The 231,663-nt window shown below is 40.6% G+C and overlaps 3 protein-coding genes across 15 annotated transcripts; 1 reads left to right on the top strand and 2 right to left on the bottom strand.

The window, feature by feature from the left end:
* Positions 1–329: 329 nt before the first annotated feature.
* HERC4 (HECT and RLD domain containing E3 ubiquitin protein ligase 4) lies at positions 330–89,348 on the bottom strand. 8 transcript variants are annotated; one of them, XM_039546949.1, is made up of 27 exons: positions 89,308–89,348; positions 87,797–87,893; positions 85,801–85,901; positions 84,974–85,116; positions 83,204–83,486; positions 74,300–74,459; positions 71,636–71,712; positions 69,284–69,505; positions 67,286–67,377; positions 63,203–63,333; positions 61,630–61,790; positions 61,082–61,158; positions 56,028–56,152; positions 53,625–53,684; positions 53,356–53,467; positions 52,530–52,719; positions 49,450–49,622; positions 44,547–44,666; positions 38,547–38,645; positions 36,650–36,817; positions 36,348–36,491; positions 28,303–28,469; positions 26,512–26,578; positions 25,919–26,001; positions 14,305–14,488; positions 8,334–8,436; positions 330–1,649 (listed from the first exon to the last, which is right to left on the bottom strand). In XM_039546949.1, exons 5-27 carry the CDS (start codon positions 83,427–83,429, stop codon positions 1,441–1,443), a joined length of 3,150 nt encoding a protein of 1,049 aa, XP_039402883.1. In that variant the 5' UTR covers positions 83,430–83,486; positions 84,974–85,116; positions 85,801–85,901; positions 87,797–87,893; positions 89,308–89,348; the 3' UTR covers positions 330–1,440. The 8 variants fall into 8 exon arrangements, with proteins under 8 accessions (XP_039402883.1, XP_039402879.1, XP_039402884.1 ...); XM_039546945.1 differs by lacking the exon at positions 84,974–85,116; XM_039546950.1 differs by lacking the exons at positions 87,797–87,893; positions 89,308–89,348 and adding an exon at positions 87,335–87,471.
* MYPN (myopalladin) lies at positions 87,885–221,006 on the top strand. Of its 6 annotated transcripts, XM_039546939.1 has the most exons (24): positions 87,885–89,004; positions 93,861–93,977; positions 101,303–101,455; positions 120,667–121,178; positions 137,992–138,936; positions 153,331–153,506; positions 156,601–156,652; positions 160,707–160,821; positions 170,697–170,768; positions 170,989–171,130; positions 172,888–172,911; positions 176,897–177,013; positions 177,739–178,108; positions 180,869–181,468; positions 184,769–184,916; positions 195,225–195,317; positions 200,460–200,681; positions 201,406–201,555; positions 202,844–202,923; positions 203,723–203,849; positions 205,332–205,539; positions 210,214–210,379; positions 214,764–214,897; positions 219,396–221,006. In XM_039546939.1, the coding sequence occupies exons 4-24, from the start codon at positions 121,150–121,152 to the stop codon at positions 219,563–219,565; spliced, it is 4,140 nt and encodes a 1,379-aa protein (XP_039402873.1). In that variant the 5' UTR covers positions 87,885–89,004; positions 93,861–93,977; positions 101,303–101,455; positions 120,667–121,149; the 3' UTR covers positions 219,566–221,006. The 6 variants fall into 6 exon arrangements, with proteins under 6 accessions (XP_039402873.1, XP_039402872.1, XP_039402876.1 ...); XM_039546938.1 differs by lacking the exons at positions 87,885–89,004; positions 93,861–93,977; positions 101,303–101,455 and adding an exon at positions 120,286–120,415; XM_039546942.1 differs by lacking the exons at positions 87,885–89,004; positions 93,861–93,977; positions 101,303–101,455; positions 120,667–121,178 and adding an exon at positions 126,338–126,538.
* An 8,896-nt stretch (positions 221,007–229,902) lies between these two features.
* Positions 229,903–230,355, bottom strand: ATOH7 (atonal bHLH transcription factor 7). The gene has a single exon (XM_039482915.1). It carries the CDS (start codon positions 230,353–230,355, stop codon positions 229,903–229,905), a length of 453 nt encoding a protein of 150 aa, XP_039338849.1.
* Between the last annotated feature and the right edge of the window lie 1,308 nt (positions 230,356–231,663).

Genomic DNA, 231,663 nt, shown 5'->3' with positions numbered 1-231,663 from the left:
ATGTTATGAGTGTGAAATTTACAAAAATGGACTGTGAATTTGATAGTGCCCTACTTATGACCAACATTTTCATTGGTGTTGGTTTCTTGACTCTCACATGATGGGAATATGCCTGTGCATGTATAAGGTCATGGCTGCAATCATACACCACCAGGAGACAGTTATAGTTACATTTTCCCTGTGTGTGCTGAATTGTGTCAATACAACAGTCACAGCCAGGATGGTCTCAATATTCTAACTAGTCTTTTGCTTAATGAAGTTACCTTCTGATTAAAGAAATATGCATGATATGTGCATCCATACATGAACACGTACATGAGCCAACAAACTTTCATTTAAGTATTTTATTTTAGCTTTGTTTTCACTGCATTTTAAAAATCTAAAAAAAAATAAATATTTGTTTCACAGGTGAAAGTCACATATGTATCAATAAGACATAAGTATGCTGGAACTTAACCAGACCAGGAAAGTCAAATCTGAATACGTTCCATTAAGCACAGTCATCTCAGAGTACTTATATTAAAATTCAAAAGAAGTTCCAAAAAGGGTATTTCAAATGCATTTTAGCTGGAAAAAGGTGACCAAAAACTACACTTTCAACATTTAAAAATGAAATGTTTAAACTCTTGATAGGAACTGCCTTGCTCCTCATTTATGTTTTTAACCTATAGCTGCAGAAGTTGGATTCTCAATGCTAAATTAATCCCTTATAATTTTATCAATTTAATTATACCATCGGTAATAAAATGAAATGGCCTACTGAGTCTTCTCGTCCATCTTAACATAAGCCAAATTTGCAGTTTTGCAGCAGCACGAATAAGTGATTGCGCCATGGAAATTGGACTGTACATGATAAAGGGCAGCTCATTTCAACCATCATTGTTTTCATTAAGTTTTCAAAAACAAAAACACCCCACCACCATAAAAAGACATCTCCAGAATCCCACTTCTTTTGTTAAGCCATAAAATAAGCTCAAGTTTAATTACACACAATAGAAACCATACTGCTATCAGAACTGAAACTATTTTATTACAAAGCTTTATTTACAAAATGAAAAATAATCAAATGGGACTATCATAATAGGAAGTGTTTTCACTCTGTGATTGAAAAAAAATAAGCAAGTCTTTCATGCACTCACACGCTAAATTGTTTTTATAATATGTGAAATGTTGAAATTCATGTTTGTGAAACTTGAGTCTCATTCACAGTCTCATTTTTATTTTAAGATGACAAAAACATGGTTCTATACAAGCTGTGTATTAACAGTTCATTTTTGTAAGGACTTTTTGCCTTCCATGAATATTCATATCACTGAACATTTTGTAAATAACCAGTTGTTACATTGTCAACTTGTCCACTGAACTTACCACCACAAGAAAGACACAAAGAATTAGTTTAATGCTCCCACATTAAACAACTACAATATCTCACTTCTAAAGTTATACTAAACTGAAGCCTTCATTGTGATCTATTGCCTGGATCAGCTTAGATTTTAGGGTTTCTTTGTCTGTGTATTTTGGAAGATCAAGAAGATTAAAGCAAGTGTGAGATACTGGAAGATACCCTTCTCCACCTCCTGTTGGCTGGATGACTAGTTTAAGACACTTCATTCCAAGAATAGGAATACGATCACTGCCTGTTAAAAACACTGCCAAGGAAAACAGAAAAATGAAAGCTGAAGAGAAAGTGACTACACTCTGTTTCACAATGACAGTTCCATGCAATATTACACTTCTAAATCACTATTTTCATTTTTCAATTCTTCTATTACATGGCTAGCTTTTTACATTAAAGTAGCATGGCTTTAAAATTAAAAATAGTAAATGAATGCTGCTTTGTACATGTAAACTCTGATTCATGTACGTCTTATTCTGTTTATATTGTTAAATGTGTATCAAATAGAACAAAGTCCCTCTTGTGCCACAGTTTACTTATTTAAAGAGCAGTGAGTTCACATCATTTTTGTGGACACTATCATATGTGCAGCTAACTAAGTAACCAGGTTGTAATTTGTTCAATGTCAAATGTGTCTGCCCTGTATTTGAAATGACTGCATGAGCCATTACCAACAACTTTGTTTCTGAGAAGGGAATTTCGTATGCAATTGTCCTCCTTTTATACGTTCCTGCAGCCCAGCATCTCCCACAATTCTGCTGGGCCTGGGCTATTCCCCTCCTATGCAGTTCCAGCGGTGGTTTAAAGCTGCAGCACAGCTCATGCTGGCCACACTCCCTTTTCTCCAGCTTGCTGCCAGATCTGCTGCCTCTGCAGAAACAGTCAATCATAGTTCTCTTTGCTCCTGGCCTTTCCTGTGTCTTTATTTTTGGGGTAGTAGTGAGCAGCAGTCTTTGTTTTCTACTCCTCTCAGTCTGGGTAGTCAGCAATGCAGTCAGTGGCTGAGCTCCTCTGCCCACTTTCAGGAATGGCACAGTAGCCACACAAGCACACGGATAAGCCCAAATAAGGCTGCCTCACAGATGGAGCACTAACAGGGTGCATGGAGGGTAAATTATGACCTTGCTTCTCAGCCATCTGATCCTACCACCATGGCACAGCACTTTGAGTTGGATGGACATGTTAGGACCTATCTGCCCCCCCCCCCCCCCCCAAGCTGCAACTCTACTACAGAAAAGCCTGACTGAGGGAGACTGAGCAGAACTTGGAGAGGCTCTAAGACTGAGGAAAATTTCATTCAGCAAGGGGCTGAGTCCTGAAGCAATTCAAGACCACAAGGATAAGTTCCTAGGAGGGCACCAAGTCCACCACAAAGTCCTGAAATGGGTTCCAAATGCTCTGGGGAAAGAAGCAGGGCTCAAAATCGGTCCTCCCTCCTCCCAGCTTGAGTCAGAAAACTCTTGCAGTGAGTCCCCCATCCTGGGAAAGTGAGAATTTACAGGGGAGGACTCCAAGGGAGAATTTTCCAGAGGGCTCAGCCCTGTGCAAGGCTAGCCATGTACATGCATGAATGTTTTTAATGAAGTCCAAAAAGAACAAAAAGGATAAGAAAAAGCCCCAAAGATATTAGTCCTCCAATTCAGACTCATACTTTACCAAGGAAGGAGAGCCACCAGACTGATTCTGAGCAGAACATAGACAAAATGCAGCATAGACTTTTCCCCCTGAGGACTCTGAAATGAAGTGCATAAAGGTTGTATCAACTATGCACATCCAAACTGAGCAGCCCTTTGAGGACAAGCCTCAGAGCACATAACTTCCTGCTAAATCCTCTCCAGAGGCAGCATTTCTCCCTGATTACCCTCTCAAAAGAAGTGGGAAGCTCCTGAAAAGGGCAAGCACATTAACAGGCGCACACACAGATTCTACAAGCTCCAGGAGCCAAAATGTCATAACTGATGTGCTCAAGGTCAATGCTGCAGTAGCATCTCTAGCTTATGTGATTATTCCATCCAAAGGAAACTTCTTTCCCAAGAAGCCAATGGATAAGGTGAAAGTTACCCACAGAAGGGATTTTGATGCTTCCTCACCAACTTTCAGAGCATTTCCGACAGCCAATTGGTTTCCTTAAGTTAGAATGTTATGGAGCTGGAGGACCTGAAAGCCCTTAAGGACAGAAACCAAACTTACTAAGTCTATATTTAAGAAGATCTCTTCAGCAACAGCATTAATGGCAGATGCTTTAATGGATGCTACGAGGTTTTCTGCCAGGAGACACATATGACTGTCTCTTGAAAGTAGACACTTCAAACATGTTTCATGCTCTTCTAAATTCATAATATCTCTCTTCTTCAGAGAAAAACTGGACAAGACAGTGACTGAAAATGTGACTAAAATCAAATAATCCTTCCCCACTCAACTTAGTACTCTAAGGGACTACAAACCACTACAAACCCCAGAGACGCTCCTTTTGTCATCTTCCTCACAGAGGTTTCAGAGAAAACCAGATACAGATACATCAAGGGAAAACCTTGGAAACAAGGAGCAAGAGGAAAATCTAGAGGAGCTCCTGCAACCTTCAAAAGCCCTTTACGACAACAAGCAAACGTGCCTCCACCATGACCTAAGCAGTAGGATTTCCCATTTTCCAGATGAATGGTTTGTTTCAACCACAGAAAGGTGAGTGTGTTCCAGGAATACTCTCTTGAGCAAAGGGCTCCACCACCATCCCTTCTTCATCCAGTCTCCCGCAACCCTGCAAAAGTGCAAGCTGGTCCAGAACAAGATTTCCCAACTTCTGGCATTGCAACAATAGGAGAAGTTCCCGCAGGAGAGTATTGCTCAGGGTTTTACTCCATCTACTTCCCTGCTCAGAAGCACACTAGAGGAGTCAGGGCCATCCTCAACTTCAAAAGGCTCAACAAACAAATGGAGGAAAATAAAGTTCCAGATGGAAACTAACTTTGATAGCGACATCCCTGTGTCAGGGCACTTACTAACCTCATGCAATTTGGCAGATGCATACCTTCAAACTCCAGTGTGCCCCTGCAGGCTTCTGAGATTTGCTGCTTATATCATGAATCACTATTAGTACCTAACACTTCCAATCGGTGTCTTATCAGCCCCCAGGGTATTTATGATGATGCTGGTGGTGACCATAGCCAGACTCAGGTCCCAGGGTATTCACCTGTACCCCCTTTTTGATGACTCCTTAATCAGAGCCCCATCTCAGGCGATAGCACACAGCACCACAATTCAGACTCTGGATCTCCTGCAAGCGCACGGATTCATAATAAACATGAAGTAAAGTTCCTTGAATACGATATCCACACTGGCCAAGTGAAAGAGCTCACCTATTGTTCCCTGCCCATAGCTTCTGGGCCTCCTGGTCTCACGCACAGGGGTCACCCATTGGCAAAAATCACACATCAGGTGCCTTCACGCTTTTCTTCTGAAAGCATGAGACTACTCCCCCAAACTCATGCAACTTCACTTACACGTCCAAAACAGGTCCTCAACTCCCGGATATGGTGGAAAGTCTGGGGAAACATCCTCAGGGTTCTTTCCGTATGCTTTCAAGACCCGTAGGTTCTCACGACTGATGCCAGCATGAAGGGATGGGGAGCACATCTGTGACCTAGAAGGGTACGAGGCTGTAGCTCCTTTGCCTGGGGTTTCAGATGCATCTATCTCTTGGAACTCAGGGCAAACTAGCTCTTCTGAGATTTGAGGGCCACCTGGATGGAAATTGTGTCCTGGGCATACATAAAACAACCAAGGAGGGACAAGGACTGCAGCTCTACATGCAGAAGTGATGGAGATAATGGAATGGGCAGAAATGACTCTCCTTTCCCTAAAGGCAATCCACATACAAGGGGAACTGAACCAAAAGGCAGACTGGCTCAGCCAGCGCAATGTCAGCAACTCAAAATTGTGCCTAAAATCAGAAAGTCTTCAACCTGATCTCACAGGACATTCAGTTTCATCAGTTGACTTGTTTGCCAATCTCAAGAATGCAAAGTGGCCAAAATACTTCACCAGGGAAGGAGACTAAGTCTGAGGACAGATACTCTGTCACACAGATGGCCATAAGACCTGCTATATGCTTTCCTGCCCTTTCCTCTCACAAGGAAAGTGACCCAAACATAAGGGCAGAGGATGCAAAGGTGACAAGTGTTAACTCCCACACTGGCCAGGGATACCCTGGTACTCTGACCTAACAGAACTACAGCTGGAACCACCATTGCAACTACCATTCTTTACCAAGGATCATTCTTCCATCCAGACCAGACCATCTTCATCTAACAGCCTAGCTATTGAAAAAGGAAGTACTAGCCACACTCAGCCTACCTTAAAAAGTGATAGGGACTTCGCTCTCTTCTAGAGCTTCCACTCTAAAAGCCTACCCATCCATCTGTAATAAATTCAGCCTTTCGTGTCAAGAGCATAGAGCAAACTCACAGCATCCCAGGATTCAAGTTATGCTAGACTTCCTTCAAGAAGGAATGATAAAAGAACTTCAGCCAAGCATCATTATGTGCTAGGTGTAGGCCTCAGTATTGTACTGTTCGCAGGATATTCAGGCTCCCTGGTCAAGAACCCTCAGGTATCCAGGCTCCTCAGAGCTGTCATATTGCCCAAACCAGCAGTCAGACTCATCTTTCCTAAACAGGATCTACTCCAGGTGTTGACAGCCCTAACCACTCATTCTTTTGGACATGATTTCTGCATAGCCATTTTACCTCTGCCTCAAAACCTATTTTCTGGTGGCTATCACAACTGCCAGACAGGTTTCAGAATGGGCACCTATCTATGCATGAAACTTACCGCACGTTTTATGATAAAGTGGATTTCAGAAATGTTCTTGCCAAAGGTAAACTCTCTTTTCCATTCCTCGCAGGGAAATGTCCCTCACATTATGTCTGAAGCCACAGTACCTAACTGAGAAGCCGTGGCACACTTTAGATGTCAGAAAAGCATTGAAGATTTACATCAAAACACAGAACCCACAAGGAAGTCAGGCGTTCTGCTTATCTCCTTCCATCCAGAGGCTCATGGATTCAGTCTCCAAGCTCTCCTTGCTAGATGATCAAGTGATGTATCGATGAGACATACAAGGCAGCTAATGTTCCTGTCTCAGAAAGCATCAAGGTGCGCTCCACAAGACCAATCGCAACCTTGTGGGCTGAAAGAGCACATGTTTCCATCACAGAGATCTCCAAAGCAGCAACATGGTCACTGGCTAACATCTTTATCAGATGTTGTAGAATGGACTTAACCTTCTGCAGAGGCCTCCTTTGGCAGGAAGGTGCTGGAGGCACTGGTCCAATAATAACCTTGCTGCTTGAGCAATGCTGTAAAAAGGGAGGGGCTTCCCCCCTCCATTTTCCTTTTGTTTGTTCTCTTACCCTCCCCTACCCCTATTCACTGGCTCACTCTTTCCCATGCATAGAAGAACTGTGGAAGATGCTGGGCTGCAGAATGGAAAATTTCTTACCCAATAATTTCTTTCTGCTAGCTGTGTCTCCCCCATAATTCTACCTATCCTGGACTGCTCATCAGCCGATGGTCAACATTTTATTTGTATAAGTTATCTTATAAGCAAGGTCTTCTATGTATAGTTACTTGATTGGCATTGGAATTATTGTTACTATTTTCCACAAGTTTTTACACAGCTTTAGAGAGACTCATCTGGCAGCAGCCAGAGAAAGGGCCAGAACAGGCTGTGCTGCAGTGCTGAACCACCTCCAGAACTGCACAACAGAAGGAAATAGCTAACACGTAGCAAAACTGTGGTAGATGCTACAAGCAGAAATGAAATTATTGGATACGTTTTCAATTATTCTCCTATAGCTATAATCTTTTAGCTTTACAATCAGGTGGAAATATCATTTGATATCACTAAGAAAAAAGTAAGTCTTGTAGGTAATGAAAAGGAGCCTATTCCGGGATGGACAAAATTCCTAGATTTATTGGACAGATGGGAATGGTGATTTCAGTCTTTTTCAGTTATTTAAAATTTACTGACTGACATGAATAATAATCCAACCACTTCATATTTCCCCAAGCACCTGTTCAAAAAGTTGAGCACTGCAACATACTATGAAGAGCAACAAATTTGGACTATTACAGATCATTGAGTGAACAGGGAAATCAACAAGGGCTTTCTTGAAAAGTGTCCTGATGAGAGCTCCGTTACAAAACCAAAAGGTGCTCCAGAGTGAGCACTTCAATTGGTCACAGCTGTAGCAATACTTCATGAGGAGAAAGAACAGTGTAAACAGTTCTGTCTGAATGTGCTTGATATTTTTTCTGTACAATAACCTGAAATTTCTTCACTGGGGAGGGATTTGCATCAGCAAACCAAATGAGAACAGTCTGAATTAACCAGGCTATCCACCACCTAAAATAAATCCACTTATCAAGACTTGGTGAATGCAGTGGTAAATGCCATGGCCTACGCATTAAAATAAATAAATAAATAAATAAATAATCAAAGTGCATGGCAGTGCTGTTCTACCCTGTTGGCCACTGTGAAGTGATCAAAGGGCCATTCAAATAAGGAAATCCAGAACAAGATACACGATTATCATTGCCAACCATCCACTCACTAATTAATGAAGCACAATAGATTGTTGCATAGTCAGTAACGGCAACCAACTATCCAAACGTGACGATAGCCCTCCAGATACCAACCCAGAGCCTCACAACTCAAACCTTTTGTGACCGTACAAGACTGTCACACAAAGTTACTGACAAAGACTCCCTGCTCAGACAGACTTCCTCCCCCATGATGCATTCACCTTAAAAAGTAGGTAGACATCATTATTAGTTATTAAAATTAGGTGTAATTTGTTTTGTCCCCTTCTAGAAAAGCATCAAGCTACAGTAATCCTTCTAGGTTTCCTATTTCCATACATTAGTTTCAAATACTTACACAGAAACTGCTTTTTCTTTTCCAGTGGTAACTCGTGAAAAACATCCCAAAATATTTTAATTGTAGGATGGTCTGCCCAATATTCTCCTTTATATTCTGTATTCTGAAGTGACCAAAATATGTGATTATTAGTCAAATTCACAAAATATCAGGACACTGAATATGTAAATACTGTATGTAGAAAGAGAACACGTTGCTACTGAGTTAAACAAAACTACAAATGTCATTGTTCTATACACATTTTTATTTTTTTCACCAAGTTTACTTTATGTTTTTCTCTCTAAAGATATGTTTTCTCCCACACTGGATACTAGTTAACATCCTACTAAAAGTAATTCTAACACTAGTAAATCCTAATCATGGTATTTACACTCTGCCTATATAAATATCTCTTGCACTTTCAGTTGAATACATTATTATTTACCGGAACTTCTTGTTCTGAAGTACTTGACTGTACACAGTAACATTGTTTAACCACCACCACATTTCAGTGGTGGATGTACAGTGACGCATAAAGGACTTTGGGATCTTCCTGAAAGTTAAGAAATTTCTTGTGTCCATTTAATATAAAATCCTAGCTTCTAACAAAAATCCTAAAGACTTCCCAGTAAAGTGTACATCTACTACTCTGAACACTAGAACTGGGTGTCTTTTTCTGTTATTTTATCCAATATAAGCAGGATTTGTAGCATTACATGAGAAGTCTACGAAATGTGTGTGTATTACCACTTGTTAACATCTACTGTTCTCAGCTATGGTACACAGAGTACAGGGATAGGCACCTCTTCATCACCAAGCTTTTTATCCAAAAAACACAAAATGAACCAAGAGACCTAGTGGAAAGTTCTACATTAGAGCTATTGTTTTTAATACTATAAAACTACTGTCCTCATTTATTAACGGCATGGATTAGTATTTGTGGATGTATAGGGAAAGATTTGAAAGAAAAGAAAATGAATGGCACTGGGATAGGGAGGAAATTCCACACAGCAAGGTTCTTGTGATACCAAACACCACAAACGGAAAAGACAGTTACCTTTTCGTAACTGGTGTTCTTCGAGATGTGTTGCTCATGCCTATTCCACAATAGGTGTGCGTACTCGCCACGTGCACTGGTGCCAGACGTTTGTCCCCTAGCAGTACTTGTAGGGGGAGAGCGCCTCCCGCGACACCTGGAGTGGCGCCTGCCTGGCGCGATATAAGGGGAGTTGTGCCCTCCCCGCACCCTCAGTTCCTTCTTGCCAGACAACTCCGGCAGAGAGGAAGGAGGGCAGGATATGGAATAGACATGAGCAACACATCTCGAAGGACACCAGTTACAAAAAGTTAACTTTCTTTTCTTCTTTGAGTGATTGCTCATGTGTATTCCACAATAGGTGATACCAAGCTATACCTTCTGGAGGTGGCTAGGAGTTCACAAGTTCTCAGGACGGAGTACCGCCCTGCCAAACCTGGCATCATCCCTAGTTTGGGAGACTATCACATAGTGCAAGGTGAACGTGTGAACCAAAGACCACGTGGCAGCCCTACAAATGTCTTGTATAGGGACGTGGGCCATGATGGCAGCCGCCAAGGCCTGTGCCCGAGTTGAGTGCGCCCTCACAATGGGCGGCGGGGGGACACCTACCAGTTCATAACAGGTGTGGATGCACGAAGTGATCCAGTTGGAAAGCCGCTGAGTGGAAATCGGCTGGCCTCTCGAGTGCTCAGCTGAGGCGACGAACAGTTGCGAGGACTTTCTGAACGGCTTGGTCCGCTCAAGGTAGAAAGCCAGAGCCCGCCTCACATCAAGCGCGTGGAGACGGCACTCCTCACTAGTCACATGAGACTTGGGGCAAAGGACTAGTAGAAAAATGTCCTGACCCATGTGGTAGGCGGAGATCACCTTCGGGAGGAACCTGGGGTGTGGGCGGAGCTGGACCTTGTCTTTATGAAAGCCCATATACAGTGGCTCGGAGGTCAGGGCCCTGAGCTCCGAGACACACCTGGCCAACGTGATAGCAACCAGGAAGGCCACCTTCCACGAGAGGTGAGACCAGGAACACGTGGCTAACAGTTCAAACGGGGTCCCTGAAAGATGAGCCAGCACCACATTTAGGTCCCATTGTGGGACCAGGGGCTTAGAATATGGGTAAAGCCAGTCCAACTCCTTAAGCAACTGGCCAGTCATAGCATCAGAAAACACAGCGTGTCCTTGCACCAGGGATGGAAGGCCGATATGGCCCCCAGGTGCACCTTGACTGATGAAGGCGTCAGGCCCGAGAGGGGGTGGATCCCTGCTGACAACTGGCGGGATGCCCCTCAGCGTCCAGTCAACAATGCCTTTTTACCCACCTGCTTGCCCTTAGAGGACCCAGGCTGGGGGGCAGGCCGGGACTGCCTCTGTGGACAATTTCTATAGTCCCGCTGCTTCTTAGGGGCAGCCTCGTACTTCGGGAGGGCAGGAACCTGCTGCAGCTTGCACTTGGGTTTTGCCAGAGCAGGGACATAGAAGCCCAAGGTCTGGAGGGTCGTGTGGGAGTCTTTCATGCCGTGCAGCCTTGTGTCCATTTCCTCAGGAAACAGAGCCTTCCTGTCAAAAGGGAGATCCTGCATTGACGACTGCGCTTCGCTGGATAGCCCAGAAAGCAGGAGCCATGACGCCCGTCTCATGGACACCGCCGAGGCCATGGACCGTGCAGCTGTGTCCGCTGCATCCAAAGCGGCCTGCAGGGATGCCCTTTTTACCGTGCTCCTGGAGAGAGTCCTCTAATCTCTGGGGATCTCTCCCCAAGTTCAACTCGTAGCAACCCAGGAGAGCCTGACGGTTTGCTACTCTTAGCTGGAAGCTTGACGACAAATAAACTTTTCTCTCAAAAGTATCCAGCACCCAAGAGTCTTTGTTCTTAGGGGTTGGGGCTGGCTGCCCCTGCCGTTCCCTGTGGTTGACCGACTCGACCACCAAAGATTTGGGCACCGGGTGGGTATATGTCAAGGTTCCCTCCCCACTCTGAACTTTAGGATACAGATGTGGGGACCCGCATGAAAGACCCCCTAAACTTATTTTTACCAGTTTAGGTTAGATTTACGCTGCCACCACCAAGTGTGTGTTCTAAATATTTAGGGAGAGCCACTTGGAACTCTGCCTTTTCCCAAATATCTCCCAAGTCCCTAACCCCCCTTTCCTGGGCAGACTTGAGAATAATTCCTCCCCCAAGCCCCTACACCCCTTTTCCTGGGTAGGCTTGAGAATCCCCCTCACCAATTAGTCCTGGTGAACACAGATCCAAACCCTTGGATCTTAAAACAATGAAAAAATCAATCAGGTTCTTAAAAGAAGAATTTTAATTAAAGAAAAATAGGTAAAAGGAGTACCTCTGTAAGATTAGAATGAAAGAAACTCACAGACAATCAAATTCAAAACAGAGGGTTTCCCTCTGGGCAAAACTTTAAAGTTACACAAAGAACCCAAATTTATCCTCTCTCTTATTTGCAAAAGAGCTCACAAACAAGAAAATAAAAGTAATCTAATACATTCATTCTCTAAATACTCACTACCCTATAGGAGCGGGATGGCTCCTTCTTTCTCTGTCTCCGGCAAAAGCTCACACAGCACAAACAAAAGACTTTTTCCCCCTTCCAGATTTTAAAGTATCTTGTCCCCTTATTGGTTCTTCTGGTCAGGTGTCAGCTAGGTTATGTAAGCTTCTTAACCCTTTACAGGTAAAAGAGGAATTAACCCTTAACTGTATGTTTATGATAGTATACAAATACTCGTGCCCTTAGTGGGTACAAAGTACTTGCATTCCATCTTCTTAGAGATGGGAGCCAATGAGGCTGGTGTTTGCCACAGGGCATTTGAAATTCTTGCCACCCCTTCATGGAGCAGCAAGGCCACCCTGCCCGGTGCCGAGGAGGACAGCAGGGAGTCTGAGGGCTCCTCCATCTCCTCTGCCTGGAGGTGGAGGCTCGCGGCCACCCTTTTTAAGAGGCCTTGGTGGAGCCGGTAGTCCTCCTGTGGGTAGTAGCTGCTCCGCAAACAGCTTCGATGGGTGGACCCGTGACAGTGAGATGCCGGCGATCGACACCCAGGGCTACGGTGCCTTGGCGGAGACTTGGAGAGGGAGTCTGAGCAGGAATGGCGTCGACGTTCGTGCCGTGACCGACTGCGGTACCTCCTTCGAGACGAGGACTGTTGGCAACATCCACCACGGTCCCATCGATATTTGCTCTGCGAAGACGAGCGGAGCCATCCAGTCAGTCTGGCTGGCGTCAAGAGCCATCCACATGGACTGAGTCCTGAACAGTCGCTGGGCAGTGAGCAGTGTTGGGAACGTTCCCTCGACTGAGACCAGTACCAGGCTGGTGGCGACCCAAGCGGTAGCTTGCCCCTGGAGCGCGGGGCCAACATCGGCAGTGCTCCGGACACTGGCATGGACATGACATCACTGGCTGCCTGGAGGACTTCGGGCATAGATGGCATCCGGATAGCAGGACGTGAGTCAGAGGCCTAGGGCCTGGTGGGGACTGAGGGCTACCCAACATGGGCCGGCCAAGCCTCTGTCCCAGACTTCCCTCGGTGCTGTTGCAAAGATGGAGTCTTTCTTGTCCTCTTGGCATGGGAAGAGACGCGGTGCCAACTGGTCAATGGTACCAGAGGGTCGCTGCGTACCGACGCCGTGGTGCCAGGTACCGGTTCGGAGCAGCTTGCCGGGGTTGGGGTCAGCGCCGACTCCATCAGGATGGCCCGGAGCCTAATGTCCCTTTCTTTTTTGGTTCAGGGCTTGAACGACTTGCAGATCTTGCACCTTTCGCTGATATGGGTTTCTCCCAAGCAGCGCAGACAGTCCGCGTGCGGGTCACTCCTTGGGATAGAATGCCAACAAGAGCCGCACAACTTAAATCCCGGGGCATGCCCCGGCCCGGGCTCACTAACTAACTAAACTAACTGAATGAATGAATGGTTCTGGGGACAAGCTGCAGCAAATCTGGAGCTGAGAAGTTCCGACGCATCTTCACTGGCAGCAAGAAGGAACTGAGGATCAGGGGAGCGTGCAGTGCCCCTTATACTGCACCAGGCAGGCACCACTCCAGGGGTCATGGGGGGGGCGCTCCCCACGATGGGTACTGCTAGGGGAAAAACTTCCGGCACCGGTGCACGTGGCGAGCACGCACACCTATTTTGGAATACATATGAGCAATCACTCGAAGAACAACTTGTATAATGTCCTGAAGATATTTTAAGGATTTATAGTCCAAAAAAGGAAATGGGCTTTTTTCAGTTTATAAAACACCTGGATAAACATTTTAAAATATTTTCATTTCCTTTCTGCCTGCGTAACTTCTAAGGCACCACACAAAAGTAAAAAATTCAGAATATGTAACTTGTTTTGACTATACAACCTTGTCATCGCACCCATGAACTAAGATTTGGCCACTTGTTGACTAATGCATTGCATATTATGATAAGGAAAATTCCTACTGGTTCGTGTGTCTAGATAATAAAGGGCACTATTAAAAAAAAAAAAAAAAACAAAAAAACCCAACAACAAAACTCACATCTGGGTCACCTGTCAGCAAATGGAGCTCTGTGATGGTTTTTGGAGTAGATGGAACTATCATTCAAACAAGAGATGTGTGAAACCACCAAAGACCCTTAAAACTAAATTCTTTGAACACAGAAGTTCATGTGTTAAACATTTGTTGTTAACTTTTTCTCTTAAAAATTTAATATATATGGTTCTCTCTCAGTTCTCTGCAAGGTTTGTCCAAGAGACTTTAGAGAGATCAGATATGAAACATTAAGGGTGAGGATGAATCTGTGGAAATTATAGAGACTCCATTTACTGTTAGCAAAGTTATGCTACCTCATCTTTAGGGAAACTGGAAAGCTTAACTTCAATATAGGAATGTGGAGAGGCAATACCATCAAGTGTTTTGCTTTTGCATTTTAAATGTTTACCAATTTAATATACTCTAAACTAGCACTTACCTTCTCCAGTTCTTTCCAATCATAATTTGTGTTCCCAATCACCATCGCCTGCAGCTCACTGGGCTGGAAGAGCTGAAGAACTTTACCACCACACACCTTATGAAAGCCTGCATGGAATGCATCAAATAAGGAAGCCACTGATTTACTGAAGATGTAATCCACATAGGCATCTACAAATTCTTGCCTGTAGAGTGAAGACAAAAGCAAACACATTTTAAAAACTGAAGATATTTAAGTACCATTCTTCTACGAATAAATCAATGGTCAACCTAGCACAAAATACTGATTTTAAGATACTGTATTCTGCCTATGATCTTTGCTGTGGCCACAATGAAGATCCTTTAACCACGAGCAGAGCATGAATTCAATTCTTCCCAAAACTGAGAGAGTATGGCGTGGACAAACAACATTAAATAACGCATTTCAGACAACATGAGCCTTTTAATAATGTGTACCCTCCATAATGAATTGACTCTTCCGGAGATTTGCACTGCCTCTTGAAATGCTGATTCACAGTGTAGTGGTCTGAAACTAATTATTCAAGTCACTGTTGTTCCTTTAATAAAAAAGGGTTATTTTCAATTTTAGGGAGTGATTGTGTATGCTCCATGTTGGAAGACAAGTTTGTAACTCCCATGGATATCTCATGTTCTGTATAGTGTCTGGGTCACACAGAAAGGGTTAATTATGGTTAGGGAAAATAGTTTGACTATGAGAACTACTCCTTGTTACTAAAGAACATGAACATATCAGGCAAGATACTTGAAATGTTTGCACTCAAGTACAGATGGCAAAAATCCAATAACTTACTAGTTTACTTTTGACTGAATATTTTTACACCAGTCTAGTCAACACGAAGTGGTTCAATCATGCTGCCATTATTTCTGTTAGCAGATTACCAGTACCCTACCAATACATTTTCTTCAGGGAAATCCATAGTATTTTTGTGTTTTATCAGGGTCATCATTTATCTCAGAAGGATCATTTGAATGCACCTTGCAAACAGCCTGGCATTTGTTTCGGTGGCTGCCACGCAAATCTTTACAACACTACCTTTTGCCTAGGTAACATTGCTGCAATATTCACAATTATTATTAAGATTGTAATTGAGATTGCTATACCAGGGCCGCCCGGGGGGGGGCAAGAGGGGTAATTTGCCCCAGGCCCCGAGCCTCACAGGGGCCCCCACCAGAGTTTTTCGAGGCCCCTGGAGCGGGGTCCCTCACTCACTCCAGGGGGCCCGGCAAACTCTTGCGGGGCTGGGCGTAGGAGCTTCTTCTGCTCCCGGTCTTCGCCGGCGGGGGGTCCTTCCGCTCCGGGGCGGAAGGACCCCTCGCTGGCAAATTACCGCCGAAGACGGAGCTGGACCCGCCGCCGAAGCGCAGCCCGGTCTTTGGCGGTAATTCGGCGGCGGGGGGCCCTTCCGTTCTGGGACCCTCCACCGAAGTGCCCCGAAGATCCGCGGCGGGGGCCCCCGCCTCCCAAGACCGGGCTGCACTTCGGCGGTAATTCGGCGGGGGGGGGCCGCCGCGGGTCTTCGGGGCACTTCGGCAGCCGGTGGAACGGAAGGGCCCCCCACCGCCGAAGACCCCGGGCCCCCGGAATCTTCTGGGCGGCCCTGTGCTATACAAAGGAAAATAAAAGGTGCTAAATGACAGAGGACTGTAAAAACTCTCAAAACATTGTCAGTGTCAGATGATAATCAGTACTAACAATTATTGATAAAGCACACCTTCCCAGTACACTTCAGGCAGTACCTGAATCTCTTGGCATGTTTCCAATTCATGTAAATACACAACAATTAAGCAGGAAAACCAAAAAAAGTGAAGAGATATCTTCATGAAACAACAGGTACTTCCTTAACAATGAACTCCCACAAATACTGGCAGCACCATAGTAATCCTTTACTATCAGCCAAGAATAAAAAAAGGAGGCTACTCACCTGTAACTGGAGATTTTTCAAGATGTGCAGTGTCTATCTGTATTCCACAAATGAGTATGCAAGCACATGATCTCATATCAGAAAATCTTGAAAATAATGTCTGTTGGTCTGTGCCTGCCCCCTGTGCTCAATATCAATGGTACAAGGGGAGATGCAGAACAACTACCTCTCAAGTTCCTTCTCTACTACAAATCCAGTCGTATCCAAAGCAGAGGGGAAGGAAGGCAAGTAGTGGGATATGGATCTGGACCGCACATCTCAAAGAACCTACAGTGACAGGTGAGAATGCTGGTCCCTATGAGTATTTCACAGGAAGGCAGGTGTGAGGATGCAGGAGTACAGATATCCTTAACGCTGCAATTCTGCTTGTAGCAACACATAATACCTCTTGAAAGTGCAGACGGAATTCCAAGTTGTTCCCTTAAAAATGTCTAGCAGAGGGACTTCTCAAAGAAATGCTACTGAGGTTGCCTGTGCTCTAGTGAAAAGGGCCCTCAACCCATCTGGAGGAGGGAGATGCACCAACTGATAGCAAAGGAGGATACAATCAGATATTCACTTAAAGAGTCTCTGAGCAGATATCACTTGTCCCCATGCTCACTCTGCTACAGCAACAAATAATCTAGGTGATTTTCTACATGATTTCACTCTTTGCAGGTAGAATGCCAATGCTCATTTTATGTCGAGAGAACGAAGTCTCCTCTACTCACTGTAGGCTTGAGGCAAAGAATACCAGTAAAGCAAATCAACTGGTTTATGCAGACCTTGGAAGTTACCTAGAGGATGAATTTGGGTGGAGGCAAAGGGATACCTTCTCTTTATGAAATGTAAGTGTATGGCAGGTAGACCATGAGGGCCTCCAGCTCACCTTCTCTCCTGGCCAACATAATGGTCCTCCGGAAGGCAACCTTCATAGAAGATGGGACCTCAAGAACATGGCCAGTGGTTTGAAAGATGGCCTGTTAAGTGTTGAAGGTATGAGTGTAAGATCCCACTGTGGCGCTGGCTTCACTATTGATGGGGAAATCCTAGTCAGACTCTAGGAATTTGATTGTTACCGGGTGAGTAAAAATATGGCAGATGGAATGTACTGATTACTTCTAGTTGGATTCACAGCAAGCTAACGGAAAGATTCGTCTTGACAGTGACGACAGTCTAAAATAGAAGTAAGACCTGCTGGCCCTGATTATAATTCGTTCTGTTGCACCCAGAGAGAGAGAGAGACACACACACACACACACACCCCTCTATTTGGTTAGATATCATTTCTTGCTATGATTATGAATAGTTTGAATGGCCTGCGAAGATGAATGCTCTAGGTCTGACACCCATCCAAATATCAAGCTATGAGGTCAAGAGAGTCCAGGATGGGATATCTGATACTTTCTTTTTCCTGAGCCAGCAGGTCCAGAAAGGACTAAATACTGTTGGGTTGACATTCATAGGCAGTTCAGAAACCATAACTGTCCGGGCCAGTTGGGTGCGATGAGGATGACTTGTGCTTTGTCATGACGAATCTTTCACAGAACCTTAAGTAGCAGCGGGATGAGAGGTGAGTTACGACAGGAGTGTCCACTGCCACAGAGTACTGACCCTGTGTTGCTCTAACAGAACTTCTTGTTCATCTGGGAGATTAACAGGTCTCAAGATAGTGTCCCCCACTAAGCAAAGCAATGTTCATGATGAATATTCATGAACTGAATTCATGATGTTCATCACGGAATTGAGTAACTCTCACTCGTGATCAATGACCAAATGCCTGCTGAGGCCGTCCACCAGTGAGTTCTGAGTACTTGGTGTGGCAAATTGCCGGCACTACTATGATGGGTCTCACGCTTTCTCTTCTTGGGGGGGGGGGGTGTCAGGGTGCCATTTCTTCCCCTGAACTGGGATATTAACTGCCCCACTAGCATCCTAAAGGAGAGGAGTGGAGAGGGAGGCACCCGGGCCCGCCCTCTACTCTGGGTCCCAGCCCAGGGGCCCTAGGGATAGCGGTAACCCACTTGAACTAGCGGTTCCTTCCCCTGGGCTACTTCCCTCTCCTGCCCTTCAGCTTGTGGAGGCTTCCTGCCCTCCCTCTGCACAAGCCAGGTGTCCTTTTACCTAAGATCTTGGTCTTCTTAGACCACCGCAGCACTTCTCCAAACTTTCCTCTGCTTCCCTCCAAACTGCTCTCTGCTCCAATTCCAAACCACTCTGTTTCTACTCCTTCAAACTGATCTCTGCTCCAACACCAATCCTCTCTGCTCCAACACTTTCCCCTGTCTGACTGAAGCAGGGGGTTTAAATCAGGTGACTGAGTTCGGGTGCTCTAATTGAGCTATAGCAAACTTTCTTCCCTCTACAAGGAATAAGGCTCCCTTCTAACCCTCTCCTGCTGCCCTCTGGCCATGCTGTATCACACTGGGAAGTACGTTGCAGAAACTGATGTGGTTCCAGCTACACTAATTCCATAAATTGTCCAACTCTACACACAAGTGGGAGGGATTGCTTGTGTGCGCGCGCACGCATGCACATGCATCTGTGATTGTCATGTTGGGTGTCAGAGGTAGGAAAGGTATGCCAATACACGTGTTCCAGGTTCATCTACTAGGTCAGCGATACCCTGGCATTGACAGCGATTATCACTATGGTGTTCACGCTATGTCTGTCTGGCATATTACTAACCAGAGCCAGAGGAGCAGCCTAGCAAACAACGTTATACAAGTACAGAAGGCCATGTGGCCTAGCAAAGAAAGACAGACCTGGACTGTTGTTCAGGGTTTGAGAGTCACTTAGTTTATCAGACTGCTCATGGCATGGAGTCTGTCCACAGAGCATCCTGCTGTTAAGTTCAGGGTCATTCCTATAAAGTCTATCGGCTGCATGGAGGTCAGATTAGACATCTTCACCTTCACACAGACTCCCAAGAATACCAGGAGGCAGAGCAAGGACAAGGTTGCCAACTGTACTTCCAGACAGTATTTACCTGTTAGAAGCCAGTCGTCCAAGTACGGGAAGACAGTGTAGTCATTTTGTCTTCTCTATGGTGCCACCACTGAGAATCCCTTTATGAAGGCTGTAGGTGCTGTGGCCAGACCAAACTGAAATTCACCGAACTTGTAGTGTTTCCTGTCCTAACAGAAACCTGAGGAACCTTCGCTGGAATGGGTGAATGTCCACATGAAAGTAAGCATCTTTCATATTGAGAGCTCCAAACCATGTGTCTTTTCCAAGGAGGGATTTATTGATGCCAACATAACCATGCAAAATTTTAAATTGCAAATAAAAATATTTAGCTGAGTAGGTTAAGAATGGTGCTTCATCCTCCCTTTTTCTTTGGATCTATGAAGTATTTGGAGTAGAACCTTCTACTTGATGCTAAAATGGCACTTGCTCTACTGCTTCTCATTTGAGGAGAGAGTCCACCTCCTCTTGGAGGATCTCCTCATGAGAGTGGTCCCTCAATAGGGGCTGGGAAGGAGTTATTGGAGAAGTTGGAGAAAGAAACTCAATGGTGTAGCCAGAGTAGATGATATCTAGTATCCACTTGCCCATTGTTATAGCTCTCCAATTGTAGGAAAATAGGCTAGAGCTCAGCAAAGTCGATGTCAGAAACATGCAGGGATGGCATCACTTAGGTTGCAACTCAAGTGTCCCATCAAAAGTAACCTTTAGTCAGTGGATGAGGTTGGATGGCTGCCATCAAGGTGGATGGGGCTGAATACCTTGGCCTCTGCACTCCTTGATGATTATGTGGCAGTTTGTATAATCGTTGCTGGTAGAAAGGCAGTGGAAGAGGCCTTGGCTTATACCCGTTTATGATGTTTTCTCTTCATAGCTAGGGAATAAATTCCCAGAGAACGGAAGGTTATTGTGGTTTCTTAAGTATAAAAACTCATCTGTTTTATGGTTAAAGAGGTTGGTTTAATTGAAGGGCAAGTCCTTGATGGTATTCTAAACCTCCCTGGAGAACTCCAAAGAACAAAGCCATGACGGTCGCTGCATTACTATTGCGGTCAATATAGATCTTGATATGGTATCCACCAGGTCCACTGTATCTTGCAGTGAGGTTTTAGCGACAAGTCTACCTTCCTCAACAAGGGCTTGGAATTGGCCCTGTCCTCCTGGAAAAGTATCATCTGTGAACTCCAGGAACTTAGAGCAATTAATAAAAATCACAGTTCGCTAAGATGGCCCATTAGTCAGAGAGTCTGAACTGGAGGCTGGTGAATGTAAATACTTTCCTTCCCTGAAGGTCCAGGTGTTCAGCTCCCTTGCCTGCAGCGGTGATCTTACGGTGCTGCTGCCCCAATCTTTCCATGGCTGCTTGTACTACTAGGGAATAGGGGGCAAGGTAAGTAAACAAGAATTCTGCTTTCACAGAAAAAAAAGTAATGTTTCTCAGGCCTTTTAGAGGTAGAGGTACATGTACATGTTGCTGGTGTATACCTTACCACTCTAGCTGGTTCCTTACTGGCCTAATTCACCAGAAAAGCTACCCTATTGGATCTGGTGGGCTGCAGGATCTTCGAGACATGTGCTGTGTATCTTGTACTACTTATAATGGAATATGAAGTTCTGCAGTAGTTCTTGCAATTGCCTATGCTCATCTGGTGGGGATGGTGAAGATGGGGCAATTGCATCATCGGGTGAGGAACACAATATACAGGTTGGTACTGCTGGTACCAGCAAATCCGGCTTGTTGACTTCCTCCTACAGGTACTCCTGTGTACTCCTGTGCTGCTGTCTAGAAGGAGAGGGGGGATATGACATGACTCTGGTAGAGTGCACTGATCTGGTGTGTCATGCATAAGAATCCCATGGACCCAACAGAACCAGCATGAGGGATGAAAAAACTAGTTGGGCAGGGGCCGCAAGGCATTGAGTACCAGTGATTTCTGTGAGGGTAACCATGGTTGAGTGAAGATTGAGCCCTAGAAACTCTCAAACCTGGCTGGTCTAACCTCCCTGGGCTGTGGAGGCGATGGTCCACCCTGGACATTGGATTCAGCCAACAAGAAAGCTGGATTCAGCTTAATCGGGGATTCTGTTGTTGTCAATGGGAGGAAGTTCCAGCCTAGGGACTGTCTAGGAGAGTAAATCTTTACTGGGGTGGTATCCTTTTCTGGGGGTCAAAGTGACCCTCAGAAGGACTGGGCCTGAAAGAGAAAGACAAAGATAACTTCCAGATTAGTTCATGTCTCCATTGATCCCAGAATACAAGGGGTCCCGGTTGATGGTTCTGCTGTGCCAGACTTAGTGGTTGGTGGGTCCTTATGGGGCCAAGTCGGTACTATTGCAAAGAGCGAGAGTCTCGTCTAGAGCTCTTGGTAGGTCCTGGCAGATATCGCTCCTTCGGCTTGGTAGAGGTCATCGTCTGCACTGGAGCTGCTACCACTGGAGCTTTGCTTCTGTGCACTCTTTCTTCACATTTGGGAGGCTTAGGCAGACCTAAATCTTTAGGACCTGCATGCAAAGACTCACCTGACCTGGAAGGAGTCAGAGAAGCATCCCTTCTCCTGGAAGCAGGTTTAGAGGGGGACCTGTTTTTATGTCTGTGAAAGTGCCTCTTATTCTCATGAGAAGCCCGAGAGGGTGGGTCTTCAGGATTTATCTGATCCAGCTTCTGCTACAGAAAGCACAAAGCTTGAAGACTGCTTCTGATGTACAGGGTGGTCTCCCTGACATGGATCTGACTGGAGTCATGTGGCTTTCTCCATGAGGGGCATCCTCACTTGGAGCTCTCATCTCTCTTGGGTCCAGGGTGGGAAGGAACAACAGATATTACACTGGCAGAGACACGCCTCCTCTAAGGCAGTACAGGCAGCCCCGGTGGTCATTGCTGACAGAGAAGCTGTGAGGACAAGAGAGAGTTTTTAAGTCCCAAAATTTTGGGCACAGTCCTACTCCCGGGAAGAGAGACAGACAGACAGGGTCCCTAAGGTGGGGAAAAAACTATGCTTCTCTATGTAAAATTAAAAAAAAACTACAACAAAACCACTAACAAATTATATACAATTACGTTTGCAAAGGTGAAAGTGAAGGTGAGAATAACTCTGGGCACAGAGGACTCCGATTCAGGCCATGCAGAGGTAAGAAGGAAATGGAGAGGCGGTCAGTCTATACTTTGCTTTATGACCTTCATGCTAAGCATGGGGAGACATCCAGTGCGCAGGTATGGACCAATGAATACTACTGGAAAGATTTTTCTGGTCTCAGGTGTACAAGATGCATGCATACGGACATGTGGAATATACAGAGGGACCGGCACTCAAAGAACTGAGAAATTACAGGTGCTGGTGCTATTACCTTCCCATAACTGCTAACCTCACAGTAAAGTAGTTTAGTGTATTTTTTCCCCACATGACATAAGCCATCAGCTAGAATCTTTAAATATATTTTAAATATTCATTTTTAGAAAAGGATTCTTATTGGTTTCAGAAAAGGAAGCATCTTTTGATTTATTAAAAAAAAGTGTTCATCACAATGTTTCTGGGCTCACATATATAAATTATTAAAAACAGTACTAATCAGATGGCCTATATCTAAATCTAAAGGAACAATTTCACAATCAGTTATAGACAGATATGTCCCACTAAGCCATAGACAGAACATCTAATGTTTATACGGTATTATTCCTTTGACATATGTGAAGCTGACTCATCTAGTCCATCAGTCTTCAGGGGACAACGAATGAAAGAACTCCACCACTAAGAAGGTGCAAAAGGGGACACTCTTGACCACAACAAATATGTAAATTTAATTCCCATATTGGATCTCCAATCTGGAAGCAAAATGTGGTGAGTTATATAGGCAGAGTCTGAGGTTACCTGGAATGGGTCCATAGTTGTTACAGCATGAGAGCCCAAGTCAACTACAAGGATATGTTATCCAAGAAATGTAAGGTGCAGTAAGACAACCTATGCATCATTGCTATTCTTAATGTAACCATATTCCACGACTCAAACACAAGATTAATATTCTCAAATGAGACTATTATTGCATAAGAAAAGCTCCTATCCCTGAAGTCATAGACAAATAGCTAGAACACTCCAAGGAACACTCTTAATTCAAACTGAACTAGGTCACTGCCTACAGAGAGCTGAATTAACTAAGGCCTTGATGTATCAGCCACTCATATATTTATACCTCACCCATCAGATATCTGTTCTAAAAAAGTCAGATGCCTCTCTCATGATAGATGGTGATCAATTTACTAGTGAACAACTCTGCACTGAACAGCATGGACTGAGTAGTGTCCCAATCAGCCAATGCCCTAGGCTTCTGATGGGAGACTTGTTTGCTGACAAAGTATCACACACCTGGTCTGCACCTGAAAAGAGCATCCTTCTTGCTTGTTTTCCCACCATAAGCTCTACGACAGGGGTCATAGCATCAAAGTTCTCAGAAGCTTTGACACTATTTTACTTCACAGGAAAAAAGATTGGTCTCTCACAAGAGGACTGGGAGAACTGGCTCCAATATTAGAGATATATAATAATTATGGATGCAATTTTTACTGAAAGTTACGAGCTTCTTATGGAGGTCTGAAGTGATCGTGGTGAGGCACAGGACTGCTAAAGAAGCAAAAGCAATGCTTAGACTTATGAATGCTGGAAAAAGAGCACATAAGAACGATTATGCATTACATTTTCTGAAATATAAGGTGTTTAGGAGCATCACAACACACAGCCACCACTTCTGGCTCTTTCCTACTGTTGTCAAAAACAATCTGGGAGCACTATTTCGGGGTGGGGGGAAGGAGAGGAAGAGGTAAGGGAGTAGAACAGTGGTCCCCAACCTTTTTGTGGCCAGTAGCACATTCATGTTTTCAGAAGAGCATGGCAGGCACCAACAATTTTTCAAGGCTTATTTTGTATTTGTACATTAAATAATATAAAAAAACATATTTGATATTACATAATATATGAATCAGGAGAGAAGAGAGAAGCCACGAGGACAGAGAACACCGGTGCCCACAGCCCTGGAGTACTCTGTCCCCAGCAGGTGCGGGGCCCCAGATTCTCTTCTCTGCTGGGCACTAGGTGGGCCCCGCGCCTGCCGGGGACTGAGAACACCATGCCCGCAGACTGAGTTCTCGGTCCCTGGCAGGTGCGGGGCCGCGGCCCCGCACCTGCCAGGGACCGAGAACACCGGTGCCCGCAGACTGCAGCCCCAGAGTTCTCTGTCCCTGGCAGGCGCCAGGCCGCAGCTTCTCTCCCCTGCTGGGAACTAGGCAGCCCCCGCACCTGCTGGGAACAGAGAACACCACGCCCGCAGCCTGAGTTCTCTGTCCCTGGCAGGTCCCCTGCTGGGCACTACACGGGCGCACATAAATGCCCCAGCGGGCGCCATGGCAGGCGCCCACGGGCACCACATTGGGGACCACTGGAGTAGAAGGATTGAGAGGCAGGAAGGACTGTGGTGCAGTGCTCCCCCCAATTACACAGCTAGAACACAGACATCAAGCAAACATGGAAGTTGTAATTTTACTCTACATGTTTCCCCACCAACCTAGGTCCAGCCCTCCTGGTGGTGGATGCCAGATTAGGGTGAGGAAAACTAATTCACTGTGGGATATCTTCACTGCAAAGACAGTCATAGCTATGGTGAAACGAGTGTATAGCTCCCTCAAAGCCTCCCACCTTTCCTCATTACTCTATACTTGCCCCTAACAGATCCAGTTGCAGAAATAGTTTTCAGATATCGGGCTATAGGCTCAAGCAGCAATCTACCCAGCCAAGCATATTTTCCCTGTCCTCACAAACACTCACTCCAGCTGTAAACACATGTCATGGTCTCAAGGAACATGTCCCCTGCTCCACCTGTCCATGAAAAGGAAGCAAAAACAGGAGCATGCAAAAAAGAAAAACTAAGGAAAGATGAAAATACACAAAAAAACCAAAGGGAAAAAAAGACCAAAGGGGAGGGGAAGAAGAGAGAGAGAATGAACAGGGGGAGAGGGGGAGGAGAATTGGTAGCAACTAAATCAGGGCTCTTCACAAAGGGACAAGTGGTGCCATCCCCATCTGCCAATACATTGAAAGGACTGGAGTGGAAATTAATAAAAAAAAGAGGTTGTTTTAAAGAGAATAGAATCCACGATTTCCATGACAAAAATCTCTGCCTGAGAATGCTACAAGTTCCTTACCATCAGACTCATTCACCTTTTCTTCAAAGGAAAAAGATGTCCCCAGAACTACATTTCCAAAATTGGGGGAGGCTACAAAACTGCATCAAAAAGGAGGCTTTGATTGCTACTCAGCAAATTCTAATTATACTCATGTTCCTTGCAGGTCAGTGCAGTTTTGTTTATGTTAATCATTTAGCAGTCTACAGCCATTACTAAGAGATACGAGTTGTCTTCTCTAGGGAGGCATATTTAGCAAACAACCTAACCTTATAAAACAAAGAGAATTCTCTAAATGGGCCCTACATAGCTTTCAAGTTAAAAATTCGAGTTGAAACAACGTACTTCAAATAGCAACTAATAAATTACAACACGAATTATGTTTTCTCAGCAACTGGAAGAATTCATCATGTTAAATAAAAGCTTTTTTCCCCTATACCAAATATGCTCATTTCTGGATCAGAGCAAGTTATGTTTAGCAGTCAAGTTATTCCTTTCTGAAACAGGCTAAAATTGAAGCACTAACTGACCACTAACTTGCACTGTTATAATTCACTTACCTATTTTGTTTGACCACAGGAATGTCGGCACCTTTAGGAATCAGCTCTTTTACTTCTGTTGTGCCAAAATTTTCCACAGTGATCTGTTTAAAAGTAAAATGCAGAGTACACTTCATTTACTGTTCCAAAAGACCATTTCCCTCTACTCAGGGCAGGTCTACACTACTGCCTAAGTTGATCTAACTTACGTTGCTCGGGGGTGCAAAAAAGCACCCTCTCCCCGAGCAACACAAGTTTCGTTCTGCTCACACTGCTGCTATGTCAGCAGGAGATGCTCTCCCACCGACGTAGCTTATGCTTCGCGATGAGGAGGCGTAATTACGCCAACGGGAGAGCACTCTCCTGTCAGCACAGCACGTCTTCACCAGATGCCCTGTAGAGGCACAGTTGCACCAATGTAGTGCTGTACTGTAGACTTGCCCTCAGCCATGGGCAGTGTTTCACAATCAGCTTAACATTAAAATACCAACTGAATGCAAAATTCTAATAGGAGAGCAGCTAGTGTTTTTGGTAACATATATTCTGCCAGAGGTAATCATAATGGATAGTTAAAACTACAGGTAAAATACTTTAAAAAAAATTCAAAAGCTTACTGTAAAGTTGAGACAAAATGTCTCCTCTATGTCATCTTCTGGATAGTCCAGTAACTGCTGCATACTTCTGCAAAACAATATATTTTGTCTTAATCTCAATGCATTGAAAAATTAACATATGTTGAGTATATGTTCTCAGTATTTTGTGAGTTATGTATCTTTCTACAGTTATCTTCTTTGGATTTCTCACTTAGATGATTAGCATTTAGAAGTGCAAAGTTAGGAAACCCTCCACTGATTCATATTTCATTTAAGTTGAAATGCAGCACAAAGCTTATTGAACATTTTCTTTAAAAGCAGCAAAGAATCCTGTGGCACCTTATAGACTAACAGATGTTTTGCAGCATGAGCTTTCGTGGGTGAATACCCACTTCTTCGGATGCAAGTCGTATTCACCCACGAAAGCTCATGCTGCAAAACGTCTGTTAGTCTATAAGGTGCCACAGGATTCTTTGCTGTTTTTACAGAACCAGACTAACACGGCTACGCCTCTGATACTGAACATTTTCTTGTTTTTCCTTCATTTCTGAGAGGCCTTAATTCCTTCCAATTGTCTACGCTAGAAGCAAGGTGAGGGGGTTCTTATTTTGGAGTTGGAAAGGAGCAAGAGGGTTCACAGAATGAGAAAAGAGGTAGGGTGCTGAAAGAAGTAGAATGATAGCAGCCTGATCCTTCGTCTCAGTACCTGAAATATGTATTTCAATACTGTTTATGGAGTAAGTGAAAAGTCTGTACAAGAAGAAAATATTTAGTAATAAAAGGCAAGTTCTACAAGAAGTCTCTTCATTGAATTAATTGGGAGCTCAGAGGGCTCAGCATTTCAAAAATCCGTTCAAGCTTACTTACGAAACTAAATATAGATTTAGGAGGTTAAACTTTAAGTCCTCTTTTTAAATTTTGCAATGCGATTTATATTGTTGAATTCTGATTCCTCATTTTGCTATGACCTTATATGCTATTATATTTCTTAAAATATTTTCTCTATCTCTTCTTCATTCCTAGCAATCTGGCTTTACACCTAGACATAACACAAAAAAAATGGCACATATTCCTTTGGCTGATGGAAGATGGCAGAGCTGCAACCCAAAAATATATCTCAATCTCCCTTAATTGCCTTGCACACGTCAAACAGAGGTGGATGGGAACATGGGACACTACAGTTATGAGTCATTGAGGAAAATGTATTAATAGCCCATCAATCTAATTCTTTGGATCCTCCTCAAAAGAGTATGATTTGCCAATTGGTCAAAATGTTGTTTTATTTTTGTTTAATGAAGATGGGAACAACATACATACAATACATTAAAAATAAATGGTTTTCTCTGAATTTTCTGGTTTCAAATACTTCAAAAATTGATATTAACTATATATCCTCAGCAAATAAAAAAAAGTTCAAATTCATAACATGTACTTGTTTTTGAAATATGCAAATCAATGTCATTAGAAACTGAATAAACTGCCTAAAACTGAGATTATGTTCAAAGTAAGATGAGTTATATTTACAACACACACGTCTGAACCGAAAAATTTCAAAATTTGGGAACATTAAGTTCCAAACAGGAAAGAATTCTTAATCCCAAAACTAAGTATCTGAAAGTAGGGGTTTATAAAACAGTAGTGTAAATCCAAACTCAACTTTTAGCCTAACGGTATTATTCTAGTTAGAGCTTTTTGTCTATTTATGGAGATATTATTTATTCAATTTCTTGTACATTACAGGAAACTACAAAGTGCATTTAATAAGAAAGATGATACACCGGTTATCCTGTCATTCAATTTATATTGGCTCACCTGCCAACATCAGGCATTAACTCTTTTAAGTCATCTAGGGAAGGCTTCTTATTCAACAGCTTCTTGTACAAAGCCAAGGGGAACTGAAGGTCTACAATAGTAAAATTATATATTGCTAGCCCACAGACAACACCAATCAAATGGAACAAGTCACTGTCTTCAAAGGTCTACGATGAACAGAAAATACAAGAGTTAAGAGTTAAAACATTTGTCAACTTAAAAAAAAGAAAAAATGTTCAGATTTTTAATAGGTTTATATCTATTTCATTTACATTTTCTATAAATAAAAATATAATCTTATTTCACAGATATTGTTAAAACAGGTAAGTTTTTAATCAGTTGAGTAAGACTGAAATCCAAGGAGAAAAAACGGTTACCTAACCTTTTGTAACTGTTCTTCAAGATGTGTTGCTTATGTCCATTCCATTCTAGGTGTGTGCGCGCCCACGTGCACAGCTGTCAGGACATTTGCCTTAGCAGTATCCGTATGGCTGGCTGTGGCGCCTCCTTGAGTGCCGCGTTCATGCATCGGTATATCAGGCGTCACTGGCCCTACGCCCTCTCAGTTCCTTCTTGTCAGCAACTCCGAGAGGGGCAGGTAATAGAATGGACATGAGCAACACTGTGACCCGTCTTTCCGTATTCTTTATGGAAATATGCTTATGATATGAATGACATAACTGAGATATGTTACTTTGGGTGACGGCCACTGCCAACACTTCAGGTACAACAATGGAAAAGCCAGACAGGGCGGATGGCCCATCAACAGGGACAATGGACTGTAAAAGAGCTTAGTCCTCCTGTGAAGAATGGCTACAAGGGTACAGAGTCAGGTGGTCTTGTCACCTGATACTAAAACATTATCTGGGACTTCTTGTAACTTTCCACTGAAAAGGAAGGGGAGTCAAACTAGAAAACAAAAGACTCTCGCCTTATGCAAATCCTATTTAACGGTGGGAAGTGAGGTAATCCTGGTCGTCAGTTCTCGCCTACTACCCCACCCAAGATGATTGCTGGGAACAACTAAGACTGAATGGGGGAAGAACTGGGCCCAGGCTGGAAAGGCGTCTGGCCTGTGAAGAAGATTATTAGAACCACATTTAGGATGAGAACGCACATGTAACCAGTTTCTTTAGTGTATTAAGCTTAGCTTGCGTGCTCTGTTTTATTTTCTTAGTAAACTGCCTTGTTCTGTCTGCTACCTCCTTAACTGCTTAAAAATACACCTGTTATAGTTAATAAATTTATTTCTGGTTTATAATACAACCCAGTTTATATGATTTCTAACTGGGTGGGGGGCGAGAAATTGTGCATACCATCTTCCACATTGAGAGAAGATGTGAATATAATATATCTTTGGGTCTGTACTCCAAGGGAGGTGGACATCTGAGTGCTGGAGCAAGTCCCTTAAGCTGAGTCTTCCCAGCGCTGATCTGCAGCTGGGGTGTGACCCTACCTGTGTGTGTGTGTTAGAGGAGGTTTTAAGAGCCTGGCTTAGCAAGACAGGTTAAAGGGGGCCCATGCTGGCAGAACAGGTAGACTCAGTTGTATCTCAGCACATCAGGTGACATCCCAAGAGATCCAACCCGTTACAGTACATGTCTCGAACAACAGTTATGAAAAGTAGGTAACTATTTTTTCTTCTTCAAGTGCTTGCTCATGTCAATTCCATTCTAGATGACTCACAAACAGTATTTCTGGAGGTGGGCTCAGAGTTCACAGTTGAGCAGCTTATAATACCACTCTACCGAAGCCAGCGTCATCTCGGGTTTGCTGGGTAAGCACATAGTGAGACGTGAACATATGGATGGCTGACCACATGGCAACCCTGCAAATATCAGAAATTGGCACACAGGCCAGGAAGGCTTGTGCTCTCGTTCAGTGGACGGTTACGATCGCGGGTGGAGGCAGGCTATGATCCACGATGAAATTCTTTGGGTGGACACTGGATGACCTTTCATCCTATCTGCCACCGCAACGAACAATTACGTTGACTTGCGAAATGGCTCGGTCCTCTCTATGTAGAAGGTTAGCGCTCTCCTGACATCTAGGGAGTGCAACCTACATTCCTTCTCAGATGTACAAGGCTTTAGGCAGAAGACTTGTCCTGGCTTGTATGAAATTGGAAAGCACCTTGGGCAGGAAAGCCAGATGTGACTGCAACTGGACCTTGTCCTTGAAGAACACTGTATACGGCAGCTCCAATATAAGTGCCCTAATCTCGGAGATCCTTCGGGCAGAAGTTATAGCCACTAGGAGTGACATCTTCCAGGAGAGCAGAAGAAGGGAACAGGATGCCAAGGGCTTGAAGGGAGTTTTCATGAGCCACACAAGTACCAGATTCAGGTCCCACGGAAGGACTGGGACCCAGACTTGGGGGTAGAACCACTCTAGACCTTTAATTACCAGACCATCATGCTATAAGTGAAGACCGAACTGCTCTGGAACAGAGGGTGAAAGGCAGATATAGCAGCCATGTGGACCTTAACTGATGAAAGGAACAAACCCTGGAGCTTGAGATGCATAAAGTAGTCCAGGATCCGCTGCAGCGAGGCCTGCTCAGGCTAACCGCTTGGGCCGAGGCCCAGCAAGTGAATCGTTACCATTTGGCGAGGTAAGTTGCTCTAGTGGAGAGCTTTCTATTCCTCAGTAGGACCTGTTGGACTCGGGTCAAACATTCCCACTCCTCAGTAGTTAACCATGGAGCAACCAACTGTGAGGTGGAGTGCTGCCAGATTTGGGTGCAGGAACTGGCCATGATACTGTGACAGGAGATCCAGCCAGTGGGGCAGTGGCATTGGGATCATCACTGACAGGTCCATGAGTGTGCTGAGCACCTTTGCTAGTGAGGCCAAGCCAGGGCTATCAGGATAATCTTGGCCTTGTCCTGCTTGATCTTCATGAGGACTTTGTGAAGCAGTGGCACCAGTGGGAAAGCTTACATCAGAGCCCTCAACCAAGGAAAGAGAAAGGTGTCCAACAGGAAGCCCCTGTTGACCCCCCCTGGGAAGTCCACCTGGGAAGATGAACAAGTCCACCTGGGAAGATATCCACTTTCGGAAGATCTGGTCAACCATATCGGGGTAGAGAGACCATTCGTGACAAGACGAGAAGGTTCTGCTGAAGCAATCTGCCAACATGTTCCTAGCTCCAGGGAGGTGCACTGCCATGAGATGAATGGCATGCTGCACGCAAAAAAAAAGGATGAGAAATTCTGTTTGTGAGCCCAACAGCCATCTGGGAAAAAACAAGTAAAAGCCTTAGCAATAGTATTAATAACTAACTTTGCATGCATGAAAAAAATCTGAGAGTTTCCTGGCAGAGAGCAGATGGCCTGGCTCCGCCCTGCTTGTTGATATAAAACATTGTGGTGGTGTGGGCAGTCAGGACTTGAACCACTTTGCCTTTTAATTGGCACAGAAAAGTCTGGCAGGCCAGGCGAACAGCCCTGAGCTCCCTGACATGTATGTGAAGGGAGCGGTTGACCGCTGACCAGCAGCCCTGTGTACTGACCTCGCCTGGGTGGGCTCTCCAGCCTAGGTCCTAGGCGTTGGACACCAGAGTTAGTGATGGGGATGCATAGGGTACTCACTACAACACCGATGCGGGGTCCTGCCACCACGCCTGTGATGCCCAGATGTGGCCCGACACGTTTACTACCAGGTCCAGGTCGTGCCTATTGGGGATGTAGACCAACACCAACCACACCTGCAGCAGCCGGAGGTGGAGCCAGGCATGATGGACCACATAAGTACAAGCAGTCATGTGGCCTAGCAGCCGTAGGCAAGTACAGGCGGTGGTCAGCGGGCAGCCCCTCATATAGAAGATTACATCTGACATGACTCGGAAACGGGTCTCCGGAAAGAATGCCCGAGCCTGTGTGGAATCAAGAACCGCCATGATAAACTCTATCCACTGCACTGGTACGAGGGTCGATTTATTTTTGTTCACTAACAGGCCCAGGTCGTGGCATGTGGGCTGCACCAGATTGAGGCTGCTCTGCACTTGATCCTGCGATCTGCCTTTGATAAACCAATCGTTGAGATAAGGATAGACCTGGATCCCCTGACACTTCAGGTAAGCAGCTACCGGGGCCATGCATTTTGTAAAGACCCATGGGACCAAGGAGAGGCCAAAGGGGAGCACTGTGAACTGGGAATGTAATGGCCCACCATAAAACGGAGGAAACGTCTGCATCCTTGGAAGACAAAGGTACGGAAATAAATGTCTTTCAAGTCAAGAGTGGCGAACCAGTCTCCTGGATCCAGGGAGGGAATGAGGGAGGCCAGGAACACCATGCGAAACTTCAACTTCTTGAGGTACTTGTTGAGTCATTGCAGGTCCAGAATTGCTCAAAGGCTCCATTTTGCCTTCGGGATCAGGAAATAGTGGGAGGAAAAACCTTCCCCCTCATTTCACAAGGGACCTCTTCCATCGCCCCCAGTTGTAGGAGACTGTTTACCCCCTGAACAATGTGTTGCTCGTGAGAAGGGTTCCTGAAGAGGGACAGGGAAGAAGGTGGCCGAAAACTGAAGGTTGTAGCCCAGCGACACTATTTCTAGCATCCAACAGTCTGAGGTGACTCTCGACCAGGCCAAACAGTAGGCCGTTGAGGAAAAGATGGGGAAGATCCAGGTAGGTGACTGGGGCGTTGCTCTCGAGTGCACCCTCAAAATGCCCACTTCTGGCCCCCATGGTGTTTCACTGGGCCAAGTTGTGAACAGGAGGAGGAAGGGCAGCGGCAACAGAACCCAGTGTCCCTTCTCCTCGTAGATCCGTGCTGAGGCTGCCACGGCCTTCGCAGCAGACGCTGCCAGAATGGCTTCCTCACAGACTGAGTTGTATGCATCCCCTGGGGACAGAGGGTGGCCCGAGTGTTCTTCAGACCTTGCAGCTTTGCACCCATCTGATCAGAAAATAGTCCGATTCCAATGAATGAAAAATCTTGTATGGAGGACTCCATCTCCTGGGACAGGCCGGTAGTTGGAAGCCAGGAGATATGCCTCATGACCACTGCTGAGGCGACCACCCTGGCTGCTGAATTGGCCGCATCCCAGGCCAACTGGAGGGAGCACCGAGATACCTTCCTCCACAAGAGCCCCCAACTCTTGGGCCACTTCCTGGGGCATGGAATCCTTAAAGTTAAAATTATAATACCCCAAAAGAGCCTGGTGGTTCACTACCCAGACCTCGAGATTTGCCTTGGAGTAAGTTTTAATTCCAAAAAGGTCCAGTCTCTTGGCCTCCTTATTTTTGGGGGTGGAACTAGCAGGCCTGTTGATCCTTTTTGTTGGCCACCGACATGACCAATGACCCCAGGGGCAGGTGGGTATATAAGTATTCTAAACCCTTGGCGAGACAAAATACTTTTTCTCGGCCCTCTTGGAAGTGGGCGAGATGGAGGATGGGGTTTTCCAGAGGGCTTTGGCAATGTTCAGAACCCCTTCATGCACCAGGATTGCAACACATGCAGGGGTGGACAATGAGAGCACATTGAACAACTTATTCAATTGCTCCGCTATCTCTTCCACCTCAAGGCCTAAGTTAGTGGCCACCTGTCGGAGCCGGACTTGGTGCTCCTTAAGTCATCCAGTGGGCTAGCACAGGAGGGCCCGGCTAGCATGGGAGGGCCCCGCCACCACCTTATCTGGAGAGGAGGAAGATGACTGAACCACTGAGGGAGGGCCCGGGGCATCATTCCCCACAGGGGAAGGGGGTATCAAGGTGGGCATCTGTCCCTCCACCACAGTGCCCACCAGCGCTTCCTGCGCCAAACCTGGTGCCAACTGGGGTGTGTCCGATATGGTGACCAAGGACTGGTGAGATGGGGGCATCGACATAACCGGCATGCCTCAAGTGTTCCAGTAAGGCCATTGCACTGGCAGGTCAGCATCACTGTGGCGTATGCAAACTCCGGAGCTCAGTCATGATGGTGCTGTCTTGGTGAGGGGCTAAACTCCTTCTCCAAGCCAGAGAAATCCTCCTCTGGTGAGCAGAGTAGGGCCATCGACGCCGGAGTATGGCGGCTCACCATCACTGGGGGTGAGTGGTGCCTCGAATGGTCAAACCAATGTCGGGAGTAGGGGAAGCGGCAATGTGTCGGGGAGCATCCTCTAGGTCTTGGTGACGGTAATTGCTGGTGCGAAGACGACCTGTGCCAACTGTAAGGCAACCAGTGCCTCCTTCTGAGTGAGGCCCAGCGCGACGGTGGAGACCGTGAGCACGGTGCCGGTGACCTGCAACAGCGAATCGGTGACCTGGGCTGACATGGAGACCAAGGATGCAGCAACAAAGGACTCTGCCTTGGCTCTGGAGTCCGGTGGCACTCACTCACCTTCTGGGAGGCCTTCACAGCTGGTTTGCCCTCACAGGGAGCCTTTGCCAGGTCCATCACTGGACGTAGTGCCAGCTACGGTGGAAGAGTCCATTGCTGTCTGGGCGCCGGGAGCTGAGAGGGCGTTGACTGCACCATCAGCCTGGGTCCTCTATCACTCCCTGGAGTTGGTGGCAAATCCCTTATGGGGGTAGTAGGTCCCCTTGGGGGCATGCCTCCTTGCGGCTCCGGCATAGGTGAGCAACCCGAGCAGGGTCCTTTGTGCAATGCCTCTCAATCCGACTTGCTCAGTGCCGGTTCCCTCCTTTTAGCTTTCTTCTTGGGCACCAGCGAAGGGGATCAATGGCAGGAAGAGTCCGATGCCAGCAGTGCGCTATGCACCGAGGCCAAAGCGCTTGGCGTTGTGTCCGGCCAGGCCGACTCCGAGGCTGGGCGAAGAGCAGCCTCCATGAGGAGGGCCATCAAGTGAATGTTGCGTTCTTTCTGTGTCCCGGGACAAAAGTTCTTACAGCTGCGACACTTCTATTTAACGTGTGATTTCCCCAGGCACTTCAAACAGCTACCAAGTGGGTCACTAACAGGCATAGGCCTGTTGCAGTCAGAGCAGGGCTTAAAACCCGGAGACCGGGGCATGCCCCGCCTGGGTCAAAGTCCCCACCGGGACCCTACCTGACTAACGACAGTACTTAACAGCTATTTACTAAATAACCTACTATAAACAAACTATTTACAGCTGGAACACAAGGTTCAAGGAGTAGGAAAAACTGCTGACCACTTGCGAAGCAACACAAAAGAGGCGTTCCAACCAACCACCATGGATGGTAAGAAGGAACTGAGAGTGCATAGGGCCAGCAGTGCCTAATATACCGATGCATGAGCACGGCACTCAAGGGGGCACCACAGCCAGCCCTATGGATACCGCTAAGGCAAAAGTCTCCAACAACTGTGCACGTGGGCGCACACACACCTAGAATGGAATCGACATGAGCAAGTACTCAAAGAAGAATGTGTATGTTTCACTCAGCACTTTTTGAGCTTCTGAGGAGTTCTTGCAATGTCAAATGTGTTTAAGTATTCCAATCGAACAGTGCTTTTAATGGACTAAAATTTGATTACTCAATCCTTTGAAAATTAGGGTCATGATATAAAATTTCCACTTAAAAATATAAGCGATATCCATTATTGACCTCGCTAGACCCACTATCAAAAGGCAAGGTACGCTAATGTTTTATCGTGGTGTGACTGGATCTCAACTTGTATATCCAAAAACGGAGGCAACAAACTGGTGAATACTTGAAAATTTGGGCTTTCGTGACTTGCTCACACACTTAGTTAATAACAGAGCAGGAACAGAAGCCAGGTCTCTCGACTTCACTGTCTACATAAGCTCCGTAGACATGGCTACATAAGGGAAAGGAAGCGGTCAGACATGATGTTGCCTACTTTTCTCTGCTATCCTGCTTTATGGAGTTTCAGCTATTTGTACCACCATACATTTCCTGGCATTTTTGGTTGCTATACTTGTCAGGATTATGGGAGAATTAGCGGGGAACGGCAGAATCTTAGCACAATGTGCGATGAAGGGGGGAATTTTAATCCAATGGTGAGAGAATGAATCTCTATGGCCATTTATTTCAGCTTCTCTAGAAATATTTCCTTGATGTCCATGATGAGTCAAAAGAGGATTCATTCACTGCAGAGTGAAGCGTACCTTGTCAGAGAACCAGATGAGCCTGGACTCTTCATAGTACCTAAACATTCCATATTTGGGATCAAGCAACTCTCTCATGATGAGCAAGAAAAATTCTTTGCGAACACCTCCTGCATCAACAGCTTCTTCCCCTACGAAAATAACCTGAAATGGGCACAGAATATAAAACGGAAATGCAAAACAAAGTACATTTAATCTAAAAATATACTGAATTTGTTAAGGTATAACAGATACTAAAATAAAAATTATGATCTGATTTAATGTTAGATTAAGGGAATTTAAGCAGTATAAACTGGCTATACCTTGAGTGGTTTCTTGTAATCTACATTCTTCGTTTTCCTTAGGACTTCCATAGCATCTCCTACAATATTGTCTCTGCGCACCACTAATATTAGACAAGGATTGACAGATTCAAATACAGGGAGAAAAATAGATGAGAAATTCTGTCTGTGAGCCTGGTCAACAGCCATCTGGGAAAAACCAAGTAAAAGCCTTAGTGATAGTAATAATAACTAACATTGCATGCATGAAAAAGCCAACATTTAAGAGCTTCTATCAATGTATTTATTTAGCAAACATCTCAGAGCTACAATTTTAGATTTAGCACACTATACATCTCTTTAACCTCAGCAAATATGCTTCCTACTAGCACTAACAAATTCAACAGTGCTGTTCAACAGTTCCATAAGTCTTAAGTTACTGTTTTTAACAATTAAAAACTTTTGTATAACAGAAACAAAGGCAAACACACACTACAACCCATCCAAGGTCTATTGAAAAGTGGCAAATAGAGGTTGAGGAGGTAAATATTAATCTGGCATAAATAAGCATTAAGAAGTGGTTTCACAGAGTAATATTTGTTCATATTTTTCTCGTAGCTGTTTTGTTTATATCATTTGAGTTGTATTTTCTTCCACTAACAATCTTTTCACTTGCTTTCCTTCTCCTCCATAACATGAAAGATCATATTAAACAAAATACTGTCATGAGTATTCTGATTATGGCACAGAATTCTTAAAAGCTTGCCAAATATATACTAACAATCTATTCTGTAAATGGGCACAGGCATAGAATGAACATTTTCCTTGAATTTTCATTTATTTTTCTGTTCACATAACAATTGCTGATTTTTGAGCATCAGTGGTGAATACAAGCTTTGAAAACACATTCAAACTTGTATTTATTAACTTATTGTGATTACAGGAATTCGTATTTTTCACCAGGAGTGCATATCATACAAGCACAGTGTCTCTTTCCCGTCTATCTTCAGCTTCAAGACACAGGCTCTTATCACTGTAAACAGGCAACATGAAAATGGGCATGTGGAGGATGGGGAGCAGTTCAAGTAGTCAGAGTGTTTGGAACTATTATTTCAGTCACTTGCTTTTATTTTCCCTTCACTCACTCTGTCCCCTTTATACATGTGATTTTCGTAATTCATGACTCCTTTACAACAGCTTTGCAGGTATGTATTATACAGAATACCAATTGTTGAACAATTGTTCATCACATCACACATATTTCAGCGTTGCTCAGATAGAAACAAAGACAACAAATAAGAAACATGGACTTCCAATGCATAACACACAAGTTAGGTGAACATAGCTCATGCTTAGAAATAAAAGGACACAATATAGGGTACATTTTGCAAACCATTATATTTATGAATTAGCTTTATCCAGATTAATGCAAAACTGAAATAACTAAAAATAGCAAGTATGTAATTTGATGGGAGCAAATAGGGAACGAACCAATGATGCTCAACATTAAAAATGAAATCTTCATATTGCAACAATTTTTCCAGATTAAGAATTTCAGTCCCACCTTTCCACAAAAAATACATTTAAAACAAGTTCCAAGCCTTGACTCTCTCCCGTTGCATTGCAGATGTAGGTAAGAGCATACCTATTACAGTTTGAGATAAGCAATCAGTTGGCTAGTAAAGTGCCACCTAGCTACTGAAAAGGAGAGAAATTGCTACAAAAGATAACAATTTACACAGATTACCAAACAATACAATTTCAACCAGATTCAAAACATTAAAAAGGGGGAGAAAAGTAAACTACTCCAAATTTATATCATGCAAATTACTTGTACAAAAGAAGGAAAAAAATAGATCTCAAAATAGTTAATAGATTTTAGTCCTTTTTGGATATTTTAAAAAAACTGATGTTTAGAAAGCGTGAAAAACCATTTTACCTGCATTTGTAAGACAGCATCTGTTTGCAAGAGCGTAGTTTTTGCCTGTGCATCGAACACGAAAGGGTATGTGCAAATTGTAACTGGATTGTCTGTTAGCTAGAAAAAAAAGTAAAATATTAGTGCACAGAGTTATCAGATGTTACTTAAAAAGTGTGGTTATAGTCAGAAAAAAATGGGATTGTAAAAATGGTTCTCTCTCATTCAATATATCTACTTTATTGACAAAAAAGATTTTACTTGTCAATGCAGGGCCAATATTGTTGTGGGAAAGGGAGTGGATTTTTGAATTCTCTTATGTTTCATCAACAGTTAGATCATTTCTAAATCTTTATTATTGATATAGGTATGAGGTTAGAAAGCATTTTGGTTACAGATCCTAGTCTGAGCTTGCATTGTTTACAGTTTTAAAAGTTTTTTAGGCCTTGTCTACACTAGAGTTTTGTCAATGCAAGTTATGCCGACATACAGCCACCGTTTTAGTTAAACTGCTGTTGCATGGCCACACTTCTGTCAGCAGAGTGCATCCACAATAGCAGCTATTGCATCGACAGAGAGCAGTGCACAGTGGGTAGCTTTGGGAAGGCTTTGCAATGCCTCATGGGGCAGGTACAGCAGCAAATTATGCAGGTTTCTCAATCTCATCATTCCAGGATCATCCTAACTAGATTGCCAGCCGCTCTTCAACTGAAGTGGGAGGGGGAGATAAAAGGGTGACAGGGAGTGTGTGTGGGGGGGTGAGAGACAGGGTGCGTATTGGGAGACTGTGTGTGAGGAACAGTGTGTACGTGAGGGAGTGTGTGTGTGTTGGGGGAGAGTGAATGTGTTGGCTGTCTCTAAGTTCAGACAGCAGCTGGAAGCAATGAATCCTGAGGCAGGGGGAGGGGAGACACCCTCGATATCAGACCCTTCCTCCCTGCTCCCTCTCTGAGTCTCTTCCCCCTTCCCTCTCCCCTCCGCCACCCTAAGCAGCAGCCTGCCCTGCCTGCCTGCTGTGTTCCTAGTGCCAAGAAGAGCAGGATTCAGAGTTAACGTTTTGATTCTGTGATTCCTTCAGAGTACTCCCCCAGCCTCCTCTCCCCACAGATCAAGATGATCCCCCCTCTGCTGTAGTCCAGGCAGGAGTGCGTTTGCTAACGAAGCTGGCATGCTCAGCTGGGCTGTAGCTATGTGAGCGCTCCACGCTGAAGAATTTCAATACTTCCTAGGGCTTTGAAAGGGGAGGGGTGCATGCCTGTGTAGCTGGATAGAGGCAGTGGAGTTCAAAACAGTGAGCAGAGCGGTCACGGTGGGCGTTGTGGGATACCTCCTGGAGGCCAGATACGGCGATGTAAGGAACACAGTGACTACACTGATGTTTTATCACTCTAACTTTGCTGCAAAAAGCTTTATGCTTCTCGTCAAGGTGATTTTACTTTGTTGGCAAAACAGGAGAGAGTTTTGTTGCCAAAAGTAACATTGCAGTATGTGCACCTCCACTGTTTTGTCGTCAAAAGCTGCCTTTTGCCAACAAAATTGTGTAGTGTACACAAGGTCTTATAGTTGTACTCCATCAATGACTTCTATATCCAACCTGATTACTTAACGTCTTCAGAAAATTGTGCAGCTATTTTTCTGACTATACCCACACGAATTTTAAAGTCTTTCTTACATCTAATACTCTACAATTAATCCTTGACAGAACTAGATCTTTATCAAAATTTCTGGATTTCCTTACACTCTGAAAAGGAAGCCAGATTACAACCAATCTTACCTCAGTTAATCCATGGTTGATGTCCTATGACAGCAATGCACAAAGGTAGCAATAATTAAGAGTAAAAAGCAGCATTAGTGTCTGCATTAAATTATTCTTCTCTGAACCAGCAAAAATATTTAGCTACAGTATTTTTAAAAACTGAATTATTAGAGAAGCAAATAAAAACAAAATTTTGCATTTAGAATTAATCTACAGACTATAACCAGATACTTTTAATTACTATATCTAGGGTCTTTAAAAAGCAGTGCTACAGTAAAGTTTTCTTGGATGTACAGTGCTAAAATAATAAATGCTAAGTTATGGGAAATGTATTATAAATGTTATATTAACAGCAGTATTATCGACTTTTAAAATACTGGCATTCTACATATAATGCTTACTTACTCACTAAGAGTCTTTATGTAAAAAGAAAGCTTTTTGCTTCTTCCCTTTTCTCAAGTTGTTATACCATATTATATGTTAAATGCAACAAAGCGTTAATACATGTTTTGATTTTCAAGGTGCAAAAGCCATTTAGAGCAGGAGTTTAGATAAATCATCATTTGTTTCCATAATCTGTAACTACTTTATTGTACACAAAGATTAAGAGAGAATGTGCAACTTTTTGGATGATCTTGAAGGGGAATTTAGTGATAGAAGAGACATATGTTGCTGGAACACTTAAATTCTCTCTTTCCTGCATGTTTCCTTATCACCGTCTGTTGAATGCTAAGACAGAGATTTCCCAAGAGTAGAAAATGGAAAATAAATTTAAATAGCACCAAGAAGTTTAAAAAAATTAGTACTATCAAGAAAAATCTCAAGGGAGCAGATGTCTGAGTCCTTCACTTATAAAAGTTAATGGCCAAAATGATAACTACAAAGGTGTTTGTTTAATACACACACACACCCCTTACCTTCTCTGAAACACTAGCTTACCTAGAAGTTCTCCAAATATAATGCATGTGAAAGTGCACATTTGTGGAGCTGTGTACACACATGGCACCTGTTTATTTTTTTCCCTAATCACTCAGACTACAGTAATGTTCTTTAAACAAAATCTAAACTGCTTTTAAAGCAACTCGTTATATTAGTATTTTATTATTCGACTGTAATGGTCTTTTTCCAACTCATATCTACCTCATGGTTGAAGGTTGGCATTGGCAAAGCTCTTCCAGTGACTTGGAACAGAGCCCAAGGAGTTGACAAGCTGTGTTTCCCAAATAGAAGCTATGATACGATATGCTATTTGTGTTCAGAGAACATTTCATTTGGTCTCAAGTTAACCACCAGAAGGTATTCTTAAGACAAACACTTCCATCGCTAGAAGAGTAAAACACAACTGTACTAATGAATTCTGGAAGACCACTAAAACTTTCAATTAAAGTCTAACAAAAGAATATTACAATCAGATTTTAGCCAAGAAGAACTGACGCAAACAAGACATTGTACATATAAAAAGTTTTATTCCCAGAGTTAGCAGATTAATAAAAGTAGATCCCAGAGCTAGAATACTAACTAGAGGGAAAGTGCTTCCAGATAAAGGACTGTGTTAAAGTTTGTCCAGTAAGTGACTGAATTGACCTGCCAGAGCTTGCCAGGTATGTAGGTCAACAGAATACCTCAGTGCCAAAAAGTCCTCTTGAAACCTCTAAAATCAGGTCCTCTAAAGTTTAGGGAAAGAAAAAGGACAAAGATGTCCATTGTGTTATGGACCAACTGACAATCCTCCCTCCCCCGACCCAAAAGCAATCATGACACATGATGGCTCCCCTCTTCACTGAAATTCATATTCAAAATCTCAACAATGAATGTGCCTATAGAGTAGGGTTTTCAACTTTTCATAGAGCATTTGAGCCCAGAAACCAATGAAAGCAATAGCAGCAAAAAATATCAATCCCATAAACCTAACAAGCAAGCCATCACAAAAGCATGACGATCCTACTATGCTGAGGCTAACAAAAGTTGGATCAGGAAACCTCTGTAGAGCCAAAAATAAAGAACATATCTACCAATGAAGAGGTTTCATCTGAACTGGACAAAGGGTGAAAAAAATGCACCTGCAATGAGATCTAGAATACAGACACACATATTGGGTGAAGAGACCAAGATCGGAACATTCTCTTCCGATAAATACAAAACAGGTTCCAAAAAGTTGAGATTGTACAGAAAGGAGAAGAGATTTAATCCACTTTTGACAAAACCTTTACTGTGGGGGAAATCTTTACTGTATTTCCTTCTTCACCATTGAAGTTCTTCAGCTACCAGTAAGAGAAATAATTTACTAGGTGTCAGTACTGAAACTTCTCCCTCAAAGTACCTTAAAAGAATGACACAGGAATGAAAGAACAGTCAGGGAGGATGACCTGAAATGGATTCAGTCCATCCATCAATAAGCCAGACTTAGGACACTCAGCTAAAAACACCCTCTGTTATTATTTGTATTACTGTAGTGCATAGGAGCCAGAGTCATAAACTGGGACCCCACTCCGTTAGGCCTTGTAACCTGGGGAACTCCCTACCATTAATGCATATTTTGAAAATAGCACTAAGTGGATAAGAGCCACATTAGAAGTGATGACAGAATAATTACTCCCATTGAAAGGACCATCAACGATTTCTTTGGTATGAAGCTCAGTGCTAAAGAATTGTTTTAATTTGGACCATGCTCCAAAGAATGAAGGTGGGAACAAAATGAACAACAGACTGTTAGGATTTTCCATAAGCAAAAGATAAAAAATACATCCCCCTCACTTACTGGCTCAATATGTCAAGTAAGAACAAAACTCACTTCCTTGGAACACATCTTCACCTCAAGCAGTTTGTACAAAAATGTGATTTGTAATGGACAAAATGTGGTATTTCTCAGAGCTTCAATTGGCATTTTTTTCAAACTTCGCCAAGGAACTGAGCAAACAGTCATGCCCCAAAGTTTTAACAAGAGAAGTAACAATTATAAAGAACTCAGACTTACAGTTATAGGTTTGACAGTCAGATAAAAAAACAAAAAACAAAAACACACACTGTAAGGGAAGGTTTTAATAAGTTAATAGATTTTTAAGACCAGAAAGGACAATTAGATCATCCAGTCTGACCTCTGGCATAGCACAAGCCATAGACTTTCACTCAGTTACCCTTATAACGAACCCAATCATTTGTGTTGGACTAAACCAGTTCATCCAGAAAGACATCCAATTTTGAAGGCTTCAAATGATGAAGAATACATCACTTCCCTTGATAGTTTGTTCCAAAAGTTAATCGCCTTCAAGATCTGTGCCTTATTTCTAATTTGAATTTGTCTGGCTTTAATTTACATACAATGGCTCTTGCTGTCTTTCCCCACTAGGTTAAAGGATCTGTATCTGGTATTTTGTCGTTGTGAAGGTACTTATACACTATAATCAAGTCACCTCTCACTATTCTCTGATTGTCTAAACCTTTTGAGTTCATTAAGTCTTAAACACAAGGAATTTTTTCCCAGCCCTCAAATAATTTTTATGTTTTTATGCACCCTCTCTAATTTTGCAATATTATGCTTAAAATTACAGATACCTGAACTAGATGTCTGCCTCCCCAGTGCTGTATACAGAGGTCAAGTCATCTCCATATTCCTCACCACTACTCTCCTATTTACACATCCAAGGACTGCAATAACCCTTTTTGACACAGTGCTGCACTGGGAGCTCATGTTCAGCTGGTTGTCCACTATGGCCCCTTAATCATTTTTAGAGTCACCGCTTTCCAGGATTCAGTTCCCTATTCTGTAGGTATGGTCTGTATTCTTTGTTCCAAGATGACTTTGTCTTTGACTATTAAAGCACATTTTGTTTGTTTGAATATGTCCATTTTACCAAGTGATCCGGATCACTCTTGTGTGACTGCCCTGCCTTCGTTATTATTTACTACCCCATCAATCTTTGTGGCACCCACAAGTTTTAAATCAGCAATGATTTTATATTTACTTACAGATTATTAATGAAAATGTTGAATAGTATCAGGCCTAGTACAGATCCCCATGGAACTCCATTCAAAATACTATGAAAGCCCTTGTGGCAGATAAGGCACTAGACCAGTAAGGGCTCTTTCTATACTAAACATTTCATTAATATAAATTAATTTATATTAATTTCATACCTTATTAACACAATCACCATTCAGCCACCTTGATTTTTGAAGGCATTTTACAAAGAACAAGAGATACCCAAAGACTAGAGGGAAGCTACAGTTATATTTTAAAAGGGAACACAAAGAAACAGGAAACTCACCATTCCATATGCCTGCTGCTGGATCCAGTTGATGTAGTCATTTCTGATGTCTATCAAGTCTTGTATTTCATGAATGTAAAATTTGTCATACTGTATAATTTGTCCTCCTCTCTCATTTACCTGACGAAAAGTATGATTGTTTACTTTTTATTATTTTTATTGGTCATTATTACTTGCTACTAAAAGTTTGCTTAGTCTCTAATGTTTAACATAAGAAGTCTTTTTTTTTAAAAAAAAAAATTAAGCTATGTCAGTCTAACTGAACTTGGATACCTTACCAAACAAAAACTAGGAAAGCGGTTTTCTTTCCTAACAGAGTAAACATTAAAAGGTGTCCAATGCCCACAAGAACAGAAGAAAGGACATACGGGAGGTTGAAATGTAGATTATTCAGAAATCCCATGAAATTGCAAGAAAAATGGAACAGCGATAGCTGCAGAATATAGTTACATACTGTACAGTGCTGTCATTTTAAAATTACTGCAGACTTAAGAGTGAATGAAGCCTTGTGAGATCCACCAGAAACCACATTCTGGGTGGCCATCTCATATTTGCTCATTTAAAGGTCCAAGAATCAAGGAAAGGGTGGGGGATGAAGAAAACACTCTATTCAAGTACTGTTTTTTGTTTGTTTAAAGGCCCTGACTAAAGTGCAATTTTTAACCTAGTTTGTAACCAATTAATGACAATTGCTTTGAATAGCGTTTATCAACACAAACTTAGCTACCTATGCTTATAGTTAACTATGATCAGAGGGGTAGCCGTGTTAGTCTGGATCTGTAAAAGCAACAAAGAATCCTGTGGCACCTTATAGTCTGTTAGTCTATAAGGTGCCACAGGATTCTTTGTTGAGTTAACTATGAGTCTCCCTTGTTAGTCGTACATGATGGTACATGTCTTCCTTCCTAAAAAGCAAACATTGTTATTTTGCCTCCCAGGCAGGATCCTCCAAACCTGGCTGTGTAACCAGAATGCCTGATACTTCCTTCCAGATTTTGGTGCAACAGGACATCCCATAGTATATTGCCCTACTTGCTCCTGTGTAGGGTATATTTCCTCCTGGTACTTAATCCCCAAAAAGCCAGTATGGGATAGCTGATTCAAACATAGTTTAGCAGCATACTAGGTGTGGATGCCAACCTGGCTGCTGTGTGGCTGGCTTATGGAGGAGGAGGGAAATTGCTATGTAGATACAATATAAATTTACTGTAATCTAGGTAGACTGAAGTACCACACACACCCATCCAAGATTAGAAAGACATGAATGTAGAAGATGAAAACACTTCAGGAATTCATATCATTGCTTTAAAAAAAGCCAACTTTTATTGCCCCTCCTTCCATTTTCCGTGTCCTGAAGATGAAACCACCGTAATACTGCAATACAGTAGAAGGACAGGCAGATAACTTTAGAAGAGATCTAAAGCAACCACTAAAGGCACGTGTTCGTAATATTCCTATTATGGAAATAAAAACAGACAGCACAGCTGTAAAGATTTCAATCAGGCTGTCTTTTTGAATATTAATCTGCCATTCCAATTAATGCCCTGCACTGAGTCTGCTCTATGAAATCTGGAATTTCCTGTGAAGCAAGGGGCAGTGCAGCAGTAAAAACTACAATTTTTTAAACTGCACTTATTTCACAGAGAACAGTAATATAACATCAAAAACATGAACTGAAGATGTAAATGTCTCCAAGACTAGACTGATTCTGGGGGTCTCAGAGTACAATAGGAGATATGGTTCTCATAAAGGACGTAACACTGCACTGATTAAAGGTCACTGAACATCTGAGAGCCAAGGGAAGATGGACATCTGATCAGATCCAAGGGTTTATGAAGGCAGCAAAAGAAAAAAAAAAGTTTATTCACCTTAATTGAAGTTTTAGTAGTTTGTGAGAACACCCACTTTTCAAAACATACCTCCCACCCTCTGAAAAGCTTTGGCTACTGGGGTCTGTGAAGACTTCCACTTGAAGCTACAGAATATTTTAGGTAATGTTATAAAAGGAGGCATGGCGGCAATGGAGAGAAAGCCCTGTACTGTGCACTGACCATTCACGCAAAGAAATCCAATTACATGTAAGCAACTTATTTTTCTTCTTTGAGTATTGTCGCTGTCATTGGGAGATTGACAAGCATTAAGCTCTCTCTAAAGAAGTGAGTTTGACAAGAGTAATTCAACAATGACTGCAGAACTGCTCTCCCAAACAGAAGATGATCGGTTTAAGTGTGAGGGGGGAGGGTGTCAAATTATTGAGGGGGAGCCTGGAACAATAGGTCTGCCTTCCAAGAATTTAAGAAGATTGGGTCTTTATTGTTGACACCATACTCTATCAATTATGCCAGGGACTTATGAATTCAGCATGTCAAACCAATCTACAATTTCCATGAGTAGTGGAAGCTCAAAACCCTGCTATTCTGGAGAAAAGGTCTTGAAAGAGTTTAAAATCTTCTGGTGGAGACACGGATGTCTTTCACACCATCTTCCATGTATTTCATCTTCCTTATGGACATTCTCTTCCTTTTGTATATATTATTCATTAACCAACTGTGGAACAGGAAAGACAGATGCCTCAATAGGTTTCAAGGTTGACCTTTCAGGTGCATATGATGGAAAAACATTAGAAAGTCACCTCTGCTCCTGTGCTACCTCACTCTACAACACATAATACCACCTTGCTTTTACATAACACTTTTTACCAGTAAATCTCAAAGCACTTCACAATTTTACAGATAGGAAAACTGAGGCACAGAGAGGTGATATGACTTGCCCAATATCATCCAGCAGGCCAGTGGGAAAGGCAAGAATAGAACCCAGGTTTCCCCAAATCCAGCACTCTATCCACTAGGCAATGCTGTCTCCTCTCTCAGAAAAGAGGTCTAATTTGAGAAGCAGAAAACCAAAGACCCCAAAAGTAAGCCTTCAGCTCCATCTCACATGGCACCAAAGCAGATTCCAGAAACCCTCAGATCTGACATAGATGAGGAGTGTTTGGCGATGGGCTTCTACTCAGCTGAACAGACTATGAAGCCTATAATGGGAAGGAGTGAATATAGTCCTCCATATGTCCCTCGAGAACAAAGAGCAAACCAAGAAAGGCAGCTTCACTGGAGAAGATTAGCTTTTACTTGGTTCCAAGAGAGGAGACTTAACCTTCTGAACTGGGAACAAAGACTTTTCCCTCTGAACTAGGAGCACCAAGAGCAGGAACCTCTACTTCAGCATCTTACAGTTCCACCAATTGGTGCCAATTTTGCTGGAACTGTTACTCTCAGGGGGGAAAAAGTGGGACTTTGCAATCTCCTTTTCTCAATCCTGATACCGAGAAAAGATGTTTTGGTGCTGAGCCCAATGCTACCTTTGGCTTCTCAGACCCTCTTATAACTCAACTCACCCCAAGATCGGCACTTAGAAGACCTAGAGATAGTTCCAACTCTCCATTTACTCTGAAAGCTTTAAGAATTGTACTATCATGGACTCCAACGAAGATTCATAGCTCCTGCAGGCCTGGACAGTGAACATCATACATGGAACTTCTGCTGGGTAAATACTTTTCAGCAAGCAACAAAGGCTTTACCTATGGGAGATCTGTAATGGACATCTTGTCCCCCCAAGAAGGGTGGTCCTTAAATGCAGTCTTATTCCAAAGTACTGTCAAGACCGCAAAAAAATAACTCAACTGGGCAAGTCAGGAGGACAGTTTCTAAGGAAGAAAAACATTTATCTGCCTGAAGATTTATGTAAAACATTAATCACTGTGTTCAATTAACTATTAAACTAAAAACAGCCTAAAACAGGAAGATGAAAACCAAAAAGAGGCAGATGAATTGAAAGTCAAGAGACCAGAGGAAGTTAAAACTTGCTGCTTTGGCAGCTGTAAAGAATCAAGGATGGGCAAGAGTCCTGTTTCCATATATAACTTCGCCTGGAATGTCCCACAGCTAGAGACAAAGCCTACACTACCCCAAGAGTCTCAATTTTTGGGGGAAGTTTCCAGGCTTTGGTGCAGTGTACAGGCACACCTCAAAAGTAGGTCTCTCCGCTAATAATATTTGAAATTAAGGATTCAACTGGCTCTCCACATCAAATCTCATGCACTGAAGCACCATAATACTTCATGATTTTATTTTTTAAAACTGTTATTAAATATACAAAGTGCACAAATGGTCCAAACAGGATCAAGGCCCAAATATGCTAGATGTTGTACACACACACTTAAGAAGATATGTTTCTTGCCCCAAAGAGCATATAAAGACAAAATGCAATGAGAGAGTAGTGAACTACAGAAAGGAAGGGGGAAGGAAAGATTATGATAGCTAATAAGGCAATGCAATTACACAGGCATGCAATGTGAACAAAATAAAGGTTCCAAATTATGAAAACCATTTTTGTCAACATTCAGAACATCATTGTCACTATAGATTAAGTTTCAATGATAATACTCCATTCAAGTAAACTGGGAATAGGAGGGAGTAATCATAATTCTCTCAGAAGTGCCGTCTCATTTTTTTTTTAGCTGCAATCTTAAAATAACTGCACATCAATGCATAGTCTCAATTTTATTACAGTAAATGAAAGTTTGAGTCTTCTAATGTATTTTACTGTATTCTCTCAAATATAATTACTCCATTCAATTTGCGTTTCCCTGAAAACGGTAACTGTCCTACCCAATGAGAGCATGCACATGCTTGCCAAATTAAAATTTAGTATTTCACTGATTTAGACATCCATAACGCATTGCTAACAAGAAAACTATATAGTGTTAATCCATAGAAGAATTCTAAATCAGAGCACTTTAATTCCTTCACTGATTACAAAATAAAAGAGACTTAACACTGCACAACAGTTAACAAAATAAGCAATTTGGAAACAACAATTAACTTAATATGAGCTCAGGACATACCCTATGTAAAATTTCCAGAACTTTGAGAGAAGTGTGTAGAAAACTGGTAAAGATTCTTCTTTCAGAATTGGGGATACCAATCTTGTATAATTTCAGGAGGTGGACCACAACATCCTTGTACAGCTCCACTATCTTGAGGAACAATGGAGGTTCAAGTATAGACCACCAGTTTTCTGTCAATAAAGAGTGAACATATAAATGTAAAACTTATAATCACATCTTTCAGTGTTATACTGTCCTTCTTCCTAAAAATTGTCCTCTCAGAGATTGAAAGTTATAAAGAGATTAGGGTGGAGAAATAGGAACACAATTTGCATCTCTACTGAAATGAACTAGTGTAGGAAAACTGTTTAGAATGGGAAATGGTTATCTACCGTTCCGTAACTGTTATTCTTCAAGATGTGTAGGCTCATGCCTCCTGCACAGATGTTGGAGATTTTTTCCCCCCTCAGCATTATCCATTGGGGTTACTTAAGCATGTTCTGTTGACACACACCACTACATGCTGGTACAGTAGACCCGACTATAATGCCCTTCGCAATAGCAAACCTTACAAACATAGTCCCTGGATCCCACCTCCAACCTTGCTGGTTGTGGTGGGGGGCTGACAGCTTCTCCAGCCCCAGAGCTGCAGGGGGGACAGGAAGGAAAGAAAGATGACAGCTCCTCCGGCCCCAGGGCCGCAGCTGGAGGGCAGAGAGCTGGTGAAACTAGTACTGAGAGGCTGAGCAAGTCCCTTGCAGCAGCATATCCCTCTCAGTTTCTCAACTGTCTCTCAAGAGACAACCCCAACAGACCTGGCATCAGCTCAGGAGGCAACAAAACCCTTTTAGATGGCGAGGCTTCTGAAGCAGCTCTCTCTGCCACACGCTTAGCAGAGTCCTTGCCTCGGTACCAAGATTGATGGGCGAGACACTGAGTCTGAAGAAGATCTGTCTCTCTTCTTTGGCGCCGGTGATTGTGATCGAGAAGCCGAAGATATTTTTGATGGAGCACTCTGTACTGACACCGAAGTATTTGGGGTGCTCTCCCCATGTGATGATTCAAAAGGGAGTCTCAGTGCTGCTTTCATAAGCAAGCACTTACGCCTTGCTGTTCTGTCCTTCTTTTGCAAGGGCTTCAAATCCTGGTCAATGTGACACCTGTCACTAACGTGTCTCACCCATGCACTTAAAGCAGGTTAGATGGGGAATCACTAACCAGCATCAGCTTTGAACAAGTCCCACAGGACTTACACCCTAGGGAGCAAGGCATCTTTCCGGTAGTGAGCTCGGTACTAAAAAAAGGACAAACAGTCCAAAAGGACACCAAAAAACCCCTGAAACATAACACTAATTTATCTAAGAAAACAAAAATCTAAGAACTAACAATAACTGCAACTATCTACGAGAGAGGGAAAGCACTTGAGTTAACAAAACAAAGATCGCTCCAACAACCATCACAGGCAGTAAGAAGGAACTGAGGGGAGTCTAGTTGGTTCTGCCCTCTTATACCAGCACGCAGTGGCATGTGGTGACAGAGGGTGCTCAAGCCTCCCCAACAGGTACTGCTGTGGGAAAAAAATCTCTGACATCTGTTTACAAGACATGCACATACCTACAGTGGAATGGACATGTGCAATCACTTGAAGAAGAAATTACAGATACTTAGGCTTAAAAATAGGGACATTATGCTGAAATGTTCTGGGTTTTTTTTTAAATCTAGGAATTTTGAAAAAAATAGAAGTTAGTGGCAAATATGTATGCTAGTATCTATTGCACTGGGGCAGCTTTGAAGGGAGATGAAGAGGCAGCAAGGTAAGCATATTGAATAGGCAGACAGAGGGGATTCCAAAAGAGCTGCATGTTTGTCAGTATGCAACTGCATATGGAGACAGAAAAATGGCAGGGGAGAGGAGCTATAGAGCTATCCCTAAAGTACTGCCATCCTTCTACGGAAACGGCTGTAACATGATGGGCGTGCAGCAAATCTTTGAAGTAACAAGCTGTTCCTAGCACAATACTTTGTTAAGTCTTTAAATTTGAACATTCCTTCATTCTAAATTAACTTTGCACAATAAAACAGTTACCTAATTACAATACACTCTAACGGAATCAGTTTTGTTATAAACAGAAGAAATAAAATATGATATAATTCAAATATAAATTAAAGCCAGAAAATCTGTGGGGGAAAAAATGTGTCAAATAGCTATTCAATGGGAAGATATAGTGAAAGCTGCACTGTCTAAAAGGATCTTGAGACAATAAAGACAGCTAACAGGATATGACATTGTAATGCAATAGGGTAAGAAAGCTAGAGTGGTTTTAGGCTGTATATGACCAGATATCCTGGCTCAGAATAGGGAGGCAATATCCTTCTATGCAGCACTGGTGAGACCTATTGAAGAAAACGGTAAAATGCTTTGTCTAAGTAAATCAAAGATGTGAATTCAATGTCTGTTCTTTAGCAATCCTGGAAACTGCCTACAGGATGCTGTTGACAAGAGAGGTGAGCTATGACTCTTCCAGTACGACGGCAACTATCTACAAGAGAGGGAAGGCATATGATTTCTTAGAAACACAACTGCCACACACACACACACCGCCCCCACAATCTTTGAAAAGTGAAAATGAGTGAAAACACACCTGATTATGCAGATTTAAATTTTACTGATAATTGTGAGTATGGTGAGGACATAGAAAATGTAAACACTAATTAATCAGTCTAACAACAGGAAACACCAAAACCCTCTAAATCCTTTAAAAGAAATCCATGAACTACAGAGATTCTCACTCTCAAAAGAATCAGACTGAAGACAATGATAACTGATCCATTTTATGGACTGGCATGTAGCTCACGAAGATATTAAGGAAGATATACACTTTCTTACCTAGTTAGGAACATACCTCTCAGTGATGGAGTAATAGAAAAGAAGAGAAGAGAAAAAAAACTAAATTCCTAACTTTTTCTTTGAGGGATTCTACAGAACTATATAGAGAAATATTTTGCAGATCCTATGAATTCATTTATGCAATTTTCACATACTACCAATTTTCAGCTAGAGAGAGTTTCAACATAGAAGATTTTAAAAAAATTCTTACCAAGTACTTTCAGTGGAGCTTTTTCTAGATTTACAACAGCTGTCCCAAAAGGAATAGCTAATGTTGTAAAATTGTTCACATCACTCATCAGTGGGCATTCTGGCAGAGTGAGATACAGCCTTAGGGCTTCAACATCAGGTAAGGAAGTAGTCAATTTAGGAATAAGGTTCTTCTCCAAACTAGCTGCAACCTACAACATTGCATAGAAGTAAACTCACTTTATTTTAAAACAAAAAAATAATAAGCAAACATCTGAAAGTATAAACACAACGTTAATGAAAGGGCTTGATCCTAATATGAGACGAGCAGGTGTGCAGTGCAGAACAGTAATTTGAAAATAGTATTACTGCATGCATATGCGTAAGCACAATAATGAAGCTATTCGCTTCATGTACCAATGTTTACCTCAGATAAAAACAGAGTAATTATTCCACAGCAAAAGCTTCATAGTTAAACACTTCAAAATGTGCTTTGTGGAAAGATGAAGGTTACAATGCAGAAAATATACAATGCTTAACACAAACCATGGTAATTTAGAAAAAAACAGACCTAGATTATTATACACATTATAATGTTTTATTATCTATGTACATATTACAGCATTAAAATAGAAAAGGTATGGCATTAAAATCACAGATATTTAGACATAGAAAATGTACCGTGTGGTTTACTGCTGCCCACTACAAAATGTTTTTACAAACTCCTCATTAACTTAGAACTGGTTTATACAAATTACTTTTTTATACTAAAGAACCAGATCAAGGTGTAACACTGCAGAATTTATGAATCCGTGTAACTACATCTAAGGAAGATTTGCAGGACAAACCTGTTGTGATATACGAGGATGGTCAGGACTTATAAGTTTGTGAAATAGTAGTCTAGCAGCGTTCATATCAACCCCCGAGAATCGAGCACTAGTTCTATAGTGATCATCATTGCTGAAGGGGAAAGAAAAAAAAAAAAAAAAAAAAAGCCTGTAAGAGAATTTTGCATTCACCTCCTCTCCACACCAAACCCGCTCCCCGCCCCAGACATTTTTATTTCTGCTTCAATAAACTATCTTGAAATCTGAAATTTACAAGATTATCCACTCACCTGACAGCTAAAAAACTCCCATTTAGGCAGCCAGCTGAAGAAAATGTTCCATCTATTTCACTAAAAAGATATGTGTAAGAAAAATTAGATTTACATATCAAATTAAAGTTTGTGTTTACTATAAATTGTTATTTATACCCCAGTGACACTTCATATAATATCTAATCATGCCTATCTGCAATATCAGTAAATGAAATTGGATAAGACAAAATGCTAACCTGAGATAGTCAGAACAAAAATTTTCACAGGACTGCTTTATATATATAAACTGACAAACAGCAGACCCCAAGTTCTGAATGTTTCTCAAAGAAAAATAAACTTGTATAAAATTGGTACTTTTCTACAGGAAAATACTTCTGACACTTGAACTGATTCAGGCAATCACTTTTATAAAGTGCTTTTTAGGTAGCGTCTTTCGTGGACTTGAAATGCTTTAAATGCTAATAGATATCTTTTTGCCAGTGCTATTAGACATCTGATCTATGAAAACTGATAATGGGCCCTGGCTTTATCCACAACCAAAACACAAATTAGTTAGTGGTACAAGATCCCCTCTTACAAGTGGCCTGTTATTTTATTACATATTATATAAAAACCTTTCAGACTAGCAAAGTGAATGCATGAAGAGAAAATTCACTCACAACCTATTCCTAGATGCATACTGTTAGATGTGAAGTTTGTGAATATAAACATTTTTGCTAATTTACAAAGTATTAATTTGTTCAGAGGGCTAAAAAAAAGTCACTGAACATCAAATGAATAGCTAGTATAATTCACTAAAAAAAAAAACAACTGAGAAACTACATGCACATTATATCTCATGCAACGAATAGCTACAGGATATAATGCACATATACAATAATAAATCCACAGAACTCTGCATTAAGCTTGAAGAAATAATATTTCAGTTGCTTGGATTTCTCTTTATTTTATACTGTAACTATAGGAATTTCAGTCCAATAGGGAAGGGCCATCTACACTCAGAAATAACCACAGTCAGCCTGGCCTACCAGGGAACAGGGAAATTTCCTGAAACCCAGGGAAGCTCATCTTTAAAAAAAAAAAAAAAAAAAATCCGTGTTCTAGCTAAGAGGTCTGTCTCTTTAGAGCTGCCAAAGGGGCAGGTTTCTCACTTGCTTTGTCCCACCAGGAGCAGACCCTGTAGGATCCTCATTCAAAAGTCAGTGACTGCTACTTTTTGAGGATGTTCTCACTTCTGACGCAAGTGCGAGAGAGTACACTGCAGACCCAGACAACGAACACCACTCGACACTCTAATCTGATTATGACAACAGAAGAGTACTTTGTATTACAGGCTGCATTTAAGATGAATTTCTTTTGTCCCAACTCATTTATTAGTTATGAACGGCAGCAAACTTGAAATTCACAAAAAACTTATAAAAACATAGCTTCACATTATGTATTGAGGTAATTGGTAGTACATGGCCTTCACCCTCTATTCCTTCCCTTTGAGATTCTTAGTTCACTGTCCCTCTAAAGCCTGACCTGTTCTCCACCTATGTTACTGAGGCCATTACTTTGATGACCAACATTCTGTCAATACTCCCACTCAAGTCATCTCTCCTGATGTCAAATTCCTAATACTTTACTGTTCTTTAAAGGTCTGTATAAAAAGTGATAAAGTAGATCTCAACCAGCTGTACTGAGGTAAAAGGAGTTAGCATGGATCTAAACCAGCAGTTCTCAGACTGTGGGTCGGGACCCCAAAGTGGGTAGTGACCCCATTTTAATGGGGTCACCAGGGATGGCTTAGACTTGTTGGGGCCTGGGGCTGAAGCATAAGCCTCTCTGCCTGGGGCCAAAGCTGAAGCCTGAGGGCTTCTGCTTTTTTCCCCCCTGCCTAGGGAAGTGGGACTCAGGCTTTGCCCCCACACCCCCATCCCCACCAGGGCAGTGGAGCTCGGGCGGGCTCAGGCTTCGGTCCCCACTCCTGGAGTCGTGTAGTAATTTTTGTCGTCAGAAGGGGGTCGCGGTGCAATGAAGTTTGAGGACCTCGATCTAAACAAGGGAAAAGATCAAGGTTATCTAACCTCAACCACTTTTCCCAGTCCAGACAATCCATAGGCCCCCTTTTTCCCTACCTGAGTCCCTATGCACACCTTACCCCACTAATATCTCCAAATCCCTATCTTAAGTCCACATTTTATATCTTAAATATTTGTAATTACTTTTTATTTAGTTGCTTCAATAGGAAGGAAGTAGAACTTCTATAAGGCTTTAAATTGCATTACAAGCAGCATTGTCAAGAATAAAGCTCTGATGTGTACAGCAAAGACAATAATTAAAACATTCTCTGTGAAAAACTTTTGTAACTGTGTATATGTATTATAATTTAGTTTAGTTTTCAAAAGATATTTTCTCAACAATTTAATTTGGTCTTACTCAGCTATCTCCACAGGAAGTCTTCCAGATGGACAAGTCAGCAATTTCTGAATAAATACTTCATTCACAGTCCAGATCTGCTTTGAAGAGTCAGAACACCTGAAGTCATCTGGTGGCATCATGTTCTAAATTTAGAAGAGGGACATCAGCCATAGAAAGCAGAACAATTTTCTCATTTATCAGTCTTACTGAGGAAAGCAAGCCTCTAAAATGTAATTGACAAAACTCTTTATTCATACATTCATGTTCCATGAGAATATTACAGTAGTGAAATACCATATTAGAAGGCAGAAACCAGATTATGCAACTTTCATTTGAATAAAGTATATTTCGTTTTAGGCCTTTTAGCTCTAGTTGGGAAATAAATTTTTGAATGTTGATTGCAACTGGCATCTAAGTTACACTGTAATATCCCTTCAAACCATACAGAAGATGTTACTTGAATAGCATAAAGAATAACAGGTTTTCTGAGTAATATACAAGTTAAATGCAAGTGAAAACAATGAGTTTTTTCAATTTGCTTAATTCAAAACTGATTAATTTCAAATGAATAACTAACTATGCAAGACTAGATAATATTACTTGCTGTGAAATAAATATTTCTCAAATGTTTTAATACTGAGGGTCATTTCTTTAGGAAGAGATCCTCTTATGAGCACCTCCCCTCCCAACGCTGATTACACATCCTATCCATCCCAATGCTGATTTTACACTTACACACACACACAGGGCAGGAGGGGATCTCCTCCCTTTGCATCAGGAATGGACACGGATGGAGAGGGGATATTGGATAGGGAGAGCCAGGGCTCTGAGGTAACGCTGAGCATTCTCTCTCTGGCACTTGGGTTGCTGGTTCTTGCTCATGCATTCAAGATCTAACTGATCACTATACGTGGGGTCAGGAAGTGTCCCCCAGATCAGACTGGCAGTAAACTTGGTTTTTTTTCCACTGTCCTCTGAAGCATGTGGGTGCGGGTCACTTGCTGGGATTATCTGGGCAGGTCACTGTTTCAGTGAGATATTGCCATTGCGAGGGCCTCAGGTATTGGTGCGCCTCAGTCCCTTCTAGTCTCTGTCTGCGGCACATAATAGTCTAGTCTCCTATGAGTTGTAATACTTTGGTCTAATTTCAGTTGTTGGGTTAATTTGCGGATGCTGGGAGGAGGTGGTAGCCTGCGATATACAGGAGATCAGACTAGATGACATTAAACACTAAGACTATGAACTATAGTGCTTGGTAACATGAAAAAAGGTAATATTTGGACAGGAAGAAGAAGGCAAGATGAAAATAAACTCACTTTAGTACAAAAATATTTAATTGTCAAGTTCTATCTCTACCTCATTTGCTGTCCCCCTTCCTCTCCCCCTTATTGCTGGATTTTACATTTACTACTACTCTAATCCCTTTTATTGTCTGCAGTCCTCACCACTTCAATCACCACAGGTCACTTTACAATTTATTTTTGGTTTACTGTGATTAGCACCCATTTGGTATCATGAGCAAATCTGATATCATGGGTAAATTTAAGAAACAGTTCAAATAGCTTTCCACTACTGAGCAATATGTCAAATACTCACAAGGGAGTGCTCTTCTTAACAGATTAATACATGCTCAACTGAAACTCCTTAGTGGGATTATTTCATTTTTCATTACATGCTTCCCCACTGCAGCGAAAGGAACTCTGCAGAAAACCTGGAAGCATTCCATTGACTTCTTTACACACAAGATAAGGACCAAGAAGAAAAGGGAGGCAGGGCAAAGGAGGGGACTTACATTTTAAACTCTCTTGGTTTCTTGAAGCTGAAAATTCACTATAAGGAAATCCCAGGACAAACTCTAACGAACTTGACCTAACCTGTACTAAATATCCACTCCCGTAAGCGTCTCCCAGACGCAATGTCAAACCAGATACTAGCAGAATGGCTTGCTAAATTGCTGTGCTACCACTGGTTCCTTTAGTGGGGTAATTCCTATTTCCAGCTGCTCCCAGTGTCCAATGGGAATTGAAGATGCAGACAACGTTAGTGACCACGTTCAGTAACTATTCTAACTAATCTCCCCCCCCCCAAACTTCCCTCAAACACTATGTGCAAGGAGGCTGTAGTGGGAGAGGAGTTTGACTTCCCCTCTGATCAACCTCATTTTTGTCTGATAAACAGGGGCCCCTACTCCTTAGGGTTGCCACCCATCGGCGTTTTACCCCACAGTCCAGTTTTTGGCTTCTGTTTTCCTGGTGCCAGGTGCCCGCTTTTCAACCAGAAAATATGTCAAAAAGGGGACGTGGTAGTGTCCAGTCAGATGTACTGAGTGAACACCAAAAGTCCAGTTACTGTGGGGTTGGGGGAGGTGCTGGGTCATTAACCTGTGCCAGCCCCTGTTCAGCCAGGGTTGCCTCCTACTTGCAGGCAGGCTCCTTGTCAGGCTGCAGCAGCTCCCACCCCAGCCCTGGAGGAGAGGGAGCCTGGGGGGCGGGGGGTTGAATTTAAGGAAAAAAATTGTGGAACTAATGACACATAAAAAGCAATACAATTTAGTTGAAATTTGGTACATTGTCATTCCTTTATCCTATCCTGTGTCCATTTTGTCTATTTAGATTGTAAGCTCTTAAGGACAGGGATCTTCTATGTCCGAGAGGGTTCTAACACACTTTTGGATGCCTGACAAATAATATACTAACAAACATGTTTTTGCTTCTCTCCACACCACAGAGTCAATCATGCATAGTATCTGTGTGCCTGCACACAGGAAAGAGGACAGAGTGAGACAAGTAGAGTGTTTTCTTTATTTTCTATAAAGTTGCTTTCTGCTAAAAACTAGAACAGTGCCTTATATGCTTACTCAGGGAATTCTTATGCTTTTCAAACATTTTTAAAACAACATAACAACAAAATGTTAAACTGTTAAGTAGCGCCCTGCTTAGATTTATGGATATGTGAATTTATTCTAGAGCAAAATAAAGATAAGTAATGGTCCCCCATGCATCAGTGATCTCCAGTTAACCTCAGCTAATTCTTGTCAAAATGTACTTAAAAACTTATTTTGGCAGTTTATAGGAACTGATTTTTTTTGTAAGATATTAAAAATAAACAAACAAACAAAACAAACACACACCTCACTGCAACTATATAAATACCAACTACATCTGAGCATTTTTACATATAAATTTTTCATTTCTTTTCCAGTTCTAGTTAACATACTGACCAAGCTACATTGCTTCAGTTTTAAAAGATTTTGAAATATTTTTCCCAGGTGCTGAAGACAAAACAATGAATAAGAAAAATCAAGAAGACTTATTAAAATTTATGTTGGAACTAACTTCTTATGCTGCTTCATCTAGAATTCCAAAAAGACTACAATATTCAAAGTCTTAATCATAAAAAAAGTAACGTGCAAGGTTTGTTCAATTTTGTGGTCAAGGTCTGGAGTTTGGCATTTTAAATTGGATTGCTGTGCAACTATTGTTTTGAACAAATTAGACTGTACAAAAAATTAAGGTTTTAGGCAAGACTGTGTATATTTAGACAATGTAGATCTGCACATGAATACCTAATTGTCTTTTTTTTTAAATTGCTATATAACTATGCTTGTAATCTAAGTTTTCATTTACAAATGAAGGGGGGAAGAATAGCTCAGTGGTTTGAGCCTTGGCCCACTAAACCCAGGGTTGTGAGTTCAATCCTTGAGAGGGCCACTTAGGGATCTGGGGCAAAAATCAGTACTTGGTCCTGCTAGTGAAGGCAGGGGGCTGGACTCAATGACCCTTCAAGGTCTCTTCCAGTTCTAGGAGATACATATATCTCCTATTATTATTATTTTTAAGAATAATTACATTTTTAGCTTTCATGGTTGTGAAGAAAAACTTCAGAATCTTAAGTGGAAAATAAGTCAACGCAGTTTTGTCTGCCTGAGTTGACAGATAGCCTGTAACAGTAAATCCAGGGATCACATGAATGACCCACATTCATCTGAGTCAGGGTGTTATTTCTATAATACCCAGAGAACTGTACTAGCCACTTTACAATCATTTAAGAAGGAAGGTCTGAGGCCCAAAGAGCTCACAGTTTAAGCAGAAGAAAAACTGATCATGAAGGGAGGCAACAAACAAGCAAAATGACTCAGGTAATGTTTTATGTAGTGCAGTTGTAGCCATGTCGGTCCCAGGATATTAGAGAGACAAGATGGGTAACAAGCTCTTCTTCAGGTCTGGGAAAGACACTCCCAGCATCATGGCAAAACCCAAGGTGGAATAGACTGTTTAGCTCAAGTAGTTACCACATACTGTGAGGGACTAACACCTCTGCAGTCATAGGACAAAAAGAGGGGGTTAGGGAGTCTCAAACTGCTGATGTCACAGTGTCTAAGACTGTAATGAAATCTAAATGACAATTTAAAATGTCAGCAATAAACTATTTGGCTACTAATCACTGTAGCAGAAACGATCAGCTAAACATGCTTATCCATCACTGCTGGACGAAATACCAGATATTGGGGCAAGGAACAACAGGGAAGTTAGCTGCTGGTAAAAGTTGCTGAGAAGTGGCAGAAAACAGGAAGTTCAAACCCCACTCATGTCTGAGCCTGCCTGAAAGGGAAAGAGGACCTGCATCCCATTACCGAAAGCTTCAAATGCATTGTAGATGCCAAAACCAACAACAGGCTTTCCACTTTCCTGAGCGTCCAAAATCCCAACTGTGAACTAACCCAGCCATGAAAGACTCAGGATTCCCCTTATAACTTGTACTATGCAGTTATGCATTTTCAATACTAAAACCAACAGAAGGTCAAAAAGATATAATGCTATCCTCGGGAGCCAAAAAAATCATACCGCATTATAGGTGAAACCACGTTATATCAAACTTGCTTTGATCCACCGGCATACGCAGCCCCACCCCCCCAGAGCGCAGCTTTACCGCATTATATCCGAATTTGTGTTATATCAGGGTAGAGGTGTAATTCTAAGGCTCCTGTCTCATAATGTAGGTCTAAAATGCCACATAGGACAGAGCCTTGGTTATAGGCTTTGAAACTGATTCACAGTATTTTAATTTATTACCTGTGGATTAAAGTAGTGTGAAAAACTCTGATCTCCACCAGAGAAAATTCTCTTTACACAATAATATTCTTCACTGTCTGCAATGAAAATAAAATTTAGTTAATTTCAAATCTTAGTTGAAATGGCGTATCACATTGCAATTGATACAATGACTGCTTGTCTATGAATCAAGCAATCAAAAAGGGTCTCTCTGCAGAAAGCACTATGTTATCACCCCTGCTCAAAGCTGGTCGACACAACACAGAGCTTAAAATAGCAGCATCCACAGAAACCTTGGACTACGCTTGCACACGCAATTTTGTTATGTCCAAAGGAGCTAAATGAGTGGCATCATCTGTAAGATTTTAGCAAATATTTCCTGGTGCAGAAAAGGTTTTAGGGAGATGGAAGTGTTTTTCTCTGATATCAAGACCAATATCCCACTGTTCTAAGGAAGAGACAATTTGACAGAAGAGAAACTGCACTGGGAAATCATAGTTGGCTACCTCCCAAAGATCAAACAATGCAGAAATAGTTTAAAGAGTTAATATGTAGTGTCACACATTTACCTGTGCTTGGTGGGCACTGTCCACTATAAGGAATCCAGTTTCCTTTTACTGTGAAAGGACTTTTCCTATTACTGGTTGATCCTGTTCCTAACTGTCCATTACCTCCAAGACCAAAGGAGTAAATTCTTCCAGATGAAGGAACAAATGCAGAGGTGTGCTGCCTACAGCAGAGATACAAAATTTAAAATAAATTATGCACACATTGTAACATACTCTGTGCAGGTCAAAATAGGACTGCTAACAGCATATTTAACATCCTTCAGCATGTTACCAGAAACCACGCGTTCGAAGGCAGTGAAATAAAAGGACCTGCCTGGAACATTAGGGGACAGAGCAACCACCTGGAGCCTGCCATCCCTTCCCACCCAAAGTCTGAACTGGAGGGTGGTCTTGGACATTTAGAATTTAAAGTTTCTGCCAGGTTGGCTGCAATTCTTTTTCTTCTCAGCCTTAAATTCATGGTAGGGGAGGGGACAGAGTGGGATAAACAGCCATGAATTAATGTAGACTGTTAACAGGGAATGGCCCAGTCATGGTCACCATGGATAGACAGAATGGTAATTGAGGACAGTTTATATCAGGGGTAGGCAACCTATGGCATGTGTGCCAAAGGCAGCACATGAGCTGATTTTCAGTGGCACTCACACTGCCTGGGTCCTGGCCACCGGTCCAGGGGGCTCTGCATTTTAATTTAATTTTAAATGAAGCTTCTTAAACATTTTAAAAACCTTAATTTACTTTACATACAACAATAGTTTAGTTAAATATTATAGACTTGAAGAAAGAGACCTTATAAAAATGTTTAAATGTACTACTGGCACGCGAAACCTTAAATTAGAGTGAATATTTGAAGACTCGGCACACCACTTCTGAAAGGTTGCCGATCCCTGGTTTATATTTAAACACCAGCACCATCATTTTGCTCCTGTGTGTGTATCTTTCTTCCATTCTTTGTCTTTGTCCTTTTAGATTACCAAATCTTTGGGACAAGGACAATGTCTTCAGCTATGTCTGGGAAGCATCTACATTTTGGGTGCTACTACAATCTGAACAATGATAAATATCCTCCCTGGCTTGAACTAGGAGTACACACACATATGTTGAACACCCACTGCCCTGAAGCCATCATCTTATGCTTTTTTTTTTTTTAAATAAAAAAAAGGTATGTTTCCAGCCCTTGTGTTACACTCAATAAGGCATGTACACATCTTAATTGTTCAGGATTTGGAGGGGGTTTTTTTGTTTATTTTTTTTAATGCTTGTTAGATATTGTTTATTGCCTTCACTTAACGTGAAAGGACCAGAATTAGGGAGGCAAGGATGGACACAGGTTAAAAATAAATGATTATTGCAGTTGTTCTGTTTAGAGAGTCATACATCTTGGTGGTACAATTTTCTTTATTTTTTTATTTAATACTGTTTAAGATAACACATTTAAGTACTTCAAGTCTAACAATTTTGTCCTTACCCCTTATCTTTAAGGGTCAGAGTTCAGATACTTCACTATACAACTGGATGCTCAGTGTACAAAATATTTTTGCCATTCATAGCTCTAGTACAGAATGGATCTTACCTCCCACAAGCAATCTGTGTGACAATACTTCCCATAAGTTCAAAAACTTTCCTTGGGTTTATCTCATGGCTGGTAGAGTTATGACCCAATTGTCCATAGCCTCCAGCTCCAAATGTAAAAACCCCACCTTCCTAAACAAATATATTTAGATTAAAATTAGAATGCATTTAACAATAAGAATCATCTATTGTACAGTTCTCCTTTCTTGGTTTATATAATTTTAACAAGATAGTGGAATAGAAAAATAAGGGTACTCATCTATACAGGGTTACAAATTAATTCCATTTATGAAAATGTAGTACACCTATCATATATTACACCACTGTTAAATAACGTTTTTGAAATTTCCACATTATTACACAACAATTCTGCCATTAACATGAAACTAAACCTTGTTTTTCCTCTTTTCCACAGATGAACTATAATTGCACATAAAAACTCAAAAAAACCAGGAAAATCCTAAAATTAATTCATAAATATATTTCAGAATAATTTCCAAATAGGAAGCTGCCCTCCTCAAAGAAATGATGCAGAGTATGATTGAAAGCATTAGCTTCATCATTTGAAAGCACAGGATATCAAAAAGTTTCAACATGGTTGTAAGGCAAGTTCAATTTAAAAAAAATGTTTTTGATTAATTTAACAGGAAATTAACCAAAAACCATAACAGAAGAATGTTAATCAAAAACGTTTTAAAAAAAGTTACGCAACTTACCTTCCAACAACTGTGAAAAATTTCCATATTCAAATGCTTTCAAATTGCAAAGCTGATTCTTTCAATTCTACTCTGCACCAGACTGGATCTCTGCTGGAAATCGTCATTAAAATGGCAGCATCCGCTGAGAAAAACAGCCCCATTCACTGAATTAGAATAAACAGTGCCAGGTACTTCTACATTCTGGAAGGGCTTTTAAAATACTCTCACATACAACCAGTTTCTCCACACACAGAAGATATATCAAGACCCTAATTTTGCAATGTACAACATGCAGAGGGACTGCTGGGCTTGAAGGGACTACAGAAAAATCATGTTAGTTTTAGTATTTACAGTAAATTAACATAACTTAATCCATTCACTTTAATTAAAGGGATAGTGTCAACTTACACTTCTTGTAAATCTGAGTTAACTATTTTACTAATAATGCCTTAGTAAAAGGAAAAAAGTTTAAAATACAGTCTACTGGTCACTATTTTGTTTATACTGTGCATGTCTTAACTTGGACGATAAGTATCAGTGAAATCAGTTTCAATTTCAGGATTATAGTGGTGCCAATATTTGGTTCACACACACTTCAGGGTAATATTTGGTCATAAATAATTGCTTCTATTGGACATCTTTTCCTATAGTTATGGAGAGATTTCTATTATTTGAACATAAACAACACACTTAGACATATAAACTGAAGGTAAGTGTCAGTTGTGGTTCAGTTTTTCACCTTTGTATAGGACTGAGCTACAATGACATAAAACTAAGAACCCTTCAAATAAAGGATGTTTCTTTCATGAGAGGGCTGAAGCTATTGGTAAAACCCTGAAGGAAGCTCATACTCTAACTGCTTGCACAGTAGTTACCCTGTGGATAACGTCGGACAACTTCCACTATTGCCAATTACTTACCATTTACAAGTAATACTTCTGCTGAATTAAAATAAAATCCATCAACCGTACAATCTAATTTGGAACTAACCTTGTAAGTGAAAACTTTATGACAAATGCAGTAAAAGTAAAACCATCCAGCTCAGAACTTTATGTTAGTATTTAGAACAGTGCACTCTAAAGCTCAACTATCGCAGAGAGTTTAAATAATGCCATAAGCAATGTCGTGGTCACAAAGTGTTTTTAATAATGTAAAATCTTGCAAATTCATTTTTAGTAAAGCTGACACACACTTTAGAGCAGGGGTTCTCAAACTTGGTTCGCGGCTTGTTCAGGGTAAGCCCCTGGCGGGCCGCGAGATGCTTTGTTTACCTGAGCATCCGCAGGTACGGCTGCTCGCAGCTCCCAGTGGCCGTGGTTCACCGTTCCCAGCCAGTGGGAGCTGCGAATCAAGTCTGGGAACCCCTATCTTAGACTGAAATCTGGTCTACGTTTACAAGTTAGGTTGACATAGCTATGGCACTCAGGAGCATGTAAAACCTCTTCCATCATTGTAGGGAGCATCTACACGATGGTGCTACAGCAGCGTAGCTGCAGCACCAAAGCTGTGCCACTGGACCAGATGGCATTCACCCAAGAGTTCTGAAAGAACTCAAATGTGAAGTTGCGGAACTATTAACTAAGGTTTGTAACCTGTCCTTTAAATCGGCTTCGGTACCCAATGACTGGAAGTTAGCTAATGTAACGCCAATATTTAAAAAGGGCTCTAGGGGTGATCCCGGCAATTACAGACCGGTAAGTCTAACATCGGTACCAGGCAAATTAGTTGAAACAATAGTAAAGAATAAAATTGTCAGACACATAAAAAAACAAACTCTTGAGCAATAGTCAACATGGTTTCTGTAAAGGGAAATCGTGTCTTACTAATCTATTAGAGTTCTTTGAAGGGGTCAACAAACATGTGGACAAGGGGGATCCGGTGGACATAGTGTACTTAGATTTCCAGACAGCCTTTGACAAGGTCCCTCACCAAAGGCTCTTACGTAAATTAAGCTGTCATGGGATAAAAGGGAAGGTCCTTTCATGGATTGAGAACTGGTTAAAGGACAGGGAACAAAGGGTAGGAATTAATGGTAAATTCTCAGAATGGAGAGGGGTAACTAGTGGTGTTCCCCAAGGGTCAGTCCTCGGACCAATCCTATTCAATTTATTCATAAATGATCTGAAGAAAGGGGTAAACAGTGAGGTGGCAAAGTTTGCAGATGATACTAAACTACTCAAGATAGTTAAGACCAAAGCAGATTGTGAAGAACTTCAAAAAGATCTCACAAAACTAAATGATTGGGCAACAAAATGGCAAATGAAATTTAATGTGGATAAATGTAAAGTAATGCACATTGGAAAAAATAACCCCAACTATACATACAACATGATGGGGGCTAATTTAGCTACAACGAGTCAGGAAAAGATCTTGGCGTCATCGTGGATAGTTCTCTGAAGATGTCCACGCAGTGTGCAGAGGCGGTCAAAAAAGCAAACAGGATGTTAGGAATCATTAAAAAGGGGATAGAGAATAAGACTGAGAATATATTATTGCCCTTATATAAATCCATGGTACACCCACATCTCGAATACTGTGTACAGATGTGGTCTCCTCACCTCAAAAAAGATATTCTAGCACTAGAAAAGGTTCAGAAAAGGGCAACTAAAATGATTAGGGGTTTAGAGAGGGTCCCATACGAGGAAAGATTAAAGAGGCTAGGACTCTTCAGCTTGGAAAAGAGAAGACTAAGGGGGGACATGATAGAGGTATATAAAATCATGAGTGATGTTGAGAAAGTGGATAAGGAAAAGTTATTTACTTATTCCCATAATACAAGAACTAGGGGTCACCAAATGAAATTAATAGGCAGCAGGTTTAAAACAAATAAAAGGAAGTTCTTCTTCACGCAGCGCACAGTCAACTTGTGGAACTCCTTGCCTGAGGAGGTTGTGAAGGCTAGGACTATAACAATGTTTAAAGGGGACTGGATACATTCATGGTGGCTAAGTCCATAAATGGCTATTAGCCAGGATGGGTAAGAATGGTGTCCCTAGCCTCTGTTCGTCAGAGGATGGAGATGGATGGCAGGAGAGAGATCACTTGATCATTGCCTGTTAGGTTCACTCCCTCTGGGGCACCTGGCATTGGCCACTGTCGGTAGACAGATACTGGGCTAGATGGACCTTTGGTCTGACCCGGTACGGCCTTTCTTATGTAGTGCCTGTACTATAAACATGGTTTATGTAACTTATGATGAATGTGGGTCTTTATTTAAATGTGTAACCTTTCTCTTACTATTATCATGATTTCACAGGCCATATTTTATCCATCCAACTTTTAAGAAATAAATAGAAATATTGCATTTAGAGACTTTAAAAGAGCATTGTTCACTGCTACATGAAGTGCCTAAATTAACAAATCAGACGATACTTTAAGTACTGTACCTTTGTAAGAGCAGCTGTATGATCTTCTCCACAACAGATGTGAATAATTTTCTGAGATCTTAGGGACTTCAGCAGATTAGGAACATACCTGTCTGAAGGTTTTAATAAAAAGTTGGTCACATTATGATGTCAGTACATTTAACGTGTTTTGAAAAAGAAGTTGCATCAAAAAGCTCTGTCTCCAGATTTAACTTTCAAAATTAGTGATTTTAGCCAAATTTATTAATTTGTAGGATTAAAAAATAAGAACAAAATACATAGGTGAGAGGTACCATATAGAAACACTGTATAAAAAATATTCATCCTGAATTTTGAGAAACAAAGGATTACACTCCTTAAAATTAAAGGCACTGGCTCATGAACATTATCCCACAGATCATGAAATACAATGCAGTACATTAGACCTAAGGTGGACAATGCAGGAGAGATTATCCCATGCACATGTTTTAGATGATGAAAAATGTTAATTTGTTTTTTTTTTAAAAGAAAAGTGTACAGAGGTAAATTACCTTGAATTTGCACACTCCAGGAGTTAAAAAAATGTTTATACACAGCACATGAGATACTGTTATAGCAATAGACCATGTTAGAGTTCATGTTCGTTTTAGAGGCAGAAGTCAATTTCCCTGCAGATATAACCGACTAAAACAGCATTGTCATCTAGTTGCACAAGGGAAAATTTGTAAACTAACAATACTAAAGAAATGTTTAAATGTACAATGACAAATTGTATAACTTTATTTAAAAATAATTCTGTAAAAATGTATGCTTTATCAGTGCCTGATAAAAATGGGGTAATGTGGACTCTAAAGAGCATCTACAAAGACTATGAAATGTGATTTTTCATTTTCCACCAGACTGATTAACTGTGAAAACATGACCACTAAAAACCAGTTTCATTCTTTCTAATTTTCTCATTGTAAAAAGGACAACCATATTTAAAACTATTACTTCAGAAATATGTTTCAGTTGTATTGTTTTTTATTGAGAGATTTTAGGTAATTATACATTTTCCCCATTCTCCACCTAACATGGAACCGAAACACATCATCATTTCCATAGCTAACTGCCTCATTAACCAGTTCTCAGCACAATTAGATGAAATCAGAACAAAATGTCTGAGATTAAATTTGGTAATTCATAAATTCTGCATCTGTAGATTAATTTACAGACTATATAGTCCCCAAAAGGGGTCATTGGGGGACAGAAGACAAGGAAAATATATAATGAAAAAGATACGTTAAATTTGTCTGTGTATACTATTATCTAATAGACTTTCTGAGACTGCTTTTAACCGATAATGTGATCATTTACCAAAAGGTAGATTGTTCAAGTTCTAAGCAACTGAACAGAATCATTCTTGCTAAGTTAACTTAAAAGAGCAAAGGAAAGGTTAAAAAGAAAAGAATGAGAGCTCAAAGAGCTCAAACACTTTTTCATTCATAAATAGAAAGGGAAAGGGACTCAGCAGAATTACAGGACAACTTTGTCAGTGAGAGCTTTTACCATGAAGCAATGAGACAATATCTTTTCTATTTTCTCTTTTGTATGCAACTATGACTTCAGCTCTCATGAGCAGTATCTGACAGGACTGTCTGGATGATCCTGTCCCATTTCCAGGGACCCAGTTATACCTGACCTTATTCTGGAGTGGGCAAAAGAAACACAGGTTACACACTTTGGTCCCACTTGATAAAAGCTCAGCACATATGCAAATATTGGAGTCAGGGCCTTACTTGCTAATTTACAATACATCCTTAGTCTGTCAAGAGGGAAGTTGTCCTGGGTTTTGAGTTACAAACTCAATCCAGGGTGCCCAGGCAATAGTGAAAGTAAAACCAGACACTGAATTAACGAGACCAGGATGTTTATATAACTCTGCTAGTCAATGATGGGGACAAGAATTCCAATTTGAAGATTATTCCAAGACACTCAGTACAAGGCAGAGCCACAATAAAGACTTCCAGTGTGAAATATTTTGAAGTTACAACTACTCACCATTTTCATCATTAAGACCAAGTTGACCAAATTTGTTGCGTCCCCATCCAAAAATGGCTCCAGAAAGAGTTAATACAAAACTATGTGCTCCTCCTGCTGCAATTTGTGCAAAAGGGATTCCCAGTAAAGATTTAATCAGTTGAGGTGAAGTCTGCTTTTTAAATTCATAACCTATACCCAGTTGGCCATATTTATTTTGTCCCCAGGAATAAACTTCACTTCCTGTTAAAGAGAAAAAAAGATCTAAGATGAAGCAGGATCAACATACTTTAAACATAATTTAAAAGTGTGTTCAATCCCTTTAACAAAAAAGAACAAACTCATGACCTTTCAAAAAATTAAAACAGCTGGACTATTTTGTACAGGGAATTCAAATAATTTCAGTAGTTCAGAGATTTTTATTGATTTGGTCTTTCAAACTCAAAACTGATTGTAATTTGAGACTGAAGTCAAATCCAGATGTCAGACTAATTTGAAACTAATATTTAAATCAATTCAAAAACTTGAAGGTTGCACATAACTTTTTCACATCAGCAGCACCAGCTAATTATTAGCCTTATCAAGGAAGATGGAAATGGAACAGTACGTGCTTCCATTACTTATTAAAAATGCCACTGAAATGAATACAAATATTGATGTAATTAGTATCAAATAAATTTAATAATTTTGCTACTGAAATGATAATTTACAGCATGAACCACCATTCTGTAACTTTACTATCCACAATAGCTAGCATCTATTGGATAGTTTAAGAAAAGAATTATTGCATGAAGTTTTGAAGCCTTTTCAATCAATGTTACAATGTTTCAAATTTTATCCAATTACTCAGAGAGATCACTACTTCACACTTTTATTGGCTCAAGTTAGAAATACTCATCCATACACCATTTTTAAAAGGGCAGCCTTGTCCACTACAGTAAGGAAGTTTTACAAAAATTACTCACTATTGCCAACATTTTTTCAACTCCACCCACATCAGCAACATTGCAAAGCCCTAGAATGGACGGACCATTGGCTTTTTAAGCACAGGCACTGATTAGACCTGTTCTGAGCAGGCTTAGACAACACGATTACAAATACTAGAGGCCCATCTACACAATGACTCCCAATGTTGCTAACACAGGTGGACCTGAGTCAGCACTAGTAATGGTCATATTTTTAAAAAAAATTTCCCTAATGTAGACAAAGATAATATGGCAGTTGTGTTGAGCTCTTTTTTACAATTAAATATTCTGTAAGAACAATAGCCCTTTGCAGGTATAAAACTTTTTTTTTTTTTTTGCTGTGCCTGTCAGGAATTGACTCTCAAATAGCATATATCAAAAACCAAGTGTACTTGTCACAAATTATTAAACTCAATATGTAACAAACAAAAACAATTCAACAACTGTTATAAAGATTTGGTTCCTATAAGCTGACAATATAGGATGTGAAGAACAATGATGGAGGCAAGTGATGCACGTTTCTTTGTTTTTTACATAATTGTCCATTTGTAAGTTCAACTTTCATGATAAAGGGGTTGCACTATAGTACTTGTATGAGATTAATTGAAAAAAATTTACAGTGCAAATATTTGTAATAAAAAATAAATATAAAGTAAGCATGGTACACTTTGTATTCTGTGTTGTAATTGAAATTAACATATTTGAAAATGTAGTAAACATCCAAAAATATTTAAAATAAATGGTATTCTATTGTTGTTTAACAGTGCGATTAATCCAACGATTAATTTTTTTAATCATTTAACCTAGTATGAACCAATCAGCTAATAACCAGGCACTTTACAATCATCACTGACAAAGCTGGCAAGACTCAGTTCAAGACAACTGAAAAAACGAGAACATGAATGACTTATTGAAATAAATGGGACTACTCATACACATGACATTATGCAGATCCATAAATGTCTGCAGGATTAGGGCCATAATGAACATTGTAAAATGCTCTTATTCATCAAGATCAAGTGATAAATTGGATTTTCACATTTTGATTTCCATAATACTCTCAAAGAACATCAGTAAAACAATTACATAATTTGGAGACTTGTCATACATTTCATTATTTTCTTTTAACCCTATGTCAATTAGAGAGTAGCAGAGAAAAATAATTCTAGGGCTATCAGGACAGAGCTATGTTTTTATAATAAATATCAAGTAAAAAATTCACAATTTTTTTATTAAACATAAAAAGGTAACATAGCTAAGGCAATAGGAGGTGGAACTTGGCACAGTGTCAAAGGCACCTTGGAGATATATTTTAAAATGTGGTTCCTTCTTAAAAAATTTCAATAAAAAACCCTTTTGAATTACCCCATAGGAATTCACATAAATACCGAAGAACAACTTTACTTACCTTTTGAGAGTGCAAGTGAGTGACAGTAGCCACAGGCAACTTGCATTATTTGGATATCTGATAAGCTTTTGATATTTCTATGGGATTAAAAAGCAGAAGGAATTAGACCACCAGATCCTGGCACTATGAAACAGTACAACATCTGAAGGAGGAATAATACAGAAATACAAGTTAAACCTTTCCACAAAAGTAGAGCTAAACCTACTTGAAATATTATAAAACATCTTTTAATTTAATTTGTAAATTACAAGGTATTAATCCAAAACTCTGGCTAGTTGGAACCCACAGAAGTTTGTTACTGAGTTTTATTAATCGATCAGAGATTCCTCTGCAGAAGTAGGACTTTTGTTTGGTGTTATCTTGTTTCAAACTTGGGAGTTTTGAAACTGCACTCAGGGGGGCCAGAATTTCACCCTAGGAATATAACAAGCTTAGGTGAGCTGTCTGACCTGACAATCTTACTCAAAAACCTCTAAGTGCATATAAAGATGCATTAAATCAGGTGCCAGCCCATGCAAAGGCCTCTAGGCCTCAACTGAATATTGACCAACACATAGCTGGAAACCAGTCTGGCTCACCTGTGTGTTAGTATTGTTACCATATATGTTACGCTGATAAGAATGTGTTCAGACTTGATTAAATGCTTGTAGGATGCAGCATGTACTAATCTCAGCTTTAACAGCCGCACCTCATGTTATAAGTTTATAGTGTTTGCATTGTAATCCTCTGTAATTATATGAGCCCATGTCTACACTACAAATGTATGTCATTTTAATTACGTTGCTCAGGGGTGGGGAAAATCCATACTCCTGAGCAACATAGTTATACCAACCTAATCCCCAGTGCAGACAGAGCTATGTTGACAGGAGGACTTCTCCTGTTGACATAGCTACTACCGGAGATGGAGTATTTACTCCAACAGGAGAAGCTCTCCCATTGGCATAGGTAGCATCTTCATTAAGTGGTATATTGGCCCCTGGGGTGTTGTAAGTGTAAAGAAGTCATCAATCAAACAGAAAAGGAGCCTTAATGTAAAATGCTGCCTTCCTACAGAAGGTGTTAGGTCCTACCCACCAAGAAGGCCCATTGAAACCAAATGAGCCATTGTGAAACATCAAAGAACAATTACTTGGTTAATAGTATCAGAGGGGTAGCCGTGTTAGTCTGGATCTGTAAAAGCAGCAGAGTCTTGTGGCACCTTATAGACTAACAGACGTTTTGGAGCATGAGCTTTCGTGGGTGAATACCCACTTCGTGGAATGCTTTTACTTGGTTAATTGCATTCCTCCCCTCACCCATGAAGAGGAGACGTATGTGAACTCATCCCATCAGCTTGAACTCTGGGGCGAAAGGAATAAAAATATCCCACAAGAAGAAACTCTCTCTCTCTGCTGCTTGGACTTTGAGAGGGCAAGATTTCTAAGCATACATCAGAGATCCCCAGCTGCTTAGGCTGGGTTGGCCCTAAAGGACATATAGAGATTGCATATACAGCAACTTCTGTCACCTTTTGAAACACTAAGGCTAACTCATTAGTATGTGTATGTTTATCTGCTTTAACCATGTAAATAACTAAATTTGTTTTTCTTAGTTAATAAATCTTCAGTTAATTTATTGTAGGACTGGCTACCAGTGTTGTCTTTATTATAAACTCTAAAGTGGAATTAACATGGGATTCAGCATAACTCCTTAATGTTGTGGTGATTTTTGGTATAAGGGACCATCTATCCCAAAGGCAAGCTTGCAGAGGTGGCAAGATAGAGTAGGAGTACCCAAGGGGACTGACTGTGACTCCATGTTAAGCTGTTAAAGTGCCTGAGGAGTTTACTGTCAATACTTGGTTGGTGAAATCCAAGTACAGAATTTACAACCAGTTTGGGGTTTGTGCTCTGCTTCTTAACAGTCTGTCCTGAAGTTGGTACTCAAACTCTTGAGCCAAGCTAGACAGCTTAATAGTGATGATTAAGAACCCAATCCAGCAAATACATACAGCTTTATCACCATCATTTCAACATTCCGTTGATTTAAATAAAACTACTCATGATAATAAAGTTGAAACGTGCTGTATCAGGACATAAGGTTAAGGTATACCAAAAATATTGCTTAAGTTAATAGGGACTGTTTGGTGGAGATGCAAAGCAAGCATTTCCCCTGCCCCCCCCACCCCAAAAAGAAGACGACGACGACCACACACACAACATAACCAGAAGGTATATTATTCCAACTCAGCTAAGTACTTCAGGTGTAAAATTAGAATAAAGATCAGATTGCAAACATATCCATTTTCGTTTACCCACATGATTATTTAAAAAAACAAACAAACAAAAAAAACCCCAGGCAAGTTCCTAAAACGTTAGTTCACTTCAATTTTTTTAAAAATAAAAGCCAGTAGCATCTACTTATCTTAATTTGTGTTTTTAAAACTTCCACACTTCTCTTCCAACGTATTCATCTACCAAGTACGCACTGAGTGACTTGGGAGGAGGTAATAAAAATCATAGGTTCCACAGCTGTTAAGTAACCTTCTATATTTTACAGAATTACTTGACAAGTATTTTAATTATAGAATGGTTTGAGTAGTTTCACTTACACGTCTTTCAACGTAACAAGTTTTCTTCCAAAAAAAATATATACAAATTTTACTTTGATCACTTTTTTATTTACCTGGGTATTCTGATACATTCCTCTGTTCCAGGCAAGCCAAGCTGTCCATCAGTAGCAAGACCCCAAGCATACACTTGGCCCTTGTCATTTAATGCTAGTGTGTGGGCTTCTCCACATGAAACAGACACAATATTTTGGGCATCCAGGGCACCAACATGCTCTGTAAAAGTAAGAGAGGAAAGAAATTATGTTCTAATATATGACAGTTAAACAAAAAATTTCCATTCCTGCCATTGTATATTAAGATATTAAATGAAATATCATGGAAAAATTAGTCTAAAAGCATGCCAAAATACCTTTATTAATGACATAACAATCCAACAAGGGCAAGTTAAATCTCACCCCATTATTATCCCATATAAACAGTGACCAGGATTAAAGTATCATTACAATACAAGGGCACTCTATCAACTGGAATGCACGGAAAATGCAGGATAATAGTAACGGTTCTCTTCTAACCTTAAAAATCTATGAAAATGAATGCACAGACTCAATTAACATTAAGGTGATTCTTATTGAATGATTAAATGTATAGCCATTATATAAGAGGAAAACATTCCATTACGCACTGATTATCATCATCATCAAGAAGTCCTTTAATAGCAAGGCACAATAAGGCAGGTTACAGACTAAGGCCACCATCCTGCAATGGACTCCACATGGGTGGTCTTCTGCATGCATGCACAGAAGGATCAGGGCCTAAAAGCTAAATTTGATGCACAGATTCACACAGTAGACCTCTGAAAAACATATAGTGAATTAAGGACATAAGACTCCATTGTTAACCTCTCGTTTGTCACTACTCTGTGTGTGCATATCTTCAGATATGTTTGGCTGTACTCAAAGTGTGCACTTGTGCTGGTCAAATAAGCTACATTCCCATGCACTCAATAGCAAACTTGAGAAACTGGGCAGTTAAACAAAATCATTAAAAAAAATTGAAGATGTGGTTTTCATAAACTACGAATTAGTTATAGACTGAGAAAGAATGCACTGGGACATAAGCTAATGCAACACCTGATGGGAGACTGTGAATGGTTTCAAGGACAAACTCTGAGAAGTGATGGAAGGGACAGAGAACCTATTAGAATCAAAGCTGTTTTCAAAGGTCATTTACTATACATTAAATGATTTTAAATTTCAATTATAAATAGCTGATTGGATTCAAACATTAATAACCCAAAAGCTCCAGCACTAGACTACTGCATGAGAACCATAAAGTCAAATTGAGTTGTCCTTTAATTTTCCAAGCAAAATGAAGTGCAAAAAAAGTAAAACAGCATAAAGTTAAGTCTAAATGATATTTAAAAAAAATTGTTCATGTTTTCATAATTTATGATTGTATTAGTAGTAGTACAGGTAAAGCAGATGTTTTAAGATAGATTTTTTAAATCTCTTAACATCCCTTTAAAGGAGAAGACATAAAGAAAACCATAATAGTCAGAAAAGGAATCCAAGGTAGTAGAAACTGCTTTTGGTAGCATTTATGGAATTAAAAAACAACTACCCGGTATTTTCCTCCTCTCTAACTTCTTGTGTTCAGAAACCTCCAGAAATTTTTATTTCAACTTCAACAATGTTATGAGGCAATATCAGAGTCCTGTCATTAACACCAAAATGTTCATAAGTGTCCATGAATCATGTGCTCATTTTAAGACAGTTTATGCTCAATTTTCTAAAGTGCTGACAAACGAAAGCTGTGAATCCTGAACACCTTTGAAAAATCAGGTGTAAGATGTCAAATTAGGCATCCCAAAATCAAAGCACACAAAATAAATGAACATCTGAAGCGTAGTTTTCTAACATGCTGTGTTTTTCTTAAAGCCCCAGATCCTGGAGTCCTTTGAATCTCAACTTTCATTTTTTACAACATACTTTCTATGCCTCATGGTTATTGGGAATAGTCTGAAAACATGACTGGAGTGTAAAGATTCAGAAACCAGAAGGCTAATAAAAATAAATTTTAAAAATCACTTTAAGCCAATCATAATTTCTGAACATGAGTTTGGCAACTGAGTGACTGCAGCAGTTACAGAATGCTTATAGATAAGTTAGCAGTTGGCAAGCATACATAAGTACACACATGCTCGTAAGTGAAAACAAACAGGAAAACACTCTCTTTTACCCTTCCCTCACATACAGTCTTCTACAGAACATAAAAATAACTTGAATGGTAAGTGTAGCTCTACCCTAAGCATTCCCTGTACTGCCAAATAAGAGGTAGACCAATATTTCAGGTATCTGGTCATTTTATAAATAAGTCGAACTGGGGGAAAAGATAAAAAGAAAATAGGAGCTCAGGAAGAAAAATGTTGCAAAACAGAAATAGTTTGTAAATTTCATGCTCACACTTGTTCCTAATTTAAAAGTTCCATTTGGTGAGATGATTAAAACCCACTAGTAATCACCAAAAAAAAAGAAAGTCATTAAAAGTGAAAGCTTTTATTCTGATAACCCCAGACAAATCCAGGAGCTTGCGGCACTAAATGCTAAAGGGTTGCAGAAACGAAAGAACAATTTGCAGCAATTATGCTGTCAAACTCTCCTGCTGGTCTAGTGTCCCAGCTTCACTACCACTGGAAGCAAAATGAACTAGTTATTTGGGTGTAAATAATTATTTCTGAGAAAGAGTCCTGTGATCTTCCCAAAGCTCACAGCAGCACCTCTCCCCACATAAGGAAAGATTATGGTACAAAAAGACAGAACTGAAGAATATCAACTAATCTATTTAAAGCCCTCCCAAATCCTTGAAGAATGAATCCCTTTTGGAGATCATGCAACTACTACTACACAGCTCTGTCTTACCACTTAAGCAGGAGACCCTGCTACCCACACTACTTGGCTTTTCCTTTATGGAACACACAGCTAGGAACCACTTAAATAGCAATAAATGCTAGTATTCAGGACCTGTAAGTATTTCTGTTATAAACACTAACAACAAGATAATAACTTGGCTTTAAGGCTTCAGACCAATTTTTTAAAACGCTTCCAAACATGAACAATTTGATATTTTCTTCACACTCTTAGTAATTTGGTGCATTTAAGTTATTTAAAAAATTAGAAACAGCTTGCTTTCAAACCCTCTCTCAACTCCAACAGGTGCTAGTTAAACAGAGCCTCACAAATTCACTTTTGTTCATAAGAGGAAAATGTCATGCAGCAGTCCCTAAGACAGATACATTTGGGTGCATAAAGCAATCCACTATATCGCTTAAAAACAGAATTTTTGCACCAGTACATTGTCTTTTAAGTTTGGTTTATTTTCAAATTAAAATGACAAAGATACAGAAAGTTCAGTGAATAATTACTGTGCACACAAGTCATAGTTAAAGCACACACAGTATATTTTAAAAGGATCTATATGTTTATACCTCATAATGGAATGTACATCATATACGGTAATCTAGTTATACAACCTCTCATTTACAAACTATTGTCAGTGATCTATGGATTAATAAAAACATCAGAATGGCCATACTGGGTCAGATCAATGATCGATTTAGCCCAGTATCCTGTCTTCCAACAGTGGCCTATGCCCGGTGCTTCAGAGGGAATGAACAGAACAGGTAATCATCCAGTGATCCATCCACTGTCACCCATTCCCAACTTCTGGCAAACAGAGGCTAGGGACACTTCAGACCATGGTTTTGCACCTCTGGCTAATAGCCATTGATGGACCTATCCTCCATGAACTTATCTAGTTCTTTTTTGAACCCTGTTATAGTCTTGGCCTTCACAACATCCTCTGGCAAAGAGTTCCATGGGTTGACTGTGTGTTGTGTGAAGGAATACTTCCTTTTGTTTGTTTTAAACCTGCTACCTATTAATTTCATTTGGTGACCCCTAGTTCTTGTGTTAAGGAAGTGTTATTTACTCCTCATATTTACTTTCTTCGCAGCAATCATTATTTTAATAGACGTATATCATATCCCCTTTAGTCATCTTTTTTCCAAGCTGAAAAGTCCCAGTCTTATTACTCACTCTTCATATGGAAGCCATTCCACAACCCCTAATAATTTTTGTTGCCCTTTTCTGAACCTTTTCCAATACATCTTTTTTGAGATGGGGTGACCAGTTCTGCATGTAGTATTCAAGATGTGGGCATACCATGGATTTATATAGAGGCAAAACGATATTTTTTATCACTTTTCTTAATGATTCCCAACATTCTGTTAGCATTTTTGACTGCCACTGCACATTGAGTGGATGTTTCCAGAAGAACTATCCACAATGACTCCAAGATCTCTTTCTTGAGTGGTAACAGCTAATTTAGAGCCCATCATTTTATATGTATAGCTGGGATGTTTTCCAATGTGCATTACTTTGCATTTATCAACACTGAATTTCATCTGCCATTTTGTTGCCCAGTCACCAGTTTTGTGAGATTGCTTTGTAACGCTTTTGCCCTCTGCTTTGGACTTAACTATCTTGAGTAGTCTTGTATCATCTCCAAGTTTTGCCACCTCACTGTTTACCCCCTTTCTCCAGATCATTTATGAATATGTTGAACAGTACTGATCCCGGTACAGACTCCTGGGGTACACAACTATTTACCGCTCTCCATTCTGAAAACTGACCATTTATTTCTACCCTTTGTTTCCTATCTTTTAACCAGTTACTGATCCACGAGAGGACCTTCCCTCTTATCCCATGATAGGGTTTAGATAAAAGCCTGAACATCCTCAGATAAAACAGTGCCACAGAAAGTCATACAAAATACGTGAGTATTTTTAAGCAGCATAGGGGTTCCAACAAGCCACATTTTTTAAAATTCTACAATTTAAAAAAAGTCGGTCTCAGTATGGAAACCTCCTTTTGTATTAATTCTAATAGCATTAAAAGACAATTGTTTCATTTTGCTGCTTTGCGTGCAAAGGTAATAAAGGCCCCAAGTCAGTTAATTATTTTTCCAAGATGGAAAAAAAAATGTCTATTGCAAGCATGCTATTTACAATCTTGGTCTTGAAAATGGTCTTCAAATTGTGTCATTTACTGGACAAGATTAACATATTCAGATCTTAATAGCTATTTAAAGATAATTCACAAAAGTCATATCCTGCTAGCTTAATCAACATGCAAGTTCATGCCAGCAAATGCTTGCTAGCAATTAGAGAAGCATGTGTTAAAATTACAATGAAGCTTGAGTTAATCAGTTTAATATCCACTTACCAATTTTTTTTAAATAAAAAAATACTTAATTTTAAAAAGCTAAATAGCAACCATCTAGAAAGCAACTTAGGAAGCAGCCCTTTAGAACTTAAGTTCTAAATAAAGACACCACCCAATAAATGGACAATCTATTTGAAAATCAAATAACCATTTGAAAAAGTTTTTTTAAAATCTGATCGTTACAAGTAATTTCTAAAATTCCTATATCTGACATATATTAGAACAAAATATTTTCCTCCATCCAGTTTGTTTACCTATTGCATTTGACAACTTTTTATGCTTAGTCAATTTCACTGTATGGCAGTAGAATGATGACACCACTCACATGTACTACTCTGGAGAGAGCTCACGTGTTTACTCCTCCACAATCCCTGCAAGACGGTGTTTGCCAGTAACAGAAGCAGCAAAGCTGGTATGAAAATGCAGACATAATACGCAGGAGAGGAGGAAGGAATGAGCCTGAATTTGTTTGGCATTGTGACTTTTTAGGCTTACCCAGAAGACCCTTCCTAACATCAGTATGGAAGCTAAAAGCTCCTTATTTTAAAAAAAAAATCAGGACACACTATTCAGAGTATGCTTTCAGAAATTTTATTTTTCTAATTATTTTAAACGAAAACATGAGAGTGCTGCTTTAAACAAACTACCTTCCCATCCCCATGATTAATTAGAAAATAAAAAGCTCTTTGTCTCCTAAATAATTGCATGTTAACGTATTGTTGGCCAAACTATCATTTTTGCCACATGATCCCCCATCATGTGGAGATGTTCCTTAACTTGTGGGAGGCAGATTCCCCCCACATTGATATCCACTGTGAGCAGCTGGGTTACTGGGACTGTGGCAAAAATGATGATTTGGCCAACAACCTGTTAACATGCAATTATTTAGGAGACAAATAGCTTTTATTACATGCATGTCAATGAAATGGCTGAAGGATTCATACAGCTGTAGATAGAGTGGTTCTATACTGGGTCACAGATAGCTGTGCTAGGTCCCACGATCATGCCTGCCTTAAGAAAGACCACATTGGTTCTGCTGTACTCTATGGTTTCTTCAGCAATCAAAGAGAGGAGCGGTTTAACTCTTACTGACTCATCTCAGAATTCAATAGCCTGGACAGGCTGTTTCCCACTTGAAGGCTTATCATTAGGACACCTTTCAAACTTACATGAAAGGGGATCTAGTTAAACATTACACCAATCTCCAGATGTTGCTCTATGTTTGCTGTTTGAACTATATTGAAGAAGAGCACCACCATCACCTTTGCCTCCAACAACTGAAACTGTGGTGTGTTGTTGGGTTTCTTTGGGGGTGGGGAAGTGGTGTGGGAAGTGTTGCATACTATGTATATTTGGACTGTAACCATAATACAATTTTAAAAAAGAATGAAGCCCAACTGATGGAAGTACAGTGAATTATGCTAAATTAATTCCTCAAAGGATTCAGATCAAACATCTTTCACTTTCAAACATATAGCTAAGGTTCTTCTATGGCAGTGGTTCCCAAACTTGTTCCGCCGCTTGTGCAGGGAAAGCCCCTGGGGGGCCGGGCTGGTTTACCTGCCGCGTCCACTGGTTCGGCCAATCGCGACTCCCAGTGGCCACAGTTCACTGCTCCAGGCCAATGGGAGCTGCTGGAAGTGGTGGCCAGTATGTCCCTCGGCCCACGCTGCTTCCCGCAGCCCCCATTGGCCTGGAGCACCAAACCGCAGCCACTGGGAGCCGCGATCGGCTGAACCTGCGGATGTGGCAGGTAAACAAACCGGCCCGGCCCGCCCAGGGCTTTCCCTGCACAAGCGGTGGAACAAGTTTGGGAACCACTGTTCTATGGACATCATCAACATACTTTTTGAGAATTTGCCAATGGTGCTTAAGCACTCTACGGTATAAAATAATTTAAGTTTAGAACAGCAACAACAAATCAGAAACATATAAAATAGGAAACTATTCAAACGAGGGGATTTTAGGTATTCAGGACTATTCACAGAGGAAGACACTGAAAATTATTATGGTTTGTCATGTAACTGGCAAATTATAGTGCTATGATTAGAGCCCTGTGCAGATACACAATTTATATCTGCAGATATAAGCGTAGCTGCAGGGCTCTAGTGACAATGAGCCAGACCAGCAGGACCATGGCCAGTGACTCAGCCCACGCAGCTTCTCCAGCCCTGCCTCACTGGTAGCTGTCTCTAGTCACACCGGTGCATGCAAGCAGCTCGCACGCTCCCAAATAGGAGTCCCAGTCATGCAGCGGTGTGCAACTCTTGTCACTAGTGTGTGCAAGTGGCCCTTGTACTCCTGTCTGGGAGCGTGCGAGTTGCTTGCACACACTATAGTGACCAGGTACCGCTGCCAGTGACCTTGGTGCCCACCACAGTGGGCAGGGCTAGAGGCGGCACAGCCACACCGGAGGAGCTGCCTGGCTGCGGTTCCTGGCTTGGTCGCTGGCCATGGCCCTGCTGGTCTCCCTCATTGCCACTAAAGCCCAGCAGCTCCATGGCTATAAATTGTGTAGCCATGATCTACTGTTCTATGAGATAATTGCTTATATATGAAATAATTATCTATATATTAAATGAAATTAATTTTCATAATGGTATAGTTCTAAAAGGTAATCTCACTAATATGTTTTCTGGGTAAATATACTGTAAATGAATACTTAAATGACTAAAGAACTATAAACCAGCTATTACATGTGGTGTGAAACTGTAAAAAGCATGGTCAGTCTTGAATCTAATATTTAATATTTTAGTGTGCCCTAGACGGAAGAGTGTAGCATGCACATATCAACAATATCAGCAAACAGAGAAGGGAAGAATGGCAAGCACTGTGGAACAGAATTAAAACTACAGAGTTGTTAAAGAAACAGAAGTTAACAGAAAATGGTTTAGTTATAATAAATGAAAGGTTTTTCATTTAGAGAATGTTACAGAAAGATCTAAGCATGACAGACAACTGGAACTTAGCCAGGCAAAATGATGCATTTAAACAACAACAAAAATCAAGTACTAAGAGTTACACTGGGATGTACAAACTAAGGTCTTTAGCCTAAAAATTGTTCTGTCAGAGGGGACCCCCACATCCACATACAGACTCTTTGACAAGGACAGGGGTCCACCTATGTAGAGCAATTTGCAGGATTGAGGCCTAAGGTTCTGTGGCCTGCAATGTGCAGGAGGTCAGAATAGATGATCATGATGGTCCCTTCTGGCCTTAAAGACTATGAGTCTATCACATGGGAACATGACATAAGTAATTACCTTTTTAAAATAACCTATTAAAATTATAACATATTTACTAGATTTAGAGAAGTAATGGCTAAGAACTGACATGATAATTAGAGAATCCAGACAAATAATGGCTAAGAACTGACATGATAACTGTATGTACCTATATATAACCAATAAAGTAATAATAACTTAATTTCAGGCTAAGTGGTAGATAGCATTTTATAAAAATGAGATCAATGAGGCTGGGTTGGGTAATTATATATCTTCATAGGATTTAATATGCTTACTACTTTCTACACAATGAAACAGAAGTACAAAAATCAAAACCATAAAAAGGAAATCTTTGAAGTCCCAATTCTGCAAATATGCACGTGCTTGGGACTACTCACACTCAGAAAGTTAAGCACATGTAAATATGTTTGCAGTTCTGAGGCCTAAATGTGGTAACTAAAGTTAAAAACAACACCCACACAAAATCCACTCTTCATTACTTTTAACTTACCTGGTCTCTTTCTGGATTTTTCATGCCCTAATTGTCCTAGATCATTACATCCACATGTATACACAGTCCCATCATCCAGGGCAAAAACAGTGTGTCTGAGTCCACATCCTACATCTCGGACCTTTTTATTTAGGAAAAAGTCACTTTTTCTGGGTTCTAATACAATCTCTTCATCAATTCCACCCAATCCAAGCTGTCCAAAGGATGCATTTCCCCAGCACAACATGGTTCCAGTTGTCTTGATCAGTAAGATCTTGCAACTTCACTGTTCAAAATGTTCCTTCTGTGACCGTGTTCAGGGGGAAAAAAAATAAAGTACCGTTATGAAGGAGCCAATACTTAAAGCAACACCCTACGTAAACAAACATATACGTAAACAAACATTTGCTTTTTCTATAGCAAAATCTTTGATAATTGAAACTGAAAGACTTTTGAAAGTCCAACTTACTTGTCACTCTTTAAGCTCTTCGTTAACTTTCTGCATTACTCTCAATTTGGAGACAGATAATTTAAGTCACTTTCACTCAGTGGATTTGATTTAAATCAAATTTATTTAAATCATGATTTAAATCACTAATAAAGAAGACTCGATTTAATAATGGATTTCTACGTAAAAGCTCATTCTTGTTGTTTGTTATAACCTTAATACATATTCTTCACAGGTAGAGGAACTTCATTAAAATATTCCCAAACTGGGTCTCTTTTATGGCCTGCTGCCATTATAGGTTTTCCCTTCTAGTGAGAGACTGCTATGGTAGATCTCAAATCAATGAAGGCTACATTCAGAAAGACTTCAAGACTTCTGGAAGATGCTGCTCAAAAAGTTTCACTTTTGTTTCTACTGCCTATCCCTCCCTTCTCACATTTATCTCCAGATTTCTTCTCCTTGTCCAGATCTATTCCACTCCCAACAATCTTCTATTCACTGAACTTTTTGAAACTTTGCACTTTTAGAGAGAGGTAAGGAACTGACTCAGTGTACATAAATTTGCAGAGGGACAATAGGGTGGAGGTCTGTTATTTCTCACCTCTATATATTATTTATTTTAAAACATTTTTGCTGTTAACAAGCATATTATCTCTGGAGACACAAATCCATAGTTTGAGAACTGCAAAACTAAGCATCTCTGATGGTATCTTCTAGACTGAGCACTGAGTCCCATTGGGTAGATAGAAAGATTAACCTAAATAATCTATACAGAAGTCCCTGGAGCCCCATAAGATTAGGCCCCTAATCCATGAACTACTAGAACTCATTTACAAAACTTTTCTTAAACACTACATGAATATATTGTCTCATACTATAGACTTAGAATTTATAATCCCTATTCTATGATGAGGTATCTTTGAGCTATAATGTATCTATCTTTAGATAAAATGCTTTTTGGGGGAAAAAAATCTATCCAAAAAATCCAATTTAAATAAAAAAGATCAGATATTTTAAATTTAAAATATCTAATTTTTTTTAAAATCATTGATTTTTATCCACCCTGTTTTCACTACCAGGATCCAAGTGTTGCAGTATTTAGATTTCAGTCACCACATGGGAACATTTATTGGTTTAAAGATAACTATTTCCTTTGGTATTTTCTTGAAAATTTAGAAAGATTTCTAACATTTTCTAGTCTTCGGTTTTATAAAAGTTTATTTTAACAATTTATATTTTGGGCTACATTTAATTTGCCAATGCCCTTTAAAAACTTCAATGATGTTCTATCAACTTGTATAGTTGATAATACAAATTGATGTGCCAATAACTATAATATTTACCATGTACAAGTCTCTTGACACTTGACATTTTAAAGTTGTATTTTTTATATTAATCAGAACCTAGACCATGATCCTGCACTCTGATCCAGGCAGATGGACTGCTCCGTCCCGGTGCATTTCTCTGGAGCTTCACAAGAGCACAACTGTCCATGGAGGCAAATCACAACGTAAACTGAGGCCCAAAGATGGCAACCACTTCTTTGAATTCACCTTGTTAAGTTACATCCATGGACCCAAGATCATCCATCCCTGCTCCCTGGATCCCATTTTTAAGTTTATACAGACAGATTACAGCTCGATTTTGAGAAGACACAATGGAACATTTCTCTCTTCTTTTTGGTTTCCAATTTTGTGTGAAGTATTTGTGATTTAAAAACAAAAAACAAGAACTGATTTCACAGGAAGAGGAATTTCCCCATATTTTTAAAACAGAACCTACAAATATTCTTGATTAAAAATTACTGCAATTCTTCATCAATTAACACTGTAATCAAAATAGCATGACATTTACAAAATATTACATCCCGAAAGATCCTCATGTGCTTTACAAACTATATAAATACAGCATCACACACAGGGTTACTGTTGCCAACTACCACACTGAGCACTGCATAATAGCGAAAGGGGTGACATTATGGGCAAGGATAACAGAGCAAACCATTTCTTTTACCAAAAGTCAATATGCAAAAGATAGAACATGGACTTTCACAGTCTCACTGTAAACAACCCAAATGCAGTAACCTATGTGGAACTCAATTCATCTGTCTCAGAAGGTTAAAGCATAACCAGATAGAGATAGTTACTTTTCCCGTAATCTATTATCCTACCACATTCAGAAGAGGATGCTCAAAATGACGTTGGCTTGACTTGGGACATAGTTATAGATCCATCACAGATCCATATAAATGACTGCCATACAAGTTTCAACCTGTAATACAAAAGAATAGAACAGATATACAATTGTAGTGATCCAAGATTTCCACAATCAAGTACGCTTCACAGCTGCTGGAAAAGGAAAAAAAAATCCACAAATTAATTATCTTTTTACCAGAATAGACTGCAGAACAATCAAGTCTAAAAACATTAATTTAAAGGAAAAAGGTATTCTAATATTTTCACTTAACTAGAAATTTAATTTAAACCCTAACTTTATTATTCTGCAGGAAAATATTTATGAAATTTAGAAAATGTCAGGACTTAATAGTAGTGTTCTGCACTTCTGTTATGGTTCCAGCCAAGGATCTGAAAGGCATTTATTTTCTAGCAAGTAATCATGAATCTCCATGCATTTTATTTTCAAGTCTGAGTCACTATTTATTGAGACATCCACTAAAAACAGTGTGATACTGACAAGGAACAAATGGGAAAGATGGGGGAAGCAACCTCCTACTTTTCTAGAGCAAGAAACAATGATGGGGCCAAAGGAAGAGGCTGGAAAATTCCAGTATGCTTTAGTGAATTATATTTACTTGCTGCACACACAGTTAAGAGCTCTGAAAAACTACAGCATAAACCTAGCAGCTTAAAAGGCTACAGTATAGACTATAATTCTTTCTTCTTGTAGGCAACATTCTGCATTCATGGAAAGACTGACAAATTCTGAATCCCATTTTCAAACATCCCACGCAGAATAAATAATATTTAATATTTATTGTATACAGTACCTTTCAGCCTGAAAGATCCCAGACTGCTTTACAATCAACGGACCAACGAAACACAACCTTACTGTAGATAAAACTAGGTGCACGCAAATTTTGGGCAAGCCTGCTGATACCAACTCCGGCTTGTGAAACAGCAGCCCGGGGTCTTATACTGCCCAGAGAAGTCTAGATCTTTCAGGTCTGTTCAAAACCACCCACCAGTACAAACTGCGCAGTCCGTCACGCCCCACTCGCAGCACACGGGAGGAAACGGGACACCAGCCACCCCCGAGGAGCGGGCCCCCAGCCGGGCAGCGGGCTCCCGCCGCGCACAGGGAAATCGCGGTGGAACATGGTCCCGCAAGCTGCTATGGCCACGGGTGTAGCGCAGTTCGGGGCGGTGAGTGAATCTGTCTGGGGCCCGCCGACGGGGCCCGGGCTGTACTGGGCCGGGCGCCGGCCCTGCAGGGCTCAGAGGAGGCGGGAGCCCGTCCCGCTCTGTGCGTGCCGCCGGGCAGGGCGCCCGTCCCACTGCGCTGTAACTACCGCCCCGGGGGCACCGCAGGGACCGGGCGCCGCTCCCGCAGAGCTCATCCCCTGCCCCTCCCACCGGGCCGGCACGGGGCCCACACGCCAGAGCGGAGCCCGGTCCCAACCGCCAGGCCCGGCCCCCAGCGCACCCATGACCGGACAACGAGCCTCTCGCGCCGGTGGAACTCACCGGAGGGCCGGGGAGAGCCGGGTCACAGCCCCGCGGGGACTCCCGAGAGAGGGGACCCTGCTCCGGCGAGGAGGGAGCACCAGGAAGAAGTGACAGGCCTCTAGCACCGCGGCTCCGGCGAGGCTTCCGCACTGCGCATGCACCTCGCCCCGCGCGTGGCGGGAGGGACTCGCTCCCCCGTCAGTGGAGCGAGCGCGGAGAGACCCCGCTGAGACCGGCCCCGCCCCACTCGGGGCGAGGACAGGACTCCCTCTCCCGCTCGCCCCCAGGCCCGGCCCGGCCCCGCGCGGAAAGCGCGCCCCGGAGCCCAGGATGAGTTTGCAGAGCTGGTAAAGGGAGCAAACTGAACCGGAAACCATCGAGCGGAGCCCCCCAGTGCTTCAGGGACCGCCTCTTCCCAGAGCCCCCCGGCAACTCACTCCTACTGGGCGCTGTCAATATCCGGCTTTCAAACGGTTTTACCTTCGAACAACGTTTTGTTCATACTTCTACCTCCCTTGTCCGCTTTCACTGAGTCTGAGAAGACAGGGTCCTGGTGAACGTCCCAGATCTGTGACTCCTACATGTTCAAGATACAATATCCAATGTCAACTGATTGTCATGATTAGAGAGAAACTTGTGGTCAGGCTGACGTAAAATCGCTCTGTGTCAAGACTTACTTAAAGATGGTATTGAGATAGATAACAGTTTACAGAAGCTCACGAAAACAAACAGAATCAGATGTACTACACTATATCCTATGGTTTTCAAAGTATGTATGAACATGGAAGCAAATACAGAACTCAAATGAACTTTGCCCCCATGACACTAGATGCCCTAAAGTAAAGGTTGAAATTGCCTTTATGGAGGAAAATAACTGATATAGTTAGATAGCCATAAAACTATCAATATTAAGTAATTCTGTGTTATTTGGGTTATATTAAATTAAAATTATTGTCAATTTCCTGTCCTATTGTTTGGGAGAGTAGCAGCAGACACATCACAGACATTCAGAGAAAAGGCAGCAAGGGAAGCCTACACACAGCAAAAGAAGGCCTGGAAATGAAGCTGTGTGAGAAAGCAAGGATAGGGAACTTTGGGGGCAGAATGCTGTTTGGAAAGAAGCTTGGAGCTGTGAGTAAAGAAACTGCCACCTGTTCGATTCATACTTTGTTCTGGGAAACAGTCCTTTGTGTACTTTCTTTGTAAATAAACAGGATTGCATACAAGGAATATCTATCATCAGTTTCTCCTCCTAATAGAAACAATCTGCAAGCCCCTAAATATTGGCTAGCCACTCATGCCCAAAGGTGTAATACCGGTGGAAATCATTACAAATCAGGCTTTTCCAATTTTCACCAAAATCAGGAGGGTTCTTGAATCTCACCTGAGTGTGGGGCAGGGTGAGGGGCCTGGCTGGGTGTACAGTTTGGCCTGCCTAAGCAATGAAGTACGTGTGTGATCCTCTAGTATAAATATTAAAATGAATCCAACCCCTGAATCATAGTGTATTGGTAGCATTATAGCTTTCAGCAATTTCATCCAAGATACATTAAGCCAGGCTGCAATATGTAGTGTCAGATCCTTACAGGCTTGCCAGTTGCAGCGCTGCATTCTACAAAGTCAGCTATAATTTGCTGGCCTGGATGGGATCCCCCACAGTGACTATCATATAAAGGTCTGTGGAGGAGGTAAGGAGACCCTTTCTACTTCCCTTGACCTAGCAGGTCAAGATCATGTTAAATATTAAAAATAATTAGTAATCTATTTAACAATCCTCAGATAAATATCTATCTTGTACATAATTAATTTAACTCTCTGCTTTTGAAAGATGAGGCAACACATTTTTCCAATAGGTTATACAATCTGTGAACAATATATGTATAAATATGCAGGTGTTAAATTAGCCTAAAGTGAATTCCTCCATTGTCCCCTGTATGCAATAGGAAAAGAATTACAAGAATAACATTAATTTAAGAAAATATAAAGTCTACCTTGATCAGACTAATTTCATACCAATATCTATTTTGGTATGCAAAATGTATTACAAATCAATCAGACAATTTACTCTTTGAGTTGAGGTGATGATCCACCATTGGCTATGATGGGCCATGACCATGTCTCAACCGTTCTCAGATATTTCAGAACAGGCAACAGGGGTCACCATGGTAAATCCCCCACCCCCAGTACATTTGGTCTATGGAGAAGTTCTAGAATGAGAGTATGACAATGCTTTGGTTGTCCAATGAGTTCTATTTGTTTTACTACTTATAATCAACCACAAAACATAAAGCGCTAAGCTTATGTCATTAATATGCTAAAAGAAGTAAAGTGAGGTGGAGACACTTTCACAGGCATCAATGTCTTAAAGTTAAATAATAGATTTCTTAAATGGTTTGCATATACAAGGTTTGTGTATTCAAAAGAGTCCTTGGAAATGGACAAAAGATCTTTCAAGTGCACCGATATGCATCCATGCAAATTAGGAGAATAAAAACGGAAAAAAATAAACAAGTTTGTTTAATGATCTTAAACAAATATATTGTGACCTGAAAATACATTTATAATTGTGAACTGATTTCTAAACTGGGAGATTAAGTTAATGTGAATGAATTAATGCCTGGGCACACAAACCCTCTGGGAACTATAAAAGGAGGGTGTCTTCAGTTATATAGGGAAATATAATGGGATTTGATACTGGATTTAAGGCTTGTCTACTGCCCAAAGAAGTTGCATCAGGTTAAACCAGTTAGTTAAACCAGTGCAACCTTGTGTAGAAACACTTGTATCAGTTTAAACATGATTTACAGCAATTTAGCTTGCCCCTGTTATTTAAACTGATGTAAAAGTGTTCATACACACACATGACCCTAACAGCCCCCTTATGCCAATTGGCAAAGGGCATGCTCAACACGCTGTTGTCAGAATATTTTGCCAAATAGTGTCTTGTAAGGTATGAGATGACAACTGGTGACACGCTGGTCATGAATATCATTGCGTGATGTATATATGGGTTATTTATAAAGAGTAATGTAAGTGTGCTGGAAATTTGTTGTTAAAATATATTTCGGAGCCAGTAGATAAACTAGCCTGCCTTAGACAAAGGAATGTGGATTTTACCCATCTGCCTGGCTTGATTACAGGCGGAGGACAATGAAAGTACATTTACATATGAGGTAAATAAAGCAATCAAACAAACAAGTGGCAGGGGAAACAGTATCAGGGCCTGGTCGGGGAACACACAGGAGCCTGAACCCCGAGGAGGTCTTCCTGGCTCTTGAGACAAAAACAATGGACTTCAGGAAGTATAAGGGGAGCAAAAATTCATTCTAGTTATCTGTCACTCAGGGGGAAAGGAGACAGAACCTTCTGATTCTGTGAACATTGGATCTTCCTGCTGCAAGAACTAGTAATGCTGGTATCTTAATGTCAGTGAGAAAGCTGTTTAGGAAAAGACTGTAGCTGCTATAGTTAAGGCTCAGAGACTAGAAAGTATGTTTTGTTTGTAACTATGTGTCCTTTTCTCTTGCTTAATATCATTTAAATCTATGTTCTTTATTAATAAACTTATTCTTAATTTCACAATAAACTATCTCAGTGCTGTTATATTGAATTAAAGTGTGAGTCTCATAGACTCATAGACTTTAAGGTCAGAAGGGACCATTATGATAATCTAGTCTGACCTCCTGCACAATGCAGGCCACAGAATCCCACCCATCCACTTCTATAACAAACCCCTAGCCTATGTCTGAGTTATCGAAGTCCCCAAATTGCGGTTTGAAGACCTCAAGCTGCAGAGAATCCTCCAGAAAGTGACCTGTGCCCCATGCTGCAGAGGAAGGCGAAAAACCTCCAGGGCCTCTGCCAATCTGCCCTGGAGGAAAATTCCTTCCCGACCCCAAATATGGCAATCAGTTAAACCCTGAGCATGTGGGCAAGACTCACCAGCCAGCACCCAGGAAAGAATTCTCTGTAGTAACTCAGATCCCAACCCATCTAACATCCCATCACAGACCACTGGGCATACTTACCTGCTGATAATCAAAGATCAATTGCCAAATTAATTGCCAAAATTAGGCTATCCCATCATACCATCCCCTCCATAAACTTATCAAGCTTAGTCTTAAAGCCAGATATGTCTTTTGCCCCCACTACTCCCCTTGGAAGGCTGTTCCAGAACTTCACTCTAATGGTTAAAAACCTTCATCTAATTTCAAGTCTAAACTTCCTAGTGTCCAGTTTATATCCATTTGTTCTTGTGTCCACATTGTTACTAAGCTTAAATAATTCCTCTCCCTCCCTAATATTAATCCCTCTGATATATTTATAAAGAGCAATCATATCCCCCCTCAACCTTCTTTTGGTTAGGCTAAACAAGCCAAGCTCTTTCAGTCTCCTTTCATGAGACAGGTTTTCCATTTCTCGGATCATCCTAGTAGCCCGTCTCTGAACCTGTTCCAGTTTGAATTCATCCTTCTTAAACATGGGAGACCAGAACTGCACACAGTATTCCAGATGAGGTCTCACCAGTGTCTTGTATAACGGTACTAACACCTCCTTATCTTTGCTGGAAATACCTCGCCTGATGCATCCTAAAACCGCATAAGCTTTTTTTACGGCCATATCACATTGGCAGCTCATAGTCATCCTATGATCAACCAATACTCCGAGGTCCTTCTCCTCCTCTGTTACTTCCAACTGATGCGTCCCCAATTTATAACTAAAATTCTTGTCATTAATCCCTAAAAGCATGGTCCTCAACTACACCAACAGGCTGTCTCTTTGGAGGCGACAAACTTAATAATTTCTGTGAGTGTCCAGTCAGAGGGATGTCTCTGGGGAACTGGGGTTCATTAAGTGTTATCTGCAAGGCAAGGTTAAAATTGGCAGAGTCTCAAGGAGTTTGCTGACAAGGCCCACAGGACTGGTGTGGCAGGGAGTGACACACAGCTGAAGCCTCAGCAAAGATCACTTCTGCTGAGGCAGGGAGGTAACAATGGCTTATGGTTCTGGGTACCCTGAGGAGAGTAGCACAACACAGTTGCACCAGTTTCATGAAACTGGTTCAATATCACATCTTTAGTTAAACCAGTGCAACTGTGTGTGTGAACAAGGCCTGAGAGACTTCTTGGGACATGAAAATCTGACTGGAGAACAGGCACACCTTCCTGGGATACTGAAAAGACAGTTGACGTTCTAAAATGTCAGGCTTTAGTTTTCAGCCTGTGTGATCAATATCACAATTAACTAAACCGAGAGGCTGTTTAACTACACTTTAAGCAATGTTTGCCTAGTTATGTTTATATTCTGGTTAACCTTTATTTTGTGATGTTATCTATACTGGCTATATACACTGTTGGTGAGCATAAGCAGTGTTAGGAGCCCTGGAGAAGAAACCTGAGCTCTGAACACAAAGAAGTCTGTCAGGAAAGAAAATGTTCCAAGCACCAGCTCATGGGGAAAGGGATAGCAATCTCTTCCCCATAAGGTTCTGTGAAAAAGATGACTGTGGTCAGTATGAGCACAAGGAGATCCTAAAGACCTAAGGGATGTGAGGCTAGATTACAGGGAATCTGATGACGGGAAAAAATACTGGAGCTGATTTGAGCCAACAAAGATTGGGCTTGGCCTTCAGTTTGCGGAATGAGATGTAGAGAAGGTGGACTGGATATCAGTGAACCCCTTTGATTCTGCGGAATTTCCCCAACAGGCAAGAACTGATTTATAGATCTGCTGTCTGAGTAATTGGTAGAAGGTCTATGGTACTGAAAGCACATGTATCTATCTGTAAGCACTGAGGAAATCAAGAGAGTTTATCTCTTCTGACTCTAAATAGCATCATACTGAACGAAGTTCACCCCTCACTTATATTATTACAACCCTCTTGACTTCAATACATTTGCCCTGATGTAAATGAGAAGAAAGTTTGACTCGTTGGCCCTTTTGGAATTATCCATGTTTTTGTGTGTATTGTTTTTGTTCCTTTGTTTGTAAATACCAATTTACATAAATCTATTTTATGTTATATCATACCTAGTGAATATATTACTTGTAATTAAAAGTATAAAGTAGGGCATATAGTCTAATTTGACCACCGTAGGGACACACAATCAAAAACGTGCAGGAGGGATCCAGGTGACACATTTTGTCATTATGAGATAACAGAAGTGTGTGTTGATGGAATCATAGTTATTCAGGAAAGCCTATCAGACAATACTTATTATGAACTCACCCAGTACTTGTAGTATGTATCAATGGTAGGGAAGATGAGGAATAAATGCTCAAAAATTGTCTGGATTTGGCAGATGTGCTATGTTAGCCAGTCACAATGCAATTAACCAACTCACAAAATGCATTCCATGGAAATATTCTGTATTCTGTTTTTGAGTCAATTGACTGCAAAGAGATATAAAAACCTACCATGAATACAAATACTGCTACTATAATTGTACGTTATTATGTTGTCATATTTCCAAATCAGCAATCATAAATTAATCCTAATAAAAATAAATTCTCAAGGACTGGATCACACTCTCTATTTCCACAGGTAGAGGGACTCAGCTCTAATGCATCTCCCCTCAGGTGCAGAAGTGGGAAGAGACTCAGCTTTATGCATTTTCTCCTTTCTTGTGACCTACGGAAGCCTCTCCACAGAGCTATAAAGGTAGGGAGAAGGTCAGGCCAAGAATGCAGAAATGGAAGTAGAAGGTAAAAATAGCAGGAGGTAGCGTGTAAGCTCTGGGCTTCCATGGATCTCTAGGGAGCTCTAGGATCTGGAGACAGCCATAGATTTAGGAGGCTCAGTCCACAGTCAGTTGCATAAGGGCAGAATTATACCCTGTTAATGGGACTACTTAGAGAAAATTCTGCAAGTGGAAATGGACAGAGATTTTTTATACCTAAATTGTTTTTTCTCACATTTAAGGGACAATTTGGCCTCCAGTTAATCATATAGTTTTGAGCTTGCAATCTTAGTTTGAGAGTTCTAAAAACAATCATCTGTTATACTAAATATATATATATCAACTGCATTTTCAGTGGCAGCAACAAAATGTTCAGGAGATATATTGTTACTGAGCATAAATACTCCCTATTTTTGTAGGATTTGCTTGGTAAATTACATGGAACTGATGGTCTCTTCCACTTGTGTGGGCAGATGGAAGCAAAACCCACTGCAACTGAGATTAGGGGTATAGAATGGGGGAACAGTGTCTGTAACGCAAATTTTCTTTCCCAGAAGTCAGAAAAATCTCTCCTCAGCAGGTCTGTGTTTCAGGGTTCTGTGAGTAAGGCCAGCATATAGGTACTCTTTACAGCAGTCTTTCTCAAACTATTGAGGAAGACTCCACCGGTGGGATTTGACACTTTTGTTTTGCTTTTCTACATAAAGTCTAAAAAAATAAGAAAACAGAAAATATAAATTGGTGTATGGTCTTTTCTCTTCAATATTCTTGTTCTAGCCCAAACTAAAATCTCCCTCATACATCCAGCCAGGCAGGGACTCAGCCCGATTTCTCTAGCAGTGAGGGTTCCTCTGGTTTTAGTATTGAGGGTTAAAACTAAAAAGATGCAGTTCATTTATAAAGAAAATTATACATTTACAAATTTGATTAAAACCAAAATGATTTAGCACTTTCAGGGTAACAATGTCTCATTTTAAAGAAAGTGTGACTGATTCACATTTACCGTTCTCATTATCCTAAAACTAGTAGTGTTTACTTAGATTAAATATATATATTTTGTCTATTCATCATGTTTTCATTCTCTGTATTGCTGGTTTTAGTCATGTTTTTTTTGCTTCAGTACAATATATGAGAGCACCAGGATATTAAATGTAAAGAATCACAATGTGAAGTAGATTTTAAATATTAACACTCACATGTAATATGTCCTCCAACCAGTGTGTGGAGATGTATACATGTATTTGAAGATAAAGGATCATATTATTACAGTTGGTACAATTCCTGCAAGAAAAAAAATTTCCCTATAATTTGCTTAAATGTGCTGTGGAAGGAGGAGTTGGGTATGAAAATACATTAATTTATCCCAAAAATGTCACATCTCTTTTGCAATACATGTAGTTGTTCATTAAACAGAAATTATAATTTAATGCTGGGATATCTCACAATTTCCATGTAATGTGCCACCAGGAAATAAGTAATGAGTAAGTAGTGATTTGGGTGTAGATTTAAACAAAATCAAAATCAAAACAATATTTTGAGTTTGTTTCACTGGTTATCTTGGGAGATTTTCCTTTCTTGGCCCTTATAGTTCAACACTTCTTGCTCAATGGCAATTTTGCCTGAGTAATAAGCAGTTGGATTCAAATGCCTTTCAAAGGCATTCTTCCACAACCTCTTTGTCTCAAATTTCACTTTTGCAAGCAGAGATTAAAAGCCCTAAGAGCCTTTGCTGGAAGACAAGTAGCATCATACTCTCTTTTCTTCAGGTTTTGTGGAAGCCCATTTGTTGGGCTGGGATCCATAGGTTGCCTACCCCTGCTCTAGGATGACTGGGCCAAAACTATTGTTTACTCCACAAAGAGGTCAAATTCACCTCCCCTCACAGGAGCAATCTGGTGGAAATTGCTGTGGGAATCTCTCAGAATTTTCTGTCCTTTGTGTTAGTTTTCTTCTATAGAGAACAACTGGGGCCTCTAGATCTGTTTAACCAGCTCTGAATGACATATAATCAGGCATTTTCATTTTTGTATATATGTTGTTAAAGGGAATTTGAGGCTATTTATGAATAAACCATGTCTGCATTTGAAGGCTTATGTCTACTTATTTTAGTTCTTGCAAAAGAAAAATGTTTTGGAAAACCGTGGCAAGAGAACCTGAAAATACAGCTGGGTGAAATTTTGGGGATGAAACTTTTTTTCAGTGAAAAATGGAGAGTCAGCAACATCAAAATGTTTCGCATCTTTGTGTCAGATAGGGGCAAATATTCTATTTTGACATTTTCAAAATAAAACATTTTGATTTTTTTTTATTCAAAACAACTTTTGAAATTGAAACAAAATGTTTTGTTTAACCTGAAACAAAATATTTTGGACTTTTTCAATTCACTGAAAAATTTTAAAATGTTATTTTGGGTCAACCCAAAATGATCTTTATATATATTTTTACGTTATTATATATTATTTTAGAATTGCCAGCAAACTGAAAAAAAGACGGTTACTCACCGTTGTAACTGTTGTTCTTCAAGATGTGTTGCTCCTATCCATTCCAGTTAGGTGTGTGCGCGCCGCGTGCATGTTCGTCGGAAGATTTTTACTCTAGCAACACTCGGTGGGTCGGCTGGGCGGCCCCTGGAGTGGTGCCGCTATGGCGCAGGATATATACCCCTGCCGACCCATCCGCCCCTCAGTTCCTTCTTGCTGGCTACTCCGACAGTGGGGAAGGAGGGCGGGTCTGGAATGGATAGGAGCAACACATCTCGAAGAACAACAGTTACAATGGTGAGTAACCGTCTTTTCTTCTTCGAGTGATTGCTCCTATGCATTCCAGTTAGGTGATTCCCAAGCCTTACGTAGGCGGTGGGGTTGGAGTTAGATGTTGCAGAATGCAAAACTGCTGAGCCAAAGGCTGCATCAGCTCTGGACTCTTGGACCAATGAGGCAAAGGTGTGGACCGAGGACCAGGTAGTTGCACGACACAACCCCTGAAAGGGTATGTGAACCAGGAAGGCAGCAGAGAAGCCTAAGCCCTGGTAGAATGTGCAGTAAGGTGGTTCTATGGAACGTGGGCCAAAACACAGGAGTGCGGATGCACAACGACATTGAAGATGAAATCCTCTAGGAGGAGACAGGTATGCCCTTCATCCGGTATGCCGGTACGACGAAGGTTTGGGGGCGTTACGAAAGGGCTTTGTCCGCTCGATATAGATTGCGGACACCCTATGGACGTCTAGGGAGGGCAATTGTTGCTCTCCTTGCGATGAGTGTGGCTTCGGAAAGAAGACCGGAAGGAAGATATCCTGGTTGATATGAGAGGCCGACACCACCTTAGTGGGGAAGGTCGGACGTGGTAACAACTGCCCTTGTCCTTGAGGAACACAGTATACCGTGGGTCCATCGTGAGAGCCTGAAGCTTGGAGACTCGTCTGGCCGATAGAAAGGCTACAAGGAAAACTGTCTTGCAGGACAGGTGTCAGCGAGCATGTTGTCAGTGGCTCGAATGGGGCAATCATAAAATTGGTTAGAACCAGGTTGAAGACCCAGGTTTTGGCAGGGGCCAACTGGGGGGGTATAACGCTCCAAACCCTTGAGGAACGTATAAACCACAAGGTGTAAGAATACGGAGTGGCCACTCTCCGCTGGGTGGAAGGGAGAGATGGCTGCCAAGTGTACCCTTAAGGAGGACCGCGCCCGGTGCTGCTGTTTGAGAGACCAGAGGTAGACCAAGACGGAATGGATCGGGACCTCGGCGGGAGAAACATTGTGCGTTACATAGCAGCAGGAGAAACGCTTCCACTTTGCCAGATACGTTAACCGAGTGGAAGATTTCCTACCACCCAGGAGAATCCTGTAGAACCGAGGCAGAACAATGTAACTCGGATCGGTTCAGCCACGCAGCAGCCATGCTGTGAGGTGCAGGGATTACAAGTCTGGGTGGTGAAGCTTACCGTGATCCCGCGTATGGGGTCTGGGCAAAGAGGCAGGGAAATAGGGTTGGCTACCGACAGGGGTAGCAACCTGGTGTACCAGTGCTGCCTGGGCCACGCTGGAGCGATCATGATCAGGTGTGCTCTGTCCCTGCGGAGTTTCAGCAGGACCCTGTGAACCAGCCGGAACGGTGGAAAAACGTACAGCCGATGACTCATCCATGGCATCAGAAAACACCTCCAAGATCGAGCCTGGGGAGAGGCCTTGGAATAAAGAGAACTTCTCTCTCTTTTCGTTCTCGCGAGAGCGAAGGGGGCTATGCGGGGAAAGTCCCACTTCCGAAAACGGAATGAATAATGTCCGGAGGGAACGACCACTTGTGAGACAGGAAGGATCTGCTGAGGCGATCCGGCAGCTGAAACGCCTGGTATACAAGGCAGACTGCTCTCAGTTCTCAGACATCGACGTGCAAGGCCAGCTCTTGAGCCGACCGAAGGCCGTGAGTGCGAAACTGACCCAGGTGAGTACCCAGCCGAGAGATGCGGTGTCTGTCACGAGGGACCCCTAGGGGTGAATGGAACAGCATCCCTGGATACACCAGGGAGGGTGCTGACTCCCGGTCGAGGGAGCCTAGGATGCTCAGGGGGAACGAGACGAACATGAGCATGCTATCTCTGCCCGGGTGGTACACCAAGGTGAGCCACGATTGAAGTGGATGGAAGCGAAGCCTGGCATGTTTGGAAACAAACGTGCAGACAGCCATGTGACTCAGGAAACCTAGGCAAGTGCGAGCCAAAGTTGTCGGGAAGGTCCGTAGACCTTGTACAATTGTTACCATCGCCTGAAACCGAGGCTGAGGTAAACAGGCTCTGGCAAGACTGGAGTCCAGGATGGCCCCAATGAATTCTATTCCCTGTGTGGGAATCAGAGTGGATTATTCTATTGATCATCAGGCCTAGACACAGGAATAGGTCCGTGTCGATGCCCACATGACTGGTAACTTGGGCCCGGTGGTCCCTCGAATGAGCCAATCGTCTAGATACGGAGAACGTGTATCCGACGGTGGCGAAGAGAGGCAGCGACTACAGCCCTGCACTTTGAATACATTTGGGCTGTATAGAGGCCAACCGGGAGGGCCGTATACTGGAAACGACGGTAGGCCCCAAACCGGGGGTACCTTCTGTGTGGAAGAGAAATGGTGACGTGAAAATACGCGCCCTTCATATCGAGGGCGGCATTCCAGTCTTCAGGACATCGTGAACTTGTTGGGGTCCCGCAGGTCTAGGAAAGGTCTGAGACCTCCCTTCGCCTAGGGGATTAGGTTTCGTCCTTAGATACCTCCTGTATAGCTCCGATGAAGAGGAGCGTCCGCACCTCTTGCAAGAGGAATCGCTCGTGAGAGGGGTCCCTAAGAGGGACGAGGATGGGTAGGCTTTTGTCCCATTGTGGTTAGAAGGACCGCAATTCATTCCCGCAGACGTTCTCGGTCCCGTCACCGATGGAGGTCCTGATGCCGCAATCCTCAACTATAAACATCTGAACTATATACTTAACGAGAGAAACTACGAGTAGCTAGGGAAGTGGAGGTCGGCTAAGCCGCGTTCCACTGTTCCAATGACCGACACGGGCGGTAAGAAGGAACTGAGGGGCGGATGGGTCGGCAGGGGTATATATCCTGCGCCATAGCGGCGCCACTCCAGGGGGCGCCCAGCCGACCCACCGAGTGTTGCTAGGGTAAAAATCTTCCGACGAACGTGCACGCGGCGCACACACACCTAACTGGAATGCATAGGAGCAATCACTCGAAGAAGAATCAGTTATTTGCACAGCTCTAGTACTGAGCACCAGTAGTTCCCATTAAAGTCAATGGGAACTGCAGGTGATCAGCACCTCTGAACAGCAGGCAAATTATTTTGGTACTTAAATATGGATTTAAGTGCCTAACTTTAGACACCCAAGTTTGAACATTTCAGATTTAACCATTACATCTATAGTGCTTTACATCTCCAAAGCAGGTTGTAAACTTGTAATTATTCTCCGCCATATCCCAGTGAAGAAGGTAAGTGGTTCACCATGCTACTGGTATGCATAGTCTTTGATTTCCATCCAGCACAGGGGCCAATATAATTAAGTGCAATGAAGGATCTACCTCAAAGAAAATGTAGAAATAACAGTAATCACACAAACCCAAACACCCTTGTCCTGTCCTGCCCCTTCCCTGAGGCCATGCTACCAGCCCCGCTCCTTCTCAGAGGCTCAGCCATGCTCACTCCATCCCACCTCCCTCTGTCACTTGCTCTCCCCAACCCTCACTCACTTTCACTGGGCTGGGACAGGGGGTTGGCGTGCAGGAGGAGGTGTGGGCTCTGGGCTGGGGCTGAGGGGTTCTGAGTGTGGGAGGGACTCCGGGCTGAGCCTGGAGCAGAGGGTTGGGATGCATGAGGGGGTTCAGGGTGCAGGCTCTGGGAGGGAGTTTGGGTACAGGAGGAGGCTCAGGGCTGGGGCAGGAGGTTGGAGTACAGGAAGGGGTGCAGGGTGCTGGCTCCAGGAGTGAGCTCAGGGCTCAGGCAGCGGGTTGGGGTGCAGGAGGGCACGCGGGCTCTGGGAGGGGATGTGGGGTGCAGGAGGGGATGTGGGGTGCAGGAGGGGTCTCAGGGCTGGGGCTGGGGATTGGGGTGCAGGAGGAGGTTCAGGGCTGGGGCAGGGGGCTGGGGTGCAGGAGGGGTTCAGGGTGCAGACTCCGGCCATGTGCTGCTTACCCTGTTCCCGGCCAATGGGAGCTGCAGGGGCAGTGCCTGCAGGCGAGAACAGCACGCGGAGACCCCCCTGGCTCTCCACCCAGCAGCTGCTGCCAGACATGCCGGCCGCTTCCGGGAGTGGCGCGGAGCCAGGACAGGCAGGGAGCCTGCCTTAGCCCCACTGCACCGGCTGGACTGTTATCAGCCGATCTCTTTGGTTGCAGGAGGGTTGGAAACCCTATTGTGATCAACTGGTCCGCAATCTACTGGCTGGTGACCACTGCCCTATTGTATGAATGTTTCAATTATATTAAGGAGCAATAGGCTAAGTGCTAAAGAAACACCAGAAAATTTCCATACAATAGGTTTTGACCCAAGTCTTTGTATCCAGAGTGTCTTAAGTGATGGATAATAGGACATCAATCCAAGTGTAAATAAAATGTTCTCTTGATTACTTCTTTAAGGATGAAATACTGATCTTTAATGCTCTAAGTACATTGCTCTAGAAATACTATATCAGCAACTGAATCATTTCTGTCCTACAGAGACTAATTTGAGAACACAAATCTTAGCTTATAAAATAGCAGCTCCAAGTAGTGCCAGATGCTGCTGATTCTGACATGACACCATGTCTTTCCATGGCAGGATGATGAAGCGCCCTAAAATTAGCCTTCTTACTACTTTGTAAAAAGCAAGCAGGGAGGCAGCAGCCTGCACTAAGACAAGCAAAGAGGCACAGGACAGGAAGGACACTGTACCGAGGCTCGCTCACACACAGGCAGGTCACATCACGTCATGGTGAGTAGAGTTGGCTTTTTGATACATTTCTGTGCTGGATTGTTTTAGTGTAATTAATTATCCCAAAATGTTCTAGGGAGGAGCTAGGTTATCTCATTGTGAAAGCAGAAGGAAAGGTCTGAATGTGTTCTTCCAGGGATTGGGGCAAGGAGGAGGGAGAGTCTCACTGAAAAGCAAAAGGGATGGATTTCTTCTCTCAGGGGGTGGGGCTGAACTGCAAGAGTTAACAGACTGGAGTGCTGCACTGGATGAGACAGGACTGGAGATGATGGGAAGTAAATAATGTTTGTGTGGAAACTGGAGATATTGGGATGACACCCCTTGTCTCCCACACCCCAGGCTGAAAGTGGGAAAGTATGTATCTGGTGAGTGGGGGGCAGCAACACAGAGCGGCAGAGAGAGAATTGAAATAGATAGTGGGGTTGCTGCACCAGGAAGAGGCTTGGAGTGGGGAGCATCTGACCAGTGGGAGCAGCCCTGGACCTGCAAGTGGGGAAGAAAATCCATGAGGTAATGTTTGACTACAAGAGGGCAGGATGGACATAGAGTGACATGGGTGCTGGACTGGTTGATGGTAAAAAAAGGGAAGCACAGAGTGTGAAGGTTCAAGGTAGTTCTAGGAGCTGGGGATCTCAGCCCCTAGTTAACTGTAATAGCTTCAGACAACCTTCTGCCCAGGTGGTTATTGGACATGCTAATTCATTCCTCTATTCCTGTAATAGTAGGCAGGGAGAGAAAAGGCAGAAAGAAAATATGTACCGGTAAGTAGGAGGAACAAAATATTTAAATTCAGTCCCATTGGTTTTGCCTGTAGTTAACTCTCAAAAAGATGGGATGTCTGCCAACAAGGAATCTATCTATCTAGTCTTCTGTTCACTCTGATTAGTGCAGGATTGATGGTCAATAAAGTTTCCCACCTTTCATGATTTAATTAAGGACAAGGCCCCCGACTGTGCATGCATCACTCAAACTTAGTAGGAACTATTTTGGTGCAATTGGCATTCCTCGAATATAGAATCATAGATATGTATTGCCAGAAGGGATCTTGAGATGTCATCTAGTCCAACCCCTATGCTGAGGCAGGACCAAATATACCTAGACCATCCCTGACAGGATTGTCTAGCCTGTTCTTAAACGCCTCCAGTGACGGGGACTGCACAATCTCCCTTGGAAACTTAAATCTCCCTTAGTATAGATTACACCCATTACTTTTTGTCCTATCTTCAGTGAACATGGAGAACAATTGATTACCATCTTCTTTATAACCATGGCCGGCTCCAGGCACCAGCCCAGCAAGCAGGTGCTTGGGGCAGCCAAGGGGAAGGGACGGCACATTGGGTTCTTCAGTGGCAATTCAGCGGCAGGTCCCTTGGTCCCTCTCGGAGGGAAGGACCTGCCGTTGAATTGCCGCCGAAGAAGAAAGTGGCGCGGTGGAGCTGCTGCCAATCACGGCTTTTTTTTTTCCTCGCTGCTTGGGGCAGCCAAAATCCTGGAGCCGGCCCTGTGTATAACAGCTCTTCATATAGTTGAAGACTGTTATCAGGTCCGCCCTCAGTTATCTTTCCCAAAATTGTTTCAGCTGATTCCTTAAGTATCCTAGGGTGAATTTCATCAGGTCTTGTCAAAATGAATACATCTAACTTATCTCAATATTCTTTAAGTTGTTTTTTCCCTATTCTGGCTTGTGTTCCTTCCCCCTTATTGTTAATATTAATTATGTTAAGCATCTGATCACAATTAACCATGTTAGTGACAACTGAAGCAAAATAGGCATTGGACACCTCAGCCTTCATGGTGTTGTCCGTTATTAGCTCTCTTTTTCTGCTAAGTAGTGGACCTTCACTTTGTCTTTCTCTTGCTCCTAATGTACTTATAGAACTTCTTTAATTCCCTTTTATGTCCCTTGCTAGGTGGAACTCATTTGTGCTATTCGTTTGTACTCATCTTTAGCTATTTGTCCATATTTCATAGGATTCCTTTTTGATTTTCAGGTAATTAAAGAGCTCCTGATGCAGTCATATTGGTCTCTTGCTATTCTTCCTATCTTTCCTTTGCACTGGAATAGCTTGCTGTTGTGCCTTTAATACTGTCTCCTTGACAAACTGGCAACTTTCCTGAATTCCTTTTCCCTTAGGTTTGCTCCCCATGGGCACTTACCTACCAGTTCTCTGAGTTTCTCCTTTTTGACATCCTATATCCTTATTCTACTGCTCTCACTCCTTCATTTCCTTAGAATCATGACATCTTTCATTTCACTACCACTTTCACCCACATTGCCTTACACCTTCAGATTCACAACCAATTCCTCTATTAGTAGGGTGACCAGATAGCAACTGTGAAAAAACGGGATGGGGGTGGGGAGTAATAGGTACCCCTATAAGAAAAAGTCCCAAAAAACAGGACTGTCCCTATAAAAACGAGACATCTGGTCACCCATTAGTCAGAATCAAATCTAAAATGGCTGCTTCCCTGGTTATTTCCTCCACCTTCTGAAATGAAAAGTTGTTCCCAATACATACCAATAACGTACTGAATATTTTGGGTTTAGACATATTGCTTTTCTAACAGGTGTCTGGGTAACTAAAGCCCCCCAATACTACCAGGTCTTGTGTTTTGTATATTTCTGTTTTATTCTATAAATGCCTCATCCACCTCCTCTTCTTGATTTAATGGTCTATAGTAGACTCCTACAATGATGTCACCCCTTTTATCTTCACCCAGATACTTTCAACTGGTTTGCCTCTCACCTTCTTCTGGACCTTAGAAACAGCATATAAATTCTTGATGTTCAATTCAACACTCCTCCCTTTTTTTCCTGCCTCTCCTTCCTGAACAAGCTATACCCCTCTGTAGTGATATTGCAGTCATAAGATTCATCTTACTGTGTCTTGGTGATACAATTAAGTCTTGATATAGCTATGTATTAAGACTTCCAGTTCTTCCTGTTCATTCCCCATAGTTCTTGCATTTGGGTGTAGACATCTAAGATGTTGAGCAGATTCCCCCACTGTATTCCATTTTGTTGTTCCTATGACCCTATTGGTGGAAAATGGACTGAAAGGGAATTATCAAGGAGGTAGTATGGCTGTGCTGTTTGCATCTGGTCTAAACACAGGAGATTTCCCACTCCAGAAATGAACTGAATGCAGTGTGTTCGTGTTGGATGAGAGTCCTGGAATTAAAAGGGGAATAGAACGATTTTTGGCTTACAGATCATGTGGAGTACCAAAGTCTACATGTGAGCAGATGGGAGTTCCTGACTCCTGTTTGAACTTTTACTAGAAATGTCCTTCTTTTTCTGTGATTAAAATCTCAACCTTACCACTGTACTGATGTATTTTTTGCATAATTTACTTTGATTTAGGGGGAAATTTTGAAGTTGTGCGATAAATCCAACCAGAACCAAAGGGAAAAATTTGTAGAAGATAGAATCACAACTGCCATCTATGTCACTGGAGGTCTCCCATCTAAATATTCACCAAGTTTAACCTTAGGAGATTGGAATGGATGCAAGCTAGTGATCTTTTTTTCCCTGTTCATTGAAACAAGAATTATGCTAGAGGGGTGACAATTTTTGTTGTTGATTTTTCACATCAAATTCAGGTGATTTGTGGCTTCCTACTTTTTATTTTTCTGGAAAAAATTGACAATGTTTCTTTCAAAATGTGAAAATACAAAAAGCCACGTTAATTCAAAATTTCACATTTGCAGAAATACAAGTCAAAGCAATTCTATATATTACTTTCAAGCAGCAGCAGTGGAGCAGTTACTTTGGCAAACCCCCATCATCTGTACTTGGTGTCTTCTTATTTGATGGGGAAGAAAGTATCAGTGGCTTACTCCAATCTCCACCGACGAGCTGCCAAGGATGATTACTGATCCCTAATCCAGAATTCCCTCTCCCCCGCCACACACACTTTGCAGCACAGACAACACAGAGCTGCTACCTGCTTCTTGACAGGGATCTAGGGCAGAGACACAAGCCTTTGTAAGCACGTTTTTAAGGGAAATCCTAGGACCCTAGAGATACAAGAGACACTATATTTCTGACAGTCTCAGAGGAAACCCACAAAATGCAGCCTCTCCCCACTGTGAAACTGAGTCATAATAGTTTCTGCTCTCCCTCCTGAACACTTGTGGTAGGCACAGCCAATCAATATACCAGAAGAAATACTATACAGTAACTCCTCACTTAATGTCCTCCCGCTTAAAGTTGTTTCAAAGTTACATCGCTGCTCAATTAGGGAACATGCTCATTTAAAGTTGTGCAATGCTCCCTCATAACGTCGTTTGGCTGCCTGCTCTGTCTACTGCTTGTAAGATTCTGTGGAAGAGCAGCGACTTTACAAGGGAGCAGTGTACAAGTTCCTCTTCTTCGCCTCTTCCCCCTCCCTCCCATCACTTCCCCTGTTTGGCGGCGCTTAGGACTTTCTGGGAGGGAGAGAGAGGAGCGGGGAAGTGCTGCATCTCCACTCTGCCCCCTCCCTCCCAGAAAATCCTAAGCACCGCTAAACAGCAGTTTGGCGGTGCTTAGGACTTCGGGGGTGAAGGAGCGGGGATGCGGCATACTCTGGAGAGGAAGTGGAGTGGGGGTGGGAAGAGGTGGGCCTGGAGTGGAGCAGGGACAGGAAGAGGCAGACCTGGAGTATTCCCAGCAAAGTCGGCACGTGTTCTTCTCCAGGGAAGCTGCTGCTGCTACTGCAAAGGTGCTTCCCTTGCGTCCTTGCCTGCAGCAGGCTGTGCCTGTGTGGAGTAAGCCGGGGCACTTCCCAAGCACAGTACAGTACAGTACTGTACAGTATATAATGCCTTTTGTCTGCCCCCCAAAAATTTCCTTGGAACCTAACCCCCCACATTTACATGAAATCTTATGGGAAAATTGGATTTAACATCGTTTCATTTAAAGTTGCATTTTTCAGGAACATAACTACAACGTTAAGTGAGGAGTTACTGTACAACCAATTTCAGCTTAAAACTCAACATTCTAAATACTCCACAAAAAATGTTCCACAAAAAATGCTTAGATAGCCACTCAGACTTGCAAAAAATGGTGTCCCAAACTGACAATAATTTTCATAAATGTGAACATTTCCATACAGAAAATACTATATGATGATGAAATCAGGATAAACTCAAAAGTCAGACAAGACTGCTTCTCAGATGTAAACAAACCAAATTTATTTTTGGTATAACTCCACAGTTTTAAGTACGTGAGCTGAAACCAAGGGCTATTTGGCCCTTTTTGTAATAATAAATATTTTTGTAATAAATAATATTAGGAATTAGACTTCCTGAAAAATAGTCATTTTATGACCTTTATAAACCCAGTTGGCCTCCTGGTGGAGTTCGTAAATGGGCCTTTAAATAGTCAGTTCATGACCATTATAAACCTAGTTGGCTTCTCCAATGAGTTTATAATAGCCAGGAGCATTGAAATGGTCTGTTTATAACTATAATAATCTCCATTGGCTTCTGTGCAGCATTTATAATAGATGTGAACCTAGAAATAGCCTGTTTATAACCATTATAAACTCTGTCAACATATCTAATGAGTTAATATTAGCTATGATCTCTGAATACAAGGTTCTTAAGAGTTATAATGTCTGCATATTTACACATCAAGTTTATGATAACCATTAACTTTTTAAAACATATTGCCTAAGATTTAGGTAGAATTTTTAATTACAATGGACCAAATCTTGCAGTCTTCCCTAATGTAGTCCTCACTATTCCGTTGACTTCACTATGAGCTTTGACTGAGTAAGGACATCCGTATTTAACCCAATAATTCTAAAATACATTATAATGATGATATTAAGTTTTTTGATGATTTCTTCCAACTCCTCCTCAAAACAAACTCCCCCTTCTCAGCCCCCTCAAAACAAATTAAAAGAAAAATCACTTGACAAATAAAGAATTCAAAATTTGTATTAAAAATAAGGACATACATCTACATAGTTTAGGTTCTTTAGGTTAAGATTAGAAATTTAAGGAAGTTAGTAGATAAAGTGTTGTTATTGTAAAGTTTGTAGCCATATCTCACTTAAACATCAAAGGAGCATTATAGTTTGAAAGACACACTAAACAATAGAAACTCTGAAGATTCAACCATAATATTTAATTCTATACCCATAACTGCACAGTAATCAACATAAAAAGGGGAAAATCTGAGGGTATGTCTACACTACAGAGGCACAGCTTCACTACTGCAGCTGTGCTGCTGTAACACCATAGTGTAAATGCTTCCTACATTGACAGAAGGGGTTTTTCCATTGATGAAGTTAATCCACCTCTCCAAAAGGTGGTAGCTAGGTTGACGGAAGAATTCTTCTGTCAACCTAGCTACATTTACAGTGTGGGGGATAAGTCAACCTAACTATGTCATTGTGACCGTAAGAGCATCCCAGTCCCAGAGGGCAAGGGGCTCTCTTGTATCAGGTAATGAGTTTCAGCTGGCCTGACCAATTCAGTGTACCCGAACTCACTATGATCATAATCTATATCTAAAAAGGTGTCATGTAATGTGTCATTGGAAAACTAACAACTCACTGATCATTAATATTGCTGTGTGATATATGTATACACTATGTGTAGCAGGGTGCTGGTGCAAAGGCATCTAATTAGCCCCTGCTCAGCCAGCCCCAATCAGGGGAAATAGATTGGGGCTGGGAAGAAGTCTGGTGCCTGGCCTTTAGAACTGGCTGCACCTGCAGGCCTGAGGGTTCAAGGGCTATAAAGGCTGGCTGGCGGCCAGAAGGGGGAATGGCCAGGGGAAGGTCAGTCTCCAGGCTGAGGGCAGACACTGTGTAGGAGAGGAGATTGTCAGGCCTGCAAGCTCTGTATATAGCATATCACTGGTGGTGGGAGAACATGTGTAAATAAAGCCACAGGTGCTGCAGAACTAGAAGCCTCTCTGAGCTTTATTGGGGCTGCCAGTGGGCCCCAGGAAGAGGGGTGAGCAGAAGACCTGTTACAGTATGTATTAAGAGTTATAGATATATGCTTGAATTATAAATAAAGTGTGTTTATACCAGGCATGTCAGGGGGGGAGTTAGTAAATAGGTCTGACCTAATAAGCGTGAGAGAAGACAGCTTAGAGGAACTTTATCTGGGCTATAAAGACAGAGGATCTGAACCTCAAGCAATAAGCAATTGAATCAAATGATTGTATACTATAAAAGTGTATCCAGTGAGGTGTTTTGTGAAAGTCTCTGACACACTGGTGCTTAATATCCCTGTGAATTGTATGTATTAACATGATATAAGGAATTATGGATATTCATTAACATTATGCTTCAGTCTGTGACCAAAGGGAGAAAAAGGTCTCTACAAGATAGGAGGTAATGTTACATTTATCTGTCGCCAATAAAATTAAGCAAGTTGTGACCAGGAAAAAAAATGGAAGCCACATTTACATTCAAATTAGCGGGGGGATCGGAAGACCACAGAAAGGGAAGAACAGCAGGAGGCTATCCTGCATCTTGAATAAAGGTCACTGAACTTTGAGAGAGATAAGCAGAGACAAAACTATTTTGGCATCCATCATTAGACTGACACAAAGAGCCAGAGCTATTCACGCTAAGAAAGATGGGGCCCTTCAACTAAGAGGGGGTTTGAGTATCTAGAAACAGAATATAGGTGAGAAACATGCTGAGGCAAAGATCTTTCACCTAGGAAGACAAGGGAAGTCAGCACCTTGTACTTCTGTGGAAGGTCCTGCCTGAGGGAAAGTCAGCCATGGCTGGAAAGAAGAATGACTGGTGAGAGAAACCATCTTGAAGACAGCCTGTACCTTGCTAGATTTAAGTTTTAGCCTTATAGATGTGTTTTCACACATCTGCTTGTAATCATCTCTGCTTTCATTTCTTTTTCTTGGCATCACTTAACCTATGTCCTATTGTTAATTATCTGGTTTTGTAAACCAACTTAGTGCTGAGTTTGAAGGAAAGGGTGTATTTACCCCAGTTAAGTTAAAAAGCTGTAATGTACTTTAGTCTCTTTAAAGAAGCAAACAAACATTATTTCTCTGCAGGCTCCAGGAGAGGGTTGGGCAGATGGTTTTGTGAAAATTTGGGACTGGGACTGTGTTGGGGTCACCCTGAAAATCGTAACCATGGCTGGTGGAAGCCAGGGTGGAGCTGTTGTGCTGTAGGCAGGCTGCTGGAGTCAGAGCTGCTATTCTGGGGATCTACAGCACACAGGTGCTCAGGGTATGACCTGCACATCAACTGGGTGCTGGTGAGCCTCAGCAGCAGGACACTTGAGGCACCCAGTGTCACAGGGGAGGTAGTGACATAACTCCTCACGTCTCTGGATTATACCCTGAAATGTGACAGTTGCACAGTGAAAGATCAAAATTAATGCTCTCCACCCATAGGAAAGATTTTTCATGTATCCTATATATGTGTGACAAAGACAGTGATCAAGATTTTAAAAAATGGGTATCTAAAACTAAGCTCTTTTAATCCATATTCAGACTCATAAATGCATGTGGCCTTAAATCACCACTGATAAACTAATTAGATGTCCACAATGACTTACCTAAATAGATGGTTTTTTTCCTTGTATATTTTGGGGTCTGGAGTCTTCTAATGGTCTTCCTCTTTTAAGCAAACAGACAGAAGACATTTAAAAAATGCATTACAGGCATGCCAGGCAATAAGAAAATTAATTTTATAACTAGTATGACTGCACAAGGATTTAGTATATGTCACTGATGAACTAATTGGTCTAAAGTTAATTTGTAAATTGCATAGTTTGTCAGATCAGGCTATATTTTAAATTCTATAATCTATCTTTTGACCCTTTGCATTGGGTGAGTTGGTAGCTTATATTTGTCGACTAAATGGCTCAGGAGACTGAACTGTATATACCAAGCAACTGTGTTAAATCTAGTCATTAATATATGCTGATTGTTTGAGGGGGTTGTTCGAAATTTGTTGGTGATGTCATGTCAGTTTCTAATAGAGGACATATATCCACAACAATAACATACATACACACAAATCACACTTGGTGCATATGTCATCTTTGTTGGGCTGCTCAGCATAGAGTGAATGGCTGATGCAAAAGTTCTGTCTTCTACTATTCTTAAATGTTATCCCTTTGGTCAAGGTTATGGTGCGTTAGTGGGTACACTTACATTGGCACTGCCCACACAATGCTTGCTCTTTGGATAAAAAAAGGACTTCAGATTCCATCAGTGTTACACAAATTTGCACAACTTTTCACAAGTACTAAATTCATTTGAAAAGCTATTTTATTTAAAGAAGTTTCATTTTCACACTAGTACACTCTGAAAAGTTTGCCTGAGGTATTTTCTAAATGTTTATGTACTTTCTCAGTATTTTAAAGTGAATTCTGACTATATCATAAAAAAAATAGTAGTGTCTCGTAACAAAATTTTCAGTTTCTTCTTGAAGAGTCTTCAATAATTAGAAGGTTGAAATTTGTTTGTATTTAGTTAACATACAATTTTTGTGCCACATAGGTATTATTATTATATGACAAATCTCTTACATGATGCTTTTTGATAAGTAGATCTGAAAGCACTTTACAAGATGATCACAAATTACTTTATATTGAAAGTCAGTTAAAACTAAAATAAAAAGTAAAGTTTAAAGACATGACTTAAAGAAGGAGATGGCTCAGTGGCCTGAGGGAGGAAGAAGAGAATTTCAGACAGAGGAGGCCGTACAAGGGAAAGAGTGAAGAATCCCAGGGAGGGCAGAGTAAGTAAGTTGATATAATAATGTGGCACACAAGTGCAGGTAAAAGCCTAAAATTTATTTCCCAACCCAGTCACCTAACAAGGGTGAGGATTTCAGAAAGTTAACTATGTAGAAGCTACTATGTACTATGCTACTATGTAGAAGCCAGTAGCTACTATTACAAAGTAAAGGAAGTCCAATTTTAAATTCCATAAAACTTCTGTTCTACCCCCTGCTTCACTCTCCAATATAATTAGTCAATAAGGGCCAGATTCAAAGGCAGTCAAAGTCAACTGGAGTCTCATCATTGACTTTAGAGGGCTTTGGATCATGCTCCAGAGACAATAGTATTCTCCATTAGTTCCTCATCTAGGATATGTTGTGAGGATGACAGTGAAAGCTGTTTTCAACAAATATAGGCATCATGATTCTGGAACGTATTACCACCTACTTGTGAGTTCTACTTTATGATGGTTGATCATGAGACACAGTTAAATGGAACAGGCACATTTTACAGTGCCATCCATCTCAGATTCAGGAGCCTTAAGAGCACTGCTCTGTGTTGGCGAATGGATGCTCATTATTTAAACATAGGTAAAAGCTTTGTCTGTCTTTTTAAAAGACCCTAGTTTTTCTTGTTCAAGTCAAAGTCACTTCTCCTGTGTAAAGCCTGAGTAACCAGTCTTTCTCAGCAGAAGTGTAGATGGGTTGGAGAGGTGAAATCTACACCCTCAACTCAGAGCCACACATATGTGTAGACACTAGTTCACTTTACTGGCTGGTGTAATGACTGAAGTCCCTTTGTACCACTTGTCCAGGGTGTTGAGACATTTTGCTCCATATAAATATGAGAATTATGTTTACTCCCTGATCTGCCCCATTGTAACATTCAAGCAGGCCTATTTCCCATTTCATCCAGTTATACCTATTGTACCATGCTAAATAAATCATCTCTTTCCTTGGTGTTTACAGCCTTCAAATATTTGTAAATTGTTATCATGCTACTTTCCTTATCTCTTCAAGCTATACACATTAATTTTTACCTCTTCAATTAATCTCTCCAGCTGCTTAATTGATCATTTATGTTGCTTTTCTCCGAACTCTGTCCCATACCTGCTTATCTTATGAGATCTGTTAAGCACAAAGCCAGAGAGGATCTAGCTAGAACCCATAATTATCACTAATAAACTGTTGAGGATGATTGGGAGGCAAGTGATGGTAAGAAGCTGTAAAAATAGGTTGGAAAACTAATGTCCCCATCCTCTTTTATCAACAAGCCTGGTAGTTAAACCATTCTAGTTAGGAGAGACTTTTACTGTAGGTTAGTGCACCTAGTCACCAGCTGGGGATAGACAAACAGCCACACCCAGGTTAAGTTTCTATACCTTTTATCAGGGGTCTGTTTGGTGTCTTCCCAAACAGAGCAAGAAAAGTATAAAAAAAGCAACACTGACAACAGGAATTCAGATTGAGGTCCCCTAGCCTCCAGTAACTACCTTTGACAGCCTGTCACCTCCCACCTCTAGGTTATTAAATCTTTTGTCCTATTGGATATCTTCCTCTAGAGTTCTGTTGTTTGCAGCTGGTGTCAAGGTTTCTGATGCTCCAAAGTTCTAGCCATTCATTCTATTTTTGGTTGCTCTAAGACTCTAAAATGGGTTGGCTTCCGCTTCTGGCTTCAGTTCTTCAGGCTCCTACTAGCTATGTGGACCTTTAAAAATAAATTCATACTGGGCTTCAAACCCTTAAAAAAACCCATTCAAAGTCACCATACATAATAAGAAAATGATACACAAGTGTTTACAAGTGCTGAAGGCATCTCCATTCTATATAAATTGTGCATTAGGAATCAGTGCAGCAGTGTGAAGTCAGCTCAGATAGCAGGCAGCAATCTCTGAGCATCTTTCCTTCATTACAGCATACGCGAACATTCATCACGCTTGTACTAATAGTCACCACAGTTGTTTTGCTGTTTTAGTACAAAAAGGCAGCTGTTGCAGATAGACCCTCACTTAAATTCCTTAGGTTTTCAGCTCAAATATACTAGGCCAAATTCTGCTCTCCGTTACGCATATGCAATTACACTGAAGTCATACCAGTAAAGAATGTATTGTGATATTTTTGGTTAAATATATAATTGCATATAGTAAAATAAATGGTTAAGGATGTGCATTATTAAATGAGCTTTTAATCAGGACTACTGACTTTTAAAACACCTTGTTTGAGGTCCATAGTGTATTTACAATATTTTCTAAAAATTACCCATTTCCAATATATTCTATGATAATCAGCTATGGTCAAATATGGAATATCAATGTGTTTTCTATGGCCTTATTCAAATGACTTATTGATTTGGTAAGGGGAGCACATGTTGCTAAAGATAAAGAAAGATAGCCACATACTGAATTTTGCTCAGCTGCTAGTGTCACTTCTGTACACTGTTTCCCCCTTGTTAATTATTTTAAAAGCTTTGGATCTTAGTAGTTAATGGATGAGACCTATTGGTCATTGAGCTGATTGCCCAACAAAAGCAGGATACTTTTCTTTGATAGAAGACTGATTGGAAGAGTGGTTACATGTATTACATATTTGAGAACACTAGATGGAGCTTGGCAAGCAATGAGAAAGAAACAAGAAAAGGCAATGTAGTGAAGAGGTGCTTTAGTTTTGAGCTAGTTTAAAAAAGAATCCAGTTTAATCATCTTGGGGCTTGCTTACCTCAGCCATTATACAATTCTTGGCCAAATAACTGTGTCTGGTAAAACAGAAATGCCAAGTCCTTAGGCTGATGCTTATTTTTCCAGGGAGCAAATTATTCAAATAGTCCCCTCACTCCTTCTTGAATCCAGCTCCATTGATGAGCTCAGCCTGATTGCAGCTATATAACTGTCTCAGTCTTTTATTGCACCATCAATAACGTTTCCAAATCCTTAAATCTTTTTGATGACAAAAAAAGAAAAAGAAAAGTGGCTGAGATATGGCTGGAAATTACTGGACAAAGTTGAGATACTTCCAAAAGCTAGTATGCGTGATAGAGCAGAAAAATAGTAATAGGGAAGGGTAAGCTAACATACAACAACCATTTGTTGGTGGCTCAAATCACTTCAATTCCACCTTTGGGGCGGGGATGTCAAGAAACCAGAAAAGTGGAGAATCTGTTGATTTTCAGAGGGAAGTAAAGGTAAAGATCCAGCTGACCATGTTAAGGTTCTAGCCCCTATAAAATGGTGTTTCCTACTTTTCTTTAGCTGCCTCCAAAACTGTGTCCCTATCACTGAAGTCGAACACATAACATAGTTTTCTTTTGTTTTGTTTTTTGTAGATTGTGACCTCTTGGGAGCAGAGAGTATCATTTCCTGTATGTCTGAATGATGCCTAGCACAATGGGGCCCTAATCTAGTTCATGGACTGCAATAAAAAAAAAGCACAGTCTTCCTAACCTCTCCCTTTCATTTTGGTTTCCTGAGTACAATGTGGAAATTTCACGCTTTCTATAAAAGCAGCAAAGAATCCTGTGGCACCTTATAGACTAACAGACGTTTTGCAGCATGAGCTTTCGTGGGTGAATACCCACTTCTTCGGATGCATCATTCTTTGCTGCTTCTACAGAACCAGACTAACATGGCTACCCCTCTGATACTTGACGCTTTCTATAAAGTAATTACTTGTATACAGCGTCCTCCTTCCTTTTCAAATATAGCATCTTTAGGATGAATTTATAAATAAATTCTGTGAGACTTGAGGCCTTCAGTCCACATTAATGATAATTAATTCTCAAATATAGGCATCTTTCTGTCCATAAAACCACTATGCTTTATTGTCGCATTGGCTTCCAGCCAGTCTGCTTCTCACTATTCTGTACTTTGGTCCTTGTATTTAGTTACTTATTTTGTATTACAGTTAAGTAGAACTGTTGGCAGTACAAGTTACTTTCTTACGTAAGGCGTAAATGAGAGGGTAGCAGATATGCTAGGTAAAGAATACCACAAAGGTAAAGCAGAGTAAGTTCTAATTATACATACTGTTATTAACTTTAAATCAATTATTTGTTTATAATCACTTTATCCTGTTGCTAAATTTTTACCCAACTAGATTTAGTTCAACTATTAATTTAATGTAGGCTGTAATTTCTTATAATTCTTTTATTCTTGTGACCCACATCACATGGCCATCTAGCTTATCCAGTTTTTATGAGAGCATTTCAGACAGCATTTTATTTACTATTGCATGCAAAGATTCTATTATTCAAAGAAACCCAGTTTGCTGAAGAAACATGGGGATGTTGGTGATATCACACAAGATAGGATATGAAATGATGTTTGAGGGGGTGAAGCAGGACTGTGAATGAAATCACTGGTGCTAGTTTCTAATTTAGTGGTGTATATGATCAGTGTGATCAGCGCTTGTGTAAACCAAAAAGGAAGATACAGGATAAAATCCTTTTGCTATTGTAGTCACTGGGACCACAGTTTAGCCCTCAGACTCTGCTCTGAGAAGTTTATAATCTAACAGACAAAGAGCTGATACAAAATATACTGGAAGACCCAAAGGATAGCGTTAACTTAGAGAGACACTTATTTTATTATTTTTAGAAATGGATAGGTGACAAACAATAGTGTCCTGGATTAGTGTCTGTGGTGATTGCAGAAGAAATGAGTCTTGTTGTAGCTCTTCGGCAGCTTGGATTTGTATAATGGGAATTTCTAAGATTTCTATCACCTTTTGCTCAAAAAAAGTGTTTTGAAATTCTCAGTAGTTAGGGGTATATTCTCGCCTCCTTGGAGATATAACATAACATTTTCACTAATGTAAAGAGTGGAAGAAAAAAAGTACTACAATCAGGAATGAGAGATTAAAAAAAACAGTGGTAGAACCCCCTATTTCTAATGACACAGTTAATTATCTTGGAATGGGTAATACATGAGCAAAAACCACAGGGCATATATTGATATATATGTAATGTAAATGTTCTTTCATTTATGCATCAGATGTTTCTTTTGTAGGACACAATTTCTGCCTTCTACAAATATCAGTTTTTAATCAGTGTTTTCCTGTATTATGTAATACCCATATTTCATATGTTCGCTTTAAGCTATTTTTAACAAAAGGATTAAAGAGAAAATTAAAAGGCCTGAGTCTGAATCCTTTACTCTGGCAAAATTCCTTTTGCAGCAGAGACCACGGTACAACACCAAAGACTTTAATGTTTAACTGTTTGTCAGGAATTCCAGTTAAATACTTTCAGGTGCCTTGATATCAGACAGTCTCTTGTTCCTTCCCCTTCAGCAAGTGGATGTTTGAGCCTCTTAATCTTCTTTTTGTATTTTCTATGCTTATTTTGCTGTTTGGAAGGACAAGTAGTTTTCTTTGATTCCTACAATATTTGTCAATCAGAGATTCTATCTTAGTTCCAAATTCTGCCAGAAGCTGTATAAGCAGACCTCTTCAGCCATATGGAGGTTCTGCGCAGACACAGGAATCCATTGTCTGGGTACACCACAAGAAGGACAAGAGACACTTGTTATGGATTTTAATCAGACCGCAACTTTATTATATAGATGTCTGGGACAACCCGGCAGATAAAATGTACAGTGCAGGCAAATCCATGTTTATTCAAATCAGTTCTCAGGGGCTTCCACCAGCCCTGCCCTCCTTTGTTTTCATCCAGGTCCCCCAGCCGACCCATGGCTTGGACCTTACCCTCCACCAGCCTTGTAAGAGGGTTAAGGTAGGCTATGTGAAACGGGGAGGGGGGGGTCTCCCTGCTGTACCAATCAGAGGAGTCCCCAACCCTCTCCCCCGTTCTGCTCCTCTATCCAGTACCTCCTTTTAAGTCCTTTACCAGGCCATTTATCTGGTCACTGGCTGCCTTCCCTATGGAGTACCTGCACTGGACATCCACCCAATCTTACAAAATAAGTTGCGACATATGGCCTACCAGCTTTTCTTCTCACCAGAAAAGGTCCTCCCTCACACTCGTTGTGGGGAAGGCAAAAAAACCTCACTCCACCAAAGCCAATTCAGGTGGAGCGGGAAAAATTCCTTCCCAGCCCCGCTTTAAAAGGAGCGACTAGCGTAATGCCCACAGCAGGTCCTAACCGAGCCTGCCATTAGCCTCCACTAGGGGAGGGAGGGTAGGTGCTGGCTTCCTTGCTGCGTGGAACAAAGACTTGCCCCACCCAGGTTTCATACCTTTATACCCTTCGGACCTCACATTCCTGGGGGGGGGGGGGGGCTGGATGAGTGATTGCTGCAAAGCTGACCACTGAGCACCATTTTTACAGCAGCTTCTGACTTGCTTCCTCCTCCCTGCCCCCCGCCCATAAAGCAGAGCTGTCCTTCCTGGGTAAGCCCCAGACAAACTGCCCGACCTTAGTTGTGGTGCAGTCATTCACATGGAGCTACTTGCAGGACTGGGGTCTTAGATAGCATTGTGTGTTAAAATGTTAAAGAGAAACGATCCGCTTGAATTTTTGGATATTAATTAGTTTAAGAATCCAGTTTTCTTTATATGTCTATATTTTAAAAAAATATTAATTAAAAATGTATAAGGGAGAACTTGAGTAAATACTGACCATACAAAGGAAACAGTGAAATATATAAAAATTGCTGTGATGCACAAAGTAAACAAACAAAAATAGAGAGAAATAATTTTTGCTATCTTTTTTTCAGTCAGTCATCTTTTCAAGATGACCAATCCCTTTAAATGGACCCAATAATCCTAAAAAAGAAAACATCCTAATTTAAAATAAAACCCCAATGTTATTTGGCTCTTAACCAGAGGACCCACCTTAAAAAATCTGAAACAAAAAAATTACACAGAAACTGATGCTGCTCATGCAATATTTTTTAAAACCTTCACTGGGAATTAAAAAAAGGTAACTACTGAATCTTTTTTAACAAACTGTCAAGATCTGTTCAGTTTCTCATTTAAGTGGTAATAAGGATATATATTTAGAATTCAAAGTTGAAGAATTATAATTATACACCATAGTTTCAAAATATACATGTTTATATGAACCAACAAAAGATTACCTGTTCTTTATAAAATTGCCATCTATGAAAAAAACTCCCCTCCTCCCCCGCACACACACATTTTATGGGTATTTTCTCTATGTTTGGAGGGAGGGGGGATTGAACAAGATTGTCTCTTTGGACTCTCTCTGATACAAGCAAGCAAAATATTGATACATTTTTAGTTTGCTATTTCACATTGAAAAGCACATCGAATATAGGATTAAACCATGAACGCATTGGCTGAAGAGGAGAATAGAAGAACTGATTACAGCTCAATTAATCACACAGTCAAGTAGTACCTTTACGACTTTAGTTATGTCTCCTTAGAAAGGGTCTGATCCTGCTCTCACTGAAATGAGTAATAGAGCTTTTATTGATTTAAATGGAAATAGGATCAGACCCTGTCAATTAACACTATCTCTGACCTGCCTAACTCTTGTTTCACATACCTAATGATAGTGGGCAAATTCTGCAGTCCTTACTCAGGCAATACTTGTATTGAAATACAAAAATAGGCTTGTCATGTTAAATGGTAACATTACTGGGAGCTTTATCTGAGTGAGAAAACAGTAAGGACTAAAAGATTGTTCCAGTATGATTATCTGTGTCATATTTTTTTTTAAAGTAAGCTGTTTTTTTCAATCCTTCTGATATGTCTACACTTTCTAATAATAGTATCTGAGTGCAGTCACCCAATGCCTTGCATGCTGGTGTTAAGAACTGCACTGCATAATGTTATGAAAAGAAAATATCCAAACTGATATTATCTCACATGTTGTTTGAAAGTTACTATGGACCCATCTTTAGTGGCAATACCCAGGAAATTAATATTAACATTTTTATTTACAAAAGAACAAAGGCTTTGAGTTAAATAATTACATATCCAGGATTAAAAAGAGACATAGGACTAAACCATGAAATCGAGTATCCTACCTCGAATAACAGGTAATAACTGACTAGTCAGGGAAAGATGACCCAAACAACTCAGCTAGGGTGAAATTCACAGCTCCTGCACCAAGTCTGTGTAACTAACTTGGCTTTGTACAAGGCACTAAATGGAGACTTATGGGAATGGAATTCACGTCCAACCTGCAAGCCGGTTATAGAACTGCTATGCTTTTTTATTTGAAGCTGGTTCGCCAGCCCATAACAGGAAACATTACTAATTCACTGTCTGCTTTCTTCTCCAAATCATAAATAAATATATTCATCAGGAGAATGAACTAGATCAGCAGATGGTAGAGCACAACCAAAAGTGGGTATGTGATGGTGTTCCTAGTTGGTTACACCAGAGAGCTAAAAAAATCCCTGAATCATTAGTCCTCAGTAGGATATATAATAAGGCTGTGAAGGAGTTAACAAGGGACTCAAAGCGCGCGCACACACACACACACACACACACACACACACACACACACACACACACACACACACACACACACACACACACACACACACACACACACACACACACACACACACCCTGAATCATTGTTTCCAGCACTATTGGATGTGAATGTTAACAACTAACACATTAAAATTGAATGGGTAATCAGAACTCTGGTACCAACTATGATGGTAGTTCTGGTGATTTTGAAATCTTTTTATTTGGAACTGAATTGAAACCACAGACAAAAATCTGTTCTTACATAAAATGACATCAGAACTATGGTAATCTTTTAAAAATTGGACTTTTTAGACTTACTGAGCTCTTCACCCCAGCCTCCTCCCTTCTTTCACCAGGTGAAAAAAATGAAGGCATAAAGAGGCCCTACAAGTTCTATAAATGGCCAGGGAAGAATTCCTTCAACATAGGCATAGAAGACAGCCCTAAACTTAATGCAATTTTTTCCTCATATTCCACAGGGTTTGAGGTCTGTGCTGCACTTCTTTATTCTTCCCAATAAAAAAGCAAATATTGCAAAAGAATGTATCAAAACACTGGACGATAGGAGGATCATTGGGTATCTGTGTTACCTCTCAGTTTCTAGTCCCTTAAACTCTTTATATCTTGATGTCATCTCCCAAGGGAATAAAATAATTTGTTGGTTGGCTTGTACATTTTAGAATGTATTCTTTTTTAGGGCTCAGTTCAAGAAGGCATTCTGCTGAGAAAATGGGCTATATTTGGATTTAGGCCTAAATACATTTGATTGGCCAAATGTTTAATGACTCAGCATTCTAAGAAGATGTGTGAGGCAACTTTCTGGCTTGTGGGCAAAAGATTATCAGGGTAAGGTCATCCGTTTACCCTAGATTCTGTCCCTACCTCTTAGAGTTATTTTCAGTGTTATAATTAACTCACTGTCATGAGGAGGTGTGGGAATGGGTGACTGTGTAGCAATGCTGATGAATTGTTAATTATGTTTAAACAATTGAGACATATATGTCTGGGGCCTAAGTAGAAGTTTGCCTACCAGCTCCTTATCATGACACCTTCTTGTGTCCTGTTTTCAAGAAATGTCTGTTCATGGTTGTTAACAGATTGTTGCAAGACATGTACACTCTATCCTGGAATCGTCTATGTGACTTCAAGACAAAGCTGCCAGGTCATTGGTCCATGTCAAATTACAGGTACCAGGCCTTTGACGATATTGGGGTGTCCCCTGATGCAGCATAAGGGGTCACTGACCCCTATAAAAGACTCTAACCATCCAGAAAGCAGGGAAAGGGCCTGTCTCACAACAGCATCATCACCCAATGTTGTACCTTGCTGTCTTCCCTGAACTGGCCATACAGAGAAGAAGAGGTGAAAGATACTGAACATTTGCTACGCCAAGCCTGAAGCTACAACTGAGAGAGAAGAAACCAAACTTTCCTCCTGCATGCAAAAAATCTTCAAGTTCCATCCTATTGTCAATAAAGATACTGGTAAATATCAACTCAGTTCCAAAACTAAGATCAATCACATGAGTTAAGGACCTTAATAGGAAGGCTTGAAAATCCTTCTGTACAGCAAATTTGAGGATGTTCAAATCACTCCAATGCCCATTAACGTGAGTTTCTGTGTATGTGTGTCTCTTTGTGCATCACTAACTGTTCCTTGGAGTGTAAACCATAGCCTTAAGTCTGTTACCTAAATTGTATCTCAGGGTTAAGCATGTGTCATCCTAAATCTGCTAGGAGTGAAGATTGTAGAAATCATTTTGTATCTCTGCAAGACTGCCAGAAAGATGCAGGCATTGTGTTAAAGTGGGGAGAAGAAATAGATTAAATAAACAAAAGTCTGATGTGGTTTGTGTGAACTGTGAAGCTTCATAGGAGAGAGAGCCAAAGTAGGAAGTTACTAGGGAAGCATTCTCAGAGCTATACTTCTTTAAAACCAACCGAGAACTAGCCTCTGTTTTTAACAGACTCTTAGTTAAATTGCTTAAAGGGAACAGCTTCTTCCCATAATCTTTCTGTGAAATATTAAAAGAATTGTTTTCCTTAGCTTGTAAATTATAATTGGATTTAATGACTTATTGTAGTAATTGCTGAACCAGATACATTGAACCATTGATTTATTGATTATAATTCAGTTATAACCTTGATTTGACTATTGCATTAATTTAATGTAAATTAGGTTAGGAAGACTATAAATTTAATTACCTAGGGATGTATTTCACTTAAACTCATCTTTTTTTAGAACTGCGTGCTTGATATTTTAATTCATTTATAAATGATACACTGCACTGGTTCATCTCTCAACTTCAGTGCACACCTACATAGAAGTAAAAGATGAAACCATTAAAATAATTCTTGAGCCCAACCTATATTTTAATTACTTAAATATCATCACACAATTATCCCTACAATCCCTGTTTAGAAAAGTACATTCACACATCTAGACAAGTAATGGAACTTATACCTTTGCAATGAAATGCAGCTGTAGGCTTGTTATAAAATAGAACTTGAGAGATGCTGACAACAGCAGGTAGTTGTTAGTATACTTAAATTTGTAAGATTGCCTTTAAATAGTAAAAAGGACAGGACAGTCCACTGATACGACAAACCTGGGATTAATATTCTAGTAAAATAGTGCATTTATCTCCACTGAGGAATTTTAGTATAACTGAGATAATATGATTATATTTAATTGCATATAAATGAGAAAACCTAGATGCTAATGTTGTGTACTCAGATTACACTCTAGCATTGGTGCATCAGTATTTGTTTTCCTCTTTTCTGTTGTCCATTTTTTCATGTCTCATTGTACATTAAGATTGAAGTTGGTGTCATGCACTTTAACAAATTAGGTTGTTTTTGTACACTGTAGTGAATATAAATTGCTTGAATATCCTATTTCTAGATTTCCTTTTACTTTCTTTAGTTGAGTAGTCCTTATTTGGACTATGCATTCTAGTTAGTTTTGTATGCTATGGTGAATAACAAAACTCTTGGAATATGTTATGACATACTCATGTGAGTTAAACACCTGGAATATGTTATGATGTACTCAAATGCATTAAGCAGCTGGAAATTTCTTACTGTGTCTTAGTTATATTAATTAGATGGGTTCAAAAGGAACAGTATGTCTTCTGCTGAATGGATATTCTTTCTTGTTTTGCAATCTCATTACAAATATTAAGGTCTTGTTTGTTCTCCAATAAAGGGGAAATATCAGTGATCAGAGTTAAGGATTTGGGGTGCTGAGATAATATTCCTCCATGAACTTCACCTATACCCATAAGCACTTAAGCGCATACTTAACTTCAAGCACACCACTAGTGCCACTGAAATCAATGGAATGACCGATGTGCTTGACGATAAGTACGTTTAAAAGCTTTAAACTGTACTAAACCTAAAGAAAAGTAAGTAGATCAAGTTTTGTTTTCTTCCTTTAATTCTCACAGTTGTGATGTGACAATACATAAATTGTTTAAACTTGTAGTCATGGATATTGGATGTGAAATCCTGGCCCCACTGAAGTCAATGGTTTCAATACAGGCAGGATTTCCCCTATAATGTCATACTGAAATAGTTTCTGTTTCATAATGATGAGGATGCCCTGTGTTAGAAACTACATATTTTGTAGTACATTTGTATCCAATCATTCTGACTTGAATTTCTTTAAAAATATCTTGGCATTAGTCACAACAAATTTTGCGTACCCACTTGATAGCTCTGGGTGATTATTTTATGTATCTATTTAATATCGGACACTTTGCTCATTGGTTTCTCTCTCTTTCTCACACACAAAACTTTTTTTGCTCATTCTGTACCAAGGAAATAGTGCTTTAACAACCTTTGTTGGATGGAGGATTTGTAACATTAATTTGAAATGGTAATCTTATTTATAAATGACTAATTATGAAAAATAGTCAGATAAATAGTATGGAGTACTTTCGCATGGACAAAATAGATTACTGGATCCATTTAGATTGCTTTTGTGTGGTTACATTAAGTTCATGGAGGATAGGTCCATCAATGGCTATTTGCCAGTATGGGCAGGGATGCCAAACCATGCTCTGAAATGTCCCTAACCTCTGTTTGCCAGAAGCTAGGAATAGGCGAGGGGGGATGAATCACTTGATGATTACCTGTTCTGTACATTCCCTCTGAAGTACCTGGCATTGGCCACTGTCGGAAGACAGGATAGTAGGCTAGATGGACCTTTGGTCTGACCCAGTATGGCCGTTCTTATGTTCTTATTGTGACAGCATTTGGCTCCATCATCAGTAATGCCCTGGACAGGAGTTTCAGGACTGACAAGAAAGTAACTGAAAGAAGAGTATATTAATTTTCCATTTTCATAATCCCTTACTTAAAATTTGATTATATATTGCTGTTTGCTGTAAACAATTTCATAAACATCCCTCGTCACAGGGCAAGCATTTTAAATATTATTTGTTTTCTGGATTCTTTCATAAGAGAGATTATTATTTCATGTGAAGCTGCTAAACAAAAATGTCTAAGCAAATTTATATTAGAGAATTCCAAAAGCCATTGGTGATTATGGGAGAATTTACCAAAAAAGTATTTCAGTACAAAATATTTTAGAATTGAAAGCCAGAAATATAGCTTTGAGTAATTATATTGACTAAAATAATATGTCCAAATTATGGTTCAAAGTGAAGTTTTTCACATATGGAAGTAAATCCATTAGATTACTTTTACAGCCTGTCATTGTTATGGGCACTACTAACATGATATCAGCTGTGAGGACTGAGAGGGGGCAAAATAATTTGTATTTGGGTTATCAAAATGTCATTAGAAAGGAGGAGTGTCTTGTAAGGCAAAAGACTGGCTTTCTAACTATAGTATTCTTTAAAGGTTTTAATCTTGCATTGTTGATATATATTAACAACTGTAATTCCAGCTTAATTTTTGTCTTGGAAGTTTTTTAACTGTATTGATGAATAACTCTGTGACACTTTGATGTCCATTATTGTTTCAAAAATTGGACTGTATTTGTATCTATATTGATTTGATACAGGTATCACTTACTTTAATTCTATGCCTTGTATTCTGGAGGTCAGAGTAAATCATAATGGGCTTTTCTACAGGACTTTCTACAGGGCCTTTCTACAGTAGTCCAGTCAGAAGTTCAAAGTTCTGCAAAAGCCCATGCAAATTTTATAATAATTATAATCTCAGCCAAACTCTGTGTAGGTTTTATGGGCATATTAAGAGGCACAACAGACCACGCAGAGCTTGCAGTATTTGTAGGCTGCACCTGTAGGTATTGTAATGCCCATACCAACTCTTAGAATGATCACATTATCAGCAGGCTGCTCTTGCCAGCACTGTAAGGTTCACATCAGATATCACAGATAATTAAGTGTACATCTGATCTCCATCTCTCAAAATTCTCTGCAAATGGACTGAATTCACTACTCAACTTTTCAGTATCAGTGAAGGCAACAAAATAAACTGAAATTGGAGTTAATGGCCCAAGCTGTTCTTGCCACAATGTTCCCGAAAAACCACCCCAAAAGTTTAGGAGACTTTTCAAAAGTGAAATACTCCTGACTTTTCACATTATCATGCTTTACATGCCTTGTCTCATAACTCCACCTCAAAAATACATTTCCTAAAAATTCTCCTCTGCCAGTGGAGCACACTTGATAAGTTTCAGATTATTACTGTTTTGGTGAAGCTGGAGGGAGGTTGAAATCTAGTTTATAACAGAAAGCTAAACCAGCTGCTATGGAGATATTACCTATTTACTGTCCAGAGTATATAAAGATGGAGTTATGGCTTAGTACTTTTTGTATATGCTAGAAATCCAATAGCACTTTGGTGAGATGGATATTTTAACAGATGATGGAACCAAAGATCTCTTTCCTGCCAGTATCTGAAATGAGTGTGAGGAAAAACTCTATACGTTGCATTTTCAAAGTGATGTCCTGGGGTTTAGTCACATGAATTTGATCAGTAATTAATTCTTATGTGCTATATTGAATATAATAATGTTAATACAGAGTTGCATGGCTGCCAAGTTTCTGTCACTTGCTTTGAATATTTTGAAGTTTTTCTACATATATTTTGACATTTCAGTTTTATTTGCAGCTGAAGCTGGTTTGCCCCATTAGGCTTTTTGTTTGTTTGTTTTTTTGTTTCCCAAAGTTTATTTTCAATATAACATTTCAGAAGTTCTAAAATTAGCAGGGTGTTGGTTTTTTTCTTATGGAGGATTTATAATTACTGGCTACTGTTAGGGGGGTTTGCAATATTGTGCCACATGTGAGCATTCAGAAAAATTCAGGAGCACCTTATTTTTAATAATGTCTATATCATGAGTTGTTATTGAAGTTGTAGAATTATGTCTATATAGTTGAACAACATTTAAGTTGTTACATATTGATGGATTTTCCTGTGAGTGTAATCTTACACTTCTAATAAATTCTGACCATAGCAAATACAGTAAATGCAAAGGCTAAATTATGACATTCCTATTATCAAATATAAACTTCTCTGTCAAGAGGAAATTAATATAATGCAAATATAATTGGGATTATTCCATGACTGAATCAGCAAAACACTGCACAAGCATCTGCAGGAGCTTTGTGGGTGGAAAGATTGAATAGCTGTCCATAGGTGCTGTTATAGCAGTGGAATCCCTTTGCTCAATATTCTCCTGTCCAATGAGGTGGAATATTTCAAAGGCACATGGTTTATGCTGCTCAAAATAACTTGGGACCTGCAAACTGACAAATGCTATTGCTCCGGTGGTGACAGGTTATCTGGCTTCTTACAGCCATCCCCACTATAACTAAGGTTAACTCCTTTCATCTATGGACTCCTAGTTGTTTCTGTTCCTAAGGACCTGAAGAATTCCTGTGCTTCTATAACTTTAATTTTATACTTCTGGATAATTGCATCGCTGCTGAGTGCCAGAGTTGGACATCAGCATCTGGAGGAATTGAAAAAGGTAATGTCTTTACTTTAGATCGTTACTGTGTTTTGATAACACTGTACAGGTGCACAGAGGGTCGATGAAAATGTATACCTGTGTGCTACTTATTGCAGATCAGAAATATGCAGGGAGCAGATCACTTTTAAACTATCTGATTTAAATTACACTGAAGCATGTGAGTTAGAGTGAAAGAGAAACAATGTCCTGTAGGATCATAAAGAGCTTGAATAGGATTCGTGGGGTTCCTAAATTCCCTCAGCCTGTTTGTCTCCGATGGAAGAATAAACAGAAGGAAGCAATGACATGAAAATTGCTTTGCAGGAATTTTACTTTTGTTTTTCCACATTTTACTATATGGTGACATGATTACTTTATAATTGCTAAGATTACACCAATATACAGTAATTTGCATTTCCTTCTTAAAGAAAATCGAGCCTAATTTAATATGACTCCTTGGTTAAATACTTTCTTTTTTTTTTCAAGTAAAATGACACTGCTGGCTATATTTAGTGTTGAGAGATCTGCTCTCTGGATTAATGTACACAACAGCTGCAGAAACACTCCAGATAGAAGGGCATTGCTCTCTCCCCCGCCCCACCTCACTCAGAAAGACATTTGACTGTCAGTGGCAAGTGTTTGGCCCAATATATTGCAACATTAAGCAGTAATCAGCAGCACATCTTGAATTATATTAAATAATACATAATTTAAAAGAAAATAGAGTAGCTCTTGAGCTCATCTGCTTAGTCAGGACAGTATTATGCAGATCATGTTAAGGGAACTGATCATTTTATCAGCAGATTTTTGTTCACATCATTAGGTTTAAATTTACTTAGAAGCTCTTAGGTTTGTAAACTAAATAAAAAATCAGCAAATGTTAAAGGATCCAATTTCATAAACTTCAACTCTACTCTTTCCCCTGGCCTTCCTAAAGGTTCATGAGTACAGGATATATTTTCTTTCCTCTTTTTTCCTCAGAAAGTGCTATCAAAATTAAATAAAATTAAATGTATTTATACTGATAACCAAAAGTAATTACTTATTTAAGCTATTAAAAATGCCTTTTACAATAAGTTCAGGAGCAAGCTTTTATAGACAATAGTCTATCATAGTTAAAGACCATGACACAACATAGTTCAGACTTTTTAGGTACTATTCCTGTACTTTCTTTTAAAATTTTACAACAGTTTTGTTATGGGACTGAAGGAATTATACAGACCTTCAATGTTTCCTGCCAACAGCTAGTATTAGCAGGATAAGTACATTTTTATAAGTAATGCTATAGTAAGATTTTGGGATTTAAAAATTACACAGAACAATAAAGAATAATTGTATAATGGAGTCAAAGATCACAAACCATTGTCTGAATCAGTAAATCAGTACTGCACAGTACAAATCAGTTTATTATACTAATTAATATTTCACTTGTTTTAATAAGCAATGTACTGCAGGGATAGGCAAACTCCTTTTGCTTAATTTCAAACCCACTCAAATCTTGTAGTTTGAAAGTCTGACAACTTCAATGTTAATTGATTTCACATTTTGCTTAGGAGAGACTGCAAAAAAAAAAAGGAAGAAAAATTTAGTGAAAAAATTGTGGTGAAAATGGAGATTACAACGGGCAGAGAGAAAAACAAATATAGCAGGACTGTGGGAAACAAGAGTGAAGAAAAGTAGTCAGAAAAAAAATCTAATGAGGAAAAATACAGGTTATCTATTGTAAATAAGGCATCCACCTGTGATAGACCAGTACTGGGCAGGAGGAAAGGTTTCCTTTTCACTAGAAAATGTTTTTATTTAAACTGAATCTCACTTAAGAAATCAGAGGTTTAAATTACAAGAGGAAAAAAAGATTTGTGATCTAAAGCAAGTTTGCACACCCAAAAAACAGGACAACTGACTTTAAAAATCTCAAACTCCACTGAGTTTGTCCATCCCTATCATACAGACTGTGAGCCGAATTCTGTCTCCAGGTATACCAGTACAACCCCATTGAATAATTCCCTCCTGTGTGCATCGTATAGCACAGCAGAACATGGCTCATTGTTTAAATAATGTAAAATACCGCACAGTAGCTTGTTGGGTATCTTAATGTGTCAGCCTAACAATGAACACATGAAATATATTAAAATTATATCTGAGCACTAACATTTAAGTTTTGGCTTCAGACATGAACTAAGGTTGTATTCAGGCTGTCCTCAGTCCTATGCATAGTGCTCACATTCATTGATCAGTCCTAATACTAGCAAGAATAATATAAAGAATTGGGATGGATAAGACTGAGGCTAAATCAGGCTACATATTCAATAAAACATTTGGGCCACAATCTCTGATCTTTAACTTCTGCCTGGAATGCTTATCTATAGTTCTGGGCATGGAGGATCCTCCGAATCAAGTCTCTTTATGTTTGGAAGGGAGCCAGAATAGGAGCAGAAAGTTTTGTCACTCTTACTTTGCTTTATAGTTGTGGCTTTTTTGTATCTATACATAACATCCTGTTCTCCCTTGGGATTTACCAAAGCAGTGCTGTTCAAAACTTTGGGACAAATATTTTATTAGCCAAAAAGGGCATTTTTGCATTGAGCAAAACTACTCAAAAATGTGTGTTGAATTCAGTGAATAGTTTCATCTGAAAAAAATTGGTTTTACTGTAGAAGAATTCAAACCATTTTATACAAGTTTCTAAACAAAACATTTTGATTTTTTTTTACATTTTAAATTCTTTTTTTACATTTTGAAGTTTATTTTGAAACTTGTTTAAACTAATTTTTAAAGGGTTGAAAAATCCCAAAATGAAACTAAATGTTTTGTTTCAGGTTGAACAAAATGTTTCAATCAACCCCAAATTAATTTTTGTTTTTCATTTCACTGAGAAAACTGATTTGTTTGTTTGTTTTAGATAGACCCAAAATGAATGTTCTTTATGGTATTTTGGGTTGGGCAGCAAACAGAAAAATCAATTGTTCACACAGCTCTAGAGTGCTAAATCTCGAAGTCTATAAACTATGGGCCCAGAATCAGAGGCGATGTGTGTGGGAGGGGGGCACGTGGGCGTCATGTGCCCTCCCCCCCCTCGATTTCTCGGGATGTCTCTCACCAGGATGCCCAGTAGCAAGAAGAAGTGGGTCCCCCTAGCGGCAGCACTCTCTGTGTGTCCATGCAGCCTGGGGAGAGAGGAAACAGCAGGGAGGCTGGCTGAGCTCCCCCCATCCGCTACACGGGGCAGCTTCTCCTCCCTACTGCCGGAGTCTGAGCACTTCCCGCTGCCTGCTTTGCAGACCGCCCACTGATGTGAGTCGGGATGGAGGCAGAGGCAACACATGGGGTGGTCACATACTGCCCCCCCTCGAATGTTTTAATTGTGCCCCTCCCCCACTATGCACAGTTATGCATCATCTCTGGGCCCAGTTATACAAGCTCTTTCTTATGAGGGTAATCCTTGATGTAAATGGGACTGTCCAGGTGATTAAGGACTACTTGAGTCTAAAAAGGCTTACAGTATCAGGGCGTACAATACTATATTTAGGGCCCATTGTCATTGGTTCCGGCCTCACATCCCAGTAGGAGAGGAAGACATCTGGCTGTGGAAAAACAACTACACCAGCCCTCAAAGACTGCAGCACTAATGCTGACTTCTGATAAGTAATAGATAATTTAGAAAACATGTTCATCTTTAGCAGTTTTACATTTTAAAATTAATCCTGAATTTATTTAAATTTCAATCTGACTTCAACTAGTATTGCTCAAAAATATTGTTTGCTTTGCAGTCCAGAGAGCTGCTGAGAAGGCAAAAACAACTCAAAATCAGGGTAAGAGAGGGTCTTAACTATTCTCATTTTATTAGAGCACTACATATCTAAACTTTGAACTAGGGATAATATCTGTTGTGCACGATAATCACTAAAGTGGTTTATTGTGACCACACTCCAATACCATGAATATTGTTCCTAATATATGGCAAGATGAAAGAAGCTTTTAAAAAGAACAATATAAAGGAAGAGGGAAATGTTGTGTGTGGTTTTTTAATTTCATGAAGGTTTGAAAGTTCTACGTTGCTTCTTTCTTAGACATCCCATTGATGTAATACTGAGATCGAGGGTCAGGTGAATAAATATTCAAGGGCAGGGCTTAAAATATATATTCATAAGAATGGCCTCTGAAGAAATGTGTCAACACTCACTAATAAAAATGTAATTGTCCTCCACAGTTCAGCAGTAACACTCTTACCCTTTTTATTAGATTTTGTTCACACAAAGGACCTGATTCTGATCCAATCTAAGTCAATGACAAAATTCCCATTGACTTCACTAGAAGCAGTAGCAGGCCCAAAGGGAGTCAGTGTTTTCTCCATAGATCCTCAGCTTACATCAGTTACAACCGTAATTTTAAAAAAATCCATGAGAAACTAGATACATACAATCCAAAGGCTGGAATAACAGTATGTGGAGCTATTTAAATTATTATTTACAAAATTATGTAACAATGAGCAAACACTTGTAAGAATTTCTTAGCCTTCCAATCAAATGATGTTTGTAACTATTAGGGATTCTAAAATGTATTATAGATTAAACAAAGCAGGGGGCATATTAAAACATGTGAATGTTGAAAAGTAAATTATCTAGAAAAATATATCTGAAGCAATAGACTGACTTGCATTTTAACCCACTTATTATTATAGGTATTTTTCCCATCAGAGGCTGTTGCTTTCTCTGACAACTGGGAAGCTTCCTTTATTTTTCTTTGTTTTCATGGCAGTATTTTGAAATGCGATTTCTGTTACTTGGTTAACTGCAATTGGTGTGGGAGCTGGATTAAAAACTACTACTTGTATCTAAAACTGAGTGATATACCATTTTCTTGTAAGTAATTTTCCATAATAATTTAAAAAAAAAAAGTCTTAGGAACACAGGACGCAGCTGACCTAACTCCCCAGCTCTAGCCTAACCTTTCATGAGTCTGGAGTCTCAAAGTCTGTCTAACATATCAACAGGCAGTAACCGGAAACAGAAACAAGGACAACTGTTATGTGACAATTCCCACAAGCATGTGGGAATGTGATTGTGATCTTTAGATATGTGAGAGATAACATGTGACATCTCTGTGCTTGTTTTTTAATTCCCTATGTATCATTTTAATTATTAAAAACTAATTTAATTGTTTAGTGTTGAAGTTTTTGTGTTTGGTTAATGTTACATTTTATAAATTGGGTAGGGATGACTTATGTTCAATTAAATTAATTGGAGATGGATATAGTCTAATATCACTAATGATTTAAACTTTTACTTTTTAACCAGAAGCAGTAGAAATACAGGGAGAGGTCCTCAGTTTGTGTGATATGAACAGAGCAACACCATCTCAACCTCTAAGCATCTGATCCACAAATTTCAATATGCAAGAAAAAACTAGCAATTTGCTAGTTATTCTGTGGCTAGAGATTTTAAACCTCAGTTTCTTTCATAGTCTATTAATGGGAGTTAGAAGTGGCAGGCAGGAATGATATGTGTTGACTAAATCTACTCATTTTAAAATCAAACTGAATGCCGAAGAAGGTGTTTGAATGCTTCACTTCCAGATTACCACTTTATTATTAGATAGCTTGTAACATCAGGCATTCAACTTTTTCCTAGCCAAACACAGGCGCTGACTTGTATCCAATGTGTCCAAGAATTCTCCCTGTTTGCTAAGATTTCACTATCATTTATCTCAACAAGACTCAGGATTCTTTCAGTGACAACAAAAGAGTGAAGTTAAGAGACTCCATACTGTATAAAATGAATTGGCACACAACAGTCTCATGGGACAAACTCCTGTCATTTAGGAATCCCCTTGCTTTCAACATACAACATTTAGGTCAAGCCATTGCCAAAATCGAGTTGTGGAAGCCAATTCGAGCATTATGGTATATCTTACCCTAAAGAACACTTGGCTAACAACAGAACATTGGCAGAAATGTAGGCTTTTTGGAACTCAGTGTTTATCCATTTAATTTAACCCAAATTAGCATGGTGGACAGAAGAAACATGTATAGTCAATGTTGCTAGACTCTGTCCTTGTGTCAGTGGAGACAATCAGGTTTTATCTCCCCATTTTCCATCCTAAATATCACTAACAAGCTATTTAGAAGTAGCTTCACAATTTCTCCTCTTGAATTTTGGTTTATTAAAACTTTTCCAATCTCCACTACAAAATTTGACTAAGGTTTTGGTGCTTTGATTTATCTGAGAAAATCTAGTCTATTGTGTCCCTGATAGAGACGGTCTCTGTTGAGTAGCATTTTACTGGGGATGGGGTGGGTGTCAAGTCACAGAGTTTTAACAGAGATATGCATAACTCTGTATAAGCTTTATTGATCACATCAGCACTGTATGGGTATCTCACACATCACTGACTAAACTCCCAAACTTCTATCCCGCTGTGCACTGAGTTCACCATGAAGCATGGAATAGATTATGTGGGGCAAACTCTTCTTTGGCTGTTCCAACGTTCTGATGAGAAAAATGAAGGGGAAATCCCCAAGACATAACCAGGCCAAACCAAAATCCTGAAATTTAAGACAGAAAGGAGATGTTAAAGACTGGATCCAAATCTGGATACTTTGCAGTTCAGATTCTTCTGTAGTCCCTACCATTGCAATATAAGAACAAAGACTCATTTTTAATCAAGCCTTTAACATTGTAGTCATTGCTCTGGTAATATATTTTAGATTGCTGGAAAGAAACTATGTAAGAGATGTATACGTATTTTAGTAAATAAATTAAATTCAGTTCTATCATTCTCCAACCCAAGGATCTTGCTAGATTGTGTGTTTGACCTCAATAGAGATTGGGGTTGCTCTCTTCTAGTTTTGAAATCTAGACAGCTTTAGCTTACCCAGATGTACTTCTTTATCACTTTGCTCTGTGGAGTGCTAGAAGAGTAGAACTTCTTTTAATAAAAAAAATAAATTGCACATCTCTCAATGCTTATTTGTAATTTGATTGTTTGATTTTCTCAAAGCAAGTCCTTGGTGAAACTCAGCATTTTTTCATTTGACTCTAGCTATCATATTATTCACAATATTTCTGATTTTAGATAACCAAATGCTGTCTCAAAGTGTGATGTTTGACTAGCAGCCAACTTCTACCTTACTAAAAATAGAACAAAAGAATTATCTTCTAGGCAAGCTGAAAATAGAAAATAGAGTTAGAGACAACAATTTGACCCTGAATGATCTCTAAAGAAAAATGTAAGCATAGCTAGGATTAGATTGAGCTTTTATGTTCAGCCTAAGTATGAAGATATGCCTAGATGCACCATCCTAGGAGGAACTCTGTGCTCGGCTCCTGCTCTGATGGGTAGGAGGAAGAAAGTTAACTCATCCCCTTTCTGGGGTACTGTTTGTTTTCCTATCTCACACCTGACCAGAATTGCTGGCTGGCACATAGCTGGGTGGAGTCTTCATTTTGCTTATTTCCTGCCCACATGCTTACAATGGTCAGTGTTAGGTACAGAGCCTCAGCTCTCCCCCAGTATCTGAGGTCTGAGCCATCAGGCAAGCAGCCCTAGTCTGGCCACATGAGAGGGGAGACACTTTGCACTCCCCTATGTGACTATGTTATGGCTAGTCAAAATCTAGCCCTTGGTATTTTAATGTTTTGGGTTTTTTTTAATTTTTATTACAGATCTTCCTGAAGAAGTTGCATGACCAAAATATTATATCTGCTATTTTATATTTTCAAACTAATGCTTCTTTTTTGTTATTGAAAGATGCCTATTTAGTACTCTTTTGCTAGTGTACATTCTCCAACTACTTTTGCTAAGCCAAATGTTCCTCCTTATGACTGGCTTAAGTGACCTAACATACATCAGAATTTTACTTCTTCAGGGAATTAGAGATCATTTTATTTGTGTTTCAATGTTTTATACGAAGAATCCAAAGGAAAAACACAAGCCCCAGCACAAAAATTCAGAAGAAACACACACAAACACAACTGTTTGTTTGTTTTGTCTAGGTGCAGAAAAAATGCATGATGATTAATGAGGATCATGGGAATAAACATCACACTGAAATGAGAAATTTGTAATCCCAATAGATCTATATAAATGAAATCTTGACTAGCCAGCGTTAGATGATTCCATATATCTTCTCCATCCAATCAATTTATGAAGCATTTACCTTTATTTTGCCGCAGGAGATGACAGGGTTTGGTCTCATCGAGTCATTTTTCAGCTTGTATCTCTTCATGTGACCATCCACTGTGCTCATATTTCTACAGGAATGCATCCTTCCTCTTCAGGTCTTGATGGACAGTGCATTTAGTTTTTCAGAGAGCATAGAAATGGAGTGACATTGTGGTTAAAGATAATGAACTTTTCAGTATAACAAACTTGCCCAGGCAAATCAGTGGGACAAATACTGCTGTTAGTTACACCTGTACAATTCATGTAAAATATCACACCATTCCCATGTATAAAACCACAAAGAGATCGATTGTAACATTTAGCATCAGCCTTAAATGGAGTGATATGACGCTGCCCCACTCCAGAAACACTCTGTAAGGGATTGTGTCTCTGACAGCCTCAAATGGAAACAGGCAATGTGCTTTCCTCCCCATGCCCAGCCAGCTCCATGGTAAGAAGTAGGGACTAGTCCAGGGGTCAGCAACCTGTGGCACGTGTGCCAAAGGCAGCACGCGAGCCTATTTTTACTGGCACACTGCTGCCAGCTGGGGTCCCGGCCGCCAGCCTGTTCAGCCCACTGCCGGTCTAGGGTTCTGTCCGCCGACCCCACTCAACCTGCTGATGGTCTGGAATTCCAGCCGCTGGCCCCTTGCCAGTCAGGGTCTCGGCCGCCGGCCCTGCTCAGCCCGCTGCCGGCCTGGTGAACGGAACCCCCGGCCGGCAGCAGGCTGAGCAGGGCTGGCAGCCAGGACCCTGGCTGGCAGGAGCCGGAGGATGGAACCCCAGAGCGGGGCCGGTGAACAGAACCCCAGCCATATAGTGACCATATAGTGACATGATTACTTTATAATTGCTAAGATTACACCAATATACAGTAATTTGCATTTTCTTCCTTCATAAATGATCTGTAACGGGGCATGAACAGTGAGCAGGAAATATTTGCAGACAATACAAAATTACTCAAAATAGTTAATGCCAAAGCTGACTGCAGAGTTACAAAGGAATCGCATTAAACTTGGCAACAAAATGGCAGATGAAATTTAGTTTGGATAAGTGCAAAGTAATGCAGATTGGAAAATACAATCCTAACTATACATACTAAATGATGGGGGATAAATTACCGTCTATACTTGATCATAAGCCGGTTCGTTTATAAGCCGACCCCCACAAGATGGATAAGTAAAAATGGAAAATTTTATAACCCGTTCATAAGCCGACCCTATAATTCAGGGGTCAGCAAACTTTGGCTCCTGGACCATCAGGGAGCCAAGATGGTTTGTTTACCTCGAGCCGGACCATCTGTGGGCCGGACCATCAAGGAGCCGGACCATCTGGTGGGCCAAGATGGTTTGTTTACCTCGAGCGTCCGCAGGCATGGAGGTAAACCTAAATAAACAAAGTGTCCTGGAGCCAGCTGCTTACTCTGATGGGCCGGGACATCAACTGGTGGGGAAATTTTTTTGTGGGGGGAGAAGCTGGGAGTCAGGGGAATAACCCCTGTAACCACCCCCCACATGACCCCACCCTAGCCTGGAACCCCCACACTCTCCCCATCCCATCCCTTCCCACCTTATCTGGGGAGGGACAGGGGAGGATGTCTCTGGCCTGGCTGGAGCTGCTCCAGCAGGCTGAGTGGCGCGGCAGCAGCGTGCTCTGGCGGACCAGGCAGCGCAGCCACAGCCTGCCAGCCCCGGAGCTGCAGCTGCTTCGGAGGCTGGGAGGAGAGCAGCGTGGCCAGAAGTGGAGAGACTCTGGCCCTGCCTCTTCCCTTCTGGCTCTGCTGGCTGTGCTGCCTCTCCTTGCTCCCTCTGTTTGGGGGAGGAGCTGTGTCCCACCTCTCCCTCTCTATACCTGTTCATAAGCCGACCTCCTTCTCTGGTGCTTCCCTTTTTTACTAAAAAAATTTGGTTTATGAACAAGTATATATGGTAGTTGTTACCACTCAAGAAAGAGATCTTGGAGGCATTGTGGATAGTTCCCTGATTCACTCAATGTGCAACAACAGTCAAAAAAGTTAACAGAATGTTAGGAACCATTGGCAAAGGGATAGATAATAAAACAGAAAATATCATAATTCCACTTTATAAATACATGGTATGCTGACACCTTGAATACTGAGTGCAATTCTGGTCAGCCCATCTCAAAAAAGATATATTAGAATACGAAAAGTACAGAGAAGAGCAACAAAAATAATTTTGGGCATGGAATAGGTTCCATATGTGGAAAGATTAAAGAGACAGGGACTGTTCATCTTAGAAAAGAGATGAGTAATTGGAGATATGATAAGGGTCTATAAAATCATGTATGGTATGGAGAAAATGTATAAGGAAGTGTTATTTACCCCCTCACATAACACAAGAACTAGGGGTACCCAATAAAATTAGTAGGCAGCAGGTTTAAAGCAAGCAAAGGGAAGTACTTCTTCACACTATGCACAGTCTGCTTGTGGCACTCATTGCTTTGGAAAATTGTGAAGGCCTAAAGTATAACTGGGTTTCAAAAAGAATTAGATAAGTTCATGGAGGATAGGTCCATCAATGGCTATTAGCCAAGATGTTGAGACTCCTATTCACCAGGTGTCCCTAAGCCTCCAACTGTCAGAAGCTGGGACTGGATGACGGGGATGGATCACTCAACATTACCCTGTTCTGTCCATACCCTCTAAAATATCTGGCACTGGTCACTGTTAGAGACAGAATATTGGGCTAGATGGACCATTGGTCTGACCTGGTGTGGCCGTTCTTATGTACTTAATATATTATTTTCTATTAGTTTTTAATGAAAAATTGCCATTAGAGTGTTTTTAACCTCAAAAATTGTTTTTGTGGGGTTATATACTTATTGACTTTCAGTGATTTCAAACCAAATTTGCTCAGTTTAAAAGTACCGTAAAGCTGTTTGTATGTTTGTTTATTTTCTCCTAATTGTCAGTCCTACAAATTCAGCATCAAATCTAAAAGTCAAAGTGGGTTCTTGCTGGCTCACACATAATCAATCATAAAGGCTTTGAAACTGGAAATTAGATAACAATTCTCTTGACCTATTACCTGGAATAGAATAGCTTTGCAAGTCTAATAGGATCAAAAGTAATAAAAACTTATTTTAGTTAACAAAGTCAGCAGATCTGACTCTGAATATACACAAGAACAGGTCTATTTAATAAAAAGAGGCCATTTTTACAAGAAAAATTCATAATAGAAATACAATTTTAAAACTTTGTGTTCTGCTTTTCAGACACCTATAATTCTGTGCTGGCAACTAATTTACTATTGATATGGTGTGGTCCTATTTGTCCTTTTTGTTGACAGCATGCAAGACAACAGTTTAGAATCTTCCACTTCAATATCTCAACTTCTGAGAGAGAGTTATTTAGCTGAAACCAGACATCCAGGGAACAGTGAAAGAAGTAGATCAGAAGCATCTCCACATACTTTCCATTATGGCAGTACTTCTGGGGCTTCAGAGGAAGTAGCTGGCCAAGATGACCTTCCAGATCTCTCTGCCTTTTTGAGCCAAGAAGAATTAGATGAAAGTGTAAATCTGGCAAGACAAGCAATTGATCAAGATCCACTTGAAAAACAGGATGAGCAACAGACACATGTACATTATAGCTCTGATCAAGTGAAAAACTGTGGAAAAACAGTTTCAAACAAACAAGTGGCCCAGTCCACAGCTTTGCCAACTTCAGACAATGGTCTCCATTCAAACTTTTGCCTGGATCATGTCACAGAAACAAAAGGTTCCAAAGAGAGCACTCAGGATCTAAAGAAACAACAGTTTGGTTCTGAAGCAGAATCCAAAAAGGAATTCCTAAACAAGGCAGCAGATTTTATTGAGGAGCTTTCTTCACTTTTCAAAGCACATAATTCTAAAAGAATAAGACCTAAAACATGCAAAAACTACAGGAGCAAACTTGAATCTAAAAATAAGGCTGCTCAAGAAGGTAGCCCTAGTTTCCCAAAGCTGTCAGAAAAGAGAGAACGACCTTCTATTCCAGTACCTCAAGACTTGGATAATAAAGCAGAGGATATACTTGAAAAAACAAATGATCGACAGGAGGCAAACTTGGAAGCTATAAATCAATTAGAAAGTACAGAATTAACAACAGAGGCAGCACCCACATCTTTATATTTTGAGGAGCCTATCGGACAGCCACCACACTTTACACAAAAACTGAAAAGCAGAGAAGTTCCTGAAGGAACCAAAGTGCAGTTGGACTGCATTGTGGTAGGAATTCCAGCACCTGAAGTCAGGTAACCATATTCAACTTTTGCCATTTTGCATTTCTGTAATGGCAGGGGGATGTGTTACACTTCTAAGTTGGTTTTATGTATACATTTTAGAAGTTTGTAGCAGAAATTCTTTGATCTTGGTTATTAAAATTAATTAGGAAAAACAATTGCTTTCTTTAAATCATCCAGAGGGTTGTTGCTGTTTAAACTTAAGACATTTAGAGGGCATGCTTTTTCTCTGAATTGTAGAGGAGATACCTGTTAAGAGCTACACTTCTGTAATTAGAAAATGTATCATCTCCTTTCTGAGAAAGATTTGTTCTTTTTATGGGAACTGAGTGATTAATCACAGTGAACCAGCTGAATATAGCTATGTGCATGATTCTTGTTGCTACAGTTTGAATGCATTTGGGTTGAGTAAGTACAGGATTGTATGACCAAGAGATTTTCACTAATAAATGTATACATATAAATGATGAAAGATTAAAAATCCCCTCTTTAGTTATTACTCTTGGAGCCAGGAACTCCTTAAGTCTAATACAGGGTCTGACAAGGATTCCCTCTGTAGCCTTGGGAAAGTCACTTAACCTTAGTGCCTTCAATTGTGAAATGTTTTAACTAATCACTATTTGTTACTCATGTGGTTGGACAGCTAAACCACGTGGTATAGTTTCTGCCTACATCTCAGGGGAATTTCAAGGATTAATTAGGTAATGTTTGGAAAGATCTTTGGTGATGAAAGGCACTATAAAAGTGCTAAACATTGTATGCCAGGGACACAGACTGGGAAACAGTTTATTGAAATTCTCACTTTTACCTCCAAATTCTCAGATTTTATTGATGTTTCTCAACCTAAACTTGTTTAAAGATAGCCCATAGACTAAATGTTCTCAGTCACCTGGGTGCTACCCCAGTGACTGCAATGAGGATGCATCACAGTAACTGAAAGGAGAATTCAACCCTTCCTCCAAAGGATCTGATTGTTAACAGAAGAGGTAGGTGTATATTGTTTCTAGGCTGAAATCAAAGGGAAGCATCTTAATGCATAGCAATGTGCGTTCCAGTATGTTTCCTGCCCAAACTCACTGCTCTGATTAACAGTTTCCTCTGAGGCCTTTCTTTGTACTCCTCTTGTTCAGCCTCCATCATCACAAATGCCAAATTGAATTCAGCTCTTTGTCTGGTAGAAGAGAAAGAGGATGAAAGAAGATAGTAGTGTAAAGGAGTTGCTTTTCCTGAAGAGACTAGAGGGGAAACATTGCTGAGTCCTAGATACAAATTCCCTACTTTGAAGAAATCTCTAACTTCTCATATTCCAAAGACTCCGAGGCTGACTTGTCCAGGCACTTTGCCTTGAAGGATCTTTCCTATAATACATTTTAAAAAATTCCACAAGACCCACACTGACTCACACTGGGAGCCAGACCAAGTGGGTCCTATGAGATCTAACCCAGATCATAAAAGGTTTGAACATCTCCCTGAAGCAGGTGGAATTAGGGGCAGGGATAGAGGAATCCCAAAGAAAATAAAACAACCCAGGAGCATCCAAGCTCAGGAGAAAGCTTAGGCTCAGTAGAAAATTCTGTTACTAAACTAACAAATAACAGTAAACACTAAGAAGAGACTAAGTTTGTACTGTGTGTATGTGTGTGAGTTTACAGTGTGTTAAAGAGCAGACTGGGAACACCTGCTGCTTGCAAAGGGTTGTCTGGTTTTATGTTAATAGTTGTTGTTAAGGCATAATGCAGCTTTTGACCTGTAAATCCCACATCTCATCACCCCTGCAAATGGGCAGTAATAAACGCTGGGCATGGGTGGAAGGAAAATCTATCCAGAAAACCAAGAATACTTTTCTATCTTCCAGGTTCAAACCTAGCCAAGATTATAATTTGTGAGAACTAATGAGAGCATTATGTGGTATTTTGTGCCGCGTGATTGCAACTGTCTATATTATAAATTTCCATATACAATGATCCTGACTCACTCATAGTCATTGGTTCCAGGAAAAATAAAATCAGTAAATAATTTACTTTTGGATCAACTTCCAATGAGCTATGTGGACTTAAGCATACAATATTCACTAAAAATACTGGGTATCTTTGGCATAGTGTATAGAGCTGTCAAAGACAATAAAGAGGCATCTTGTTGCCTGTAGATGCTGAAATGTGTTAAGACATTGGATTAGAAAAAGTATTGGAGATCAGCCTACTTTGAGGGTAGCACTTTTTGAGAAGGTGTGTGGTTGGTTAGTGTAATGGCTGTGAAGTGATGCAAGGAGAAGACAGCTATATTCTTATAGCCAAGAAAGACAGATACAAAAAAGGCAACAGCCTCTGGAAAGCAGGAATTTATCAGCAGTTCATGAAGCAGAGCTTAATGCGGGGTTCATGGAATTTTTGTCCCTTCCCCTAACCTTGCAGAAGCCTCTCTCTGAATGCTCAATTGCTTTAATAGTCTGGGGTTGGAGAAGGGCACTGGCTTTTCTCCAAATCATAATTCACTGCCCCTGCCCCCCGTCCCCAACACACACACACACACACACACACACACACACACACACACACACACACACACACACACACACTCACTCACTGACTCCTAGGCCTGTAGGACATTCTGGCACAAGTTAATACGGGAGTGGGTCAGTAGTAACTCACATTGGTCCTCCCACTGACCAGTGAGAGGGAGCCTGAGGAATGAGGACATGGATTGTCATGTTGGATGTGACAGCATGGCTTCTGATGGAGTATTTGAGTGGCAGAAAGGTAATTTGTTTCTATGGTACAACCTGGGTCTTAAATATACCCCTACAAAGACTATTTCAGAAAGCATGTATTAGAGATGGTTCAAGCTATTGCCTTGAACCTATAATGCCTGAATCCAAATACCAAATTTGAATGCATTTGCATTGAAGGAAGTTTTGATCTGGATTTTGAAACGCCAAGTTTAGAAGTGCTTATTTCCATCATGTTGGTTTGATCTGAGTTATTCTGCCCTCATTTACACTGGTGTAAATCTGAATAACTCTACTCACTTCAAAAAATAACGACTGTCAACACTAAATGTTTAAACAGGTTCTTTTTTTGATTCATAAACCTGTGTTAAGATGGTATTAAGAAAAAACAGAAGCTAACCTTATCATTTGACATTCAGTTCACATTGCTGGTATCAGCCATCTTGACAGAATGTACTAGCCTTCTGCACACAAAGTGGTGGAATACATGTCCTAGAGAAGAATGCCTAAAAGGAACACAGTATCATGGGTTGTCTGCAACTACAAATTTGATTAATGTTTTTGCTGGGCTTCAAAGCAAATGATAATGATCCTTCTTTTTCCAAGAACATGCATCTGGGCATTTGAGAACGCATTCACTTTTTGTAGCCACTATCTGAGGTAAATGTCAATTAACTTTTAGCAGATATTGGGATTGCAATGTGGGGTTTATTATTACTGATTTACTTTTCACGTTAGCCTGTCATTACTACTGCTGAGCAAGCACTTTTCTAAACAAGTAATTTAAATCCAAAATGTTATCGTGATTTCAGTGCTTCTAAATCAATGAGTTTCAGTACTGCATAGAGATGGGTGCAAAGAATTTCCATCAGCGACAGATAGATTAATAGGAATAACTGCTACCAAATGTTCAATAGTAGCAAGAAATCAGACAGAGTCTAGTTCTTTTGACTCAATGGCAAGGTGGAAGAAGTCAGAGATTTGTGATAAAATCTCCTGATCATATTAGAGGCTGGAGTCTTGAACTGAACCTCTCATACCTGGGACTGCTTGAATGATTTGAGGGGTGGGCACTGGGAGTTTCCTAAGGGATCTGATCAGAAATAGTAATGTAGGGAGGGGAAGCTGTCTACTCTATGACAACTAGAGCTGATTTAACTATTCATTATGCATATGATTCAATGTTAATGTAGCCACTTACGTGCCTATTGAATTATTCATTCAGTTATGATTTTCTTTAAATATATTTGTAATTTGTCAATTTTTGCTGAATAATTAGATTAATAACTTTAAGATTATGAGAGACAAGATGGGTGAAAGAGACAAGCTTTCAGACCTGAAGAAGAACTCTGTGTCTCTTGTCTCTCTCACCAACAGAACTTCATCCAATAAAAGATATTACCTCACTCACCTTATCTCTCTAATATCCTGGGACCAACACAGCTATAACACTCCAAACTTTCAGACTATGAGTTGTTCACAAACTGTTCACTTTGACTATTCATTGTTTCCATTGTGTGATGGAACAGCTAAGATACATGATATAGTTTCTGTTTTGACTGGCTGATGAAAACGTTTTTTAAAGGATGAATAATGAATAGTAAATAACATACTTCGGTATGAATTTTCAGACAAATAATCATTTGTGCTAAAATTTGCCAAACTTTAGGATTCACAAATATTTTCACAAATGCCCAGCAGTTGTCTGAACACCTATTCATAATAAATAATACAACTCCACAAATCGTAGCAAACCAAACTTGGCATTTTTGTTTGCAAAAATGCCTATTAATTTTTAGAAAACTATTTGACCAACTCTGGTGAAAACACTTAAAACATGTTATTATAGCAACAGTGAGCTATCGGGGAGACAACTTTTACCCCAGAAAATGTATACAAATAAAATATGAGTTATTTGATGGCAACAGAATATATTTGTAAATTTGTAAATTTCCCTCTAAACCCAAACCTAAAATTCCCTTACTTAGCTCAGCTTACTTAGCTGAGTGGGTAATCACTCAGTGAAGGACAGAAAGGGTGGGTGGCACAAGAAACTGATTTAAAGTGATGGTAAGTGATTCTCTGAAGATTTGATTGTTTTGATTTAGATGCTTATCCGGACTCATCCAAGCTTTGAGGCAACCAGGCCTTAATGTAAAGATGGTTGTGTGTAAAATGTAGTGTAAATAAGCCCATAGGTGGCAAATGAGGCAATACCAAATGCCTCAGGAAGATTTAAGAAATTAAGCACATCACTAGGTGAAGTTGGTTAAGCTTATCTACAAAGATGTTTCAATGTACCCAAACTTTATCCCTTATATTTTATATCAGTTTTATGCAATGCCATAAAAAAGGAGAAATCAAAGAATGACATCACAACATCTGTTTATCCTGACCCCAAAACTGAGTTCACAGCTAGGGAGAAACACTTAGTTTATTATTAAACATTTATGTTGAGGTAGCACCTAGAGTGCACTCAAGATGCAGCTCCATTGTACAAGGCATTGCATGAACACATAGAAAACGAATACCCTACTCCAAAGAATTTATCGTTTAAAAAGTTAATTTGAATTGCAATTTAACCCCCGCCCCCCAAAAACTCTGAAACAGTGAGTCACATTTACTTGAGCTACAGGTCAGATATATGATAGGTATTTGGGGTGAGGACCATCTAATTCTTTTAATGAAGCTAAAGGTTGTGAGGAGTTCTCTCCATGCTTCCTTCTGCATCTCTTTTTTTAAAAATTGCTAAAGTAGTAGGTCTGACATACATCCTTCCTAGTGGTGGCAGATGGCCCCTCCTTATCCGCTCAGGCTAAGAGGGGTCTAAATTTTTTCCAAACTGTTTGGCTCATCTCTGCTAGGTTAATTTTACTTATGAATCACATTGCATGATTTGGCACACACAACCGTTCTGTAAGTGTCATGAGGATTTGAAGTGCTATAAACAGGCTGCATGTCATGAAATTTCTATGAGAACACTCTCTAACATACACACAGATAGCTAAAAAGGGTTCATTTGAGCACTGCTTTGTTTAAGAAAATAGATCTGTGATTGATTAATTTGTAGTTAAATTTAGAAGTCATATAATCGCCATTAAGTTGAAAATTTTTTCTGAGAGTTTAATAAAAATTCATTTCTTAGTTTTTATCTCTTTAAGCCATGGGGCCAAACTTGTCTTTGATATAACTGCATTCAAGTCAGTGGAGTTATGCCAGGGATGAATTTGTCCATAGTGTTTGATGCTGGTTGGGCTTCATGTGAATCTGGCTTGTGTAGTGGAACTATCACTACAATTTGTGGCAGGAATAAAATGTCAGTGACAGAGAGTATTGATTCTTTAGTCATGTCACGTATCTCAATGTCAGTATTCCCTTTGTAACTAACAGTTCATTACTGCCATGGACAGTATTTCAATGGTAAGAATAAAATGTTAATTAATAAGGATTATATCACAATCTGACATTTTATATAATGGATGTAAAATTCTGCTAAAACATTTCCTAAAATGTTATTTTACAATTTGTGGTAGTGAGGAGAGGACTATTAGGGTAAAAACATACCTTTTATTTATAAAAATTACAAGGGCATTTTGTACTCTTGATCTTTTTGTTTTCTTTTTCTGTAATCTCAAAGTAATTAGTGTATGAACTTTAAGTAAGATGGAAGTAGTGATTAAAAATATACTACATGGGAAAACTGAGCCTATGTCTGAAGCATAAATTGAAGTTTACTTTACTAACTCATGCTGCTCATTTTGAAGGGGTGAGAGGAATAGTAACTGCAGAGGAAAGAACAGCAGTAACTGAGTTATACATTGTCATCTGTATTGCTCTATAACAGAAGACTGCATTCAGTTTACATGAAAATACCCTTGACAAACAATGGAATGAAGAATAGATTCCACCCTACCCCTATAGAATTATAAAACCTTTGAATTTTAATCAAAAAGTTGATCAGCAGGAGCACATATCGCCCTTTCATTTTAGTATTGCTTGTATCAAAGTATTTAGTGTAATGTGTCTTGTTTTGTCTGTGCTTTGTCATACACACACACAGACACAGACACACACACACACAGCAAAGAACCATATAATCTTACTGTGTAGTCAGTAGAATAGCAATAGTACGAGGCTGCCCAATCAGTCCTTTAAAAGAGAGGCTTCTTTTGAAGCTTCTTTATTTTCAGTGCACAGCTTTTGTCTTTTTATACTAATTTTGAAGTGTTCTCTCTTCTGCCATTTTGGAAATTATCTATAGTCCATTTGGCTTTTTAAGAAATGTGTAACTGTCTCTGCTCCTTTTATAATGACTGCAGATAATGGTATTTCTTAAACTTCTGACTGAGCTCCTCACTACTGAATTTGGCTTCCAATAATAGAGTGTTTATGAAGTGTTTTGAAACACATATTTAACAAGGTCAATGAAGCTTAGAGGCAGCATCAGCGATTGCTATGAAGTACAGTATATTGGATCACAGCTCTGTCCTGGGCAAATCGCAGACTGAAAAAACACACCAGGGCATCTAATTTTGCCCACCTGAGAGTTGAAGACCTAGAAAATGAGCAAAGTAGGACTGGAGGGGATAGAAGAATGTGATCCAAGGCTCCCCTAGATGATGACCAACTAAGAGATCAGGGTTGTGAGCATAAAATGTTGCCATTTTCTCAATGACAAAATTTCACAAAAACAATGTGAATATGTTTCACATAAGCAAATCTGTATTTCAGCTATGAGAAATTTAGGAAGGGAAAACTGAGTATATGTCAAAGTTCTCCCTGTTCTCAGTCTGTTGTAATAAAATTATGTTACTGGGCTCTTTTCTTTATATATGCTTCCATATTTGTCAGTTGTAATTGGTGGTTTTAAATTTGTAAGTACTTATTAATTAAATCAGTTTATAGTGCTTCTTACAGTAGAGGCTAGTAACTTGTGAAAGTGGGAGGTAAAACTGACGCCTAAAGGCACAAAACTGATACATCCAGTCATTCAACCTTGAAATCCTACTCTGCAGTTATAAAGGAGTGTCTTTCTAACAGGATGTCAGTGTGGTAGGCAATTGGGTTCACTCTGCAGGGCAGGAACTTCCCTGCAGAATAGATAGAGCAGGGGTAGGCAACCTATGGCATGTGTGCCGAAGGCGGCACACAAGCTAATTTTCAGTGGCACTCACACTGTGCGGGTCCTGGCCACCGGTCTGGGGGGCTCTGCATTTTAATTTAATTTTAAATGAAGCTTCTTAAACATTTTAAAAACCTTATTTACTTTACATACAACAATAGTTTAGTTATATATTATAGACTTATAGAAAGAAACCTTCTAAAAATGTTTAAATGTATTACCGGCACGCGAAACCTTAAATTAGAGTGAATAAATGAAGACTCGGCACACCACTTCTGAAAGGTTGCCGACCCCTGAGATAGAGTTTTCAAGCTCCAGGACTGAACAATCAAAGTCAATTAATTGGACAGGTATAGATCATACTATGTCTTATTCAAAATAATATACCCTGTCCTCACATTAGGCTTTTATGATTTACGGGGCACAAATAGTACCTAGTTTGTATCTCAGTTATGTAATAAGTATTGAAGTTCCACTTCTTCCTGCATGCCTATCATGCTGTGTTTGTTACAGAGCTCCCTCAGGCCTCACTTATCAATCTGCACATAATTCTGTTAGAGTTCATCTTTCAGTGGTATAGGCTGCTTACCCTTCTTTTCTCAGGAAGATCCTTTAGGGACGATCCAGAGTTCATATACTGTCTGATATATACCCCAAACTGATCTGAAATGCAGTACTTCCAACATGCTAATGCAACTGAAGTGTTAAATGTAAGCAATTTTATTTGTTTAGTCATATTCTTAATGATCTGAGGTACATATTCTTAATGATCTGAGGTACAAACACATTCTTAATGATCTGACCCTCATGATGTGTGGTAGGAGACACTGTGCAAGCACAGTATAGTTTATTGTTTGAAAGTCTTTCCTAAGGTTTTCTACAATGAATTTATATTTGCTGTAATATATTTTTAATTGCCATTTCTTTGATAATATTTGCTTGTGCTCAGTAGCTCATACACAGCTTTTACTTAGTTGAATTATTTCTAGAGTTAGGTGAATAGTTAAAACATAAGAACGGTCATACTGGGTCAGACCAATGATCCATCTAGTTCAGTATCCTGTCTTTGACAGTGGCCAGTGTGAGATGCTCCAGAGAGAATGAACAGAACAGGGCACTTTTGAGTGATCCATCCACTGTCATCCAGTCCCAGCTTTTGAAGGCTTAGGGACACCTGGAGCATGGGCTTGCATCCATGACCATATTAGCTAATAGCCATTGATGGACCTATTCTCCATTATTTTATCTAATTATTTTTGAACCCAGTTATACTTTTGGCCTTCACACCATCCCCAGCAATGAATTCCACAAGTTGACTGTGTGTAGTGTGAAGTACTTCCCTTTGTTTTAAACCTGCTGCCTATTAATTTCATTGGGTGACCCAGACTCTTCTGTTATGTGAAGGGGTAAATTATACTTCCTTATTCAGTTTTTCCATACCATTCATGATTATATAGACCTCTATCATTAGGGCTCCGTGTCTGTCATGGCGGTCATGGAAGTCAGAGTTTCCATGACTTCTTGAGGCCTCTGTGACTTCTGCAGTGCCCGGTGTGGCTTACCGCAGGGCCTCCCAAGTAGCCAGCCCTGGGGCCAGTGGCTCAGGCAGACCTGGAGACAGCCACACCGGCTGCTGCTGGAGCGGCTCTGCAGCCAGCTGCTCAGGTAGCCCCACAGTCAGCCACACCAGCCACTGCTCTGGTGGCCCCAGGCAGCTGGCCCCAGGGAACGCCTGAGCAGAGGCCAATACAGCAGGCCCTGGGGACCAGCTCTGCACTCCTATTGGCCAAGAATAGTGGCCAATGGGAGCTGTGGAGACGGTGCCTGCAGGCAAGACCAGCACGTGGAGCCTTCTGCCTCCCCCCCCCCACCTAGGTGCCAGAACTGCTGGCCACTTCCGGGGTGCAGCACGGAGCCAGGACAGGCAGGGAGCTTGCCTTAGCCCCACTGTGCCGCTGACTGGGAGCCGCCCGAGGTAAGACCACGCCCCAACCCCCTGCCCCAGCCCTAAGCCCCCCCACACCCAGAGCCACCTCATGTACCCCAAACCCCTCATCCCCGACCCCACCCCAGAGCCTGCACCCCTGCTTCACTTGGGGTGGCAAAAATGGTAGAGCCGGCTCTGCCTCCCTCATGCCAAATCCTTCAGCCCTGCCCCCGAGCCTGGAGCCCCTTCCTGCACTCCAAACCCCTTGTCCTCAGCCCCATCCCAGTGCCCACACCCCCAGCCCAGAGCCCGTACCCCCTTCCACAGCCTAACCCCCTGCCTCAACCCACTGCCCTCTCACACACACCAAATCCCTCAGCCCCACCTCCCAGGTCTGAGTCCCCTCCCACACACCAATCCCCTCATCCCCAGCTCTGCCCCAGAGCCTGCACCCCCAGCCAGAGCCCTCCCCTCTGCCCCAGCCCTGAACCCCCTCCCGCACTCCAAACCCCTTGGACCCACCCTCACTACATGAATTTTGTTATTGACACATCACCTTCATACTGGTCATGCATGAACATAAGAAATTAGAGGGAACATTGATGCCTGCCTGAGCAGCAGTCCCCTAGCATTCTGTTAGCTTTTTGACGGCCACCGCACACTGAGTGGATATTTTCTGGGAATTATGTTATTTGACAATCAAATGTATTTGAAAAAAAAATCAGAATTCACAGAATAATATCCACTGAATACTTTATTCAACCAGTTTTAATTATTTCTTTGAGTTAATTAGAAAAATGGCAGAAAACAGAAAATACAACTATTGCTTGTAAGAAATAGTATTGTATATATGTGGAAACTGTTGGGCTGGATAAACTGGACAAACCTCAAAAGGTTTATAGTTCAGAATTAGTTTAGTTCAATATCTAAAAACAGATGCTTCTGCATTTTGTCCAGAACTTTTAATTCCTGACTTCAATATACCATAGTACTTTCCTTCTCGCCACCCTCCATCAATCTGAGTTTTGCTTTGGAGTGAAACCCAGCTGCTTTTTACCTTCCTCCATTGTTCCCTCCACATCATTAAGGGGCAGCAGTATGGCCTCCTCTCTCCACCTGCTTGTTTGCCTAAGGGTGAGCTGATAGGCAATCTCAGCACCAAACTCATGGAGCTGCCTTCTGAGGTGCTGCTTTTACAACAAAATCTAGACATGCTCCTTTCTTTCCTGCTTCCTTTACAGCATTGGCTCTTAGAAATGCAAAGAGATTTGATATCTCTAAGTGCCTAACAAAATGTTGTGAAATCCCTGTTTTCACATGAGAAATAGGATTTGGGATTTCAGGTTCAGGCCCAGTGTAATCTGCACCATCTAAATGAGTGTTAAAAGGCAATTGTAGCAACAGGAACCAGAGAAGAATTTAGGGTCCAGCTGCCTGAATGGCCATCTGCCCCTGAGAAGACTTATCCATGGAGATGTCTTACAATGTGGTAGAAAACGTCTTTTCCTTGGGATATAAACATTAACTTTATATATGTAATGATCAAGTGGTCACAAACATGCAGCAACACATGACAATGTAAGGAGTCATGTTAGATTAAATTCCAGTCCTTTTCTTTACTTTGCTCCAAGCTGAACATGACGTTTTACAGGGATGAAGTTTAAGAGAAATTTCTATATCAGGAATTTATACCAGGCAAGTACAGATGGGTCTGAACTAAAACACCAGATCTGAACACTCCCAAACTTTGGATGAGTTCAGATCTGGATCTGAACTTTATGGGTTGGCCCTAGCTGTGCAGGAAAGGCAGATGAGACACCACCTCCTTTGGCCCACACAGAGTAATCCATTTTGTCTGCTCCCTCTTGGATTTTCATAACTGCATTGATCTTTTTAAAAAGTTGTTAAACACATGTACCAGAAACATGGATACCAAATACAAAAAACAAGGAAGAATAACAATCTTTACTACTGTATAGTGATCCAGTCAATTGTTCCAATCCCCAGGCCACACATAACAGGCATCAGAAAGATATGCTATTTGAATGATAAGATACTTAGGGTACGTCTACACTACGGGACTATTCCGAATTTGCATAAACCGGTTTTGTAAAACAGATTGTATAAAATCGAGTCCGCGCGGCCACACTAAACACATTAAATCGGTGGTGTGCGTCCACGGTCCGAGGCTAGCATCGACTTCTGGAGCGTTGCACTGTGGGTAGCTATTCCGTAGCTATCCCATAGTTCCCGCAGCCTCCCCCGCCCCTTGCAATTTCCGGGTTGAGATCCCAGTGCCTGATGGGGCAAAAATCATTGTCGCGGGTGGTTCTGGGTAAATGTCGTCAGTCACTCCTTCCTCTGGGAAAGCAACGGCAGACAAGCATTTCACGGTTTTTTCCCCTGGATTGCCCTGGCAGATGCCATAGCATGGCAATCATGGAGCCTGTTTTGCCTTTTGTGACTGTCACCGTATGTGTACTAGATGCCGCTGACAGAGGCGATTCAGCAGCGCTACACAGCAGCATGCTTTTGCATGACAGCAGAGATGGTTACCAGCCATACTGTACCATCTACCAATAAATAAATTGGTAAAAAGATGATCATGGTTACCAGTCCTTTTGCATTGCACCATCTGTTGCTGTCATAAGTGCCCCTGGCTACTCTTAGCCAGGGGTGCAAAAGCCAAAATTGGGAATGACTCCCTGAGTCAATCCCTCCTTTTTGGTATCTAAAAATGGAATCAGTCCTGTCTAGAATTTGGGCAAGTGTACTAGAGAACCACTGTATCATAGAACCAGAGAGCACAGCTGCTCTGTGTCAGATCCAGCAGAAATTATGAGCTGTATGCTATTCACAGGGGGTACTCCTGCAACAACCCCACCTGTTGATTCCATTCTTCCCCCAGCCTTCCTGGGCTACCGTAGCATTGTCCCCCCACTTGTGTGATGAAGTAATAAAGAATGCACGAATAAGACACAGTGACTTGTTAGTGAGAAATGAGTGGAAGGCAGCCTCCAGCTGCTATGATAGTCCAGACAGGACATTAAGAAGTGTGGAGGAGAGGAGCCCAGCATCATGCTGCTAGTCCAGGGGCAATTGAATATTTTCTTTACACATGAAGGGTGAGGGCTGATGGAGCTCAGCCCCCTGTTGCTATGATGAGGACGGTTACCAGCCATACTGCACCATCTACCAGGAAAAATTAGGGCCAGGCACCCTTGATAGACCTAACAGATGCTAGTCGGCATGGTTACCAGTCCTTTTGCACTGCCCCATGTGCCAATAGACTGATGATGACGATGGGTATCAGTCATACTGTACCATCAGCCACCCATGGCGGCGGGGGGGAGCAAGGATGTTGGTGTTGAGTGCTGCAGCATCGCGTCTATCTGCAGCATTCAGTAAAGATAGGGTGACATGTAAAAGAGTCAAGAGAGGATTGTTTTCCCTTTCACTTCTGGAGGTGGGTGGGGGGGTACGTAAATTGCCAAGCTATGCCCTGACCCACCGCGGACACTGTGTTTGACCCTAGAAGCATTTGGAGCTCAGCCAAGAATGCAAATGATTTTCGGATACTGCAGGAACTGTGGGATAGCTTGAGTCCTCCAGTCCATGAGCGTCCCTTTGATTCTTTGGCTTTCCGTTACGCTTGTCACGCAGCAGTGCGCTGAGTCCCTGCTATGGCGTCTGTCTGGAGATTTTTTTTAAATGATTTTGAATTTCGTCTTCTGTAACGGAGCGCTGATAGAACAGATTTGCCTGCCCTTACTGCAATCACATCTGCATGGTCCATGCTGGAGCTCTTTTTTTATTTTGATTTCGGACTGCATCGCCACCCGTGCTGATCGGAGCTCAATGCTGGGCAAACAGGAAATATTCAAAAGTTTGCGGGGCTTTTCCTGTCTACCTGGCCACTGCATCCGAGTTCAGATTGCTGTCCAGAGCAGTCAGTGGTGCACTGTGGGATACTGCCCGGAGGCCAATACTGTCTATTTGCGGCCACACTAAACCTAATCCGATATGGTAATACCGATACTAGCGCTACTCCTCTCGTTAGGGAGGAGTACAGAAACCGGTTTAAAGAGCCCTTTATATCGATATAAAGGGCCTCTCAGTGTGGACGGGTGTGGTGTTAAATCGGTTTTACGCTCCTAAAACCGGTTTAAACGCCTAGTGTAGACCAGGCTTTACATACACAAGCTAGTGAAATGGAGTTAATCAAGAGATGCTTGAAAGTGTTATAAATTTGAGATTAGATTTTTCTATAATATGTCCAAAAAATTAATGTACATTTGTACATATGTTCTCATATGATGTAATGAGAAACTGAAGCTGAATTCAAATTAGGACTCTATTCTCTTCCCCTATCAAGTTATCAGTGAGATCCCTGTATCTGAAAAAATACCACATTGTTGTCTGAAATAAACTAATATGTTAATAGGTATAAGTACTGTATAGATTGTAGCTCTATTATTTGTTGTAATTAGGTGTTCCAAAAACAATCAACTCTGCCAGTTTAATTTGCCTAAGGTATGTCTCTGCTTAGGACAATAAGCCATCTGTTTTGTTGTTAAACTGCCTTCTGGTTGTCAAGTTTTTGTTATGATGAACTGTAATCTTGCCTTGCAGGTGGTACTGTGAAGGAAAGGAGCTTGAAAACTCACCAGACATTCACATTATCCAGTCAGGAGATCTGCACTCATTGATTATAGTTGAAGCTTTTGAAGAAGACACCGGACGTTATTCTTGCTTTGCTTCAAACATCTATGGGACAGACTCAACTTCTGCAGAGATATACATAGAAGGTAACATTATAAATCTTTGCAAAATGAAACTGATCATAAATCTTTAAAAATAGAAATATGTGTTTTATGTACTAGCACTAAATTTACTGGTTTGCTGCACAGCTGATTAGGGGAAAGTCAACAATTCCAGTCTATTAATACATTTTATCATTTTCTCTCTGAAAGTTCTTTTATATAGGTATTCTTATTGCTCTTTAAATACATTTTTACTAAGCCTTGAGCCTGCAACGAACTCAGATCCAGGACCTCTTGCAGATCTCATTGTAAGATCAGGGACTAAAAGTGCTGAGATTGTGATATCTCTCTATAGTTCTTTTCTGTAGCTCCTCTAGAAAAAGGAAAACTCAACCTATGTGTCTAATTCTCCATCAATCTGTTTTTCTCGCACTTGTTGCACAAACATTTGAGGAATATGATAGTTCAGGCAATAATTATTATTTCAACATGGAAAACTGAAATGTAGCCTGAGATTCACCTGTTATCCCCAACCTGTAGCTGTTTACAAACAAGTCCAACACATACTTTGATCCTTATATCTGCATATAATATGTACTGTAAATGAAACTGAATGTATTTGTTTTCTCATATTTAAGGCTCTTTCTCTCATATTTTCCATCCTTATGTTCCAAAAACAATTCATTTAGCTAAAAGTGGGTTCTGTCTATCCCGGCTGGGTTTTTACACTGGACCCATTATCATAGTAGCTGGAGTGCCTCACAAATTTTAACAGAAATTCAGAGGATCTTGGTTTCTCTCTCTTTCCAGACTCTAAGCAGAAGGATTTTTTATTTTATGTTTTTGTTAAGAGTGTGTGTATATTGTGAGTTATATGACCTAACTTATTTTGGCACTATACCCCTCCTGACTAGTCAGTGGCTGTTGGTGCCAAAAACTATTAACTGGCTAAACACTGGCTGTAACACTACCGACAATAAAGAAATCTCAGTACTAGGTAATTCTCGTATTGTAGCTCATGTAGGGCAAAATTACCTTCTATTTCAGACATTTACACTTTTGCTTGGTTTCAGTCTTGTCAGCCCATTTTGGATAAAAATGGGAAAACAAAATAAAATTGTACAAAAATAATGCAGTTTAATATTTGTGGTTGCACAGGAGAGAACAGAGAGGCCTGCAACCAAGCAGACAGTGACCCTTTATTGGGTTCTGATTGATTAAAGATGTCTCACCTTGGGATCTACATCTTTGTGTAGATAGAATGAGGGTCACCTAACTAGAGCCTTTTTAGTGTTTATGGGAATGAAGAGGAACCGCTTTGTTGCATCTGTAAACTTAATTGCTCTTCAGTTGATTCAGGCCCTGAATTAACAAAGGACTCTTATAAGCTTAGTTTATTTGTAATGGCTCATCCCAACGCTTTTCTCAACTCTGTCCTAAGGGTCAAAGGCAAAGTTTAAGCCTTGTTACACCAATTTCATTTATTATTTCAGTCTCATAAAATGTAACAGAATAACAACATTATTCAATTTTTTCAGTCATTTTAATTGTAACCATATATTTCCATGGGTGTATTCTCTTATTTTTATATAATGGAAAGACAGTTTTCAAGTTTTCAGTTATTTATCTTACTACTTCAAATAAAATGCCTGCATGGCTTATTGATGACCTAGCAAGTTTTACAACTAATCCTGTCATGACATTATTTTATGGTTCTTTCATGGGTTGTTCTTAAACAACATCTAATTCTGTGCAACCTTCAGATACTTTTTGTTAATTTAAATTGTTTATGAGTTTCATGCAAATGACCATAAAAGACAAATTTAAGCAGCCAGACAACCTTCTCCTGACTTAGGAAAAAGCTATAATCTAAATCATTACATTTTTTTAAATTGCTCTGAAATGGGATTTTTTTTTAATAAATGTTTTGATATCTGTGTGGAGTAAAGTTTTTTCTTGTATCTATTTGATTCCAAAATTCAATATTTAAATTGTAAGAGTGTTTATGGGATATATATATATATATATATATATATATATATATATATATATATATATATATATATATATATATATATATGTACCTTCTACTTGGCTTGGCAATGTAATATTACATTGCCAAACCTAGCAAAACCTGCTGTAGTCCCATTTTCTATGTATTTTGAACATATTAGTCTATTTAGGGCCAAATTGTGAGATCCTTACTCTTCCTAATGAGTATCTTACACCATGACTACTCCCATTAAACTCAATGAGACTGTTTGTTGAGGAAGGTACTATGCAATATAAAGGTATCACAAACCATCCCTTAATGATATTCTCTCTCTGTTTCTGCAATTTGCCAATGAAGGGACAAATCATGAGAAGTGCTGAATACCTGCAACACCCACTTAAAACAGTGGGAGTTGTGGGTACTCAGCAGGTGCTTACTACCTCTCCAGATCTGGGCCACAATCTGCTTTTATAAAAGACAATTGGAATTGGATAGGAGACACTGCTGAGTGAAGACATTCACTACTAGGCACCTCAAAGAAAAAAAAACCAGATTCTGACCACAGGGAAAGCAGAGTCAGATATTGTTTTGAATACCAGGCCACTGGCAAATGGAGCTATGATTCCTCTTACCAAAACAGTGCTGAACGGGCACTGGCTGGAGGAGGAACCAATAACCCAAAGAATACTAGATGTGGTTACAGGTCCCTGATGTTTTTGTGATAGTAATACCAAATGTCTAAGTATAAGCGCTTATTTTACCACACAATACTTCCAAAGACACAGAGCATAGAACAGTCAAAAGATTTAGATATTAGTGACATTTTAAGGAGGAATTGTGGGGCATCCAGCCAGACATTCACTTTAGACGATGTTTTCCTCACTTGAATCCATCCTATTTCAAATCTGTATTGGCCCAAGATTAATCATTAGTAGTGTTGCATTTAATTCAGGATACGGTGTTGCTTTTAATTCAGTATACTGCATTACTTCATTTTTACTGCACATAATCTTTGGGTTTGTTTTAACTTTATAATCCTAATTTTAAAAGTCTCTATAAGAAATACTAATAATGGAGGTTTGCGTACTTACTAGACAAATTGCTGAAAATTTTGATTCCATGTGAAATGTTTTTGCCCTTCCATAGGTGCCTCCTCTTCTGAATCTGAAGGCGAAATTAGCACAGAAGAAATGGATCAGTAAGTGTTGCTTGCATTAAGATATTCCAAAAATTGTACTGTAAAAAAAAAGTAGGTGTGTGATTAAGTTTTTAAAATATGTTTAACCTCTAAAATATAAAATGGGGAAATTTGTGGTTGTTTAAGTGAGCGGTTTCCCTTCTTCAAAGTGGTAGGTGCACAGATCCTCAGTGTGGGTCACCACCTGCTTTTAGCCATAAAGCACAGAATCAAAAGTTGACTGGATGCTTGACAAGAGACTATCCCCCGCCTTCCAGGGACCCCCCTCAGTTTCAAGATGCATCCAAAGCTAGCTCCTCTGGACTCTGAAACAAAACAAAAAAAATCTCATTCTGCATCAGCACCTTGCAAAAATAATACTCAACAAGAAAAATTTAACTACTGCAGAGAACTGTAACCATAAGTTTAAAAGATCTCCCTTTTTCAGGAGGTCTGGATCCATGGACCTATCCCTTCAAAGAAGGGAAAAATTGTCAGGTAAGCAACCACAAATTCTCCAATTCTCTCTCAGGGCTAAGTCCATAGATCCTCAGTGTGTGATTTTCTCAACAGTGACAACATTTCTAGGGAAGGAACAAAATAATGTCACTGAGAGAAAGGATTCCCCTACTCTCTGAAATCTGCAGCATGCAAGACTTGCCAATCAATACCTGCATCAGCTGAATAATTTGTATATCTTGTAAAACTTGGTAAACGTATACAGGGATGAACATGTTGTAGCTTTACAGATTTTATCATAAAAGACCTCCCTTTCCCATCTCATGATGCCACCACCACTTGTACTAAGTGAGCTCTGGTGCCCACTGGAGGTTTGAATTGTTTTGCTCTGTATGTGTCAGTAATGCACCAGCATATCCACTGTGAGATTGATGATTCTGATGCCTTAGTGCTTTTTTTTTTTTTTTATGAAATAAGACCAGCAAGGCTGTTTTTCTTGTGCAGTTCTTTTCAGACAAAATGTTAAAGTTCTCCTTACATTCAGCTAATGCCATAGCTGCTTCTTTGGATGAGACGGATGTGGACAAAAAGAAGGCAATGAGATCTCTTCTACTTAATGAAAAATCAAATCTACTTTTGGAATAAAGGTGGGATCCATTTTCAAAACCACCTTATCTTTGTGAAACTTGCAGCAGGATGGATCAACTGACGAAGCTCCCTACTCTGACACCCTTCTTGCCAAAGTGATAGCGATCAAAAAGGTCATTTTGATAGGCAGGTAATACAATGAAACTGATTTCATAGGTTCAAAGGGCGCCTGCATTAAGGCATCGAGCAGCACAATGTTCAAATCCCAAGACAAAGCTCTCTGCGCCTTGGGGAGATGCAATAGCTGAACTCCTGTAATGAAGCGCTGAGATTGCTGAAGATGACTCTTTCAGAAATTTACTATATATCTGTGCTGTTGCAACATTTGGATCAGGGTCTGAGTCACTTGAGCGGGCCCCTCCTTCCACGGGACTCTGATTAGAATGTTGCCCAGGAAGGGGTATACCTATATCCGCTTCTGCCTGTGAGGGTTCATTATAAAGTAAAATTATGAACATAAGCTAAAATTATGACTGAAATGTGTTTATCAGACTAGTCTGGGGAGTGGGTAAACCTGTTCCTCAAAGACAAAGGACAAGCTGATACCTCTAGCCAGGTGTCATCAAAGTTGATTGGCAGTCACCTGTCAAGAAGAGGGACAGGAATAGGTTGAGCTGCATTTTAACAAACAACATGGAACCTCTTTCACCACAAGACTCTGTGTCTCCGTCCTCACAGTGGGAAAGAACTTTATCTAGGGATAACCCCAGGAAAATGCAGGAACTCTGCTGAACTGGTGAGGCATTATGTCCAGTGTTGGAATTTGCATTGCAGGAAGATTTGTTTCTCCCCTTTCAGACTTAGCCTTGGTCCATTTGCTTTTGAAATAGTCTTGCCTTCTGTACTTAGAGGAGTAGTCATGAAAAGGATATGTAGACTGTCATAAGACCAGCTATTCCTTTTCCCAGATTTGGAGTTAAGAGGGTTTTGTAAGGTCTTTTTTAATTTATCAGAGGATTCCACCATCATTTTGTCAAACGACTCCCCCCATAAGCAACTTCCTGAATATTATGAAGCCTCTAACATGATTTCAGCCTGTATATTACCTTTCCAGGCTCGTAATGAGAGGTGCCATCTGGTCACCACATTGGAGGCCAAGGTACATGCTGAAAACATCAAAGCATCCCTGGTTACATCAACTTTCAATGCTGAAACCATTGAGATTTTCTTTAACTCCAAACCTAACTGCAATGATTTCTTAGCCTTTTTTGGCAGTTTGGCTGCCAAATTGTCAGTCAAAGCCAGTACTGCTCTTGCAAAATGTATTGCTGCAGCAGAAGACCATAGAGAGGAACATGTAGCCTCAAATGACTCAGGTTGGCTTGGTTCATGAATCTTCCTTAAATTTTGGAATTGACATGAAGCTAGAGCTGAACAAATAATTGATTTTTCAGCTTGGTGACTAAACCAACTTTTTTTTTGTTTAGTTTCAGCTTTGGGTGTTTTTTAAACCCTCTATTTCTGTTGTTCTTGTTTGTTTTTTTCAAATAAGTCTAGCTGAATTTCAAAATGAAATGTCATTTCAAAACAAAAATTCAAAACATTTTGTTTCAAAAATGTTGAAATAAAACATTCAGACTTTTTTTAAAATCATTTTTTTTGGCTGAAACTATTAACTGAATTTGACCAATCAACTGCATTTTTTTGGCAAATAAAATTATTTGAAAAATTTTGCCCTGCTCTACCAAAAGCCCTACATGAAATCAGGAGAGTTCCACCAGTCTTCAAGTTTCATAATGAAAGTTTTGCACAGCACTAGCAATGGCTTTTCTAAGGGTCTCATTCCTAACAGTTCTTCTCTTTTGCAAGATTATTAGAGGATGCCTCCAGGTCTGTCAACTATTTTCCTGCTCTTAAAGAGATGGGAACACATCACCGGATTGTTGTCTCCAGCTTGCTTGCTTCCGTTAGATTTTGAAGCCATGTACTGCAGTCCTGTATTTCTTGGTAAAGAGAATGCTGCTCTGAGTTAGTAGCTAGATGTCCCCAAAGAACAGGCTTATGTTGGATTAGATGTAGGATGACCAGAATTTCCTTTTCTTTTGCTACTTAGTTTCCAGCTGTCATCAAATGAACTTGAATACTCTTTATTTAAAGGAAATGAATACTACATCATCTGCTAAAAACGTAACAACTCTCACATTTGCAAATGAGAAACCAATGTTTTCTGAAGCTGTATACTCAATTTGCAGCAGTGTTTATTCAGACTCTTGAGACTGGCTTCCCTGGGAAGGTTCTGATACCTTCCAGAAGAGGCACACATATGGCCCAAAGAAAATGAAAAAGAAGACTGTCTCTGTTTTAATCATTTTTACTTAGCCCTAAAAACAATTCAGAACCAGCTATCATATTCAGCTGAATTATAAATGGAAATGACATAGCAGAAATTAAAAAAAAATTACATCTGTAAAATGTGCTACCAAAATTCTTAATATTTTTGTCAAAGTGAAGATATTCCTGCTGTTCTTTTTTAAGAACCAGATTATTTATTGTCACAGTGGACAACATTTCTGTTAGACTCTGAGGGCCAGATCCTCACATGTGCCTAAGGAGCATTGAATACAATTGAGGAAGGAATGGTATGAACCCCTTGTTCCTAAAGTTGGCTCTGTGCTAGTCCAATCCCCCACTATAGACTGGAGCAGTTTTACAGTCACAAAACTTGCTCATCCATGCTGGTTTTTATAATATACTGTAAAACTAAATCAGCCACCTGAGTAGTATATGGCAAATGTATACAGCAAATTATTAGCTCCACATATATATTCCCACGTGAAATTGACTTTATCATATTGATTTAGAGACCTAAAGTTAATACTAAAATGAAGTTTTTATAGTATTGTAATACTGTGTATATTATGGGAGCCTAGTTAATCAAAGAGAACATCTATGCAATACTATCCTCTACTCATAAAAGCACATTGCTCATTTTTAGAAAAAATTGTTTGTTTGTTTAAATATTTCACAGCGGCCATAAACCAAGTGATAGCTCTTTGAATGCACCATCTCCTGCTGCTAACACTACAACCACTCATCAAGAGACACCAAAGGTGCCATCTACTGTGGGTCAGCCAGTTTATCAGGTACAGGAGATAATATTCTATATGATCTATTTAAGAAAAATCTTTTTTTAATATACATCTTATACAGCTCAATTTTTACACATAATGTGACTGTCTGATAGACTTATAGCTCTGAATCTCATGATGATACGTGGTTGCATGCACACATAGATGTCATGACTGCTAGCTAACCATGTAACATATGGCAGAGAGAGTGGAGCCTCTTGCTCCCAGAGCATAGGCATCGGGAAAGTGGTAGGTTTCAGAGCCAGAGCCCAAACGTCTAAACTGCCTTTGTTAGCTCCATAACGCGAGATCGAGTCTGTAGACCTGGGGTCTGAGATTTGCGGTCATGGGTTTTTAAATGCAGCATAGCCATACCCTATGACTATGAGGCAGTGAGCAAAAGGAGCAGCTGCACCATCTGAGCCAGTAGAGGGAATCCATGCACACTCTACCAGGTCAGACATTCCATGTAGTAAAGGGCAGTTGCATATGTAGGTCAGTTCATTAGTGTCTTCACATTACAGACTGATTTGTTCACATTCAGTAGTGACAGACATAACATGTAATGTAGCCTCTTTTTTCCTGATGGGACTCTGCAATTAATTTTAATTCAGTGAAGCTGCTATGATTTGTGTTAAAATGGTTTCTATAATGTTTTTATTTAGCATATTATTTTATATTTTAATATTCCTGTTTAGAGTTTTCTAATTTATCTTAGCTTATAATTCTTCTCCTTTGTGAAGGAAGGCAGAATATTTGCCTTTAAGAGTAAACTATTTCCCTCTGTAAAGGAAACCGCTAGCCATATTGTTTAATTGAAAAGTTGTGAGCAGATACGACTGAATTCTTGATGAGCAACTTCCTTAAAATGTTATGTCGAAGACCATTTGCCTACTCTTTGCCAAGAGTGTAAATGAGCTATTTATTTGGATGGACTTTACTGTACATGTAATTAGTGGTGTATTGTATTGTACCTATATAATATTTAGGAAAGGTATGAAATACATTGGCAAAAATTATTTGTACAACAAATTTTTACTATATATTATGGCTTGATGGGCTAACAAAATAGTGCACCAAATTCAGCTCTCACTTATATTAGGATATAGCTGAATTAACTCATTTAAAACAGAGTTACTCTGCATGTACACCACTGTAACTGAGAGCTGAATTTCTTCCAGGAAGTTAAATGTAAATAATGGCAATTACACAATGGAATTGTGGTGGCAATAGCACAAATTACAGATATCCATTTAACTGGACATCTTAGGTCCATTAGAAAGGAGTAAAATGGATAATAGCAAAGGTGTTAGACACAGTAGGTACAAGCCCTCCTTTGTTAAATTCTCTACACCTTCATTATCTTTTCCATTTTCTTATGTAAAATCATATAGATGAGGCATGCTCTCAAAAGACAAAGTGCTGTCTATCAGTTCTGATTGACAAGAGAACAGGCGTTTCATTCTGTGACACTATACCAGTACAGAGAGGAGGATGTTTCTAAGGATATTCAAACTAGGATATTCACTCACCCATCTTTTCTTGGAAAATAATCTCTTACCATTTTTTCCCCCTATGGACTCTAAGGACTTAATTGCTCATCAGCTTTTTTCTCCTACAGATTTTGAGGGCCACACTTTCAGAAGTGGCCTTTCATTTTGTACTTTTATACTTGCATTAAACAAAAATTGAGTAGTTAGGTGTGCGAATGTCCAGTTTGCAAACAAAACGCAGAAATTGTGCTCCCATGGTTGCATACACAATTTACTTCAGCAAAATTAGAGGCCATCTGAAAATGTGCCTCTATATGCTATCAAAATAGGATTAGCTTGTGATTTCTGTAAGTCATTTTCACCTCAGAGGCTCAGTTTAGTTAACCAAAGGCTCTCCATCATAGTTATTAGCACATCTCACTTACAAAAACTGAAAGGTTTATACATCTGCATAAGAAGTCTGTATATAGTAGCAAGTTACTGTGAAACAATTAGCCATCTTGGGCCAGATTTGGGCACTCAAAGATGCAGGTAGTTTCCAGGTAGCATTTACAAAAGCCCACCTAATGCCTACTTGAACCTTTAAGCACTTGAATACCTTTAAAAATCTGGCTCCTTATGTACAAAAAAACTCTCTGTGATGCTTTCCAGGGGTACCCAGGGTGGTGAGGCCCCTCGCTACCACCTGCCCTTAGCATGAGGATGTCTTGTCAGCTCCCTGATTCTTGCTCTCTCTGTTAGCAATAGGCACACATTAACCCCCAACGCCTCCAAGCCTCCCTCAGGCCTGCTCAGCCCACGATCCATTGAACACTCACTGAACTTATAGATTCTCTACTCCCAAAGGAAGAGTACACATCTGCTTACTAGCTGTGACTCAGGATCACTACTCTGCTTAACACATCGTATTTATAGTGAAAACAAGATTACATTTATTATCAAAGAACAAAGATTCAAATTATAGTAAGTAAAAATATTGGAAACAAATGGTTACATATAAAACAAAATCGTAACATGCTTTCTAGAGCCTAAGCTTAACTCATAAGACATTCCTTAGTCTCATATAGTATGGCTTACCCCAAATCCTTTTCCCAGTGTTTTCAACCAGGATGGCTGAGATCTTCCTTTCATAAGATCAAGCCCATTGGCAGTTTCTCTGCCCAGACTGAAGGATGCCCAGTGTACCTCTATACCCTCAGTTACACCCCTAAAAGTTCATTATCTTTACTTGTAAACAGGATAACCCTGCTGTTGTTTTTTCCTCCAGCATTTGCAATCTATTCATTAGCATTTGAATTAATATGCAAGTAGACTTCCATTGTAAAATCCACAATACACAATGGTCAGCCAGGAAGATAAGTATCTCCCATCTCCTGCCTGGAGAAGTCTCACTCATTGCATGCTACCTCTGTGTGACCTGCCTTTACCTACAAGTCCTTAAGGACATAATGTTCAGTATATGTACATAACTGATTACACATTATCTGCAGATACATTTCACAATAATTATGATGACGAATGTGACACATGCTTTCAGTAGAGACCTTACATGACCCTTTTTGGTGAACCCAGGGGATTCTAATCTCTAACCCTATGTACCCCTGTGTCCTCTCTGCCAGTGGCCATCAAGTGGTCCTTGGGTCACACTCCCCGCTCTTAGATTCTGATGAACTAAAAATCTTGAGGGAGTTCTGATTGTACTACCCTGGGGATCCTGCTATACTGATCAGCCCTCTACCAGACATTTTCAAAATATCAGTCAACAAACAGATTTTAGATGCCTATATAAAAACGAGGTCTGCTGAACCATGATAAATTTCTCCATTTCCTGGAATTAAGCTGGTAACTTCAAACCTGATGCCAAATCACTGAACTAATGGGAATTTGCTGTTGACTTCAACAAGAACAGAATTGATCCTTTAAGTGAACCCCGTTTTGACAGCATTGCCTGGGGCATACAAGCAAGTCCATCAGTTGTCTAAACAGAAAAAGTCATCAGTTTCAGTTTTGTTGGCTTGTAAGAGACTGCTTTTGAAATATGAAAGCCTCCTACCACCAGTGAAACTGAAAATTTAATTATATTGATTTGGGGCTATTTCTGCTCCCCCAGAAAGGAATTGTATAACAAGCTCTGGTCAGCAAGTTATGCAATGTAGATTAGAAAAACTCTGCCAGCCGCATGATATTTTCATTTTGGTTCCACTCACCCAGCTGAGTAAGGTCAGTGGGGAGGTATTTCACCTCTGTAAATCTGTTTGCTTTGGCAGATGAAGGTCACACGTATGATTTAAATTTCTAAGAATTAACACCCCCTAAGTATTTTATAAATTGGAATGCTCACTTCAAAAGAGCCTATCTCTCAGGCAGCCTACATGGATTTGCCTTGCTGCAGTACCCATGGCAGATACAATGCCTGTAATGAAGAATTCAGTCCCCCTTTCTAGGGTTAACATAGTAAAACAACTCTTTTTAAAAAGTGTAATGGTATACAGGCAACAGCATATCCAGGAAGATTACTATCATTGTCAGTCTTCTGCAGAGCAACTTCTGTTCTCCAGTTTAAATTTCCTGGTCTGGATCCTCAACCCCATTGTTTCTCATACCGCATGCTAGGTAATGCCATGAAAAAAACTCATGACTGTAAAACTAAACAGGCTTTTTATTATGAAAATTATTTACAGAAATGCAACTATAGCTATCATTTTAATCACGTGCACACAAACTGGCTTCCTTCTACCTAGGCTTGCCAACTTTCTATTTGCAGAAAACCTAATGCCCTTGCCACCTTGATCATGGTCTGGTCCCCTGCCATGCGCCCCACTCACTCCATCACCCCTCCCTCCATCACTCGCTCTCCCCCACCCTTGCTCATTTTCACCAGACTGGGGTAGGGGGTTGGGGTGTAAGAGGGGGTGAGGGCTCCAGCTGGGGATGTGAGCTTTGGGGTGGGGCTGGCAATGAGGGGTTTGGAGTGCAGGAGGGGGCTCTGGGCTGGGGGTTGGGGCCAAAGTTTGGAGTGTGGGAGGGGGCTCCAGGCTGGGGCAGGGTATTGGGATGTGGCATTGGGTACGGGCTCTAGGCGGGGGTATGGGCTTCAAAGTGGGGCCAGAAATTAGGGGTTCAGGGTGAGGGAGGGGACTCTGGGCTGAGACCGAGGGGTTCAGATTGCAGGAGGGGGCTCAGGGCTGCAGCAGGGGGTTGGGGCTTGGGAGGGGGTTTGGGGTGTGGGCTCTGGCCAGCGCTTACCTCAGGTGGCTCCTGGGAAGCTGCTGGCATGTCCAGCTCCTAGGCAGAGGCACGGCCAGGAGTCTCTGCAGTCTGTGCTCCACCCCCACAGCTCCCATTGGCTGGGAACCGCGGAGCTGGCACTGGGGGGAGAGGGGGAAGCAGTGTGCAGAGTTCCCCTTGCCGCCCCTAAGCCTAGGAAACAGAGGGAGATGCCAGAAACTTTCAGGGAGCCACACAGAGCCGGGCAGGCACCCTGCCTGCTCCACTGCGGGTGGCCAAATGAACTTTTAATGGTCTGGTCAGCAGTGGAACCGCCATGGTCCCTTCTCAACAGGCCTTCCGGTCAAAAACCGGATGCCTGGCAACCCTACTCATACTTCCTCCAAACTCTTCCTTCCTGCAACCTGTGCTCTTCCTTGCAAGTTCTATGCAGTTTGTTACCCCCACTAAATCTACTTTGTGACATTCCAGTAACACAAAGCACACTTAACATAACATAAAGCTGGTCACAATTCAGCCTGCTAAGGATTCCCCTTGCATGCTGCTATAAAGCCTATATAGCTACCTCCCTTTGTAGAACAATTTTATTAAGGAAAACCAAAATTGTAGACCGATTTTATTAAGGAAAACCAAATGTGTTTTGTATTTCTTCGGTACACAATACCTGAATGGTTTTTCAATTTATAGTTCATTAACAAGAAATTCAGGCAAACACTTCTCCAATTTCTTTTGTTCTTTGTTCCATTTTTACTTAGTAAAGAACCTCTCTATTTATTTGATTAGAAATCATGGGGGCTTTTCGCCTATCATACAGCCATTTTACAAGGTGGGCTGTAGTTATAACTACAGTGAGCAATGATTTATCTACATTTATTTAATTTTGCTTCTGCTAAGTGATCCAAGTAAATGGGTTGTTCAATAAGTAAAACTAAAGTCTTCAAATTTAGTAAGAGTGGTTAACAAATTTAGAAAGAAAACTGGTGGAATCAGGGCCAGATTAAGGTTATGAGGGGCCTAAGGCTAATGGGAGTGAATGAATTACATATTGCAAAAAAAATTATGAAGTCATCAAACATTTATCTATATACGTATTTACATATTATTTATTTATGTAAAATTAACAAGTTTATTCTGCTCTCACTACATTCAGTTCTTCAAACAGATACTTCTGAGTAAGAGGTAGGATGAGGGATGCTACACTGTCCTCCTCTTAGGCCTCCTTCCTCCTAGGTAGTTGAGTGCTTATCTGTATGAGGATGCACACTGCAACATTCCCCATCCTGCTCTCCTCTTTCAACCATGTGCTTCTACCCTCAGCTCTCCACATGGCCCAGTGCAAAGCCAAGTCCTGAAGGTGTTTCCCCCAAGCTCTGGACTCTACATCACATCCCTATCTCACTCTGACTGCAGTCTCGGAGGCAGCCAGCTTTTATTGTGTACAAGAAAACCACTCAGGTGTAAAATCCACTGAAGTAGAGGAAGTAGTAGTGGGAAAATTACATTGGCTGGCATTGTATTTTAGGCTGTCTTGCTCTGAAAGTGCCTCCCAGTGTTGCACTTACTGAGGACACTGAATTACTGTTTTGACTTTGAACCCAAATATTATTTGTGGGATGATACTACACAAACAAATATTATTTGTTTGTGTAGTATCAGAGGGGTAGCTGTGTTAGTCTGGATCTGTAAAAGCAGAAAATAGTCCTGTGGCACCTTATAGACTAACAGACATATAGGAGCATGAGTTTTCATGGGTGAAAACCCACTTCGTCGGATGCATGAGTTTGTGTAGTTAATCTCCAGTGATTCACCATGTCAGGCCATTCTGTCACCAAGCTCTTCCACAGTTAGAATCACAGAACAGAATCATAGGACTGGAAGGGACCTTGAGAGGTCATCTAGTCCAGTCCCCTGCAATCATGGCAGGACTAAGTATTATCTATTCTAGAATGTGTGATCAGCAGCTCTGACATGAGGTTTTTTAAACATGAGTTCTGTGTGCACCAGCCCCTTACTGTTTGCATTTGTTTGTTTTAAGCTTTCTGAAAGAAAAAGGTAACAGCTAGAAAGGACACAGATCTTTAGATGGTTGCCCAGTCATAATATTTAGCACTTCTGTACTATTTTAGCTCTTCAAAATCACTGTAAAAACATTAAACAAACTTAATCTAAAGCCTTTCAGCTTTTGAATGACTAGGAGTTGACAAAACAGAGCTATTCCTTGTTGTATTCTCTGTCCCCCTGAACAAAAAGACTTCACTGAAAAGCAGCATCTTAAATGAACCATTAAGGATCTTTCAAAAGAACAGTCCAACCAAGGCTGCTGTAGTGACACCCTTGTTACATCAGGTCTGGTGTTTGTTTAAGGCTGGTGTTCCTGTTTCATTTGCATGTGTAAATCAAGCAGACCTTGCTTATTTTTTCCTTGAAGTGCTCAGAGTTTAGGGAAGGAAAGTGAATGAGATTCTGCTTCTACCAGATGTGAAAAAGCAGAAGGGACCAAAATCTATTCTTGTGCAAAAACCTGTTCTCCCTGAAGTCAATAAGGCTTCACAGGTGTCACTGTCAGCAGGAATTGGCCTGTGTTCTCATTCCTTCCTCAAATCACAGTTCATGCTTACCCAACATTTTGCACTTGGGAAAGAAGTTAGTTTGAGTTGGGGCAGAAAAATGGGGACTAACTTCAGGTTTATTTAACTTTAAGTTTTTGGAATGAAACTCAAAAGAAATCAAATGTGAGGTACTTTTATGAAGGATTGAACTGCTAGAGTACCAGTAAATCAACAGAACCTGCCTTTAGCCTATTCAGCCAGTCTTTCTATCATAGCCTGCTAACAAGTGGATTTAAAATCCTTGAGGGAGAGGGGAGGGAGAAACCTTCAGCTTTGTGTGTTGAGCTTCCTCCAGTACTTTTGCAACCCCTTAAAAATACAAAGATGTGTTGTGGAACTAAGCTGAGCATAAGGAAAGAAATTGGCTGCCTGTGCATCCCTGTACAGAAAAGTACATCAAAGAAAAAAAATTGGATTTTTTTTTATTTTTAGTACAGTTCAATACAGTATTGAACACAGTGCATCATAAATTTGAAGCCCCTCGATGGATGATACTGTAAAAGTTAAAGTACTGGTATCCAGAATGGGATGTTTTGTTTTGTTTTTCCTACAGATGTGTGGGAATTTGTTCCTTATACATGGGAGGGGCACTAGTTCTGGTTGGAGCTGGATAGAGTGGGTGCAGGTTCTGTGCAAGCCTCTCACCCTACCACTCTGGTACTGCCTCTTCCCCCTGCCGGCCCCTTGCCCTGCTCCCCCTCACCCCCAGGCACTCACCAGTTGTCCAGAAACGGGACCCAGCACACATAGAAGATGATGAAGATGGGCACTAGGACCCAGGAGGCAGCATCCTGGAGATGCCTGCCAGCGTCAGTGGAGGAGAGGGACAGAGGGAGCCTCTTCTCTCCCTGACAGCTAAGCAAAGCTCCGGAGAAATTGGGGATGGGGGGAGTGGGGGGGGGGATAATGCCTGCTTAAACTACACCCATGCCTGGCATCAGTTCCCGTGGTAATAGGGTGACCAGACAGCAAGTATGAAAAATCGGGACGGGGGGGGGAGGGTAATAGGAGCCTATATAAGAAAAAGACCCCAAAATCAGGACTGTGCCTATAAAATTGGGACATCTGGTCACCCTACGTGGTAACTGGATTTTTAGTGTCCGGTCACCAGTGTTAACCGGATACCTGTCAGTGTGTTCCTGCAGTGCAGTGATGGCTGCTGGCTGAGCTACTTCCTAGCCACAGGGAGCTGCTTTGCCTTTCCTGCTGGCAGGGGAGTGCTCCAGCAGGACTAAATAAGCAAGGTTACTCTCCCCCTCCTCCCTCACCTAGCCCCCTGGCCGAGCCCCCTGCCTGACCAGTAGGGCCTAAAAAATAGGAGGGCCTAAGGCTATAGCCTTATTAGCCTAATGGTTAATCCGGCCCTGGGTGGAATATATTTTCACATCTGCAATCCAAAATTTGGATTGAAGAGTCAAGGGGTCCCTCATGGAAATCAATGGCAGAACTCCCATTGACTGAAATGGCGATAGGATTTCTCCTAAGATTTTCTTGTGGAGAGCCTATCTTTCACCCTATAAAGGTCCCTATCCAATTTGGAGATTAACTCATTCAACATACTTTTAAAAATGAACAGCCAGTAGTTTTAGAAGAAAACTTTTGTATATTATGTCTTAAAGCTCTGCATGTTACTATGCTTAACTGTGGTATAATCAAATCTGCCATATCAATTCATTGTCTACTTTATTTTATTTTAAATTTAGAAGTGCACACTGCTAAGATATAGTTGTCCAGTTACTAAAGACAAATCTCATAATGGACTGTCTCAACCAGTCAGAGGAATTACTCTTTAGGCCTAGTCTTTTTTCTAAAATGTTTTCCATGATTAGTAACACCTAGTCAGTTCCACCAGCTGTAACAATGGTGGGAGCACTAGCTCAGGGCTCTGCCAGCTCCCAGCATTTTTACCACTGTCAAGAAGACTTGCTATGACCAGGGTTAGACAGCACAGTGTGCTTAAGTGCTCAGCATATCTCTAGAGTTTTACCTATGCTCCCACTCCCACTGCTGCTACTACTGGTACTGCAGATATATTTTACACTTTTTTTAAATGCTAGAATAGATATAGGGTTGGTGGTCAGAGGGCAGGGTGTGGGGAATAAGTCTTTTTCAAGGGACACAGAGGAGCAACATGAGTAGATAGTGACAAGATTGGGGTTATGTGAGGTAGGGCTATGAGAGGGTCCAGTCAGATGCTGAGGCAGCCATTTATTGTGGGTAAATGGACAAAGTTCTGAGGACAGTAGGCAATCAGAGCAGGGTGATATACAGTAGCCAGTCAAGCAAGGACTGATATAACTGCAAGGACGTTTCAGTGCAACAACAACTTGAGGATGTTCCCTGTTAATTTGGGAATAACTATCCTGAACTAAGGAACAGTTATAAGCTTGTGAACAGAAAACACTTTCAAGGTAAAACATTTAAATAGACTGGTAATGAGTGTTCTGACTTTACAGTAGATTCCATTTGAAGTGTGAGGGATATCGTATGTTTCTCCTGTGTACTGCATAATACCCATTGTATATCTAAACTTCACCATTGCATGTCTCTTAACCTCCAGAGTCAAAGCCCCACTAATTATTTGCAAGGATTGGATGGAAGACCTTTAATAGCTGCTCCTGTGTTTACAAAGGTAATTTGTTTTGATTACACATTTCAAAATGAAACAAGTCAACTAATTTTTAATGCATACATAACTTAAAACTTTGTTTCCTACTGTTGCTATATAGCAAAATGGAAATCTACAGCATTCTTGTCTATCAGATTTTTTTTTAAAACATGTTGCAAAGTCATAAGACTCAGTTTTACTTCCAGAATCATTAAACTATGTATTGATCTTTTTTATATTTTAGATGCTACAGGATATTTCAGCTTCTGAGGGTCAGCTGGTTGTCTTTGAGTGCAGGGTGAAAGGAGCTCCTTCTCCAAAGGTTGAATGGTACAGAGAAGGGACATTAATACAAGATTCTCCAGATTTTAGAATATTGCAAAAAAGTATGTTTCCTGCATGGAAATGCTTTGTCTGCTATACTATATACATTTAAACAAAAATGCTGACATATTTGCTCTTGGAATGTTTGGTTACAATGCATAAAGCTATATTAAACTATGGTTTATGCTGACAGACCAGAGTCCCCATCGGCAGTAGTGTTGCATTGGCTCAAGATACACACAAGTCCCACTTCTCTGGGATCCCTCAAGGAGCCAGTGTTGCCTCAAAGAGTGCGTGGTGCTTCATGGAAGGGTGTAGTGAAGGGGATGTACTCATTCAGAGCATCTCCTCAGTAGGTGCTATTTGCAATTTAAAATTGGTGTCCTGTGGCAGAATGCCTGTCATGAACAGCAATGCAAAGATTGTGTGCTCTTCCATGGGGTGAAGCTTGCTCTCCTGTACATCAGTGGAAGATAATCAACTTCATTATGTGATAAGTAGAGTCCTTGCTAGTGGGCCCCAATTCTGAAGTTCTGATTTAGAATTTAGTTGTCAGAATTCACATTGTTTTATTGTGGGGTTTATTGAGGAAGGACTGGGAAAGGATTCCAGTCTAACCAGTCCTACATATTCAGATTGATTTCCTGAATAATGGACAGAGTAGACACAGCTCCTTGAAGACATCACTGTAACACTCTATACATAGACACTGACTTTGTGGGTGCTCTGGGGCTGGAGCACCCATGAAAAAAAATACTGGGTGCTCAGCACCCACCAGCGGACCCTGCCAATCAACTCCTCCCCTTTCCCCCACAGCACCTCCTGCCCACCGCTGATCAGCTGATCAGCGGCGGGCAGGAGGTGCTGGGGAGGAGCGGGGTCAGGAAGAGACAGAGAGAGGACAGGATGCGTTTGGGGGAGGGGGCAGAATGGGGAGGGAAGAGGCGGGATGAGGTGGGGCTTTGAGGGAAGGGGTGGAGTGGGAGCAGGGCCTGCGGCAAAGCAGGGGTCGAGCTCTCCCGGGGAAATCAGAAAGTCAGTACCTATGATTCTATGTGCTGATTTCACCTAAATATAAAGAGCCAGATTATGGCTTTCCCCATATGACTGCACTTTAGAGTGGGGACACAAGCAATCACAATTTCTATTTGTTTGTTTTTTGTTTTTGTTTCTCTTTAGTTTGTGACCAAATATTCCTTTGTCTTCCTTGCCTTACATAGATTCTTTGAGTTCTATGTTACTGCTGTCTTTTGCTTCCATCTCCCTCTACTCCTCCTTTGCCTATTTCCCGGTTGTCTGTATTCTTTCTCTATTTGTCTCCTACTCCATTTCTGTACAGTCCCATCAACTGAGAAGTGTTTAATCTTTAATGTTAACCCCTAGTATATTGGTGTTTATGGACTGCTAGCTACCTATTTGCCTATGTAGTTAGCTTGATTCACACACAAACTGCACACATTTGTGGTAAATAATCAGTAAAATTTCAGGTATGTGTATACACATGGATTTACAAACACCTATTTTCAAAATGTGGATAATCTCTTTTTGCTGTTCCAAAGAGTTAATTGGAACATTACTCTCTGTTGACCAGCCCAGAGCAGGAGGATGCACTTTATGGATTTGCTATTCTCTTGACTCTAAAAATTCAGGTTTTTTTGTTGGCACATCAACAGAAATGTATATTGAAAGGTATGTTACAGTGAATGGAGAACTGAGACATCGCTTCATAGTGGGTCATAGTGAGAAAAATGAAGCATATTCATAAAATTAATGATATATTCAATCCAATAATTCTTTTGCTATTGTTTTTCCCCTATAGAACCTCGATCTATGACTGAGCCAGGTAAATATAATCTAATGTTTTATTTCTTTAGGATTATATAAACATGAGGATTTAATAAGATAAAATAAAAAGAATTCTAACAATGAAAACAAAGAAGGTCAGTGGTAATTTTTACTCATAGCTGCAGATTTTTTCTGGGTGCAAATTTCTGCATTTGAACACAAAAAGTAAATTTCACATAGACTTTTCTTCTATCCATTGTACACAAATATTATTTACTGTACAGTGTTCCATGAAGGTGAAAGTATAGAAGCTCTGAAAAAGAGAAAACCCACTAAAGGAAAGTAACTTCTTTCATTTTAGAAGAAAACAATAAGGCCTCCACTCTGCTCTGATCTGACCCAACCTGGGACCCAAGTATTCTTTCTCACAGGCTAAATATGAATGGAATAGTCTGTATTAAGGTCCCCTATTTTCTTGGGGTCAAATGTACATCAGATGAAGTAGGAATAGACTATTTTTATCCAGTTTGCCAGTCAGGGAGCATTGTCTCAGATGTTTTAGCCATGTCAGCTATTCCCTCTGACCACCCCTGCTCCCAACAAATGAAATCTGAGAGTGCCACATCAGAAGTTCGACCCCTGACATCAGAGAATCCCGTCAGTGGCTGGTTTTGCCAATGTCAGGGGCCAGGGCTGAGCATGGGCTACCCTTCACAGTGTAATTTAGAAATACAAAAATAGATATACAAAAACTCAGAAGATTTGGAGTTTGTGATTGCGTCCCCATAAGGAAGTCTCTGCTCTAATGATACTTTAATTATTAAAGAATAAAGGTGTACATTTGAAAACATTTTTATAAATAAGAAGTTTAGCTTTTTTTTTTTGCCCTCAGCCCCTTGCAGAGAGGTTTTTTGTTTTGTTTTAAAGTCTCCAACGAATCCCTGTGGATTCCTACATTTTCTCCTGCTCCACAATAGCTTTCACTTCAACTCAGGAATGACTAGATGGAACTTCCACCAGAATCCACCAATGCCATCATTTATCAGCTAGTGGTATCACTGCTTAATGTGAAGCAGTTGTTAGCAGGTAATCAGCTGGGTGCAGTTGCCACTGACTCATCATCCACTGCTCATTCAAAAAGAATCTGGATTTCCATATAAGCAGTGGTTAGCAAATCTTAGCATAAACTAGGTACTATAATACTACAAACTAGCATTATAATGAACTATTATTCTGTTACCATCATTGGCAAGTAATTTCTGTACTGCTACTGGTTTCTCCCAATAAGTAAGAAGGGTTAACAAATCCAAATGTGCCGTGGTCACCCTCCCGTCCCCCGCAAGATACTAATAGAAGATACATCACCCATTCTTCCTGGGAAAGTTCTTACAAAGCAACAGTAAAACCTTCACTGGTCCTTGAAGAAAATTATGTCAGCCCAGACTTATATAATCTTGAAATGCTATCCAACCTTGCTGCTTGATTAAATACAAACAATCCCACCATGATGGGTGTTTATCAGCTTGCGGCAGCTGCCAAGACATGTCAGACACTGGTCAGCCAGGAACAGCATAGTCACAGATTGATTTTCAAACAAAATTACCAAATTTATATTCACAATTTGGTGCCCACAATAAGTCTCCATGGTACAGAAAGAGTGACTTTCTGATGTAGGACTGTGGGCACAGTTCACTCCATGTGCAAAACTGTGTCTGTAAATTTGAGGCCCTAAGTATAGTTTTTCACCTCAGAGGATGATTGTACCTAAACTGTTTCCAGCTAACTGCGCCCATTTTTCCACCTATCTTGGGGCCTTAAAAGCCTTTTTGATTGCAGTTTGGAAAGATTTGGCCCATTGTATTTGCTTAAATTCAATTTTAAGCTCCTCAGTGAAGGGGAACTTGTGTTCCAACCTTGTATATATTCCAGTTTTCGACTGGAAAGTCCAGTCAAAAGGGGCACCTGGCAGTGTCCGGTCAGAAACACTGACCGGACACCGAAAGTGTGGTTAGGTGACGCATTGCAGGGAGGGGAGGGACATACAGGGTCGAGTGCCTCCCCCCAGCAGCTGGCCCAGGCGGGGAGTGGAATGGGTGGGACCAGAGCCTCTTCTGGCCACAAGGACGCTGCCCACTGCCTGGAAGAGACCCTGGCAGGGAAGTGGCAGCAGTGGCAGGCTGTCCCCCATCCAGACTCAGCTTTGGGGACAGTGACTGAGCGAGCCAGAGCCCTCTCTCCCCCTGGCATGCTTGTCTAGGGTTGCCAACTTTCTAATGGCACAAAACTGAACACCCCTTCCCTATGACCCTGCCCATGCCCTGTCCCTTCTTCAAGGCTCCGCCCCCACTCTCCCCATACCCCCTCCCTCCGTCGCTGTTCTCCCCCACCCTCACTCACTTTCACTGGGCTGGGGCGGGGGATTGGGGGTTCCGGCTGGGGGTGCGGGCTCTGAGGGGCTGGGGATGAGGGCTTTGGGGTGCGGTAGAGGGTTCCGGGTTGGGGCAGGTGGTTGGGGTCAGGGGGCAGTATGGGTTGTGGGTGCAGGCTCCAGGTGAGGCCAGAAATGAGATGTTCAGGGTGCTGGAGAGGCCTCCAGGATGGGGCAGGGCATTGAGGTACAGGGGCTGGGAGGTGAGGACTCTGGCTGGGGGTGCAGGCTCTGGGGTGGAGCCAGGGATGAGGGGTTTGGGATACAAGAGAGGGTTCCGGTCTGGGGCCAAGGGATTCAGCGAGTGGGAGGAGGTAAGGGCTCTGGTGTAGGGCTGGAGATGAGGGGGTTAGGGTGAAGGAGTGGGCTCCGGGCTGAGGCAGGGGTGTGGAGGGTGAGGGTTCCCACTGGGGGTGTGGGCTCTGGGGTGGGACTGAGGATGAGGGCTTTGGGGTACAGAAGATGGCTCAGGGCTGGGTGTTGAGGGGGTGCAGGGTGTGGGCTCTTGGAGGGAGTTTGGGTGTGGGAGGGGACGCCAGGCTGGGGCAGGGGGTTGGGGTGCAGGATCCCGGCGGCACTTCCGGCGGCTCCCAGAAAGCATCTGCCAGGTTCCTGCAGCCCCTAGTCACATGGGTGGCCAGGGAGGCTCCGCACGCAGCCTTCACGCCCACAGGTGCCACTCCCGCAGCTCCCATTGGTCACGGTTCCCGGCCAATGGGAGCTGCAGAGCCGGCACTGGGGGTGGGGGCAGCATGTGGAGCCTCCCTGGCAGCCCATGCACCAAGGGGCTGAAGGGACCTGGCAACTGCTTCTTGGAGCCACGTGGAGCTAGGGCAGGCAGCTGAGCCTGCCTTAGTCCTAGGCCCCTGCTGCGCTGCCGACCAGACTTTTAATAGCCCAGTCGGCAGTGCCGACCAGATCTTTTAGACTGGGTGTTCCAGTTGAAAAGCAGATATCTGGCAACCCTATTCCTGTCCCCGGAAGCTGAGCCCAGGCAGGTAGCAGGCTGCCACCGCCGCCCCTCCACAGCCAGACTCTCTCACAGGCAGCTGGCTATGCTGCACAGAGCAGCGACTGGGAACAACTCTGTCCCACTCCCCACTCAGGCCTGGCTGCCAGGGAAGGTGGCCAAACGTGGCAGGGAGAGCCGGCGCCAGGGAGGACAGAGCACCTCCCCCCCAAGGTAACGTGAAATGGGGAAGGGCATGGGGGGAGCATGGGGGCCCCAGGCTGGGAGGGTGGGGGCGGGGAAGGTTCTGGCAATCCTCCTGGAATGGCTGGGTTTTAAATATTACAAAGTTGGCAACTGTAATAAGGACATTTTAGAAAACATTCCCAATGTTGCTAACACCTGTTCAGTTTCACTTGTGCAAGCAGTGTTAGAGTCCTATTATAGATGGACACCAATTGCTGCAGACCTGCCAATGACAGCTGGTAGCCAACTTATGCTAGGGCTGCCAACATTGTTAACAGTGGTGAAGCTGAATCAGTCTTAGCAATAGTGGGAAATTTTTAGAAAATGTCCTAATGGAGGCAAGGCCTTTATGTGTTTGATTAGTATGAGTTCACTTACAATGGGCTATAAAACACTAATATTTCTGCTGATGAATTTCAGAGGAGATTTGCACTTTGGTAATTGCTGAGGTGTTTTCAGAAGACTCTGGGAGTTTCACATGTACTGCAAGCAATAAATATGGCACTGTCTCTAGCATCGCTTGTCTAACTGTTAAAGGTAAGAGAGAATTTTTAGTAACTTTCTTGCAAGTACATATAATTAGATCAGGCTGTGATACTGTATAGAGCAGATTGCTGTGTCTTTTCAGAACTTCACTTCTCCAGTTAGAGTACTTCTGTCCATCCTTGTAGGACATGAAGGGACAAATCCTGCACCAGTCTTTTCTCAAGCTAAACTCTCACTGACCACAGGATTAGATCAATAATCTTTTTTGTAATCTCTCTCGAGTCTCTCCAGTGTACCAGTTCTCTTACTATAATATAAAGCCCACAACGAACATGTTGGCCCAGATCCTCAGTTGCCACTCACCTGCTTTGAGCTTCTGAGATACAAAGCAGCTGGCTAACGCATCAATAAATGGAAAAAAACTCAGCTCAGCATTAGTTTGCATTTTGCTCATGTTTGGAAGATTTTCTTTGCAACCAAAAAGCTAGAGAATTTTTCTGACTGATTCTGAAGATGCTCGCGAACTCATTGGGGAACAGGGGTGTAGGTCACCTCTAGATCTTTCCAATTGTAGAAAGATTCTTTTTTTGTCTCTCTTTATAATATTCTCTGTTAAGTTTAAGAAATAGGTATGTCTATGGATATAGCCAAACAATTCATTCCAAAGCTAGATAAGGCATTAACCTGAGCTTTCCCAACTGCAACAGTTATGATTTTACTGTAATCTAATTCACCAAATTTAAGTAACAGCATAAGTTTAATATTTGCCATTTCAGGGCCTGAGGACCATAGCAACACTGCTGCCCTTCATACAATGAGCTCAATCAACTTAATTGCTGCTGAACAACATCCTACCCCACTCATCTCTTCACTTCCATTGGTGGATCAGCCCCCAAAACCTAAATTAGAAGGGGTCCTTGTGAACCACAATGAACCAAGGTCAAGTTCTAAGATAGGCCTCCGAGTGCACTTTAAACTGCCTGAAGATGATAAAGGAAGTGAAACATCATCAGAAGATGGAGGAGTATCTGCAAACCAGGTTAGACCACACTACTTCCGGGAGAGGATTAATGGACAGACAATGAAAATACCAGAGCCAACCTCACCTACAAAAGAGCCCCCTCCAGTACTGGCTAAACCAAAACTGTAAGTAAAAGGGATTTTAAGTCTTAATATTAGTGTTAGAAATCACATGCCATTAAACTACCTCTGATTTCATGTGTATTTCATGAGGAAATGAAAGTGCATTACAACATTTAAAAAAATTCAAAAATATTTTCCCATTTCTTTTTGTGTTGTGAATTTCTATGATATTTTGTGTGTGTTGTTGCAGGTAAGAGATTAATCATACTGCCTGGATCCAGGCAAAATGCAAGCAAACTTTGCACGTTTCTCACTTAGCTCTGCTTATGTAATCTTATCTGGAGTGGATACATACAATTTTGTATTTCATATAGACTGGTAGGTGTAGTATTTCTTGAATATGAAACTGAAGATTCATGAGACCTTCCCTTATAACTTTATAACTCAGAAAATGAATCTCATCCTGAGACAAATAAAAGATGTAGGGGTTTAAGATGGTGTGATACCAGACAAGTGCAGGATTAGAGCACTGTGGTCTGAGGGGAGATTTTAAGGACCAGTGTAAGATTGTTCAAGGACAACTTTTGGAATCCCAACCATGATGTATACTCAAACTGCTTCCTCTTTTATCTGAACACCCTTTTGCAGTTAATTAAATAAATGAACTTCTATCTTTTTGCTAATGGAACTTATAGAGTTCCTTGCTTCAAATCCAATTTAGCAAGCAGTGGAGCCTCCCTGGCAGCCTTAGTCCTAGAAAGACTACCTCTTTTATCTGAACACCCTTTTGCAGTTAATTAAATAAATAGGTATATTCCCAAACAAACAAACAAGGAAACCTACATAGCATCTTTCATTTAAAGATCTAAAAGTACTTTACAAAATTAACTAATGAATACTTTGAGGCAAGTGTGTAGTATCATATCACTTACAGATGAGAAAACAGAGATTAAGTGACTAGCCAACAGCTTGTTTGGCAAATTTGGAAGGAAAAATCAAATGCACAACTACAAAATGTGGAATAATAAGCTAGATGGTAGAACTGCAGAAAAGGATCTGGGAGTTATAATGGATCACAAGTTGAATATGAGTCAACAGTGTGATGCTGTTGTGAAAAGGGAAATTGTCATTCTGGGATGTATTAACAGGAGTGTTATATGGAGGCCAAGGGAGGTAGCTGTTCTACTCTATTTGACACTGCTGAGGCCTCAGCTGGAGAAATCTGTCCAGTTTTGGGTACCACATGTTAAGAAAGATGTGAACAAACTGGAAAGAGTCCAAAAGAGAGCAACCATAATTATAAGAGATGTAGAAAACCTGATGTGATGAATGGTTGAAAGAATTGGACATGTTTAGTCTAGAGAAAAAAGGGCTGAGGAGGGACATGGTAACTCTTCACAACATTATTAATGTTGCCCAACACTTGAATGACTACGGAGTCCTGTGGAAAAAATAATATGTGATCATGTAATTAAAGGCTGTATCATAATGCAGATGCCCAAGGAGGCCAAATTAAACTTGCACAGGCCTTAATTCTGGCATTTCGTAACTTTTAAGTGCTTGACTTTGAAAACTTAATAATGTTCTTTTAACAGAGTTTTTTGTGGGTACTAAATTATGTAAAGAACAACAGTTACATTTAAATAAATCTGGAAGTCCACTAAATTCATGGGGTTTGGATTTGGAGAGCCAGTTTGGGGCAGTTTATACTTTTAAACTTTCAGAAAGATAAATTTTCATGTGAAGAAAATGTAAGTGAATTCATAGACAGATGAAAGCACCATAAGGTTTGAAGACTCTCTATATAATGGTGAAGACTAAAGTGCAATATAAAATGAACATTAAAAAAATAAGCAATAGCAGCTTGTCTATCTTTCTTTGTTAGATATTAAAGGAAAATTGAGCGATTTATTACATGATGACTCTTCATATCTCATAGTTGTCATTTATGTTGTTTTTCACTAAGGAGAAAGGCAGCCTATTATCCATATGCTATATTTCCACATGCATAATAACAAAATCTATCACATAATGTGGGAAATAATTTGCTTTGACTGCAAAGTGAACAAAGACATCCACTATAAATAACATCTAGGAAATAAAAATTTCATGAAATGCAGCTGCTCCCTGAATGATGTACTCCAGCCCTGCACTGAATGTCAACACCAGCCAAATTAAGGCTGATTACATTTACTCTTGAAGTGTAGTTATTACAGAGTGTTGTTTACCACACTGTTGGCTTCAGCACTTAGTTTAAACTCTTAATAGATGTTAAAAAGCCAGGCTTGATATTGGATTGTAAAAGTTCATTGTTCTCTCAGTTACACCAGTGCAAGCCCACAGACTTCAGTGGAGATGAACTACTAACTAATAACCATAACAGCAGAATCTGACTCCCTTAAAATAGAGGAAATTAAGTCTCCAGATCAGAGTTTTATTTTCCTGCAAATAGTTCTCTTCACCTGTTAAAGTTTAAAAAAACAAAACTGTTCCAGTCAAATAGTATGTATTATGGCACTGCGAAGAAAGGGGAAAGGCTTTTAGCAGGGGAAAGGAGTGGTTTATTTTAACAATATTTCCTTTTCACCTGATATCGTTCTCTTTGCTTGATGCCACAGAACATGGCATGTAACTAGAGCTGGGAGAAGGAAAGAAGCTCTCCCTAGTTTTTGTTATTAGCATCACCTTTCCTTTTGAGCCTGAGGTGTGACCAGCTGCACATGAAAATTTATACTCTCAGAACTACAGTGGCAGCGCAGACAACCTGTTTAACAGTTTGGTGTGGCACATGACAGATTTCACCCATCCTTGTTTTGTATACAGAGATCCCACCCAGTTACAACAGCTCCACAACCAGGTCTTGCTTGAACAGCAGCATCTACACCAGCCATCTCCCCCATCTCCAAGAGAACTGCCATTCAACACAGGTATATTGAACTCCACTACTTCATTCAACCAGCAGTCTACATCAACTATATACAAGCAGGCCAAAGTCTCTCCTTCACAGACATTCAGCTATACCCGACCGAAACAGTTCCTTGTGTCCCAGAACACCACACCACCTATCAACTCCCCTTCCAGCTCCCCAGTGCCTACATTCAGCAGCGTGCCTCAAGGAACCCAAAGAACAATGAACAAGGAAAATTTCGTTGAATCTCCTCCACCAATCCAGACAAGGTCTCCGGGAGGGTTTACAAGCCAAAGTGAGCAGCCTCTAGCAAGTCCCAAAGAATCAGTGTTGCCTCCACTATTGCTTTCTATATCTAGCCTGAACCAATTTCAGCCCCACAGCATACTTCCTACTCCTGTCTCTCCAATCAGCCGGATTCAGAACCCAGTAGCCTTTCTCAGTTCTGTTCTTCCTTCACTTCCTTCTATACCACCAACCAATGCTATGGGTCTGCCTAGAAGCGCACCAGCTGCGTAAGTAGCACAAACTTAAAAGCTGAAGTTGGTACAGGAAGTTACTTTGAAACCATGGTTAATTTCTGTTTTGTGCTTACATAGATGTTTTGTTGAAATAATGTCATTCATGAAATAGAAATATAAAGATATTGGTGGGTTCTTATCCGTTAGCAGCATGCCCACTTCTTGGAAAGGAGGATTTGATTCATTCAAACCTTATGCCCAATTAAGGAAGCTTTGAGGCAGGCCCATCTGGAAGGATGGTAGCTACAACATGATACCTGGAGGACAGGGTGGACTCAGGATGACAAGATGGTAGGGTTAAAATGGATGGAGGTAGGAGATATTGAGGACTCTCGGGACTTCATCAGGGATGCAGAGAATTCTGTTAGTGGGAGGAAGAGATTTTACAGGATAAATCTAAACCCATTTATCTGTGAGCTATTAAAGCTCATTTACCTACTGTGGGTAAATGATTTAGATTTTTTAAAGGATTTGGTAACCAAGACATGGTGACCCAATGGTAGGCATATAGAATAGGTATATCTAAAAATAATTTACAAAAGAGTGCTGTTTTGTTTGCAATTGTTAAATATTTAAAAGCTCTGATGAATTAATAGTTTCCAAATAAATGATCATTTAATTATTAGAATAAGCGGTAGAGAGAGGTTTCTGTGACAGACTAGTGTGCTCTATGTAACCAAACAAGTAAGATGTTATACCCAAAAGATTAATGTTTTAAGTGTCTCATTTTTTTGTTAGAGAAACAAGGTGGGTGAGGTAATATCTTTTATTGGACCAACTTCTATTGGTAAGAGAGACAAGCTTGTGAGCTTTCACAGAGCTCCTCTTCAGGTCTGGGAAATGTACTCGGAGTGGAACAGATTGTTTAACATAAGTAGAAGACACATATTTCAAGGGACTGTTCAAGGTGAAGTGGCCAGTTAATACCCCTGCAGTCATGGGGGGAAAGGGAAAAAAAGCGGGGTGGGGCAGCGGTTTAGTAGGTTATATAATGTTTTACATAAATCTAGTGCCTCTATTCAGTCCAGGATTTTTAGTGTCTAGTAAAGTTATGAATTTAAGCTCCCAGACTCATTTTTTGAAGGTGTTGTGCAGGTGTCCTTTGAGGATGAAGACTGATAGGTCAAATATGGAGTGATAGCTTTGTGAAAAGTGTTCACCCACAGGTGATATGGTGATTTTGTCTTTTATTATTTTCCTGTGTGAGTTCATTTGAGAACATAGGGATTGTCTGGTTTCACCCACATAATTGTTATTGGGGCATTTAGTGCACTGGATGAGGTACACCCCAGGGTGTGATTGGCATGTGTAGGACCCATGGATCTTGAAGAGTATGTGGTTGGGGGTATTGATCATCATAGCAGTGAAGATACATCTAGAGTTTTTGCATCTGTTGTTCTGGCAGGGTCTGGCGCTACTTTGAGTTGGTGTGTCCTGGTCTGTAGGAAGCTTGTTTCTGATGATGAGTGGGGAGAGGCTGGGGGTTGTTTAAAGGCTAGAAGAGGGTGGTCTGTCATTGTTTTCTTGACAGAGTTGAGATTAATAATAATAACTGCTGTCTCTCACACCAACACTGTGTTAGCATGTATTACACTAACACTTTTAAAGATCTTTTCATGAATAGACCTCCAAACTCTTTACAAAGGGGGAGTCAGCATTACTATCCTTATCTTACACATGGAGTAAATGAGAGACAGCAAGGCAGTGACTGTCAAGAATAAACCTAGAGCCTCGACTCACTGTCCTGTGTGCAGTCCCCATGGCCATAACTTTATGTCAAATACAGACAAATCTAGGAATTAAAAAAATATATACATGTCTACTCCCAACACTCACCAGCCTTTCATAGTAAAGTTCAAAGAAGCCTTTAAGTACATTTAAGATTGCTCAGCACCACCAGGTATTTGGTTTCTGCTGAGCTCAGCAACATTCCTACAACACATGCCTGGGCTCTTCTGCAGTCGCAGCATGGAGGGCAGACATATGAAACAGAGCTGTTATGTTCTTAGTTAGGATTTTACCCTTACCCCACCAAACAGTGAATGAGATCTCTGCAGCTTTTACAACCTCACAACAACAACAGTAGGGAAAAACCAACCAAACAAAAACCCACTTGGAGCTAGTGCATACGTACTGCAGAATAATTGTTCCCTTCACATTAATCACACTTAACGTTTATATAGCGCATTATAATCATTAACGAATTAATCTTCAGAATACTGAGGTATGGCAGGTAACTATTATTATCTGCATTTGCTGTTCCTGGCTCACAGCCTAGAGCTAACTCCACATGTAAATAGCTCCTAAACAGTCAAGGGCCAAATGTACATCTTAATATGGGAGCAAGCATCAAAATGAGGGGCACAAAAATTATTTGAGTTAATGGATGAACATTTAGGTCTAGGTATACTTGGTCCTACTCGGTGAAGTGGGTTGGACTAGATGACCTCTTGAGGTGCCTTCCAGCCCTACATTTCTATGATTTACCAGAACTTTAGTTTAATTATTTTGCATTGGTGATGTTAAGAATTACTGCAGTAGGAGTGGTGAGATAACACCAAACTTGTGTGGGATGATCTAAGATAAATGTGCTTTTCATAGTGATGGACTGTTACCCCTTCTACCAATGCTTCCCATTAGTCAGAACACAACTAATTAATTATATTAGTACATTGCAGATTTACTCCCCAATTGCTTTTGGGAGAGGTAGGCCATAGGAAGGCATATTCTCTTAGCGTAGAGACTGTTGTTTAATATTCAAACATTTATTAAAGTTTGATTTAGTTTAAAAAGAGACAGCATTTCACAAATGGAAAAGTAGGGATTTGGCCTAGAAGAACTGGGAGGAGGAGGGCATAGAAAGGAATGACTGATCAGGGAAAATATGAGAAGGGGAGGGTGAAGACACACCCACTACATGGTTGCCCTGGTAAGGTAAACACCATTAACTTTTTTGGTATGTTACAGCTATGTCTCTGTGTACCTACACCTAGATGTACACACATTTCTTGAATAGCTTGGTGTTATTCTGATGACCTCATTCCAGAAAGTAAGGATCTGGAACCAAGATGTGGTATCTAATGCATATTCTTTTCTAAATGTGCATTCTTAATTCCTACTGGCATTAACGAGAGTTAAATGCACACAGTAAGATAGTAAGTTTTTGTTCTCTGCTTAATAGATAAAGCAATCAGCTGATTTCTTTGCATATTTAGAGTTTAATGAATGACATTACAAAAGTGATTGACTACTATTTATCATTACTAGCATTTTAGTAACAGATCTGTTTTCTAGAGCAACCCATGGACCAATGAAGAAAAATCTAAAGCCCCTGCAATTAGCATCGGATGATTATATTCATGACAATAAAGCTGCAGTTGTAAGGGACTTGCAGAGAAAAATGCATTTCAAAGAGGATGTCCGTCGACATAGTAGTCAGCAGGTAAAAATAATGATTGTTATTAAAGTGCCCTTCATTCACTCATCGTAAGCAAGATAGATGTTGAGTCTTATGGGACACAGATGCATGTAAGGCTGTGAGGTCTCATAGTAAGTACTGCTTACTGGAGTTTTTAACAGGATATAAAGAGGTATGGATTGTAGAATTTTGTACTGTGAGTGTTCTTATTTTTGCTTGATAATCTCTAAAAGAGAATATTTAGGTAGTAGTGCAGGAATATAAAACCTTATCTGGACATAGGCTCTTCACCTGTACTGGATTTCACTTCCTCACTTTTCATGACATTTAATTAATTACACACATCTTAATTCATCTACTGTACATATTTGATACAACTTAAGTAGAGGAACTAATTGTATGAAAGACTGCTTATTTACTTGGGTTGAAATAGTATGAATTAATGTGCTATTTTAATTCTTTTTGTTATGAATATTTTTTCAGACAGCTGAGTAATATTAATTGAGAGGTTATTTCATTATCAGCTTATCATAAAAATGTTTGTGGTAGCCGTTATGTCTTTCAATAGGAACTTCAAAGCCAGTGTTAGGTGAGCTTAATTAAATAAGTTTTTAACAAAGCTCAAGAAAGTGAGTATCGGTTGAAATCAACTAGAATCAGTAAATACTTCAAAATGTGGGTGAATAAGAAATTAAGGCGGCAACAAAATGTTGGGGGAGGCTGGGGGAATTCCTTGATAATGCAGATTCAACAGCCATTTAACAACATTGGTATGAACTTGGACATGAAAGACTGAGAGTGTACTAATGGCTACAGAGTAGCCATTTTATCTTTGGGAAAGTATTCTATTATCACTACTTATATGGGACCCCTTGTACTAAACCCGTTTACTGAGGCTTAGTCCAGAAAGTAGGGATTTTCACAAGTTGCTCACAAACAAGAACTTTAAGCATCTCTGAAAGAGAATACACAGGTATCTGAAAACTGTGGCTCTGTGGAGTCAGTTACCCACTGTTACAACTGCTATTGTAATCTCTGGCTTTTTAATTATGCTGTTAACCTTTCCTCTCATGGATTCCCCTCCTAGAACACTTCTAGTAAAACAATTGGCATGTGGTATGTTTTGCAGATGAATCACAAGTGTTACAGTTTGTACTTGCTATGGTAGTAAGACAAATTATTTAGATAACTACTGTGAAATACCAGTCAGTCTTTCAAGTTAACTGCATGATAACCTCTGTAGAAACAAGGGGCACTACATAGTATTAAAGTTATCTACTGATACCACAAGTTATTTATATACTGTATTTATCATTAGGTATGAGGCCAAACCAAAATCCTGAATTCTGCAGCCCAAGAACTTTGAGGAAGTTCAGATTTGACCCACCTCTAATTACTATGATAACTTGCCAGACAACATCCAATTTTGGGGAGGTTCAACAAAAGTAAATGTTAAAAAAGGGGGGAAGTCTAGTTCCACCGCAAAATGAACAATCCATCTCCTCCACAAGGGACTCAGTGCTTGAGCTAAATCCAGTGTTTTCACTTCTGCTTCCCAAATCCCCACCCTGAGCCACTAACATTTTTATACCTCCACAACTCAGGAAGGAGACTACTTTGGTTGATCCTAGAACCTGAAAGTTTGAGAGAAAACTTCTTGGTATTGGTCTTCAAACAGGACATGAAATGAAGGAGGGGGGGGGGGAAGAACAGTGAACAGGATGTTAGGAATCATTAAAAAGGGGATAGAAAATAAGACTGAGAATATATTATTGCCCTTATATAAATCCATGGTACGCCCACATCTCGAATACTGTGTACAGATGTGGTCTCCTAACCTCAAAAAAGATATTCTAGCACTAGAAAAGGTTCAGAAAAGGGCAACTAAAATGATTAAGGGTTTAGAGAGGGTCCCATATGAGGAAAGATTAAAGAGGCTAGGACTCTTCAGCTTGGAAAAGAGAAGACTAAGGGGGGATATGATAGAGGTATATAAAATCATGAGTGATGTTGAGAAAGTGGATAAGGAAAAGTTATTTACTTATTCCCATAATACAAGAACTAGGGGTCACCAAATGAAATTAATAGGCAGCAGGTTTAAAACAAATAAAAGGAAGTTCTTCTTCATGCAGCGCACAGTCAACTTGTGGAACTCCTTACCTGAGGAGGTTGTGAAGCCTAGGACTATAACAATGTTTCAAAGGGGACTGGATAAATTCATGGTGGCTAAGTCCATAAATGGCTATTAGCCAGGATGGATAAGAATGGTGTCCCTAGCCTCTGTTCGTCAGAGGATGGAGATGGATGGCAGGAGAGAGATCACTTGATCATTGCCTGTTAGGTTCACTCCCTCTGGGGCACCTGGCTTTGGCCACTGTCGGTAGACAGATACTGGGCTAGATGGACCTTTGGTCTGACCCGGTACGGCTGTTCTTATGTTCTTAACATATGGATGCATCATATCTAGGTGTTTCTGTACTTGGCCACATGGGTGAGGGGTTCTGTCCCAACAAATGAAATATTGAAAAAGATTTTTTTTTAATCAGGTATTTCTGCATTAACTTGGCTTTTTGTTTGTTTGTTTGGGGGGGTTATTTTGTTGTTTTTTTATTTTTTGTTGTTTTTTTGGAGTACCAGGAGAGTGCTTTTTTAGGAATTTGTATTCAGTTTTTATCAAACACTGATAAATCAGTACTGCATAGAAAAGATAAGTATTTAATGAATGGATATGAGTATTGTCCTATATTGAACTTAGTTAGTAGTTTCATTATATTTGATTTTCTCAATATTGTTTTTACTAGGGCTGTCAAGCAATTAAAAAAATTAATCGTGATTAATCGCGTGATTAAAAAAATAATTGTGATTAATTGCGCTGTTAAACAATAACAGATTACCAATTATTTAAATATTTTTCAATTTTTCTACATTTTCAAATGTATTGATTTCAATTACAACACAGAATAAAAAGTGTACAGTGCTCACTTTATATTATTTTTATTACAAATATTTGCACTGCAAAAAACAAAATAAATAGCATTTTTCCATTCACATAATACAAGTACTGTAGTGCAATTTCTTTATCATGAAAGTTGAACTTACAAATGTAGAATTATGTAAAAAAAACCCCTGCATTCAAAAATAAAACAATGTAAAACTTTAGAGCCTACAAGTCCAATCAGTCCTACTTCAGCCAATCGCTCAGACAAACAAGTTTGTTTACAATTGCAGAAGATAATGCTGCCTGCTTCTGGTTTACAATGTCACCTGAAAGTGAGAACAGGCTTTTGCATGGCACTGTTCTAGCCAGCATTGCAAGATATTTACATGCTAGATGCACTAAAGATTCATATGTCCCTTGATGCTTCAACCATCATTCCAGAGACATGCGTCCATGCTGAAGGTGGGTTCTGCTCAATAATGATCCAAATCAGAGCGGACCGATGCATGTTCATTTTTGTCATCTGAGTCAGATGCCACCAGCCGAAGGTTGATTTTCTTTTTTGGTGGTTCAGGTTCTGTAGTTTCCACATCAGACTGTTGCTCTTTTTAGACATCTGAAAGCATGCTGCACACCTCATCCCTCTTAGATTCTGGCAGGCACTTCAGATTCTTAAATCTTGGGTTGAGTGCTGTAAGTATCTTTAGAAATTTCACATTGGTATCTTCTTTGCATTTTGTCAAATTTGCAGTGAAAGTGTTCTTAAAATGAACATGTGCTGGGTCATCATATGAGACTGCTATAACATGAAATATGTGTCAGAATGCGGGTAAAACAGAGCAGGAGACATACAATTCTCCCCCAAGGAGTTCAGTCACAAATTTAATTAACACATTATTTTTTTAATGAGCATCATTAGCGTGGAAGCATGTCCTCTGAAATGATGGCTGAAGCATGAAGAGACATATGAATCTGTAGCGCATCTGGCATGTAAATATCTTGTGACGCCAGTTACAACAGCGCCATCTGAATGCCTGTTCTCACTTTCAGGTGATATTGTAATTAAGAAGTGGGTAGCATTATCTCCTGTAAATGTAAACAAAGTTGTTTCTCTTAGTGATTGGCTGAACAAGAAGTAGGACTGAGTGGACTTGTAGGCTCTAAAGTTTTATATTGTTTTGTTTTTGAATGCAGTTTTTTTTGTACATAATTCTCCATTTGTAAATTCAACTTTCATGATAAAGAGATTGTACTACAGTACTTGTATGAGGTGAATTGAAAAATGCTATTTCTTTTATCATTTTTACAGTGCAAATATTTGTAATAAAAATAATACAAAGTGAGCACTGTACACTTTCTATTTTGTGTTGTAATTGAAATAGATATATTTGAAAATGTAGAAAACCACCCAAAATATTTAATTAATTTCAATTGGTATTCTGTTGTTTAACAGTGCAATGAATCATGATTAATTTTTTAAATCGTGATTAATTTTTTTGAGTTAATCGCATGAGTTAACTGCAATTAATTGACAGCCCTAGTTTTTACACATATTACCTCCATCTCCTCCTAAAAATTATTGTATAGTATTTTTCTTATGCAGAGTGTTGAATTGTATCTCAAATACCAGAGGGGTAGCCGTATTAGTTTGTATCCACAAAAAACAACAAGAAGTCCGGTGGCAACTTAAAGACTAACAAATTTATTTGGGCATAAGCTTTTGTGGGTTTTTTACCCACAAAAGCTTATGCCCAAATAAAGAAAGCTTATGCCAAATAAATGTGTTAGCCTTTAAGGTGCCACTGGACTCCTAGTTGGTATTGTATCTCAGAGCTGTCCTAATTTCAGTGGCAGGGAAAGTGATTGCTGTATAATACAATTTGTGAAGCATCTTGGGAACATCGGGAATGAAAGATGTACTATGCTGAATTGTAAATATAAAGTGTTGCTATCATTTTATTATATTACTATAATTACTATTATATTACACAAGAGTGATTCCATATACATTTATGTCTTGATTCCCTATTTATTATCCAACAATTACTTTCACATGAAATCTGGTCAGCTTACAAGTCAAGAGTTTGCTAACTGTGCACTCAGCATGATATTTTATAATCCAGATGTGTTCCTTCATCTTCATCCAGTACATCATTCATCACCAACAATAAAGGATACTAGATGCAGAACATAGCCAGTAATTTTGCTGATGATGCATGAGGTGGAATAGATTATTACATAGTTTTCTACAGCTATGTTAGCTGTGCAGTGCTGGCAGGCATAAAAACATGTTTTTGCTAATAGATATAGCACATGTAAATTTTACTGTGTATGCAGTAATAAGATGCCATTTTTACTAAATACTTTAATCATCATAACCATCCTTTATACTGAATTTTGCTTACAAGCTTCATTTCAATGGGACTATGAATGGGAAAAGTTCTGCTATTTGGACAACACTTGTGAGCTAACAGCAGTATTATTTCCTTGGAAAGCTACCATACAAGTTATATAATTGATAGGAAAACAAAGATAATGAAATCTCCAAACCCTGTGTTACAGTAAAATTAAGGGAACTAAATCTACAATAATCAATAAAAGTTAGAGTTAAGGAATGAGAACAAGGAGTTGGATTAGTTGTGCGCAGAGCCGGCTCCAGACCCCAGCACGCCAAGTGCGCGCTTGGGGCGGCGTCCCGTAGGAGGGCGGCAGGCGGGTCCGGTGGACCTCCCGCAGGCATGCCTGCGGAGGGTCCGCTGGTCCCGCGGCTCCGGTGGAGCATCCGCAGGCATGCCTGCGGGAGGCCCACCGGAGCCGTGGGACCAGCGGACCCTCCGCAGGCACGTCTGCGGGAGGTCCACCGGAGCCGCGGGACTGACGACCGCCAGAGCGCCCCCCGCAGCATGCGACCCTGCTTGGGGCGGCGCAAATCCTAGAGCCGCCCCTGGTTGTGCGAGTAGAACCCTTGCAGCCCTAAGAATTATGAATTGTACCCACACATTTTTGTTGTTTACCATGAAGAAAACTATGCAGCAATGCTCTCTGGCTGTATCTCATATGAGACATTGAGAGCAGCATGTGATTATTTTGTTGTTAGTACAAAGAGTAAAGCTACAGATGATTAAGTAATGGCCATTTTGTTCACAGCCCTCAAACACATTTGTATGCTTCCCTTTCCCTGATAAATATGATAATGTCCAGGATATAGGAGGCCTAGAGTTTATCCAAGGGCTCTTCTAGGCACCCTAACCAATAACAGAACTACACCTCATAAAAACCAAAACACAGCAACAGCAGATCAGAGGTCACTTCCTTTTTACTCATTCTGCACCAACACCAACAAAACAACCAATCATTGATAACCACAATTATCTCATCTCAGATCCCACAAAACACAGTCAAACCCCACAAAGACCCCCAGAACTCCCTCAAAAAACCCTGTACCCTAAAGGACTATAATCACATGTACTTCAGCCATCCCAAAAAGCAACATACAAATTTAGGCTATTTTGGATGAAGGGAGGGAACTAAATTCCAAAGTAAAGGTACCGTCATGGAGAATGCCCAGTTGTATAATGCAAGACAAAACAAGATTAGTAATTGGCAATATGCCAAAGGATACAATTCAAGATCTTGGTATTAATATGTAAAACTCTTAGCAATCTAGGCTCTCTGGGAATGTCTACACAGCAAAAACAACCCTGGGGCAGTGAGTCTCAGAGCCTGGGTCAACTAACTCAGGATTGAGGGGTTCACGCTGTCTAAAAACAGCAATGTAGCCTTTTGGGCTTGGGCTGGAGCCCAGGTCTGAGACCTGGCAAGAGGGGAAGGGCCTCAGAGTCCAGTTTCCAGCCAGAGTGTCTATACTGCCCACCAGCACAAGCCCATGAGCCCAGGCTCTGAGAGTTGCTGTTGGGGGGCAGGAAGGGTTGCTGTGTATTTGTACCCCAATTATTTGAGCAGTCACCAATTGCTTTGTGTCCCTGGCTGACAGTTATGGTCTTTTTTAAGGCCCTAGGTCTAATCAAGATCAAAGAGAAAGGTCTCTCTTGGACAATGGGCCTCACTGATAGAATTCACCACCTAGAAAACAGTCATTGAGCTTTTCACACTCTGCTTTCTGGGACACTGCAAACCCATTAATTTCAGTTGGTCTGCCTTTGACAGTTTGGGTGCACCTTGTCCTCCCCTCCGCCCACACACACCCCCCCACACACATTTGCTCTTTCTTCTGTTTTCCTTTTGCATCTAACTACTTAAGAACTGATCATTTGGGGGTGATTTATATTTTTTATGCCTGTGTATTATATGTGAGTGGCTGTGATTTTAGATTTTTACTATTTTATATTTCATTTTTGGCTGTACAGCAAGATGTCACTGAGACGGGTTCCCCCTGGGGTGCCACTTGGAACTGGGGTACCACTGAGCCCGCCTGACCCACCAGCCTGGGCTCCTTTTCACACTGTGGTGCTGTGATAAGTTGCCACGTTCTCCAAGCTTGCTCTTTCACCAGCATACCCACAGAGAGGAACACACCCAGCTGCAGCTTTACACACCGATGCTGAGATCAGCTCTGCATGGGAAGGCTCAGCTAAGGCATCTCCCAATTGCTAAGGCATCCCTCCACACACACACACTGGAGTGTAAACCCAAAATTGTACCGTCTTGCGCTGTACAGGGAACTACACAGCGTAAGCTCATATAATTCGCCCCATCACTTAATGTGGAGGGAGCAACAGCTTTCTGCCCTAAATTATAATTTCCACACACTGGTTTTAGACAAAAAAACAAAAACAAGTTTATTAACAACAAAAAATAGATTTTAAGCTATTATAAGTGATAGCAAACAGATCAAAGCAGATTACCTTAGTAAATAAACAAAACCACAAACTGAGCTTAACACACAAGATAGGTAGGATATGAATTAGTAAATTCTCACCCTGAGTGATAAACAGGCTGGCAGATTCTTAAGGCACAAGCTGCCTTGGCTTTCCTGGGTTTTCATACACAGGCTAAAAATCCCTCTAGCCTGGGGACCATCACTTCCCATAGTTCAGTCCTTGCCCCTCAGGTATTTCTAGGTGTGTTGTTGTAGGGAGAGTGCGGTACCATCATGATGTCATTGAACTCCTTTTATATCTTCTTCTCACTTGCTGAAAAACTCTTTTGCTGTGACCTGGGTCAAACAGTTCCCATTGTGTAGTACTATCTCTGAAAGGTTTCTATTGTACACAGTTCCTGGGGTAATCCTTGTGCTTGTGGGCATTTCCTCAATAAGCCATTAACATTGTTTTGCCTTTTTACTGTTGTACCTGAAAGGCTGCTTGTGGGTGTTTTCAACCTCACGTTTCAGTAACACATAGACTCATAGACTCATAGACTTTAAGGTCATTATGATCATCTAGTCTGACCTCCTGCACAATGCAGGCCACAGAATCTCACCCACCCACTTCTGTAACAAACCCCTAACCTATGTCTGAATTATTGAAGTCCTCAAATTGTGGTTTAAAGACCTCATGGTGCAGAGAATCCTCCAGCAAGTGACCCGTGCCCCACGCTGCAGAGGCCCTGGAGGACAATTCCTTCCCAACCCCAAATATGGTGATCAGTTAAACCCTGAGCATGTGGGCAAGACTCACCAGCCAGCACCCAGGAAAGAATTCTCTGTAGTAACTCAGATCCCACCCCATCTAACATCCCAGCACAGACCATTGGGAATATTTACCTGCTAATAATCAAAGATCAATTAATTGCCAAAATTAGGCTATCCCATCATACCATCCCCTCCATAAACTTATCAAGCTTAGTCTTGAAGACAGATATGTCTTTTGTCCCCACTACTCCCCTTGGAAGGCTGTTCCAGAACTTCTGTAGTGGGAGGCGGTGGCATAATTGTTTCATCCGGGGATGAGAATGAAATACAAGTGGGTGGCAGTGTATCACCTTCAGGGGCCTCTTCGGGCTCTTCTCTCTCTTCCTCCTGGACTTCTGATGGTGGTGGCCCTCTTGGTGATGGGGACCAAGTGGAAACTTCATCACTTCACATATGACGATAGCACATACAATCCAATGAGATATTACTGTCTAGCAGATCAAGACTTTTAGAATGATACCTCACAAGGCATACTTTGTAGAAAGCATATCCCAATGACATGACAGTGGTGAATATTGGGGTGCCAGGGTGTCACAGTCACCACCAGCTGAAGGAACAAAAAACCCAGCATTTTAGTCCTTAAATTGCAGCTCAAGCTTTTGTTCTCTTCCCTTCAGCCAGTCTATTGTCCAGGACTCCAGTCTAGATTTATTACTCAAACTTGTGATCATTAATTAGTTTACTGTGTGATGCTTTATGAAATGCTTTACTGATGTCCAGGTTAGTCACAATCAGAACCACCTTTCTTTAATCTTTTTATGTAAATCACCCTTTAAAAATTTCTATGGCCTTTGTTTGACAAGATCAGTTATTCAGAAAACCTGTCGCAATCATTTTGTTTCAAATCTCACACACACACACACACACACACACACACACACAGAGGAAATAGACAGACTAAAGTCTATTAAATTTTACAGTATTTACTTATTTCAGCAAGAGATTCATGTTCCCTATTTTAACTTTCTTCTGATAACTTCACTCAATAAAAGTTAAAGTTAAGATTCCTACAGCAATGTTAACATGACCTTGTTTTCCTTTATGTATTATTGTAGTTTTAACAAATCTATTGAATTATAGACATAACAAGAGAAAACAGGAAGAGGACATATGACATGTACAACATTCCTGAGTTAATTGTACTGTAGGAACCTTATCTTCAGCATTTCCTGACTTTTAAAATTTAAACTATGCAAACCTAGGCCATGATCCTGCATAGTCATCTGAGTACACAGACTGCTATGTCTGCATGAAGCCCCACTGACATATCTGGGACTCCACATGAGTACAACAATTTGCCAGCAGGGATCACAGTGCAGGATCAGGATGTTGCAATAACAGTCATTTTTGCATGCTATTTTTTTTTTAGTAAAGAAACACACAAGAAAGAAAAAATGCCTATGGTTGACTTTTAAATGGCTCCATCAGATGGACTCCCTTCTCCCATATTCTCTGCTATAAAATAGCACAATATAAAGGAGAAAATGCCCCTATTTTGTAATTACATTCTGCATCTTCTTTTTGATAGGAGCCAGTATCAAATAAAAGTCAGTAGAAAAACTGCTGAAATACCCCAAGTATCTAGAACAAGTATCAGACTCTCCAATTATGTTGTAATATTTCATTACCTCTGAACTTCATTCATTATATTTTGATTCCAAAATCAGCTCCAGATTCATTAAAATTATGCCTTTAAGTGGTATGGTACTGTCTTCCTAATCCCATTACTTCCCTCTGCTAGAGAACAACATATGATGAAAAACTGGCCCACAGACTTCAGGGACCAAGCAATGATTCCCCAGTCTTCAACTATACAACTCAAGATGTATCCAAGGTACAACATTATTATCCAACTTTTGTTACACCATATGTAATTCTTGTCACTAGATTTTTCATTTCCAAATTCTGCCTTTGACACAATCGGTAAAAAAAAAAATGATATGAAAATAATTGCTTCATTGTTCTAGAAAGTTATTATACACCTCTACCTCAATATAATACGACCCGATATAACATGAATTCAGATATAATGCGGTAAAGCAGCGCTCCGGGGGGGGGGGGGGCGAGGCTGAGCACTCCAGTGGATCAAAGCAAGTTTGATAGTGACTCGCAGACAACTTCACAATTGTTAATCTGCAACCACAGTTTAAAGGTGAGATAAACCTTCAGCATAGTTTGACTGGACAGGTCTGGTACTTGGGGAAGCCAGGCCTGGAAAATAAGTGATCAACATAGATCAGAATTCCCCCTAATACAACACATTATGTTCAGATCAAGATACTTATTTGATGGGTTATTCTTTTCAACATTCTAAGGAAGGAATGGAAAAGTGGTTAGCATACTAGTCTGGGACATGGGAGACCAAGATTCAATTACTTGCTCCACCACAGACTTCCCATATGATATTAGGCAAGTCACTTAGTATCTGTAAAATGGGGAGAATAGTACTTTCCTATCTCTCTGAGGTGGTGTGAGGGTAAAGGCAGTAAAAAAGAGCTTGTCAGTTGCTCAGATACGATGGCAAATATGGACTATATAAGTATTTAAGATACTGTAGAACCTCAGAGTTACGAATTGACCAGTCAACCACACACCTCATTTGGAACTGGAAGTACACAATCAGGCAACATCAGAGACAACCAAAAACAGCAAATACAGTACAATAGTGCACTGGTTTTCAAACTGTGGGTCGCGACTCATTACTGGGTCACGGAATATAAGGCACTGGGTCACGACAGCTCTGGTCAGCACCACCAACCGGGCCATTAAAAGTCCTGTCAGCAGTGCTGCCCACCTAAGGCAGGTAGTCCCTACCTGTTCTGACACCACGCTGCACCCTGGAAGTGGCCAGCAGCAAGTCCGGCTCCTAGGCTGGGGGGGCACAGGGCTCTGCATGCTACCCCAAGCACTGGCTCTGCACTCCCATTGGCCAGAAACTGGCCAATGGGAGCTGGGGGGGGCAGTGCCTGGAGGAGAGAGCTGCGCGGAGCCGCTTGCTCACCTCCATCTAGGAGCCGGACCTCTGCACCCCCGCTGTGCCGCTGAATGGGACCCCGCCCAAGGTAAGCCTGTGCCCCAACCCTGTGCCCCAATCTCCTTCCCACACCCCAAACCCCTCATCCCCAGTCCCACCCCAGAGCCTGCACCCTCAGCCCAGAGCCCTGACCCTCTCCCACACCCCAACCCCTTCATCCCCAGCTCCGTTGGGTCGTGGGCAACAACAATTTTCTTCAGCTGGGTCACCAGAAAAAAAGTTTGAAAACCACTGCAATAGTGTGTTAAATGTAAACAACTAAAAAAAGGGGGGAAAGCAGCATTTTTTCTTCTGCATAGTAAAGTTTCAAAGCTGCTTTAAGTCAGTGTTCAGTTGTAAAATTTTGAAAGAACAACCATAACATTTTGTTCAGAGTTATGAACATTTCAGAGTTACGAACAACCTCCATTCCCAAGGTGTTCATAACTCTGAGATGCTACTGTAGATAGATTTCTTCCTAACAGCATGTTAGGAAGCAACATATTGTGCTAGTTTCTGATCAGAAGCCATAAATCAAAATATCAATATCCTTTGACCAAAAAAAATACAAAAGAAAATGTTTCCCAGTGTTTCTATAAATCCAGCCAAACATTCTGAAGTATACGCCTTCCTACTTTAAAGTTATGCTGTAACAAACCTCGTCAGGACACAATTGCATCATTTGTGGGGAAATTAAAGTGTGTGATAGATATATAATCATGATCCCTTGAAATAGGTGTTTACTTATGCTACACAATCTGTTCCACCTTGTATTTAGCTGTGACACTCTGAATGCTTTTCCCACACCTGAAGAAGAGCTCTGCATGTCTCGAAAGCTTGTCTCTCTGACCTACAGAAGCTGGTCCAATAAAAGATATGACCTCACCCACCTTGTCTCTCAAAGGAAATACAAAATGTCAAGACTCTGAAAAAAATTCTGTTCTGGTGGTAGACAAGCTGTTTGTCCAGTTTGAAACCAGACAGTCCTGTTTTCATATGGTTTGTGCCTGTCTGATACTAATAAAACACTGTACGTGGTTTTGTCTGGTATCATACACGGAGGATGCCATTTCCCAGAGAACACTCCTCTGCCCCCAGTGGCATGACCATGTGTGTGAGGTCCCGCTGGCTAGGGTCAGGCAGTACATTCTGAACAATGGCATCCTCTGTGCAGCGTGTGAGAGGTCATGCTGGCAAGGGTGGAGGGATTATATAGGTGGGGGTGGGGAGAACCGAGGGGATGTCCTATATTCTGGAGATGCATCAGTGGCCATCCTGTGGGGCCTTAGAGAAACTAGTAATAATGTCTTCAGGTCCTGGCAGATGGTGGGGGGAGTCTGTACAAGTGTTTGCTCTCTGCTCTCAGGAGCTACCTGAAGAATTCCAAAGAAGCCCTTAGAAGTTCTCACAGCAAATTTCAAATCTAAGGGTAGGTCTGTACTTACCTGCCGGATCGACGCGTAGCGTTCGACTTCTCGGAGTTCGAACTATCGCGTCTAAAGACGCGATAGTTCGAACTCCGAACGCGCTCCCGTCGACTCCGGAACTCCACCACCGCGAACGGCGGTGGCGGAGTCGACGGGGGAGTCGCGGACTTCGATCCCGTGGCGTCTGGACGGGTGAGTAACTCAAACTAAGGTAGTTCGACTTCAGCTACGCTATTCGCGTAGCTGAAGTCGCGTACCTTAGTTCGACCCCCCACCCTAGTGTAGACCAGGCCTAAGAAGAATGAAATGAGATATCAGAAAGTGTGGACATGGAAAAAAAAGAAATATCTGCTTAGAATCACCGCTTATGAGAGAAACTGGTGTTTCTGAATTTGGATTAATTTATGAGTAACTCCAGGAAAAAGGGAGATGACTATGAAGCATTTTAATGCCAAAGCTATTTCTTAAAATACACAAATCACTCTCTGATTTCATATGGAATGTGCCCCCACACAGTCCTGCTCCCAGCACCAGAAAAAACAATTGATTGCTTAACTTCCCCATTGACCTATACAAAGGCCAAAACCTGTAGTCTGCAGGAAAACATGATAAACTTAGTAGATTTGAAATCAGAGTAACTCCTGATTTACGCTAGTGTAACAGATTAGAATTTGGCCTATCATATAAAGTGATATGCTAAGACATGCTTTGTGAAAGAAAAAACAAAACAAGATGAAATTTATTAAGGATGTATTCAGCTTGCCAGCTGGTGGTGAGCCATAGGGCAAACCTTAACCAACCATTGCATTAGGTAACACCATCTTGTGGATGCATCCTGCACAATACCACAGATTTGTGGGCTCTGATCTGGCTGTGTTGTGTTCACTGCAGAGGAGGGAGATAAAAATGTATTTCCCCCACTTTTCTGCTCCCTCAAGGCCCATTCTGGGTTAGCCAGTTCAGCCTCCCACATAAGTTAGAGAAGGCTGAAGGCTGTAATGTGCACTGGCTGGTAACTGTATCTTAGGGCATCAGAATGTACAGTATCATTCCTCAGCCACACACCCTCATATCCCCACCATGCCCCCTACACTGGGTTGTTAGGACAGAGGAGTGAAGAGACAGATCTATGCCAGCCAGGGATTCCCTTACACAGGGAAATCTATAACTAGCCTATTAAGGCAGCTCCTGTTGTACAAGGAGGGCTGGGGAGTGGAGAAGGAGCCTATGGTCTGTAGATAGCAACTTTTAGTGACCACACAAAGGAGAGTCCTTCTAGCTGAGAGAAAGGAACTGTGCTGCACTTCTTATCTGACAGGCAATCTTTGCTTATCTTGCACATGAAGCTATTAAAATAGGTCATGTGGGGTATTATGAGGGCTGATTCATAAATATTTGTAAATCTTTAGAGGGAAGATGCTTTAGAAAGTCAAATTATTATTATCCTGTATAAAGAAAAATCATCACTATCTTTTCAGAAATACTTACCAGTAATTTCTGTAATATGTCTCTTAGGGTCTTGGAACTTTTCCTTACTGAATATTCTTAGATCAAAGCAGCCTGTATTTTATCACAATTCCACTCCCTGTATGCTGGCAGTTAAAGCTAAATTTTGATGACACACATCTGTGTCAGAAATAGGATAAGGACATAATCCTATTCCCAGTGAAATCAATCGCAAAACTACTATGGACTTCAACAGAAGTAGGAGCCATATCTTTCTGCCAAATAGAGAGGAGGCTGACGCTCTACGTACAGATCTCATAATGAGAGAGGTTTTGGACAGACTTCTCATTGGCATTGAGAGGAAGGTGTAGCTGAGCAATGTGTCTTTTCATTGATTTCATTGGCTTTGGATCAGGCACTTAATGAATTCAAACAAATTATAACTGGTTGTTCACACTGGAATGATCACTGTTGCACCATATATTTTCATAATCTAAGGACCAGTTTCAAACTTACATTTTTACATTGTGGGCCAGATTGTGCTCTCAGTTACACCAGTGCAAATCCAAAGTTAACTCCATTGGTCAAGATTTTGGCAGTAAGGTAAGTAAACCTGAAAATGTTTCATATTTTTTAATCTTGATATCTTCATCTTTTGGCAGCTATACTTTTGCTTATTTCAATGTGAATTAAATTATTACACAAAAAGGCAGTACTTCATATATTTAGCAGGCTACTAGTTCTGGAAAACACCCTTGAAAACCGCAGTTTACTTTTTCCATCTGCCACATTCTCGAGAGAGGCCTAAAGGAGTTATGTGCACAGCTCCCATTGAAGAGGTGCAACTCCCTTTGACAAATCTCAACCTTACTCTCATTTTTGTGAAACACATACACCGAAGTTACAATAAGAGCCTGCGGGTGCACATATTGGTGTATACTGCTGCACAATGCACCAGTACACCTACTGCTGGGGTTAGGGCTTTTTAGGTTTTCAGGTCTTTTAGATGACATTTGGTTTAAGACAAGTGATTGGAAATACCTTTGAGTGTAATAGTGTTGTTCAGATCACTGCCAATATAATTCTGCAGGAATACAAGATTTCAAGCTTTGAACAGAGGTTGATGAATGAAATAGAGTTTCGCCTGGAACGTACCCCAGTGGATGAATCAGATGATGAAATCCAACATGATGAAATACCTACAGGCAAGTGCATAGCACCCATCTTTGACAAGAGACTCAAGCATTTTCGGGTCATGGAAGGATCTCCTGTTACATTCACCTGCAAAATTGTTGGAATACCCATACCCAAAGTAAGTGATGCTTATAGTCAGATTACAGAAATAAAGTTTACTTACCAGTAACTTTCCAGTATATCACTTCTGCAGACCCTCGCTCCCAAGACTGTTGTTCTGCATAGGTAGTTCTCAAAGTAATCAGTAAAGCAGTTAATATAGCAGTATCTCCCCACTACTGCTTAGTGCAAGTCAGTCCTAAGTGATCTGCATGGACTGATCTCCAGATCTTTTTTGATCAAAGGAAGACAAAACCTGATAAAAATATTAAGGTCTGATTCTGTCTCAAATACATGGGCTGATTTGATGAGATGTCTAGCAGTGCACATACTCATACAGCCAAGATAACAGTTCTGTAATGTTAACTTACATTATCCCAATACAGAAACATTCAGTTGTTTATTTTAAATGGTCTGCAAATTTTACAATATTTATAAAAATGTGCAGTAGCAAATGTTCAGCAAACATATTTTATTCTTATCTGCAGATTGCCTTGTCACTATTCAACTGCAAAGCAAATTTAAATACACCTCTACCTCGATATAACGCTGTCCTCGGGAGCCAAAAAATCTTACCGCGTTATAGGTGAAACCACATTAGATCAAACTTGCTTTGATCCACCAGAATGCGCAGCCTCGCCCCCCCAGAGCACTGCTTTACCACATTATATCCGAATTAATGTTATATCGGGTCACGTTATATCGAGATAGACATAGCTGTTTTTCTTTATGATCGCTTTCAGGTATATTGGTTCAAGGATGGCAAGCAGATTTCAAAGAAAAATGAACATTGCAAAATGAAGAGAGAGGGAGATGGAACATGTTCTCTACACATTGAAGCTACTACTAATGATGATGATGGAAACTATACAATAATGGCTGCAAATCCTCAAGTAAGGGAATTTTTTCTTTACAAATGTGTTTTTTTCAGCTTAGAAAGATAAGTAATCAGGAACATAAGAATTGCCATACCTGATCAGACCAGTGGTTCATTTAGTCCAGCAACCTGTTTGTGACAATGGCTAGAATCAGATGCGTAAGAAGCAGCCACATAGTAGACATTTATGGAAAACCTGTTTATGGTCTTATTCATCTCCTCTCTAAATGAAACAGTCACAATCAGTTTCCCTTGATATGAACATGTGTCTGTGCCTCTAATCATTTTTGGTCATCCATTCCAAACATCATCTATTTCTGCTATATCTTTTTTGACACAAGTGGATAGGAAATAGATGCAATATTTCAGGTGGGTGCAACATTTATATAAATGCCATTTTCAGTATTAGTTTTTGTTCCATTTTTTATACATTCTAATATTTTGTTTTCTTTTTTAACAACTGCTGTAAATTGACCACAGCTCAATGCACATTCAGTTGTGCATGTGACCTGTTTAAAAATTGTAAATCTAAAACATTACCTTTGTTTTGCTCAAAATTTCCCATCTATTCTTAGCAAGTTCCACATGTTACTATAAATATTTTTGATTATACAGTCCCCATACCAGATAGATTAAGTTGTTATGGTGCCATTGCTTAAAGTAACATGAAAGCTTACAAGAGCTTGATTCTCCACTCTGTTACTGCAGTTTTGTGTCGTTAGAATGATATTGAAGTCAGTGGAATTACACTGGTGTAAAACTGGTTGAACCTATGGTGAGCCTCGCAAAGCAGAGTAGAGTTCAATGTGTGGACAACAGCTGTATTGTCAAATACATGTTCTTTGACAAATGTCTAGTGAGGATCAGGTTAGCCACACAGTTGGGGGGTCCTTTGCTTGTGTTTTACTCTATAAAGAAAGATAGAACTACTATAATTTATATATAGTGGGCCAAATTCATCCCTTGTGTAATTCTAGGCTTGCATGATCTTTCCTTGATTTCATTGACTTGTATTGATTTGATTTCAATAGATTTACCCTGTTCCAGTAGAGCTACACAGGGGATGAACTTCGGCCCTTAAACGTTAATATATTTTGAAAGATGTGAAATTGCAAATTGTTTTGTGGCACTTCCCAGTATTTAAGTAATACTGTTTTATTAAAGATATTATATAAAAGCCCTGTAGTAGAGTCACAGTTTAAAATATATTAGTTCTGTAATGTTATGTACAGGATCAAACACTTATAATGAAGAATTGAACAAGTGGTTAACTGACAATTAATTCTATTTCCATTCTTTTTTAGGGGAGAATCAGTTGTTCTGGCCACTTGATGGTTCAGACTGTTCCCACGCGTGGCCGATTAACAACTACTCAGTCGCATAGGTAAGATGAAGTACAATGCCAGAATCACACATGCTTTACCGAGGTTGCCATTTTGATCCAGAATATTTTTCAGGTTGAGTGATTTACTTTAATTTCTTGGTGCTGATTGGTCCAGAGCCATAGAATTTTATTGGCATGGTTAAAATTTGCTATCTGCTCATCTGTTGATTCCATCATTGAGATTTTGGTGTAATTTAGTTTCTAGAGGGTAGATGGTTTGCACTTAGCTGATTAATTGAGGAAGGATGGCCTGTGACCAAAAGCACAGAACTTTGAGCTGGTGGGTGAAATCCTGGCTCCACTGAAGTCAAAGGCAAAACTCCCACTGGCTTCAATAGGAGCAGGATTTCATCCAGAGGTTCCAAGTTCTATTCCTGCTCCTGCCATGTACTTCTTTGTTAATGCATTCAAGTCACTCAGGTCAAGGTTTTCAAATGTTGCTAGTGAATTTGGGTGCCGGACTTGAGGTACTATTATTACAGTTAGTTAATCACAATTGCAATGGAGTTAGTGGAAATGGATGGATTAGTAAAAATAAATTCTGCCAGAAAAATATGGAATGACTTAGGAATCCAGTTTTACTTACTATATTAAAAGTTCATTTGATAATCTTAACAAATTTAAAATATGCACACATTATATTGTACTTAATGCTTTTCTTTGTACACCTATTCTGGCATTACTTTTTGGTTTTACCTGAATATCTGTTGACCATTTTCTACAGTTTGTGCCCCATACCAAATTTTAGGAAAATAATTTATATTTCTTCCAAACACATACCTGCAGTTTTGTATTGCAGAGCAAGGTCCCGTGTGCAAGAAGGAGATAAAGAACCACTACAAGAACGCTTTTTCCGGCCATATTTTCTGCAGGCACCTGGAGACATGGTAGCTCATGAGGGGCGACTTTGTAGACTGGACTGTAAGGTATTTTCATGGCTCACCCTTACTCTTTCTGTATACATACTGGTAGCTGTCTTCCTGGTCTTCTTTAATAGGCTTTCTTCAATAATTTCTTCTAATATTTAATGCCTTTCTTGTGTTTGTTCTCTCATTTCTTATCACTCTACCTGAGCTTCAGGTGTTTTCTATGTAGCACATGCCAGATGGAATGAAAAACACTGTATAAATTTCACCAAAACTAGAAGGCTCATTTACAACAGAGTTCATTCAATTTATGTGGCTTAGTTTCTACCAGCCTTTTAGCAGAGTGGCAAACGGAAGGAACTTCCATAGAGATGTAGGGCTCCTCTGCTGAGTCATTGAGTCATCCTGTAAAAGGTGCTTGAACACACACCCATATAGCTATAAAAGTGGGGCAGAAACGATTGAAGATACTGTATTTTCACCCCAAGATTCACACTGTATTTTATTGATAGTTAGAAGACTAATATTTTTAGAAAGGTGCAACACAGCCTCGATCGTTCCCTTTTTCTCTAAAGGGCACAGAGAAGAAAAACCTCCCAACTTATTGACCCATGCTCCCAACTCTGAGGAGTTGTGGCTCACAGGGATTAGTGTCTACCCAAATGGGCTAAGCAGTGGTATGACATATGTGCAGACCCCAGCGACCTTTAAGCTATTTCATAGCCTCCACCATTCCAGATCTGAGGATGTATACACACACATACACAGAGAAACACACACACTGCTGACACTAGTCCCACTACCATGCAAGTAGATCTTTCCTAGCCCTGAAGGGAGTAGAAGACAGAGTGGAAGTTACTGTCCATTTCTAGTGAATTTTCCTTAGGAATGATTCAAAGTTTACTAGAGGAGCTTGCCACAGAGGCTGGTTGCTCTCTAGCTCTGCTCTCCTAGCAGTGCTTGTGGGGACCCAAAAGCAAATTGGAGATTTCACAAGATTGGAGAAAAGCAATTTCCATTCCAGGTAGGTTCCATTTCCCTTCTCCAATTTCTGGAATTCGTGCATTTGCTTCTCTCCATTGAAGGGAAGCTTTTGACCCTGAGTGAGCACCTATCTCTAATGGAACAATCCTATAGAATGTAATAAGAGGTAAAAAATAATCATATCAACTGACAAAATTCTATTGTGTGTTGATTTAAGACTTCTACAGAAATACGTCATTCTGTATTATTAAATTCTATGTGTTTCAAGTGAGTTCTGTAGAACCCAGTTGATTCCATCCCTATTAAATTCTATAAAAGTTCTGATCTAGTGTTTTGATTTCAGCCAATCACAATCTGAAAACAAGCAGAATAGTAACATTTTGCTTTTTATAAATCTTATTTGTGGAACCAATTTTTTTCCTGGAAATAATCACCAATAGCAGTTAGCAGTTCTATCTCTGACCTCACTTTCTATTCTACATTCTCTCATACATATGTTATTTATTGGGTTGTTGAATGTGTGTGTCACTTGCCTTTAGCTGTTTCATTGTCTGTTAGGTGAGTGGGTTACCAACTCCAGACCTGATGTGGCTTCTGAATGGCAAACCTGTATTACCAGATAGCACTCACAAGATGTTGGTCAGAGAGACTGGTGTTCACTCTTTGCTTATTGATCCTCTCACACAAAATGATGCTGGAACTTATACTTGCATTGCAACCAACAAAACAGGACAAAATTCATTTAGCCTGGAGCTCAGTGTTGTAGGTAAGACTTACTGAAAGGTTTTAATAAAAGACTATGTACAGTAAGATACTGTAATTACTTGTATCTATTACTTTGTATGTATTCAGCTTGAGTCTCCTCTCACACCACTGTATGTCAAAAGTAACTCCATTACAGTCAGTGGAGTTACACCAGTGTAAAACTGATGTAAGGAAGAGAATCAAATCCAGTGCTTCTTTTGTATAGGTGTTCCAGTTCCTTCGGAGCTGTGATGATTCTATACAGTATCTATGTGCAAACCCCTGCCTACTCATCCATAATATTTTTCTTTTTCAGCCCCCTGCCTTCATACATTGCTGTTCTTGATCTCTTCCCCAGGAAAAAGACATAGCCTTGGGTTTTAAAAATACTCTGTGGCCTCCCTACCATGTCACAGTTACAGTTTTATTAGTTTAAAAAAATATTTAAATGTAAAAATGCTGAATGCTACTCATTTTCTACTCATTTTATTAAATAAGCCTGATGAAACCTGAGCAGCCATGGTAAAAGTGCTGTTGAAATCCACATCTGCAGCACTCATTACCTGCAATGGTAGCATGTTTGGACCCCATATATACATTCATCTATAGAAAAAAAATCAGTTCTATGTATGACTTTCAGTACATTCCCTTAAGGATCTTGGATCTTAAACAAGTTGATAATCTTTTATTAGAAAATAAAATCACAACCTGTTAAGGCAATATCTACACTACCAATTTTTGTCAACAAAAGTGATGTCGACACCCAAAAGTCAATATAATAAAAATCTGAATTTCCTGTTCACGCTTGCTCCCTCTGTCAGCAGATCGCATGCACATTGGGGGCTCCATCATCGACAGTGTGAGCATTGCACTGTGTGTACCTATCCCGCAGTCCAGCTCGACACCTTCTGTCACTAGGTGTTGTGGGAAGGCGGAGTGGATCGCGGCGCATCTTGGGACCTGGCTAAATGTCCTGTGATGCATTGTTTTGTGTCCCAGCACTCCATAGCCTTCCGGCTTTTTTGCTGCATTTTTGCAATGGCCATTCTCTGCTGTGCACCGCAGCATCAATGTGAGAAGGGATGGATCCCGCACTGCTCTCCTATGCTCTGTTAACTGCCATGAAGATATCGTGGATGGCAGTGCAGTTAATTGTCAAGTTCCTAACTGAAGAAGACTCACAGACACCCCACATTCTGTGTGACATGGATAGGAGCAACTTTAGATTGCTTTTGGCATTCACAAGCAGTTACATAGGGTAGACCAGGAAACAAGCACTGAATGGTGGGATCGTATCGTTATGCAGGTATGGTCTGAAGAGCAGTGGCTACAGAACTTTCAGATGCAGAAAACCACCTTCCTTGTGTGGAGCTCACCCCAGACCTGTGGCGCAAGGACATGAGAATGAGAGTTTCCCTCTCGGTAGAGAAGAATGTGGCAATCACTGTGTGGAAGCTGGCAACTCCAGACTGCTTCTAGTCAGTCGCAAATCAATTTGGAGTGGGGAAGTCAATCGTTGGGGCTGTGTTAATGCAAGTGTGCAGGGCAATAAATCACATCCTGCTACAAAGGACCATGACTCTGGGAAATGTGCATGAAATAGTGTATAGCTTTGCAGAAATGGGGTTCTCTAACTGTGGAGGGGCAATAGATGGCACACATATTCCAATTTTGGCACCAGACCACCTTGTGACAGAGTACATCAATAGGAAGGGGTATTTCTCCATGGTGTTGCAGGCGCTTGTGGATCACCATGGGCGTTTCACTGACATCAACGCGGGGTGGTCTGGAACGGTACATGACGCACGCATCTTCTTGAACACTGGCCTGTACAGAAAGCTACAAGCGGGGACTTTCTTTCCAAACCAGAAGATTACAGTGTGGATTGTTGAAATGCCCATAGTGATCCCGGGAGACCCAGCGTACCCGTTCAGCCATGGCTCATGAGACCTTACACGGGACACCTGGACAGCAGTAAGGAGCGGTTCAACAACAGGCTGAGTAGGTGCAGGATGACTGTTGAATGTGCCTTTAGCAGATTAAAGGCACGCTGGCAATGCCTTTATGGCAGGCTAGACCTTAATGAGGATAATATTCCCATGGTCATAGCCGCATGCTATACGTTGCATAATCTCTGTGAAGCTAAGGGTGAAAGGTTTGCTCATAGGTGGAGTGTTGAGGCATAAGAACATAAGAACAGACCACTTGGCTGCTGATTTTGAGCAGCCAGATACTGGGGCTGTCAGAGGAGCCCCGAGGGAGACAATTAGACTCAGGGAGGCTTTGAGGCAGCACTTTGACAATGAGCACCAGTAAGGTATATCTCTGACACCATGTTAGTTTTCCTAGGAAGCAATTGTGTCATTTTGGGCCTTATATTTGGGCCAATGATTACAATGCCTGTGCATGTATTAGTAGTGCCTACAATCTGAATTTGTAGAGAAAAAAAAAAGTGATTCACCATTAAAAAAAACTTTGCTTTTATTGAACAAGAATCAGCACACAGAAACACACAGATGCCTGCTGGGAAATAAGGAACCAGGGAAGGACAGACTTTCACAACTGTGCGTAGGTCCAGCTATCATTGTGAAAGTTGTTCGAGGGGGTGGAGAGAAGGGGAAACTGAGAACTCCCGGAAAGTGGAAGGGAATGTGCGGGTGGAGTTGGGGGGGAGGGCATGGAAAAGTGTTCTGAATGTGCTGTAGGAGAAGGCGAGCATGGATCTGCTCAGTCTGCAGCACTACTAAGGACTGCAGCATCTGCTTTTGCTCCTCCATTACTTTAATCATCTGCTCAGTAGTGTTCTTAAGCTCCTAATTCTCTTTTCTGTCCTACTGTTCGGCTTCCCAGGACTCCTGGCGTTCCTTTTTCCTTGCATTGGAGCAATGCAGTACCTCCCGGAACATGTCTTCTTTTCTGCGTCTTGGGTGCTTTCTTATCTGGCAAAGACGCTCAGCCGAGGTGTGTGTTCCTGAAGGCCACATCTGGTGAAGTACAGGGGACAATGCACAGAAGTGGGATTGTTAAATTCACATTTCAGTTATATACATCTTTGCAATCACTACATTGCAATCACTTTCTTACTGACCCTAATCAGGCACACATCTCTGCGAACAGCCAAAGCATGGTGAGTGTTGGGGGGGCCGGAGGGCGCTCCACATGAGGAAAAGAGCACACACTCTCTGCAAGGGTTGTGGTGCAGCATTCTTTGGAAAAAATTCTAAAATTCTCCTGCACTTTTCCACAGATGGGGATCATTCTAGCAGAAATCTCACTGCTAAGGGTAAGCAGGGAAATGAGGGTACATCTACTCCATGCTTGTGGCTTCCGCCCTGCTCCTTATGCTGCTCGTCTGTCTGCTGCTTTGGTCCCTGCAGAAGTGATTGCTGAATGGTGCAGGAAAGTTTCCTACAATGGGAGAAGGAACAAAGCTGCTCTACCACAGAACCTTCGGCAGAAGATTACTGAGTACCTCCAGGAAACTTTCCTGGAGATCTCTGTGGAGGATTCCTGTGAGATCTCTGCGTGCATCAACACATTATTCTGCCGTGCCGATTAGCTACACAGGGAAATGTCCAGCTCACAGAAACGCAGCTAGCCTACCACATTTCTATACCCTGAACCAACCTCTACACTATACAAGCCATAGCCACTTACCAGGCATCTCATCTCCTGCTTCTTGCTCCCGGGACAGTTACTGCTGAGATTGGCTAAACACCTCTGGAGTGGGGAACAGTTCCTGGCTGCCTGCCCCACCAGGTGACCCTGCTGGGAGCTGCACATTCTCATCTAACTCCACCTCTTCATCAATAACTTCGTCCTTCAGGTTAGGTCCTCTTGCTGCAACCTCCTTCCCCTCTAAAGTATCCACGATGGAGGTGGGGTCGCTACTAAGGATAGTGTCCAGCTCCTTATAGAACCAACAGGTCTTAAGTGAAGCACCGGAGTGATGGTTTGCCTCCTTCGCCTTATGGTACGCCTGCCTCAGCTCCTTTATCTTTGCTCTGCATTGTAGCATATCCTGATCATAGCCTTTTTCGTATAAGCCTCGAGAAATGTGCCTGTAGGTATCCCAATTCCTATGGCTCAAGTGCAGCTGGGACTGCACAGCCTCCTCTCCCCATATACAGATCAGAGCCAACAGTTCTGCAGTGGTCCAAGCGTGAGAGCGATTGGTGCTATAACCCACAAAGGTCACCTGAGAAGATGTGATGAGACCTCTCCACGCCGAGCCGGGCTGGAAATGGCATTTCAAAAATTCCCGGGGCTTCTAAGGGGAAGGGGCAGATGGTCGTTTACCTGACTGCAGGGCAGTGGAGTTCAAAACACTGACCAGACCGGTCACGATGGGCATTGTGGGACACCTCCTGATGGCCAATTAAAGCGATGAAATCAAGCGTGTTGTCTACTCTGGCACTTTGTTGAGAAACACGTAGAGGAAAAAGACATAAATCTCTTGTTGGGGTGGATGTATTTAGTCACCAAAACTGGGCATCTTTCCCAACAAAAGTCACAGTGCAATGTGTACCCACGTACTGTTTGGTCGACAAAAGGCAGTTTTTGGAGACAAAACTTGGTAGTGTAGAAGACCTAAGATGTCATAGGAATCATTTTGGATGGTTTGTTTCCAAATGATTCAGTGCAAAAGACTAAATAAAGTCATCGACGCACAGTAATTGTTCCTCCTCCTTTCCAGCAAAGGAAGTCAAAAAAGCCCCAGCATTTCTGGAGAAGTTACAGAATTGTGGCGTGCCTGAAGGGCACCCAGTCAGATTAGAAGGCAGAGTGATTGGAATGCCACCACCAATATTCTACTGGAAGAAAGACAATGAAACCATCCCTGCAAACAGAGAAAGGATGAGGTATTGTACAGTCATTCATACAGTTAATGTCACCTTGAGACTGGGCTGATTGTTGGCACCAAAGTTTTGTTGTCAGAGCAGGTTTTGTCCTCTCACTAGATGAAATTTATTTCACCCACTTAAAGCCTAAGGAACTGGTCTTTAGTATGAAGGATAAGGGAATGAAATCCACTTCCCCAATTTGGGATCTGGGTGCAGAAGTGCAGCACAGCTCCCTACACCCCACAGCCACTGCTCCAGCCAATAGACTAGTATAGTGGTGATAGTGGTTTTGGGCCACTTGCGTAGTATATTATTTATACTTTATCACCACAGATCCTATTGCCCCTTCCCATACTGACCACAACACAGTCCTCTGCTACATGGGGCCAGTTGTAAAACACGTATATGCCTTTCTGGCAATACACAATCCATCCCTGAAGGGTTTAAGAAGTACCTTGAACTGTGCCTTTGTACCAGGATGAATTTCATCCCCCTTGCCTCTCAGTTCTTCATCACCTTCATTGTGCCTGCTGCTCAGTGCATCCTACCAATATAGGCATCAGCACTTCACTGCCATAACCTTTTCAATTTAACAATATAATTTTGTATTTAAAGATGAGCTTCTCTTTTATATTTATGTCCGTTTAGCTTTTAAAACTAAACTTAAAAGAGATCAGCTGGCTGAGCTGTGAGTAAAGTGCTGCTGGGATCCATCATTGCAATGGTCATTTAATCTTTCAAATTGCCTTTTAACTGGTAGATTTGGGGGAAAATCATAAATGATAATGGACCTTTATTAAGAGGATTTTTAAAGCACTCGCTCATTCTAGGATAAGAGGGAAATATTTGATTTACTTTTAAGAGTATAGGCAATTATTATACAAAATATGAAATTCACAAATGAGCTACAGCTCAGCTTACTTAGTGAACTAAAATGTAATACAATACATTGTAGGCATAAATAATAAATAAGAAAGTCGAACTCATTATAATCACAGAAGTCAGAGGTGGAAAACCATATAGGTCCTGTCTTGTTGCTCACCCAGCTATCAACCTAGGAATGTACTGTACATTATAGCCACTGCCTTGTCCAGTCTAGTTTTAAATATCCCAAGAGATGGGGCTTCCAACCCTTCCCTTAAGACACTAGTCCACAGCCTAATGGATCTCCCTTTCAGGAAGTTTTTATTTATTTCATCCCATTATTTGCAGTTACATACACATTCTGCCCCTTTCCACCTTAAATAATGCCTCTTCATTCATGTTCCCCAAATGCTGGCTGGCTAGTACACAGCGGAGGACACCAGAATCTGCAACTAGAAGTGGGAGGATAGGAGGCAGAAGGTGGCCACCCAGATTTGATCTCTCCCAGAACTCAGAGAGGAGAGTTCTATAGGTCCTGTCATAGAAGGGATTAGCAGAGCAGGATCTAGCAGTCAAGAAGTGTGGTCTCCGTGTTTGAGTGCACAAACTCCTTGCCCTCAAACTGGCATCTATTCACACTCCAACCCTTGGTGCAGATTTATTCCTGCTCTGGACAGGAATACTCCTTCCTTAATACAGAGACACACTACTAGTCTGCAGCATTAATGTGCTTCCATTTTTGTGGCCCAGGAATACTGTTCCAGAATTTGGCCTTTGGCATTAAACACCTTCCACATAGTAGGGTGCCCAAACAGAAAATGTGAAAAATTGGGATGGGAGTGTGTGTGTGTGGGGGGGGGGGGGGTAATAGGAGCCTATATAAGAAAAAGACCCAAAAAATCGGGACTGTTCCTATAAAATCAGGACATCTGGTCACCCTACCTCTTAGTTATTCCTAAGCATAATTAACTTTTAAATCATTCCCCATGGGGAATCACTCCAGCCTTCTAACTGATATTGTTCCCTCTTTCGATTTCTTCCAAGTAGTTAGTATCTTTGATATTAAGATTCCTAGCAGAGATCTCATCAGCGCTGCAGATAGAATAATTATTTTCCTCTTCCTTAAAACAAAAACTCTGCAAAGCACAATTGCACTTTTTTTTTTGCCAATAAAATTCTAGAAACTTTAATTTCCCCAAGGTTTGAAGGGCGCAGACAAGTAAAGGTTCAATTTTATATTGCAGATTTTAAAATAATGTTCATTATTCATACAGTGACAAGAAAATTTGCATTAAGTATCTGCTTAATTTTTTTTAAGTGAGCATAAAAGTGGCTGTGTCAGACATTAAATCCACCATCAGAGAAACTCAGCATCAGCAAACAGGCTTGTGCTTGTAAAAATGCTGGTTTTGAAGCCTTGTATTTTTTTTTGTGGGCAATAACAGCTAATTTTCTCTCAGACAAGATAATTTTTTCATGCATTCACTTTTTAGTACAGATGGGCCCAATACCAGAATATTCAGATCATGATTTTTAATACCCTGAAGTTCAGATCCAGAGTTCTAATTTAGCACATGAAAGATTTGGGCTCAAGCCCAGGTACAGATTTCAGTCCACATTTCTAAAACTCAGAAGTGTTTGGAATCCAGCATTTTGGCTCAAATACATCACTGGATTCTAGCTGAATAAAGAAAATTTGCTATAAAATATTTCCTTGACTTTGTTTAGCTTAGAAATTAGTTATATTTTATGATTTCTTTGCCACCATTCCTACTCCTATGTAAATCTGTTGGTCAATGTAATGTTTGAATTAGATTCACAGTCTATTAGTTCAACATGGAGTCATTGGCTCCCTGCTGGTTATTCTGCTAAATGGTTAAAAAAAGGATGGAGCTCTGTCCTGGTTTGCCTCATTTTTAATTAATTTGGGAGAAATTCTCAACATCCACAGGAAGTCTGAGTATTTGTCCAATCTGTGGGACTGCTCTGCGAGGCCTGCCCTACACAGCTGCTATTTCAGCCTATCATAAATCCAACCCCAGCCCTTCAGTGCCACCTGTGCAGTGTTAAGATGCCTGGATCCACATGAATATAAAATATCAGTCCTTTTCCCTGGCTAATCCCCCTCTTGCCAGCAAGCTTATCTTTTATGCTGGCCTGCATGAGGAGACCCTTTCTGCAGTGGGAAGAGGGTATGCAGGTAACCTGTTACACAGCTGCTGTGTCCCTTGTACATCAGCATAGCCCATATGGGTGAGTTAAGTGGGGTAATTGAACAACAGTGATTGTTACCCTTTAGGAATACTGTTCCTATGGGAGCTGGCCAGAAAATGGAATTTCCATCACCTGGGAAATTCAGAATGTTTGAGATTTTGTTTCATTCTGGATCAGAACAAAACTGTGAATCTCAGATTTTCCTGAGAAACTGAATATTCCCATTTGGGAATATGTCATTGCTGCCTATCCTTGCTTTTCCTGTCTGCCGTTGCTGTTGCTGGGGGAAGGGGAACTCCAGGGCTGATAATAGGAGAGGATGGGAGGGAGAAGAGGGAAACCTCCAGGGTGATGAGAGGAGAGCAGCCCAGAGTGCAAATTCATCCCTGTCCATGACATCCTGCCTTGTGAGCTGCTGAGAACCTGGAGAGGTGGGCAAGCTTGCAGGAAACCAGGCAGGTTTCCACTGGGATTTTGCTGAAATCAATAATTCCCCTGGAACATTTCAATTTTACTAAATCTGCATTTTCCAACAGAAAAACATTTTACAGCAAAATTTCCAACCAGTTCTAATTACTACCTTTATGAATGTTTTCCTCCAGGATTAATATTACAATTTTGCTGCCATTTCATATATTGCATCTCCAGTTTCTGCATTAGAAAAATAAATACTTTACAACTGTTTTAAATGGGTTTGCACAGGTATAACTAAATTGGAACTTACTAACAATTCTATAGCTGATGCATAATAAAGAATAAAATCCAGCTTACTCTCTCTCTTAGAGCTTGTCTACACTATCCGCTGGATCAGCGGGTAGTGATCGATCCAGTGGGGGGTGATTTATCACGTCTAGTATAGATGCGATAAATCGACTGCTGAGCGCTTTCCCATTGACTCCGGTACTCCACCAGAATGAGAAGCGCAAGCAGAGTCGACGGAAGAGCATCAGCCGTCGACTTACCGCAGTGAAGACACCGCAGTAAGTAGATCTAAGTATGCCAACTTCAGCTACAATATTCACATAGCAGAAGTTACATATCTTAGATCAACCTCACGCGGTAGTGTAGACAAGCCAACAGTTGTGATGGCTCTGCAGGGCTGAGAGGAGTAAACACATTTGAATCACTAGAATTAACAGATCAGACTCCAAGAACATGCAAGGAGCAGATGTGTTGAGTATGAAGTTCCTGCTTTTATAGAGGCCTTCAGAGTAAAGCTGCACTCTAAGACTATGATTTAGTATTTATTTAATCTATGTGATGTTAAACCCAGACAGCAGATGCACACTTGAGAAATACTAATTCTGTACACTTATTTTTCCAGCATGCATCAAGACACAACAGGATACGTGTGCCTTTTGATTCAACCTGCCAAGAAAGTAGATGCTGGTTGGTACACTCTGTCCGCGAAAAATGAAGCTGGTATTGTTTCATGCACTGCTAGACTTGATATATATGGTAGGTGTCCTGTTATTGACTGCTAAGTAAAACAAAGCAAAAAACGTACGTGGTTCGGTTCTTATTATACTCTTTGCAGTTCTTGCTGAAATCTTTTCATTGACATTGATGGCAATTGAATAGACCCATTATTAGTATAGGGTCACAGTATGTTCACAGCCTAATATGGCCACAAAGTGGAGTAAGAACCACACACACCCTGCATGGCCATATTAGCACTCTTGCATCACAACTTGGATGCAGGTGAGAGGTAGAGCAGGAGCTGTGCACCAGACTCTGGAGATCTGGGTTCACTTCCCAGCGCTACCGCAGCCTGGGTGACTTGGGCAAATCACTTAAACAATCTGTTTCTCAGTTCCCCATCTGTAAATGGGGATACTACTTCCTCTGTCCTGTTTATTTTGACTATAAAAATCTTTGGAGCAGAGACTTGTCTTGCTACGTTTTTGTACAATGCCTAGTTACAATGGGCTCCTGATTTCTCATAGGGCCTCTAGGCACTACCATAATACAAATAAATAATAATAAACAATTCCTCCTGAGGAAGCAAAGCTATGCATCGCCTCTTGCACCAGGATAAGCAGACACAGGTCAGTGGTGAGCAAACTTTTTGGCCTGAGGGCCACATCTGGGTCTGAAAATTGTATGGGGAGCCATGAATGCTTGATGGCAGAGGGGGATTCTATGGGGTATAGCATGGGTGTGTGTGTCTCTCTCTCTATAAAGGATGTTACCAAGGTGGCATGGGTGGGGGGACTCTACAGGGGAGGTACCGGGAATTCCTAGGGGCCCTGCCGGCAGTGACACCAAGGAGGCCGTACCAGGCACTACCATGGGCAGAGGCATCTTAGCTGGGACAGGTGCGGCCCCTGGGCGGTTTCGAGGCTCTCAAGGATGGGGCCGTAGGAGACCAGGAGGGGATTGGGTGTGCTGCCACGTAAATGGGGCTGTCGTGTAGGAATGGGGTTTCAATCCCAGAAACAGCGCAGTGAAGTCACACCTGTGCAGTGTGGCTCTGCGCATGCCGGAAGATGGTGGAATTATGAGTCGGGAGCTGGGGATCACCAGGCGGGCAGAGCGGGGCAAGCCCCCGACCCCGTTCCCTGGACAGAGCTTGAGGGCTGGATAAAAACATCTGACGTGCCAAAAGCGGCCCACGGGCTGTAGTTTGCCCACCCCTGCCATACGTCATACCCTAATAAACCATTTTTTGTTCTTCAGTTAATTCATTTATAGTGTAATTTCATAACACATAGCAAGGTAAATGTGACATTTTTATATGAAACATAAAGATATCATTGCATCTCAATTAATGACCTGATATACATGCAATTTAATAAACAATGTTACATGCAATTTACTAAATAACTTCACAAGACAACTTTTTTTTGTCAGCTTTTACTGCAAGATGTGCAGTAAACAATACAGAGATAAAAAAAAGAAAGTCATATACACTCCGTTTCCACTGATTTCATTTGGGGACAGGATCAGCACAAATATAAGCAATTACCTGCATAAACATTAGAGGCTTCTAAGATATACATTTATGGAGAGAAATTTCACATGGAAACAGGTTTTCGAACCATAAGGTTACTTTCTGCATATATAATTAAATGAAATCATTAAGTCAAGCAGCAATGTTCATTCTTTCTGAGCATGGTCCTTTTCTCCATTGTCTAGATCTCTCAGATTTTATTAGTCAATTTTCCATTTAGGCAAGTGAGAATTACGCAGTTCTGTGGCTAGAACAATTTGAGAAGCCAAAGGAAGGAACTGAATAAATTGGTGTATTTTTCTATCAGAGTTGCAGTCCGTATTAAAAAAAAAAAAAAAAAAAAAAGTCTGTCTTGGCTTTATGAAAATGTCCAGTAGAAGGTGGCAGCTCCATAGCAAGTACTCTAAACACTGATTAGGCCACTGAACAACCTTGGCAATAAAATCAATCTGGCCTCTGTTGAAGTCAGTGACTTAATGCTAAAAGGCTCCTTTAGTCTTTAGCAGTCCAGCACCCTGCTTTTTTCCTCCATGTCTTTATGTTATAAATTCATTCATTTTGATCTAGTTAGAAAAGAAAATCTTGAATGTAAGATTAGGTCCAAATTCTGGTCTTTCAGGAATTTGTTTGTTCACTAATAGTCTTTTCTACAAGTAGGTATCTGAGCATTTCATTTGATTTATCAACCACTTTGTATGCTTCCACAAGAGCATATAGAGCCACCATGCACAGTTCATCTGGCGTAGAACACTGTCTGAAACTATGATATTTAGCAGCTATGAACCCTTAGACGAAAGTGAACGCCTATTGTAATAACAGCATAGCCATTATCTGTAGCTGGTAAGGTATTAAAAAACGTTTATCCTGAATGCCTAAACTGTGTAATAAGATAGCTCCCATACACTTCGTAGACTGTTTCGCTGCAACATTAGCCACAAGCTGAGAAATCTCAATCCTTTTAATCTACATTTTAAAAGGAATTACTAGACTACTGTACCTGGAAAAAAAGAAAACAGGGAGGCTGCCAGTGCCATGGAATTAGTCCACATCCTTGTCAGTTTCTGCCACTCAGTGGCCTTATGGAGAATTGCATTTTATACTTTATTAATGCTTGATGATAGACATAGGGAGCCAGAGAGAGATTGGAATATTTAAAAAAGATTTAAATATATTTATTTAATCTTCCCATATTTTGAAGGAAATATAAATAGCAGACACCTAAAGAGTTCAAACCATAAGAATAGAAAGGAATTGTTTAGGTGGTCCAATTAAGAGAAATGACATAAGAAAAATTGGACTGAGTATCAGAAAACATTTTCTAAGAGACTCTGTGGAAAATCTGCCAAGGGAAGTGACAAAAGCCTCATCATTTGTGCCATTTAGAACTAAGCTAGAACAAACCGAGAAGGGAACAGTCCTGCAGTGTCAGGTGGGTCTGATAGTTAATAGTCTTCTCCAGCTTCAGTGTCTCCAATTCAGTGAACCCCAAATTTAAAAAAAAAATGTATAATCAACACAAAGGGTATCATCACGGAGGGAACCTGTTTGAGACTGGGAGAAAGAAAAAAGGCTGTTTATCCAAAACAGTCTGAATCTTAAAGGCTAGAGTTAAAGTTCAGTGCAGAAAAGGGATTTAAGGATTCTACTCTTGTGTAACAGTTAGTTCCTTATTTACAGGTGTCTCACATAGTGCTGCTCATCCAGCTACTACAACGCTGCAGCCTAAAGATTTACTGTGTTCCTACGTATCCCAGAAATCACCCATTCTACAACTCTGCCCCAATTTCCTGTAAATCTTTTTATTGATTTTACTATTCTTTTATTTATTTACAAAAACTCTCTTACAGTGGACCCAAGCATCTCTCCCATGATTAGCCACTTTGTTTTTCTAATAGATCAGTGTTCTATTACTATCAGATGTAGTAATACATCTGCCAATTGTCTGTTATACCCTAAAAATCCCTATGATGTTTGAATATGAAATGATTGATTATAAAGTCTTTAGATATTGCATTTGTCAGATATGGAATCAACTACATGTCAAAATTTAAGAAGATGAATCTACTTTTTAAAGGACACTTTTTCCAAATGGGTTTCAAAGCTGCACACCAACTCCTGAATTTGTGCATCCAACTAGCACAAAGATACACAAATGATTTCTGGTAGAAATATGTTTGTCACATTTGTGTGCAAAATGGGAGGTTTTGTGCACAAAAGTAGAGTCGTATTAAGGTGTTGAAAGAGGCTGTGTAAAGTGGTTTGAGAACTACATTGTTATAGTATTATTAACTTAAAAACAGTTCAATGTTACTTTTAAATGTGCAAGTACAAGCTGTATGTGTATTTTAATATCACTGAATCTAATTAACTGTTAGCAACTAGATTTATAATTACATAAAGCAATATATTTCCTTTTATTTTGCTTAATAACTTAACAAATTGATAATTTGTTCATAATCAGTCACCTAAAGTAGCTGCATTGAAAATTAGAGATGGACCAAAGTCAGAACTATCTCTCTTAAAAAAAAAATCCTTCCCAATTTTTTGGAGGTTTTAGGGGGAGGAACTGGGAGGGAAATCACTGCTGAGGGAGATTTCTGGTTTTATTGATGTTTATTTGCTGATCCACAAACTTACTATTGATTGTAGTGCTTACAACCATGAGTAGGCTCAGTGGGTGAAATCCTGGTCCTATTGTAGTCAATGGTAATTTTGCTATTGAATTCAGTAGAGCCAGGATTTCACCCATTGGCTCCAACAGGACTTTGCATCATTGTAAGGCACTGTACTTGAGGATATCTAAAGGAACAGACCCTACATTGGTAATAGGTTTTTTGTTTGTTTTTTTAAAAAGGACTTGAGAGGGGTTCCCAGTTAGAAACATGGAAAGCAGCAGTTTCCAAATGGGTGTGAAAATTTCCATTGGCTTTTTAGATATATGTTAAAATAAATGTGGACTTGACTTAGAATTATGTTTTCTCTTCATTGTTTTTGTTTCTTCAGCCCAATGGCACCAACAGATTCCACTACCAATAAAGTTTCGACCTAGTGGTGGCCGGTATGCAAACCTCACTGGTCAAGGACTCGACATTTTTTCTGCCTTTTCAGCTGTTGAAAGTCCAAAGTTGTTTTCATCCCCATCCCAGAGCGTGGTGGAAAGTGAAGAACTTTAAAAACCTACAGTTCCAATTATACCCACAGAAATATTAAACTATAATTAAAAAAAAAGAGAGAAGGTACAAACCAAGAGACTCAAGGTTTACAAGCAACTTGTTTTTAGTAAGTGTTCTGCTGCTGGAACTGCTGCAAGTTACATATTGTACAAGATGTCTGCCTTGTATTTTACTCCAGTATGATTGTGGTATAAAGTGTAGCGCAAAAAAGTTCAGTGTTATGTCTTTTTCTGAGAATCTCAGAGTGAAGAGACATAGTTTTAGCACTTAAAAATCAACACCACTTTTTAATGCTTCAGTTAAAGCTCCTGTAACAAGCAAAGTTAAAGATTTGTGGTGTTTAACTGGATACTGCCAATGAAAGGACTTACGCTGTGATAGAGAGTAAAGAATGTGACTTTGAATATAATCCTAAAAGGATTTGCATAAGGAAAAGAAAAGAAGTTGGAACATAATTTTTGTATGTGATCATAGTAGATAAGACTATATAAACATAGCATTTCATGGAGGTACAGCTGTATACAGTATATATTTATATTTGTGTGTTTGTGTGTACAAACCATGCCATGTGTACTCATGGTGTTTTGAAACATACAGTAAAATATAAGGCATGTGCTCAGGACATTAACACATAAACCAAACATCCTATTTTGTATGAAGCACATACTGTAGAGATCACAGCTGAAACTACTGTATATTTCCATGTATGCTTCATATTTGTTCCTCCTCAGTTTTAGTGACTCCCTGATTTTAAACACAGAGTACTGTTCTTGTAACTTTATGATTTTTAAATTCAAGTCTCTTTCCACATGAGTTGTTGACATGCCTTGACAAAAAAAAAGCACATCATATGGCTCATTTGCTAAACTGACTAAAGAGGAACTATGGCCTGGTGCAATTAAAACTTCTTTCGGGATCATTTAGAAAACTTAATCACAGGTAGAGTTCCTACTATTAAAACAGGGGGAAATGGATCTGTAACATGCAAAGAAGGTTATAATATTTAAGAAACACAGTGGTTAGTATAAACAACTAAAGTAAGTTTTCTACCCTGATAAATAGTTGGTAAACCAGGGAATGCTATAGGGGTCTATAACGAAGGATATTTAATAACAGCACTAAACAAACACTTTCAGTATATTTCTCTTTTACATAATTTTACTGACAACCTTCTGACCCCAATGGTTAGAGGTTAGGGATGTATATGATGATTTCCTGCACATGATTTGGACTTTATTTTCAGCAGTTCTAACTCACTACTTTAAACTTGATCAGGGACAGCCATGGGGTCCTAACTAGACTCATACAGGGGCTTAAATATCACATTTACAGACGCTGTAATTTTAGATCTTATTTGGCTTGCTTTGCAATTCAGTGCTTTTTCACAGTTTTAAAAAAAGGTACTAAATTCAGAAAAAGAAAGAAAGAAAGAAAGAAAGAAAGAAAGAAAGAAAGATTAAAGCAAGGAGAAACTACACTTTTAAAAAAAAATTACCATTGAAAATAAAACGTGCCTACATTAGAAGTGTACATGCATTAAATATGAAAATATAAAGGCATAAGAGTTAATGGGGCACTGGGTAAATTAAGACACCGGGAAGGAGATCCACAGTGTTTCACTGTTAGGTCACTTTCAAGTCTAACCTATGAGTTACTATCTGAGAGCCATCTAGGATTCAGATCAAGTGAATATGTGGTGATGGTGTATTTCCTAGTAATGTTTCTAAAAAGAAAATAATTGGATTTTATAATTTAAATTAATGCAGTTTATGGATTTCTTTTTTAAGAAGGGCCAAATTCTGCGCCCATCTACAACTCTGAAACCTCCCACTATTTCAGCAGTGTAAATAAAAAGCAGATTTTGATCTAACATAATAAAATTCAACAGCAATTGTAGCACTTTATATACATAGAAATAATCAAGCTATAGTGCACTGTCAGAAACTTTATTGAATATCTTTAGGCTTGACAGAATTTGATTTTTTTTTATGATTTCAATGGATAATGTATAGTTAAGCATTTTAAAAAATTTTATTCGTTTAAATTTCCACAGTTGCACAAAATTATGAGTTTTAAGCATTTATATCAATTTAAATGTTCACAGTTGCAGAAAATTGGGGCGAGGGGGCTCAGACAATAATTGCTTAATGACAGTACACGTTAAGATTCAAAAAGTTAAAGCTTTTGAAACACAAACTGTCAACATGTACAAAGTATCTCAATTTTTTTTTTTACTTTGCCTTATGTAAACTTCAGTTATCAATGGAAATATTTTTTTGCCAGTCTGTGTATGGTGAAATCAATATTTATTGATAAAAATCTAACCCTTTCAAGCCTAAATATATAGACTAAGTTATTAAATAATATAAACTAAATCTGCACAAACTTTTCAGGTTGAGAAGAAATGAATGATTCCTCCTTTATTAGGTAGTAGGTCCAAGAGCAATCATGTTACCTGCATTCTATGCATAGTTTGAAAGACAGGAAAAGCAGTATGTTCAACTTGTTAGTACATATAAATATCATGCCATAAGGATATTTTATTATAGGTGCTAATATTGTACTTACTAGTATTACTGACAGCAGTAAATGTTCCCACAGCTTTACAAATTCAGAGAAAGATGTGATCCCCACTCCAAAGAACTTACAATGTAAATTAAAATACAAAGTACACAGACCAAACAGGTGGTCTGAATCTCTTCTCCCTTATGCCAGTTTTACACCAGTGTAATTCCATTTACTTCACTGTAATCTTTCTTGATTTACATCACCACAAGTGAGAGGTGATTCACACCCATGACTAGGGTGAGCAGACAGCAAGTGTGAAAAATCGGGACACGGGGTGGGGGGGGTAATAGGAGGCTATATAAGAAAAAGCCCCAAAAATGGGGACTCTCCCTATGAAATAGTGACATCTGGTCACCCTACCCATGACAGGTAGGCTGAAGGTCAAGAGGTGCAATGTTTTCCAAAACATAGCCTCTGTTCTTTTGCAGTGGGAAGAGAGGCAAGTATTATTAAAGACTTGCTGGAAGAAGTATTGTAAAGGAGGGAGATGAATGAAGGGTTGATCCTTGGTCATTCAAGAAGAGGTTCCTAATATCTCCCATTGTGAGAGGTTAGACCAGGGGTAGGCAACCTGTGACATGTGAGCTGATTTTCAGTTGCACTCACACTGTCCGGGTCCTGGCCACCGGTCTGGGGGGCTCTGCATTTTAATTTAATTTTAAATGAAGCTTCTTAAACATTTGAAAAACCTTATTTACTTTACATACAACAATAGTTGGTTTATATATTATAGACTTATAGACAGAGACCTTCTAAAAACGTTAAAATGTATTACTGGCACGTGAAACCTTAAATCAGAGTGAATAAATGAAGACTCAGCACATCACTTCTGAAAGGTTGCCGACTCCCTGGGTTAAACCAAACTGGGTCCCCAAAATCTGGCAGTCGAATACTGGCAGCTGACAACACTGTCTTTCACTCTTATTTACTAACTAAGGGTCATGATCTCATTCACACCAGCATACATTGAACACTGAAGTCAATGGAGATACTTCAATGTACATGAAATAAATGAGATCAGAATCTGATCCTAAACTTGCAGAAGTCTCTGTAGATCAAATTATGTTGCCCATAATCCAAGTTTCCTATTAATTTAAATGGGAATTTTGCTACGTGAAAGACGACAAAATTTTGTCCACTATAAGTAACTTGTATCAAAAAAGATAGAGAGCTTTACCAAATAGATTAATTCTTGTTAAGAAACAAGAAATTAATTTCCAGTATTGTTAATAACTTAATAACTACAGAATCCTTCTGTTCCGCTTACACTGAACTCAATATGGGAATATAAAAAAGGAAGTTAAGGTGCACAGATAGTAATGCTAATAGATCTGACTCTGCTCATCATTATGAAACCTTTGTAGAGAAAGGTGTAAGACATCATGTGTGTTGGTGACTATTGAAAAAGATGAGGAAAAACTAAGTAGACTTATGTATGCAGCAGAGGGCAATAGTGAATTATCACATAACTTGTGTGATGTCCATTTGAGAAGCTAATATTATGTGAAGAATGGCTTTATGTAATGATACGGTGTCAAGAAGCATTAGAGATTCTGTGATTGTGCTTTCTTCCTGAACAGCTTGCTTAGCGTTTCATTGTTTTGTTTTATTTTATTTAATGAACAGTAACTAATTTGACCTTGCACAAAAAAGGCATCCTGTTGTCTTATTCAGTAGAGGCCATAACAAAAAATCCATGCCAGAATCCATGAAGTCAGTAAGTTATCATCTAAATGTCCATCATCTAAGTAGAATTTTGCACCAATTAAATGTAGTGACTCTAAAATTGTATATGTTAAATAATTTAATATTTCCAAATTCACACATTTGTAGCTTTATTTGCCTTCTGGTTCCTCTTCAGCCTTATAGATTAACACACAGGCTCAGGGTATTTCAGAGGGTAGTTCAAGTGGCAGTGTTTTTGTTCAGAATTCTAGAAAGCACAAGTATTGCATCTTTGCTTTGAAAACAGTAAATATGTAAAACCTGTAGATCCAATTCCCAGCAGCCTTGCCCAGGCTAAGGAGAACTGGACTGGGCCTTCTTGTCTCTGAAAGCAAGGACTAAAGACAGTTTTTGAATGCCTGGTGTGGGCAAGTGTGGAGGGCAAAATAGGGCACATACTTCAGAAAATTTGAGCCAACATGTGCAGTCTTTTCCTGAATATGTAAATAATTGCTACTTGCAACTGTTAATAGTAATAGAAGTACTGCAAAAAATAACTCAATTCTGCTGTTAATGACAGAAGCATTAAAATAGTCTCTGAAAAGTGACCTCTGATACCCACTAAAAACGGTACCTGAGCAAATATACAAAAGAAAATCTAATGAAATACTTTAATCTGTTAAATTAAATACTGAACAAGTGATTCATTGTTAATTGCCTTATTAATTCCAACAGGAAAATGTTCACTTTGAACTTTAAAATATTTTACCTTTTTTCTTGATTTAAATGGATTTTTTATTTTTATTATTATTATTTTGGTCTAATGATTCAAAGTCATCCTCAATGGGAAGAAAGAGTTAACATAGAGGTTTCAAAATATATTTTAAATATACATAAAAAAGAAAAAAAAAAAAAAACCCTGACTGTTCAATAATGCATTGTCCCTCACCCCATTTAAATAAATGCTTCAGAGTTGCATATCAAAGTGCGTCTCTTTGACATGTTTTCAGATAAATTAATTGTTGGAAAAAATGTACAACAGGACCACAAGTCTCCTCAGGGCTTGTTTTTGAGAGCCAATGATGTCAGTGGAGGCTCCACACACAGAATAACCATAGGACTAGGCCCTAAATCATTTGGAGGAAAACCCTAAAATACTATTTTTATATTATTATATAATATTAAAATACTAAAAAATATTAGACAAGTGTTTATTAGCCATACTTCTAGCAAGCAGAAGGTTGTGAAGTACAGCAGTGGTCTTTTTAAAAAATAAATGCATTGGACACATTTCAACTGGGAGTGAATCTTTTTGCTAAATTTGCCTTTGTTTTAATTTGTGCTCTTGTTCTGTAGATGTAATTCTCATCCCCTCCACCAAAGTCTAAACAAATGGGCTTTTGCATAGGGGACTAGTGCACGGGTAGACAGAGGATGGAATCTATCCTCACCAGAGGCTCACTCTGCAAGGTGCTAAGCACTCTTGCCCCCATCAAGCCAAGCAGTTAAGCATATGCATAATATCAGGCACTTGAGTACTAACATGAAAAAATCGATGGGACTATTTGCATGCTTAAATTCAAACACATGCTTAAGTGCTTGTCTGAATCACCACTAGAGTGTTCAGCACCTTGCAGGATCAAGCCTCCAGCCAGAGCCACTCATTCAGCCTATGGCCACCCAGGAACTGTACTAGCCGCTGAAGTCCATTGTGCCTCAGAAGGTTTAGGACTGGACAATCCATGAAATCAGTGGATCTGCTAGCCATGCTAATCCTCTACCCTGCAGACAACTCCCCGCAGAACTCCCATGAGTGAACCATTGTAGAGTTTGGCTCAAGGACATGCAGGAGGCTCCATAAGCTCCCTCTACAGACTTTCAGTGCAGAGGGGAATTTTGGACCTGCCAACCCTTTTGCAGCCAAGAGCATTTCTCCCTCAATCTGGTAGTGAGCACAGAGAAATAGAATGAGTTAATCAAATATACAATCCACACAATACTGATGGTTTTACAGCATTTTGCTCTTCCCCAGGTGGGTTTTTACTGTGATTGGTTCAACACACTTTTGTGAAGGAGCCTATTAGCAGATTTCGCAGGGACTTTGAAATACACTGCAAGTTTAAAGCCAACAGTGAGGGAAGTTGGATGCTACAGATATAGGTGTAAATTAAGAACATGGATATGCTCCAGTATATTTACTAATCCTGATTTTGCTCTTATTTTCCCATTTCTCAATTACTGCATGGCCTGAATTCAATCAGTCTCTGCCTGTTAGTTGAGATGCAATAGTCTTAGCACTACATTATTAGTTCAGGTATAGTTCCATGAGCAAAAGTGGGACCCTGCCTTCTCAAGACTGCTGGGGTACTAGCCAGCTGCATACGCTACTGTGAAATAACATACTTGCCCCTTGAATCCATCACAGCTACACAGAGCCACTTATTGTATATAACATACTCAAATCTTGGGCCACATTGTACCACCATTTTAAGCAGAGTTCTCCATTAAAATCAATGGGGAGTTTGGCTCAGAAACTGATGGCACAGTATGATCCCTTTATTAGGATGGTGATGCAGCTTTCTAAATGTTAGTCAGTAAAATCTGGAAAAATACTGAAGTCACCATTCTGAAATGCTGAAAATATGACTGGACTGTAGAGCATGGCTGATTGTTGGAAACCAATTCAGAGTGATCAGGCCTTTCTTGCTCCTTGAAGTAAAGCATGTAGTCACTTTGAGATATTTCTGTATGAATTAACATACATTTTGCATGCTAGTTTTCTGTACGATTTAAGACTAAACTACAAGTTTGGAGAAACATTTGTGTACACAGTCTATCATTTATAAGATGCGTAAAAAAAATTAAATGATACATGGGTTTTGTGTTGGTTTTTTTTAGCAATGTTTTCTTGCAGTTTTATTAATCTTTGCTTTATAAAGTATTTAAGCATTTTTTAAAAAGTATGCCAGGATGAGTGGCTGAAACCAAACTGTTTAAAGATAAACCTGGGTAGAGGACATGGACTGTTTCTTCAATAAATCAATGTTTATTGTTCTTAATAAATTTCTGGACTTCTTACTGTGCTAGAATGGATACATACTTTTAGAACATTAAACGGAATTATTCTGTAAATTCTTACTGAATAAAAAAAAATCTAGATCAACTTTCGTATGAGAGACACCTTAAAAATAGGTTTCTTAATGAAAACTAAATCCACAAATCTGGAAGACTAAATGTAAGCCATGCTCATCACCACAAATAGAGTGTAAAATGTATTGGAAAATAAAGTTTTGCTTAGTGGGCATTGTTTCTAAACTAGTGTTTATTGGTCCGTATCAGGTCAGTCACTTTTCCCAGGGAAATCAGTGGGGAGTTCTGCTTAGCAATCATAGGAAAATTTTGATGTCATATTTTGATAGTATATATGAAACCTAATTCTGCTCACTTTACTCACACAACAGAGTTGCCATTGGCTTCATAGGATTATAGTCTAAGTAAGGCTAGCAGCATTTGATTATTACTATTAATTATTTGTAATACAATAGCACTTAGAGACCTCAGTTGAGATTGAGGCTCCACTGTGCTAGGCATTGGATGCACACAGAATATGAGACAGTCCTTGCCCCATAAAGCTTACAATCTTAATAGACAACACAGACATATGGTGAGCAGGGAAAGAGGCACAGAGAGGTGAAATGACTTACCGTCACACAATGAGTCACTGTAAGAGATGGGAATAGTTTGGCCCATAATGGAGTCCAACACTGCTCCATGTAAGTCAACAGCAAGCTTCCACTGACTTGAAGATCCACTCCATAGGTGATATTTATGAGTCTCCTGCATACGGTGGCCATGTTGCTGAAAAGTGACATGTCTCAGAGGGGTTTGTCTACACTACCCACTGGATCGACGGGCAGCAATCGATCCAGCAGGGATCGATTTATAGCGCTCTCCTATCAACTCCGGTACTCTACCAGGGCGAGAGGCACAGGCAGAGTTGATGGGAGAGCGTCAGCTGTTGACTTATTGCAGTGAAGACACCACGGTAAGTAGATCTAAGTATGGTGACTTCAGCTACATTATTCACGTAGCTGAAGTTCCGTATCTTAGATAGACAACTGTAGACCAGGCCAGAGTTATACTGCACACTGTGTGTCTGTAAAGCAGTTTCATCCCATCATAATTTCACAATCATGTAAAGAGCTTCATTCTTTTGTTTAGCAACAATCCTTCAATAATCAGGACAAGCTCCATGAAAAATGGACATCCAACCCTATCATACCAGAGGGGATCATTACTGGTGAGAGAAGCACTGCCTTTTTGTTCTATGTTTGTCCAGCACCTAGCACAACAGAGCCCTAACCACTCATTGGGGCCCCTATGCACTACAACAATACAAACTAGTAATAATAAATAGGCTCTCCTTAGCATAGACCACACCAAGAGCTGTCAACTGGGAAAGAAAGGGTCCTGCCCACTCCCCATAGCAATCATGTGGGGGAAGGAGAGAGACTATGCAGAACTCGCACCACAAACCATGTGTGTTTCCCCAGATAACACACTTGTTGGGTTCCCTTTCTCAGTCATAGCAGGTTCTCAAAGGTTACTGCAGCTCCGTGAGTTCCAAAATTACTGTAGCAACCTCTGGCAGCTCCCATACCCTTAATGTACAAAGCCAGGACCAACAAGTAGCTGGTTCTTGGAAGCCACCCATTAGTAGCGCCAGCAGGAGCAGCCTTCAGACATCACAATGGACATCATCTGCACTTGAAGTTATGTAGACTATGAACTCTGCTACAATCACGTCTAACTTTCCACCTGCCCTCCTCCTCACTTTCACCTCCCCTAATATTTCATCAACTTTATCCCTTCCTCCTCTTCCATTTTCATCTACTTCCCACCTACCTCCCCCAAAAGAAAAAGAAAAAGAAGTCTATGGAACAAACAAGAGGTATGCCAGCCTTCAACCTGACTACTTTACTTGGATGTTATAATCACCATTCTCCACACTTAGTCTTTTAGATTATACATTTTGGGGGGCATGGACTAAGTCTGACCATATCTTTGTACAGCAGCTAGCACAGTGATTCTGACTGCAGTAGCACCCAAAGGCAAAATCATTTCATAAAGTAAGTAGTTGCTTTTTCAAGATAATTGATGAGAGCCTGATTGAAGTGTTGTAACATTCACTGTAACAAATCCACCAAGGCACAACACCCACAGTAGGACCCCAATCCTTTCAAGTAGTCAGAAAGGTCATTTCAAATGAAGAAAAACAACAACATTTTATTTACAAAATTGATTATTGTTTCCAGATATTAGGGAGGGGGGAAAAAAGTAAAAAACCAACCAAACAAACAAACAAAAACCAACTACAAAGCATACAAGTAGGTAAAATCTACAAAATTTAAGAGTCGGATCTCTACTTTCACGCAAGTATTCACGTTACAATATATAAACATCTGCTTTTACAGCCAGCTTAAAGAAAAAACACTCTGTACACTACTTGAAATTAGCTCTTTTCTGATAAACTGTTTAGTATTAAAGTAAACCTACACAACCCATACATCAAACTTACAAAGTTTAAAGTTAGTTCTCTTCATTTTAGTTATCTTTTTCATGGTATCCTTTGGATAGGAAACAAAAATGTATCCTCAAAGCTGACAAAAATTTTTTTTTTAAAAAAAAGACACATGGGAACAAATTTATCCATGTTTAATTCCATTGAGTTATACCATGGATCAATTTGGCTGCTGGTGTGTAAAATATTATATGACATGATCCATCACAGCAAAGATAATGTAAAATTTAATACCAGATTCAAATGAACTATGAAGGGATTGTTACAAATATTTCATAAATATAATATACACAACACAGATTTATTATACACATTTCATTAGTAATAGGAAAACAAACAATCTTTTAGAGGCATAGCAAATAAAAATTTTCAAAGCAAACTTATTTAAGCAACATCAGCATAAGTAGTAAACAAGAATATAGCTGTTATAATGACAAGATTACCTTATTCAGCAGCTTAATTCTCGCTAACTTTTCAAAATTACTCATTTGGTCTGTTGAATTATACTAGTCCATAATTAGTTCTAATTAGCTATTTGAAAATGGTCAGGTGGATAATTGAAGATTCTTTGTGCATATGGGTCATTGTTTGTTTCCATTTTCTGTCCCATATAAGTGTGGTAGCTCTCCTGATGGAAGTGTTCACAGTGAAAGTTAATCCAGTCTCTTTCAGTGCTGTATCTCTCTGCTTCAGCAAGGATCCTAGTTAGAGCCATAATGTAACTTAATGCCATCTGAAGGGTCTCATATTTGGAGAGTTTTTTATCTTGACCCCACTGTGGAACCACCTTTCTTAGTCGATCGAAGGCTGTGTTCAGTCCTTGCATTCTTCTCCTTTCCCTGGCATTAGCAGCCAGTCTCCTTTTGGCAGCACTCTCCATTCGTTCTGAGCCACATTTCACTACGCAGCCTGTTCCACTTTTGCACTGGGTATCTGACTCTAAACCAGAATCCACGTTCGATTTAGAAGATTTCATATTTTTTGCCACTTTAATTCTGAGCCTTCCTCACCCTCCCAAAAAATGTGTAGTAGCTGGAACGTGTTGGGAAAAATAGTCTTAGAACACAATATCTGTACTTCGAGTGTGTTCCCAAAAGTCAGAGTGAGAGGTTTTTGGGTTTGTTTGTTTTTTACAGCATCTCCAAAAAATAACAGTTTTCCAGGAGTTTTACAATTGTTGCTTATTGTTTAATAAAGAAAAAACAAACAGAACGGTATTTAGCAACTAGTCTGTTACCGTCATTCTTTACATTTCTTTAAGCTTGGCAAAGAGAGAAATAAAAACCATCTCCATTCTCAAAAATTCAGTTTCTGGGAAAAAAAAGTCCATTTAATCCAACAAGATTTTAACGGATTAAACACACACATTCCAGTGGTCAGTTTATGTCAACTGGCAGAAAAAGCCCCAGGTCTTCTCAGGATAATGTATTTTGTAATGGAGAACTGTGGCAGTCTGAAAAAGACTTTCCCTGAGGGAAAGAAAGATTGCTCCTTCCTCAGTTACTGTGGGTATGCAGTGATCATATCTTACGGGCAAGAAGAGGCTTTATAAAAGCAGCAGCAAGAGCTGAACAGGTGGCAGCAGGTGGGTGGGCAGCCCTCTGCTTCCATCCCAATACCTTCCCACCCTGGGAACTACGGGGGGGGGGGGAAGAACACAAAATAAAAAAACCCAGAGCCATGTTCAGAGCCATGTCTGTCCAGCACTAACAACGTGCCATCTGGACTAGTGTCTGGCTGGCCCCATAAGAATCACAACAGTTAGGCAAAAGTCTTTTCAGTGAATAATCTTTTGCAACTCAGCAAAAAATCTGTCAACACATAACTAAAAGTATTTATTAGAAACTATTACAGGTGGCAGAGGTAATTGTTACAAGGATAATTTCATGCTTTGTGGAAATATATAATACAGATTGGGACTGTACAATGTTGACTCCAGATGACTGTTTATCTATTAGAAAAGCTTTATGACTCAGAATTTAAATATTACTGTATACACTATGTAGAACATTTCTGTAGGGAGCACAATATTTCACTGGATACTGGAGAGCTGCAATATATTTAATTTTTAATATAAAGGAATTGTTCAAATATATTGAAATTTTGAAAAATATTTTCATAGTAATTAAGATATAAATATGGACTTATCTAATGGAAAATGAATTCAAAATATATGAGGAGAGAGTGATACACACACAGGCACCCTCTGGTTACATATATAATGCATTCAAACACACAGTATTACACAAGTGTCTAAAATTTATATAGAGAGGGAATGCTGCTA

This window comes from Mauremys reevesii, linkage group 7, assembly GCF_016161935.1.
Source record: "Mauremys reevesii isolate NIE-2019 linkage group 7, ASM1616193v1, whole genome shotgun sequence".
In the NCBI taxonomy this organism is placed as follows: Eukaryota; Metazoa; Chordata; order Testudines; family Geoemydidae; genus Mauremys; species Mauremys reevesii.
Note: the sequence above shows the minus strand (reverse complement) of the source record. Positions and strands in the feature narration are given on the sequence as shown.

What these genes read in the sequence shown, in the direction of transcription:
- ATOH7 (XM_039482915.1), bottom strand. Translation starts at nt 230,355, where the DNA reads ATGAAATCTTCTAAATCGAACGTGGATTCTGGTTTAGAGTCAGATACC.
- MYPN (XM_039546939.1), top strand. Translation starts at nt 121,150, where the DNA reads ATGTTCAAATCACTCCAATGCCCATTAAC. An exon ending in CCTAGAAGCGCACCAGCTGC is followed by an intron (nt 181,469 to 184,768) that starts GTAAGTAGCACA and finishes TCTGTTTTCTAG; the next exon opens with AGCAACCCATGGACCAATGA. An exon ending in TGCTAGACTTGATATATATG is followed by an intron (nt 214,898 to 219,395) that starts GTAGGTGTCCTG and finishes TTGTTTCTTCAG; the next exon opens with CCCAATGGCACCAACAGATT.
- HERC4 (XM_039546949.1), bottom strand. Translation starts at nt 83,429, where the DNA reads ATGTTGTGCTGGGGAAATGCATCCTTTGGACAGCTTGGATTGGGTGGA. An exon ending in GGGAGTTTTTTAGCTGTCAG is followed by an intron (nt 53,468 to 53,624) that starts GTGAGTGGATAA and finishes TTTCCCCTTCAG; the next exon opens with CAATGATGATCACTATAGAA. An exon ending in AAAGAAAAAGCAGTTTCTGT is followed by an intron (nt 1,650 to 8,333) that starts GTAAGTATTTGA and finishes TTTCCTTGGCAG; the next exon opens with TGTTTTTAACAGGCAGTGAT.